The following is a 282,109-nucleotide window of genomic DNA, read 5'->3' as shown; positions in this document are numbered from 1 at the left end:
CTGGACACAGATCCTTAAAATGGCTCCTAAACCAGTTTCCTTCAACAGGCAAACAACTGGATGAAACCGCTGATGCCTCTCATTTTAACCAGTTCTTCCACTATCATTCTTTTTTTCATACATGGGTGCCACTATTTCTTCCACTAAAAATTGGAAGAAATATTCCAATTTTTCTGATCCCCCTTTGGAGACTTGGCAAGCCCTTGCCACTTTCCAAATGGTGAAAAAATGTCTTTGTCCAGGAAAACTTTGTGTGAATGGAACATTTTGGTTCTCTGGGCACAGATGGAGCACCTGAGCTCAGTAACATGCCTGGTTGGGCAACTTTGCTGAAGACGCTCCACACATTGTCATGACTCATTGCTCTCAGCATCAACAGGAATTGGGCTGTGCCAGCAGATCTGAAAAGAAACTTGTCTACTGCTGTGAAAGTCGGTGACTTTCACAGAGCCTGGTCCTGATATCAGCCTTTTCAAGAAAATGTAAAGAGAAAAGAGATCAGAGTAGGAAGCTCTTCTCCATTACACTTAGTCCACTTGTGGCTTTCCAAAGAACAAATCTTAAAGTATGTGATTGAACTTCATGCCTAAGTTGTATGTGTGCTCAATAGAGAGAGAGAGAGAGAAACAGAGAGAGAGGAAGAGAGAGAAAGAAAGCCTTCCCAGAACAATTTAACTGGGAGGTGTTCATTCCTAGTTTTGTTACATCATAGGTGTTTTTGACCGTGAGAATAAGATAAATCTTTTGATCCAAGGTCCTACATAGAGCATTCTGGATGCTGCTAAAAGAACTCCATCAACTCTTATAGCTCAGCTGCCATGTCAGGAAGTGAAGATAGAAAGCAAACAACAGTGTAAACTTTCCAGTGAAGAGGAAGGACTTTCTGTGGTCTGAAGCTCAAAGTCTTGTTTCTCTGCAAGCAGAAATCTTCAATACCCCAAAACACCATAAAATTCTTTTGAATGTTACTTCTGCTTAGATGACTTTAAAATTAAATCATGAATTCATCATCCTTTTTGGCCCACAGAAAGCTTCAGTGATGTACACCTCACCCAAGATGGTTCCATTGATGCACAGTGGTGATGAGGCATGAATTCAACTCAGTCTTGGAGTATGTACTTTAACGTATATTAAGCCAATATTTTCAGAGCTTTTTGCCATTAAAAAAAAATTGAAATTAAATGGATGACATAGATGACATAACCTGACTTCTTATTCAAATCCAAAGCAGCCTTTCACTGGAATTCACTATTGAGTAAAGCTGAGATTGCCTTTTATTTTGTAGACACTTGGGTTTAATTTAAATTAATGAAGATAACATTTTGCATAATAATACTTATAGCAGTTATTTATTGCTTACTGCAAGCTAAGCACCATGATATTACTTCGTATACAATGTCTAACTTAACCCTTTAAACAGTCCTATGAGGGGAGCATCAATATTACTTCCCTTAAACAGATCAGAGAATTGAGACATTAGAGATTATGTAATTTACCCAGTGTCACACAGCTAGTACATGATAAAACCAAACATTTCAGCACGTATCTGTCTGATTCCAGAGCCCATCCTTATATGTCAAAGGAATTAATTTTTAATGCAATAAAATAAACAGCTTGACCAGCTCAGTTTCTGTGCATTTTCCTGTGAAAGATTTCCTTTGATTTTATCACAAGCTTAGGGCTTCGTAATCAGTGAATCTTAGGGCTACGAACAACTAGACCGGACAAACCAGGCGGCATGGGCTCCCTGCACAGCTCCTCCCCTCTCTGTCTTTGCATCCTTGTGTCTGGCGCACAGCAGGTATAAGTGTTTGTCAAATGTCACACAAGCAGGATGGCTGTCCTAAGGTGGCCCTGGAAGTAAGCTGACTGTCTCCCAGGGCTTTACTTGGGAGGCGGGGACAGTTTGGGGTAGGGAAGTACTCCTTGGTGTTTGTGCCCTAGCCAGCCTTTGATCCTCAGCTTTGCAGATTCAGAACTCTGATTTTATCAGCATCTGAAGCACTTATTCATGTCTCAGGGACACACAGTCATGTTAATGTAGCCCACTTGCCTGGGCTACGTTTGTTTAAGAGCCAAATAACTCAATTTATAATGAAAAATATGAAGGTCAGAAACCCAGGAACGTTAAAGTCATCGTGAACAGTGTGCATTCTCCAAGAAGGCAGACCTATGTGGGAGTGAAAGCTGGACTGTAAGCTTACTTGGTAAATATGGAAAATGAACAGGAGGGGTTAACTAGAGGAATCCAGTGTTTACTGGCCTCTGCTAAGAGAGCTTGAGACATTTATCTCCACAAATAAGGAGAGCCCTGCCAAACTGAACAGAACAGAATGGCTCTCCCCAGGACCTTTGCATTCCGACTCTTTTTTGCTAAGGAGGCTGCTAACTCTGCTACTGAGGGACACATTCTTCCTTTGCATATGCTAATGACTTTAATCTGGTTACGGTCCTGTTTTATTGGTCAGACCTCTTTCAGGTGAATTTGCATATTGCTGCAAAATCCATTTATTGAAATTTTTTAAAGTTTAATTCCCCCAAGGCAATTTTATTGGTGGGCATTCTACTATAACTTCAGTGTACTAATGACTAGCATTTTCTAAGGCCACTCAATAGATCTTCCAATAGAATTTGCTCCTCCTAATTTTAAAGTCAATATATAAGCTGTATGAAGAAGAGGATTATAGTCATTCATTCAATGAACATTTAAGGGGTTACACCTATTATCTGTCAGGCTTGTTCCATGCAAGTTACTGTTTAAGCAATAGAGTACAAAGGCAAATGACACCTCCTACCTTCAAGGAGCCTGCAGGTGTGTAAACACATATGTAAACAAAAACAGATACCATAAAAGACTATCTGAATAAAAAGACTTGTAAACAAAAAGATGGTGTTTAGTTCTAAATAGAAATAAGAACAAGTTATTATAAAATAGAAAACTAATAAGGACCTACTGTATAGCACAGGGAACTCTACTCAATACTCTGTAATGACCTATATGGGAATCTAAAAAAGAGTGGATATATGTATATGCATAACTGATTCACTTTGCTGTATAGCAGAAACTAACACAACAATGTAAATCAACTACAACGAAATCCCTGGGGGCGCAGTGGTTAAGACTCTGTGCTCGCAATTCAGGGGGCCCAGGTTCGATCCCTGGCCAGGGAACTAGATCCCACGTGCATGCCTCAACTAGGAGTTGGCATGCCACAACAAAGGAGCCCACGTGCCACAACAAAGGAGCCGGTGAGCTGCAACTAAGACCTGGCACAACCAAAAAAAAAAAAAAAAAAGACCAAGTTGTTGTGCAAGCACAGACTGAGGAGAGATGCCTTCACCAAGAATGAATGGGAGATTTTTTTAAGTAGACAGAGGAATATGCATTCCAATAGACGGAACCACTTATGGAAAGGTACAGAAATATAAGTGCCTCCAAGGAATGGAGAAGGTGCTGCCTCTGGAAGGTTGGGAGTGGACACAAAGGTGGGCTGGAGGGGACACAGGCATAGGGATGAGTCTACTTGAGTCTTCAGGGCCAAAGACACAGGAGACCTTTCCCACCTTCCCTCTTCCCGCTGGAATTCTCACCTCTTTTGCCTCTTGTGCCTCTGGCTATTAATTCTCTGTTACTTTCAGAAGCCTCTGCTTTCCTCAGGTAATTCTTTAAATCAGCGATTTTTAAACATTTATTTTTTTATTACATACTGCATATGTGTGGTACACTATTCAAACGAGGTAAGGGCACAGTGCGTCAGATCAGGTTTCCCTCTGACTTACGACGGCCAGCCACAGAGTCCTGCTCTTCTGCGCCCAGGGGGGGCCTCTGGTTCCAGCTTCCTGCATAGCCTTCCAGAACGTCTCTGCATAGGCAGGTATGTGCACATGTTTATACACAAATGCATGTATGTATATAATTTTTTACACAAATAATAGACTACTACTACATCTTGCTTTCTTTGCTTTACAATAGATTTGGGGGATCTTTCCTTTTTTTTTTTTTTTTTTTTTGCAGTATGCGGGCCTCTCACTGCTGTGGCCTCTCTGTTGCGGAGCACAGGCTCCGGACACGCAGGCTCAGCGGCCATGGCTCACGGGCCCAGCCGCTCTGCGGCATGTGGGATCATCCTGGACCGGGGCACGAACCCTTGTCCCCTCCATCGGCAGGCGGACTCTCAACCACTGCGCCACCAAGGAAGCCCTTTCCATTTTTATGTATCCTTTTATTCATTCATTTGACAAGTCTTTATGGAGTGCCTACCATAGGCCAGGCACACTTAGGTGGTGAGGATATAGCAGTGGGCAAAATAGGTAAAATGTCTGCCTTCGTGGAAATTATATTCTAGTAGAAGGAGTACAGGAAAGAAAGACAAAAATCAAATAAGCACTGAAACACATAGAATGTGCCAGATGGTGATAAGTACTATGGAGAAAAACAAAGCAGAGTCCTGAGAGGGTAGAAGTTGGAGAGTGGCTGCAATGGTTGCAGGAGAGATAGAGACTGACAGATCTTGTTCCCTATTGGTCCAGTAGCACTCTGTCAGATGAATATATCATAATCTGTTTAATCAGTCCCCTACTGATAGAAATTTACATTGTTTCTAACATTTTGCTGTTACAGTGATGCAATTCTTACACATATGTCATTTGACATATCCAAGAGTATATTTGTAGCTTAAATTCCAAGAAGTGGAATTGCCAGATTAAAGTCATTAGCATATGCAAAGGGTCTGTGCAGTTTTAAGAGATTTTGCCAAATTACTCTCAAAAGAGTACCAATTTACAGCCCTTTCAGCCATGAATGAGCGGACCACATCTTCATCAACACAGTATGTTGTCAAGATTCACGATGTTTGCCTATCTGATGAGTAAACCATGAAATCTTATAAGTCTAATTTGCATTCACTTTTTATGATCGAAGGTGAGTTTCTTCTCATGTATTTAAAGTCCATTTCTACATCTTGTAAACTATCTGTTCATATCCTTTGCCAAATTTTCTATTATGTGTGTGTGTGGGGGGGGTGGGGTTGGTTGTTTTGCTTCATTTCTGATTTGTAGAAACTCTTTTCAGTAAAGAATTTACATCCTCTTTGGGATGTGAGTAGCAAATATTTTACTGAATGTGTCAGTTCTTTTGACTGTGTTTATAATAAATGGCTTTAGTGATACAGAAAATTTTTGTTATTATGTAGCTTAATTAAACCATCTTTTTAATGGCATCAGAAATTATTATTCTTTTTAACTTCCTGTGTTTTCTTCTAGTACTTTTACAATTTATTTTTTAACATTTAAATATTTGGAATCCATTCTGTATAAAGTATGAGGCATGGCTCAAATTTCTTTTTGACTGATTACCTAATTGTCCCAACAGTGTTTAAGAATAATTCCTGTTAGGCTTCCCTGGTGGCACAGTGGTTGAGAGTCCGCCTGCCGATGCAGGGGACATGGGTTCGTGCCCTGGTCCGGGAAGATCCCACATGCCACAGAGTGGCTGGGCCCGTGAGCCATGGCCGCTGAGCCTGCGCGTCCGGAGCCTGTGCTCCACAACGGGAGAGGCCACAACAGTGAGAGGCCCGCGTTCCACAAAAAAAAAAAAAAAAAAAAGAATAATTCCTCTTTTCTCCATTTTAAAAAAAATCCCACTTTTTCATATGCCAAATCTCAATAAACATTTGGGTCCAATTTGGATTTTCTAGTCAACTCCGTAGATTTGACTGTTCATTTATTCCACAAATGTATATGTGCCAGGCACTATTCTATACATGCATCAGTACCATATGTTATTTTATTTATTTATTTTTGTTTGGCCGTACCACGTGGCTTGCAGGATCTTAGTTCCCCAACCAAGGATCGAACCCGTGCCCCCTGCAGTGGAAGCACAGAGTCTTAACCACTGGAGCGCCAGGGAATTCCCATCAGTACCATATTTTATTTTATTTTTTTTATTTTTTTTTTTTTGCAGTACGTGGGCCTCTCACTGTTGTGGCCTCTCCCGTCGCGGAGCACAGGCTCCGGACGTGCAGGCTCAGCAGCCACGGCTCACAGGCCCAGCCGCTCCGCGGCATGTGGGATCTTCCCGGACTGGGGCACGAACCCGTGTCCCCTGCATCGGCAGGCAGACTCTCAACCACTGCGCCACCAGGGAAGCCCAGTACCATATTTTAAATGTTTCAGCTTATAAAATACATTTTACTGTCTGATAGAAAAATGCATCTCATTTTTCTTATTTATTTTAGACTTTCCCTGGCTCTTTTTATTTGCTTGTTTTTCATTTGAACTTTAGAATCAGTTTTCTAGTTCCAAAATAAATCATCTTAGTGTTTTTCTTGGGATTACCCAAAATTTTATAGATTAATTTAGGGAGAATTCACATCTTTGTCATGCTGAAATTTCCTGAACAAGAGCATGGGATATCATTTAGTATGTCTTTTTGTGGGTCCCTCACTAGTTTTCATTTAAATCTTTCACATGTTCTATACATTTTATCCTTTCTTTCAGTTTTTGTCTTCTTACTGGTTGTATAATAATCTTTAGTTTCTATGTACTAATTTTGAGTTCTCTTATTGTTTCTGACAGTTTTTCATTTGATTCCCTTGAGTTTTCTGGGTAAACAATCATAGCATCAGCAAATAATGATGATTTTGCTTCACTTTTTCCAATTTTTTAATTTTTATTTATGTCATCTAATTATGTTGGCTAAATAATAGTGGTGATAAAGAAGACCCTTAACTTATTCCTGATGTTACTGGGAATGCTGCTCTTTGTCATAGCTAGAAGCAGGAGTCTCCATTAGGTATTTTAATCATAAAAATCTGAGGTGCTTACCAGAGATCAAACTCTTTGAAAGAGATGAAGTTTATACAAAGATTCTTTCTAGTGATGGGGAGTTATCATAAGGCTATATTTAGACAAATGAGGGAGATAAGAAACACTGATGGTGTGTTTGCTAATTACTCTTTGTTTCCCCCTTTTTTGTTAGCCCAACATTATTCTAACAATTTTATATATACCAGATTATCTGAAATTAATCTCATCAAGGATTACAGGCTCTACACAGAGGCAAAATGCCCTGAAAGGAAACTTAATTGATAGAAGTTTCAGTGTCTTGCTCTGACATTGCTCATTCTTTAAGGGATGTACCAGAGGAGAATTAAATTGCCAAACAGAAAGAGTAGGAAGGGAGTATAAGATCCAAATCACCTGGTAGTACAATAACTCATCAGCCTCTAATTAGCCAAAATTTGGCCTTAATTTAGAGGCTATCTTTTTTCCCCAAACATACAAAAATTTGGCCCCTGCTTGTCTAATCTATCAATACTCAAGTTTTCCTGTCTAGAAAAGTTGCTTTGAGATTGTGCAAAGGCTTTCACCTTTATTTTCCACATCGCTTTAAATAGAAGAGATCTTTAAAAAGATCTGTTGAATGTGTGATAGGTAATTAGTGCATCCTGTGTGGTTTTATATTACCAATATGTTGCAATGTCTCTTGAACAAAGGAAAGGCTTTAGTCTAAATATACATCAGCTTTTATTTATTTATTTATTTATTTATTTATTTTGTGGTACGTGGGCCTCTCACTGCTGTGGCCTCTCCCGTTGCGGAGCACAGGCTCCGGATGCACAGGCTTAGCGGCCATGGCTCACTGGCCCAGCCACTCCGCGGCATGTGGGATCTTCCCAGACCGGGGCACGAACCCACGTCCCCTGCATCGGCAGGCAGACTCTCAACCACTGCGCCACCAGGGAAGCCCCAACATCAGCTTTTAAAAAGATGATGAATGTAGATAGTTTCCAAATGTCATATTACTAGAAAACTATGTTTTTGGATTACTAACACTTGGACTTGTACTGAGTCTTTATCAATCATTATGGTTAAAATTTACTCTACCTTTTGCTATTTTATTTTTCATTTTCCTTTTAAAACACCCAAAAGGTACTGTAACCCTCTAAATCTGTTATTCATGAACAAAACGCATGTTGAGGTAAGGACATTTCTAAAGCCCCAAATTGCTGACTTTAAGAGGGTTTAGTCTGATTTTTTTCAAGGATGCAATGGTGGGAGGGAAGAGTTGAATAATTTTAGCACTATTCTACATGTGATAAGACGAAACTAGGACCATTTTAACAGCCTGGAAAAGGTTTGTCGAAACAACCCCTTTGCTTTCATTCTCCAAACTCTATTTAGAAGATCTGATTAATTGTCAATATAGGATCACTTTCCTAAATGGATTAATTCTCACCTCAGGTTCCTGGCTAACCTGTGGATCAGCAGCTTCCGAGCATTTTGACAATTCGTAGTAATAAATATGTTTTACATTGTGAACTTATGCATGTATGTGTATAGTTTCTTAAGATGATACTTAATCGATCTACAGGTTTTACACTCTCTTATTTTCTGTTCTTAATCTAGCCTATCCCCTTCTGCTCTATTCATTTAAAAAATTCCTAGTTGTAACTTCTAACTGCAGTTTGAAAAACAATGCTATAGTCCACTGCTTCTCAGATTTTAATCACCTAGGGATCTTGTTAAAGTGCAGATTCTAATTGGGTAGGCCTGAGATACTGCATGTCTAACAAACTTGCAGGTGATGCTGATTGATGCTACTGGTTTGTGGAGCACGCTTTGGAGAAGTAAGCCTGAAGATATTTATCTTTGGTTCTTGTGGCCCAATCTCTGGTTTATTCTGCTGAGACAAGGGTCTTAGAATCTTATTAAGTCCTTCTTTTTGTATTTTACATTTTGTTGGGGTGAACAATTAAATCTATAATTTCAGGTTGTGTTAAGTGCAGTGAAGAGAAATGACACAGGCTGAAGGGAAAGGTCATGGCAGTGAGGGGCGTTGGATGTTTTAGGCTGGGTGTTTAGGCAACGCCTAACTGGGGCAGTGACATTTGACAAAGACCTAAACGAGGGGAGAAAACTGTGGGAAGATCTGGAGGAAGGACAGTCCAGGCAGAGAGAACAAAAAGGACACAGGCCCTGAGGTGGGAAAATAATGGATATTGTTGCCAGGTACGTGCTTCACAAACAGCGTAAAGACAGGTCTGACTAGAGGGGAGTAAGAAAGGAGAGTAAAAGGATCAGGGCACTTAGGTAAGCAACCCTGATCACATAGGACCCTGTAGGCTGAGTTAAATTTGGATTTTATTCTAAGGGTGTTGGGAAATACTGCAGAGATTTGAGCAGGGAAATGACATGAAATTTCAGTTTTAAATGATATGTGGTGGGGCTTCCCTGGTGGCGCAGTGGTTGAGAGTCCGCCTGCCGATGCAGGGGACACAGGTTCGTGCCCCGGTCCGGGAGGATCCCACATGCCACGGAGCGGCTGGGCCCGTGAGCCATGGCAGCTGAGCCTGTATGTCCGGAAAAAAAAAAAAAAAGATATGTGGTGAATATACTATAGAAGAATAAGAGTAGAAGTATGGAGACTGGTTAGGACATTATAGCAGTAGATCGTATTGACTTCTTTCCAATGACAGAATTGTGCCCATTTATTTTCTAGAACAGCTAGAGTTTCTACTTCCAAAATCTCTTAAATTCTTGCCCCACCTCCCATTTTGGAAACCTCCTATCTGTTCTAGCCTGGATGACTTCCTTAATCATTCAGGTTAAACAGAATGATATTCCAAAATATAAATCTGATGATTATACTATTAAATAAAAATACTTCATTTTTTTCTAGTTTGCTTCAGGATAAAGTCCAATCTTAGCATAACCTAAACATACTTTTGAATCTTGTCTCTGATTCCTTTTAAAGTAGGTTCAGGTACATGCAAACAAGCTAACATATAAAAATTTTATTCTCTCCTTCTGTAGTATCTTCTTCTGCTCCCTTTTCTGCCTTGAAAACACCTACTTATTCTTCGGAAATCAGTTCAGATGTTGCCTCCTCAGACTTGGATACCCTCTGTGCCCACTCTCAAAGGAGCTAGGTGCATATTCCTCTGTAGCAGTTGACTCACAAACCCCTACTTTAGCTTTCATCATATTTTATAACTGTTTGTACTTTGGGATTGTGAACCCCTCAAGGTCAATAACCATATTCTATCCATTTTTATGTCCTCAGCACATAGCATTGGCCCTGGCACATAAATAGGCTCTTAGCAAATATTTGCCAAATGAATTAGTAAGTGATGGACAACTGAAAAAGAGCCACCCTTAATAAATAACATGAGATGCAAAAGTTATGCAATATCTATCACTCTAGCTTTGAAGACGGAATCAGGCCAAAGGGAAGGCTTGGTCCCTCTTGCTCTCCTCAGCCCGCATGGCAAAGTCCACTGGTATTGTCCCAGAGTACTATGGAACCCTGATCTTGGGACCCTTTGTGTCTACAGTGTTCCCTGAACCCACGTTTGTGAGGCCAAGCAACCCGGGTGACACAGAACTTGAAGTGCCTTTTTGACAGCCACCTCCATATTCAAGAGAAGGAATCTAGATTTACAACCAAATTATTTTAACTATCAATCACCATTTCAAAAAATCAAAATTGGTAACTTGCAAAGTTAGTCAACAGTAAAGGAAGAGAGCAATAGCCCCTGGCATATTTTTCTGTATACATAACTCTCCCCTAAGGACAGAGGTTAGAAACCAGAAAATTCCAAAGAAAATTTGATAGTTAAGTCTGTAAGCTGTCCTTTAAATTCTTCTAGAGCCAAGATGATGATTTTTTTCCCCATTTTTATCTTTCTACACCCTAGTGCCTCATAGAGTGCCAGTACCTTGTGGGTACTTAATACATGTTGATTGAAAAATGTTGAATGGAGACTCTTACTTTGAAATTTTTCTCCAACTTTATTTTTGCCTTGGGCTTGTTTCTTTCAAACCTGTATAAATAACCAGGAAAAACATACTCAATAGTTTCTAAACCAATAACATCACAACTGGTATTTATGTTGCCTTATGTTACTATAAGTAACACAATAAATGTACAAAGCAGTGTTCAGAAAGAAACAGGCCTGTATCACAGGGAAGCAAGGCCCAAATTTCTTATTCTTCCATGGTGTTATTCTAGTTGTATGGTACATAGTGTCATTAAAGGTTTGAACAATAAGACATAGTATAGGCTATTCAAGAAGTCAAAGGAGGGGAAAGAAAAGAGTTATACTGAGAAAGTATGGTATATTTGGCCATTTTGTAAATGGCTGAATATCACCAGTTTCATATGGTTCAACCTAAGAGCAAAAAGGAAGGGAAAATTGAGGGAAAGTATTTCTAAAAGATATGTTCATGCCACGTTAATGCTTTGAAGGACTCAACAGAAATGAAGATGGCCCTTCAGTATCAGAATCACCCAGGGGCTATATAGCATATTAGTTAAGATATGAATTTCAAAGTCAGACTTCATTTAATTGAATTCTGCGTATATGTATACCACTTACTGCGTGATCTTGTCTTCTGCCTCAGTTTCTTTGCCTGTAAAAGGAAAAAATAATAATACTTACCTCATTGGGGGTTTGAGTAGATTAAATAGAATAAAACTGTAATGAGCTTAGAAATGTGCTTTAGTAAAAACCAAGTTTCCGGGACTTCCCTGGTGGTGCAGTGGTTAAGAATCCACCTGCCAATGCAGGGGACACGGGTTCAATCCCTGGTCCAGGAAGATCTCACATGCTGCAGAGCAACTAAGCCCGTGCGCCACAGCTACTGAGCATGTGCTCTAGAGCCCACGAGCCACAACGACTGAAGCCCGCGTGCCTAGAGCCCGTGCTCTGCAACAAGAGAAGCCACCGCAATGAGAAGTCTGCGCACCACAACGAAGAGCAGCCCCTCTCGCTAGAACTAGATAAAACCCATGTGCAGCAATGAAGACCCAATGCAGCTAAAAATTAATTAATTAATTTAAAAAGAAACCAAGTTTCTACTAGATGTGTGATGTTATTTCTATCAGTCTTCTTCAATCAGAAAGGAAACCATGATGTTAGCAGTCATTTATGTGAGGGCAAATACAAATTTGGAGTTCCTAAGTATTTTTATGTATTTTCTAGAGGAGATCAGGCTTTGCGGTCAAAAGGATCTGGATTTGTCTTTGGAGGAATTTATTTACCTTTTCTAAGTATCATCTTTTTCATCTGAAAAGTGAGCAAAAGATGTACCTAATTCATATGGTTGTTGTGAAAAGTAAATGAAATTATTTATGTAAAATCCTCAACAGAAAAGTCACAAAGTACTTAATAAGTCATAGCTATTACTATTAATAGTAATTAACTACATTGACCTGAATGTTACAAATAGATTTCCTTACAGTTTTCTAAAATTAACCAATTCAAAAAAGATGTTAAATTTTTGTCTATTTTACAAACTTATCCTTGAATATTCTGTAATAGTCATTGCCTAGTTAATTTGTTTTAAATTGAATTAGAGGGACTTCTCTGGTGGTCCAGTGGTAAAGAATCTGCCTTCCAATGCAGGGGACGTGGGTTCGATCCCTGGTCGGGGAACTAAGATCCCACATGCCGCAGGGCAACTAATCCCGTGTACCACAACTACTGAGCCCACACTCCTCATCTAGAGAGCCTGCGTGCCACCCACGCACTCTGGAGTCCATGCGCCACCACTAGAGAGAGAAAACCTGCACACCACAACTAGAGAGAAGCCCAAGAGCCACACGAAGATCCCGTGTGCTGCAAATAAGACCCGATGCAGCCAAAAATAAGAAGTAAATTAATAAAATAAATATTTTAAAAAAGTGAATTAGAATTTTAAAAAACATAAATTCTGTAGATGCATTCAGTTTCATATAATTAATTCATCTGTATAAACAGTGTTGTAATTTCAGGATGAGTACCACATAGAAACATTTAAAATATTATTAAATGTATCTTAAAAATTACAGTGTCTAGTTGTAAAGTTCTATGCAACAAAAGTGTAAAAAAATACAATGAAACAAAAATTCTGTTTGGTCTTTTTGTTAAACAAAGGCATATTTTGTTGTTTATTACAATAAAGAGGAGGCAACGAAAGGACTGACAGAGCCTAGTGAAAGGGGTGTCATCTATCTGAAGGGATAGCTTAAGCTCCATCTCCCTTCCTTAAATCTCCATTTAGCTCTGACACAGTGGTGCTGCCATTCATAGGCTTCAACTCTTAGGAGATATTCTTCCAACCAGAATGTTCTTATAAGTGATGTAATTTAAAAGGTGGGGAAGAAAGAGCAAGCATATTTGCTAAAATCAACTCAGAAGATTGAGAGAGAAGCAGATAGAAGGTGAACAAGGAAAGATCAGCTCAGATTGAGTCTTCAAATTGTTGTGAGAGGCATTTGTTTAGAAAGATACTCCTAGGGGTCCATATGTTCAAGGAGGGAAAGAATGAATTCAAAGATAATGTCATTGAGATGTATTTGATTAATGTAAAGGACAACACTAATGGTTATAGAAAAAGTGCTTTTCTATAACTTGAAAAGATAGAATTGATACACAACTTCATAAAACTTCATTGACCAGGAATGTATTTTCCCCTGAGGCTCAAGAGCTTTAAAGCCACATAAAATATTTCATTGTTTTGTGATTCATGATGCTGGCACATCTTACATCACATTCAATTAAAGAACAGTGCGTGTTTCTTCACATCATCTTCCCACAGAGAAACTGAGAAACACGAAGGCAAGTGACATAGTCAGGAGTAAAAATCTTCACTTCTATATTAAATATTTTTGTTCATTTCTTGTTTGGTATCTCCATACTCACTTTGAAGCTGTTGCTTCCAATGTGACTGGGTACTCATATTTTTCAATGTCTATCAGTCTGCAACAGTTTAGTTTTGGTCTGAACCAGACAGATGGTGCCTGAAGGTCCCTTCTACATGCATTGTTTTGACTTTGAAAGGAATGAGTCAGTATGACAGAGTGGTTAAAGTTCAGTATTTGGTTTCAGACAGGGCCCATTCAAATGCAAGACCTGGCTTATTTACTCCAAGTCTTTAAGTCTCACTTTCCTTAACTGTAAAATAGATAGCTTTTATAATGCTTACTGCATTTGATTATTGAGAGCATTAATTGCATATAAGACAACCAACATAGTGCCTGACACATGGTAAAAACTAAAGGCGCAATAATTATTTTTGAGCTCTTTATTAGATAATGTTTGGAAAATTATAGGACTAGAATTTACTTATTAGGATGGGAACTTAAGTCCTTCTTGATTCACGAAGTGTCCTTAAGCTATAACGATCTCTTCTGCATTTGCCACTAATTGCACACTTAGGATACCTTTATTATTATTTTCCATCCCAGGGTAGAGATTATTGCCTCAAAGCATGAGATAAAAAAGACCAGCAATGAGATTCTACTTCTGGGAAGAGGGAGGAGATAAACTTTTCCCTACTTCTCTCATTAAGTATAGCTTAAACACTCTGCACATTCTCTGGAAAACAAACATAAATAGACTCTGAAAGGTGGAGAGAAGAAGCCAGACCAGATAGGAACCTTGGGGCCCAAGGAATGACATGGCGGTAAATACCCTGAGTTTTCTTTTTGCCTTATGTATGCTGGACTGGGTGATGGAGAAGCTCACAAAAAACAGAAACACCAGTAGGTGTAGACCATATATATATGTATAACTGAATCACTTTGCTGTACACTTGAAACTAACACAATATTGTAAGTTAACTGTACTTCAATTTTAAAAAACACCATAGATAAATAAAAATGGAATTCTAAAAAAAGTTTAAGTAACCTATAGGAAGACAGGAAAGAGAAAACAGAAATTGTGAATGATAATACTTTCCTCCTAAGATCAGGAATAAGGAAAGGATGTCTGCTCTCACCACTCTTCTTCAACATAGTTCTAGATGTTCTAGCCAGTGCAATAAAGCAAGAAGAGGAAATAAAAGGCATACTGATCAGAAAGGTAGAAGTAAAACTGTTTCTATTTGCAAATGACATAATTGTCTACATAGAAAACCCTAAGCAATCTACAAAAAACTTTTACAACCAATAAGTGAGTTCATCAAGGTCACAGGATACAAAGTAAGCATATTAAAATCAACTTTGGGGCCTCCCTGGTGGCGCAAGTGGTTGAGAGTCCGCCTGCCGATGCAGGGGATACGGGTTCGTGCCCCGGTCTGGGAGGATCCCATATGCCGCGGAGCGGCTGGGCCCGTGAGCCATGGCCGCTGAGCCTGCGCGTCCGGAGCCTGCGCGTCCGGAGCCTGTGCTCCGCAACGGGGGAGGCCACAACAGTGAGAGGCCCGCATACCGCAAAAAAAAAAAAAAAAAAAAAAAAAAAAAAAAAAAAAAAAAAAATCAACTTTGTTTCCATATACTAGCAATTAACATGTGGACACAAACATTAAAATATAATATTACCTACAATAACTCAAAAAATTGAAATACTTAGATGTAAATATTACAAAACATGTCTAGGTTTTCTATGCTAAAAACTACAAAACACTGGTGAAAAAAATGAAAAAAGATCTAAATAAATGGAGAGACATACTGTTTTTGTTGATTGGAAGAATCAACATAGTAAAGATGACAATTTTCCCTTATTTGATATACAAGGTTAGTGCAATTGCTATCCAAATTCCAGTAAGACTTTTGTAGATACAAACACGATTATTCTAAAATGTATTGGGTTGGCCAAAAAGTTTGTTTGGGTTTTTCTGTACGAACTTTTTTGGCCAACACAATATACAGAAGGGCAAAGGAAATAAAACAGTTAAAACAACTTTGAAAAAGAAGAATGAAGTGGGAGGAATCAATCTTTTCAATTTCAAGATTTATCATGTAGCTTCTTTAATCAAGACAGTGTGGTGTTGGTGGAAAGATAGATACATAGATCAATGGGATAGATTAGAGAGACCAGAAAAAGACCCACATAAATATGCACAAAAGATTTTTGACAAGGTACAAGTACAATTCAATGAAAGAAAGGTAGCCTTTTTAAAAAATGCTGCTGGAGTAATTGGACGTTCATTTTATTTTCTTATTTATTATTTATTTATTTATTTATTTTGGCTATGTTGGGTCTTGGTTGCAGCATGTGGACTCTTAGTTGTGGCATGCAAACTCTTAGTTGCGGTATGCATGTGGGATCTAGTTCCCCGACCAGGGATCGAACCTGGGCCCCCTGCATTGGGAGCATGGAGTCTTACCCACTGGGCCACCAGGGAAGTCCCAGACATACATTTAAAAAAAAGAATCTCAACCTAAACCTCAGATCTTATCCAAAAAGTAAGATCAAGGACATAACTGTAAAATATAAAACTATAAAACTTTTAGGCAAAAACATAAGAGAAAATCTTTGAGATCTAGAAATAGATAAAGCGTTCTTAGACTTGACACCAAAACCATGATCTATTAAAGGAAAAACTGATAAATTGAACTCCATCAAAACTTAAAAATTTGCTGTGCAAAAGATCCTGTTAAGAGGATGAAAAGACAAAGACTAGTGTTTAGAATACATAAAGAACTCTCAAAACTTAACAGTTTTTTTTTTTTTTTTTTTTTTTTTTTTTTTTTTTTTTTTTTGCGGTATGCGGGCCTCTCACTGTTGTGGCCTCCCCCGTTGCGGAGCACAGGCTCCGGACGCGCAGGCTCCGGACGCGCAGGCTCAGCGGCCATGGCTCACGGGCCCAGCCGCTCCGCGGCATATGGGATCCTCCCAGACCGGGGCACGAACCCGTATCCCCTGCATCGGCAGGCGGACTCCCAACCACTTGCGCCACCAGGGAGGCCCAAAACTTAACAGTTTTTTAAAAACTCCAGTTAGAAAATGAGCAAAAGACACAAGGAGGCATTTCACCGAAAAGAATATATAGATAGCAAATAAGCACGTGAAAAGATGTTTAACAACATTAGCACTAATAGGGAAATATGAATTAAGATAAATCACTACACACTTACCAGAACAGTTAAAATAAAAAGAAGTAGTGAAGATCCTGATGAGGACAGGTGAAAACTGGATCATTCCCACATTGCTGGTGGGAACGTAAAATGGCACATGCTCTGGAAAATAGTTTAGCAGTTTCTTTAAAAAATAAACATGCAACTACATAATGACCTAATAATTGTGCTCCTGGGCACTTAACCCAGAGAAATAAAAACTTACGTTCACACAAAACTTGCACACGAATGCTTATAGCAACTTTATTTATAAGAGCCCCAAACTGAAAACAACCCAGATGTCCTTCAATGGATGAGCGGTTATAAATCTGTGGTACATCCATATCATGGAATACTCTTCAGCAATAAAAAAGAATGAACTCTTGGTACATGAACAATCTAGATAAATCTCCAGAGAAGTATGATGAGAAAAAATATAAAAGGTTATGCACTATATGATTCCACTTATGTATCATTTCTGAAATGATAAAATTATAAAATGGAGAACAAATTAGTAGTTCCCAGGGGCTAAGGACGGGTTAGAAGGAGGAGGGAAGTGTGTGTAGTTATAAAAGCACAACATAGGGATTCTTGTGTTGTTGTAATCTGTATCTTGACTGTATTAATATCAATATGCTGGTTGTGAAATGATACTATAATTTTGCAAATTATTACCATTGGGGGAAACTGGGTAAATTGTACATGGAACTTCTACGTTTTTGTTTTTGTTTTTGTTTTTTTTTTTGCAGTACGCGGGCCTCTCACTGTTGTGGCCTCTCCTGTTGTGGAGCACAGGCTCCGGACCCGCAGGCTCAGCGGCCATGGCTCACGGGCCCAGCCACTCCACGGCATGTGGGATCTTCCTGGACAGGGGCACGAACCCGTATCCCCTGCATCGGCAGGCGGACTCTCAACCACTACGCCACCAGGGAAGCCCTACTTTGTTTTTCTACAACTGCGTGTGAATCTGTAATTTTCTGAAAGTAAAAAGTTTAACTGAAAAAAAAAAACCCACCAGAAGTCCTAGATTCTGATCCTATGTCTAGGTGATTTTTAGAAAGTCATTACATTACTCAGCTTCAGTTTACTCAACTGTAAAATGGAGGAAACGATACCTGCACTATATCCTGGAAGTAGGGAAATAAGGAGAAACATTTTTAAAGAATTTGCACATGGCTACATATTCAGAATCAGACTTCTAGAACAGAAGGGACGTTAGTAATTTCCTTTCATTGGTCTCCAAATTATTTTTTTCTGGACCACAGCCACCACAGGTTGGACATTGTGGAGAGTGATGGGAAGCTCTTTCTAAAGTCCCACTCCCACTCCCCTCACCACTCAGCCTTGCTTTCCTTTGTTTTCCATATTAGAATTCTGAGGGATTTTGTAGGAGAAAAGTGTTTCTTACTTAAGGCATTTTGAAAACAATTCTTCTAGTCCCAAACTTTCATTTTACTGACCAGGAGACTGGTAACCAGGGAGGTTTAGTGACTTACTCAAGACACTAAGGTAGTTGGTGGTGGAGCTGAGAACAGAACTAGGGCTATTGACCCTCAGTCCAGGTTTTTTTTTCACTAAATCATGGTGCAAATAGCTTAATCAGGTAATACATTTGCTAATGTAATAACATGTATTGTTGTTTAGAGCCATAACTTCATACAGTCTTCCTTAAACAGATGGGATGAATTTGTATACATGTTGGTAACGGTGGTATTGGATATTGTTTATAGGTGGATGGAATTCAAGGAGTGTCTTAAACATACATCAGTTACAGTACATATTTGGAAAAAGCTTGTTGGTGCCACCTAGTGGTTCAAGTGATAGATATTAATAGTAGTACTTAAGATATTTTAGAACCCCACTTTTGTTAATGCTATTTCTTTTTTTTCAAATAATTTTTATTTATTTTTGGCTTCTGTTGGGTCTTCGTTGCTGCATGCGGGCTTTCTCTAGTTGCAGTGACTGCGAGCTACTCTTCATTGCGGTGTGTGGGCTTCTCTTGTGGCGGAGCACGGGCTCTAGGAGCGCGAGCTTCAGTAGTTGTGGCACGTGGGCTCTAGAGCGCAGGCTCAGTAGTTGTGGCGCATGGGCTTAGTTGCTCCGCGGCATGTGGGATCTTCCCACACCAGGGCTTGAACCCGTGTCCCTGCATCTGGCAGGCAGATTCTCAACCACTGCGCCACCAGGGAAGTCCAATGCTATTTCAGTTGATACAGTAAAAGTCATTGCCAGCTACCTCAGCCACTTTATGATGTTTTAGGTGAAAATGCTTTTCTAAATACAAAATAAGAGGCTCAGTTTGGTTTAGCTATAAAGTTTATCTCTGCTAATTAAAAAGTTTCTTCTTGATAGAGCAAATTACTTAGATAAATTATTTTCAAGCCCAGATTACTTGTTAATTGCAACTATTTTTTAAGTCAGAATAGTGAATCCTTAGTACAGATCCTTAGGATTCCTGTAAAACTAATAGTCAGGCTTAAAAGTATTAACATTCTTTTTTACAAAATCTGCAATTTGGATCTTTTACTAAATCAAGTATTACTCTGTATAAAAAAACCTTGTGACCATGTTAAAGACTAATGTCATAAGGCCTGCAATTCGAATTAAGTGCACAATTTAACCATTAGAAGGGTTTCAACTCTTTGAAGTTTTCTAATGAACGTATATTTCTTTCAATGAAAACTTATACTTTAGCAGATATAATCCTTTTCCTAACATCAAAGCAATTATTTGAGCAGACCAATACCTCCCAACAACTGTTGAACACTTAAAACGCTTAATTACTTCTACATTGTTCACCATGTAACAATTTTCATTCTTTTATGAGGGGTCATGAAAGGAGTGAATCATAAAATAATTTGTTTGCTAAAAGGTGTTATTAACTTTAGAAATTTCTGGTCTTCTGGGCTGGCCCACTTACCAAAGCTATTTTCGGAACAATGATGACAATGATGACTAAATACTCAAGTACACAAAAGATACTTGGTAGACAAGGATAAGGGAGGTTGTTAACAAGCCTGTGGAGGGAACCTGAATAAATCTGAGAAAAGCAGGATACAAAAGCAGACATGGAGAGAAATGGAACCAGTGACAGAAAGAGAAGAGAAAAACATTTAAGGAACAGAGGTGAGGTACCATCATGGCAAAAGCAAAAAAGGTCTGAGATAATGCTGAAAAAGTTTAACGAACAGGAGAAATTTGGAAAGCAAATTTACATTCCCATGTAAAAATATCAACCTGTGCAAAATTATGCAGTTGTTCCAGATTTATTTTATTAATTGAATATTTTTAACTATTGAGTAGAGGTACATTTTCACAATGCCAATTCAAAAAAGTTTTTTTAAGAAAACATGCAAATGTAGCCCATTTCCAAGGGCTTGGATCAGAGATGAAGTTTATGGGTAGCACTCATTAGTCATGTCAGGTAATATTAAGTTCCTCATGTAAGTTACCCACTGACTAATTGAAGCTCTTGCCTCCTTAAAAAAAAAAAATCTGGACTCTATTGGAATACCCTCAGTTTTTTCCAATAAAAACACTTCAGACTGAATGTTGAAGACAGGTGGGAAAAAAATAGGTTTTGAAGGAAAAGTACATGAGGGCTTTTATGCTGACTTCCTGAAGTCACATGAAGTGGAATGTACACTGAGTCAGATATTGCTCTGATCCTGGCTTCATTACTTATGCCCTCAGCTCATGACTTCAGTTTCTTCTTCTGTAAAGTGGGCATAATACAGCCTCTTATGGTTGTTGAGAGGATTAAATCATATATAGATTAAATCATAGGATTAAATCATATATATGTGGGTAGGGCGCTTATCAATGCTTGGCACACAGAGGGTGATTAAGAAATGGTAATTTACTTTTTCAGACAATATTTAGTAAAGCAATCAGCAAAGCATTCAAAGTTCTTTCCCATGGTCTTTTAGTTTCATTGGCAGCATAGACTTGAACTGGCAAAGAAGTCACGAGCTGTTTTTAATGTCTCACATAAAATTCTTAATGCCCTAAGAATCTATTATTATATATAATTATAACAAGTAGATTTTGTACCTAGGGACACATTTTAAAATCTTCTAATAATTACGAGATAGTGAAACTCACTTCTTCCATTTTAACTTGAGGTCGCAAATTTTTTAGTTTAGAGCCAACATGGAACTTTTTAAAGAATAAGGGAATAATAACTATGTAGGCTACAAAAAGAGCACTTCTATTTTTAGGATTAGTAGTATCGACCAAATGTGAAAAGCTGGTGGCGTCTAAAGAGATTTTTGTACCAAGATTTGAGAAAATACTCTTGCTCCTATTAAATTTACAAAGATGTATAAATGAATACAGACTATAACTTTTAAGAATTCTATTTAAGACTCACTACCCCTTCTGATATTATTACTGTCCAAAATCCAGAACATAAACATGCCATAATTGATAATATGTCACTATTGAGATGTAGTGTCTACATGAGGGCTCCTCAACAACAGTTTAAAACTCACACACTCTCACATTAATAAGTTGTGCCTGTAGGCATACTTTCTTAACTCAGTGGTTTACTGATGAACTTAGCAAAAGAAAAAAAAAATGGTTGGCATATTGGTAAAGGGCAAGTTCAGCCCTTTTTTAAAAATCTGGCAATTTAAAGTAAAATTATAATGGAAAGTTTAAATAAACTTTTAAAACTTTGAGCACTAATTATATGTAAGAAATAGTACCTAAGTATGCCTGTTTATGTAGCTTTGCCATTTGAAATCTTGCTTAATATTTCTCTTATTAAGCCACTAAATGTATTTTGTCTGTTTTTTCCAACTAGATTATTTAAAAAATTAAAGCCCTTCAATACTGTTCTTTGCTTTTTCAAATTCATATTATTGTCTCTTTATTTATATCTAATATTATTCTATTTGGTTTGTTATTCAATCATTCATTTGCTCACTCGATTTGGGCAAGGTTCGGATTTGCCTGTGTTCCTTAGGCACATATTCTAGCCAGGGCTGCAGGAGAAACACTTAGAAGTGCATTTCTTTTTTTTTTTTTTTAACATGTCTATTGGAGTACAATTGCTCCACAGTGGTGTGCTAGCCTCCGCTCTACAACAAAGTGAATCAGCCACACACACACACACATACTCATCCCCATCTCTCCTCCCTCTTGCGTCTCCCTCCCACCCTCCCCATCCCACCCCTCCAGGTGGTCACAAAGCACCAGCTGATCTCCCCGTGCCATGTGGCTGCCTCCCACCAGCCATCCATTCTACACTTGGCAGTGTACACATGTCCATGCCACTCTCTCACTTCGTCCCAGCCCACCCTCCCCCACCATGTCCTCAAGTCCATTCTCTAGTAGGTCTGCGTCTTTATATATTCGTCTAGAAGTGCATTTCTTTAATCTGAGCAGTTATTGAACTTTCCTTCAGCGTGGTTACAGTTTACCTCTTAGTCTCCTCTCTCTCTTCTATCTCAGGGAAAGAGATATGTACGCAAGTGAGTAGAGGGGCTTCCAAATGTTGCTCCATTCCCCAGGTCCAGATGGAAGGAAAGATGGGGTGAGCTGCACAGTTACAACCACTGCCATGTGCTCAGGGGCTCTGAAGGTATGAGAACGGAGAGGGCCTTTCACACCTGTGATGTAAGTTACCGACACCCACTGTCCTCAGCTCTTGCTCTTCATTCGTCACTTATGCCTCTGTGACATCCTAGCCTATTTGCCCAAGGATTCTCTGGTCTAATTAGGAGAGGCAGACTAAAAGGCTATAAAATCAATCCCAACTCTGCAATTCTATGGTGTTCACTAAACCTTTTTATTAAATTTCATCAATGACAAAATGCTTCATTAAACCTAGATATTACTATCATATTTTTTCTTAGATTCAATGAATATCTTTTTTTTTTCCTATGTCACTGAACTAGTTTTACCTTTTAGTATATCATACGCATTGTTCTTTCATGCTTAAAATAGCCCCTAAAATGGATTCAATCTGTACAAGTGTAAAGGAAAGGAATGACTCATTTTAGGGCCTTAGACAAAAATAAGATGTGCTGCTGACTTATGGTCTAGTGAGAGGAACTGATGTACTCATGGCCAATTATAACTACTGTGGCAGAGGCAGAAAGTAGTGGCATGAGAACCCAAAGAAAACCAGGCTTCTTGAGAAGGGTGCCATTTTAGCTGAGTCTTGACAGCTGCCTAGGAAACAAGGTACATGGTGGGCAAAGGCCTGGAAAGTCTGAGGCCTGTTCTGAGAATGTTTGTTTTCATGGGTGGAGTGTAAAGGGGGCAAATCAAAGTGGGATCAAAGAGGTAAACCTGGCACAGTGCCTGGCGTATGGTGGGTGCTCAGTCAATGTTGAAAGAAAGGAAGATGCGTATGTCACTCCTGTGCTCAAAAACTTCCCATTATACTGAGAATAAAATCCTGGGCCTTACTCTGGTTCATGCGGCCCTGTGTTTCCTGCCCCCTTAACCTTCTCACCTTATTTCCTACCACTTGTCACCTTGGCTAGTGCTGCTCACTGGCTCCCTTCTCTTCTTCAAGCATGTCAAATCTGTTTCTGGCTCATGAATGGCAGTTCCCTCTGCTAATACCACTGTCCTTTCAGATATGCCCACAGCTCCATCTGTCACTTCCGTCAGGTCTCAGATCAAACATGTCCTCCTCAGAGATGCCTTCCTTGACCACCTCTTCTGGAATAGTCACCCCAGTTACTATCCACTTTCTCTATTTTGATTTTTCTGTGTAGCACTTATTCATGCTTGATACTACATCCTTCGCTTATTTGTTAACATTCTATCCCCCCCACTAAACTATAAGTTAATTCACTGAGGATAGGGACTTTATTTTGTTTACCTCTGTATCTCCAGTGCCTCATATATAGTTGGTTTCAATAAATTATTTAGGGAAGGAAAGGAGAGAGCAAGGGGCCAGCTGATGGAGGGCTTTGAATACCATGTCCAGTTATTCTGCAGGACACTGTCTCACTAGCCATACCTCTTTACTCAACTCTGGGCTTACATATGGACCCTCCATAAATTCTTAACGTCTTTTCCTTCATTAAAGAGGAATATATTAAGTACCTAGCAGGTAGTTAATATATTATTATGCATGCGGGAGAAAAAAAAGAAATCAGTGGATGATTCTTTAAGTCTACAAAGGGCACTTATTATTGCCAGGTGCTGGGCTAGGTGCTCGGAGTATAGCAATGAACAAGACAGATTTGCTCTCACGGAGCTTAGAAGCAAGTAGGGGGAGCTGCAGTGAAGCATGACCAGCGTTTTTTATAAGGGAGAAGCGTAGGTACTCTTACCTGCTCTTATTAGAGGAAAGGATGTTCATGCTGAGACCTGAGAGATGAGTTAGCCAAATAAAAGGGGAACAATAAAGAGTACCTCAGAGTGAGGAAGCAGAATGTGCCAAAGCGGGTGGGAAGAAATCAAAGAAGTCTGATATGCCTGGAGCCTTAAGTACTCTGTCTTCCAGGTACTTACATTCCAGTGGGGAGAAAAGACAGGCATTTGAGGCAGTTAAATAAGAATACAAGGATCTACAGGAGGAAGACCAGTGGTCATAGTAACTGAGTGAAATAGATCCTATAGAAGAGTCTTAGAGGAGAGAAATGAAGGGAGAGTGTGGGCTAAAGGTAACTACAGGTCTTCAAGGAGAAGAAGGGATGCAAGAAGAACATGGAAAGCTGGTTGGGATGTAGCTAGATAGACAGAGGGAATGGACCTTCTGATCAGGAGAACTGGTGTTTGGAGGAATAGGATAAGACAGGACTGCGTAGACTGTTAAAGTGGGAGAGGACGAAGTGATAAGTCTTGGTAGCTAGCTTACAAAAGGAGGCCTTGGAATTTATTTGAGGATGATTAGGAGATAGTGAAAGTAAAATGTCAAGGAACAAGTAATTTAATAACAAATATTTACTGAGCACCTACTGTGTGCCAGATACTAGACAGTATCAATACAGCAGTGAATAAAACAAAGTTCCTGCCCTCATGGAGGTTACATTATAGGAGAAAATATCAGGTGATAAAAATACACAGGTTAAACTGGGCAGGAAGGTTACTACTCAGAGCCAAGAGAAAGTGATGCAGATGAAATACTATTTAAAAGCAGGGAAAGAAGGACATGAGCAGAGATTAAATATGCTGAACAAAAGGCAAGACAAGAGCTCTGGGGTTTTGCTTTGCTTTACCTTCCTGACTTCCAGTTTGTTTATCCTCATTATTGAGAAATTAGTCTGAAGTTAAGACTTTTAAGGAATCAAGTATTGACTGAAGCCTGATATATTCTAGGTTAGTAAAAGCCTTAATTTATTTTACATGCAACTTTGTAACAATCTAAATTATTTAAAACAGGGATTCTCTCAGTCTCTCTGTTGCCTTACATGGGTGCCTTGCCTAAACCAGTCATCAATTGTGTAATCAATAATTTTCAATAATAGTTGAAATAGAACTGGTATATTGAACATGGTAGACATTCAGTAAATATCTATTAAATGAATGAATGTTTTCTAATTATTTAATAAGTTAGAGCAGAATCAGAGTTTTTCTGATAATGTTCTCATTTACTTGAATTCTCATATACTATCCTGAATGGGAGAGAAAAAGGAGGGGCAGTATGTTCCTGCAGGTCGAAAGGATATTTCCGATAATTGCCAGTATGTCTTATCTATGCCAGAGGCCACCACCTAGGAATTCCTTGGGAATATGAAAGTCACCCATTAAGTGTGTCCTAGGGGGAAAAACTGAGAACTACTCCCTTAAAAATCACCCCCCAATTTTATCACTCTACAAATTACTTGTTTTCCTTTTTCCATATCCCTTGCTGATTTGCATCCAAATGTATACATATTAGTTGTACATGTATACTTTATTCATTATTTTAAGTAATATTAAGTTGGACATTTTAAATAAAAGTCTAGATTCTCTACAGCAGATTCAGTTCAGTTATTCTTCTACTGTATAAGGTAATCCAGCAGGTTTATTACCCAGGCATTTAACAATGAGTTGAGACTAATTGCCTTGGAATATGGTAGAGTTTCCTTGTTTCTTTAAGCTTCTCCAACACTTCTCCACCCTGCAAAACCAATCCACCCCCACCCAACAGCTGACCCAAGGATGACTCATGTTCTTCACTTTAACACACCTTTTACTTTAGTTTATATACTTCCTGCTATCTGGGATGCTTCTCACTCCATGAAAATTCTATTTTTAAAAGTTTAATTAAAAAATATCACATTACATGGGCTTCCCTGGTGGCGAAGTGGTTGAGAGTCTGCCTGCCGATGCAGGGGACATGGGTTCGTGCCCCAGTCCGGGAAGATCCCACATGCCGCGGAGCGGCTAGGCCTGTGAGCTGTGGCCACTGAGCCTGCGCGTCTGGAGCCTGTGCTCTGCAACGGGAGAGGCCACAACAGTGAGAGGCCCGCGTACCACAAAAAAACAAAAAACAAAATATCACATTACAGAAAATTTGCAAAATAGAGGAAAAATATTACCTACAGAGCTATTCTCTAATATAAAACATTATATTTTGGTCTACTTGTTCAAGTCTTTTTTAAAGCTAGTTTTTAAATTATAAAATTAATACAAAGGTTTTGTTTCTAGTAATAGCAAAGTAGCTTATATTGGACTAAGCCTTCCTACAGATAACAGTTATTGACTTTGGATAAAATATATAAAATAGCTGAAGTGACCAAAAGCCAGCACAAACTGGAGAGGACTCAACCCTGGAGAAAAGGGAATCACACTTGGTGAGATCCATGTTTAAACAGATTTACCCCTGAGGGCATTCCCCAGTGAGTGCAGTAGAGAGTAACTAGAAATTAAGCTGCACTCTTATCAACTTGAGGTATCAGAGGACACAGTTTGGGGCTGCCAGACGAGGTGGAAATTCAGGGGGAGATTTTTGGAAATGAGAGCCATTGAGATGGGAGTTCCAAAATATGTGCACAAACTTCTTTCAAATTTTTGGATGACCTCTGATTTGCAAATACATGGTCTCAAAAAGCCTAGGAAAGAAACAGCTAGAAAATGCTGAGTAGAGATTCCAATTGTTGCCCACCATAGAAGAGACAGAGTTTGGAGTTTGAATCCTACTCTCTTAGTCCACTTGGGCTACTGTAATAAAATATCACAGGCTGGGTGGCTTATAAACAACAGAAATTTATTTCTCACAGTTCTGGAGGCTGGTAGTCCAAGATCAGGGTTCCAGCATGGTTGAGTGAGGGTTATCTTCCAGGTCGTAGGCTTCTTGTTGTATCCTCACATGGCAGAAGGGAGTAGGGAGCTCTGTGGGATCTCTTTTATAAAAGCACTAATCGCATTCATGAGAGCTCTATCCTCATGACCTAATCACCATTCCAAGACCCCACTTCCTAATACCATAACATTGGGTATTAGGATTTCAACATGTGAATTTGAGGGGGACAGAAACATTCAGACCATAGCACCTACCAAGTCCAAGGGGCTTGGTACACACTTCAAGCTTTTAATCGAAACTCAAGAGGGGCACAACTTTGAAGTAAAGACTATTTCCTAGAACTAAAGATTTGTTCTAAGACTAAGAGTAAAATTGAAATAGGTCTATCCTGTAAATGTAAAAAGTGAACTTATACAAGTTCAAAGTCAGCAGCTGGTAACTTAGCTGCTTGCTAGAATGGAAATCAGAGCTTTTCAGAGAAAGATGAACTCATGTATTATCTACAATGTCTAGAATAAAAAATATTAAACATATAAAGACACAGGAAAACCATGACCCAAGATCAAGAGAAAAAGCAGTCAATAGAAACAGACCCTGGGATGACCTCTATGTTAGAATTAGCAGACAAGGACTTTAAAGCAGTTATTATATTTTCAAAGACAACAGAAAAAGATAGTTATGGCAAGTGAATAGATAGAGGAATTTCAGGAGAAAAACAAAATCTATTTTAAAAGAACTAAAATGAAATTCTAGAACTGAAAAGTACAATATCTAAAATGAAAAATTCTCTGGATGGGCATGACACCAGATAGAAGATGGCAAAAGGGTCAATGAATTGGAAGAAAGATCAACAGAAAAATATCCAGTCTGAAGAGCAAAGAGGAAAAGGATGAAGAAAAATGAACAAAGCCTTAGTAAGTTGTTAGACAACATCAAACAACCTAACATGCATGCAACTAGAATCCAAAAAGAGAAGAGAAAAATAATGTAATGGTAAAGAAAAATTATTTGAAAAAATAATAGCTGAAAATTTCCCAAATTTAATGAAAATATCAACTTACAGTTCCAAAAATTTCAGTAAACTCCTTGTAGCAAAAGTACAAAGAAAACCATACCTGTGCACTACCAAACTTCTGAAAACCAAAAATAAAGTCTTAAAACAACCAGAGGAAAAAAATGTATTACATATAGGGAAAAAATGAAACAAATTATGGTTATATTCTCATCAGAAACAATGGAGGCCAGAAGACAATTGTGTGACAACTTTAAAGAGCTGAAAGAAAGAAAGAAAAAAAAAAGTAAACTAAGAATTCTATATCCAGAGAAAAATATCTCCAAAAATTAGAGACCAAAAAAAAAAAAAAAAAAGAAACCTGAGAGAATTTATCACCAGCAGGCCTTCACTGTAAGGAATAAAAAAGATGTTCCTCAAGTTGAAAGTAACTGACATGATATGACATGTCTAGAGTTTGTCCAGTGCTTTGAAATGAAGAAGGGCTGCAGAAATGGGCCTACTTAGCAGACATTTAAAAAATATACATATATTTATTTATTTATTTATTTGGTTGCGCCAGGTCTAGGTTTCAACAGGTGGGCTCCTTAGTTGCAGCATGTGGGCTCCTTAGTTGCGGTAGGTGGGCTCATTAGCTGTGGCTCACAGCTTCCTTAGTTGTGGCACACAAGCTCCTTAGTTATGGCATGTGAACTCTTAGTTGCAGCATGCATGTGGGATCTAGTTCCCCGACCAGGGATCAAACCCATGGCCCCTGCCTTGGGAGTGCAGTCTTATCCACTGTGCCACCAGGGAGTCCCAGCAGACATTTCTTTTTAACACCTTTATTGGAGTATAATTGCTTTACAACGGTGTGTTAGTTTCTGCTTTATAACAAAGTGAATCAGCTATACATATACATATACATATATCCCCATATCTCCTCCCTCTTGTGTCTCCCTCCCACCCTCCCCATCCTACACCTCTAGGTGGTCACAAAGCACTGAGCTGATCTCCCTGTGCTATGCAGCTGCTTCCCACTAGCTATCTATCTTACAATTGGTAGTGTATATATGTCCATTGCACTCTCTCACTTCAGCCCAGCTTACCCTTCCCCTTCCCCATATCCTCAAGTCCATTCTCTACATCTGTGTCTTTATTCCTGTCCTGCCCCTAGGTTCTTCAGAACCTTTTTTTTTTAAGATTCCATATATATGTGTTAGCATACGGTATCTGTTTTTCTCTTTCTGACTTACTTCACTCTGTATGACAGACTCTAGGTCCATCCACCTCACTACAAATAACTCAATCTCGTTTCTTTTTATGGCTGAGTAATATTCCACTGTATATACGTGCCACATCTTTTTTATCCATTCATCTGTTGATGGACACTTAGGTTGCTTCCATGACCTGGTTATTGTAAATAGTGCTGCAATGAACATTGGGGTGCATGTGTCTTTTTGAATTATGGTTTTCTCAGGGTATATGCGTAGTAGTGGGATTTCTGGGTTGTATGGTAGTTCTATTTTTAGTTTTTTTTGCATTGCGTGGGCCTCTCACTGTTGTGGCCTCTCCCGCTGCAGAGCACAGGCTCCGGACTCGCAGGCTCAGCGGCCATGCTTCACGGGCCCAGCCACTCCATGGCACGTGGGATCTTCCTTAACCGGGGCACGAACCTGTGTCCCCTGCATCGGCAGGCGGACTCTCAACCACTGCGCCACCAGGGAAGCCCTATTTTTAGTTTTTTAAGGAACCTCCATACTGTTCTCCATAGTGGCTGTATCAATTTACATTCCCACCAACAGTGCAAGAGGGTTCCCTCTTCTCCACACCCTCTCCAGCATTTATTGTTTCTAGATTTTTTGATGATGGCCATTCTGACTGATGTGAGGTGATACCTCATTGTAGTTTTGATTTGCATTTCTCTAATGATTCGTGATGTTGAGCATCCTTTCATGTGTTTGTTGGCAATCTGTATATCTTCTTTGGAGAAATGTCTATTTACGTCTTCTGCCCATTTTTGGATTGGGTTGTTTGTTTTTTTGATATTGAACTGCATGAGCTCCAGCAGACATTTTTAAAATCATATGAACCAGTTGAACAAATCTCTGTAAGACCCTGTAGAAAAAGTTTTGATTTGAAGTGACAAGATTCTGGATCTTAAAGGAAATTGGATCTTTGGAAAAATCATATTGCAAAAGGAAATACTGGAATGTTTCCACTGCTGCTTGGGCTTGAGAGTGAGGAGGTATATCATGAAGTGTCCAGTTTTATTGAAACCACATGGAAGAACTGCAGGACAAAACTGAGGAGTATTTTCCCTCCTTTCCAAAACAAGTGTGACTCAGGGAGGGCCCCTTTCTCTAAATCTTCTGCTCAACTCGAAAATTTGTGAGCTGCAGTCTGTGCATTGAAGATGAGATTCACTAACCTGTCCCTAGACAACTTCTGGATTTCTATTAAAAAAAAAAAATCCTTTCATTCAAAGGAAAATAATGGACATCACGCTGCAGTTTTCAACTCCTTACTTATGTGAATATGTGAACTGGCTTATTTATTTCAGGTGAAAATGAAATCTGTCCTTGCTCTACGTTCATCCCAGAATTGAGAGCATACTAAAGCACATTACAAGCAACACATGCAGTCTAAGAATCTTATAATGATATGGTCCTAATTCTTCCCTTCCATCTTTTATGCTATTGTCATACATTTTACTTTTACATGTTATAAACCATCAATATATTGTTTTAATTTTTCATATAGTCAATTATTTTAAGAGCTATTAAGTATAAGAAAAATGTCCTTTATATTTACCTACATTTTAAGCACTTTCTCAAATCTTCACTTCTTTGTGGAGATCCAAATTACTGTCTGATATCCTATTACTTCTGCCTCAAGAACTTCCTTTAGGACTTCCCTCGTGGCACAGTGGTTAAGAATCTGCCTGCCAATGCAGGGGACACAGGTTCAATCCCTGGTCCGGGAAGATCCCACATGCTGCGGAGCAACTAAGCCCATGCGCCACAACTACTGAACCCGTGCGCCGCAACTACTGAAGCCTGCATGCCTAGTGCCTGTGCTCCCCAACAAGAGAAGCCATTGCAATAAGAAGCCCACATACTGCAGCAAAGAATAGCCCCTGCTCACCACAACTAGAGAAAGCCAGTGTGCAGCAACAAAGACCCAATGCAGCCAAAAATAAATAAATAAATTTATTTTTTTTTTAAAAAAAGAACTTCCTTTAACATCTTTCTGTAGCATAGATCTGCTAATGCATTTTCCCAGTTTTGGGCCGAAAAAGCAGTTTTCCTTCATCTTTAAAAAATAGTCTTGTTGGGCATAGAATTCAGAGTCATCAGTTTTTTTCTTCTCGCACTTTAAAGACATCACTCCACTGTTGTTTGGCTTGCACAGGTTTGTATATAACGCTTTTTTCCCCCTTTGTCTACAAGATTTTCTCTGTAACTTTGGCCTTTCAGCAGTTTGAATATAGTGTGTCTAGTTTATCTTTGTTTTTTAAATCCTTCTTGGCATTCTCTTGAGCTTTGTGCAACTGTGGTTTGATACATTTCTACATTTTCAGAAAATTCTTGACCACTATCTCTTCAAATATTTCTTCTGTCTCATTTTCTCTCTCCTTCTGGAATTCAAATTACACATATATTAGACCACATGATTTTGTCCCACATCTTTTGAGTGCTGTGTTGTTTCTAGTTTTTTTGCTTTCTCTCTTTTTTTTTTCTTTTTGAGCTTCAGTTTGGATAATTTCTATTTACCTACCTATCATCAACTTCACTCTTTCTTTCCTTGGCTGTGTCAAATCTGAATGTGTCTGTAGAAGATGTTCTTAAATTTGTTATCCTGATTTTTTATTCTACCATTTCATTTGACTCTTTCTTATAGCTTCTATTTTTCTTTTTTTTTTTGGCTGTGCCACAAAGCATGTGGGATCTTAGTTCCCTAACCAGGGATTGAACGTGCACCCCCTGCAGTGGAAGCGTGGAGTTTTAACCACTGGACCGCCAGGGAAGCCCCTCTTATAATTTTCTTGTCTGTTCATTCCTGTTCCTCACCTTTTCCACTGAGAGTTAACATGTTACTCATAATGATTTTATTTATTTATTTATTTATTTATTTATTTATTTATTTATTTTGAGGTACAATATTTTTATTTTGTAAGTGTAAAATTTAGTTCACATGTGAAATATTTTAAATTTGAAAAACATCTTTTTTTAAAATATATATATATTTTTTTTATTAGTTTCTGCTTTAGAACAAAGTGAATCAGTCATACATATACATCTGTTCCCACATCCCTTCCCTCATGCACCTCCCTCCTTCCCACCCTCCCGATTTTATTTATTTTTATTTTAAATTTTTTTCTCATAATGATTTTAGATTTCCTATCAGATAGCTCCAATATTCATGCAACCTCTAAATCTGGTTCTGATTGCTTTGTCTCTTGACAATGGGTTTGGAAGAGCTTTTTTGCTTTTTTCTATCTTGTACTTACTGATATCTTGCTGCTTATAATGTGTAGAACAGTAGAGACTGAGATACATAGTATTTATTACTGGATATGACACCTCTTCTGCTGGCCTGTAGAGGGTTGAGTCAATATAGTTAGGAATTGAGGTGGGTTTGTCTTTTGTTGTTGCTACATTTACCACTGGTTTTAAATTTCACTGGATTTACCTTGTGGTTAGGGTGAGAATTGGTTTACTAGAGACTTTGTCTCAATGATGTTCTGCTTCTACCTTAAGTCTTCTCTATTAGTTTGTTCCTCACAAGTGGTCTCTCCCTGCTCTTGTGCCTTCCCCCCACCATACACTTCTGTTGCTTGTTACCTGGTACTTGTTATTTGGTGCTTGCTGGGGGGTGGGGAGGGCAGTGAGAGGCTGGAAGAGCTTTCTGTATTCCTGCTTCAGCCTCAGGCTCAGCCAGACCCTGTATCTCTGGTCTCAGGAATGGAGTTTTCACAGTGATCTTGTACCTCACCCAGAGGTAGGAACCTGTAATGGACGGAAACTTCAATATTACTTGATAAGCACTGAATAATAAACTCATTTTATAGTATAACATTATCTTCCCTCAAACAAAAATCTCCTGTTGGATTCCTTTTGTAGGGATCCATTAAAGGTGATGCTTTCTTCTTTGAGGTGAATCTGCTCCACTTCAGATTAATTGTATCTGATTACAAACCTCCCCACTCCAGTTTCAAGAGTAAAAGTAAAATCTTCCTTAGTATTTTTAAGATTGAGTGGAACCAGTAATATGCTCCCAACATAGCTAGAGATTTCTCACTCCCCACTGATAATCCTTTTCATTCTCTACTAGTACAGACTTGGAGAGTTTTTTTTTTTTTTTTTAACATTTAGTTCCATTTCAGCCCAGGTGATCTAGATTTGAAACCTATAGGCCTATAGGCTAGTAGTTCTCAAATTTTATCTTGCATCATAATCCCTTGAGGGCTTGTTGAAAAAGACTGCTGGGCCCTATCTTCAGTTTCTGATTCAGCAAGTCTGGGGTGGAGCCCAAGAACTTGCATTTCTAACAAGTTCCCAGGTGATGCTGACACTATTGGTCTTGTGATGTTCTCATGACGATCTACTGATACAGATTAAATATATATGAACTGGTTAAGTCCGTTTTCCTTAAAGGGGTTTAGCTATAGTAAGTAGTGACCCTGGTAGATCTAGTCACTTAAGATATGCAGCAAAAATGGACGCATATTTTTAGATGTAGCTGAGTCCCTTCAGCATGCTGTGCAGTGTTTATGGTGCACTGTAGGGAGTGCAGGCAGCTTAGGCTGAAATGTAAGAAGGCAGTTGTGTTGCCTTTCCTAACTTAAACTTGCAAGAGACTTAAGATTTTAGGACATTTGCTGCCCTATACCTGGAGTTTTAGGCTTTTTCTCTCTCTAGCAAGAAGAGAAAAGGCAAAGTAAGGGGAATGGCTACCCCTTTTCTGATCAAATGTATGGGCTTGTCATCAAGGTGCTTGTTTCATATGAAGAAAAATCCTTTTCCATTTCTATTTGATTTCCTGGTAAACTGGATTCGATTTGTTTGCATGTGCCCTTTTTCCCAGCCAGGTATATGTGGTACGATTGGACACATGATCTATTTTTAGACTATCACTGGTGTTACTCAAGGTTTGGGCTATATGATCTCCTTTTAACTATTAACATAGGATATCTACATTTTAGGTTCTCACAAGGGATTTTACTTTTGAATTCTCCATTTCCATTTAGAAGATGAACACGTGATATTGCAATGCAGTAGGTCTTAAAATATGGTCCCTGGACTAGCAGTATCAGCACCATCTGCGAACTTGACAGAAATGCTAATTCACTTGCCCCATCCCAGGCCCTAAATACTGAATTAGAAAATAAAAGTGGTGCCTAAACTATATTTGAACAAGCTCTCCAGGTGATTCAAACTTGAGAAACACTGCTGTAGGGGAATGATTAAGCTAACCAGTCCTGGGACATTCCTAGGACAAGAAATACAGTGAATACTACACACTTGGATTATAGTACTTTGATCTCTCTTGCAACTATGTCATAACATTTGTGGAAGCACATCTTATATTCTAGATTTTTCTTTTGAAAGCAGAAATAAGAAACAACCATCTGAAGAGAAATACTACCCCACAAAGTAGAAACAAATGAGGACAATGTACATTAGGTATATAGACCAACTGTAAAATCCATGAGAAAATTCCTGCTTGAGAAGTGATCCAAAATGTTTATTTTGCCCAATGAACTGATGGGCTTCTTTTACATAGTAATGATGTTTGTAATAATCCATTTGTCCATTTCTAACTTGGTTGTCAAAGAGTTTTAGCAAATGTTTTACATTTAATTAACTTTCCCCTTAGGAAACTGAGCCTAGATTTTCTAATATAATTATTCTCCCCAATTTATAATCCAATTCTTATCTCTTGTAAAAAATAATTTTACAGCTATAGAGTATGTGGCTTTATTATAAAGAGTGACAAAGTATTCTTGAGAAAAGGGTATGGACAAAGATAGTAAAGCTCTTCAAGGAGCAAGTCTAGTGCATAGCATGTGGTCAATACACGTCTAAACAAGTCCCTCATCCAGCTCTCGGCTGCCTCTCCGACTCTCCGACATTCTCTCCTATTATTCTACTTCTTGCTCACTTAGCTATATAACTACATTAGCCTTACCGTTTGTCAAAACCCTCAAGAACATCTGCACCTCAAGGCCTTTGCTTACGTGGCTCCCTCTGCCTGGACATGCTCCTCCCAAACACCTGCAGTTTTTGCCCTCCCTTCCTTCCAGTTTTGGCTCAAATGTTACCTTCTCGGTGAGGCCTTCTCTGACAAGCTCTCCCTCATTCCTGAAATCTCTTATCTTGCTCTATTTTTTCCATAGTATCTGTTATCTTCTAATGTTGTGTAGCTGCTTATTTTCAATCTTCCCATTCCTTGAATGTAACCTCCACAGGCAGGGATTTATCTTTACCTGTTTGCTTCTGGGTGTATTCCTACCCTGTAGGGCAGTCTGGCTTGGAAGCGCTAACAGGAACTTGAATGACTGAGACAAAGTCTGCAGGAATCAGAATGCTTATATTTAACATGTTACAAAGCTTTCTTAAAAACCTAGATGCCAGTCAAGACTTTTTCCTCCACAAAATGTATCACAATTATTGATTCACTCTTCCCTTTTAAAATAGAAGAAACAGATGAAAGAGAATTTAAAACCAGAAAACCAAGGTATGTATAGGGTGTCTGGAACATAGAAAACACTAAAATTTACCTCCCCTCCTCTCTGGTTTTTCTACTACTGGTCACAGTAAAGGAAGTAGTGGACATCAGAGGTGCAGTCTAGCATGGAGTAAGAATGAGATAGGCAGGACTCTAAATTTCAGACCAAAAGAGTAGATGAGATTATACAACTCTTATGCAGAAGATCATTCCGCAACAAGGTTAGTTGCATAACCTTGATCTGTATGTAGGCTGATAAATGGCCCAGATGACCTCAGGATATTTTCTGAGAAGTATTATGTAAACTTTAAAAACACCCAAAAGTAGGGATAATCCTGACATTCCAACAACTATGAATTTTAATGAAAATAAGAAATATGGAGTAGCGACTATCATTATGTATTTACTAAAACACTTACTAGCCCATACTTACCAGCTGCCTCTTCTGTGGCAACTGCATTTTGTATGGCACACCTATACACTTCTTGACACATCCCCCCACTTTTGGTAACAGGAACTGGGGTCCACAGATGGATTAGATGTACACGAGTAGAGAGTCAGTGTTCCTGGAATCTGTTAGGATAGATGTGGCATGGTTATAGAGGGGTACTTTTTCCTTTTTTCCAATGGTTGAAGGAGGTCCTCTGAAATCCACCTCATTTCTTTCTCCCTTACTGACCCCAGAGTAAAAAAAATTGGTGTTTATGGTTAATTGGGTATATTATTCTAAAACTTTGCTTTAATCTAAGAAGAAACAATCCTATTAAAATTTTTTACACATTAAAAGATTCTTTGGAAATACGTTATAAACATTTATCAAATGATCCCAGAAAAAGTAAATTACATTCTAAAGTAAATTAGTACTTTTAAAAGTCACAAATTATTAATGTAATTTCTTCAAAGTAATAATATAATAACTACATTTGTTGGGCATCAATCCGCTAAGCTCAAGAACTGTTCAAGGCACTTTACACAGATATGTCATTTACTTGAAAAAACTGAGTCCGAACGGATAAATGATTTGACCAGCGTCACACAATTATAAAGTGGTATAGGTGAGATTTACATTTACATCTGACTGAATCCAAAGCTCCTTCCACCCTGTCAAGTGTTTAAAAAATCAGTACCCCATAGGTTTTGCAAAGATATGCTATGGATCCCACAAAATTTTGATTCAAATTGTTTGCTAAAATGCTTTCCTCAAATTTATAAATACACTCACATACATGTCAAATTGTAAAACACTGGAGAGCACATACACACTAAGTTATATTGTCAAGTTACCTCATTTTTGTGTGGAGCTTCTTATGTCCAGTACTTGGTCTTGATCTTATTTAGGTCAGAACATACTCACACTAGAGTATACTGCTAGAGCACATGTTTAGCACGGTTATTGTGAAAGCAACTGAAGTTAAGATGCATCTGCTCAGTAATGCTCTGACCCTAAGAATTATATAGTAACAAGTGAGAGTCATGCTGTTGTCACACGTATCTTATAGAGACCTATTTCATGTTGTGAGTACAGGCATCCTTCAGTATCTGTGGGGGATTGGTTCCAGGACTGCCATGGATACCAAAATCTGTGGCTACTCAAGTCCCTTAAATAAACTGGCATAGTACCGTTGGCCCTCTGTATCTGTGGAGGAAGAGGGCCAACGGTGCTTTCTTTTGGGTTGGGGTCACATCTGTGAGTTAATGTGAATACAAATTTTGTTTTATATATTGGTATTCCACACATTTTCAGTGGGGGAGAAAAATTTGCTGCTAAAACCACAGCACTATCAATGTTGTCTATCTTACTTGGGAATAAGAAAGATTCTTGGGAATTAAGCTCTCATCACCAATTTAAAAAATCTATTTTTGAAGGATGCAAAGGTTCTTTTGCATGTAGGTATATGAAAATCTTTTACAAATTTATGGTCTACTGGGCACAGTTAGAATTCACACCAGGAAATCAACTAGATGCTTGAGCATTAAAAGCATTAATCTTTTTAAAAGTCCCATTATAGGGCAAATGGTTTAGTAATAATAAGTCCTAAGGAGAGAAAAAATTAGTGGGTGTGGGGGAAGGGATGTGGGATTAGAGAAAGAATGTGGAAGAAAAAAAACCAAGAAATGCCATCCTCAAAGTGTAAAATGATCAAACTAAGTGATATAGGGGGAAAAGTCCTAGATTAGGATCTGGGGAAAAAACAACGGCAACCACCACTAAGTTTGAGTAAGAGCTCTGCTTTGTACTAGGCTTGGGATGTTGACCCAGTTAATAATCTCTACATCTCAGCTTTCTCACCTGTAATTTCTCACCTTTATTCACCCAGCCTGTTTTAAGAATCAAATGAGGTATCCTATTGAAACAGACTTGTATCAGAACAAACCTGTAAGAATAATTGAGCATGGGGAAGGGGAGAGAAGGTAAATCCTTCTCTTTCCCACTCCCATTGTCACAGACCTGTAAGACAAAGTACAGGCCCTACAAGCTGAATATTATTCAGGACAAAATCTACTAATATTGCTCATTTCTTTATACATTTCCTCCATGTTTTCTCTTCAGCCTTTCAAAATTAAAATATAGTTAATTTTTGTGACCTATATGTTTATTGGAATTTAAGCAGTGACAAGCTGTGACAGCCGGGCTCAAAAATGCTTACTTCTAATAAACTTTAGAAAACTTGTAGTAAAATTTCAAATTATAGTAATAAGATAGAATTATTTGTCACATTATAGAATTTTAAATTTCTGACTCCTGTGTTTTTATATTTATTACGTTGTAATCTGCTCATTTTGGGGGCTTGGAACAGCAATATGACACTATGTCACTTACCTAAGGAAGCACTCTGTTGTTTCATAGCACATAACCCCAGAGAACCTTTCTAAAAGGAAAGTCAAGAAATGTATTTAGGGACTTCCCTAGTGGTCCAGTGGTAAAGAATCCACCTTCCAATGCAGGGGACGTGGGTTCGATCCCTGGTTGGGGAACTTAGATCCCACATGCTGCAGGGCAACTAAGCCCACGTACCACAACTATTGAGCCCGCATGCTGCAAACTACAGAGCCCACATGCCCTGGAGCCTGTGCCCCGCAACTAGAGAAAGAAAACTCACACACCACAACTAGAGAGAAACCTACACGCCACAACGAAGAGCCCAAGCCACAACAAAAAGATCTCGCATGCCTCAATGAAGACCCCACGTGCTGCAACTAAGACCTGATGTAGCCAAAAAAAAAAAAGAAATGTAATTAGCTATTTAGAGATATATAATAGGAAAATAAATACTTCATTCTACACCCAATCCTTTTTGGACAATGGCTCTCATATGTACATTACCCCTGTGGAACATGCAAATTCAGACACACAGACAGCGTAAAACATGGAACATCACAGAAAAGACTGCTTATCAGTCAGCTTTCATCTTTTCAACCAAAGGTTTTCTCTAGCAAGATATGGCTAATGGATTGTTAATAACTGTTAACAGAGTTTGCTCTGTTTTCTGCTTATAATGACAAAGTGAAGGACAACCTACAAGGCTGTTATTTCCTACGGGAAATACATGGTCCTAGTTTGGAGACAATTTGACCTCTGGATATTTTCTTCTTAAAACAACACTCAGTGAATGCTGACACTGGGAGTCATGACTGTTTCAGATTAGCCAGGAAAGACTAAGCGGTAATAAACCTTTAAGCAAAAGAATAAAGTAGCGTAATGGATTAGTGAATATCTACTTTACGTATGAATACTCTCCTAGATAATTCTATCTGTGCATTTGGTTTGAAGTATTTGCATGTGAAATTTTTTGTATGGAGGACAAACAACAGTAATATCTATCATTCTGTGAGCATGCACAGGGAAAGTACTAGAAGTAGAAACAAGAGACACAGGCTTACTACAAGTCTTTTACCAAAGTTCCCAAACCAGAAATGCCTCTTATCTACTTACAGATGTGTAGTAGATGGGGGTTGAAACTTGGACAAATCTAGGTTGGAGAATGATCTACTATTTTACATTTCAATGGAATATTATCTTTATATGTATTCCCAAGCCTATGTTTGCAACTACAAAAAAGCATAGGTTTAATTTAGAAGCCACAAAATATTTAGGTAAATGAAATCTTTTGCTACAAAGCTACTATCTTGAAACTTACTTTTATCATTATTTTTTACCCACTTATTATCATAAAAAACTAGTTCTCAGATTCTGCACACAGACAGCTTTATGTAAAATATATAAACATTTGTCCAAATTGATACACAGATTGCATAAATATGGCAATTAAGATTGCATTTACAGATGTGCATGTACAATGTGCAAATTATCACAATATTACAATTTCAAAAATTATTCCAATTGGAATCCAAGTAAAGCAATTAGTGAAAAAATACCCATGCAGAATTTAAATATCTCAGAACAAAGTTTTAAACGTCTTCAGTAAAAGTTCACACATTTAAAATAGTTTTATTCATTTTATTTGTATATGTCAAAATACATTTTTATTTCCAAAATAGTGGGTTTTGCAACTAGTTTCATGCAGAAACAAGGTCTGCTCAATACTACCAATAAAATCAATATAGCACAGTAGCTGTTCAGTTTTAGATACAAAGAATAAATAACCTAAATACAAAACACTAAAATATTAGAAACATGTATTTAATCATTCTTCACAGGCATCCAAACTTCACAAATATAATCCTTAGCATGCCTAACTGTTGTGCAACCAGAACATGTTGCAGTCACTCAAACTGACCAATTATCTGTATATTTTACGTCCACATAAGACCATGGAAATTCTTTATATTCAGACCAACCATTCATACAGTTCAAATATAACCAAAAATAAAATTCCCACAACTATCCTTGTACCTTTAAAAATCAAGAATCCTGAGCTTGGTAGTAAGAGCATAACCTTATATCTTCATAAAACCAATCAAGAGAGAGAGGACTTAAAATCCTGCTTACCAAAACACCCTTTCCCAACCCCAAAGTAATCTAAAATAGGCAGTAGAACACAATGACCTTTTAAAATGAGGGGGGTACAAACTCACATTTAATATAGTATACAATACAATCAATAATACAATTAGCTACTATAAGCTTTACAATGTACAATTTATTCAAATGGCTGAACTGTTCAGTGGTTAAGGAGACAGTTATGTGCCAGAAAGATAGAGTATTTTTTGCATGGTTTAATGAAAATATAAAAGCTATTTGTCCAAATAAAAGCCATCTTCATATGTACTTGGTTTTGCTTTTTTTAAAAAAAGGCCACTGAAATGTATAAAATGGTCTGAACATGATGGTGGTATCAAAGTCAATGCCTCTTCACATGGCAATAACAGTGCATTTAACACGAACTCACGTTAAGTCTGCAAATGATTTCATAGCATTACTTTGGCTAGCACAACAGTTATAGACAGCACTCAGATAAATACAGGTATGTGAAATGTGAAGCAATTACCTTATGGAACTTTAATTATGGTTGAATACTATCAAATGAAAACTGCAAATAAAAGTAAAAGCATTTTACAGTAGAAAACTTTTGTAAAGATAGGGCTCCACATAAACGTGTTATTTTAAAAGTCTTTATATCACATTGTTAGCAAATTTTGTTTTTAACACTATTATGGAGTAGCCTACTTTGCATTAACAGACATTGGAAATAAGAAAACAGTCAAGCATGCCATGTGGTGGTCTAAAAATCAAAACAATACACTTATTTATATATACAGCATCACTCAGTACCTGCTAAAATGAATGTGAAGATTAAAGAATCTAACATCTTATACTACAATAATAAAAAACAAACAAAAACAAAAAAGTGACCAATGAAGGCAGAAAACAGGACTTAAAAGAATCTAATCTCAACTGACTTTAAAGCATTCATATAAGGAATAAATGCATATTGCACAAACAGTGAAAGCAAATGTTCCACCAAGCAATTCAGTTCCAGGTGGGGGACAACACAGCATTAGCCTAATATATGACAATGATCTCAGAAGAGCAAGTGTTCTTTTCTGTAAATGAGAAAGCTGTGAGACAGGAGAAGAGTCTGCCACATGAAGAGTTAGAAGGAAAAAATACAAACCCAAACTCAGATGTAAAGCAAAAAAAAAAAAATTAAATATGGAAAAACTGGAAACTGTGGCACATCAAAAAATGCTGAATAACTGTCTTCTGTGAGAGCTGAGTTTTTGTTGACACAAAAGTATTTATGTACAACTAAGGCTTACTGGTTAAATATCTGAGGCATATCTGGCCTTGAACACTTTCCTTATATGCTGGAGCTGTAAACAAGTTTTCTCAGTCATAAAAAAAAAATCTTCTCAGCAGCTGCATTAACATGAAACAATGGTCTTGATACAAGGAAAAAAAAAAAACAAACAAACAAAAACACCAGAAAATTAAACAAAACAAAACTCCTAGATAAGAGGGCATTTGGCAGGATATCCAAAAATGACAGTCTCCAAGGATTCTTCCCAGGCTTCCAGTGACTGTCAATTATGGTCCACTGGGTTACTAATATGTGCAATTCCATTACTTGCTGCTTTTTCTTTTTTTATTTGGAAAGTTTGCTTATAACTCTGATCAAGGCCCCATTTTCATCCTTTAGCCTCTGGTTGTCTGCTTTTAGGTCTGGTAACATCTATGAGAGGAAAAACAGAAGAGAAAATTTTAATTCAATAAAAAGATAAAATATGATTCTTAATAAATGTTATATTTTTACCACAAGACACATGAACAAGCTTTGTCAGTTATATATATTTCTAGTGACTAAAACATGTATCAGGGAGAAACCCCCCCATTTGTGAAGCTAATTAGTTTAATAAATGATGAAATGAAAGGTTTATTCTCCCAAAGTTATCAACTGAAATGTACTAAATCACTTGACATTATGAGTCACGAGCACACCATATTAGAGCAGCCAAGGAAAGGAAGCCTATTTTTGTTAGGATAGGCTCTTAAAGGGAATTCCTTTAAGAGTTCCTGTCAGCCTAAATTAAGGCCTTTTGCTTTATTTATGTCAGACCTCAAACCATACTGTTATTCCACAAGAAAACTGGCCTATTTAGGGAAGTTTTGAGGGAATTAGACTTGTTCTAAATTATTAAAATTCCTTAAATGATTTACCTTGTACTAAGTTTAAGTGCCTAGTACAGTGTCTGATCCAAGATAAATGCTCAATTAAATGGTAACAAAGCAATTATTTCTATCATTAGAATAGTATAAAATAATTTATAAGCCAAAGTAGTAAGTCTGAATTTATAAAAATATCCAAGCATAGCAAAATATAACTGGTATTTGGAGTAAATAGAAAAACACACCCTTACATCCTGAAAACAAAACTATTTTTTGTTTTACAGACAGACTGAAGGAGGGGGTGGAATTATTATAAGTTAATTGGATTTTCTACTAAGAATGATTTAAATCACATGTGCTCTGCCAGATTTGCTTGGAAATGGAATAGCTTATATTTTAGACATTAAAATATACTTTCCAAGATATTTAGGTCTCTTTCCTCAGCTTTCAAAATGTACTAGGTTATCAAATTAGATAAAAGTAAAACTACTTGCAAAATTACCTTAAGCAAAATCTTTATGAAGAGTTTAATATTATGTGGAACCAATCAATTCTTACCTGTGCTCAGAATGCATGGATATAAAATACAGTAATCTGAAGTTTATTAGGATAAACTAATAACTTTATTAGGATACCTCTGTTAATAGAAAACTAAGTGAATATTAACGAAGATGGTTCTGACTGAAAATGACATTATTTTGAAAAGCAGATAATTCATGTTTAATCTTTGGCTTCAACATATATTAATTATATGTAAAATACATGTTCCATTTTCTTTCTAGTAAAGAATTTTAAACAGCCATATTTTTAAGTGCTAAAATATTCGTAGAGTCAAAATGTGCACTAGCTTTGCAAAAGTGCAGACAAGTCTTTTATCTAAATGCCTCGATCATTCCCTCAGTTTACTGCAGTTTATCAGTCACAATACACAATTAGTGACACTTTCTAACATTCTGAGAAGCCATGCATAATTAAACAGTTATATGATAAGCTCCAGACACAATGGCATTAATTTGTAAAAGTGAGCTCAAGACACGCTTACTAATACAAAAACACCTGCCTGGCTCTACTAAGAAGAAATGATGAAACTATAAATTATAGATTCACAGACTGCAGTTGCCTACAGAACCCTGAGCGCTTGGCTACCACTCTTGTCAAGGCCCTATTCTCAGTCAGCAGTCGCTCATTTAATTCTCTCAGAGTTTGAATTTGCTTTATTTGGTGCAGATTCTGCAGGAATCAGAACATAAAGAAATAGAAAATAAAAAATAAGAAAGTGGAAAAGAGTACAATGAAAACATAAAGAATCACAGATAACAAATGTAAGAAGAAAAAAATTAAGAGTCTTAAAAGAATATTCCATGAAATTTGCAAAAGTAAACAGTATAGTTCTAAAATTCTTTATCAAACAAAATACACAGGCAAACAAAATCCAAAAACATTTTCTCCAAAGCCATTCAATAATGTTTTAATAAGAAACTAAATAATTCAATAGAAAAACATTTAAATCTTGAAATTCTAATTCTATGGGCATAATTTCCTATGCATTAGTCCATTAATTCATAATGTGATAGATATTTTATGCAAGACAATGTAATAAGAGGTAATCAATTAACTATGTCATTCTTTTTTCTCCTGAGAAGAATGTACCTTCCAATATTCAAAATGAACTTATTCTCACGGGTGATGCAGAGTTTGATAAACTGTACCTCTGACTGTCCACTACTCTAATGTCCTTTATTTTTTTTAATTTTTTAATTTTTTTTGCGGTACGCAGGCCTCTCACTGTTGTGGCCTCTCCCGTTGCGGAGCACAGGCTCCGGAGGCGCAGGCTCAGTGGTCATGGCTCATGGGCCCAGCCACTCAGTGGCATGTGGGATCTTCCCGGACCGGAGCATGAACCCGTGTCCCCTGCATCGGCAGGCAGACTCTCAACCACTGCGCCACCAGGGAAGCCCCTAATGTCCTTTATTTTCAAAAGAGAACATTTTTATAGTGATCCCTCCACACCAGTTATTCTCCAAGGAAAAGAGTATTTGAACTCCAACAAATAAATGATAAATCCCAAATCTTATAGTCATTATTGTCCAATTTATTCTATACCTGAACATCAAAAGTGCTATAAAAACTGATTAACAAAAAGATTTGAGTTTTAAACACTTTTCTAGCTCACCTAAAACCTGGATTCAGGAAGAAAGAGAAGCACAAGATATAGATAACTCACAAACTGTATAAGCAGCTTTAAGAACAATTAATGTAAACACAGTATCTGTAATGGTACTGTAAATTTTAAGTTTATACTGCAGCATGATTTACTTACTTTGAGCTCTTCTTCCATTTCAGATATTCTTCTTTCTAGAGCTCTTCGTTCCTAGATGAATTTAAGGTACTAATGTTAATGATATAATTATTATATTCTTAAATTTTCTTCTAAATTGTGAAATCGTGACACTTTAGAATAAAAAATTAAATCAGGAGCAGTGTAGAAAAAGATGCGATGCCAGTGATGTGTAAAGAGCTTTCCAAAATTTGAGAGAAATAAATATGAAGGTCATTATTTTGTTACTTCCTGTAAGCTCTTTCTTTAAAGCTTTGACTTTCTGGTAAGATGCTACATAACACGTTCAAACTGTTTTTAGTTCACATAAAACTTAGGGATAGAGTAAACCAATACTCAAGACTGAGGATTGAATAGAAAAGAAAAAAAAAAAACTCACACAAAGATGCAATTACTCTATAGTGATAAAAAGCAGAAAAGCAAGAAGCAAACGTGCCTAAAATATCTGTACTTCAAAATTTCAAAAGGATCTAAGAGATGTTCATCTCCTCCACCCACAATGTTAACTAGTCATTATTTGTCCAGTTGACTTCATAGCTTTGTATTTAGTTTGATACTCTACGTAGCATTAATGCAGTGAATCTAATGAAGAAGCAACTGTAGCATTTATTTTAAACTACCTTGTTTCAAAGAGTGATAGGCAAAGGCAACATACAGTATATTACTGCAGTGTACAGTTTTATTCTCCCTTAAATAATAAGCATTCTAGGGTGTTATGCAAAAAGCAAGCAGCAGTAATTAATGTGCTTAAAACTTTGGTTAGGTCATACCGCCCAGAAGATACTGACTCCTGCCGGTCACCTTTCAGATACAAACCATTTAAATTTAGTTTAATCATACTGAAACTATTTCTAAGACATTCTTTCCCAGATTAATAATTAATGTTGATATTTAGTAAAGCAGTACATTTACTGTAAATGTTAACGTTTTTAGAGTATGTGATTTTAAAAAATAGATGAAATCCTACCCATAGTCTTTTAAGTACTGTGTTATTCTACTATTAGCATGTTTAAACATTATTACACATTCAAAAATGTTACTTTTGATAAACAGACCTTTCTCCTATTTAACCATACATCCATGACACGTTCATAAAAACCACTGCACTTCTCAAAATACTAGGACATATAATATCATATTTGATCCTCATAACTTTGTGAAATATCAGCAACAGCATTATTTCCTCCAACTGACAGGTAACAACCCCATCATTCTCAATTTTATTATGTGCCTTCAAGATTTTAACTATGTAGTGGCAAAGCAAGACAAGAACACTATACTGAACTGCCTCACTGCCAAATTGACAACTGTAAAGTTGCAGGAAATTTCTTATATTTAACAAATAAACTTATTATCATTTAAAAATATAGTTAAGAGAAAAAAATGCATGTAAAGTGCTTAACTCAGTGCCTGCCTGGTATGTAAAAGAGTGCTAAATAAAAGTTAGCAGTTATTATTAATACTATGATTACCAATGTCTGTTAAACTGAAAGTAGATTAGCTACTTCATAATTTATCTGCATTTGACAGGCAGAAAGAGGAGGTCAGGTGAGAATGTCAGAATGTGAACATGTATATATTGTAGGTGTATAAGCCTAGATGGAAAAAAAAAGATAGACATTAAACCGTCACTTATCTCTACATGATAGGGAGATTTTATTTTCATCTTTTGTTAAAATTTTTGTAATAAATACATTACTTTCACAAAAATAAAATATTCTTAAAAATGTGACTATCTCAAAAATAAATAATATTTTGATTAAGTATATGGTTATCTATGTCTTTCATCTCAACTATTAGTATGGATAAAAGAGAACTGAAAACATTACTGTTTCGCATATCTTGGATATAAAATTCAGTAAGTTATATTGTGATATAATAATCAACATTAAATTTAATAAAATAAGTGATTCCAAATTTTTAGCAATTATAAGTTAGATCAATAGTTTAAATGGCCCAGAACGATGATTTTTAAAACCTCATGAAATCATAGTTATTATACATTACAATTTAGTAAATGACATAGACGTTAACTATTATGTTTATATATTCGGTATTTTTATCATTTCTCTCCTTTTTTGGGGTCAACAATGTAAAATTTTTTTTTTTTTTTTCTGGTACGCGGGCCTCTCACTGTTGTGGCCTCTCCCGTTGTGGAGCACAGGTTCCGGACGCACAGGCTCAGTGGCCATGGCTCACGGGCCTAGCCACTCCGCGGTATGTGGGATCCTTCCGGACTGGGGCACGAACCCGTGTCCCCTGCATCGGCAGGCGGACTCTCAACCACTGCGCCACCAGGGAAGCCCAACAACGTAAATTTTTAAAATGGAATGGAAGAAAATATTCTCATATCAAGTGCTCTTGACTATTTATTCTTTGATCTAGAGATCAGAGCTCCACAGTATGTAATTGCTTCTCTGGCTGAAACCTTGAAAATCTAGCCACTGCTCAGCTGTACTACAGGTACTCTTTGAGTTAATTTTTCCATAAACTTCTGATCATTTATAGATCTTCAACTGCTCAGACTAACTTGTGGAGTTTTTCTTATGCCCACTGCCAAATTCCTGGGCAATAATAATAATAAAAGGAGAAAAATACAAGTGAATATATCATGGCCAGATAAAAAATTGTAGAAAGACATAAAATGGTAAAAGGATTTTCTTGTAATCTTTTTTTTGTTTGTTTTAGAAGAGCCTACTTAAGTTAAATATTTAAACTCAAAATTAAATAAAATACTGTTAAATTAACTTTAAAAAGAATCTGAAAATTAGGTCCCCAGATCTTTAAAAACTTTAAGAATGGAAGTATTTTAATTTTGTAAAGAATTAAACTAAATGTATATATGATTAAAGTGTTTTAAGTATATCACCACAGAAAATCAAGGAGAGATAAATGGCATTTAAAAAATATCAGATTCACTATCACAATGTGTACATTTAAGAATTAAGGCAACATGTTTTTTTGTACATTAAAAGAATAACATGGTAAATTAAAATTAAGAAGGTAATTTCACCCCATAAGACTCTATAAAGAAGATAAGCTAGAAAACATTCATAATCAAATTACTGAATATTAATTTAAACTAATGAAAACTACCATCCATAAAAACAAAACTAAAGAAAGCCAAAACAACCTACCATTGCTTATATAAAAAACAAAGGGGGAAATTGATTACTTATTCAGTAAGATGGATACTTACCCTTTTTTCCATTTCCAATAGTGACCTATCAGCAAATCTTTCTTGTCTCTGCAAGGAAGTAAGAAATATAAAAGAGATGTAACTGCAATAAAGATGGGGAAAGGGAGAGGACCATAGTAACTCTCCTCTACTGGTATTCAAAGAAATCACACTATTCAGGAGTAATACCCAGGTGTAAGCATAGAAGAGAGAAAACAGGATTTCTACTGAAATAATAAAGAGTTAGAGGAATGCTTAGGAATACAATGGTCTCCATAGTTCTCATCGTTTATCGTTTCTCCTCGGGTCTTTACAGTTGAGCTGAGAGTAAGGATGGGTGAGTACTATGGAACAAAGCCAAAAATATCCCAGTTTTCCCTCCGATGTTCAAGCTCTCTTTTCCTACACCAGGAAGAGTGGCTAACCTTAGTGCTCAGATTCCACGACCTTGACTGAAATGTACTTTGGACCAGGTTGTGTGACCGTATCCACGCAGTCAGACCAGTAAACTGGCCTTTTGGTCCTCTCTCACAGCTACCTTAGTCTTGCTCACTCCTTCTTCTCTAGAGTTTTTTTCCCCAATCATCCATGTTCCAAAACTGGTAAGAGGGTTCATATCCACTGTCACTTATGAGAAATCCTAGCCATATAGCTTTTCTTCTGGTAAGCTCAGGTCTCATTTTTTTCTGCTTCTTGTACTATGCAATCAACTAAAGTTGATAAATACTGAGATCTGGGGGATGAAAAGGACCCTTGGGGTTTTAAGCCACATGCTGCACTCAATACCAGAGAGCTGTGCATATGGGTATTGAGCACAGGACCAGTTAAAAAACAAGTGCTTAGTTCTCATTTACTTTGACCTCTGTTTATACATCTCCCTTGGGAATTCCTGGTCTATTTGCTGAAAATGAATTCATCAAAGGGCTCATTCCCCAGAAGCCAATCTGCTGAATAACCAATTTAAAAAATTTACCAAACATGGTTTTTGACTACTTAATAAGAATGCTCTGCTATGATCATTAACCACAAAATATACTTAAAAAAACTCTCTTTACATACATATATATGGTTCATCACTGATTAAGCACAACTTCACTGTTTACTTTGGTGATTTAAAAAACATTTCTTGGGACTTCCCTGGTGGCGCAGTGGTTAAGAATCTGCCTGCCAAGGCAGGGGACACGGGTTCAAGCCCTGGTCCGGGAAGGTACCACATGCCGTGCAGCAACTAAGCCTGAGCGCCACAACTACTGAGCCCACATGCCACAACTACTGAAGCGCTCATGCCTAGAGCCCGTGCTCCACAACAAGAGAAGCCACCGTAATGAGAAGCCCGCGCACTGCAATGAAGAGTAGCCCCCGCTTGCCACAACTAGAGAAAGCCGGCACGCAGGAACAAAGACCCAAAGCAGCCATAAATAAGTAAGTAAGTAAATATATAAATAAATAAAATAAAATAAAATAAAAACCATTTCTTTAGGGGACTTCCCTGGTGGCGCAGAGGTTAAGAATCCACCTGCCAATGCAGGGGACATTGGTTTGATCCCTGGTCTGGGAAGATCCCACATGCCGCAGAGGAACTAAGCCTGTGCGCCACAACTACTGAAGCCCGTGCACCTAGAGCCCATGCTCTGCAACAAGAGAAGCCACCGCAATGAGAAACCCGTGCACCACAACGAAGAGTAGCCTCCGCAAGTAGAGAAAGCCCATGTGCAGCAACGAAGACTCAACTCAGCCAAAAATAAATAAATAAATAAAATAAATTAACAAAACAAAACAAACCAAACATTTCTTTATATAGTTTTCTCTTCTGTCAACCCTTTCAACATTCATATTTTTGTATCATCAGGGCTTGTAAACCAAGATACTTTTTGACCCCTTTTTGCACAATTTCTCTTTTAACATTATAGTATATAAATAAAGATCTAAATCATGGCCATCTAACTTGTTTAATTTAATTTTTTTTTTTGCCCACACTGCACAGGTTGCAGGATCTTAGTTCCCCAACCAGGAATTGAACCCATGGCCTCAGCAATGAAAGCACAGAGCCCTAACCACTGGACTGCCAGGGAATTCCTAATCTGTTGTTTTAAATGATTTTATTTTTTGTGCTTACTCTTTCTGGAAAAATAGAAGTTAATGTATTCCCATTGCTTACTGTTAGAAATCAAATTCAGAATTTCAAATAAGATGAGACTTTCAGGGATTTCCCTGGTGGCACAGTGGTTAAGAATCCACCTGCAAGGCAGGGGATACAGGTTTGAGCCCTGATCTGGGAAGATCCCACATGCTGCGGAGCAACTAAGCCTATGTGCCACAACTACTGAGACCGCACGCCACAGCTACTGAAGCCCACAACCTAGAGCCCGCGCTCTGCAACAAGAGAAGCCACCGCGATGAGAAGCCCGCGCGCCGCAATGAAGAGTAGCCCCCGCTCACTGCAACTAGAGAAAGCCTGTGAGCAGCAACGAAGACCCAACACAGCCAAAAATAAATAAATAAATATTTAAAAAGATGAGACTTTCAGCTAATCCTGATATACTTTTGATGTTTTTATTTTATTTTTAATTAATTAATTTTATTTACTGTTTTTATTTTGGCTGCGTTGGGTCTTCAGTGCTGCTCGCGGGCTTTCTCTAGTTGAGGTGAGCGAGGGCTACTCTTTGTTGGGTTGCGCGGGCTTCTCATCGCGGTGGCTTCTCTTGTTGCGGAGCACGGGCTCTAGGTGGGCATGCGGGCTCAGTAGTTGTGGCTCACGGGCTTAGTTGTGCTGCAGCATGTGGGACCTTCCCAGACCAGGGCTCAAACCCGTGTCCCCTGCATTGGCAGGTGGATTCTTAACCACTGCGCCACCAAGGAAGCCCAACTTTAGTTAATATTTTTGGTAAATATTCTAGTTAAAGCTGTTAAAATAACAATTGGTAAACCTGGTGAATTGACATTTGACAAAATAATTATTCATCAACTGGTTTCTGGTAAATTAACCTATTTCCCTCCCTTGAAGACTGTACAGGGAGTAGGGTGGCTGGTTTAAGGCAGGATTCAAGGATTCTAGAGTCCTTGGCTAAATACTATCACACAGACCTAAACTTCAGCTTTAATTCTTTTGGCTGCGCTGCGGCTTTTGCACCATCTTAGTTCCCCAACCAGGGATTGAATCCGGGCCCACGGCAGTGAAAGCATGGAGGCCTAACCACTGGACCACCAGGGAATTCCCAAGATTAATTCCTAACAGGATGATGGTTCCCTTGGAAAAATCCCACGTGACTATCAAAACTGCCACTACTATGTATATTCATGAACAGTTATAAAAGAAATGTTAAAAAAAAACCAAACATCAGGTGGAAAGATTCATAGTAGACTTAAATGCTCAGGATAAGTAACTCTAAAATTGAACAAAAAGTTTAATGTCCTATCAGTTTTACCTTTACATATATCCCTAAATTTTTGAAATGACATTTACATAGTGTAAGATACTAACTTTGAATATTTACTCATTATCTCATACTCTAATTACCCCTCCTATTATTAATTCAGTATACTGGGCATGATACTTAGAATGCCTGCTAAGACAGAAGCTGTCATACTCTTTAATGTGGTGACTTTATTTCTCTGGCCACAGGCAATGGGATCAGAAATTGGTACCTGACCCAAAGGAAGCTTGCAAGAGTTGTCCAGTGTCCTATGAAATGGTCACTAATAGGTCTATGGGCACTAACAGGACTGCTTCACGTTGATGATAACTGGCTAATTCTATCAGTTCCCCTCTCTTCTAGAGTTTGAATGAGAAACATATACGAAGAATTAGATGACAAGAGAGTAGGCAGAAAAGCAGAGAAACATAAAGATGGCAGTAAGCAGTGGAAACACAGATTAGCTGAATCACCATATGACAGAATACTACAGTAGGGAGCAGTGGACATTTTTATTTAGAAAATATTATGACCAAATCTCTAGAGCTGAAACTATTTTCAGGGAACTAGTTATGATATTTTGCAGTGGCTCACTAAGCTACTAATGCAACCTGAAGAATGATGACGTTCCAGTTTACCATGAAGCCTAAGTGTAAGACGGCAAGTTTAAACTTGTGTGACAGCCCAAGTTTTTATGACACCTCACTATGAAACGTGTTCTTGTTCTGCTGTACTTCACTGTGTATCTTCATAGTAAACCCTCATTACCTGATGGAATCTGAGTCTTCATAACCTCACAAGGTTAGCGTGATGCCTGCAAATTTAGCACAGTCTCCACTGTACATAAACAATTGCTTCACAACGTAATAGTGGTTAACAACAAAAAAGGACCTGGTAATAAGTGTAAGTTCAACATAGAGAAGTAATTTTAAAAATTATGAGAAAGATGAGTATAAAAGAATGGTCACAGAAAGTATGCAGTCTCATTTATAGAACTGAGGATGCCATTTTAGATCAGTGTTTTCAAACTGGATTCTAAAAGTTTAGTGCAGAAATATGTTTATGCTAGAAAGTCTTATGTTAAAATTAAACAAGTTTGTTTCCTTAAAAATTACAGGACTCGTTAGAGCCTTTAACATATAAATAAACCCTGTAAAATCTCCAAGATATAGAATATATAGTATTTCTCAGTTTCTTGGATCACAAAGCTCTTTCCTCTTCTTTTTTTTTTTTGTTTTGAAGAGAGGCAAGAGAAGGAAGAGGGAATGTGCCAGAACTATCTCTCAGAGCTAGTGTTTTATGAAAAAAGAGCTTGGGAGACAATTCTTAGATCATACACATCCTAGATCATATGTACAAGGCTGTGAGTTCTGCTTGGCTATCCTAGTTTTCTTGTCTAAAATGATCTCTGCTAGGTTGTTGCACAGAAGGAAGGTAAAAGGAGTTATGACTAAAATTATCTTCTTCCAGAATTATTATGTCAAATCAGGTTTTTTTGGATTAAACAGGAAACATTCATAATGAATAAAGATTATTATACAAAATTTTATGGCTTTAAGAAGATTCTGTATAGGTGCTTTGCCTTGCTACATTTGGTATGCTGGAAATAAGCTGGAAATAAGCATTTAAAATCCTTCACGTACCACAACATAGGTATTAAAAGGCTTAAAAATACTTTGACTTTCTACAGTAAGGCTATATATGTCCATATTTTAAATTTACTTTAGAAGAAAATAAATTATCGGTAAACTGTATTATCTTGATTCTGTCCTACTAATAAATAAGCTATTATCAATAACCAAACTTATATCTAGAACACAAGAGAACATTTCAATGCAATTTTTAGATAGAATAAATCACAACCATTACCTTTAGAGTAACAAAGAGAAAAAGGTACAAACCTGGGTGGCCTTTTCCAATTGTAATTTAAGATCTGTCAGTTCCATATTTGTATCATGTAGCTGTGCTTTCAGCTTTTCATTTTCAGCTAGAATTTGTTCATAAAGCTATATAAATTAGGGGAGAAGAACAAATTACTTTTCTGCTTTTTTACTATTTTAAGAAGATTTCCCATTGATTATATTATTAAAACAGAAAGATTAATGTAACATATGAACTATTAAAGAAAGTATTAAAAAATATTTTAATGCTTTGTGGTCTCAAGGCAGAAATTTTTGGTTATTCAGGTGTATTTGTCCCACATAAACTCTTTAAAAACTAGTTCTGGTATTTAAAATTTATTACTTCACTGAAAATCCTGACTTTTCAGTTTGATTTTAAAAATTCAGTTATCTGATAAAGAGGGACCACACAGCTGCACAGTGACCTCAGCTGGAGTTCAGGAGCATTATGATTTTTATTTGGGGTCTGTGAGCTTTTCTGCCTATCATTCACTCTTTAATTCCTGATACTGAGATGGGAGTATCAGTTGCATTTATCATTATACTTGTATTATTTTTACTAAAGGTAAAAGGAAAGTGAAATATTTCTTGAACACTTTCATAGCCCTTGAATCTACTACTTCTTTTTTCCTCATCTCTACTACTACAACCATAGATGTCTATAGTCATCTCTTACCTAGACATTTCTATTATTAGAATTGTTCTCCTGACCTCTCTTTAATCTGTTTTATACAAAGCAGCAAGAGTTAAATTCTCAAAATGACAATCTAATAATTTTCATAGGCCAACCAATCCATTAACCTCGATACATTAAAAACCCTTGGATGGCTTCCCAATGTTCTCAGTATAAGGAAATCCTTATAACAGCCTGTAAGGCACTGATGGTTTGGTCCCAGCCTACACATCTGTAGGTGCAAACTCACGCCGCCATCCCCTTTGCCCTACTAGCCATACTGAACATTTAATTGCTTCAGTACATCGTGTACCTCCCACCACCAGGCTGGCTTGTGTGCTTACCCTTCTCTCCATCTGGAACACTTGTTTCTCCCATGTTTGCCAGTTAACTCCTAATCGTCCTTCTGTTCTTGGCTGAAGTGTTACTTCCTTAGGAAATCTATCCTTAGGTCCTGTCACTTTCTTTTGTTAGACACTTTTATAAAACTGTTTCTTTATTTCAGGATAATGGTTTCAATTTAAAAATTATCCATTGATTTGTATCATTGTATGATAAGGTCTGTCTGGAAGATGCTCATAAGAGCAGGGACAGGATCTCCATCTCCACTGCCCATGAGCAGAACTTCACTACTAATTTAAGCACAATTCAGTGTTCAGTTCTTTACTGAATGAATGAATCTTATTCCTAACATAAACTGACCCCCTACCTTCCTTTTCTTGTTGATTTGGCTTGTAAGAAAGTGGATGATTCAAATAGCCGCCAAATACCTGGGGACATGTACAAATACCACACAACCTTTTCCTCCACAACAAACTTCATTAGGTTTATTCAAAGCTTACAATATGAAGAATCATGATCTTCAGAATTCTAGATTATTTTGTTGCCAGGGCTCATTTCTTAATTAGTTCCGTCCTTAACCCTTAACAGCACTTGAACTATCTCACAAGTTTTTTGGTTACCTAGGAAATACTATACTCCTGGGAAAAGCTATATTCTTTGTTTGGCTACTTCCTATTAACAAATAAAAGATTTCACATGCACACCCCTACCCCAAATCTACTCAGTGCCCCCTTTCAGCTCAACCACAGTATTACAGTACTGGCCTGAGAGACTTAAATGTGCAGGAAGTCCTGGGTACTTTCCCTTTTCCTTCAAATAAACAAATAGTTTTTTTGTTTGTTTGTTTGTTTTACATCTGATGTGTTAGTTTCTGCTTCATAACAAAGTGAATCAGTTATACATATGTTCCCATATCTCTTCTCTCTTGCATCTCCCTCCCTCCCACCCTCCCTATCCCACCCCTCTAGGTGGTCACAAAGCACTGAGCTGATCTCCCTGTGCTATGCAGCTGCTTCCCACTAGCTAGCTATTTTATATTTGGTAGTGTATATATGTCCATGCCACTCTCTCACTTTGTCACAGCTTACCCTTCCCCCTCCCCATATCTTCAAGTCCATTCTCTAGTAGGTCTGTGTCTTTATTCCCGTCTTACCCCTAGGTTCTTCATGACCTTTTTTTTTCTTTCTTAGATTCCATATATATGTGTTAGCATACGGTATTTGTTTTTCTCTTTCTGACTTACTTCACTCTGTATGACAGACTCTAGGTCCATCCACCTCACTACAAATAACTCAATTTCGTTTCTTTTTTTTTTTGCGGTATGTGGGCCTTTCACTGTTGTGGCCTCTCCCGTTGCGGAGCACAGGCTCCGGAGGCACAGGCTCAATGGCAATGGCTCACGGGCCCAGCCGCTCCGCGGCATGTGGGATCTTCCCGGACCGGGGCACGAACCCGTGTCCCCTGCATCGGCAGGCAGACTCTCAACCACTGCGCCACCAGGGAAGCCCCAATTTCGTTTCTTTTTATGGCTGAGTAATATTCCATTGTATATATGTGCCACATCTTCTTTATCCATTCATCTGTTGATGGACACTTAGGTTGCTTCCATCTCCTGGCTATTGTAAATAGAGCTGCAATGAACATAATGGTACATGACTCTTTTTGAATTATGGTTTTCTCAGGATATATGCCCAGTAGTGGGATTGCTGGGTCATATGGTAGCTCTATTTGTAGTTTTTTAAGGAACCTCCATACCGTTCTCCATAGTGGCTGTACCAATTCACATTCCCACCAGCAGTGCAAGAGGGTTCTCTTTTCTCCACACCCTCTCCAGCATTTATTCTTTCTAGAGTTTTTGATGATGGCCATTCTGACTGGTGTGAGATGATATCTCACGGTAGTTTTGATTTGCATTTCTCTAATGATTAATGATGTTGAGCATCCTTTCATGTGCTTGTTGGCAATCTGTATATCTTCTTTGGAGAAATGTCTATTTAGGTCTTCTGCCCATTTTTGGATTGGGTTGTTTGTTTTTTTGTTATTGAGCTGCATGAGCTGCTTGTAAATTTTGGAGATTAATCCTTTGTCAGTTGCTTCATTTGCAAATATTTTCTCCCATTCTGAGGGTTGTCTTTTGGTCTTGTTTATGGTTTCCTTTGCTGTACAAAAGCTTTGAAGTTTCATTAGGTCCCATTTGTTTATTTTTGTTTTTATTTCCATTTCTCTAGGAGGTGGGTCAAAAAGCATCTTGCTGTGATTTATGTCATAGAGTGTTCTGCCTATGTTTTCCTCTAAACAAATAGCTTTTTATATTCTACTTACCATTAATTGCCCAAAACTGAAAATTTAAGTAAGTTATTTCAATAAACTGATTTAATTATGAGTTTCCAGGAGTAATATCCAAACATAAAAATCTCAACAAAAAGATTATTTTTAATTAAATATAAATAAATAACCCAGTACCTTTTTAAAGTCAGTTGAATCATCCTTTTCTAGCCTGCTACTGTAAGGTTTTCTTTCTTCTGAATAACTGTATGATCCAGAGCGACCCAGCAAGGAATCATACCGATCACTAGCTGATGTAGAACTGATTTCATATCTTCAAAAGATGAGTTTGAGTCAAAATCTTTATTATAGGCTTTCACAACTTACATTAACATGCATCCTAGTATATTTAACTAGATATTCCAAAATGGTAGGTAATATTCTCCTTCATTGGTTATCTAATTAACTTTCATGATATATAATAAATAAATGGGAAGTTATTTTTAACACTAATTTCCCTTGAGAAGGGGAGTTCAAAATCTCTATATTTGAAAGTCAAAACTGGTTTTACATCATGATAAATTATTTCAACAATTTTAAACTGTATATTTTTCCCCCCACATTTTAACATCTCTAAAATCAGAACAAGGCTTACAAGTGATGGGTATTATAGTTTAACTGGTAGCACTTTTCCTTTTTTTAAGTGGCATACAATTGTATTTTAAAATTAGTAACATTTTAGATGATGAACTAACTAGAGTCTATCTGAAGTGACAGATAGTACTATGCCATTTTATATAAGGGACTTGAGCATCTGTGAATTTTGGTATCCGCTGCGGAAGCCGGGGCGGGGGAGGGCGGATCCTGGAACCAATCCCTCAGGGATACTGAGGGACAACAGAACAGTTTGTCCTAAACAAGAAGAACATATCTCATTTGAAAATGAGGATCCTCTTATTATCTAGTTCTGAATTTGCATTACTTTTTCTGATAAATGCTACTGCCTCTACACTTCAATTCAACAGAATCATCAGTATATAAAAATTTGTTCTTAGTTTTATAAAGCTTTGGTTAACAATTATGGGCAAGAGGAACAAAAATTAGATTCAAGGATATTGTGGTGGTTCTCTGAAAAGATGAACAATTTGAGCTAGAAGACACTTAAAAAGTATCTTCATTGGTTTTCTTTTATCTGAAGCAGGGATAAGAGAGAAGATTCTGAATACCTAGTGAAATAAATTTCTGGTGGGTTTCATCAGTCTCTGATGTGAATAATGAGATGGTCAGTGTTGAAGTAAAACTTAGGATGGTTAGGAAAACTAAGAAAAGTTATCACTGTTGCAAAGATCTGAGAAAAAATCTTTCTTAGTGACTTACTGTAACTATCTAACTAGAAGTAAAGCCATTGATGAAGAAAGCTATTAACACTTATCAGGTCATCTAAATATCTATAGATTTTTTATTATTAAAATAATTCTACCAACTTAAAACATTTATAAATTTCTAGCAACATATTTTTAGAAAGGATAAAAATGAGAAAAAGGTCAGTAAAAGAAAAAAAAAAAGTAAAACATACCTAGAAATGGAATCCGTCTATAAAGAGAGAAAAACATAAGCATAACTAAATTTTTATGCTTTCATTAAAGTAACTTATTGATTAATCAAGAAAATTTAACACCAATACTGTTTTCACACTATTAAACTAACACCTATTTATTATATACACTTTAATGTGGTTGTTCTTACAAAGAAATTCTAGAACAGTCACTGTATATTTCTACTTGTCTAATACTATACGATTACATTTGCCAATTTATAGTCATATTTTGTGAATTTCTACAAAATGGCACCATACATTATTTTTTTAATTAGAAGGGAAAAAAAGAGAGACTAAGACATATCCATTACTTACAACCCGCTTAGCAGGAAAAAGTAACATTTATATTAAGAAATGCAAGATTATTATGGGACATCTCAAAGCAATTATCTTTCCCATTTTTCTGTTTTTGAGGCCATCAGAGACAAACAAATGAATGCCTAAAGCATTTTATGTATGACAGTATATATATATTTTGCTTAAAACTTATTTTCTGGAAATCCGGCTATACGTTCCTTCAAAGTTTAGCAATTAGGGGACAGGAAACTATAATTAATTTTCTTAAGCAAGTGGTATGCTACACTGAAGTTCCAAAACTCTTCTTATCTAAATGGTGAAATGATTAATAGGATAAAATAGTCTTATTGAAGTCAAAGAATTTTCTGGGGGTGGTCATCTTTAGCTCTTTCTCTTTCTATTGAAACACTCACTTAATCTATAATTTTCTATAAAGTAACTATTCAGAAGTGGTTTGTTAAATTTCTGAATTTAGATATTTATACTTACCCTTGAATGCACTGTGAAATTACTGGGTTCCTTTGGGACTGTCTGAAGTCTCATTCAGACTAAAAATGTCTTCCTAAGTCTATTTAAGTTTCCTTTGCAAAACCAATTTCTTACCTGCTTCCTATTTTTTTTGATGTAATGCTTTACTTCATTGATTTATTTTTTAGTTTTATAATAATGAACAATTTTGAAGTTAAATTTCAATTTTCATGATATTCAAACTCATAAGCTGCTAAAAGAGTAGATTTTGAAAGTTCTTATCACAAGAAAAAAAATTTGTACTTATGTGTGGTGATGATGTTAACTAGACTTATTGTGCTAATCATTTCACAATACACAAATATTAACAACTTTATACATGTGCAACTAATATAATGTTATATGTCAATTATATCTCAATTTAAAAAAAGAGCAGAAACAAACAAAAGATATTATTTATCCAAATTCAGGAAACTAGCCACACATGAAATAAAATGTATACATATCAAATGAAAACATCACATCTCACCTCACAGTCTGCACTCTGGTTCACTGATTTAAAATTTAAGAATAAATAAAAACTCCAAGTAGTCAGAGAAATCACTCAAATTCTATTTCTTTGCCTTTAAAAAGCATGGTGCTAGTATTGGTTATGTTTTATATTTTAAAAATTGTAGTAGAAAGCACATAAAACAAAATATACCATGTAAGCCACTTTTAAGAGTATAGTTCAGTAGCACTGACGATATTCACACTGTTGTGCAACAGCTCTCTAGAATTTTTTTCATCTTGCAAAACTGTGATTTTATACTTATTAAACAAAACCTCATATTCTCCTACCCCTAGCTCCTGGCAACCACAATTCTACTTTCTGTTACCCATGAGTTTGAATACTCTAGGTACCTCATTTAAGTAGAATCATACAGTATGTGTTTCTTGTGAACTGCTTATTTCACTTAGCATAATGTCCTTGTGGTTCCCTGTGTTTCAAAATAATTTTTCCAAAGTAAAAAAGCCCTTTAAGTTTTTCTAATTACAGTACCATAAACTCATATAAAATACCACAGTATAAAAAGTTCCTCTATAATTCCCCATCTCTCAAACACCCTAGATAACCACTGTTAATCTTTTCTGTATACATCTTTGTGAACACATAAAATATCTATCCATGCAAATACATTTTGATATATTCCCAACTAATAGACAATTAGGATGTTTTCAATATTTTGCTTCAAGAGCCATGCTGCTGTTAACACTTTAGACTTGTCTTTCCAAACTTAAGTCATTTCATTGGGAATAAATTTCTCAAAGTGGAATTGCTAAGCTAAAAGGCATGAACTTTTTCTCAAGCCTTCAGATTTGTACTGCTAAACTGATTTCCCAAGAAAACATATTAATTATAATCCCAAAATCTTATATGAAAATGCCTATTTCAATACTAATCATGCCAAACCTAAGCATTATTAACCTTTGCCAATTTCACTTTTGTATTAATTGTTATATCTTTGGTTATTAATCAGAGTTAATGTAGTTTAAGCTTGTTGGCCATTTATATTTCTTCTTTTGTAACATTTATAAATTTCATGGATTCTGCCTCTATTTTACTGTCTTTTAAATAGTACAAATATTAATCTTCTAAATGTTACAAAAGAGGGCTAAGCTTATTTACTTTTTTAAAATTTATTTATTTATTTATGGCTGCACTGGGTTTTCATTGCTGTGCACAGGCTTTCTCTAGTTGCAGCAAGTGGGGGCTACTCTTCACTGCGGTGTGCGGGCTTCTCACTGAGGTGGCTTCTCTTGTTGTGGAGCACGGGCTCTCGGCGCACGGGCTTCAGCAGTTGTGGCTCGCGGGCTCTAGGGCACAGGCTCAGTAGTTGTGGTGCATGGGCTTAGTTGCTCCACGGCCTGTGGGATCTTCCTGGACCAGGGATCGAACCTGTATCCCCTGCATTGGCAGGCGGACTCTCAACCACTGCGCCATCCGGGAAGCCCCAGCTTATTTACTTTTAACTGAGCAAATGTGTCTCAATTTTAATACGGGAGTCTTTTTTGCCATTTTCTAGATTTACATGTTTAAATAATCAAATCTGCTAATCTTTTCTTTCTAGTTTCTTGCCTTGGTGTCTGTCTCACTTAAATTTTTGATTTATTACTAATGTTCTTTTCATGGTAAAAGTTTTATCATCCAATAGTTTAATGAAACCAAATTATAATAACCCAAGCAACAGAAGCCCCATTTTTGGAAATAATGAACCATATTATGATAAAGTAATTCAAATTTCATCTTAATTTTAATTTATATCCTAAAGGTAGCTTCACAGGTAATTCAAAATATTTAACAACTTTTTGGCAACTTACAATTTACTTTGAAGCAAAAAAGTATATGCTACAAAGCCATTTTTCAATTTGGTGAACTGGGATTCTATAAACTGGATACAAGTTTTGTTATCAGACACACTTCTGAGGTAATGATAAAATGCACCGAAGAATTGTGTTGCTCATACTTTTTCACAGAAAAAAAAAGGGCTGATGCTACAAATTTTCATAAGAGAGCAACACTTACTTAGTGGAAGCACTTTTCTAGTCTATTGTAAAGACACTATGGGTTAGTGTCTTAACCTCCACTCTTCCTTTTCCTCATGGTACAGCAGTCATTAAGTTTAGATGAGATAGTATGTAGCCCACATTAGCAGCAAAACAGCTGCAATATTATCAGTAGTAGTAGGCCTTGTCTGACATAGAGGGTTGTGTAATATAACTGAATTATAATAAATTCTCTTTGTTTAATCCAGTTTAAGCTGGGTTTTGCGTTACTTGTAACTGAAAAAAATGCTAGCACAAAGTAAGATCAAAACAATCCTCTATTTAAAATGAACAAAAACTATTTAAATTGTTTGGAACTAAGAAAAATTTTCTTCATAGAAACAATATTCTACTCAACCTTAATGTATCTCATGTATAATTTTAACAGTAAAACTTAAATATAACATATATCAATATGCTTCAAAATCACAACTTTCTAAGCCAGAAAATCTTTCCCCTCCTATCCCAGCCTGCTGGGATGGGGGATCTGGGTGATATGGCAGTGAGAAGGGTCAGCTGGAGATGGTTTACTAATTCCTTTGCTTTTGTTTACCTGTCCATTGTTTTTCCTTGAAAGATGGGAGTTCATAGTGGGCAAGGAAGATGATGGACAAGTTTACAGAATATAATAAAGAAGAGACATAGGTGAAATGGGTGAGTGCTGACAACTGATAGGCAAAGGGTTTAAAAATGACAAAACTTTTGCCCTGCAAATAATTTACCCTTGTTAGTAATTAATTCCTCAATCTGTCTGGCTATCTAAAGGTAAAATAAAAGTAACTTTTGGGTCAAAATAGGCCCTAAGAGTAATGTCCAGAGTCACCTAGCACAGGGAACCAACTTCTGGGCACTTCACATTGTTGCAGATCCCTGCAACTGAAAGTAATTTTAACAGCTTTATGTAGGAACGCCAAGTCAAAATGAAGAAAATATGATCAGAATACCATTTCAGGCTAGACAGTGCTGAGTTTAAAACATTAAGACTAACTTATGTTGTATAGATCTACCCTTATGTGAATACAGCTCTTCTAAGTATGTCAGCTTTGTGCACAGCCAAACAATAGGGAACAGAGGGGCAAAAAAACTAGTGGGAAGAAACTTTCATCATCTGCTAGCTATGCAAACTTGTCATTCAAACTTGCCTTAGTTTCTTCATCAATACTGAGGGGGCAAGGTGGGGGGACTTTTCCTGAAGATTATTGGGGAAGATCAGCTGTGATAAGGAATGTAAAATCTTTTAGAGACACTACATTTCTAAACAAATGTAAAGCAAGTTAAAATGACCTATTATCTTCTCCAGAATACAGCTTTGCCATTTACAAAACTAAAATCTGGATCTGGTAAGGTATGCACTACTTCTGGATATTCTTTAGATACTTTTCTTTGGTCAAAGGTTATTACAGGTAGCCCCTGCTTTTCAAAAGTTCGTTTACGCCACTTTGCTTTTACGAAAAAAGGCAAAAAGTGCACAGTACTCAACATGTTTTACAGCGAGCCATTATAGAGGCGGCACACCCTCAGCAGCAAAAGAGGCACCGCCAAGCTCCTTCCCTGGGAACTACACTCAGTTTAAGCTGTCACAGCTTTGGACTGTGTCTTTGAGCACCACAATTTATCTCTATTTATCTCTTGCAACCGGTAGCAAGATGTGTCCTAAGGTAATTCCCTCTTCACTTTATGTGGCTTACTGAAGATTATGGAACACTCTACTTTTGGATAGCAGTGGAAACCTGTATTCTCTTCTTTGTTTTTTCTTTTCAACTTTGAAGGTTAATTTACATATTTCTTTTCAACTTTGAAGGTTAATTTACATACAATAAACTACATCCACTTAGAGTACACAGTTTGATGAGTTTTGACAATTGTGTATATCCAAAAAAATACCTCTACAATCAAGATCTAGAACATTCCCAATGTCTCTAAAATACTCTTTGTGCCCCTTTCCAGTCCCTCCACGCCTGATTCCAGAAAACCACTGATGGTCTATCCCCAGCAGGCAGGTACAGTGTGCAGTAACTGTCTGACATGAATAAATATAAACACAAGTAAAAAGTAACCCTTAAAAAATACGAATACTTCTAAATACAAAAAATAATGTTATTTACCTGAGTTTCTTTCTTATTGGATCCCTCTTCTGTATCTGATTGTTGTTCTTGTTCATTTTCATCACTCTAAAATAGATTTTAAAAAAGTAAAGATAAATTTCAAACGATTAATATTTAAATACATTAGGATTTTTGTAATTTAAAATGACCCTTGAGAAAAACCTAACAGGAAATGGATCAAAAGGAAAATTGTTTTTTAAGTGTGACTTTTTTTGCCTTATTTAGAGGAAGCCTATCTTGTCTGCATGGTACAATATAAGTAGGTTAGCGTATACGGTGAAGAAAGACCATGTACCTAACATTCTGATTTAGGAAACACATACTGGGGATGAGGAAGCTGGAGGCTTAGCATGAAAAAGATGATACTCAATTTTATATTGTAATGTTACTGCATGTACTTTAATAGTCAATATAGATACTATGTAGCTGCTCAACTATAATGAGGCAGCAAAAATAGGAAACTCATTAAGTAAGAAAAGCTCTATTCTATAAGCTTGGCAAGATTTATACAACGGTCCTATTATATTTAGGTAGTTCAGCTATCTAGAAATTTTTTGGGAATTTACAGCACACCGAATAGAAAACTAAGGTCTCAGTAGGCTAAAAACCTAGACTCCCAGACAATAGGAATATTCCACTAGAAGGCCTGAACATCTCAACAAACCATAAAGGATTGAAAGAAAAGGGAAATCTGCAATCAAACATATCTGGCTCAGGCTCACTATAAAAATGCCACAGGCTTTAAAACTAAATCATCCTATTTCACACTGGTACAGCTATTTTCAGCTGTGTGACTTAGTGTAAATTTATTAAAAAAATTTTTGAGCCACAGTTATCTCCTCCACAAGTGGGGATAAAAACCTTATAGAATTGCCCTAAGGATTATAGAGGATCTTTGTACAAACTATCATGTGGTACCTAGCAAAAATGATATGTGAAGTTACTGAGTGAACAGGAGAAATCAATGCTGCTACTGCCAGTATTACTTATTAATATAAATGTATTAATTCCGCAACATGAACTAATTGTCTTTATGCGTTACTGTTTCATGGAAGAACATAGGAACTGGAAATTTAAAAAGTGGGGAGGGGACTTCCCTGGTGGCACAGTGGTTAAGAATCCGCCTGCCAATGCATGGGACACGGGTTTGATCCCTGGTCCAGGAAGATCCCACATGCCGCGAAGCAACTAAGCCCATGTGCCACAACTACTGAGCCTGCGCTCTATAGAGCCTGTGAGCCACAACTACTGAGCCTGCATGCCTAGAGCCTGTGCTCTACAACAAGAGAAGCCACCGCAATGAGAAGCCCGTGCACCGCAACGAAGAGTAGCCCCCACTTGCCGCAACTAGAGAAAGCCCGAGCACAGTAACAAAGACCCAATGCAGCCATAAATAAATAAATAAATAAATTTATTTAAAATGAAAAAAAGAAGTGGGGAGGCTCAGACGTCCTGAAAAGTAGTAACTAAGAAAAAAAAAAAAAAGGAAACCTAATAATATAACAGAGTAAAAACACTACCTTATCTTTGACAGAGCCCTTGGTTCTTTTTGTATATTTTCTGATATAGGTCCAATCATGAGGCCATGAAAAGGGAAGGAGACTTGTGCTGATGGTTGATTACAACACAATTCAATGCAAGCTCAAACTAAAGAGATGAGTATTGCCCATATGGATCTCAGGAAGAATTCTTATAATGCTGGTTAAGTGTATGACTCCAGAAAGTGGATTTCTGAAGGGAGAGCTGGTGTACATACAATTGGGGAAACATAAATACTGTATAATAAACCTTTGCCTGTCAAACCCCCAATACATATAAGGTATTAAAAAGATAATTTTTAAGTAGGAAGAGTTACTATGTTAAGGTGCTAAGACTGTGAGGTTTTATGTTACTCTTATTAAAATGTTACTGGGCAATCAGTGAGAATCAACCAGACATCATGTACTTCCTGACAGAGGACAAAACACCCTGCCAAGAGAATACTGAACCAAAATCTGATCATTTCTCTGCCTCAAACTACCAATTTATAGGAAACATAAAAAGCTCCATGACTGTGTTAAACTACAGTTCAGGGATATAACCCAGTTCATTCAAAGATAACTGTAAGAAGAAAAGAGATGGAGGACATAACTGATTACAAGAGACTTTAAAGAAATAACTAATCATAATGTATGGTCCTTATTTGGTTCCTACTCAACTCAGCAAAGTATAAAATTAGAACAGGGACCTCCCTGGTGGTCCAGTGGGTAAGACTCTGCTCCCAATGCAGGGGGCCCGAGTTTGATCCCTGGTCGGGGAACTAGATCCCACACGCATGCTGCAACTGAGAGTTCACACGCCGCAACTAATAGACCTGGCAATGCCAAAATAAATAAATAAATAAATAAATATTTAGGACTTCCCTGGTGGTGCAGTGAGAATCTGCCTGCCAATGCAGGGGACACAGGTTCGAGCCCTGGTCTGGGAAGATCCCACATGCCATGGAGCAACTAAGCCCGTGCACCACAACTACTGACCCTGCACTCTAGAGCCCATGAGCCACAACTACTGAGTCCACACCCTGCAACTACTGAAGCCCGTGTGCCTAGAGCCTGTGCTCCATAACAAGAGAAGCCACTGCAATGAGAAGGCTGAGCACCGCAACAAAGAGTAGCCCCCGCTCACCACAGTTAGAGAAAGCCCACGCACAGCAACCCAAAGCAGCCAAAAATAAAACAGTCTATGGAAAAACTGAGAAATCTAATACTAAATGCCTACTGAGGAGGGTCTCGCAACAAAGCAAATAAATTCTAGCCATATGCCCAGAAAGATTCAGGAATTGTAGATTTAAAAAAAAACCAAAAAAATCAAAATAAAATAAAATAACTATTTAAAAAATAAAATAAAATTACAACAAACCATTTATGGCAATATGAGTCAACAGGACATTAAAACTGACTGGATATTCAATATCAAGGATTTATTGTCAATTTATTTAAAAATAAACGTGATCATGGTATTGTGATTATTGTGGTTACTTTTATTATTTTTTTAAAATAAAATTTTAATATTTTTTAAAAAGGTGTCCTTATTTCTTAAAAACACAGACTGAAGTTTTTACATATAAAATGATATTACTAAGATTTTCTTCAAAATAATATGGGAGTTGGGAAAGTGGTGGGGATTTAGCTTAAACAATAAAACCTGGGGTGGGGCCATATACTTTTTTATGTTTGAACTTTTCTGTATTAAAAAATTTTTTTAATGAAAAAAAAAATCAACTGGCTAAAAAAACAATCCTCCCAAAACCAAATTATTTTTGCCTTCCTGTAGGTATATGTTGTATTGAAACAGTATAAATTTCACTTTAACCAGGTTACCCCATAGCTCTTCTTTCTCTTGCATATGAATATCAATGTCAGGCATATAATCAGGGATCAAGAAAAAAAAATTTTTAATTTATAGGACTGTTATAATTTGATAAGTAAAGCACTGCATCTATCCAGCATCACTTGAGATGGAAATAGTTGTTATGTATATCATAATCATATTCATGAAAATAGGATTAAATGTAAAGCATCTTTCTTTCAAGAACTGCTAAGATAGGGGCTTCCCAGGTGGTGCAGTGGTTGAGGGTCTGCCTGCTGATGCGGGGGGCGCGGGTTCGTGCCCCGGTCCGGGAGGATCCCACGTGCCACGGAGCAGCTGGGCCCGGGAGAGGCCACAGCAGTGAGAGGCCCGTGTACCGCGGGGAAAGAAAAAAAAAAAAAAAAAAGAACTGCTAAGATCAATGAGCAGTTTAGCCATTATACAATAATCAACATCTGTACACTGAGCTGCAGCCATTATTATTTTTATTCCAATATTGGGACAGTATTCTTGCTTTTAATACCAGAAATCTAAGTAGTTGTTTATTCTTATAAAGAAGAACTCTTCTGATTTAAATAAGTCAGCTCAAACACACAGTGATGATCTAAAGAATATATAATCTGAGGCATATAAGAAATCATTAGTGTACAATCTTGGAAAGATTAAGCATACTATCAAGTAGTTATATTTTAAAAGCTTCTCACATCTTGTGTCCAGAATGAAACTCCTGTAGATCTTCTTTTCTCTCTTGGTCGCCGTCGTTCTCTGATTGATTTAGGTTGTGATTTATCTTCTCCCTCTTTTTCTTCTTCTCTCTTTTCTCCCTCTGTTAAGGATTAAAATTATTCATATGGCAGCCATGTATCTTGATAGTATTTTGCAGTGTACATGTGAAAATAATTCTAAGTCAACCTCCTTTGTGAAGCCTTCTAAAATTCTCCAATCAGAAATAATTTTTGCCCCTCCCAGTGCTCCTATAACACTTAGCTTAAACATGTATCTGTATCTCTCATTAGATACGTTTTTGAGAATCAAGATAAGAACTAGTTTTAATTACTTCATTTTTCTAGTGCCTAAAACAAAAATTTTGCTAAAAAGACACACTTACTATTTGCTGAACAGAAAATAATTGAATCCTACGAAGAGAATGGGGTCCCAGTTATTAACGTCTGACAGAAAGATAGTTATTATACCTAACATTAACACTTCAACATAGTTATTATACCCAAACAGTGCATAATGATGGAACAGCTAGTGGGCATCATACAAATTTATCAGTTTCTGCTTCTACCATTCCCAGTCCTCCTTCAGCAGTAGAACGAATACAGTAGTCACTGAATTTTCTATTAGTATCTAAGAGCAAACCTTTTTTTTTTGTTGCTGGGGAAAGAATTATCTTTTATTAAAAACAAATCAATGTAAACAAACGTTAGTCTTCAAATTTGTTCCCTTCCTCGGATAGTTAAAATAGCTTCAGACTTACACACTAGAAGAATATTAGGGCCTCTGAATATGCTGTAAAAAGTAGACAGGGCTTCCCTAGTGGTGCAGTGGTTGGGGGTCTGCCTGTCAATGCTGGGGACACAGGTTCGATGCCTGGTCCAGGAGGATCCCACATGCCATGGAGCGGCTAAGCCTGTGTACCACAACTACTGAGCCTGCGCTCTGGAGCCCACGAGCCACAACTACTGAAGCCTGTGCATCTAGGGCCCATGCTCCACAACGGGAGAAGCCGCCGCAATGAGAGGCCCACACACCGCAACAAGGAGTGGCCCCTGCTCACTGCTGCAACTGGAGAGAGCCCTTGGGCAGCAATGAAGACCCAACGCAGCCAAAAAAAAAAGTAGATTGTAAAAAAAAAAAAAAAAAAAAAAGACATATATGGGACAAAGTAACGTTAAAAATGATTTTTAAAAGGCTCCTTGTATCATTGTCTCCTTGCTGTGCAGAAAAAGAAGCAAAAGAAACCCCAGAATTATAGTATTAAGAGGGGTTTTAAAGTTGCTTTTAGAATTAGTTTACAGCAAAGGTCGCAAACTCCAACACAGAGAGTGGCCATCCAGGCAGGTTACATAGAGGTAAAATGGGCCAGGAGGGCACTACTCCAAAGGGGTGGGGTGGGGCTGCTACTACTTGGCTCTAATCAATTGTTGACCTGTGAGAATTCAGAGCTAGAGTTGCCATATCTTCCAACTTTTCAATAGAAGACAGAAATCTGAACTTTTATGCAGATACCCCTAATTTTAAATGTTGGCTCAAAATTTTTACAAACATTAGATGAGCCTCACACTTAGTGGTTTAAAGAACTGAAATATCTCAGTGATCAACAAAAGAAAAGCCAGCTGGAAGTTGAAAAAAAATTAATTTTCTGAAGTTTATTCCTACATGATTACTGATATTATCGTGACTACAATGAAGACTTTGCTTTAAAAAAAATTTTTTTAATTAATTTATTTTATTTTTGGCTGCGTTGGGTCTTTGTTGCTGCACGTGGGCTTTTCTCTAGTTGCAGCAAGCAGGGGCTACTCTTCATCGCAGTGTGCGGGTTTCTCATTGTGGTGGCTTCTCTTGTTGCAGAGCACAGGCTCTAAGTGCATGGGCTTCAGTAGCTGTGGATCACGGGCTCTAGAGCACAGGTTCAGTAGTTGTGGCGCACAAGCTTTGTTGCTCGCCGGCATGTGGGATCTTCCCAGACCAGAGCCCGAACCCGTGTTCCCTGCATTGGCAGGCAGATTCTTAACCACTGCACCACCATGGAAGCCCGAGATTTTGCTTTTAAAATATAAAATACCTACAATTAGGAATAATTTTATTTAGTAGCCATCTCTTATTTAAAGGAGGAGTTAATTAGTGTTTACATAGGAAGTTTATATGAAATAATAGGAAATGTTAATAGCATCAACATGCCAATATATAGCTGAAAAAAATCTATTTCTCAAGAAATAAGCATAAAAATAAGTTTTTTTGGCAAGGACATTACATATGTTAAATGATTTTTATTTAAAACAATTTCACAGAAAACAATTAAAAGATATCTACATAATATGCAAGAAATGACTTGAAATGTTAATAAAATGCTCCTAGAAATAATCACCCCACCAGTTTTTCAATACTAACTTTTCTATGTTGATGGACATAAAGATTTTTGAAGGCAATAAAGATAAACATATCAATGCCAGACCATATTATTTTCTGTCTTTATTTTCTACTTTTCTCATTCTCAACCATCATGCTCTTTCTGGTTAGGGAGAATGAGTCCTAGTTTAGGATGTTGTTTCTCTTCTGTTAAACTATTAGTTAGGGAAAACCAACTCAAAGAATTAATCTGAAGGAAACAAAGTGTTTTCAAAATTTGGTCTTCTTACCTCTTTCATTTTCCTTTGTTAATCCTCTGGAGTAAGCAGAAGTTATACCTACAAGACTATTTGGCCTGTTTAGTTGACTTGAAGCATAGAGTGAACTACTCATGGTAGAAAGTGAAGAGGATGGAGTGGTTGAACTTGAAGTTGATACTGGTCTGTAGCGTTGATAAGTCTATGAAACATTAAAATTAACACCCATTTGAAATATTAAACATAGATAAAAACACATAAGACACTTAAATTATTTCGAAGGAAAAGTAATGTTCTAATCATGTCAAAATAATTTAGATTTCCAGTTAAAATCCTTATGAATATTTTGTATATGGTTTGTTAGTATATAAATCTCTTGCATTTTGAGAATCACGAGAACTATCCGTGCCGCCTGACCTAGCGGTGTTGTTGGTACACTATTACCTCATCATATGTTCTGGAGTACTTTTGTTTATATTCATCTTCTCTAGATGTCTCTGACTCCTTCTTTTCTTCTTGCTTCTCTTTATCCTGTTTTTCTTTTTCCTCTTTTTCTTTTTCTTCATTTTCTTGTTCTCTGGTTCGGGTAGAACGACTCCTTCCTATCGTTTTCTCAGCTTCCTGAAGATCAGTCAATGTCACCCCCTGCACGCAAAAAAAGATAAGTTTAATTATGAGAGGCACTAAGGCTCATTTCAAAGGAATATTTTATAAGTAGATATATTAAATATGAATGTATTAAAAGTCAAAGATGCATGTTTGGAATTGGTTTGCAAATTGAAACAGAATTTCTAGTCACATTCATTCTATGAAGAATCATCATGTGCAAGCACAATAATAGGTACTGGGAAAGAAATAAAATATGTGCAAGAAATTGTCTCTGTATTCAAGAAATTAAAAGAATAGCACATATGAATATAAATATTCCCAAGAAGTTCAGAGAAAGAATGAAAAACCAATATATGCATTATTTATATATTAAATTTATATGTATTTATGTTTCTATATATGTATATGCACACAGAGAAGATTTCAGTAAAGAAGTAATTTTTGAAGGTTAAGTCTTGAAAAGAATAGGTTGGATTTCAAGAAGTTAAGACACGAAGACAGAAAAAATATGTTAAGTAATGGCAAGGATTAAACACTTGACTCTGGGGACTTCTCTGGTGGTCCAGTGGTCAAGAATCTCTCTTCCAATGCTGGGCATGTGGGTCTGATCCCTGGTCGGGGAAATAAGATCCCACATGCCGCGGGGCAACTAAACCTGCATGCCACAACTACTGAGCTCACGTGCCTCAACAAGAGAGCCCACGTGCCACAAACTATTGAGCCCATGCACTCTGGAGCCTGCGCGCCACAACTACAGAGCCCACATGCCCTGGAGCTCACGCGCCATAACTAGAGAGAGAAAATCCACACACCACAACTAGAGAGAAGCCCACACGCTGCAACGAAGAGCCCACATGCCTCACCGAAAAGACCCCATATGCCTCAACAAAGATCCTGCGTGTTGCAACTAAGACCCGAGGTAGCCGAAAAAAATAAAGAAAATAAATAAATTAAATAAATAAACAGTTGAATCTGGACTTTGGAGCCCCTCAATTGTAGGAAAGGGAAGACACGAGAGATACAGGAGAGAGAATGGCGATGGCGTAAGAAGATGATAACTAGCTTGAGTGACATTTTTCTCATAATTGTATATCAGCTTTTTGATATACCTAATATAAAAGACCTATTTCCCATACCTTCCAAATACGCATAGAATTCTTTAATATAGTGACATCAATATTTTCACAGAAATGTGAAAAAGGGAAAGATAATTTATTTTGAACTTTTATATATTATACACATTAAATATACCTGTGTTGATCTTCTAGACTGTCTTGCTTGTCTAGATCTTGCTTTTCTTTGGGATTCAGACTCTTCATCTCTAACAGGAGTGAGGTATGATCTACAGTAATAAATAAAAATTGTCACTTGGAGATGCAATACCTGTGAATATAATTACACATGAACGTGCGTAAGTGAAACATTTAAGTTTAGCATTTTAATGGATTTTAAGAAAGAGTCTTCAGAAAATGGTTAAACCCACTCTGAAATTCAACAATGCAATTTGATAGTTTTTTAGATTGGAACTACTCATATTAACATATTTTTAAAGTTCTTCCTAACCACAGTTTTGTTTGTTTTTAAACTATGTAGCATCATTCCTCTTAGCTCCTTTCTTGATTTCCTGCAACACCATCCTAGATGATATGTGAAGTTACAAGGTTAAACTCTAGACTGTCAATGTCTTTTTATGGTAAAGGACTGAATGTAATATTTAGGATATGGGATGACTAGTGAGGAAGCAGCACTCCCTGCATTCTTGTCATTGTGCATTTACTAATAGTGTTTTTGGCAGACATCACACTCTTGTTCATACCTTAAGTCCTCTAAAAATTCAAGTGTTTTTATACACAAACTGCTTTAAAATCAGCATCTTATTCTTGGGTCACTGATTTTCTCATACAGAGAAGAGGATTTGGCATTTATGTTCACTAGATTTTATATTATAAATCTAAGCCTATGTTCCATCCTGTCACAAGGTATGCACAATTTCAAAAGCATGCAATCTATGTCAAGAGGTAAATAATGAATTAAAGGGTTGAACAAGCAAAGACAAGGCAGAACCCTGCAACATAAGAAAACTTCCCTCTAATGATCAATATTATTCAGGAAGTTCAATTGTTAACACTTTATCTAGTTATACTACCATCTAGCTCACATTTCTCAGAGAACATTCTGAACTTGAGTATCTCTATTTTCTGTTGTTCATTAAGTTTATCAATAACCTATCATCATACCCCTATCTCCAAATGTTATTACTTAAAAACTCTGTTAACTTTAGTGTTCTTCTCAATTTGTAATTCATTCTGCTCTTTAACCTCCCTGACACTATTCACATATTCGTAACAAACTTTAGAATTTATTGTTTGTTTTATGCCTTATGTTTTATTTTTTCTGTGTCCTTTAAAGCTCTAAGTTCAGAGAGTATAACACATCTTCAAACACCTTACAGTTATTTACAGTTCCTTCAGAATTCTTTTTAGAGAACTCTCATTCTTTTTGATACATAGGAACGCGTCTTTCCCTCCAAAGTCTTGAATTTTTTGGAATCTGTCTCTCTAAAACTAGAATACAAGATTCATTATTCCTAGGATTTGTCTCCTTGGATAACTAACCCTAAGATGACATAGTCATTTCTCACCCAAGATCCTGGTTGCCTCCATTTCATCAATTCACTCCTACTTATTGGTTAAAGTTAGTTCTAGAGGACTGTTTCTTCTTGCTTCTACTCTAATCACAGATAAACTGTAAAGCAAGGTAAGTCAAAAATTCTCAAGAGGGTGTTTTTACTTGAATGAGACATCCAGCAAACTTAGATGAAAATCCCATCACTTCTATATTCTGACTTGTTGTTTTTATCATTTGCTTTGAGAAAATATCACTTGTGTTCTCTATTCGGCTGAATAACTTATGGCAGTATATGATAAGGATAAAACTTTTTTTTCCTCTTTATCCGTATGTTTTCTATCATTTTTTACCTCTAGGTTTCTAGAATATCCTGAACGATTATGTCTTTTTGCTATCATAGTAGCACTACATTTATCTCATCAATAAGGCACAGCTTATCAAATTGAAGCATTTCACTGAAGAGCTCTATCCTATCAAATTTGGTTTCTATTAAAAACTAGTACTGACTTAAGTTCATAAATAAAATTTTAATTTTTTTAATTAAAAAAAATTTGTCTCCCTAAAAGTGAAAGGCAAGGGAGAAGTCACTAAATAAAACATTTTGCTTATCACCATTTCCATAGTTTAACTTTCTCTTAGTTGAAATTCTGTATGGCTTCATCTGTACCAACGCACAAACCCAGAGGTGAATACAACTGGTAGGATACCTGCCCTCTCTCCCTTCTATGATGCTCAAAAGCTTGATATTCCTTTTTCTCCCATTGTTTTATTATTTCTATTCTATATATCAATTCTCTTGAGTTTTAAGGTTTTTATTCAGCTATAACAGATACTTTCTCATTTTTATTACAACTCCAGTGATTTTCTGGGACAAGAAAGAGGATAACCAATAAATTTGTTATTAGAGTTTAAGAAACATTAATTCTGCAATACGATTTTGGTATTGTTTGTTGTAGAAGTTGATTATATAAATGTGGAAAATACTATATATTCTAACCTTCTCCAGGAAAATAACAATATATTAAAGGGTCTGAAAAGGACTGAGGGAAGAAACCTGTTTAACTGTGTTTAACTCAGCATTTTCCAAGACCATTTAAGCAGGAAAAACTTTTTTTTTCTTTTGTGGTACATCTATTAAATGTGTAAAAGTTCTCTGTGAAATATTAGCCTGTAAAATGGCTATTTTTTTCATCCATTCATTTAACACTTATTTATGCATCTACTGGTCCTATGCAATTTACTGCCTTTTGGACTTCCACCAGATGAAGAAAAAAAAAAAATAACAGAAAGAGAAGAAACCTAGATGTGATAGCAAATCTAGTTTAACAAAAGTTTACAGCAGCCTAGACAGCTGCATGTATCACTTCAGCATTTCATGAGCTGCTCTGAAAGTACAAATGGACAAGAAAGACTGAATTCTTATTTCCACTATGTACAAAGTTTTCATATATAGTTTAAAAGAACTGCATTGTCACTATGCCCCTTTACCCCATGGCAAATAGCACTATCAACCATCACACTCTCTCCCAAGAAGCCTAGATTCTTTTTCAATACTTTCAAGCTGCCATGAAAGTTAATAAATCTATTTATCATATCTGGTTTAACATATGCAGGTTAGGGGCATAAAAATTACTAGCTGAAAGACTTGTAAAATCTGTTCATTTAAAATTTCCATACAAACATTTGCTCCAAATTAGCATAAAAACCTAGCCTATCGACTTGTAATATAGGAAATATATTTGATAGTCCCCATCTGAAATTCAGTTCCTTTCTCCTCCTTGAGGTGTCTATACAGAGCAGATCTCTAAGAACAGGATGTAGAGAAAACAAATAATTCATATTTTTAATATGTGTTTAATTCCAAAGAGGTGATCATCAAAAAGATGGCAGAACATACCAAACTGCATTACTATATCATATTGTCATACTGATCTCTTTTGTATAACTGTATAGGGTATATAATTTTACTTACTAGTCTTAGATTGCCCACTATTTTCTGAACAATCCAAAGGTTATTTTTAAATTAAGGTTTTTCCCCTCAGTAAAAGCAATTATTCTATATATTATTTCCCTGACATTTATTAGCTGAAATATTTATATTTATTTATAATATTAATATTTTGGTTAGTCAACCAAATTACATCTCTAAAAAACTGAATACCAGCCCTTGCTTCTCACTCAGCATTTTTCCTTCCAGAGGGAAAATAAGTGGACAAATGGGAGCTGGCTGAGCCAAGGCAAAATGGTAGAAAAGAGTAGTTGTACCGAACCATGTGAATTCATACTACAAATACGAAGTTATTAGTAAGGTATTGTTTTGGCAGTTTGAAAAGACTATGGAGAATTAGAAATGCCTAAACAATGTAAGAATTTGCCATCTTGCTCCATCTATCTATCTATCTATCTAGATATTCTGCCACCCTGCAAGGCTTGCTGGATCTGTTCCCTGACCAGGGATTGAACTCAGGCCACGGCAGTGAAAGCCTGGAATCTTAACCTCTAGGCCACCAGGGAACCTCGCCATGCTCCATCTATTTAAAGCTAGCTTCTCCTCCCTGCTCCCCAATGCCTCCTCCCTCCAATTAATCAATTGGAAATCTTTATAAAAACAGAAAATTTTCATCCAAACCTGATCAATGAAAACAGGAAAAGTCAACAATAATGTGGAATTTAATAGTGTATACAGTAACTTTACATAATATCTAAAAGTACATATGTAAGGGTACTTAAAAATGGCATAAATGTATTAGTATCTTTTTCAGCCACAGTATATTCTTAAATCACCATACATATATTTGGGGGCAAATTTTCAACTATATACATTTTGAAACCATTAATGAAATTTAATTAAAAAGACAAACAGGGGAATTCCCTGGCAGTCCAGTGGTTAGGATCTGTGCCTTCACTGCTGAAGGCGCTGGTTCAATCCCTGGTTGGGGAACTAAGATCCCACAAGCCAAGCAGCGCAGCCAACAACAACAAAAAAAGACAGACAAGGCCAAAATTGCAAACAATTATTTGACATGAAACAAAACACAAACATTAATATTATTGCATACATCACTGAAACAAGTGAGACAAAATTTCTGTAATGCAGACCAGGAAAAATGTCAATAGACATATTTTATTTCTTATGATATGAGAACCTGCTCTGTCCTAACAATATCACCAAATATTTAATTCCCAATCTTTAAAGTCTTCCAGGATTTATTCTAAAAAGCTGAAACTCAATACTTTCCAACAATATAAAAAATAAAGAAATCCGAGGTTAAGAATCATAATTTGCTTGTTCTGAAACAACTGATGATTTTGGGGAGACATTCATTGGCTTTAATTGTCATTGGAAAAATTTTTTTAAAGTATGGAATGCTAGAGATAGAAAGGATTCTAGAAGTTAAAAACTATATAAATCAAATACCTCATTTTACAGAAGAATAAATTCTGACCCACAGAGAACTCTTACCTTAGGATTAAGGCACAGCAAGGAGTAAAAAACCAAGACCTCCTGAACCTTTTCCCCTTCAGCTCCCCACCTCCCAAAAAACCAAGGCCCTCAAATTCATTTTCACTAGAAGAGAATGATGAGTGCCTATGAACCTCTAATTTCTGTAGGCTATGTGGTCTCATTGAAAACACCTCAAAAACCTAAAACTGACTAAACTTAAGAGAAAAACAAGAATAATTAAAATAGGATATGACCTATACTGGTATTCAAAAATCACAAAATGCTAACTGCTTGTAGTGCTGTTAGAGAAGTATCATTAAATTTCACCATAAAAATAGAAATGAAGCATAAATATATTGACAGAAACTAAAGATATAATGATAGGAAAGAAAACTTTTTTAATTAAAAAAGTTTTCAAAACATTTAACATTTTGTTACTTTTCATATATTCACCACAAATATTACTATAAGGATGCTACTACTTACAACAGGCCATGCACTTTGCTAGGCATCAGAGACAAAAGATGTTTAAGACTGTATATGAATACTATGTGCTAGAAATAAAACCAAATTAATCTGGTTGATATTTTAGTTAAGGAAAATATCAGTTATGTAGCTAATTTTTCAAGAATAAAACATTTAAAGAGGTTACGTTTAGTTTCCTAAGATATTCTTTCTCAAGAGGGAAAACCAGATTCAAAGCTAGGGACTATGCATGATACAGCAGACAGAACCCTGGACTGATTCTCCTGTAATACTGGGCCTAGCCTTAGCTCTCATACTTACTAACCACATAAAAGTGGACAAGTCACTTAATATCTCTGGGACTCAGTTTCCTTCTGTAAAGGATATCATAAAAGATAATAGGTAAATTCCTTTCCACATCTATGATTCCATACCCATTGGCTGCAAGAGGAAGAAGTGAGCAATGCTCATAACAATGTTTTAAGCACATAAAACAAATTCACAGACCCTTTAAAAAGTTTAATTAACAACTGCCTTCTATGTACCAGAATTAAAACTAAGTGAATGTAGTTAACATACTTAAAATTATTTGGCTTACACTTATGCATAAGAAGCCATTCTTCACCAAAAGAATTTTAAAATGAAATTCTCCAAAATAACAACAAACATCGTTAAACATGCATCAAATTTCTTAATAGTGAGGTAGAAGGGGGAAACAATGAGAAGAATAAAAACCTGTTTTTGTCATGGTACATCTAGTTTTCCACGAGTATGATTTGTTTAGTATGTGTTTAGAGTATGCGCTTAGATCTTCATCACAAAAATGTTCTGAATTAAAGAAACCATTAAAACTAAGATGGCTAAGTAGGAAGACAACTATCTGGCTCAGGGCCTTTAAACAAGAACATTAATTCTGTCAGAGGTGTGTTACCAAGCCTAAAGGCTAATAATTGCTCATTATATCAATTTACCTAGTTCTGAGCTGATCTAGGCCATCTCATGTATTGACCTACTGAAGAGACAGTCACCAACTTCCCCACATTAAAACACCAAACCAAACCAACAACTTTCATCATTGGGCAAGACATATCAGCAGTCCTATTCGGACCTTTACACACCTGCGTCTCTCCCTGACCTCTGAAGTGGAGGAGACAGTGCCAGCAGTAGTTGTAGTCAGGGTTGTGGTAGAGGCTGCAGCGTTTACAACAGTTGGAGCAACAGGGATGGTCACTGCCGTAGGCACACTGTCCTTTCCTTTCTCAGTACTATCCTCAGCCCACAAACGATGTGAGGTACTACAGCATCATAAGCAGCAACACAAAAAAGAGAAAAGGAAAACAGCTAAACAAGGAAAGCACTTTCTAGCAGCTGAAAACATGGGACGACAGGGGTGGATTTTTTTAAACCATTAGGTGAGACATCTTTCATCTATGAACCAAAAAGTTCACCCAGAGCTGTCAAAGAGAAATTTACACTTTAAGCAGCTTAACGCAAGGAGAGTTCGTAAGTCAGAAACTTAATATTCTTTCCCCAGACATGCAGAACTGCCTCTTTTTGGAACCAATTTTTGTTTGTAAATCATGTTAACAAGGTCAATGAAAAAATCCAGAGCCCCACAATCTTCTAAACAAAAACGCATGCACATACATAAGCACACAGTAGGCCTGAACACAAAATGTATCTGTGACTCACCTGCTTTGTGTGCCTGCTGAGGAAGAACCCGTTGTAATCTTTGTAGTAGTGCTTGTGCTGGAAAGCAGGCTTTTCTGAAGCCCAGCTGCAGAGGTAACTGTTGGTGTTGATGTGGTGCTTGGAACACTAGAACTAATCAAATCATCTTGTCTTCTACCAAAGGAGCAACTAAAGGAAAGAGTCATATCTATATAGAATGTGTTTGTATGTGTATTCTATAGTCAATGCCTATACATTATACAGATTCACAAGGCTAGGAAAAAAATCTAAAAGACTGTGTTCCTAAATACGCCACCGGCTCCAGCACCAAGAGTTGCACCTACAACTTGCTAGAGTCTAGATGATTTCCCTAATTTGGTAGTGTATCATTTTACTGCATCCCCCACCCACCAACAAGATTCAAAGATGATCTGATAGTTCACATTTCTGGAATGGTTCCAGGTCATATGGTCATGCCAGGTTGGGTCTGGAAAAACACTTTGGTTTGGTTTTACTCCGGGAAAGTTAAGACTTAAGCATTTTCTAAGAAATTGTTTTGGCAATGGGTCACATCCCTAGGAGTGACCCATGCCTATATTATACTTGTTGATCTTTTAGTCTTTTTTTGGTTGCTTTTAGCAGAGAAAATAACACATAGATTTTCCACCCCCTCTCCAATATGATATTACCAACAGTCCAATTCAAGGCATTTCCATTGCTCTGAGTTCTAACACAGGTAGAAACTTTCCAGGTCACCACATGAGATCAATTAATTGATCTATTTCAACTGCTCTAGTCAATTATATAATTGACTTATATATAATTACATACAGAGCTCCTTTTTTAATATCCTATAATCTAAAAGATACTTCATAGCATATCAAATTTAATTTAAAAATATAATAGGAAGGCGTAAGTAGGAGCAAATTTTCACCCATCTTTAAATATATATTCTGTGTCTTTAAACGAAGTTTTATTTAAACAACAAAAGATATATTTAATAAAGGCACATTTTTAATGTTATATTAAATTGAGAGCTCCAAACTGCCTCATATTTTAATAAAAGAATACATAAAAGTTACTTAAGAATATTATTACCTTTTATAATAAGTTGATCCTTCATTAATTGAGCTATTCTTTTTGAGATCATCTTCCCATTTTCTTCTTGTATATGAACTACTTGTTCGCAAACTTGAAGAATCTCTGTGAAAAAAATATCCTTCAGAATCTGGTAGATAATTTTAAAATAGGGTTAAAGAAGCTGTATTTTAATAAACATCTGTAGAAGCAGAAACTAGTAAAATCCCTTAGAAGAACACTCTGGAATATTTATTAAGAAGTGAAAGCAATTCACTAAGATTCCAGTTCTAAGATTCTATCCCAAAGGTATAATCCTAACTATAGGGGGGAAATTTTAATGTTTGCAGAAGTTTTATTTATGATGACAAAATATTAGACAATTTAAATGCCCATAGTTTGGGGAGGGGAAATGGTTACTTTAACCTCAGCAAATCTACTCTATGGAACACTATGTACTAATGAAAAACAGTGCTTAATGAAAATACATACTAACGTATAAGACATTACGAGATCTTAAGTGAAAGAAAAAGTCAAGACACAAAATTGAATATTATAACATGATTACAATTATATTAAAAATTCTCATACTCTATATGTGCTGAAAAGTAGGAAGAAACAAATTAAAATGTTGACAGTGATCAAGTAAGGGCTTTTTCTCCCTTCTTCTTTCTCCTTTTCTATTATGTTCCAAATATTTAGAAAGCATATACAAGTCTGTGACCTCACCTGCCACCACTGCCCCTCACTCTGTTACAACCATAATGCCTTCATTTTTTTTTTGCTATTTCATGAACATACCAAGCCTGCACCTCCTCAAGTCCATGTACTTGGTGTTCTTCCTATTAGGAATACCCTCCATCTCTTCCTGAAATCCATATCCCACATAATTACAACAATGCTCATGTTTTAACTCTCATGCTAGATAGTAAAGATTTTACAGTAAAACAAAATAAAACAAGTCATAATGAATCCACCTGTTTTCTTTCTCTTCAATGTCAGATGTACTGGCTAGTCGTCTTGGTATTGTAGGTGTGACATATGCAAGCCTAGTTCCTTTACTATCTTTCTCCTACACAACAGGGAGAAAAAAGTGAAAATAAATCTGTGATGATTATAGGTGCTGCTAAAAGTATTATGCAAAGAGTATTCAACAATGTATAATTACAAAGCCATCATAGTTTATTTTATAATATTTCCATAATTCCTAAACTCCAAAATTGATGTCTATCAATATTCAAGTACTGTAAACACTAAAAGACAGCCTGTTCAAATTAATTTTCTTTTCCTTCTTCTTTAATCTAGAATTAGCTCTTTTTTAAAATAAGAAAAATTCCTCCACATTTTAATGACTTTTTCTGAAACTTCTGTAACATTTACTGTAATGTCGTATTGTAAGATAAAATATCTTTACTTCTTTCAGAGAAATAAGGTCTCAAATACAGTTCACTGATAAATCTCAATTATTTACATTATACAAGCTATTTACTACCTTGATATACTATGTTTTAAAAATATAACATTAAAATATACAAAACAAAAAGTTATTTAAATTATATTTAACCAAATCTGGCTGAGAGTATAGTGACAATAACATCTGTTACATTCTCATTATACTGGCATCAAGTACTTGGAAAACAAATGGAAAAAAAATTTATACAAAATAAAAAATATTTCAATTACTTAATGAGAAATTCATTTCCGAATTTCTGATGCATGTAAACACTCCTGTATAGAGCAAGAAAACTGTACGGAAAAAAATGTCCAAGCACTAAAAATGCAATAGAAAATAAATAATCCAATTATACAAAATAGCACTGAATGAACTGTGGTGCATTCTATTTAATGCAATTTAATATTGCCTTTCAAAATATAGCTATTAAAGTTGCTCACTAGGACAAAGCTGTGATGTATCAGATGAAAAAGCAGGTAAAGAAATTGCAGATATTGGGTAAATGCAACTTATGAGTATAATCACATTCTAGAACAAATGTGTTCCTAAACTTTCAAAACCCTTCTTAATAAATAAAATTAGCTTGCTCCTTGATACATTTTATTGTAAATTCTCAAACAGACTAAAGGATTCCTTTAATTGAGTATAGTCTCATAATTTATGTTTTGGGCAAATACACGTGATCTTCCCAATTATTATATCCCATATAAATATCTGCTTAAGGTAGGTACATTTGTATTATCATGTAATTCATTAAGTCAGGTGAATTAAGTTGATACATAGATCTAATGATACTTAGTAGAAAATCCAACGGATCTGATTCCTGGAAAACAAATTATCATAGTTTTTATAGAAACCAAATTGTGAAACAGATTACCTTTTCTTTATTATCCAAAGAGGAGGAAAGCCTGGGACTTGAAGCTGAACGCATAACACCTGCAGTGTCTTTTTCTTTCTGGGCCTCTTTAGATGCTGTGATTTCTGCAAGTGCGCCATAACTACCAGTCTTTCTAAGTCCTAACCTCCAAGATGCAGGAGACTCATCTTTTCTCTCTTCTTCTTTGGGAGAAATTTTTGTAGCTGAAGTTGGAAACTGTTTTTTTATATTGTTTTATTTTTAAGGAAAAGGAGAAAAATTATACAATACTGATCAGTCCTTAAACTGAAAATGAGAAGTTTACAGATAATATGTTTAAAATGATAGTTAATAGTTTCAGGAGAAACACTTTTACTAAGCAGGTTAATGTCTTAGTCAAAAATGTAAAGATCTACAACTGAAGAAGGAAATACTGCCTTTCCAGATGTTAGATTTAAGAACACACACTCCACACTTTGTATCACACAGAAAAATTATGATGCAAATACAGAGAACAGAAATGAGCACACCATAATGACTTAAAACCATGCATCTTTGAAACCAATATTCATATTAAACTTGTTATGTTGTAACCTAATATAAATCCTTGCACATCGAAATGCCTCACCATAGATTTTTCACCCTTACTGGGCACAAGAACAATGCCAGTTTTGCGCAAGCCCTGCCTCCATGATGCAGGATCTACTGATTCCACCACAGGCATGATAGGAGCAATGAAATCATACTAAAGCCAATTAAAATAAGACAGGTAAAGAGATAAAGATTGAAAGTATGAAAACAGGAAAGGAAGTTATGAGCAAAACAGACTTTTCTCTTTTTAAAAGAATTTTATAATAAATTAAAACCCAACGACTGGGTAATTATCCAATCTTTAAAAGTCACTGGGAACAAGTTCCAGTTTTAGCATGAGAGAATCTGAAAGAATTGAATACAGAAACTTCTAAGGCAGTTCAAGGCACATAGAGCAGATAGTATTACAGTATGAAGTGAAAAAACTACTGCCCTTGAATTTTGTTTTTATTCATTTTGTACTTGGGTTAAAAAATTTTAAATCCATCATCATCAACAAAAAAGTAATCATCAGTATATTTCTAATTATAATATTTAATTCATCAATATTTTAAATATCATAGCCTTAAATTTACTGTTTGATTTTTCCACCAAACATGAAACATTTCAATTAAAAACTGTTTTTGCACAAATATTTATTTCATTTTCAGGGCTTTCTAACTGCCCTAAAAATGAAACGTCTGTTGTCTGTAACTAGTTCACCTCATTAACTTCACTTACAGAGTTTAAATATTCACCACAGTTAAACATAGATGGTAAATATAGCAACTATCTAGTTACTATAAGCATAGGATATAGATTAAAAAAAAAAAAACCAAAACAACCTTTCTTTCACACCTATTACCAAGGTTTGCCATAACAGCAGTTTAATAGAGCTTGTTAAAGCACCCATAATGTTGGAGGGCTAATTCCTAGACAAAACTGCTACAAGATACCTCCAATACTTCCAATAATTAATTCCTAACAATAAGGTTGCAAAGAGACTCAAGATATACAAGCATTTTTCAGTTCCCAAAATGCTCACTGAGGCATTCCAGGGCGCAAGAACAAAATCACAGGGGGGCTGTGGGATATTTTAAAGTTTTGAGAGAAGTACAGTGACATCTGTTGGACACTGCACAAATTGCCATTATTAACTTATTTGTACCTAACTCCTTAATAAATGAAACCAAGAGGTTTTTTTTTTTTTTGCCAAATGGCACTGTGAAAAAAAATTAGTAAAACACTAAGGTGTCCACCTACTGAGAAAGTCCAGGAAGCTCTGTAATATTTTACATAATATGATAGGCACTGAGATGATTCCTTATTGATTTCAGAGTTTAAAGTCATGGTACTTGAGAACAGAGGTTGGCAAACTTTTCTTTCTGTAAAGGGCCAGACTGTAAACTTTAGGCTTTGTAGACTATAGAGTCTCTGCTGTAACTACTCATCTATGCTGCTGTAGCACAAACCCAGCCATAGGTAGTACACAAATGAATGAATGTGGCTGTGTTACATAAAACTTTATTTAGGGGCAATGAAATTTGAATTTGTGTCACAAAATATTCTTTTTCTTTTCATCCTCCCCTGCCTCTGCCAACCATTTAAAAGTATTAAAACCATTCTAACTTGCAGGCTGTACAAAAAACAGGTAGTGGGCCACCTTTGGCCCACAGACCATGGTTTGCCAATCCCTCCCTACCCCAGAACTTTCCCCAAACTGGAAACAAATGTTATTCCTCCATGATAAAATCGTCATATAGCAAATAATATTTGCTGAGTGTTATAACAGAAGCTAACATTTAACAAACATTTACTTGTGTGAGGCCCTAAACTAAGTGGTAAATATGGGTTATCTCATTTAATCCTACAATCACCCAATGAAATAGCACTTTACTATTATCCAATATTTTAGAGTTGAGAAAAATGCGGCAATATTATCAAGTTTGAAATTTTGTTGCACTGTTACGACTTATATACCTCCTCTCCACCTAACATGGATTTAAATACTGGTTTATGTGTTTAAAAGCATCTTTCAATTTTTGGTATATAAATAAACCTCTCTGAAAAACTCAAGTATACCTAGTCCCTGAAATTCTTCTTTTGGTTTTTATAACTAGGACACTATTTTGACTTTCCTACTCTCTGACTACCCCTTTCCTGGTCTTTTTGTTGTTGTTGGTAGCAACTGTCCTTGTCATAGCCCTGTAACATAAGCACTCCAAGAGTCTGTTCTTGTATCTCCTATCTTCTCTTTATACTTTCTTCTGAATGTTGGGAGTAGGGTCTTCTTATATCCTCAGGCTAAATATTAATTGTATTCAGCTTATTCTCAAATTTGTTATTCTCCAGCTCAATCTGACTCCTAAATTCCTAGTCCTGAATTTCGACTTACCTGCAGAATGGACTATATGTAACTAAAATTGGAACCTGAAACTCAACATGTTTAAAGTCAAATACCTTTATTTCCAAACCAACTCTTCCTCAGTTCCCTATTTCTGTTACTGGCACCAAAAATCTCTTCAATCCCCTAAATTTCTTTTTTTTTTTTTGGCCCTATTGTGTGGCATGTGGGATGTGGGATCTTAGTTCCCTGACCAGGGATCGAACCTATGCCCCCTGTGCTGAAAGCACAAAGTCTTAACCACTGGATGCCTGGGAAGTCCCAACTCCCTAAATTTGAAACTTTGTAGTCATGTTAGACTTCTTCTCTGTCATCTTCCTCCATCTACAAATTAAGTGCCAAGTCTCTAAGTCTCCTCCTCTCCTTTATAAGTCCACTGCCACTTCTCTGGTTTATATTCTTATCATGTTAGGCTATTTCAGTGACTTTGTAATAAACCTTCTCTCAGTCGGTCTCTCACCTTCAAATACACCTGCACATTGCTGCCAGAGTGACATTCTAAAATTCTCTCATGGCCTTGTTCAAACATCTATGATCCTCTACTATCTATCAAATTATGAAAATGTTACCATAGTAATGAAAACATTCCAATTTGGCTCTGCTTTTCCTGCTTTACTTCGTATATGTAGCCTATACATCAGTCAAACTAGACAACTCATTTTTCCTGCAACACTCCACATTATCCCTACTTTTGATCACACTGTTTCTCTTCTCTCTTTTTCAACAGACTGTACAAACTCTCCTGTTAGTTGAAATACTACCTCATTCTTCAAGATCTCAAATGTTCTAACTCCATTACCTCAAATCAAAAATGATTTCTTCCATTTAAAAACCATCATTCTACAATTATACACTTTTACTGGTATACTTCATGTACCCACAGCACATAGTAGTCTTTTACTAAATTTTATTATGATGTAGGTTCAATAAGCAAGAACATGTAATTCCAAGAAAACTCTGAATTTTTACCATCTAGCAAAGAAAATATAGTTTATGCTTATTGGAATATACGTGTATACAGCAGAGTAGGTAATCCTTTTCAGAGATCTCAACAATATTTATTTTGACTAGAGAGTTATATATAAACATTGTTAGTTAAACTTATTGTTAGTTGAAACTTTAACTAACAATAAACTTATTGTTAGATAAAAATTTAATATAAAATGTATATTATTTAACTTATTGTAAGTTAAATAATGCGATAAACTTACTATTTTTAGTTTACTTACTATTATTTAGTTTACTATTTTAAATCATAAGATCAAACTAATGGTTTTATAGATAATATATCCATAAATGATAGGCCTGATCTCACTGCTACAGGAATCATTCTATAATTTTAGCTGACAAGTTAACAACTTAAGAGAAGATCATTTAAAGTGAATATACCTATGTTTCTCTGCAGTTATCATGAGTTATTATAGAATATAAGTGATATTTAATACTGTTTTAGAGCTTCCAGTTTCGTGATCTATTCCTTGCCATGAATGTTAGTGTGTGTGTGTGTGTGTGTGTGTGTGTATTTAGATACATAGTTTATGTACTGGTGGAGGAAGCTAGAGAACTTAGGATAAGTTGTCTAGATAATAGAAGCAGAGTAGTAAGTGGCACCTAAAAATAGACAGAACTCTTAATTAATTACAAAATCTTTTACGATGCATTTACAAATTAAGAATTCATCCAAGGAAATTTGTTAGGTCTCTAAGTTACAAGGAAAATCTTGAAACAAATGAAAAAAACCCCACTAAAATGCTAAATTAAAGTAAATACAGTATCACTGAACATGGTAACAGGCTCTAAGAATCATATAATACTGATAAAACTTAAAAATACTTCATTTTTTTGTACACCATGACTTTATTACTTTGAATAAAACTTGCCCATAAAACTTTAAGAACAAAGACTGAAACAATGTAATCTTTAAAGCAAGTTATGATGCTTTAAATGGAGAATAAAATGGAGTTTCTAAATATGCAAATTAGAGAAACAGTTGTCATTAGATCAATTTAATTACAGAATCAGAAGTAATACTGAATAAGAACTTCTATAGCAAAGAAATTACTGGCCCACTAATCTAACAGAGCTATTAAGTATTTGCTTTCAGTGAGGGCAGTTGGCATAAACTGAGAAGTAAACTGCCATAAATCTAGGGTTATGCTTGAGAAAAATATAATTGATAATAAGAACCCTATTGTAATTACTTGACTACAGTAGGAAAGAGATTGCTTAGTTAAATACTCAAAAGACTGACAGCTGGTTTCTTGGCCAGCTATTCCAGGGAGGATGGGGCTTCTGGGAACTTGATAAATCTACAGTTCTAACAGATAATCAAAAGAGCTAAAGTTTAGTATTCACTGAAGAAGTATAAAGGGGTTCTAGAATTAACAAAGCTTTAGTTAAAGCAGCCCATGGTGACACCAGTTATGGCATAACTATCTTGAAAATTTTGCAGACAGACTGCTTCTGGAGAATTTCATTTTAAAGCATATGAAATTATGACCATTTGAGGATGGGTTCTAACTGAATTCAAGAAACCCTCAGTTCTAGAATACAGAAGGTAATAAGATAATTCAGTCACAGAGTCTTCTGATATTCAAACTGTACCAGTGAAATTCATACATTTCTACCACTAAGAATTCATACTACTGCTTTCCTTTGGAAGAGTTTTAGAGGAGGATTATTAATAACAGTATGGATTTTTAAAGAATTCTCTAGTTTATGATTTTAAAAGGTTCAAATTTTGACCACTTGGAGCCAAATCCAAAGATTAGCAAAACTGACAATATGATAGAAACACTGTGGGGATTTAAAATCAATCCTCAAACCCATGCAAGCCAAATAACGTCAGATAAGCAACAAAACAAGAAGTCCAAAGGCAGAGACTTAATAAGTAAACACAATGTATAATCCCTGAGTGGACACTTAATTTGAAAAATCAACAGCTAGAAAGATGTTACAAGAAGACAATTGGGAAAATTTTGAGTATGGTCTGTATATTAGTGAACATAAATAATGGTATTATATCAATGTTAAATTTTCTAAGTATGATGATTTCAGTGAGGGAATGAAGGATAATGCCTTTGTACTTAAGAGATACATACTCAAGTATTTAGGAATAAAGTGTTACAGTGAGAGCGGTCAATTCTTAAATGGTTCCAGGAAAAAAAAAAAAGTACACGTGAGTGTGAATATGTCTACGTGTATGCATGTGCGTGTGTGCATGTGTGTGTTACACAGAGAAGGAAATGAGTTTACTCCTAAAAGTTAGGTAAGGGCTGGTGGGGAGAAGCCTTTAAAAAGAGACCAGTAGGTTAAAAAAAAAAAAAAAAACCCCACAGAAAACCCTTAATCTTTAATTAGAGTTAAAAGAAGTATAGGTTCTGAAACAGCAGGGAAAAGAAAAGTCTTTAACAGATCAACAAGTAAGGATGAAGAATAAATGGAGAACAAAATAAGGAAGAGGAAGAAATGAAACTAACATTTTGGGAGCATTCAGTCACTAGCCAAGCTCTCTCAATTACTGCTTAACAATGTTAACTTATTTTCTCTTTGTTATTATTTTTGTTTTGTCCTTTTTAGGAGGAACAGATAAGGAAGACAGTCACTTGCTCAAGGTCACAACAACTAACAAGAGGTGGGGTCAGCTGTTGACCTCTGGTTTGTTCTGACATACCTGGTGCTTTGTAAATGAATTAGAAAATCTAGATTCCAGTTCTCTCAGTAACTTGTGGTAGTACTTTTTGTGCTTAACTTATACACATGTGAAATTACCAAAATGCACCTTTACTCAACAGAAATAAAGGATACAAACCCCATGCTTCTCAAAAGTTCAGTGGAAATAAAAAACTACCATGATTAGTAGTTTTTCATATGAAAAATTTTATCTTTCTGCTATTTATTGGGTTGGCCAAAAAATTCGCTGGTTAATGAATATGCTGCTCAATAAAGTTCCTGGTGAAAATGAAAAAGTCTCTTATTTTACTTAAAACTGAACAAACTTTTTGGCCAACCCGATATTTTTTGTTAATGATCAACTGCAAAAAGTACTTGAAAAAAGGAATATAATAGATTCAGAGGAAATAAAAATACATTCTTATTCTAAAACTTTAAATAAACTTAGAACTGTCTTAATGCTTTAGCTCAAATGGTACTTACACAAAATACATTTATTTTTAACAAACACAATTTTGGCTTACCTTTTTAATAGGTGATGTAGGTGTTGCCTGACCAGATGACACAGTAGGTGTTGTAACAGCTACAGGAGCTGCTTGTGTACTAGAAGTATTGGCATTAGTTACAGAAGCCATGGATTTTGTCTTATCTTTAGGGAAAGGAAAAGAAAAAAAAAACACTAAGAGTCATGATTCTAGATTAATTCAGTTTCAATGGTATTGAAAATAGCATTTTATACTGTATTTTTGCTTAAGGTTTTGTTAATTCAGTCTTTTCCCACTATTATCCCTTTTAACAAGTGACATTTTCAAGGAGTTTCTAGAAATGTCTCAATAGGTATGGTATGAGACTTAAATAAGAACACGACACACAACCAGACTTTTAAGAATAAAAAGCACAAATAAAATCTGACTCTGACTTGTGTACTTTTAACACTATGGAAAATTTTTTTAAGTTTTAAATTAATATTTAAAACTTGAATACATGAATACAACGTAACTTCAAAAAATGCAAGACCTATGCAGTGTTCCAATGAATAAACAACTTACCTTATCTAAAACCTATAGCTCTTCTTTATTCTAGGAAATCTAAAAGTGCTCTTTGTTGATAATGACTTATATTCCTGTCAAACTATGCTTAAATGTCACAAAGAGCATTCCTTCTCACCCCTAAAAAATCTGAAGTTAAATGGGCACAATATCAGCTAAATTAGGTTAAATCTCTTCTCACAATGTACCAAGACAATTTCCAACTAGTAATTGATCACTTAGAAAAAGATTTTTGAAATATTAGAAAAAAATCAATATGATGCTAGCAAAAATTCAAAGACTGCATTTGAGCACATAAATCAAACTGGCCTTTAGCAAAAGTCACATATAAATTTAAACCTTTAAATTAACTGTAATTTATAAACGGGCTAGAAAATTTCACTTTTCAAATGGTCAAAAGTCATGTTAGGGCTTCCCTGGTGGCGCCGTGGTTGAGAGTCCGCCTGCCGATGCAGGGGACACGGGTTTGTGCCCCAGTCCGGGAGGATCCCACATGCCGCAGAGCGGCTGGGCCCGTGAGCCATGGCTGCTGAGCCTGCGCGTCTGGAGCCTGTGCTCCGCAACAGGAGAGGCCACAACAGTGAGAGGCCCGCGCACCGCATTTAAAAAAAAAAAAAAAAAAAAAAAAAAGTCATTTTATCCAGTTTTAAAATATTCCTTTAGTTTCAAAATGGGATAGGAAAGGTATCTTTCTATACTTTTGGGAAGAAGTATACTGCTTTTAAAGCCCTATGAGATACTCATTTTCATTATACTACCTCTCTCCCTTCTTTAGGTCAGTTTTGCAAAGAATCTTCCACCATAAATTACCATTATGAGTAAGTAGACAACATTAACAAATACTTATCTTTAGGGCAAATACAAACTTCCCACTAATAATTCTGAATTTGCAATGATTCATTCAGTCCTATTTGTGACTAAGAAAACATCTGTAAGATGTTAGTAGGGTGAAAAGCATAATCTTAAACTATATCAAAGGACAAGGCCAAACTGGCATATTTAAAAATCACTATAACCACAGCTTTTCAAATAAACTGAATGAGCGAGAAACTCAGTCTAATAAACTTTTTTCTCATTGTTAAATCTCATTGTTAAATCCCTCTTTTCATTCAACAGAAGCTAAGCCTATTCAGCACAGTTAAGTACAAATCACGTATACTCTAATTAGACATCCTCCTGGAAAACAATCCATCCAACCGGAGAGAGTAATTCAACGAATATTTATTAAGTGTCTGATACCTCAAGTACTGTCCTAGGCACTGGGGATATATATCAGTCAATGAAAAGACAAAATATCTTAACTGCATAAAGTTTACAGTCTAGTAGGAGAAATAAATAATAAACTAAAGCTCAACATGTGTTTTTTCATTTTATTTTCTCCTTCTCCCCGTATTTTCTCCAGGTTTAAAATTTTTTTATATTATTGAAATCTATACATCAAAGAATGTATATGCATGTATGCAAACATTTATGTTTGGTTTAAGAATAATAATGAAACAAACCTCAGGTGTCCACCATCTAACTTAAATAAACATTATCAGTGTTACTGAAGCCCTTTCTATCCATTTGATTTCAATGAAGAATAAAAACTTCATGTCCTAGAGAAAAAAAAAAAAAAAACCTAAAAGCAAAACTATGCTTCCCTATTCTCATTCCTTCAACTACCTCTGAAAAATTTATAAATCATTTGGAAGGAAACTAAACTTTTGGTTGAGTTCCTATTTTCAATCTGATTTATAAGAAACTGATTAAAAAATGGTTTGGAAAATATTTTATGAAAGAAAATTCAGCAAAATAGTTATTTAACATAAAAGTTTCCCAAGGAAATAACCTTACAAAAAGAAAAAAGAAACAGTTTAGAAATTGTCAGATCACACTGGGTTTCTGGCCGACCCACTTCTGTCGGCTCCGAGGCGGGAAGCGCCTTTTCCACAGGATATCAATGCAAGCCTGAATAAGAAGAAGAATTTCTCCCTCCTAAGCCATGGCATATCAGTTGTACAGAAATACCACTTTGGGAAACAGTCTTCAGGAGAGCCTCGATGAGCTTATACAGTCTCAACAGACTACCCCCCAACTTGCCCTTCAAGTTCTACTTCAGTTTGATAAGGCTATAAATTCAGCGTTGGCACAGAGGGTCAGGAACAGAGTCAATTTCAGGGGCTCTCTAAATACACACAGATTCTGCGATAATGTGTGGACTTTTGTATTGAATGATGTTGAATTCAGAGAGGTGACAGAACTTATTAAAGTGGATAAAGTGGAAAATTGTAGCCTGTGATGGTAAAAATACTGGCTCCAATACTACAGAATGAATAGGAAAAAAATGGCTTTTTAATGCCATCCTGTTATTGTTCATCACTTTTTGAAGAGAAGCATAGAAGAGACTTTTTTAAAATTTATTCTAGCATTGCAGAAATGACTACACTGTGCCGTACTATCAGAGAATTCCAGTAGAAAGAAGCTTATAATTCTGTACCTTGTTACATTACCTTGTTATACAGCATGAAGAAACAGAACTTTTTTTTAATGACAAATCAAACATTGTGGCCTTCCTAAGACCATTCTTTAATAAATTCATTTTAAAACTCAAAAAAAAAAAAAAAAAAAAAAGAAATTGTCAGATCAAGCTATACCTCTACAGGGAAATGGCTGCTTTCTCAAGCTTGCCAAATAAAGTATGATAAAGCCTTGTTGATATTAAAAGAGTGAGAGAGAAGGAAACACACAGCATTTACATGGATTAATTCTTGAGATAGAGTTAAATTTTCCTGGCACAACTGGCTACGAGCAACAGGAAGAACAAAATTATCAAGTACAATGTTTCAGAGGAACATTTAAAGTTAGCTCACTGAGAAGAGAGAGATTGGTATGCTTAAACTCCAAATTGGGAAATTAATATAATACAATTTGATGGTAATTACTTCTATTCATACTTATAGAACAGAAGAGTTTAAAGAACGATCCAGATAGCCTAGTCCAATACTTCTCATTCTACAAGCAAGGAAATTTCAACCAAAGGACAGGAGACTTGCTAGTTAGTGGCAAGACTGGCCTAAATCTGAAGTCTTTTTTTGTTTTAAATAGCTCCCTGGTGCCTAATACTGAACAGTGAACTGTATAGAAGGGACCAATTAAGAAAAAATTAGGTAGAAAAATCTCAGGAATCTCTGTGAGATATCTGGACTTCCAGTTCTTGAATTCTACTGCATGAGCTAGGAGATCTGGGTGCTGGTCCTGGCTTTCGTGTGCACATGTGCATATAGTTTAATTTGTAATGATATATTTTACTAGAGACTGGGGGCCAAGGCATGTCTCATAGAGGGAGATTAACTACATAAAAATAACTTTAAATACTTGCAAAAGTATCTGAGTCAATTTAAATTTCAATATCATTTCATCTTTCAAATGAACTGAACAAATTTAACTGAATGTTACTAGGTAAGCATGTACATTAATCTTATTTAAATTAGTAGACTTTAATTTTATACATTACATGAAAATTAACATTTATTACAAAGCAATTGATTGTTATATAGTATCCATGTAAAGCAGGTATTATTACCCTGATTTTACAGAGAAATCAGAGATTAAATAACTTACCCACATCTACAGTTACATGCAAGAATCAGTCCATGTTCTTGAACACTGTACATGCTGATTCTCATATAATTTGTTTTTATAATTAGAAATATTTTAATTAGTATGTTATACAAATAAATTATAATATTCAATGACTACCTGTTGTTGTACTGCCAATTTTACCTATATTACTGTGTCATCAAGGCAAAAGATATGTTGATTCACCTGATCAGCAATGTCACAGCAATAAATAAAAAATTAAATCCCTAAGTGACTAGAATCTAGCCATTTATAAATTTCAAAAACTCTGTGTATTTCCAAAAAATAATTTACTTGTAGGATTAGTAAGTTTCAAGAAAATAAAGAAATCCATAACACATCATCTGGCAACAAAGCTAGCCTGTGCCCATTTAGCAATATTTTGTTTTTAATGGGAAACAGGATTATCAGTACGTTCCTTAACATGTTTATTTAGTAAACTTTAGCTTCTCACATTTTCTTAGAGAAAATATTTTACTGAGTAAGTAAAAATAACTGATTCAAAACTTGCTGTTGTGTCTAGAGGAAATATGGGGAGTCTAAGAAATTCTAGGGTTCCATTTGTGTTTACTAATGATCACCAAACTGGTCCTGATAATGATGACTGTTTTTCATTGATAAAAAACTGAATGAAAATGCAATACCTTTTCTGATAAATACGTTAAAATGCCAAAATGCCAGGTTATACAACTCAAAGGTAGCAATCCTGGAATCTTATGCTCTTCAGGAGGTTTTTTTTGGGGTTTTGTTTTTCTTAAGATTTTTTTGATGTGGACCATTTTTAAAGTCTTCATTGCATTTGTTACAATATTGCTTCTGTTTTATGTTTTGGGTTTTTTTTGGCTGCGAGGCATGTGGGATCCTAGCTCCCCAACCATGGATTGAACCCGCACCCCCTGCAGTGGAAGGCAAAGTCCCAACCACTGGACCACCAGGGAAGTCCCTCTTCAGAAGTCTGAGTGATTAGCTGATACAGAATAAAAGCAATTCAGTAAACAAAATCTATAAAAACATGTGAGCCAGAGGGGAAAAAAAACAGAAAACATATCCTTGATAATAAAAAGGTAAAGAATGTAAATTGTAAATTGTTATAAAAAGGGAAAGAATGTAAATAGTAAAGCAATTTGGCAGCATCTATGAAAAGTGAAAATATGATTCAATAATCCAATGTTTAAGTATATCTATTAGAGAACCTCTTGCACATATACACAGGGAGGCAATTATAAAATGATTGCTGCAGCATTATTTACAACACAACATTGGGAATAAGGTAAATTTTTATCAAAAGGGAAATTAATGTATTTAATGAATACTATACAACAACTAAAAGGATAAGTTACATACATAAAGACACAGATAGATACAAACAAACCTAAAAAATACAACTTTCAAGTAAAAAATGCAAGTTGCCTAACAACTCCTAGGGAATAATAAAAACACAAAACAACCTTATAATTACTATATATTACTTCTGAATGTAAGATAAGAGTATAAAAATAGACTAGAAGATTCAGAAAAAAAACTCACGATAGTGATTTGGCAAAGAAAGGAAAGAGAAGTAGATTAGGGCTGATGGTTAAAGAAGACAATGGTAATGTTTTAATTTTATTAAAAGAAAAACTATAAGCAAATATAGCTAAATGTCAACAGCTGTTAAGTTTTGGTAGTTGGAATATGAATGTTTATTATATTATACTTTTCTGCATCTTTAAATTTTCTCAAAACAAAGTAAATTTCCCCACACCTCTACAGGAAAAAAATCTTGACTCCGCCCCAACTTTCTAAAACTTTAGTATTACTGAGGAAATATTTGGGATGCTGTTGGAGCCAGCTTCCTGTACTTTCAGGTCTCAGAAAGCAGCAGGAGCATTCCTGAGCTGCTGGGAACCCATCTAACCCTATCTGCACCATCCAAAGGGACTCTTAGAAGCCTCTTCACCTTCTACAAACCTAAAAATATAGGTCAGTAAAATGCAGAGGTGATCAATTCCCTGCCTCCAGGTAAGCAGAGAACAATAAAATCACAGCTATACTTAAATTTCTAACACTCCCTGAAAGGCAATTTACTGGCTTGGGAGGTATCCTAACAAGTAGCATGTCAGTCTGAAAAGTTTCAAAATTAAAGCCTGACCTCATCTTACTTTACACTTCATCAATATTCACTGAAAATCCCTTTATCCTTCAAATTTTACCTGTTTCAGCTTCTGATTCTGAGTCATCTTCCTCATCTTCTTCACTAGAGCAACTAGATTCATCTTTTTTTCCTTCTTCTTCATCATCAACCTTTTCTTGTTCCAGAGATTCAATACGGGATGCATTTTTCTCAGGCTCAATAATCAATGTCTCTTTGCTGTGAAAGGAAAAAAGCCTTGAAATAATGATAAACACAAAAGGTGAAAATACATAATGAATACATTAATTTTTCCCAGAACCACAAAATCTAATAATCATACTTGTGACTATCATGACAACTCATTTAAAACAATAACAAAACCTACTTTAATATTTTACTTACTTTTTAAAGGTTTTCTGTGATTGATTATTGTCCATATTGGCTGTTGATTCAATCAGTGGAGATTTCTTCTCCCGTTTTTCACTATGGAGCTTTATAAAAGTTATGCAAAGGCAAATAAGAATACTATTAAAATAACATTAATGAGTAAAATACAGAATTTAAAATAATAACAAAGTAGCTTCCCAAACACTAAATGAAAACAAAACACAAAACAAATAAAGATTTAAGTTTTACCTAAAAAGAAAGGGCTTGGATAAAGAATAAAAAGAACTAGACAGTTTAAAAGCTGCACAGAAGGGACTTCCCTGGCAGTCCAGTGGTTAAGACTCTGCGCATCCCCTGCAGGGGACATGGGTTCAATCCCTGGCTGGGGAACTAAGATCTGCTGTGCAGTGCAGCCAAAACAACAACAAGAACAACAACAAACCACTCCACAAAGGACTAAGTTGGATTTTTTTTTTAAGAAGCCTCCAACTTTAGTTTACTGAAAAACCGGGGACCATTAACCATTTAGGATGCCTGATAATATTTTACTTAAACATCTGCTTCCTAGTTTTGTAACTCCTTGCTTATCTAGTGTATGCTATTTTAGAAATCTGAGATTTTATAGTCTCTACCCTCTAAGCAAACTTTCTTATGAAATTACAAAAAGATACTATTATTGAGAACATATACATTATAGAAGTATTCATTTTGGGAAAGGGATGCTAGAGAAATGGGGATAAGCAACACAAAAGGCTAAAGAAACACCACCACTACTCCTTTATTCTCATTCACTGTCATTTAATTTGATCGCTAGGAATAACTTAAAACCAAACACTACAAAACATCACAAGAATACTTTTTCAGCTGTCTAAAATTCAAAGTTATTAAGAGAATTCACTAATAGAGACAATTTTTAGACAGTCATCAAACATACCAGATTTTGTTTCTTTTGCAACTCTTCTAAATATCCTAAAATGTCTTCATCTGCTACATCAAAGGCTGTCTGGCCCTACGCAGGAAACAAGAGGGTTGGTGATAATAAAAAAATCAATAAATTATAAAATGCCTTCAGTGATTCTGTATGATCATACAGAAAGAAGTTAGATAACACTTTTTATGGTAGGTATAAAACATGGTACATATGACTTGAAGGAGATGTATGAGAAATCCATGTGAGAGATAAGCAGCTGATATACCTCCACTAACTTTTTTTGGTAACAGCTTTATTGATCTATAATTCACATACAAGTCACCCATTTTAAAGTATGCAATTCGATGGTTTTAGTATATTCACAGAGTTTTACAACCATCACCACAATCAATTTTAGAACATTTTCATCACCCCAAAAAGAAATGACATACCCATTAGCAATCCCCTCCCTACTCCCCCTCTCCCTCCCCCTGTCTGAGGCAACCACTAATATACTTTCTGTCACTACAGACTTGCCTATTCCAGACATTTCATATAAATGGAATCATACAATATATGGTCCTTTGTGACTGGCTTCTTTCACTTTGCAAACTGTTTTCAAGGTTCATCCATATTGTAGCATGTATCTACTTCATTCTTTTTCATTGCTGAATAATATTCCATTGCATGATATATCACCCTTTTGCTAATCTCTTCACCAGATGATGGACATCTGCTTTTGCTTTCTGGTACACAATGAATAATACTGCTATGAACATTTGTGTATAATTTTTGTGTGGACATCTGTTTAAATTTTCTTGGGTATATAGTTATGAGTGGAATTACTGGGTCATGTGGTAACTCCAAGTTTAACCTTTTTGAGATCTTATTTCTACTTTACTGCCATAAAAATTAATTAAATTCTTAGTAGAGTAATAAAATAAACATATGTATTTCTAAACTACTTAAAAGTTCAGCCAGCCACAGGTATGACTTAGTTTCAAAAAGCAGTCCAGGTGAACATCTGTCACATCTATTTTTATTCATAGTGGAAAAGAAAATTTCAAAGAGCTGCTGACCAAAAATAGTAAGGATTTTTCCCGCTGCTAGCTTAGTCCTTATAATAACCCTACTGGTACAAGTTTCCAGAATGCCAGAAAGTTCATTATTTAGAATATATTCCACCTTATATGTTTGCAAAATTTCTTAATTTATGAATTTCTAAGAATATCAATGGAAGCACCCAAATCTACTCGACACATATGGTAATACTATTACAGAAAAAGTAATACTTCTTTGTCGAACAAGACCAAATCACCTCATAAGTAGCTGGAAAAGACTTAATAATAAAAATGAATACATGATTCACAAAATGTTTTGCACAGTTAATAAAACTTAATAGATTTAAATAATTTATATTCTCATAACATTTTTTAGACTAAAACTGTATTTCTAGAAGTTAAAATATTTAAAGTACATTTGAAAGGCCTACCACTTTGTTGACCATCTCCATATCACACAGACTGTCCACTAAAATTCGACATGCTTCTTCTTTACCCCAATGAGCTGCAGCATGAAGAGGTGTCCAGCCATCATAATCTTTAATATTAACATCATAGCCTGCCTGTATTAAAAGTCTAAACAAATTACAGTGAATTAGATCATCATTAAAATATAGAAATGATTGGACATAATTAACAGCTATATACCATGCAAGTTAACAAAAATTTGCAATATATTTCTTTTCATAGTTCAGAATCCCTCCTCCCCTCAACAAATTAGCTAGGACAAAAGAATTCTCAGAAAACACTGGCATGGAGGATCTTGAGTTACTGCCATAATAATGAATTCAGTTTTAATTAATTCCTAAGGACTATGAGTCTTATGGTTTGGTATGACACTGATTAATTCTTGTTAATATGTTTCTAACTGAAAATTTTGCAGGAAAGTCTATAAGTTTTCAAAACTACTGGATCAATTTGCATGTTAAACTGATTTATTGTAGGGAATGTCTTCAAGTGTCCATATGATATATCATCTCAAACTGAACGTGTTCTAAAGATATACTTGGGATCAAACCAAGTTATCTGTAGTGTCATTCTTGCCTTGCGGTTAAGGAACTGGTTTGTGAAAGCCTTCATGAAACTTTATGATCTACCATTGGAAATTTTCATAGGAAACTGACTGTTAGAAACAAAACAAAGCAAAACAAATATTCCAAGGGGTCAAGTATACTTTTCTGTAGCAGTAGAAAGCAGATATTCTAATCATCAACAAAGCTAGAAAACAGGAATACGTTTTAATACAATGAACAGAGTTGCATAAATGTTAGTATGCCCTTATAACTGTATATGGACATCAACCTTTATTTTATTTAGAAATTAAGCCCACAGAGAACAAAGAATGGGTCTATAAATTGCACACAGCACAGCGCCACACACAAAGGCGAACACTAAGTACTTTATAACTCAAATCTGGTTAACCTTTACCTTACTTTCCAAGATGTTGACCTTGAGAAGGGCTTCTTTTTACCTACAGGAGGTGGTAGTGATAGCTAATATATAACCATTTATTTATGTTTCAAGAACTGATCCCCTATTTCCTAACAATATCTAAAGCAGATGTTTTTAATTATGGCTCCATAGTGGAACCATCTGAAAAACTTGCTATTGAAAAAAACAAAAAAAAAGCTTTCCCAGCTCCACCCCAGTTCCATTGAATTAATCAGTATCTTGGGAGATGGGACCTATCAATCTGTACTTTTAATAAGTCCTGCATATGATCTCACATCACTGCCTGTCTCCTGCTTGCAGATCAATATTTAAGAGCCAGTGATCTAAAAAACACTCTAATAGATATAAGTCAGAAGATTTAGGTTAAAAAAATATGGCCACTAACATAAATATTATCAGATACTTTATTAATAGAGACAGAAATAATACTGGAATATAAGATAATAAAAATATACCCCCAATAGGAAATATGAACTATAATAATGTTAAATATCCTGAGCAATACAAAATTCTAAGTACTTGAGAGTCTGTGTGGAGAGAAAGGTAGACACCCCCCCACCCCCCCCCAAACATAAGGCTCTCTATATGCCAGGCCATGCAAGGATACTCAAAAAAATAAGACAGTATTTATTATGCTCAAGGAACTTCTAATACAGGACAAAAGTTAAGTAAAACAACAATCAACCCTCACAGACAGGTTCTATGATGAAGCTGCAATAGGAGTACAGAGCTGAAAAGCATAAAAATCAACTGAAAGTGTGTTTGAGGGGGAGGGGGTAAGTGGGGAGACAGTTACATTTGAAATGGATCTCTTCTGTTTATTTTTGATTTCATATTTTCTTTCCTAAGTAAAATATTCACAAGTTTCAAAACTAAAAAAGAATAAATGGCTCGATAGCAGTCACTTTCCCACTGCTGACCTTTAGCCAACCAGTTTCCCTGCCCTAGAGATAACCATACTACTACTTTTGATTAGATCCTTACAGAGAGATTTTATGCATACATAAATAAATACAACTTAAATTTTTAAAACATAAACACAAATGAGGCATAGTTCTTAACACATCCTAGTGCTCTTTCCATATCTATAAGTAGTGTTTTAATCGCTATAGAGTATTCTAGTGAAAGGATGTATCATGATCTATTCAACCATTCTACTCCAATTATAAACAATGCTGCTAGCACATACCTTATTTCCTATGTGAGTGAGAATATCTGTAGAAAAAATTTCTAGGGATTTCCCTGGTGGCACAGTGGTTAAGAATGTGCCTGCCAATGCAGGGGACATGGGTTCGAGCCCTGGTCCAGGAAGATCCCATGTGCTGCAGAGCAACTAAGCCTGTGCACCACAACTACTGAAGCTTGCGCTCTACAGCCCCTGCTCTGCAATGAGAAGCCACTGCAGTGAGAAGCCCGCGCACTGCAACGAAGAGTAGCCCCCGCTCACCGCAACGAGAGAAAGCCCGCGTGCAGCAATGAAGATCCAACATAGCCAAAAGTAAATAAATAAAATAAATAAATTTTAAAAAAAGTTAACTGTACTATTCTAGGAGAAGGCTTAAATTACTGAAGTGAGTAGGGATTGAAATAGGAGGGAAACCTGGAATAACTGACCCACTTAAACTTCTTCACTGTTTTTACTGAGAGGGAATAAGAAGGGATTGATATAAGAAACCAAAGTGGAACAAAAGCAACATAGAGGATGCAGTAGATTTTGCTGAGGGCCAGTCTTATTAGCCTTCACATAGATATAACAAAAGTTATGCACTGAATTGTCTTCCATATAGTTGCCAACACCTTTGCACTGCATAAGTAAAAACCAAAACACAAATTTATTGTGACATAAAGGAGCTTTATCCCAAAAATATCTGTCGATCAGTATATAACCCTATATCGTCTAAGTTGCTTATGGTTTAATATTTAATATTATGCTAACAGCACTCTGAATTCCAGTGTTCATGTAGTGAAAATCTAAAACAAAATCAGATAAATTACATGTAAATAAACAATCAGTAGGAATCAAGCTCTCAGAATTTGATAGTATGTTTATATACAACGTTGTTCTTAGTCTCTGTATCCAGAGCTAATCTATCTGGGAATCTCAAAGTGACTCTAATAATTTACTAGGCCAGAAGGTAACATATAATGGTTGTCTGACACTTAAATTTCACTTATTGGAAAACTGCAATGGAAGAACAGTAGAATACTCAAAATTTGAGAGTGAAAGAAAGAACTTTAGAAATAAAGCAATAACATTCAAGGTAGTTTTCTCTTTCTCCCTATAAACAGACATTAAATAACTTATACAAGCTGTTTCAAAATAATGTTAGCAGGTATCTTAAAAAAAGGAAAAGTGAAATAAAGAAAACAAATCAAAGCAGAAAAACAACTGTGAGAAGCAATACTTACTTTAAAACTTCTGTATAGCCTTTAGCAGCTGCAACATGAAGTGCTGTACCTCCAGATTTTGCATGCCGGACATCATTTATATGGCCACTATTTAGCCACTGTCTTGCATCTCTAAGCATTATTCGTTCTTCTTCCTTTCGAGCTGCTTCTATATCAACCCCTGATAAAATAAAATATTTTTTTTCATTTTTTTCTCTATAGTAAATGTTTTTGTTCGGAAATAAAATTATCCAAAACATTCCAAGTTTAATTGAAAATTAAAAGTGAAATTATATTTTTGAAAAATGGGCTGCTTAGAACAAGCTGGTTAAATAAAGAAATGTAGGAATACTGTAGAGATTTTATTAGCATTCTCTACTGACTATTTAATTTTTGCCCTACAGTATTATTTTGGCTTTCTTTTTACCTTTTCTGCTTATTCCTTTTGTTTTTGAAGATTTGAATACTCCCCAAGGTATTCCCCATCCTTTGGTCTAAAAAAAAAGTTTGTTGTTTTAAACAATCATATGTATTTAAGTCTCAAATTTTTATCCACTGCTTTGACCAGTTCTCTGAACTCTAGCCTAGTAGGTACAAATGTTTATTGAACACTTCAACTTGGAGGTCCTGTCCTCATCTAAGATTGAACAGACTTTAAATCAGATTATTTTTCTACCAACACCTCTTTCTTTTTCCAACATAGTACATTGTTCATGCCATCAGTATCAGTTTTATAATTTTGGTAAGTTATATAGATGTTTATTCATCTAAAAGCATTAAGCGCTATGCTAGGTTGAGGTGATAAGAGTGGGGAGAATTCAAAAAGGAACATGACCTTCAAAGAGCTCAACACCCTGAGAAAAAAATTAAAATAGAAATGATAATCCTGAAATTCCTCAGTGATCTCATGTTATCTTATGGCTTCAAATGCTGGTTATTTAATAAATAGCACATACCATGATGCATTTATACTCCAAAAGACAATGAGCTTATTAAAAAGGTAAATATACTGCTTTTTTATCTTGTATCCCCACCATATGGATGGATACCTGATACAAAGTAAAAGGGATCAGTAAATGTTTACTGAATGAATGATGAATACATAAATACACGAGTAAAAAATAATTACACACACACACACAACTCCTCAGCTAAGATCTCTTCTATAATTCACATCCATGTATCCAACTGGCTGGTTGGAATTTTTCATTCACTTATTCATTCAATCAATCAGTCAATATGTACTGAGTCTCTACTATATGTCAGGTACTTTATTAGGTGTTAGGGGTTTAGAGGTGAACCTATTACATGGCAGATGATACATCTGCAAAGGAAAAAAAAGCAGAGTAAAGGTACAGAGGGTAATGAGAAAGAGTTGTTGTTTTATATAGGTTGGTAAAGAACAGTCTCTTTGATAAGGTGACATTACAGCAAGAAATAAAGTGACAGTCATACCATAATCTTAGAGAATATTCCAGACAGAGGAAAGTACTACAGATCTTCCTTGACTTACAATGGGGTTACATTCTGATAAATCCATCAAAAGTTGAAAATACCCTAAGTCTAAACTGCATATGATATACCTATCCTGTCATAGCTAAGTGCAGCCTACCTTAGACACGCTCAGAATACTTACATTAGCCTACAGTTGGGAAAAATCATCTAACACAAAGTCTGTTTTATAAATAAATTAAGTGCTGAATATCTCATGTAATTTACTGAACACTGTACTGAAAGTGAAAAACAGAATGGTCATATAGGTATAGAATGGTTGTTTAAGTGTATCAGTTTGGTTGTTTACCCTCATGATCACGTAGCTGACCAGAAGTTGCAGCTTGCTGCTGTTGACCAGCGTCACTAGGGAATATGTGCTGCACATCACTAGCCCAGGAAAAGATTGAAACTCAAAATCTGAAGTATGGTTTCTACTGAATGTGTATTGCTTTCACACCATCGTAAAGTTGAAGAATCGTTAAACTGAACCACTATAAGTCAGGGACTGTCTGTAGTAAGCACTACAGGGGGCAGGGGGCAGGGTGACAACATCTGACTCAATTTAAGAGGATCACTTAAGCTGAAAACTGAGGTATAGACTGGGAGGCTATAACAATAATTCAGGCAAGAGATGATGGTAACTTGAACCAGGGTGTAGCAGTGAAGGTAGTAAAGAGGTTAGATTCTGCATTCTTCAAGGCAAACCAACAGAATTTGCTGTTAGTTTGGATGTAGGAGAAAAAGAGAAGTCAAGGATGAATCAAAGGTTTTTAGCCTGAGCAACTAGAAAAATTAAATTTTCAGTTTCGGAAATGTGAAGTTTGAAATGCACTAACAGACATCCAATTGGAGTTAGCTGGATATCTGTCTGGAGAACAGAGAAGAGGTCAAAACTAGGGATGTAATATAATACATAATAAAATAATATAACACAGTCACTTCAAACTCAATGCTAAAATCTTATCTCAATTTTCCCTAGCCACTCTGCTTGCTGTTTGTCTTATATTTCCTATATTAGGTTCCAATACTTACCCAGAAACCCGGAAGTCATCCTTAATCCCTCCCTTTACCTTATCCCCAGCCTCCATCCAATTAGTCAGCAGATTCTGAGTTGCCATTCCTAAAATGTCTTCTTTTCTTTCTTCCTAAAATGTCTTCTTAATGGCCCCTAATCACTATTTTAGTTCGTCTTATGTCTCACACTTTGACGCTACAGCTGGCCCTTAATTCATTCTCCTCAGTTCCTTCTGAGTCATTGCCCACATCATCGCCAGACTGGTTTTTCTGTAGCAAAATACAATCATCTCTCTTTTCTATAAAAAAAAATCTGTCAATGATTGCTCACCTCCTACAAGACAAAGCTCAGCTCTTTAGTGTAGCAGACAGAGCCTTTTATGATTTGGTCTCAATGCGTTTTTAATCTCTAGTCTTTCTCCTCTATCATCACCCAGTGTTCTAACCATATAGATCTTCACATAGATCAAGTACATCATGTGCCTGTGCTGTTGTGCAAGCTAGTATCCTCTATCTGGAATGTATCCTTACCTTGCTTGCTTAGTAAATTACCATTTATTCAAGATACAACTAAACTGTTCAATTGAAGCTCAATCTCAAAAAAGTAGGCCATGACTGAAAAACATTTTTAAAATCCCGAGATTACAGAAGTTCAGGTAAAGTCATCTTCAAACTAGAGATCTCATTTTTTCCCCCAAATGTTTGCTCTTGGTGCTAGACCCAGCTATCCTCTTGAATTTTTCTTTTTTTCCCTAAATATTTACTTATTTATTTATTTGGCTGTGTCAGGTCTTAGTTGTGGCATGCAGGCTCAGTAGTTGTGGTGCACAGGCTCTAGAGCGCATGGGCTTAATAGTTGCAGCATACAGGCTTAGTTGCCCCATGGCACGTGGAATCTTGGTTCCGTGACCAGAGATTGAACCCACGTCCCCTGTGCTGGAAGGCGGATTCTTAACCACTGGACCACCAGGGAAGTCCCTCATTACTACATTTGAAAGAAATTTGCAATAAGGTTTTCCAAATAGACTTTATAAAAACAATTATATACACTATATATATGTAACAGACAAAACCTATTATAATCTTTAATTACAAAGTATCACCATTTCTATAATAATGCAATTTTATACATATATAAATTTCCTTTCAAAAGATAATCAGCCCATCTTATTTAAAATGCCTTCTAATGTTATTCATAAAAGAAATTATAAAGCTGTAACTGTTAATACATTAAGAATAATCTTTCTACTAAATGACTTTTCTCAGACTGATTTATTTTATTTTCTTAGGCTTAATTTTTTTTTACTATGTCTTTTAATACATGAACATCTTTATTATCGTTATCCCTTTTCTCCTTATCATCTTAAAGAGTCTGACTTTTATTGTCTTTTATTATTCTAAATTTCCTCTGGACTTGAAATAAAAAAACAGCTACTTCTTACTTCTGGATTTATCTAATTTCATGCTATCTTCACCCAATTACAAAGCAGTTACCCCCTGCTGCCACCAAATTGTGCCTTTATATGAATCATATATAAATACAACTCAAGTTTAAAATTAAAGTACATGTGAAGAGAAATTTCTTATGCTTAAGAAAATCCAGTTAGAAAAAAAAAACCCACCCTTGTTCTTAAAATCTTTTCAAAAATACCACTGATTAGAGCAATAGACCATTAATTTTTGTTTAAACCCCACTGGACTATGTATTACAATACCTGTTTTCTAATTCCAGTGCTTTAACTAGGCTAGCAACCTTGAGAAAGCCATAACTTCTTTGAATATTAGTATAATGGGTTAAGAACACAGACCTGAACCTAGACTGCTGGGTTTCAATCCCTGATTTGCCACTTACTAGCTCTATTATCTTGGGCAAGACACAACCTACACTAATATTCAGTTCTTTTATTTGTAAGATAGGAGTAATGAAAGTATATACCTATCCACAATGTTGTGAGGATTAAATTAATTAACATTATATGTGAAGTGTTTATATCAGGAATAAGCACCAAGGTGTTAATTATCATGATCAGTTCTAAAAGTCTATGATTCTGCTTCTCTTTTACTGCATTGTGGTATAATAGGAAGAAGATCTTATAATGAATTTAATTGGTCCTTAATCCACCTATAATTGCAAGGTTTTTAAACAACGAAAACAATGTATATTGAACTAAATTGGGTGTGATATAATAAAGTGATTAGACTATTTAACATCTGTCACTGCTATAAAAAAAACAGTAGGGCTTCCCTGGTGGCACAGTGGTAGAGAGTCCACCTGCCGATGCAGGGGACACGGGTTTGTGCCCTGGTCCGGGAGGATCCCCCGTGCCGCGGAGCGGCTGAGCCCGTGAGCCATGGCTGCTGAGCCTGTGCGTCCGGAGCCTGTGCTCCGCAACGGGAGAGGCCACAACAGTGAGAGGCCCGTGTACCGCAAAAAACAAAACAAAACAAAACAAAACAGTAAATGTTAGCTTGAAATGTAGCCAATTCTCATAGGTAAGAAAAAATAAAATCAAATTGGAATTTTGTTAGCTAAGAAATGCAAAAATTGACTTGTGTCCCACACTAAATAAAGAAAATTGCATTAAAACATTAACCAGAAATACTTTCATCTACTATTCAATCATTACTACTTTCAAAGGCAATCTACTCAAGCATGACTAGTTGTTAATCAAATATATTAGAATAAGAAATAAGAGCCAAAAGAGTGATTAAAGAATTTTAAAATATTAAATAATAACTTTCATACCAGGATAAATAATTTGAGAAATTTTGTCATTACTAGAGATATATTTAGGGTGCTCTTTTTATAAATGTTAAACTCTATTAGAGATGCCTCTATCTTTTGTTTCTTCAGAATAAAGTTATGCTATATAAATTCATGTATTCCCATTATATGAATAAAATGAATATCATGAAATATTTTCTAAGAGATATTCCTAATAAAATGCAGTATGGTACAGTGATGAAGAGTGTGGGCTCAAGGTATCTGTTACACTGTTTGGGACTGAACTACATATAGCACAACCTCCTACATGTATGACCTTGGGCAAATCACTGAGCCTCAGCTTCTCATCTGTAAAATGGGGTGATAGTAGTATTAACCTCTTAGAATTGCTGTGAGGATGAAATGAAATAATGCTTGTAAAGCCTTTTGCTCAATGCCTGGCAAATAATCGGTATTTAATAAGAGTTAGCTATTATTTTTAGTATCAGCTCTTTACTTTGCAGTTTCAGGGTCATGCTATATACTATTTTCCAGAATTTCCCCTCACCTATTATTTTCCCAGATTTACATTTTCCATCCTGACATTTCCTAAATTCCAACAGTGCACTGAACACTGTCATCTAGATGTGCTTTAGCAACCAAACTCAATATATCCCAAAACAAACTCATACACTCTCTAAATCCGTTCCTGCTTTGTCCCACATTTTCCCGAGTGAATTTATCCAATCATCACTTCTTAAACTGGAAACTTCAGGAGGCAAATTAGCTTGCCTCAATTCTTCCTTCATTTCCTCATTCAATTCTCCACCAAGCTGTTTTAATTTTACCTTAATATTTTCTGAAAACAGTCCTGGCTCTTTGCTCTTTTCCATCTTAAGTGTAACCATTTTGGCCCTTTTCATCTTTCACCTGGATTAAGTGAAGAATCTTATTCAAGGAAGGCATGCCACCATGTATCCCCCACTCTAATGCATCCTCCAGATTACCCTCAGCTGCTTTATTACTAAAAACCAAATCCAATCAGGTTAATTTCCTGCTTGGGGATCTTTGTTGCATCTGTCTAATGCCTACAAAAGAGATGTCCACCATCTGGCTCCAGCCTAATCTTTTCAAGCCTCAACCTCATACTAATTCCATCCTGACTTTTCACTCCATTCCAATTCTAATGAATTCTCCACGTATGCTATGTCTCCAATTCCTTTTCTTTGCACATGTTGATACCCCTGTCTCACATGCCTTTTTTGTCCACTACCCCCTTCTTTGCCAAGTAAACTCCCTCTCAAATGTCATCACTCTCAAACCCTTCCTGACTACTGCAAACAGTCATAGGCTTTTCTGTTCTCCCACATCATTCTGTTCCTACCTATATTTTAGCACATAGCACACTGCATTATGGGGCTCTGTTTATATATTTGTCACTTCTATACACCGTGAAATCCTTAAGAACAAAGTGTGTCTCTTAAAAAAAAAAAAAAACCCAAAAATACCCAGCACTCAGAACATATGCTGGCACCTTAATCAAAACTGAATGAATCATTACAACTAAAATCAGCCTTGCTAACAGTTTCCTTTATATAGAAGGAAACTAAAGACAAGAAGTTTTCAGTATATATCCCTGCCTTTCCCAGTTCATAATAATTGCTAACTACTATTAAACAATATTGTTGCTATCTATCTGGGCACTCACCAGGGCAAGCTGGACAGATAAGGGACTCTTCATCCAGGTTGATGCTTTATACCTATTCTTCCAGCTTCTTCAAGTCTTGAAGATCCCATTACTCCAAAATTGCTTGCTTAGGATACAGCTGTTAAAAGCTCTTCCGTGTATTTATCCAAGCTCCAGTTATGACTACTTTCCTAATGTGTGCCTTGTTTCTCCTGATCTCCAGGTACCTTCAGCCACTTGTTACAATGCCTCAACTCTATTTAGGCATTTAAATATTTCTTCAGTTTTAGTGCCTAAGATATTTTTTTTTAAACAACCAGGTAGTCATTATGAATTTTCCTAATCCCAAGGAATAAAAATCTCTTTTCAAGGAACTGACTTAGCTTCTATTTCGCTGCTTTTATTTCCTGATGAACCACATTTCAGCAGGAGTCAACCTTCTAAACCAATATCCCATACCTTAGGATAATACAGTTATCTTCTGATAATACCCATTTAATCACTGCCTAGACATAACTTAATATAGTGGAAATCACACAGTTATATATATATATTAGTTTTTTTAAGTTGTAGTAAAATATGCATAACAAAATTTACCATCTTTTTTTTTTTTTTTGCGGTATGCGGGCCTCTCACTGTTGTGGCCTCTCCCGTTGCGGAGCACAGGCTCCAGATGCGCAGGCCCAGCGGCCATGGCTCACGGGCCCAGCCGCTCCGCGGCATATGGGATCCTCCCAGACCGGGGCACGAACCCATGTCCCCTGCATCGGCAGGCGGACTCTCAACCACTGCGCCACCAGGGAGGCCCAAAATTTACCATCTTAATAACCATTTTAAGTAGACAGTTCAGTAGTGTTAAGTACATTTACACTGTTGCTCAATCAATGTCTAGAACTCTTTTCATTTTGCAAAACTGAAATGCTATGCTAATTAAGCAACAAGTCCCCATTCCCACTTCCTCCTAGCTCCTGACAACCATCATTCCACTTTCTCTATGATTTTGAGTACTTGAGGTACCTCATGGTAAGTGGAATCATACAGTATTTGCCTTTTTGTGACTGGCTTATTTCACATAGCATAATGTTCTCAAGGTTCATCCAGGCTGTAGCATATGTCAGAATTTCCTTCTTAATGCTGAGCAGCATTTTCTGTAAGTATATACTACATTTTGTTTATTCATTCATCCATTGATGAACACTTGGTTTTCTTCCATCTTTTAGTTATTGTGAATAATGTTATAAACCTGGGTGTACAAAAATCTCTTTGAAACCTTCCTTTGAATTCTTTGGTTATATGCCCAGAAGAGGAATTGCTATATTATACAGCTTTATATTTATTGAGATATAATTCACATATTATTTAAAGTATACAATTCAGTGGTTTTAGTAAATTTGCAGAGCTGTGCAACCTTTACCACAAACAGTTTTAGAACACTCATCACTCCTGAAAGAAATTCTACCCATAAGCAACCATTCCTCATCTATAAATAGACATCTCCCAAATTTATATCTCCAGCTTGTACCTCTCTCTATTAACATATTCAACTGCTTGGATATCTAATAGGCAAAACAAACTTAACATGTCTGAAAAATGAACCCCTGAGCTCTCCCTACAAAACTTACTTTTCCCACAACATTCACACCTCTCATAAAAACTTCACCCATCTAGTGGCTCAAACCAAAAATCTTAGGATCTTCCCTGCCTTCTTCTTTCTTACACACTGTAGTTTTAATCACTCAATGATCTTCTTGGCCAAACCTTCAAAATGTATCTAAAATCCAGTCTTCTCTCATCACTCTGTCTACTACCACCCTGCTCCTGCCCTTGCCGTTCTCCTACTCCTGCCCTTACCTTCCTATAATCTATTCTCAACACAACAGCCCCAGAGATCCTTTCTAAAGCAAGTCAGATCATGTCACTCCTCTATCTCAATCCCTCCACTAGCTCACTATTTCACTCAGATTAAAAGCTAAAATCCTTCCAGTGGCCCACAAGGCCCTATGTGATAGGGTCCACTGCTACTTCTGTGACCTCAGCTCCTTCCAGCCTCTTCCTTGTTCTGCCTGCTTCCGTCATACCGGTCACACTCGCTGCTTCTCTGAAAACACCAGGCACCCTCCCATCCTTGAATTCATTGGTTCCTCTGTATGCAATGTTCTTTCCCCAGACCTACATGATTCATACCATCACCCCAGTAAGACCTTTGCTTAAATACCACCTTATCAGTGACGACTTCTTGACCACTCTTTAAATTTGCAATGTGTCTCATTCACCCCGTACACTTCCTTATCCCCTTTGCCTGTTTTACTTCCCTCCAAAGCTGTTATTGATAGATAATTTTATGCCTTACCCTACCACTCATGATACTTCTTTCAACTTTAAAAATATTAAAAAGACGTAGAGTTAAGAATCATATATTTTTTCAAGTAGAACCTTACTTCACATATTGTTAGGTAAACTGATTTTTTTCCACTCAAATTACGATTGCCCTTCAATGTCAACAATCATTTATTGAAAAAGTCAAGTATCATATTCTTTACAAAACAGTTTTAAACATATTTTCCATCTAGGTTGGTTACCTTACCTTGCCGATTAACTTCATTTTGAAGTAGCTCTTCCATTGCCTCCTCCTCAGCAATATCTAAAGGTGTGTCTCCTTCACTGTTGACAGCTCCTACATGTGCTCCCTGACCAATCAAAAACCTGTAAAATTAAAGGGAAGAGAGTTAAGCAATGATGGTATCATCAAAACAAGACTGAATGCATAGCTAATGAGGCAAGCTCCTATGCAAGAGCAGCAATAAAAACCAAGGATAGCATAGGTATTATTTAAGTTTTAAGAAACTACCATAAAGCATGTTTTCTTTCCTTTTTAAAATTTTATATTTCCTAAAATTTTTCTATAATGTACACATATTAACGAATACAAAAATGTTATTTTAAAATAATTACAAAGTCTTTCATAGGATTATTTCAGACTGTCTCCATTAAGATTTTTCATTATCTCCATATTGACTAGTTTACTAACTGAACTTCATGCTCCCACTCTCATGCCATAAGCAATAGTTCTTAACCTTGGGCTCATGGGCATAATTCAGAAGGTCATTCAGCTGATACAGATATATTAAAATACTGTGTATGTTCATCACTATTTTGAAATTAAGGTAATTATTAGACCAACTACTAAGTCTTTTTATTTAATGTGTTACTAAAGAAGCACATACACACTTTGTACTCAGTATTTTATTTTACGCATCCAAAACGCAATACTAAGAACATATTCACAGGCTTCATCAAACCTGACAAAGGGATCCAGATACAAAATGGTTGCGAATCTCTTTCACTATGCCAACTGCACATCTCCCAGAATCATCTATTTAACACAACCAGAGGCAATTTCCAACTTAAAATTCTTTGAATTGTTGTCCATGCTAGGAGAAAACATACCTACATGGCCCTTACTGATCTGGTTTTGTCTTCTTTTCAGCCTCATTCCTCTTCCTTCTTGTATCACACTTTAGACTCCAACAACATGGAACTGTTTGTAGTTCCAGATTAAGCCATGTTCTTTTGGCATCCCTGATTTTACTTTTCTATTAAAGAATGGCTCCCTTTTTTCTGATGTTCCTAATCAATCTAACTCTTATTTGTAAATTTTTTTTACAAGCTACATGACAATATTCGTATTATCAAAACAGTGAAGGAAAAAAAGCCCTCAGAGTTTTAAAAAAAGAAGAAAAAAAGAAAAAACTCCCTTACATCTCTCCTTCTGTTATCATGTTCCCTCCCCAGGGATAAACACTATCAACAGCATGGCAAATATCTTTCTGGTACCTTTGCTATGAATTTACATGTGTGTCTATAAAGAAATATATACAGTCACTTTGGAGGTTCTTTTTGTAAAACAAAAATTAATGGGGTTACTTTAAATGTACTGGAGTGCAACCCTTGCCTTCTAATACCTGAAAAATATTCCACAATATGGCTGGATCATACTTTTATTTAATGCCATCCTCCTAATGGATGTGTTCTTAAATGGACATTTGACATTATCAATCTTTAAAATTTTTCTCAACGTGATGAGAATAAAGCATCTTATCGTTGTTTTCTTTCCTGATTACACACGAGTTTGAAAAAAATCTGGATGTGTTGACTAGCATTTGTATTTTCTCATTTTGTGAACTTCTTATTTACTTCTTTTGCTTATATATATATATATATATAAAATATATATATATATATATATATATATATATATATATTTTTTTTTTTTTTTTTTTTTTTTGCGGTACGCGGGCCTCTCACTGTTGCGGCCTCTCCCATTGCGGAGCACAGGCTCCAAACGCGCATGCTCAGCAGCCATGGCTCACGGGCCCAGCCGCTCTGCGGCATGTGGGATCTTCCCGGACCAGGGCACGAACCCATGTCCCCTGCATCGGCAGGCGGACTCTCAACCACTGCGCCACCAGGGAAGCCCTGCTTATATTTTTGTGTGCCTTAACTCAACAAATACTTATGGGGTGTTGTTATAGATTGAATGGTTTTGTGTTCCTCCAAAATTCACGTTGAAGCCCCAAACCACCAATATGATGCTATTAGGAGGTAGGGCTTTGGGGAGGTAATTAGGTGTAGATGAGGTGGAGGTTGGAGAACCCATGATGGGATGAATGTTGTTAAAGGGGAAGAGAGTAGAGCTCGCTGTCTCTCTGCATGGAGGGCACAGCAAGGTGGCAGCCATCTGCAAGTCAGGAAAAGAGCCCTCACCAGACACAGAATTGGCCAGCACCTGGATCTTGTACTGTCTAGTCTTCAGAACTGTGAGAAACAAATGTCTGTTGTTTAAGCATCCCAGTTTATGGCACTTTCTTACAGCAGCCAAAGCTGACTGAGACAGGTGTCTACTATGTATCTACCACTATGTTACATGTCGGGCATATAATAGTAAGCAAAAAACAAATGCAGATCTTCCCCTCAAAGATCTTATAATCTAGAAAGAGAGCTAGATTAATTCCCTAAATACATGTAAAACTTTGATGTCTTATAACAGTGAATTATGTCTACAAGTGAATAATAGAATAATTTGATTTAGTAAGGTCAGGAAAGGAGTCTCTGAACAATATATAGGTACTAGCAAACATAATGGAAGGAGAGTATGTTCCAGAAGAGAGAACAAAAGGCACCAAAAACCTGTGACAGGAAGTGTGTGTAGCTAGACAAGGGTTTGGTTCATTCTCCTGAGAGTAAATGAAAGAATCAATCTCTATATAATATGTCAGGTACACCCCAAAGTCAGTAAATGTTTATTCTGTAAGATCTGTAAATGATCAACTATGTGTTTCAAAAAGATCACTTTGTGAAGTATGGAAAATAAATGAGAATGGAGAAAGAATGAAAGTAGTCAGACCAGCTAATGAGCTACTGCAGCAGTAGACAAAAATTATGTTGGAAGCTTGAATTTGATGGAGGAAATGGATACATTCTGAGATATCTAGGAGATACTAGAGATCAGCTGGATATGAGAAGCGAGGGTGAGGAAGGTGTCTATGATGCACTGAAGTTCTTGACTTGTCTGTGATAGATGGATGGTGGTACTAATAAATGATACACAAAAAAATAAGTTATTCCTTCCTTCTGACAAATAGATGTGCTGCAAATATTTTTTCCATATTGTCACCACATTAAAAAAAAAAGCAAACCTTTTCTTACAGCATTTTGTATCTGAGTGAAATTTAAAGGTTGTATGAAGTCAGGTCTGTCAATCTTTTGCTTTAAGAAGGACTTTACCAACTAGCTATTGATATCTGTGTGGAGATGTAACTTTTACAAGACACACACACACATAGAAAGAGAAAGATAGAAAAAGGAAAGAATATACACTATAAAGTTAACAGAGGTAGCATTAGGAGGAATTTGCTTTTTTAATTTTTTTCATTTTATTTTTTAGCCACACTGTGTGGCATGTAGGATCTCAGTTCCCGGACCAGGGATCAAACCCACGCCCCCTGCAGTGGAACTGTGAAGTCTTAACTACTGGACCACCAGGGAAGTCCCACATTAGGAGGGACTTGTATTAGTTGGGGTTTTCGTTGGGGGGGGGATTTTTTTTGTTATCCTAGTTTTCTGCAGCAAGTTTATTTTGTGTATGTATATTAGACCACAAAAATGGCTACCATGCCATTTTGTAGCCTGGTATTTTTACAATTAATAATGTTATAAACATTTCTCCTTGTGCAAAACAATGTTTCATTTTTATGATCTTCACGGGGACTTCTACAAACAGAAGTCATATTTGAATTGAAGAAACTTTTTCTGTTTCACAGTTTTAAAAAATGTAATATAAAACTAATGAAGAACATTTACATACTACAAATAAATAAATAAATGAATCTGGAGCAAAAAAAAAAAGATATTAGTGGAGTAGAACTTGTGCTATGCTCCAGGGGAATATGTACATATTCTGCTAGGCAAAATCTCAAACAATCAGAGATATTTACATAAAACCACGCATATTTTGCTTAGGTAGTAGAAATCATTCACAGGATGTAAAGACAGAATAAAAGGAAGACCTCAGAGTGGCTGCAGTGCTAGCAGAGGGAAGCAGAGTCTCAAGGAAATAACAGGTCAAAGCCAAAAAGAGACAATCCAAAATTTATATAAACAGGAAGGATGTTAAGAGAAACTAACAAGAGTAAAGTTCCGAAAACTGCTGGCAGGAAGTAGGGCCTGGAGCAATCCCTGAGCCAAAAGTTTAGGTATAAATATGTATGCATACAGTTCACAAACCTCTCCATGACTCAAGAACTATTATTTGCAAATGTAAAATAAATAAATAAATAAATAAACCCCCATGGCATTAATTCTTATTCACCACGAATAATCTCAAAAAGCCATTCAAAGATTGGTTGGGTGAAAAAAAAAGCATAAACATTTAAATTCTGCAGACTTCGGGTTTGGTTCCCACCTCTGTTTCTTGACAGTTGTGTGATATTCATCAACTTAAAACATTTGAAACCTAGCTTATAGGTAACTTACAGGGCTGTGTTATGTTTAAATGAGTTAATGTCTAAAAACAAAATTAAAATTCTATCTGTTATCACATCACGCAAAATCATCACACTTAGAAAGCAATGTTTAAGATAATGTGAAACAAAATACAGGCTATCTGGAATACCAGAAACTCACTTTGTGGGACCCTTGGAGATACTGAAAACAGATGGTCAGATTTCCTTCAGAACAAAAAGGGCTGGGGTATTAAAAGCAGCTCATGGGACTGCTGATTAGGAAAAATACACTATATTTATTGTAAGATTTCTTGGGGGAAAAAAAAAAACTATGAAGATTTCACACAGGAGTCTCAAACTGAAAGTCAGAATATTAGGCTGTTTCTCAGATGGGTAACTTTTTTGAATGCTTCAAGGTTTAAAAAAAAAAAAAAAGGGCAGGCTTTTATTTGCTTAACAATGGTTAATGATGTCCTTAAGCAATACAAAAGAGGCCAACATAGGAGATGCCACCTATTGAATGATGAAAATCATTATAAATTACTGAAGTGAAAAATGGCAAACTGCTAGGTTTACTGAGATTTATAATAACCTACAGCTTTGAGTCAATAAATAATTTTGGATAATTAATAAACCTCAAATTCAAGACATGATTCAAATGGATTTCTACAAAATTATTTGCATATGTGTGAATTTAAAAATCTAATAAAAGGTGAAAAACTTGTTAACCAAGTTATCGGTTGCAACTTGGATGTGGTATATTAGATGGATAGGATTCTATCTGGGTTAGAATGATTCAGTGTTAACTGAATTCAGCAGACAAATTTGACAGTCTAATAATTATCTTGGATTCTGAGTTTTGCCAAAAGCCAAACCACAGAAGAGATTGAGAAGGAGAAATAGTTCATTTTAAAAATTTGATGTTTTAAAAAAAAAAAAAAAAAAAAATTTGATGTTTTAATTAAAGCCCCTGTCTTTAAATTAGAAGCTAATGAGAACACAGTAATCAAAGAGACAAAGAGAAAGAAATTTCAACAGCAAGAGCTGAATATATTTAGTGTTTAAACTTAATGTACATTGTTTTATTTACTGTAGAAAAACTAGTATCAAGAAGTTGTTTTAGCCAATACATGGATTTTTCATGTATTCAATATATGAATTTTTAAAATTCAAAATGTCAGTGCAGCCTTAAAAAAGTGGTTCTGTCATACAGATGAATCTCAAGGCCATTATGGCAAGCAAAATAAGTCAGTCACAAAAGGCCAAACGCTATATGATTCCACTCATATGAAGTGTCTAAAGTTGTCAAAATCATAAAAACAGCAAATAGAAAGGTGGTTACCAAGGGCTAGGGGAGTGGGGAGGGGAAATTAGTGTTTACCAGGTAGTTTTAGCATTGCAAGATGAAAAATCCTAGAGATCTGCTGCAAAACAATGTGAATATGCTTAACACTATTAAACCGTACACTTTAAAATGGCCAAGATGATATATTTAATATTATGTTTTTACCACAATAAAAAAAACCCCACAAAGTCAGAAAACCACTGAAATAGTTGTTTCTTGAAAATTTAAATGAATTACTCAAAGCCATCCAATGAGACAGAAATTATGAAAACTAAGCTACCTGAACTTTTCAAAGACGGGTAAGAGAACACTGTACTATTAACTTCAAAAATAAATGCAGACTTCCTTGGTGGCGCAGTGGTTAAGAATCTGCCTGCCAATTCAGGGGACACGGGCTCGAGCCCTGGTCCAGGAACATCCCACATGCCGTGGCGCAACTAAGCCCGTGTGCCACAACTACTGAGCCTGCACCCTAGAGCCCGCGAGCCACAACTACTTAGCCTGTGTGCCATAACTACTGAAGCCCATGCGCCTACAGCCCGTGCTCCGCAACAAGAGAAGCCACTGCAATGAGAAGCTTGCGTACCGCAACAAAGAGTAGCCCCGCTCGCCACAACTAGAGAAAGCCCACGTGCATCAACAAAGACCCAACGCAGCCAAAAATAAATAAAATATATTAAAATATGTATTAAAATAAATAAATAAGTAAATGCTATTTTCTTTTGGAAGCCGCTGAGCAACATAAAATCAGTGTAAATAACCTTATGCATCTTCAGTGGGAATGCACTTTCCTATTTCATATTTGAAGTTCGATATCACAATAAAAAACAGTTGAGGGCTTCCCTGGTGGCGCAGTGGTTGAGAGTCCGCCTGCCGATGCAGGGGACATGGGTTCATGCCTCGGTCCTGGAAGATCCCACATGCCGCGGAGCGGTTGGGCTCGTGAGCCATGGCCGCTGAGCCTGCGTGTCCGGAGCCTGTGCTCCGCAGCAGGAGAGGCCACAACAGTGAGAGGCCCATGTACTGCCAAAAAGAAAAAAAAAAAAAAAAAAAAAAAAAAAAAAAGTTGAAAGTAACTATAACAGTAAGAATCCAAACAAAGGTTCTGACCTGGAACTTTTGCAAGTTTTCTTTAAAATAACAGTTCTTTCCTTCAGCACCTGACAAATGTTGTGCCACTTCCTTCTGGTCTCCATGTTTCTGATGAGAAGTCTGCTTTAATGCAATGCCCCCTGCCCCAATGTTATAGTAGTTCCTTTCTCATTGCTTTCAAGATTTTTACTTTGCCTTTTGTTTTCAGAACTGCTCTGGTTTATCCTGTTTGAAATTTGCTAAACTTCTTGAATCTGTAGGTTTGTATCTTTTGCCAAGTTTGAGTAAGTTTTTAGCCATCATTTATTATTTCTTTAAATACTTTTGCAGCCATGCCCTCTTTCTCTTCTTCTGGGACTCCAATGGCATAAATGTTAGCTCTCTGGTATACTCCCACAGGCCCCTGAGGCTCTGTTCATTTTACTTTAGTCTATTTTCTCTCTGTTGCCCAGATTTGGTAATTTCTATTGTTCTGTTTTTCAGTTCACCAATTCTTCCTTCTATCGCCTCCATTCTGCTGCTGAGCCTATCTGCTATTTATTTCGGTTACTGGATTTTTCAGTTCCAAAATTCCCATTTGGTTCCCCTTCATATCTTCTATTTCTTTGCAGACTTTTTTTTGGCTGAGATTTTTTTTCATTTGTTTGAAGCACACTTGTAATTGGTTGTTGAAGCATTTCTGTGAGAGCTGCTCTATAATCTTTGTCAAATAATTTTAAGATTAATATCTCTGTAATCTTAACGCTGGTCTCTATTGTCTTTTTCATTCAATTTGAGAGGTTCCTTGGTATGACAACTGATTTTCAATTGAAATTGGAACACTCTGGGCATTATATTATGAGACTCTAGATTGTGCTTAAATCTTCTATGTTAGCTGACTATATTTGGCCCTGCTCTAGCAGAAAAGATGGGGAGATGCCATCTCATTATTACAAGCTATGGGTAGAAGTTCAGGTTCCCCACTCAGCCACCATTGACACTAGCGATGGAACAGCTCCTTGTTACTTCTGACTCCCCACCAAGCCTTCACCGATACCTCCCTGGCTAAGGAGGCTATGGGTGCCTCACTACTATACCCTATGTGGCCTCCACTGACACCATAAGGGGAGAAAGAGTTAGGCCTCTTTACTGACGGGTGGTGGTGAAAGTATTTACTCTCTACCAGGCCTCTTCTGACTCCACCCCAGTGGGGAGGAGTAGGAGCTCCTTTTTACTGCCAGGTGGGGGTGTACGTCCAGGCTTCCCACGTGGTCTCCAGTGCCAGTTAGGGGAGGGCTAGTTAACTATCCAATGGGGATGAAAATCTCAGCAGGTTCTGTATCTGGCCTAATCTGACATCATGACAGTAGAGGTGCTAGGGTACTTCATGATAGCCTGGTAATGTTGGAAGTCTATGCTCTCTACCTGGCCTCTGTTACTGAGGGTATGGGTGGGACCGAAGTTTTTTTCTGCAGTGTTTGGTTGGAGTAGTTTTTTTTTTTATTTTTATATTTTTTTAAGGTTTTAGGGTGCCCCTCTCCTAGTATTTGGCTAAAGAGGTTAGGCTTTTGTTGGGGCTTTTTTGGGGGGGCAGTGTGGGGCCATTGGTGCTTCTGGGTTATCAGGTTCCTCAGTTCCAACTGTGGTATATCTGAGGCAAAGAGAAAAGCCAGAAAATTACTCCTGTCATTCTTTGGATCCTGAGATCCCCAGGTGTTCTGTCTTCTATCTTATAGAGTCTTTGCATATTTTATATATCATGTTCAGGGTTTTTAGTTGTATTCAGCAGAAGGAATAGGGAAAAAACGTAACTATACTATTTTCCAAGAAGCAGAAATTCTCATTTTAATTGTCAGGAAATTGTAATGTTTATAACATTACCAATTTTAACCTTTTAAAAAATTTCATTTTATCAAAATCCCACAGGTAGAAGTATTATTTTTATATATAAACCCTGTTACTAGTCCAATAACATGGACTAATAATGTACCTTGCCAAATACTGTGCTAAATTTCTGGCATCATGGTTTCATAATTATGCTACAGATAGAATTAATTATGCAGATAGCAAAGACCAGGCTATTGTATGTGAGAGAAATGAATCTATTTGTGAAAGTGGGCTCTATTTTCCAGTTATCTAGGCACCCGGATTGTCAAAACAAAACAAAACACAAAAACAAATTCAAAATGTGCAGAAGGATTTAAATTCCTCTCCTCTCTTTGCAAAGCCACCTTTAAATACAGGAAATTCTGTAGGTTTTGTCTTCAGCATTTCTTATTTCTCTTAATTATTCCCCAGAACAGTGACTAGACTTCTTTGACCATGCACTAACTCCTGAAAATGCATATTTATTTATTAAAATCAATTACGTGCACTACTGTCTTACTCTATTACTGTATCTCCCAATTCCCAGAGGCAAAAATCCTACTCATTGTGTAATAATTCTAAGATATACATTTTCCCCAAATTTTAACATTGCTGAAATCTTCTACAATCTATTGACCTTACAATCAATTATGTCTTAGCAAAGGATAATGGCCACGATATGGTTGTCATCATCTGTCTTCATGTAACCCCAGTCACAGCTATTCATATTGTTTTCAAGTTCAACTGATTTATGTGCATTCATACCTTTGATACCTTATTTACTGAGCTTAACTGTTACTTAAAATGTCTTCCTTGATGGTGTCTGAAACTTTTTGTTGATACCTTGTAGTAAGATCAAGAAAACACCACCAACAACACTTGCAGAATGCTATCAGTGGCTTAGAAGAAAATCCCAAAGGCAACAATAAAACGTACTTAAGCAATGCTGCATCCAAGACACTACAATTAGATAAAGAATGATACTGTGTGTGGGGGGGGAAAAAAAACCCCAAGGTGCTTAAAAACAAAATACCACACACACTGTATTACAGTTTTTTTTTTAACCTTTTAAACTGGTACATAAAATAATGACAATGTGTTATGACGATGGCATCTTAGATTTGATGAAATTCAGTTTATGTATTATAAACATACCCAAAGAAGTCCTGGCTTCCTATTGCACCTTTTTAATTGGCATCTCAAACTAGGCCTATTTAAATTCACATTCCACTACACTCTTTCCTCTGCTTCCCTCAATCTTGCTCTTTAATTCCTTAATACTAAAGTTAAAGGGCATCATTTTCCCAAATACAAAGGCTAGAAAGGAAGGCAGAATGGTGTAGCGTCTTAAAGTGCAGACTTGACAAGTTAGACTGTCTAGGTTCAAATCCTAGCTCTGCCAATTATCGTGTGTGATTTCTCTCTATGACTCAGTTTCCTCACCTATAAAATAAGAATTATAATACAGGCCAACCATCACTCATCCAAACCCAGATTTCAAAACTTTTCTTTTTTTAATTAATTAATTAATTAATTAATTAATTATCTATTTATGTATGGCTGCATTGGGTCTTCGTTGTTGTGCGCGGGCTTTCTCTAGTTGCGGCGGGTGGGGGCTACTCTTCATTGCACTGCATGGGCTTCTCACTGCAGTGGCTTGTCTTGTTGCGGAGCACAGGCTCTAGGCATGTTGACTTCAGTAGTTGTGGCACACAGGCTCTAGAGTGCAGGCTCAGTAGTTGTGGCTCACGGGCTTAGTTGCTCCATGGCATGTGGGATCTTCCCAGACCAGGACTCAAACCTGTGTCCCCTGCACCGGCAGGTGGATTACTAACCACTGCACCTCCAGGGGAGCCCTCAAAACTTTTCATATTTTAGAAATATAATATTGTAGATTATGCAACACTGTTATTGAGTCTGGGGCAGTACTCCGTAACCAAACACGTTAATATTTTTGCAAAAAATAAGTTTAGTTAAGTGGGGGAGAAACAAAGACTATAAATAGCCTCATATCAGTTCAAGTCACGGTGAGTTGCCAAATGAGCCTACACCAAACTTACAATGTATTTTGTCATTTTTCAGAGTTTTGAGGGTTTGGAATTGTGCATCTGGGCCTGTGGGGTGGTGGCAGCAATATATTTTCATGTAATTGTTGGGATGACCAAAATTATGTATATTAAAGGACTTAGAGCAGTGACTGGCACACAGTAAGCACTCAATAAATGCTAGCTATTATCAGCATTATCACTACCTTTGATTTTTCCTCCCACCTTACTATCAAGATCCAGTGAGTCACACCAAGCCTTATTAATTTTATTTTCCAAATTTCTTTCAGATCTGCCCCACTTCCAAGCTCACTGCCACTGCCCTGTCTCTAACTCCCTAATCCCTAATCTGTTCAAGCTCCCTCATCAGTCAAGAATTGTCTTCTTAAACTACAGAGTAAGGATCATCATGTTCCTAACAACGCGTCACCACTAAAGGTCAGGTGGCAAAAGGCATACAAAGTCCTCTGTGCTGTAATCTCAGCTCCCTCTTCTCGTCTTATCAGTTACTCTCTCCATATACCACGAACACTCGTCTCCTCAAAAACCGACGACTCCAGGGGGCTTCCCTGGTGGCGCAGTGCTTGAGAGTCCGCCTGCCAATGCAGGGTACACGGGTTCGTGCCCCGGTCCGGGAAGATCCCACATGCCGCGGAGCGGCTGGGCCCGTGAGCCATGGCCGCTGAGCCTGCATGTCCGGAGCCTGTGCTTCGCAGTGGGAGAGGCCACAACAGTGAGAGGCCCGAGTAACGCAAAAAAACAAAACAAAACAAAACAAAACAAAATGATGACTCCAAAGAAGTCCAATGCAATCACGACCAGTACTTACTTGGTTAACCAGAAAAGCTGATTAAAATAGGGAATAGTAAAACATAATACATATTTGAAAATAAATAAATGCAAGACATTTATTTCAACGTAGACAATACTGGGGAACGTCTCCAATGACTTAAATCCATGCTCCCTTTCTTACATAAATGACAGTCATAATGCACTGTCTAAGACTTCAAAGTGTCTTAAAGTGAAACAAACACTAGAAGTCAACAGAAAAGCAATCTGAGTATATACTCCTAGATATTTTTTCTTTCAATCTTTCATTTGTTGCACCCACACCTAATTAAACAGCAATTATATTCTTAGGACCTTGCCTTTATTGAGGCTTTCCAAAATATTTAACTTAGTAATAGCAATAACTTTCTTTTCTGTACACATTTCATCAGTTTTGGATATTTAATTAAATTATAAAATCACTAACAAGTGGAATAGATATTAATAGGCTAGAACACACACAACTAACTTTTGGTAGGCTTGCAATTCAACTGGTGGAAACAGAAGTAAGTGAGCCTAGTAGAAGTAGTCTATTTGTTGCAATGTTCAGTTTTAACAACTTTATGGGAATCAATCAATATGTTTTAACAAAGAAATGGCAAATGTTAGTTAATAGAGTGGAGGCCAGTTGAAAGAGCTTTAACCATGTATTATTTCCCATTCATGACTAACATGACTTTTCTCAGACAACTCCCAACTCCCAGAGGCAAAAACCCTGCTCATTGTTTAATATAACAGTTAATGTCACCTCCTCTGGAATCTTTCTCTGAATGGCCTAAACAGAACTGATCACTTCTTCCTCCATGTTCCTTGTACATCTCTTCGTCCATTTATTCTATCTAGTACTGGCAAGTCAAAGCTTGAAGATTAGGAGCGGTTGCAGTCATTTTTACATCTTACAATGCCTAACGCTACTATAGGAGACAGTTGTGATAGAACAGAAAGAACATCAGAATTTGAGTCTTGAGAATGAGGGTCCAGTTCTGATTGTGAAATGGAAATAACAGTGAACACGCCCATACAGTTGTTAAAAAAAACCGGGTAGGAATGTATATGAGAATATTAGTTTCGGGCAAATATACCTCATTATTATTATAGCAAAATATAAATAAGTATCTTGTGAATAAAATCTTAGCATTTTCAAAGGATCTTAGATTCAGTTTCACCTTCTGAGACTTCTAATCAAAATATAGTCTGCTTTACACTAACTATGTATCATTCTTGACAAGAAATATGTAAATAACCGAAATGCATGGATTTGCCAACTCTTCTTGGTGCTCAAATACCCACATATCGAAGTAAAGAGGACAAATGACTACTTCACTCTCCCCTGCTCCTCTCATCTAGCTAGGTCTGCTCTAAGACCAAATGATCAGATGATAGTTTTCTTTATTAAATAATCCAGGAGAACCAAGAGCTTAGCTATTTTTCACTAAAAGTAGTGACCAAAAATAGAATTATGAATAACAACAACTAATTCAGCTAACTTTACTGATAACTAAATATATGCCATAGATTGTGCCAAGTGTCTTATAAACACTATCTTATCTAATCTTCACAATAATCTTATAGAATAGGGATAAGCGTTAACATTCCTATTTTAAAGATGAGGAAACAGAGGTTCAGAGAAGCTGGTAATTTGTCTAAAGTTAATAGCAATTAAATAGCAGAGTTAAGATTAAAGTAGAGTTGTCTCATTTCTGAGCTTGATATCAGGAATATTATAACGTTTCTCATAGGCATGGTGGTGCAATTTATATAGTTCTTAAATTGGTAGGAATTTCTGATTCTTTTACCAAAAATAACAACATTATTGAATTCCAGGCGGAGGAATCAGCAGGTGCAGACTATGAAGCAAGATGCCTAGTTTGTTTAAAGGCTCAGCAAGGGGACCCGTTTGGCCAACAAAGAGAGCCTGGAGAACGTGGAGAAAATGATACCAGAGAGGTCACAGAGGGTCAAACCACAGCCTGTAGGCCACCAGAACTCTGGTTTCTAAATGCATTATAAACCCACTGGAGGGTGAAGGGCTTTGAATGAAAATGTGATGTTATTCCACTTGCAATATTTTAAAAGGATCATTCTGGCTGCTGTGCAGAAAACAGATGGGGGGAAGAGGATGGTTATGGTTAGAATGACTCCAACTGCAATAATTTCAGTGAAGAACAGCATCCAGGATCAGGGAGAAATGAAAGAGGTGATGAAACAGTTAGATACTGGATATATTCTGAAGGATAAGCCAAGAGAAATCTTGAGGATTCTGTTGTATGTTTATGAAATAAAGGTTATAGTGAAGAAGCCATGCCATAGATAAGCCACCAGAAATATTTTAAAAAGTTATATCCTTAAATAGCTGATTCTTTAATGATCAAATAACAAAGCTAATGAAACTTTTTCCATGCTGTAAATAAGACCATGAAGATGTCACTGAATGTCACTACCAGTATATTATAATGATATGAAATCTTAAGCAATGTCTTCAAAACTACTCCAAACGTGAAGAAAAATAGGTTAAATGTACTAATTAATCAACATTCCATTCTATATACTATGAAACCACATAATGCTAGCCTAACACAGGGCTAATTTTCTGTGCTACTGAAAAAGTTTAGTACAAACACTAAAGCTACTCAAGATAAAAGTGTTCCTTAAACATCTGTGGCAGAAGCCTAAAAAAGAAATGTAGTGACAAAATTAAAGAGACAAAAGAGATAATAATCACACCAATAACCAAAATGTTAATAAAACAAATCATTTAAGTTTTATTATTCAAATACAAAATAATTTTTTTATTCTTATAAGTCATAGGAATTTTTGTTTATATGAAAAATAAAGACACTGCCAAGGCTAAAGTTACAGTCATTCAAATGAATAACATTCACTGGCCCATCAAGAAGGACAAGCTGAATAAACTACAATGACACTGCACAATAGAGTACTAAATACTACACCTGAAGAGAACAATGAGAAATAGCTCTATAACCCACTATATAGTGGTCTCCAGGAAAGACTGTTAAATGAAAAAAGAAAAGTGGAGAAATAGTGTATGATAGTCTTTCATTTATCTGCAAAGGGGGAATAATACTTATATTAAAACACAAACTGGGATAAAATATAAAATTTTAAAATGTTACCCATAGGAAATAGGGTGGTAGAGTAGGGACTGCCGTTAGAACCTGGTATTTTATGTAAATTATAAAACAAAATTAAACTAAACAAAAAACAAACTTAAACAATGAACTTAATGGTATATCTAGTTAGTGGCATAACCACACAGAAAAGAATTATTCCAAGTGACTTCAGCACACACAGTAATTTGATGGTATATTCCAAGTGGGATACCATAAGGACAAAAAGAAATGTCACCCCCCTCACCCCTGCCAAAAAACCAAAAACAAACCCCCAAACTTCAAACAGCTTTCAGTAATCATTATTGTTGTGGTACTGTTATAAGCAATCTAATGTATATGTAATATATGATGAAGCAAATTAGTAATTATGTGTTATTTTAATTCTACAGTTCTTGGCAATAAAGTAGGGGAGAAAGGAAATATTGATACAAGATAGAAGAGGTTAAAGAAAGACAACCTGATGCTGAATTTGAATTTGAAAGAACGATCAATGCAGCAGCAATGAGCACGTCTAGCACCCATTACAAGGAACAGGTTTCCTTAGAGAAATGGCAATTCCAGACCCAGGGCAGGAAATATAAAAGATGAGTCTGGAACATTTTTATACTACTAAAGAGCAAGGAAGCTTTTAAAGATCACTTTATTTGGTCATGTCCCAAGGTCTTAGAAGCCAACATGAAGAGACTCTTGTAGACCAAAGATGGTATAACTTGCTAATTAACAAGGGCAATAATTGCAATGGATTGAAATACATCAAGTACGTTTAAATGAATGTGCTCAAGTTATTTAGATCTCAAAAAAATCAATTAGTCCTTTTTGAAGGTAACTAGTAAACCAACTCATTATTTTAAAAATCAGTTTTCCTATAAAACTTGTACAAGGGGTAACCAAATAGTAGATATGAGGCAGTTTCCTTTAAAAAATATTTCAGCTAATAAAAAAGAAAGACAAAACTTAAATGCTGCCATCGTAAAACTCCTATATCTTCATCTAATTATTTCTTCATCTCATTATTCTTTTATCTATTATTTCTTTATTTTATTTGTTATTATTTCTTGGTTATTGAAAGCCAAGTCAGAGGACTTGGTTTTCAATGTTTTGCACATAATTTAAATATATAATTCAGTTATACTTAATGGCTAGAGTTATAATTAACCGATTGTTATAGACTGGAACAATAAATTGAATAAATTGAATACATAATTTCTTGGGCTCCATAATCATTCTAGTATGTCCAGAAGTCATAGTTCTAGTATGTCCAATTTTACTTCTAGTCCATAGCCCAATGACATCAAACTACAGCTTTTAGGGAAGAATACCTTGATGTGACAGTGAGAATTTTATACTGCCTGTATTAGTTTGCTAGTATTACCATAACAAAATACCATAGACAAAGTGGCTTAAACAACAGAAATTTATTTTCTCATAGTTCTAGAGGCTGGAAGACCAAGATCAGGGTGTTGGCAGGTTTGGTTTCTTCTGAGACTTCTCTCCTTGGCTTACAGATGGCCACCTTCTAACAGTGTCCTTACTTTGTCTTTTCTCTCTGTGTGCAAGCCCCTGGTGCCACTTTTTGTGTCCAAATTTCCTCTTATAAAGATACAGTAAGATTGGATTAGGGCCCACCCTAAGGGCCTCATTTCAATTTAATCATCTCCATCTATACAGTCACATTCCAAGGTTCTGGGGGTTAGGCCTTCAACATATGAATTTTGTGGGGACATGATTCAGAGCGTAACACTGTCAATTCAGCACCCCAAAGGAAGAGAATAATGTTAATGCATACATTTCAATATGTGACCCATCAGTACATAGTAAAACAATGCATATACTGACCTTTAACATTATGCTCCCCAAACTCACTTCATTTATTCTTCCTCTAATCCACTCTGGCGAAGGGGCATTATTCAACAATCTCTATTTTTGGTTTTCCCTAAGACTTCTACCTTATTCATAGCAGGGAGATGTTGAAAGTAATTACTTTGGTGAAAATGTGAGAAAATTGAGCCAGAATATGAAGAGCTCTCATTCATCTATTCACTTGGCTTTTGCTAGGCTAGAGACCAGATGTGAAATTGTTAATTGTCGAGAAACGAAACTGCAACCCCACATTCTTTGTTCTACTATCTCCAATAGAGGTCAAACATTTAGAACTCGCTGTATCCTACCCAATCATCCACAGAGCCTTATAGTGAACTATCTGTGCATCACTGTTTGCTTTACCTCTCAGTTCAATAGGGTTGAATTAGTACTATTCTGTGCAAAATATAGTTGGTAAAGAAGCATGTAAACAACTGATATGTTAGAGATGATGAAGAATCAGCCAGGAACATTAGGAGGGTTTCTGGAAGAAGTGATTCTAACACAAACTGCAGCTTGTGTCTGCTGCAGTCTGGTAGTAGCTGGTCAAGTAAAGAAATGAGGCAAATGAATCACTATGAGCAAAGACACAATGATATGAACCAGCAGGGAATGCTGGGGAACTGAAAGTGGTCTAGTATTGACAGAGTAAAAAACGTAGAAAGCAATATGAGAAACAAGAGCTAGGAAGAAGCCGGATCATTCCCATTTTATAAATAATATTAATCATAGAGGCTAAGTAGCTCAGCCAAGGGCACAAAGGTAGAGGATGGCAGAACCAAGATTTGCAAACAAATTTAACTCCAAATACATCACTTAGCAGAGTGACCCAATTTTCCATGGTTTATAACTGTTGTCTCTACGTCATTATTAATAGGGCCTTCCTTTATCCTATAAATGCTCTGATTTGGGAGGTATCTTTCATTCTACCTCTTAAGCCACCATGCTGTATGTTTTCTAGACCCAAGAAAACTAGGATTTTGGATTTCATTAACTTCTCTCCCTCATTAGTGAAATTAATTACTGAAAGAGATAATGCTGGTGAAAATAATCATGCATTTAGAAGGGTTTTAGGCAATCATCACGTAACAAATAGCCCTGTATACACGAGAGTTGAACTGTCTTTTATAAAAATATTATCATTATTTAAAAAAAAGAATCTCAGAGGGCAGAAAGAGCAAAAAAGGAAAAGTCATCATTCTTTTAATTTTAATTTTGTTCAAAAAAACAATAAATTTAAATATAGTTGACACTTGAGCAACATGAGGGTCAGGGGTGCTGACTTTCCCTGAAGTTAAAAATCTGTGAATAACTTATAGTTGGCCCTCCACATAAGCAGACCCCCTGTACCCATGGTTCCTCAGTATTCCTGGTTCCACAACAGTGGATTCAACCAACTGCAGATCACGTAGTACTGAAGTATATACTGTTCAAAAAAATCCATGTATAAGTGGAACCACGCAGTTCAAACCTGTGTTGTTCAAGAGTCAATTATACTTCAGTTATACCACAGCCATTAATGCCATAAATGCCTATATAAAGGTAGTTAGATCAGCAAAACTATAGTCAATCTTGGTCAAAATAGGTCATTTTTGTTTGTATAAGTCCCATGAAACATATATTCCGTATCCCACCTTCCAAAAAGAAGAAAAGTTGTAGCTACTCTACTGAAACTATTAACACCTGCAGCAGACTGCTCACCCCTCCTCACACTTACTTCCTGGGATTAAAAAAACTGAATATGCCAGATACTTGTTTCTCCCAGCAAAGACATGGGCAAATTACCAAGCCCAGGCCAACATAAGTCCCTTAAGGGGAAATATGCTGCAGTCAGAGGGCTCTCTAGGGAAGATTTCCCTCCTTGATAGTCACAGAATATGGAGAAGATACTTTCCACTCCCCATCCACTTTTTATTTTGCTCTTGGATGTGCGTATGTAAAAACACAATTCAGGAGCTGTGGCAATCATCTTGTGACCAGGAGGGGACAAGGCTAAGAATAAAGTCCATATTTGGGAAAGGCAGAAGAAGAAAACACCTGAAAGACTCCAAGCCATGATGACAGCACTGAGCAGCTTAATAAATAAACCTGAATGCCCTTCCTCTAAACTATGTATTATCCTGTACAACAAGTACCCTTTCTCTTTAGGTCAGTTTAAGTTTGATGCTGTTACTTACATCTAAAATCATCCCAACTGACACAATGGGTTGTTAATCAAGTCTACAAGAGGAAATTATTCAGGACAATTATTACTGTCTTTTCAAACTCAGAAGCATGAATTAAAAAGGAAACACAGGATTACACATCTGAAGAAAGAAGCTGGGTTTTCATTTTCCCAAAAAGATAAAAAAGATAATGGTCAAAAGTTAATACACACTGAGTATTTCCTATGTGCCAGGAACTATACTTGGTGGGTTATCTCAGTTAACCCTCACAACAAACCTAGAAAATATTATTCCCATTCTACAGAGGAGAAAGCTGATGATTATAAAAGTTAAGCAACTTGCCCAAGGTCATACCGCCTGAGAGTGGTTGAGGAAGCCTTCATAATCCACATTAGTTGACTTAAGAGCCTAAGTACCAAATATTTAAGGACAGCTGAAGATAAATGCACCTTAGCTATTTTTTTCTATGAAGATGAAGTCCAAGCCCTTTGTTGAGCATGAAAAGAACAGAAAGGAATAAAGAGAAACACAATTAAAATTATGAATAACCACTGTTGATTTACAATGGCAAAAAGAATCCTTCATTTTACACATAAAGAAATCAAAGCCCAGAAGGAGGAAACAAATTATCAAAAGGTGTAGCGCAGTCAGTGTTAGAGTCAAATAGCTCAGATTTTCTGATTCCCAGAGCACTTTTCATTTCACCAAACACAGCCTCTCCTTTAAACTGGTATACTGTATCTCCAATACACATGGGGGCTGGAGGCAGTGTATGTGTGCATGAAATGTACAAAGAAATAAAACTATGAAGACTTACTAAGAGAGATTCACAGAGTAGGACTACCATATTCAATATTTATTAGCTGATAAGCTTTGATGCGAGCAGATAGACAATAAAAATGTTTACGGTGCTGGATACACAGCAACAAGAAAAAATAAGATAATTCGATGAAAAAATTATTTTGTCAGGATATGTATACTTCCTTGTTAAATTTTTGAAGAATCAAATTTTCTCAGAAAGTACTCCCCTATTAAAGGTAGTTAAGAATACAATGACTATTTTCACTAAATTTTCATGTTTTTAGAAAACAATCTTAATAAAAACTAAGCATAAATATATTGAATAATTGGAGAACTATGTATCATATTCTTTCTTTAGCAAAGTAACCTAATTCAGAATTATTGTTAATTTCCCCTAACAATTCGTGATTACACAGGGATATACTAGATTGCTAAATATTAACCTTGAATCATTTGACAATACATGTACTCAAAAGAAAAGGAGATGGGGCTGGAGAATGTGTACAATTACTCATATCAATTCAAAGTACCAAAAGTCAAAGATGGTAGGGAGACAAGAAGATGATCTCACACCAAGAGACTATATTTGGATTCCCATGATCTACTTATTCTCTTTCCTGGGAAGAATAATTTTTATGAATTAAGGTAATGTAAGAGTTCACTCATTTATCTATAACAACAATTTCTATAAAATCTCAAGTCTCTAAATAGTATTTGGATAAAAACAAACACAGAACTAGCTTACTCTGCAATATCAAGATATCCACAAGAAGCAGCTGCATGTAGTGGTATCCAGCCTTCGTTATCAGGTTGATTAATATTTGCTCCATTTTCTACCAGAAACTTCACCATATCAACATTGTCATCAATGCAAGCCTAAAAACAAAATAGAAAGCAGGATTAGAAAATTTTTGAATCAGTACTCCCAACAACACATCAGTAGAATAAAATTCCTATTTTGAAGCTTTTATAACATATTTTCTATAAGGTAGTCTCTTGCCATCTTGATTGTACTGCTATGAAGTAGGCCAATGGTACTACCTAAATTTTAATAGTCCTTATTACTTAGATACTCATATAATACTGTATGTGACTAGACTTTTTATGCCAACCCCATGAGGAAAACAAGTACATGTCAACATGGAAACAATCAAAACATTATAATTAAGTACCAATAATATCCTCTATAGCAGTGGTTCCCAAACTGTGGTCTGTTTAGGGAGTGGGATCCCTTCAGGGAGGTGACATGGTCAAAACTATTTCCAAAGTAATACTAAGATGGTATTTCCCTTTTCACTGTGTTGACATGTGCACTTGAGTATGCAAAAGCACTAGTGGTAAATATGTTTCTGTCTAAGAATAAATCAAGGCAGTGGCAAAACAAACAAACAAACAAACAAAAGCACAGCACTTTACTGTCCTTGTATTCACCACTCTGCACTCACAGGTTTTTTTTCTTTCCCAAGCTATTTTTACTTATGAATGTCCTTGACAATGCAGTAAAAACTATAAATTTTATTAAATTTTGACTCCTGAATATACATCTTTTAAATACTCTGTGGAACAAGACAGGAAGCATGAATAAAGCATTTCTTCCAAGTATAATGACTGCCCTGAGGAAAAACACTTGTGCAATTAATCTGCAAGCTGATCTAGCCACTTTTTCCATGGAACATCATTTTTAAAAAAATTTTTTTATTGGGGTATAGTTGATTTACAATGCTGTGTTAGTTTCAGGTGTACAGCAAAGTGAATCTGTTATACATATACATATATCCACTCTTTTTTAAAAATTCTTTTCCCATATAGGCCATTATGGAATATATTTTTACTTAAATGGCAAACTATAGTTAGTCTAACTTGGATGTTGGCAGAAATTTTCTTGAAAATGAACAAAATCTGTCAAAAAAACTAACAGTATTTGTTGCCAATGATAAAATTCAAGCTTTCAGGAGTAAATGAATTAGTTATTTTAATTAAAAAATGCCATTTATATAACATGGGTAAAGTATTGCTTTAATTCATTTAAAAATGAATTAATAAATATATAGTCCTCTGTTTTAACCTCTAGTACTGTAAATATTAATATATACAACCCACAGAAACAAAGCTCTTTGAAGTCCTTCATAATTTTTAAGAGTATAAAGGGGTCCTGAGATGAAGCATTTTGAGAACCGCAGCCTATAGTAAATAAGAAGGGAACTTTTTCAATGCTTACTTTGTGCCAAGTAGTATGATTGGTGCTTTATCTATTTTACTGATTTGTATATATTATCCTCACAAAATCCCCCATGAGAATGGGAATTTTGCTGTATCCCCAGCACCTTTTACCATTCTTTGCATGTGGTAGGGGCTCAATAAATGAATAAATGAACAAGAAAGCTAAGATTCAAAGAGATCAAGTAGCCTGAGTAAGCCACAGAGATGGGAAATGACAGAGCTGAGATTCTATCACAGATGTTCAGATTCCAAAAAATAAGCTCTTTCCACACTTAACACCATATCCACAGATGTTCCTATTTCACCAACTATTTCTCACCTATTTTGCAGTCTCTGAAACAGGATATCATACACTCTAGGCACTTAATAAGTGCTTGCTGTATAAATAAAACCAATTTTCCTTTACCTATCACAGAAGCAAAAGAAAACAGTTTTAGTAGCTTTTTCCTAGGGGGGAAAAATGACAAAGTTGGTGTCAGGAAAAGCACTAAGGACAAAGTACTTTACACCTAAAGTGGAAAAACACTGACAAGTGTTTGGCTGTAGGCTCTAGTTCTGGCTCTGCCACAGATTTTATAGCTGTGAACAAGTAATTTAAACTTTTTGGGCTCTGTCTTTCAAGTGGAGGAAAGAAGCTGGTGGGTTACATATCTCTAAGATTCCCTAACATGTTTAACATTCTTATATATCCAAGATTCTTCCCTTTGGAACAAGTTACAGGCAATCTGAAGGCAAGATCTCAAAGTGCCCAAACAGTACTTTACACATAGCAAATGGTAAATGAGTATAGATAAACAACATTCATATAAAGTTTAAATATATACTGCTTGGGAAAAGAACTGTTTTTTCAAGGAGCAGTGGTTAAAGGGTAGGAGAGATTTGAGAACCACAGCTATCTAATAACAAGAAACATCAAAATTCTACTGTATTATGAAGTAGTTTATAAAATGTTATTTGAGATAGCTAATGACTCACAGTGGCTTGAAATAATATTAGATCTATTTATAAGTTTAAGCATTAATTTTCCTTGAGAAAAGATATTAAATTGTATTCTCTCTCTCAACCTCTTTTAATTCCTACAGGCTCCAAAACAGTATTCTGATTTTATCATTGATATAAAAATAAAAAACTCAGGGCTTCCCTGGTGGCGCAGTGGTTGAGAGTCTGCCTGCCGATGCAGGGGACATGGGTTCGTGCCCCGGTCCGGGAAGATCCCACATGCCGCAGAGCAGCTGAGCTCGTGAGCCATGGCCGCTAAGCCTGCACGTCCGGAGCCTGTGCTCCGCAACGGGAGAGGCCACAGCAGTGAGAGGCCCATGTACCGCAAAAAAAAAAAAAAACAAAAAACAAACTCTACCTGATAAATGTTTTTTAATACAAATATGATTATTGTTTTTTAAAAATGGAGAAAAACGTCAAAACAAGAAATTATAATAAAGATATATGGGAAATGCTCACAATATATTAAGTTTTTTAAAAAGGATACAAAACAGTTTGCCTAATATGATTCTAATTTTACTTTAAAAACTACACAAAAGACTAGAAGAATATATAAGTTAATAGTCATTGTCATTGGTTGTGTGACTATGAATAATTTTTATTCTTTAAATTTTTCTATATTTTCAAAATGTGTACAATGAATAGGCAGTGTTTACATAAAAAGAAAATCTAAGCCTTGATTCTTAAATGAAAAATATTAAATCTACTGTATGGATACGGAGAAACAACCAATTGCTGATAAAAGTGTAAAATTCATATAACCCCTTCAGAAAACCATTTGACAGTATCTACTAAAGCTATATAGAATTGATAAATAAATGGGGTGGGATGCACGTGTATATGGGGAGAGTCTACTCATGTAATAGAATCCTATACATCAATGAAAAAAGAATAACAAACAAGAAGAACAAACTAATGCTACCTTCAACAACATGGGTAATCCCTGCAGACATAATATGTGAGCGAAAAAAAGCAGACACAAAGGATACAAACTGTAAGTTTCCAGGAAAACCTAATCCCTGGTTATAAAGCTCAGAATCCTGGTAAATTTGTGGGGAAATAATAGGAGGGGCAGGAGGGAGCTTTTTGGAAGACTGGAAATGTTCCCTAGCTTTCTGATTTTTTACATAGGCATATATATATGTAAAAATTCACTGAATTATATGCTGTATACTTCATTGTATGCAAATTATACCTCATTTAAAAAAAAAGAAAAAGAAAAAAATAGGCTACCATGTATTAAAAGCCTACTGTATATTATCTCCAGTATAAAACACTTTATCTTTCTCTAAATTGCATATGCTAAAACAGGTCTTCCTTTAATTTCTATCCCCTGCCTCCCGAGGCTCCATGTATCAAATAGAATCTCTCTTTTAACTGATAATCTTTAAATATTATGAGTTCTCCCCGCTGCCCAAATTCTCACATATTCTTTTATAGGCTAAGCATCCCTAATTTCTCTGGCTATTCCTCATATTATATATGCTAAAAATTATATATGCTAAGGCCCTAGAAATACAAGGAAGGGAAAAGATCACATTAGTATAGGAGGCTAGTCCATAAACAACAATGATTAGGTAAGGGTATAATAGCAGTGGGTAGAAAGTACTAAAATATCATTGGGAACATAAAGAGATCTTGTGATTAAGACAGTCCATAAAGGAGAATACATTTGAGCAAGGTTTTGAAGATTACATAGGAGTTGTTCAACTCGCAATTCAACTAGAAGGAACTTCACTGAGCAGATGGACTATGACTTAAAAATGTGTGGAATAAATGAACAGAAAGTCATCCAGTGGTAGATAGTATCTGCAAGTTATAAAACAGAATAAAGCTAGGTGGTAAGAGGTCTGAATATATTGCAGGTAAAAAATCTGAACATAATGCAAAGATGACAGGATTTGACATTAGAGGTGGTTTTCAACCTAACTTTCTACTCCTACTCATCAAGAAAACCTGCTACACTCCCATCAGTAATAGTGGCTCAATTCAGCAGTAGGAGTAAGTAGGAGAAAACACTGTAGAATTTCAGGTAGATGATGTTTGAAAAGCCTATTCAGAGTTTAAAAGCAGAGGGTTGACATGATCAGATCAGTATTTCAGAAAGATTACTGGAAGTAGTATGAAGAGAGCAGAGCCTGAACTAAGCAACACCAGTTACTCAGAATGGATATTAAGAGAAATCTGGGAGAAAATGTACAAGGCTTAGTTAAAGATTGGATATGAAGGGCGAGGGACAGGGAGAGGTCATTCATGAAAACAAATACCACAGGTTTGAAAAGCAGGTTGGAGGAAGAAAGATAACTTTAGTTTTGGATATGCTGAATTGATTATAGGTGTCTGTATACTTATCTAATGATGCATATCCAGTAGCCACCTGAATATGCAGATCTAGAGCTTAAAAATGAATGTGGGATAAAAATATCTATTTGGGGCTTCCCTGGTGGCGCAGTGGTTGAGAGTCCGCCTTCCGATGCAGGGGACACGGGTTCGTGCCCCGGTCTGGGAAGATCCCACATGCCGCGGAGCGACTGGGCCCGTGAGCCATGGCCGCTGAGCCTGCGCGTCCGGAGCCTGTGCTCCGCAATGGGAGAGGCCACAACAGTGAGAGGCCCGCGTACTGCAAAAAAAAAAAAAAAAAAAAATCTATTTGGGAATTACCTGCATTAAGGTAATAATTAAAATAATGGGACCTAAAAGCACTCAGGGAAAGAATGTAGAGAAGTGATTTCTATGAAAATAGTAAGAGAAAGGTTAAAACTAAATTATAATCAGTATATTCTACTTGGAGGACAAAGACATTTGTGGTATTTTATTCAGTCAGTTATAGAGAGTTCTCAAGAAGCTCATCATCTAGTATGGAAGACATATACACAAGTAAATAAAAATATCAAAATGAATATGATAAATACAGTTATATGGCTGCACACTTCTTAACATGGAAGCCAAGAAGAGAAGAACTAAAGAAGAATGGTTGTAGTCAGGGAATACTTCCTGGAGGAGGCTCTACACCTGAACTTAACATATGAACAAGTAACAAACACTTCCTGGTGTATGAAGATGCAAAGTCACATATGGGGAGGATAAAGGTAGGCAGGATCCAGAACAGAGTCTTATTTGCCATCTTATGAGTAATTCTTTGACAGTGAAGATAAAAGATCCTCAGGACAAATGGTTAATTTTTAAAGTTTCTCCATTTTAAGAAGGTGACTGCCCTGGCTCTTTGAAAAAATTAACATTAGGAATAGCTATTCCCCAGTAAATGAAATGTTGCTGATTTTGATTTTAAATGTTTGTTTTTAAGTCAGTATAACTTAAGAAACATCAACAAAAATACCTGAAGCAGTCAATGTTAAATGTGCTTGTGCCTTTATTTTGTTTAAATGTAAAAAGTTTTTGAAATGTTTAAATATAAATTAAATGCTAAAAACATCGTTGTAGAACATATATTATAAAGGAATCTCAAGTTTGTGTTGTAAATTGTTCAGTGTTCTCCTGAATATTTACAAAGCATACACAATAAACTGGCAGACATGCCCATAAAAATATTCTTGCTAAGAGAATCAAAAGCTAACACATGCAGCACATTAAGATACATGACTTGCTGACTGTAAATATCTGACTAAATATGGTCAGTTTATTAAGCCATATATGGAAAGAAACAGAGTGACTCAAATACACTTCTAAAATCTTATCTGACATGATTTATCTTAAGTTTTTCTTAAATACATATTCCGAGCCATTACCAATAATAGATGATTGTGTGAAGACACTTTTGTCATTTAATCCCAGGTACGGGCAGCTTTGTTAACTTGAGCTATAAACTATCTCAATAAACTAGTTCAAGTACATAAAACATCTGTTTTTATTGAAAAGGAGGCCTAGTGATTTTTCTCAGCAAGTTAGCGCAAGGACAACCTTTGTTCCCCACTCATGTTTAGGAAAAAGTTCAAAAGCCTAATAACAAAGAATTGAATTATAAAGGGGCTACACAAAGTTGGCTCTAAGAAGACAGAGTCCATGCCTTAAAGACAGATTCTGGGTGAGGCACGTGGAGTTGAAAAATCATTACATTTCATTCCTAGAAGAGATAAAAACAAATGTGTTTAGCAACCATTCAATTCAATTGAGTAAAATCACAATTACAAAATAAACAGCATTTGAAATAAATTCTAACACTGTTATATTCCTTTTCATGAACAGACTCTAGAGCCAGATTGTCTGGGATTAATCCAGTTCTGCCAGTAGGCTGGTTGTCGTTGGGTCAATTATATAACATCCTGTGTGCCACAATTTCCTCTGGAAAATGAGGACAACAATAGTACCTACTTCAAAAGTTTACTAGGAGAGGTATATGAATTAATATATAAATCACTTAGAGCAGTACCTGTCAAATAGTAGGTACTATTATGTTTACATCAAGACATCATCCAAATGCTCAATCAACCCCATTAAATTTTTTTTCTTTTTCAATTCTCATCCAAAACTTACTATTTCATCCCTTTAAAATTACAAAACAAAGTTAAATGGTGGAGACTTGTCAAATATTCTTTGTAGTACCACTTTTGGTAAAAGTCCTCCTACCTACTAATGATTTCTAAGAGGATGATTAAATTTTAAAAGATGCATTAAGAAAATTTTAGGGATCAAACTTCCTTCCAACAAACTTTTACATATAGAAGTTTTAAATAAGCTCATTCGTACAAATTACATACAACACAAGACAGTAAAACAAAGGAAAAGATTTAGTTGTATAAATGTAATTATACCAACTTAGGTGAAAATATAATTATAGTCAATTAGATGAAATGCTTACAATTTGTACCTAATCATTACTAACACAGTTAATTACTGAAAGGTAAAAGACAAATTAATCTGAATACAGAAGTTCTCTAAAACAATTTCTACTTCCTTGAAACAATTCTTTATGACTCTTAGTAAGGAAAACTCAGTTCTACTCAACTGATAGGAAGAGAAATTTGTAGATACACCAGAAAATAGTCCATGCCCTAAGCATTCAGGGTGACACAGATGTCAGTGAGTATGTGTAAAGAGGAAGTAAACTGGAGATGTCCAAACAAGTTTTTGTTCTATTTTAAAGAAAACTTGGACATATCAAAGGAGGAATCACAGGTATAGTTCATACAAGAAAAATAATGAAGAACTCCGAGCAGCATTCCCATACTAAACAATAAAAAATATTGATAAATACCTTGGTCTTGCATTGAGACTGGCAAATAAATGAGCATGTACAATCTTAGGAGATCATCTATTATACTTAATAATGAAAACAAGTAAGTTCAGCACTGCATTTTAGTTCAATGATTTTTTTTTTTGCCTTTCTTATCTTATTTTTTATAAGCAGGTAGGGTCTCTAGACATAAAAATAAAGACCTGGCCTTACAATAAATCATATGTTCAAATGATAAAAATGATTGGAAGAATAAAGTTCAAAACACAGATTATACACAATGGCTAAACCATGGGAAATTCTTCATTGGGATTAAGAAAAATTCAGACTTACATAATATATATAGTATCCATAGGAGACACAATGCCTGACAAGGAGAAGATCCAATTTATCTTTGTGGATTGAATGAACTGGACAAGGCAAAAAGACTATAACAAAAATCTGAAAAAAGTCTTTTGAGAAAAAATTTCTAGGGGAAAAGTATAGTCATTGGTATCTGTGGGAGACTGCTTCCAGTACTCCCTGCAGATACCAAAATCTGCGGATGCTCAAGTCCCTTATATAAAATGGGGTAGTATTTGATTATAACCTACGCACATCCTCCTGTATACTTTAAATCATCTCTAGATTATTTAAAATACCTAATACAATGTAAATGGTTGTAAATACAATGTAAATGCTATGTAAAGAGTTGAAAGCTTGTGGCAATTTCAACTTTTGCTTTTTGGAACTTTCTGGAATTTTTTTGTGGACTATTTTCAACTCTTGGTTAGTTGAATCCTTGGATGTAGAGGAGGGCCAACTATAATCGACACATTGCATAAACATTCATACTTCATCTAACAAGTACTAAGTATTTGAATGAGAATGCCAAAAACTGGAAATCATAATTATTCCAAGATTAAAACACACCCTTTATCTACTCTTATTACACAACTGTTATTTCCTTTATTGATAAAGATCTATAAAGTAGTAAGTCAAACCTAGATCTTTAGAGGCCAAAGACTTTTATTTGAGGACTCAGTAAGGGAAGAATATTACTTCTAGAGTTTAGAATCCTTATGGGTATAAAAATGTTAAACTTTGGGATCATTCTTTGACAAATAACTTTTATGGACTGCCTACTATATATAAAGCAATGAGCCAGCCACTTTGGTGGATACAAGGACCAGCAGTAGAGAGTATATTTTTTGTTTCCTTTATGCACGCTGCCTGTCACATAGCAAGTCCATAATAAATACATGTAAAATGAATCAAAATAAAATGCAAACCTCTCCTTAATGAGCAGGTGTTTATGACCTAGTGTATGTGTACATAAAACTGTACTAAGTACTGTATAAGACATGCTGCCTTTATTACTGTTGCATGTGTTCCAGTCTTTTCTCACTACTGGATTATAATCTCTTAAGAATAGAAATTGTCTTATATATCCCACAATGCCTAACAGTGTTACTCAGCAAATTTTTCTTAATGGACTAAAACAATTGATCATGTACTACTGTTCTCAGGATGCTTATAATCTACTTAGGAAAATAAGATAAGCAGATAAAGAAAAATACTAAGCAATTTAAAAGCAACATAGCATTAGTGCTGGGAAAACTGGACAGCGACATGTAAAAGAATGAAATTAGAACACTACTTAACACCATACACAAAAATAAACTCCAAATGGATTAAAGACCTAAATGTAAGACCAGACACTACAAAACTCTTAGAGGAAAACACAGGAAAAACACTTTGACATAAATCATAGCAAGCTCTTTTCTGACCCACCTCCTAGAGTGATGAAAATAAAAACAAAAATAAACAAATGGGACCTAATGAAACTTAAAAGCTTTTGCACAGCAAAGGAACCCATAAACAAGACAAAAAGACAACCCTCAGAATGGGAAAAAATATTTGCAAATGAAGCAAGGGACAAAGGATTAATCTCCAAAATATACAAACAGCTCATAGAGCTCAATATCAAAAAAGCAAACAACCCAATCCAAAAATGGGGAGAAGACGTAAATAGACATTTCACCAAAGAAGACATACAGATGGCCAAGAGGCACATGAAAAGATGCTCAACATCACTAATTATTTTTTAATTAATTATTTATTTATTTTTGGTTGCATTGGGTCTTTGTTGCTGTGCGCAGGCTTTCTCTAGTTGCAGTGAGAGTGGTGTGTGGGCTTCTCATTGCGGTGGCTTCTCTTGTTGCAGAGCACAGGATCCAGTAGTTGTGGCACGGGGGCTCAGTAGTTGTGGCTTGTGGGCACTAGAGCACAGGCTCAGTAATTGTGGCGCATGGGCTTAGATGCTCCGCGGCATGCGGGATCTTTCCAGACCAGGGCTCGAACCCGTGTCCCCTTCACTGGCAGGCGGATTCTTAACCACTGCACCACCATGGAAGCCCCCAAATCACTAATTATTAGGGAAATGCAAATCAAAACTACGATGAGGTCTCACCTCACATCTGTCAGAATGGCCATCATCAAAAAATCCAGAAACAATAAATGCTGGAGAGGGTGTGGAGAAAAGGGAACCCTTTTGCACTGTTGGTTGGAATGTAAATTGATACAGCCACTATGGAGAACAGTATGGAGGTTCCTTAAGAAACTACAAATAGAACTACCATATGACCCAGCAATCCCACTACTGGGCATATACCCCAAGAAAACCGTAATTCAAAAGAACACAAGTATCCCAATGTTCACTGCAGCACTATTTACAATAGCCAGGACGTGGAAACAACCTAAATGCTCAACGACAGATGAATGGATAAAGAAGATGTGGTACATATATACAATGGACTATTATTCAGCCATATAAATAAATGAAATTGGGTCATTTATAGAGATGTGGGTGGACCTAGAGACAGTCATACAGAGTGAAGTAAGCCAGAAAGAGAGAAACAAATACCATATATTAACGCATATATGTGGAATCTAGAAAAATGGTACAGATGCACCTATCTGTAGGGCAGGAATAGAGACGTAGACATAGAGAACAGACATGTGGACACAGGTCAGGAAGGGGAGGGTGGGATGAATTGGGAGATTAGGTTTGACATAAATACACTACCATGTGTAAAACAGACAGCAAGTGGAAACCTGCTGTATAGCACAGGGAGCTCAGCTCGGTGCTCTGTGACAATCTAGATGGGTGGGATGGGGTGGGGGGGAGGGAGGTCCAAGAGGGAGGGGATATAGGTATACATATAGCTGAATCACTTCATTGTACAGCAGAAACTAACACAACACTGTAAAGCAATTTTACTCCAATTAAAAAAAAAAAGTTCACCTCCCCCAAAATAAAAGCAAAATAGCATTAATAAAAGAAAAGTGGGTACGTGAATAGAGATGAGTTAAAGAAATCTTTTTATACATAATAAATCCTTTACCAGGTTTCATTACTGTCTGAGCTCTGGAGATAGAAAGCCAGCTACAGGTAGCTGTTTTCCTTGTTGAATTCCTTTATCAGACATGATCACACACTGACCTAGAGGTGCTTAATCAATGAATATATACCAATAAGAAAATAATTTAATTTCAGGGGAAGTAATAAAAGCTTTTACATACTGTTTTATGCAATTCAATTAAAAACAACAACAACAGGTTACAAAGGAGTATGTATAATATGATTCAATTCTCTTCATTGATATTCCTTTGCAAGACTCTGGAAGAATACATGTATACCTCATTTTATTGTGCTTCACAGATACTGAATTTTCTTACATTGCAGATACTGCTTTTTTTTTTTTTTTTTTTTAACAATCTGAAAGTCTGGCAACTCTAGGTCAAGCAAGTCTATCAGTGCAATTCTTACCAACAGCATTTCCTTACTCTGTGTCTCTGTGTCACATTTTGGTAGTTCTCCCAATATTCCAAACTTTTTCGTTATTATTATATTTGTTATGATGGTCTGTGATCAGTTATCTTTGATGTTAATATTGCAAAAAGATTATGACTCGCTGAAGGCTCAGATGATTGCATTTTTAGCAATAATGTATTTTCAAATTAAGGTATGTACACTCTTTTAAAGACATAATGCTATTTCATACTTAACAGACTACAATATAGTGTAAATATAACTATTATAGGTACTAGGAAACCCAAGAATTCATGTGACTTGCTGTATTTGGATATTCACTTTACTGCGGTGGCCTGGAACTGAACCTGCAATATCTCTGAGGTATGCCTCTATATGCCAAAATGTTAATTAATAGAAGTCAAAGTCATTGAGTGAATTTCCAAAAACCTTATAGTAAGGACATAAAATTCTTATGGTTTTCCAAAACAAAAAAGAAAATCGCATAGTTGTTAGCTATCTGTTTCTTGATGAATTTCTTCAGTGCTCAGCAAAATATGTGGCCAATAAATAGCACAGACTCTTCATTAATTCAATAAATATTTATTAAGTGCCCACTACAGCAAGATACCATGCCAGCTGCTAGGAATACACTGGGGAAGGATATAAACCAGATTTCTATACTTATAAAGCTTACACAGTCCAGCAAACAAGAAAGATAACTAAACAAACAATAACAAGAGGCATGATAAATGCTATGGACTTAACTAGAGAACTTAACCTAGATTTAGGAGAAAGAGAGGAGAAATCAGAATCTCTGAGAATGGTGTTAAGGAATTTCCACTTTAAAAAGGCTCCCCATCTAAACCATAAAAACACACTAGATTGAGAACCACTGATATCCCCAGTAACTGAAGCTAGAGAAATAAACAAGGCACAAACAGCATACGTAAAACGTGATCAGAAAAGCCTATGTCAAACCCGGAGAGCTATGAGAATTTAATAAAGGGGAGACAAAATAAAGGGGAAGAAAAAATAAAATAAAAATTAAAAATATACATAGGTATGTAAGTATGCAAAAATTCAGGTAGAGAAAGCAGTGTGGAAGAAAATGCAACTCGACAAACTAAAGGAAATGCCCCATATTTTGGTGCTACTTAACAACACAATGAAAAAAACACGAGATCAAAAGGTAAGAAGATAAACCCTATTTAACAAAAAATTCAGCCAATTAAAATAAATTCAGAAATCAAGACACAGTGGTCAAAACTCATAACAAGTGAATCAAAAATAATGTAAATATTATAAATTCTAACAAGGTAGAAATATTAATACAGCTAACAAAACAAGATTAGGGGAGAGAAGAGCAGAAACGAATGAGTGCTGATTTCCTAATCTTTCCTAATGAGTAGTATGATCTTTCTAAAACTGGAACGTGGTTCAAAAAAATCCTATTGCAATGTATTGATATTATTCATAGCCTGTTTTCTTAATCTTAAAGGAATATTTAAGGAAATACTCCGTAGTTATAAAGAAAATTTATCTAAAATTTAAACATTACTTCAGTATTCAGGTTTTTTTCTTTTGGCAAATTAAAGCAACTCAATTTTACACATTTTAATTAAAATAGTATACATAATATGTCATTTTAAATAAAAGTATATCAAAGAATTTGCACAGAGATTCTAAAATAATGTTTCCTAAATGAATGATGGTTAGTTATGGATAATCAACATCCACTAAGCAACTATTATTACTTTTTTTTCAGCATATAGCACATTTCTTAACTCAAAGTTAAAAAAAGAGCCAAACACTTCCTACAATAAATTCAGTCTAATCAGAAATAAACATATATATAGATAAAATTACAAAACAATAAAGCCTCTCTAAAATTCTCCTCATTTAGTATACATGGATTATTTCAGTATACCTTTTCTAAAACCTCAAGAATTAAAACTACATATTAAAAATTGAAATATATATATTTCTATATATTAAAAAAATCAAATTCAGGGGAAAGGGAGAGGTTTGGGAAGGGAAAGGCAAATTTTTTGATATACCATGACATGAATAGGTGGAAAAAATTAGGGAAAAGTCAATCTAAGCTTTGGAGTTATATTTTTACATCCTTTTCAGAAATGAAAGAGCAAAGATATGTCTAACAAATGTTGAGAAGCTGGTAGCTGTTCTGCTATATTCAGACATGCTTTGGCAAAAAATATCAAGGATGAAGTTAAGAATATATGAGTCTCGGTCCTGAGGGAAAAAGTTGAAAAAAAAATCTTATTTGGTTATTTTAACCAAATATTATTTTCCATTTTAGCCTACCAAGCTAGTCTGCGTTTCTGGGACCATTGATGGAAGACTTAAGGGAGCAGGAGTTAATACTTCCAAGTCCTAAGAGGAGCACCAAACCTTCAAATGGAGAGCAGAGGAGAAAAAAAAAAGAAAAAAAAAAAGGTGAAGATATAGATGATTTTCAAGTATTCTGCTGAACACTAAGAAAAGGAGAACGAAACAGTTCCCAGGGAGCAAGGCATAGTAAATAGGAACGAACTGTTAGGTATTTACTAATATAAGTTGAGGAATGTAAAATACCACAAAAATGATTTCAATTTGATGCTTGTGTAAGTAGCCTCTAAAATAGCAATGATTCCTGCCTCATCCTCAACAAGTTTACATCCTTGTGTAAACTCCTCCCCTGGAGTGTGGACCAGACTGAGGGACTTGCTTCTAACAAATGGAATGAAGTAGAAGTAATGGTACGTCACTTTTAAGACTAGGCTATTAAAAGAGCGTAGCTTCCATCTTGGCATGAACCCTCTCTTGCCCTCTCCCAAATTGCTCACAACTTGGGAAAACTCAATTGCAGTGTCAAGAAGCAGTCTAATTAAGAGGCCCATGTGGCAAGGAAGCAAGACCTGCCAATAATGAGCTTTGAAGTGGATCCTTCCCCCCTCCCCCATCCCAAGTTAAGCCTTCAGACAACATGAAGTCCCAGCCAATAGCTTGAATTCAATCAAAGTACCTAGATAAACTATAGCCAAATTCCTTAACCATAGAAAATTTGGGTAATAAATGTTTGACATTTTAAGTTTAGGGGTAATTTGTTATGTGGTGATAAATAACAGCTACATTGCTGGATTTTTGACGAATGTAGAAGGCATTTATATCAGTTTTCATTGCTTCGGTTTGTGTGTATCCAAATATCCTGTTCCCTTCTGTACTTAATCTCTAATCTGTCTTTTCTCATGTATTTCCACTCCTCTTAAATGTGGTAAGTTAGTCCTTCAAGCTATTATCTAAATTTAGACCTATCACTCTATTTCCACAAATTCAAAGCTCTAATCACAATGGACCACGCTCCATTTCTTGAATATGCCAAACAATCTGAAACTATAACTTCAGAATAAATAACAATCACCTGATAATGTACCAGTACTCATGCTTGATGAGTAAAAAGGTATTTGATATAAAAGAAAATAATCTTCTAACTAACCAGAGTTATCCTAATAAACAATAAAAATTATTACTCTTTCAATATTTATGTTTGAGGATGGAGGGCATATGAATAGCAAGAATTAAAGTCAGCTTTTATACATTCCTTTGCATTGAGGGAAAAGGATATGTATAATTTTCTACTGCATAATTCATTCGTTTGATCATTTTCCCAAGACTATTATAAAAAGATGCCAGTATTTTTCATTTACAGATTATGGAGTTTTGACATTCCTTCAAATGTAAATAACTAGTCAAAAGAGAAAGTAATAAGGCAGAAATAAAAATACCTAAATTTTCAATTTGCCTCTTGAAACAACTGTCAGCATGCAGCCCTTTTGAATGCAATTCATCACAAAAATTTACTGTAGTATTTCCCAAACTGTTTCCATGAAATTACTAAAATGAAAAGGTTAATAAATGGTCTTTAATAAAAGGGTTCTTAAAAATAGTTAAATTTAGGAAATACTGGATTAAACAGATTTCTTTACTGCAGAACTTGTCAACAAGTCTCTTTTCCCACTGACATCTATTTTTATCACCAAAATCTTTTTTTTTTTTTTTTTTGCGGTACGTGGGCCTCTCACGGTTGTGGCTTCTCCGGTTGCGGAGCACAGGCTCCGGACGCGCAGGCTCAGCGGCCATGGCTCACGGGCCCAGCCGCTCCGCGGCATATGGGATCTTCCTGGACCGGGGCACGAACCCGTGTCCCCTGCATCGGCAGGCGAACTCTCAACCACTGTGCCACCAGGGAAGTCCCAAAATCTATTTTTATGTCCAAGTTAAGGCAGACAGTCTGGGAACCATTGTCCCATACACACGATGTATCTGTAATATAACAAACAAGTGTACCACTGCACTGTGAATTCCAAGTCTCTCTCACAGAATGAACTAATTTCATAATTTTACACTATTTTTCACCTCTAAGGGAAAAACCTTGAATGCAGATTTTGTGTACCAATAACTGCATGGAATCAAGAAACTTCTGAAAGGTTTTCTGTTGTTGTTGTTTATCTAAACCAAACAATCAATAATTAACGTGGCTAACTCAACACATTACAAATGAGATTTTCACTTTTGGGGATGGTTCTCCAGCTACCTAGAAGACTTTGACAAACACACGCATCTCTGCCAGAAAGACAGAAGCTACAAAATTCTGCTAAGATAGATGTGACAAAGGATCTTTAGATAAAACAAAACACAGTGCTAAAAACCCTACAAAGCACACGCTCATGCTCCATCACAAAAAAAGCAGGTTGGCAGGAGGAGGGGGTTGAGTTCAGTTGCCAAGAAAAGTAACCTGATCATAAAAATTCAATTCTTTCTGATCATACGAATTAACTAAGGCAGTTTGGGACTTCTCGTGAAGAAGACAAAGGGAACCTATGAGTAATGGCTGAGGCACTGCTAGACCTTATAGACTGCTCCTCAATTTAGTCTTCTTTTAACCATCTTAATCCTTTATTTCTGACAACTTTTCCAGCCTATGTTCATGTAGCTAGAATTAAATCATTCTCTTCTTCCGTTTTCTGTAACACGATGAACACACCTCTCCTAACACACTTAGAACACTGTGTGATAATTATCTACCCATATGTACTATTTCTGCATTCATTTTCCTATCCTTCTGCTTCCACTACTGTGAGCTCTTAAAGGCAAGGACTTCATTGTGTATTCAGAGCATAGACTACATTAGGCAGTAATCAAACATTGAATGGAGGAAACAGTAGGATTTAGCTTCAGTGTAGGACTCAGAAACAGGTGGCTGATTCTTTGTTACCTGTAGATGACTGTACCAGAAATTAATTTTTCCATGTCATATCTGACTTACTATAGTGGATAAGTTAAAACACATTTTGCAATCTTCCTATGTTAGGGGGAATAATACCTTCCCTTTTCCTACATGAAAAATCTATAACTAAGAATTTTAGTATCTACAAAGTATTAAACTATCTTGCAGTTAAACATACAATTGAGCGACACAGATCACTCAGAAAAATCACATTCTTCAAAGCAGAAGATGACTAGAGCTGAATAAGATCATACCAGGATAGAAATAAGTTATTGGTTTAGCGGCCCTTTGGTGGTGATCACTGCTGCTCCTGAATGTTTACACTTTTTTCACCTGTGTCCCCTAATCAGGTAGCAGGAGTTCCAAGGTAGGAAAGACTCCAAACAATTAATAATTCCACTTTCACCTACCCTAACGCCTGCCTTTAGTGAAACTTGCACTTCTTAATTGTACCATATGCAGATAGGATCCCTTCCCCTCATCTAGAGTCAGATAAAATAAACTGTTTTATTTTTAAGTTTCCTTTTAGAAAAATCAAATTATATAACCGATATCATGTAATGTTTTGTTAAAAATAACATGACCATTCTAGCCTAAAACTACTGCCACAAAAGCAATTCCTTTTTTGTGTAAGACAGACTCCCAATGCACATAAGGTTCTTAGTAATTTAGCTGCTGTGGTAATAAAGGCAGCCAAGAAGAGAGCACTGAAGACAAAGTGAAAGCCAGCTAGTTTTTTTTTTTTTTTTTTTTTTTGGAGTGGTGCCTTGCATTTCACTGAAAGTCTAAAAGCTAAGTCTTGACCATATAAGGCTTTGGGATTCCCATGGATAGAAATGCCTAGGCAACAGTCAAATCTAATAACCTTAAAATACATGAAATACAGGTACTAAACTACCATGAGAGGGTTCTTATTTTTTGCTCCAGTTTCACTTAAATATATTCTTACAGATAATCCCCAAAGTGTTCCTGCAAAACATTACGATCAAATTCACAAAGCTGAAATATATAAAAAGTATATATAACTCACAGAAAATTCCTTAAAAAATAAGCAACTTTTAATGGAAATCCTCCTAAAGTCTGTTACACATCCCTCTGTCATTTTAAACACATACAAAAAAATGCAATTTCATTTCTCTCCATTAACTCATTATGGTGTCAACGATTAAACTCTTGATGTTATATAACAATGTCCTTCTGGACAATAGTGTATACAGCTAAAATGATACCTAACATGCTTTTTGGGAATCGTTTGCTTTTAATAGGTTTTCTGCTTTCTATCTTGCTCCCATCTGTCACCTCCCGAAACTACATGATAGCATCCTATCTTCATCTTAATTTGTAGCTCTTAATTTGCCAAACATTAAAAAAAATTGAGCCTAAAATAAGAGTACATAGGGAGATTGGTTCAAGATGGCGGAGTAGAAGGATGTGCAATCACTCCCTTCTGCAAGAGCACTGGCATCACAACTAACTACTGAACAATCATCGATGCTGGAACTCACCAAAAAAGATATCCCACCTCCAAAGACAAAGGAGAAGCCACAATGAGACGGTAGGAGGGGCGCAATCACAATAAAACCAAATCCCATAACTGCTGGGTGGGTGATTCACAAACTGGAGAACAATTATACCACAGATGTCTACTCACTGGAGTGAAGGTTCTGAGCCCCACATCAGGATTCCCAACCTGGGGGTCTGGCAACGGGAGGAGGAATTCCCAGAGACGTGTGCAGCAGGACCCAAGGGAAAGGAGCAGTGACCCCACAGGAGACTGAACCAGACCTACCTGCTAGTGTTGGAGGGTCTCCTGTAAAGGCGGGGGTGGCTGTGGCTCACCATGGGGACAAGGACACTGGCAGCAGAAGTTCTGGGAAGTACTCCTTGGCGTGAGCCCTCCCAGAGTCCCCCATTAGCCCCACCAAAGAGCCTGTAGGTGCCAGTGCTGGGATGCCTACAACCGACAGGGAGGGAACTCAGCCTCACCCATCAGCACACAAGTGGATTAAAGTTTTACTGAGCTCTGCCCACCAGAGCAACACCCAGCTCTACTCACCACCAGTCCCTCCCATCAGGAAGCTTGCACAAGCCTCTTACATAGCCTCATCCACCAGAGGGCAGGCAGCAGAAGCAAGAAGAACTACAATCCTGCAGCCTATGGAACGAAACCCACATTCACAGACAGACAGACAAGAGGAAAAGGCAGAGGACTATGTACCAGACGAAGGAACAAGATAAAACCCCAGAAAAACAACTAAGCGAAGTGAAGATAGGCAACCTTCCAGAAAAAAGAATTAAGAATAATGATAGTGAAGATGATCCATGACCTTGGGAAAAGAATGCAGGCAAAGATTGAGAAGATACAAGAAATGTTTAACAAAGACCTAGAAGAACAAACAACTAGAAGAATTAAAGAACAAACAGAGATGAACAATACAATAACTGAAATGAAAAATACACTAGAGGGCCTCCCTGGTGGCGCAGTGGTTGAGAGTCCGCCTGCCGATGCAGGGGATACGGGTTCGTGCCCCGGTCTGGGAGGATCCCATATGCCGCGGAGCGGCTGGGCCCGTGAGCCATGGCCGCTGGGCCTGCGCATCCGGAGCCTGTGCTCCGCAATGGGAGAGGCCACAACAGTGAGAGGCCCGCACACCGCAAAAAAAAAAAAAAAAAAAAAAAAAAAAAAACACTAGAAAGAATCAGTAGCAGAATAACTGAGGCAGAAGAATGGACAAGTGACCTGGAAGACAGAATGGTGGAATTCACTGCCATAGCACAGAATAAAGAAAAAACAATGAAAAGAAATGAAGACAGCCTAAGAGACCTCTGGGACAACATTAAATGCACCAACATTCGCATTATAGAGGTCCCAGAAGGAGAAGAGAGAGAGAAAGGACCAGAGAAAATATTTGAAGAGATTATGGTCGAAAACTTCCCTAACATAGGAAATGAAATAGCCACCCAAGTCCAGGAAGTGCAGAAAGTCCCAGGCAGGATAAACCCAAGGAGGCACACGCCGAGAAACATAGTAATCAAACTGACAAAAATTAAAGACAAAGAAAAATTATTAAAAGCAACAAGAGAAAAACGACAAATAACATACAAGGGAACTCCCATAAGGTTAACAGCTGATTTCTCAGTAGAAACTCTGCAAGTCAGAAGGGAGTGGCACGATATATTTAAAGTGATGAAAGGGAAGAACCTACAACCAAGATTACTCTACCTGGCAAGGATCTCATTCAGATTTGACAGAGAAATCAAAAGCTTTACAGACCAGCAAAAGCTAAGAGAATTCAGCACCACCAAACCAGCTTTACAACAAATGCTAAAGAAACTTCTCTAGGTGGGAAACAAAAGAGAAGAAGAAGACCCACAAAAACAAACCCAAAACAATTAAGAAAATGGTCATAGGAACATACATATCGATAATAACCTTGAATGTAAATGCATTAAATGCCCCAACCAAAAGACACAGACTGGCTGAATGGATTAAAAAAAAAGACCCATATATATGCTGTCTACAAGAGACCCACTTCAGACCTAGGGACACATACAGACTGAAAGTGAAGGGATGGGAAAAGATACTCCATGCAAATGGAAATTAAAAGAAAGCTGGAGTAGCAATAGTCATATCAGATAAAATAGACTTTAAAAAATAAAGACTGTTACAAGAGGTAAGGAGGGACACTACATAATGATCAAGGGATCAATCCAAGAAGAAGATATAACAATTATAAATATATATGCACCCAACATAGGAGCACCTCAATATATAAGGCAAATGCTAACAACCATGAAAGGAGAAATGGACAGTAACACAATAATAGGGGACTTTAACACCCCACTAACCCCAATGGACAGATCATCCCGACAGAAGATTAATAAGGAAACAGAAGCTTTAAATGACCCAATAGACCAGATAGATTTAATTGCTATTTATAGGACACTGCATCCCAAAACAGCAGATTACACTTTCTTCTCAAGCACACAAGGAACATTCTGCAGGATAGATCACATCTTGGGTCAAAAATCAAGCCTTGGTAAATGTAAGAAAATTGAAATCATGTCAAGCACCTTTTCCGACCGCAATGCTATGAGATTAGAAATGAATTACAGGGAAAACAACGTAAAAAACACAAACACATGAAGGCTAAACAATACATTACTAAATAACCAAGAGATCACTGAAGAAATCAAAGAGGAAATCAAAAAATACCTAGAAACAAATGACAACGAAACCACAACGATCCAAAACCTATGGGATGCACCAAAAGCAGTTCTAAGAGGGAAGTTCATAGCAATACAATCCTACCTCAAGAAACAAGAAAAATCTCAAATAAACAATCTAACCTTACACCTAAGAAAGAAGAACAAATAAAACCCCAAAGTTAGTAGAAGGAAAGAAATCATAAAGATCAGAGCAGAAATAAATGAAATAGAAACAAAGAAAATACTGGCAAAGATCAATAAAACTAAAAGCTGGTTCTTTGAGAAGATAAACAAAATTGATAAACCTTTAGCCAGACTCATCAAGAAAATGAGGGAGAGGACTCAAATCAATACAATCAGAAATTAAAAATGGGAAGTCACAATGGACACTCCAGAAATACAAAGCATAAGAGACTACTACAAGCAACTCTATGCCAATAAAATGGACAACCTGGAAGAAATGGACAAATTCTTAGAAAGGTATAACCTTCCAAGAACCAGGAAGAAATAGAGAACACGAACAGACCAATCACAAGAAATGAAATTGAAACTGTGATTAAAAATCTTCCAACAAACAAAAGTCCAGGACCAAATGGCTTCATAGGTGAATTCTATCAAATATTTAAAGGAGCTAACATCCACCCTTCTCAAACTCTTCCAAAAAACTGCAGAGGAAGGAACACTCCCAGACTCATTCTATGAGGCCACCATCACACTGATACGAAGACCAGACAAAGATACTACAAAAAAAGAAAATTACAGAACAATATCACTGATGAATATAGATGTAAAAATCCTCAACAAAATACTAGCAAACAGAATCCAACAGCACATTAAAAGGATCATACCCCATGATCAAGTGGGGTTTATCCCAGGGATGCAAGGATTCTTCAATATACACAAATCAATCAATGTGATACACCATATTAACAAACTGAAGAATAAAAACCACATGATCATGTCAATAGATGCAGAAAAATTTTTGACAAAATTCAACATCCATTTATGATAAAAACTGTCCAGAAAGCGGGCCCAGAGGGAACCTACCTCAACATAATAAAGGCCATATGTGACAAACCCACAGCAAACATCATTCTCAATGGTGAAAAACTGAAAGCATTTCCTCTGAGATCCGGAACAAGACAAGGATGTCCACTGTCGCCACTATTACTCAACATAGTTTTGCAAGTCCTAGCCATGGCAATCAGAGAAGAAAAGGAAATAAAAGGAATACAAATTGGAAAAGAAGAAGTAAAACTGTCACTGTTGGCAGATGACATGATACTATACATAGAGAAGCCTAAAGATGCCACCAGAAAACTACGAGAGCTAATCAATGCATTTGGTAAAGTTACAGGATACAAAATTAATGCACAGTAATCTCTTGCATTCCTATACTAACAATGAAAGATCAGAAAGAGAAATTAAGGAAACAATCCCATTCACCACTGCAACAACAAGAATAAAATCCCTAGGAATAAACCTACCTAAGGAGGTAAAAGACCTGTACTCAGAAAACTATAAGACACTGATGAAAGAAATCAAAGATGACACAAACAGATGGAGAGATATACCATGTTCTTGGATTGGAAGAATCAATATTGTGAAAATGACTATACTACCCAAAGCAATCTACAGATTCAATGTTATCCCTATCAAATTACCAATGGCATTTTTTACAGAACTAGAACAAAAAATCTTAAAATTTGTATGGAGACACAAAAGACCCTGAATAGCCAAAGTAATCTTGAGGGAAAAAAATGGAGCTGGAGGAATCAGACTCCCTGACTTCAGACTATACTACAAAGCTACACTAATCAAGACAATATGGTACTGGTGCAAAAACAGAAATATAGATCAATGGAACAGGACAGAAAGCCCAGAGACAAACCCACACACCTATGGTCAACTAATCTATGACAAAGAGGACAAGGATATACAACGCAAAAAAGACAGTCTCTTCAATAAGTGGTGCTGGGAAAACTGGACAACTACATGTAAAAGAATGAAATTAGAACACTCCCTAACACCATATACAAAAATAAACTCCAAATAGATTAAAGATCTAAATGTAAGACTGGACACTATAAAACTGTTAGAGGAAAACACAGGATGAACACTCTTTGACATAAATCACAGCAAGATCTTTTTTGACCCACCTCCTAGACTAATGAAAATAAAAACAAAAATAAACAAATGGGACCTAATGAAATGTAAAAGCTTTTGCACAGGAAAGGAATCTATAAACAAGATGAAAAGACAACCCTCAGAATAGGAGAAACTATTTGCAAACGAATCAACGGACAAAGGATTAATCTCCAAAATATATAAACAGCTCATGCAGCTTAATATTTAAAAAACAAACAACCCAATCAAACAATGGGCAGAGACCTAAATAGACATTTCTCCAAAGAAGACATACAGATGGCCAAGAGGCACATGAAAAGCTGCTCAACATCACTAATTATCAGAGAAATGCAAATCAAAACTACATTGAGGTATCACCTCACACCAGTCAGAATGGACATCATCAGAAAATCTATAAACAACAAATGCTGGAGAGGGTGTGGAGAAAAGAGAACCCTCTTGCACTGTTGGTTGGAATGTAAATTGATACAGCCACTATGGAGGACAGTATAGAGGTTCCTTAAAAATCTAAAAATAGAATTACCATATGACCCAGCAATCCCACTACTGGGCATATAACCAGAGAAAACCGTAATTCCAAAAGACACATGCACCCCAATGTTCCCTGCAGCACTATTTACAATAGCCAGGTCATGGAAGCAAGCTAAATGCCCACTGACAGACAAATGGATAAAGAAGATGTGGTACATTTACACAATGGAATATTACTCTGCAATAAAAAGGAACGAAATTGGGTCATTTGTAGAGACATGGATGGACCTAGAAACAGTCATACAGAGTGAGGTAAGTCAGAAAGAGAAAAACAAACATCATATATTAACACATATATGTGGAATCTAGAAAAATGGTACAGATGAACCGGTTTGCAAGGTAGAAATAGAGACACAGATGTAGAGAACAAACATATGGACAGCAAGGGGGGAAAGCGGGGTGGGGATGGTGGCGGAGGGATGAATTGGGAGATTGGGATTGGCTTATATACACTAATATGTATAAAATAGATAACTAATAAAAACCTGAAGAGAGAAAAAAAGAGTACATAGAAACTATATGAGGACTTCTAAGTAAAATAAAAGTACTTGTGCTTAAGTGTGTGCATTCTGCAACATCTATTCCAGTTCCATGAATAATGCTTATTTACTAGCTATTGTTTAGGTCATAAAGTTTCCAATGTCAGAAAAAAATGATTAGAGAAATTACGCAGAGGACAGACCTAACCAAGTAACATCAAAACTGACAACTGCTGTAAAACGGGGAACTAATATATGTTATTGGCAGTGTTTTCCTTGCATAGGGGTGATTAAGAGAACAATCATGTGATGCAACTAGTGCTGATCATTTCAGAGCTCTTGGAAAAAATAGTGACCCTGAGAAAACGAGCAAAGACCCTGAGATAACAGTTCACTTTTACATTACTTACATTTTACTCACAACATTGCATGCTCATGTCTTTAGAATAATAAGATATCCTGATAACTTACTTTGTGATTTTAATTTTCAAGAATTCAAGAGCAAACACAGGGAAAGTAGAAGTTCATCTCACAAAACTTAGTGTGTAAAGCTCAGTGGAGCAGTCATGTCTAATACAGATGGAAATCTTCTCGTTTTTAAAAAAATAAATTTATTTATTTATTTATATTTTTGGCTGCGTTGAGTCTTCATTGCTGCGCACACGCTTCCTCTAGTTGCAGCGAGCAGGGGCTACTCTTCTTTGTGGTGCACGGGCTTCTCATTGCGGTGGCTTCTCTTGTTGCGGAGCACGGGCTCTAGGCGCACAGGCTCAGTAGTTATGGTTCACAGGCTCTAGAGCACAGGCTCAGTCGTTGTGGAGCATGGTCTTACTTACTCCGCAGAATGTGGGATCTTCCCGGACCAGGGACTGAACCTGCATCCTCTGCATTGGCAGGCAGATACATAACCACTGCGCCACCAGGGAAGTCCCGAGAAATCTTTTCTGACAGAGCTATTTCATGTTAACAAGAGAACAGATTATATAAATAAGACATGAAGGTAAACCCCCAAGCTCTGTTTTATCACAATAGTCTTCCTTCTCCAGAAAATATCTTCCAGAAGAGCAAAAACAGTTTCTGGACTTTAATACCCTTCACCAGCATGGTTCAGATCTTTTCAGTAACTATTGAACATATATCATTTATTGTGATACAACAGGCTGGTCATACAAAGATGAATCATGATTGATACAGATCCATATGAAATACACGGTTTTAATTGGGAGCCAAATAGGAAATACTTTAACACGGCAAGCACCTTACTTTGTAGGAGCTAAGAAGATAGAAAGAGCCTAGAGAGAGAGGAGTCAGAGCTTCTAGGAGTATGTGTCTTTAAGAATAAAGAAATGGTGAAGGCTAAAACAATATTCCTAAAAGGTAGGGAGTAAGATATCAGATAGACAGCGTGTGGTATTGCAGAAGGACCATAAAGTGCAAGAGATGATAGGTGATGAGGCAGAATTAAGTGGAGATAAGAGGGGGAGATGGGCTTCCCTGGTGGCGCAGTGGTTGAGAGTCCGCCTGCCGATGCAGGGGACACGGGTTCATGCCCCGGTCCGGGAAGATCCCACATGCCGCAGAGTGGCTGGGCCTGCGAGCCATGGCTGCTGAGTCTGCACGTCCGGAGCACAGCTCCGCAACGGGAGAGGCCACAACAGTGAGAGGCCGGCGAACAAAAAAAAAAAAAAAAAAGAGGGGGAGACTGTGGCTGGCCTTGCAGATCAGGCTAAGGAGACTAAATGTATTCTGTACAAAAACAAGGTGTGTCCAATATGAGTAATATAAAGGGATTCATCGAAAAGGGAAAAAAATTCCCACAAACTATCCTAAAATTAACTAAAATTATTTTTATTATGTTATTTAAATAGCTACTAACATCAACTTAGGCCGTTATACATGCCTTAGTATATATGTAAATCTAAACAAATTTATAAATTTTCTCATGACTTTTTTCTTTAGTTTGTAAAGGGGTCTGTGATGTCAACTGGCTGGGAATTTACCCCCATCCAATTGCAAACATGACATTTTCACTAAATTTTCACTAAATCCATCCATTTTCACTAAATCTCATTTGTTGCTGACAGTTAAATCTGTTATATTTGGCACCAACACCAACGCAAATGCAAATGTCTTCAACTGAAGCTAAGAAGCAGTATTCAGTTGTAAAATTCAACTGAAACTAAGAAGCAGTATTCATGGGTAGCTAGAAATACCCATCTTCCTGGCTACCCATGGTCATATATTTTAGATTATCTTCACAATGAAAACTCAAGAATTTAGACATTCTTATTGAGATAGTGATTAAGAGAAAAAGCATCTTAAGAATGCCTCCTAAATTTCTGGCTTATGTGATTAGATGGAAGACAATGCCACCATTTCCAAATGTGTCAGCTCTAAGATCTTAGAATTCTGAAACTCCCAGAGAAGAATATGGTGTCCCATTCTACATCTTCCTCCCTCTTTGGACTGAATCTCTTCTTTTTTGGTGCTCATTGTGAATTCCTGATTCTTGACCCCTTCCAATTCTCCCCAGTCCACCATTCACAGGCTTTATTTGCCTACTCTATTTCAACTATTCATTCAGCACCCCAGAATTTCTTGCCAGTCTTTAGGGCTGAGTAGTATCATCCATTTGCTCTCTGTGCTCTTATAAAGATGCTGTGAAGCACTGCTAGAAATATTATGAAACCATATTAATTTGGTCCATTATAACATCACTCTAACCTCACTGTATTATTCTACTCTCCTTCTCTTTCCCTGAATCCCTATCACATTGTATTTACCACTCCAAATCTCCTCCAGTCTCCTTATATTAAATCCTATTCCTCCACAATGCCACCTGAGATAAATACCCAATAGCTATACTTTTACACTATAAAGAAAACTGAAATGGTCAATGGCAATCTTCTAAGATCTCACTGTTCCCACATTAAAAGTTCTTACATCTCCCTTCTTTCTTCTCTTTTTGGTTTGGGAGAAGAAATGTCCCACCATTCCGAAACTAATTCCTAATGACTTATTACACAAATGCCTTCTACTTTTCTATATTTATGCTTCAATATTTTACCCTATGCATCAGCCAACCTGAACTATTCACTAGTTCAATTCTTATCCTGGCATCTCTTGTAATGTTGCTCCCTCCTTCTATAATGCTTTCCCTGTATCTCTGCCTAGACTGCACCCCTGCCCCAACAAAAATTCTTTCCATTCCTCTACATCCTAAAAACTACATAAAACACAAAAATATTTATTGACACTACCTTCCACGTATAGTATTTCCCACTTTTCCTTTAAATTTTATTATAAAAATGTTCAAACATATAGCAAAGTTGAAAGACTTTTACTGTGAATACCTATGTATCCATCATCTAGATTATATTATTAATATGTTATTACTTGCTTGGAATATATAGCTATCTACCCTTTATCCATCATTCCTTTATCCATCCATTAATCCAGCTACTTTAAAAAGTACCAAAAAAGTAAGGCTGCAGAAATTAGTATAGATAATTAGTAAATTATCTCCCTAAATACTTCAGCATGTGTATCATTAATTAGAGTTCAATATTTGTTTAGTTTTCTTTTGATTCAAAACTTACATACTATGAAATGCAAGGAACTTAAATGTATATTCACTGTGTTTTAACTAATGCATAAACCTGTGTAACCCAAACCTCTATCAATATTTAGAACCTACCATCACTACAGAAAGTTCCTTCACGTCGCTTTCTACTCAACTCCCACACCCCCATTGTAAAAGCAACCACTACTTTTTTTTTTTACCATAAATAAGGTGTGGCTATTTAAAAATTTCATGTAAGTGGAATTCTAGAGTATACCCTTATTATGTGAAAGCCTTTCTGTAAGCAAGATGTTCATGAGATTCATTCATGTAGCTGTAGGTATCAGTGGTTTGTCCTTTTAATTTCTGAGTGGCTATTTCCTTGTATGGCGATATCATTATTTATCCATTCCTCTACTGATGAACACCTGGGCTGTTTCCAGTTTTCAACTGTTAAGAATAAAGCTGTTATGAACATTCTGGTATGAGTCTTTTCAGAACATATGTTTTCATTTCTTAGGCAAACACTAGGAACAGAATTCTGGGCAGACGTATATTTACTTTTATAAGAAATTGACGAACATTTCCCCAAAGTAACTGTACTAATTTATATCTCCACCAATAATGAGTTCCCATTGCTCCGCATTCTCACCAACATTTGATGACGTGTTTTGTTTTGTTTTGTTTTCATTTAGCCACTGATTGGTGTAACATTCCCCCTTTCTGAAAATAACTGGCATTGTGTTTGCACCTTTCCTCTTATCCTGTGTGGAATTAGTTATATTTGCACTTGACTTGCCCCATTAGACTATATACATGTCTTGAAGTTACAAATTGTGTTAGTTCCCTTTCCCCCTACAACGTTTATAGCAGAGTGCTTTGCACATGCCAAAACAATAAATGTCAGTTTAATTTAATTGATTATTAAAATTTATTTGTCCTCCCCATTCTGGATAAGCAACGGCAAAAAAAAAATCCAAAAGGCACATATGTGAAATGAGGCTACAGACAAGCAAGGGTTGGTAACAATCCTCCAATTTTATCGTAGTCCTCTGCTAAACTACGAAACAACCCTAAAATCATTTATTATGCTGTTTTTCCTATAATAGTGTCATATCTAGACACATATATATAAAAACATACAGAAACAGAACATAAGCTCCATGTAGACTCCACAAGCAAAGGAATTTTTGTCTGCTTTGTTCATTGATGTATCCTAGTGTCTAGAATAGTGCCTACCAGGTAACAGGCACACAAATATTTGTTGAATAAATACACATACGTGTTTCTACAAATGTGCCCTTAAATCAATAGCAGTGAACTTAAAACAATGAACAACAAAGCTTCTTACAGTTATAACTTTAACACCTTTAAACCCTAATACCCATGAATATATCCTTTTATAAATAGTTAAGTTTCTGTCTGGGATTTTAAAATATTTTCCAAAGTGAATCTTCACACAATCTGGAATGGTAATTATCTTTAACTTAAGTATACAAGTTAGGGAAGCATACACACTGAATTTTACAGAAAGAAGGTGGCTCCTGAATAGCCTCCGCAGATGTACCAAATCAAGCCGGCAATCAATGATATAGTATAGGGTTGTCCACTTACTAAAAATCTTAATTTAACTATTCAACCTGTATACCTATGCACCAAATAAATTAGGGAGAGCAATTTCATAATGTCCACTTCTATTCAAAGCCCGAAGATGAAGTCTTTGAAATTGGTCACTGTGAAGAGAATTCTTCATACCATTAAACATTTCCTGAATATCTAGCAAACAGTATTCTATGTACTATGCTAGGTGCTCAGGCTACAAAAACAAAATTATGGAACTTATATTTTAGTGGAATAGGCAGTCAAGTAAATAAACAATTACAGAACTGTTACAGAAATATGCAAGAGTTCAAGGACAACACTCAAGACGGCTCTAGATCGGGAACAAGTTAGGATAAGCTTCTTGGCAGAAGTAACTGCTTGAGATACCTAATCACATGAACCAGAAAAACAGAGGTCATCTTCTGAAGTGAAAACTCACGAGTAATCATGCTCAAGAGTCAGCTTTCTCTAGAGCAATTGATCCTGTTCAGGAGGGTTCCTATAGTTTTTGAAGAACAGTTGAAAGCTATTTGGATTGCTGACATGACAGTTGAAGGGCATTTGATTTGTTCTCAGTTCTTAATGATTATAAATAAAGTCATTATAAAATCTGCATACGAGTTTTTGTGTGACCAAATGTTTTCACTTCTCTTGCAGAGGCAAAAGGCTTGCTTTAACTTGCTCCTCACTTTTTGGAGTCATTACAAGAAAAAAAAAAAAAAAAAACAGACAGTTCTTGGTGTACTCTGATGCTTTTGCAAAAATGTTCCTATAAAAGGGTTTCATCTTCAAGGAATTCATGGAAGAGACTCTGACAAGTACAGATTTCTGGTAACTGACTATACTGCTGAACTGAATGAATAAGCATTTTCAGAACTCTAATGGAAAACTGATGAATTCATAAAAGGGCTAAAAAAAGGTCAAGATGGAAAAAAAATTAATTACATGGGACTGAGTGAACTGATGAGGATGATTATAATTTTTGTGACTTTCTGTTTGAAACATAAAAAAAAAAAAATCCCACAAGGACTCAGAGGCAAAAGCTATACAAATCAATTTTCACTGCAAAGTAAAGGAGCTGTTACAGTGGAGGATTACTGGACTGAATGTCAATATTACGACATAGTATGAGTGTGTTTCGTGTTTGGTAATTGCAATCATTGTTGCTTTTGTTGTGGTCACCCATTTACAATGCTTGGTGTCAGTTTATTTATCTCTTGTAAAAATAAAATACAGTGTGTGTGTGTGTGTGTGTGTGTGTGTGTGTGTGAAAAAGAAATACCTCTATTTCACCATAAGAACAATGTTTGATAAAGTTTTTGGTGGCTATTAAGAAGGTCCCTTCTAATTCTATTTGATAAGATTTTTGAAGTACCTAATCTTTTTTAATCAAAGATTTGTCTCTATTTTGTTCATTATGTATTTTCTACCTTTTCTTAATGTGATTTATTATGTTGGTAGATGTTCTAGTATTGAATTTTCCTTGCCTTTGTGAGATAAATCTTATACGGTTGTGATGTATTATGATTTTAAACATTATTTGATTCAGTTTGTTAAAAAAATTTTATTCAACATTTTTACATCTCTTTTTATGAATGAGTTTGGCTTGAAATGTTTCCTTCTTGTATTATACTTGTTTGATTTTGGAATCAAAGTTTTGGAAGCCTCATAAGTTGATGAGTTTTATTCCTTTTCCTCTTGTTCAAAACCTTTTGAGGGCTTCCCTGGTGGCGCAGTGGTTGAGAATCTGCCTGCCGGTGCAGGGGACACGGGTTCGAGCCCTGGTCTGGGAAGATCCCACATGCCGTGGAACAACTAGGCCCGTGAGCTACAACTACTGAGCCCGCGCGTCTGGAGCCTGTGCTCTGCAATATGAGAGGCCACCATAGTGAGAGGCCCGTGCACCACGATGAAGAGTGGCCCCCGCTTGCCACAACTAGAGAAAGCCCTCGCACAGAATTGAAAACCCAATACAGCCAAAAAATAAAAAAATATAAAAATAAATTAATTAAAAAACAAACAAAAAACAAAAACATTTTGAATAAGGTCGAAATCATTTATTCTTGAGGGTTTGGTAGAATATGCTTATAAGACAATCTGGCCCAGGGATTCACCCACCTCCAGAATGGGTTTTAACCACTGATTTAATTACTTTAACAATTAGTGTATATTCTATTTTTCTTGGGTCAGTTTTTATACGTTTTGCTAAAAAATTGTTCATTTTATTTAGACTTTTAATTGTGTGGTTATAAAATTTCATCCTCTTTTCTTATCTAATACATACATGTAAGACTAGAAATGTCCCCCGGAACAGTTTGCAGAACTTTTGATTTGTAGTGTTCTCATTGTCAAAAACATTTTCATTTTAAATTATTTTATTTAAAAATATTTTGTTTTTTCAGCTATACTGAGATATCGACAAATAAAATTGTAATATTTAATATATGTATACATTGTAAAAAAAAACAAACAAACATAGGACAATTGCATAGCTCTCTTAAAGGTAAATACTACCAAGCAGTAATAATAACAGCTATTTACTATCTGAATCTGCCAAAAAAGAAAGACAATGAGAAAGAGAAAAAGAAACAAAGTAAAAATTGGATTTAAATCCAAAGAGAAGCTACTGAATTTTAAAATTAAATCGTTCAACAATTATTTACTGAGAATTCACTATGAGTCAAGCACTATGATAAATGCTTGGGCTTCACTGGTAGATAAATAAATAAACAAATAAACGTATAATTACACCCTAAAAGAAGAGATATGAAAGAACAGGGTGGTAACAGGGAAAGATAGGTTTGAGGAGAATAAGACAGGGAATCAGCGAAGGTCTGCTTCAGAAAGTCACAAAGCTTAATGAATAGGAGTTAGCCAAAGGGTAGAGAGACTGTTTCAGACAAAAGGAAAATGCACAGGGACTCGAGGTATGAAAAAGCTTAGATAATTAAAGGTGTGAAGGAAGTGCAGCTAGAATATTGATGAGCAAAGGGAAGAAACTACAAAAGTCAGCTGATCCTGATAGGTCTAGTTAGATTTGGGATCTTTTTCCCTAACAACTTTGTTCAACTTGGATAGAGTGTCATCTACTTTATACTCATGGCAATTCCTCTAAGAGAGATATAAAATTCAAAGTGGATTTCAAGTCTATAATTAGTGTTCTCTATCAAAAAACACATTTCCTCTGAGCTTCAGCTGTTACTGATAATATCAATACCAATGTTTAGAAACACTGACATTTCCTCTTAAGCCCTTTTATTAGTATTGCATTTTATACACCATTTTTATATAGTATTTCATCTAATCCTCACAGCTGGTCCAATTTTTCTAGCAAATGCTACATTTTTAAAATCTTTGGTTCCTAAATTGAAAAAAAAAAGTACAAGATTCTTATTCTAAATTATAAAATTCAATTCAACAAGCATTTATTTACCTGATACAAAAAAGACAGTTTTCGGGGCTTCCCTGGTGGCGCAGTGGTTAAGAATCCGCTTGCCAATGCAGGGGACACGGGTTCAATCCCTGGTCCTGGAAGATCCCACATACCGCGGAGCAACTAAGCCTGTGCGCCACAACTACTGAGCCTGCGCTCTAGAGCCCACGAGCCAAAACTACTGAAGCCTGCTGCCTAGAGCCCGTGCTCCACAACAAGAAAAGCCACCACAATGAGAAGCCCACGCACCACAACGAAGAGGAGCCCCCCTCGCCGCAACTAGAGAAAGCCCACGCACAGTAACGAAGACCCAACGCAGTCAAAAATAAATAAATTTATTTTTAAAAAGTCAGTGGTAAAATATGGAGGTTGAACTTTCAAAGTAACTTACTCTTTTTTTGAAAGCTTTGCTTCCATGCTGTTAACCTTATAAAGTAATTTTTAACCGGTTCTACCAAAATATCAGTCAAGCAGAACTTAAATTTTTGTATTATTCTAAATACCACAGTGTGGACCTTGATAATAAGTCCACTGGACCTTGATAATTTAAGTCCATATCTTGTTTTCCAGTTTCATGTGTATATGCTGTATTTTATCCTTTTTGCTTTTCAGTTAATCCTTCAAGAAAATGAAGGTAAATATAAATACAATCATGAATTCACAGCTCTTCAAAAGAATGTGTGTGAAACCACACTACACAACTATTACTGTCTAGCTGACACACTTTCTCCTCTACTCAGTAACTCTGCCTTTCCACCCACACATTAGATTTTTTTCCCCTGAAAATCTGCTGGTGTATATCACCTACAAGCAGGAAAGTAATTACCTTTATGTAAAAGTTCTTCCCTTTCGTCCCAATTCTGCTGGAATAGAATAAAATGATTCCATTTACATGTAGTGCTTAATTAAACAGAGAAAATGTTCTAAATGACTAAAGTCATATCAGATACATTCATTATGGACCCACAATTAGATATAAACTCAAAGGCAGGTACTTTCTATTTGTCCTCCAACACCTAGCGAAAGGTCTGAAACAGCAGTTACGCAAATATTAGCTCCCTTTCCCTTTTGGTAGGAAAGGCTGTACTAGGTCCTTTCACTTACACTACCTCATTTCATCCTCCCAGAACCCTGCTACAGAATATTATTATCCTTACTTAACAGACTCTGAAAAGGGGAAAGGACTCCAATTGTAGAAGTTCTTCCTTCTATATTTTACTAGCTCTCTATTTTTTCAAAACCTACACCACTCTACAATATAACATTTTATGAAGCAATTGGCTTAAACTTTAATAAACTTGAAAATATCTGCAGACTTCACTTGCTTCATACTCAGCTTTTTGAAAGGCAAATAGCTCTAGGTACTTAAAAGGGCCAAATAAAAGCGTGTGGTATAGATGTAAAGCAGAAAGCAAGGTGAAAAAAGAACTATTGTTTAATTCTTCAAGACACATTGAAGCATCTTCACTTTGCTTGAAGTGAATACCAAGACCACCCAAGTTTAAACACAAATACAAAAACATTTCCAAAACCTAAAATAGCAAAAATTCATGTTTGAAAATCCACTTTAACACGTTATGCTGTAATTCAATTCACAGATGGCTTGGCTAATCTTTCTTCCAGCTGCCATGTTACCAAAATAACCTTTCTTCACTAATTCTATTCATGTTTTACTACAGCTATTATATTCCTGCTTGGTATACTTAAAACCCATCAAACAATTTTTACAGGTCATTCTGCAAATTTCTGTGTAAATATTCTAACAAAATAAAATTGAAAAGCCCACTAATCTAAAGATAGCACCACTAGAGCTTAATAATATAAATTGAGAGTATATAAAAAATACACACAAACACAGACATACACCTATGCAAGGTAGAGGGACTGCAAGGAAATTCATTAACATAGAGTAAAGGGACTACCTTTTTTTTTCCTTTTCTCTCTCACTCTCTCTCTCTCTGTTTTCTTCTTTTTTTTAGTATTTTCCAAGTTCTCTATAGGGCTTATGTATAACAAAATTAAAAAGAAAAAAAGACTAAAAAAAGTGAACATTTAGCAAATATCAGTAGAAAAAAATCAGATAGCTTTTCATTGCTTATTGTATATAAGACTGATTATACTTCATAAATTATCTAAGTTTATTTTTATTCATTCATAATTCAATTTTAAAATGTATTTCATTAATATGTAAATATAGGTTAAAATAATTCTCTGGCTCCTCTCACTCAAGGTCTCTAAAGTGTATTAGTACAGGAGAGAGGCAGGTTGGAGGAGTGTAGCTGCCATTTAGAAGGCAGCCCTTGTGAAAAAGATAACAAAGAGAAGTAAAATGCCTTTTGATAAACTTCCCAATTACCCTAAGAAATTAAGACAAGTCCTAATGCTTTTCTTAGTTCTACTGGAACTCACTGCTCATGATTCTTCATTTATGATAAACATACTTTAGCCTTCAAAGACAGCTAACAACATAAAATTTACCTTCAAAATTGGGGGGAAAATTTTTGAGTGTCCAAAGATACTCAGCCTGTACTAACAAAAAAGATCATCAAGTTTACAATAAAAAATTTAAAGTATAGAATATTTCCTTGGGAGGAGATGAAAACAAGAAATTGGTAAATAGAGCAAGCACCTTCATTCTACTACTGTCTACTTTCACTAATGGTGGATTTAACCTCATTTTATTACTGTATATAAAAATAAATCTATTTTCTTTAAAAATTGGAAGACTGCTATACTCTATAGTGTATTGGTTAATAAGGGTTCATAGCATTTTAAAGGGAGTGATCTCCACTATTAGCCTCAGGAGCAATCAGACTACTTGCTACAGTAAATTTCTGAAAGAATAGAAGGCTTCTTCATATAAATGGGTCTCTGGGACTGGAAATGTTTAGTTAGGATACTAACTCATAATTCATTTCTCTTATATAAAGCTTTCTTTAAACAATGTTAAATTTTACAGTGTCTTGCAGAGTAAAGAGTAGAATCGTTCCTAAAATTTACTTCTATTTAAAACAGGATGATGATCCAAAGCACTGTATTTAACTATTCCAAATCTTCAAAGAGCATAATGCTTGTGGTACTGTAAGTATCAATGATAACTGCCATACCTAAACTAGGGTCTAGTTTTACTTTTATTCCAAAATAGGAAGACAACAGTTAATAACAGAAAACAACAGATGCCTTTGAATTTTCTACTGAAACTAGTAACGGCTTTTCTTGTAGTCTTTTTGTTTTTCATCTCCCTGTCATCCACAGTTCTGTAAAACGCAGAAGTTCTAAACTTGGAATCAGATTATCCAATGAAAACAAACAAGCTTTTAGTAATGGAAAAAATGACTTAACAGAAGAGCAGAAGCTAGCAGAAAAGCAGGTATATGACCCCATTCATGTAAATTGAAAATGAGACAAAAGCATTTAATGAGGCTTTTTACATGATGTCTTGACAAAAGGAACATCTTAAAGAACTTAACAGAATCATAAAATACTAATATAAACCAGTGACCTGTTAGTTCTGTGTTACACTTTAGTCATTATATGTTCAGTTACTATATTTCAGGTAAAGGTATTTAGAACCAAGGACTGATAATTCAAAAATTAACTATACCACTATCAGTCAGGGTCCTACATGTCTTGTCTAATAGCACCTACAATCATAAACAGCAAGCTCTGGGACAATAGAGAATATTAGCTGGCAAAAGCAAACCTTGGTGTTCCCTGGCTGTATAAAGGGAGCTTCTTGGCATACCCCATTGGTACACTTTAGATAACTGATCTACCAGATCTGCTCTAGCCTATCTACTGAACTATAATTAGCCCCAGGGATTCTTCAGGATACCAAGAGAGGTAGAATCTGGTGATTCGAGTAGCCCAGAGGCACTATAGCACAGTGTTCATGAGAACAATGTTGAGTCAAGATCCAACTCCCAGCTCTGCAATGTATAAGCTTTGTTGTGACTTTGGAGTCACAATTGCATCTCATTTTCCTCATTGGTATAACAGAAAAATAAGATTAAAAATATTTACCTCATATGATTGTTGTGAGACAATATAACTGCCTAACACAGTGTTTATTATATAGTTAAACATTATTTATGTTTACTATTTATTATTCCCATGAGATCAGTCCCTCTGAAGATGGAGAGATGTGAATTCCCACACTTTTTATAAGAACCTGTTACAAACTAAAAGTTCTATGGCCTAACCATAGCCTCTGTTTAATGTCATATCATTTTCAAAATAAAAAGGGGAGGAATCATTTTGTAAACTGACAACAAATCATATTTATCATTTGGGTGGGACTAAAGAAGAGAGGAACTTATTGGGCGAGAAAAGGGCCTATGTGAGTTAGTCTAAAAGACCCAACTCAAACAGAACTGGATGGAATAACTATGACAACAATTAAAATGAACCTTCAAAGTACATTTCAAAATATAATATCCATTAATTACTTTGTCCTAAAATTTTTTTTTTCTGATCTTTGTAAGAGCTACACAAAATTAAAATACTTTAAGTCTTGTTTACTCCACTATGAATTCCACTCCTTAAAAACATGAGTTAAGGGCCTCCCTGGTGGCGCAGTGGTTGAGAGTCCGCCTGCCGATGCAGGGGATACGGGTTCGTGCCCCGGTCTGGGAAGATCCCACATGCCGCGGAGTGGCTGGGCCCGTGAGCCATGGCCTCTGGGCCTGCGCATCCGGAGCCTGTGCTCCGCAACGGGAGAGGCCACAACAGTGAGAGGCCCGCGTACCGCAAAAAAAAAAAAAAAAACATGAGTTAATGCATTAGAACATATGAGAGTTAATGCATTAGAACACATGAATAAAAAAAACAACCCTCCAATTTTGAGGGTTAGTCATTGTACAAAGCTGAATACTATCAGTTCAAATTATTTTAAAATTTCTCAATTTAGTATTCACTATATGCAACTCTATTAAAACAGAGAATGTAGCTAGTGGCTAAGAAAGTTAGTATTACTGACTTGGAAAGCAGAAAAAAATGTATCAATTCCTAACTTTTTATAACATCCAATAAAAATCACTTTGTAACTTTAGCAAAGAATTCTAAAGATAAAAATGATAAAATACTGATCCAAAACCCAACTCTTTCTTGGTAAATAGGAAACCTACAGTATCAAATAAAATCAAAGGGAGACTGGAAGGAATATTTTCATCTCTGAGCTAAACTACTGAAATGGCTTCCAAGCTGCTATTTTCCATAACTATCAAATAAATTTCCTCCAATGGACCTTAATTCATTCACTCCAGTGTTATATTCTTTTTTTTTTCTTTTTTCTTTTTGCGGTACGCGGGCCTCTCACTGCTGTGGCCTCTCCCGCTGCGGAGCACAGGCTCCGGACGCGCAGGCTCAGCGGCCATGGCTCACAGGCCCAGCCGCATCGCAGCATGTGGGATCTTCCCGGACCGGGGCACGAACCCGTGTCCCCTGCATCGGCAGGCGGACTCTCAACCACTGCGCCACCAGGGAAGCCCCCAGTGTTATATTCTTTACTGATTTATATACAAAGTCTATACTTCTAGGCTTGCTACTATGCATCCTCCCAATCTTCCTTCACAGGCTATTCTCCATTTCCTAAAACTAAACCTCCTTCAGGCCCAAAACCCTGACTGCATTTTCATCACCTGGGTTCAGCTCCTTCCTCACTCGCCTCCTTCAGCACATTTTAAAGACTGTGAAAAATTCTACCTTACCTTTGTTTTATGAATCATCTCAAACATACAAACCACAGAATTCTTACACCCTCTCCCACCTAGAATACCTTTTAACATCTTGTAAAATACCAGTGTTCAACTGAAGAGCCATCTGAGAAAAGATGTGTTGTCTGAACAATTGCAATAGCCTCTGCAACTGGCCTCCTGGTAGAACTCCCTCTTCCCTCCTCCCCCACACCTCAATCTTTTCTATAGGCAGCAGTTGTCTCTTAAAAATGCAAATCTGATTATATTAAGGCAATTAAATATCTCCAATGCATTTCCAGAGCTCTCAGTATGAAATGGATTTAATAGGACTTACTGGGTCCTACTAGATCTGACCTAGACCTACCTCTCTATACCTCTTGTGGTAACAATTCTTCTCATCAGTGTGCTCTGGTCACACTTCCGTTGGATTCTTCCTTGGGCCTTGCTCCCTCCCTCCTTCCTATGAAGGGCTTTTATATGTTGTTTCCTTTGTCCAGAACCTATTCCTCAAGATCCTACCCCTCCACTCTCTACCAACGTTACCAAGTCATACCAATTCATACTTCAGCTCTCAGTTCAACCATCACTTCCACAGAGATCCCATCCAAACTCTCAAAACCTTTCGTTCCCTTTATTATGTATTTTTAAATGAAATATATTTGATATATACAATATTTTATGCTTTTCAGTCAAAATACTCAACACTGATTGATCATTCGATTAATGAGAGCAAAAGTTTGTCTGTATTCCTTAGCTCCTAGTACCAAGCCTGGCACATACAAAGAACTCAACAAACATTGTTAAATTCATGAAATACTCATAGTTCAATCACCAACTAATCAGTATAGCAGAATCTCTGCCCTCTATAAATATAAATTCTAACAGTTTTATAATGAATCAGTTTAATAAGGAGCCTCAGCAGTCTCCTGTGAAATTTCAGCTTTAAAAGATGTAGTAATCCAGAGACTCCCCTGGTGGCACAGTGGTTAAAGAATCCGCCTGCCAATGCAGGGGACACGAGTTCAATCCCTGGTCCAGGAAGATCCCACATGCTGCGGAGCAACTAAGCCCGTGCGCCACAACTACTGAGCCTGTGCTCTAGAGCCCATGTGCCACAACTACGGAAGCCTGCACGCCTAGAGCCCGTGTTCTGCAACAAGAAAAGCCACCACAATGAGAAGTCCATGCACCAAAACCAAGAGTAGCCCCCGCTCGCCACAACTAGAGAAAGTCCAGGTGCAGCAACGAAGACCCAACGCAGCCAAATATAAAAAAAGGATTTTAATTAAAAAATATTGTATTAAAAAAGATGTAGTAATCCAGAGTAAATGTTTCCATTGGTATTATACATGTCTAACCTAGAAAAAGATAAAACTTTAAAAAATATTTGAATTCATTTGAAATCTCACATACTTCTTATACCAGCAGTGTATAAGAATTCTGGTTTCTCCACATCCTTCTCAGCATTTAGTATTATCAGTCTTTTAAATTTTAGCCATTCTGGTGGCTATGTACTAACATCTTACTGTGATCTTAACTTGCATTTCTCTGATGAATGATACTGAATAATTTTTTGTCATTTAATACCATTTGAATATTAATGGTGAACATTTATCACCATTTGAATATTTTCTTTTGTGATGTGCCTGATTGTGTATTTTTTCTTACTCATTTGTAGTTTAATACATACATACACACCCCTGAATGTAAGCCCTATGTCAACTGTGAGACAAATATCTTCCCATTCTGAAGCCTTTTGAGGGACAGAAACTCTTCATTTTAATGTACTCCAATTAATCAGTCTTTTCTTTTATGGTTAAAGATTTTTGTGTCCTGTTTAAACATATTTTCCCTACCTGAAGTTTATAAAGATATCTTCATATGTTACCTTCTTCAATATCTATTATTATGTATTTCACATTTAGATCCACAATCCATCTCAAATTGATCTTTGTGTATGGTACAAAGTATAGGGTGTCAACTCCTTTTCCACATGGATAGGTTGACTGAGTTCCATTTATTTTCCATCAGAGTAAATAAGTCCTCTCACCTGTCTGTTCTTTTTTTTTTTAATTTTTATTTTATATCAGAGTAGGGTTGGTTAACAATGTTTGTTAGTTTCAGGTGTAGAGCAAAGTGATTCAGTTATATATATACATGTATCCATCCTTTTTCAAATTCTTTTCCCATTTAGGTTTTTATACAGTATTGAGCAGAGTTCCCTGTGCTGTACAATAGGGTCCTTGTTGATTACCTATTTTAAATATAGCAGTGTGTACACGTCAATCCCAAGCTCCCAATCTGTCCCTCCCCTCTCACCTTTTTGTTCTTAAAGATTAACCTGGCTATATCTGGCCTTTTTCATTTATATATCAGATTGTCATTTTTCACACACACACACACACACACACACACACACAACTAGGATTTTGGTTCAGCTTGTGTTGAATCTGTGATTGGTTTGGAGTTAACTTCTTTATAATAGTCAATCTTCCAAACCATGAACATGGTATTATATATCCCTTCACTTATTTAGCTCAGAGGTTCTCTGAAACCCTTACAGGAAGTCTGGCAAGGTTAATACTCTCATTCTCTCACAAGTGTATGGTGGAATTTTTCAGAAGCTAAATATGTGAAATCACAACAGACTATGTGCAGAAATAGTTACGAGAATCCATTTATCTTCTATTAAGCAAGACATTAAAATCTGCAAAATGTAAAACAATGCCCTTCTTAATTAAATTTTTTGACTTGAAAAATGCTTATCTTTCATAAACATGTTATTTACATTGGCATATGAGCTATTATTTTTAAATAAATAAAACTTTAAAGATTTTTGAGCTTTACTTTCTAATTTGTTAAATACTGGAAGACAGCCAACATAAACAAAAAAGGTCTTTGGGTTCTTCACTATTTTTTTTACATTAAAATAATAATAGACAAAAAATAATAATAAACAAAAATTTTAATATTATTTTATTGAGTTAATTATAGATTCACAGGTAGTTGTAAGAAATAATAGAGATATTCCTTTGCACAGTTTCTCTTAATGGTAAAATTTTGTGAAAACTGTATACAGTAACATTATATCCATGACATTGACATTGATATAATCCATCTGTCTTATTCAGATTTCCCCAGTTTTACTTGCCCTGTTTGGTGCAGTCTGTTCTCAAGTTTTAAGAGTATAAAGGGGGCCTTGAAACAGAAAGGTTTGAGAACTGCTGATTTAAGATTTAACGTTTATTTATGCTTTTTCATTTTTAGAGATTGTGCATTTATACAATCGATATTTGCTTCTTTATGAACTCACTTATTAATTCTAGCTTTGTCTTCCTCATTTCTTCATAATACATTATTTAGAATGACAGAGTAGGTATGTTTGCTCAGAGGCACCCAACCCCACCAGCTACTGTTGATGACCTCAGATGATATATGAATAACCTAAGGTGGATCAATTGGTCCCTTTCCTGGGAATCCGGAATTAGAACTCAGAAGGAGATCAATCTCTCTGGATATCTAGACCAGATACAAATTCTGAAATTGTTGGTGTCCTTTTATTTTGCCTTCAGAACTGGGAAAACAAGAAATCTAGTTTGCTGTAAAAAAGAATAAAGTGGATTTGGCGGAAACAATGATGAGAAACTTAGGAGACTTCCTGGGTTACATACACTTCCTGGCTCTAATTCATTCCAGAAGCCCAGACTCTATAAGACATCTCTATAATCTTACAGTGAATTACTTTATTTAGGCTAGTTCCAATGGGCTTTTCTTACTTAAAACAAAGAATCCCAACTAACATGTGCAAGAGGTCTTCTACCACTTTCCTACTAGGGGCTCTCCTAATACCACGGGTAAGTATGTGGATTTGAAAACTGGCTCCCTTTTTTTTCCAAGGGGCTCAAAAGAAAATAGTTGAGCCGATGATTTGGGGGTCTTAAGGTATATGAAGAACTGCAACTGTGTGTATATAATTATGTATACATTTGTTAACAAATCTAGAAAAAGGACTGGAATATAGGTTTTCCTCAGTAGAAATAATTTTATTATACAAAGCCATTCCACCGGTAAGTAATCAAAAAAAGGCTGTAACTGGTAAGATCTGCTGAAACAGTAGACAAATCTCAAACTGTAGAACTAGACACAGTTCTGCAGATGTGATCTAACAGTATAAAGGAACAAATTTTTTTTAAAAAATCTAGACTACTAATTTCGCTTTACACTGAATTAGTACATTTTAAAGTGATTATACTGTTGTCAGACACTAGGCTTCCTTTTACACTTTCAAGCAACATTTTTCTCATGTTTGTCAAAGATGGTCTCTACCAACCTATAGCCATCAATATTTTAATGCAGAATTTTACATTAATATCCATTATCTTTTCATTTTACTGTTTAAAACCTACTACTTCACGCTTTCTAGAGTTCTCTCTCAGCTTCTACAGTTTAATCTACTAAAATGTTGAATAAGATAGGGTCAAAAACACAAGGACCACTACACTTTATTCCTTCCTCTGGGTTGACACTGAGTGATTAATCAGTAGACTGACGTGTATACAGTGGTTCATCCAGCGGTTAATCCATCCAATCCTGCTAATATTCATGTCAGATTTTTGTCATGTTAACCGCAAAGATCTAACAAGAGCCTGTCCAAGTGCTGTACTACAAAATCAAGCTACACTAGGTTTGCAACATTTCCCTCATTTGAACTTACCAACCTTGTCAAAAAAGGAAGTAAAGATAGGTCAACACAAAACTTGTTTTCAGAAAACTCAAATGGGCATCTAGTGATCAACATAACCTCTTCTAAAACTATACGCTTAATAATGGATATTAGAATTCTGCTGGTTACAGTAGAAGACCATTTTTAACAAATGTACATGTAAGTTAAGGGTTATGCCATCAGTTATTTCCTTCTTCCTAGTCTTGCTCCATTTCACAACTCTTAAAAGCCCTCTTTTCACTGTCTTCAAAAATATTTTCACAAAATTCACATAACTCTAAGTTTCACCATTCCTGATGCTATTCTTAGAGATTTAAGGCCATTTTTTCAATTCATTCTTAAAACAGATATTCATCATTAAATTCATCATTTTCATATTCATATAAAACAAGGCAAAAGAGCTCACTGTATAAAAATTGCTTTTCTAGGGCCTCCCTGGTGGCGCAAGTGGTTGAGAGTCCGCCTGCCGATGCAGGGGATACGGGTTCGTGCCCCGGTCTGGGAGGATCCCATATGCCGCGGAGCGGCTGGGCCCGTGGGCCATGGCCGCTGAGCCTGCGCGTCCGGAGCCTGCGCGTCCGGAGCCTGTGCTCCGCAACGGGGGAGGCCACAGCAGTGAGAGGCCCGCATACCGCAAAAAAAAAAAAAAAAAAAAAAAAAAAAATTGCTTTTCTATCTTTTAAAATCCCTTTATTCCTCAAAACTATCTGCTTTTTTGGAAATTATGCTTATCTTTTCTTGGTAGTCTACGTGCCAAAAGCTTCAAAATACATCCAACTAAACCCCTAATTCATTTTCTTACTTGTAAAACTCTCCCAAGGTGTACATCATAATGACAATCAATCTTTCCGTATGAAATAAAAGGTTCAGAGAAAAGACAGGCATAATATAGAAATAAATATTTAAAACACCAGCTTCCTTGAGTGGACAAAGACTAGCAAACTAACATTCATTATGTCAATGTCTCTATATTTAATCCTGAATACATTACTGGAAGTAGCCATTCAGGCATTTTTCTCCAGTTCAGATTCATCTTCATCACTTTCTTCTGCTTGTTGTAAAAGATTCAAAGATGACATAATCCAGAATATCCATAACCATTAATAGTTGGGGTAATTTCCCCAGATTTTTTTCTATGCAAACAACATTTCCCTCCAAATAGAATCACATTATACATACTGTCTTGCAACTAACTTTCCAACACTTAAGTGTAATTTAAAAGGGAACAATTTATGTATCATCAGTCCATTTCACACATAAAACAAACATACACATAATCTCCCCCCACTCCCCAATAAGACTGGCTTTAAATGTCAAGGGTGGGTTAAAAAGCGGAAAAAATGCCACGGTAATTTTGAATTAAGGTTTAATATATATAGTAACCAGGCTCGCCGCGCCACTCCCCACTCGCAGCCCCATGCCTCGCTCCTCTCCGACATAGCAAAAATATCCAGCCCTATAGAGACTGAACGGTGCGTCGAGTCTCTAACTGCTGTTTTCCAAAAGCATGCTGGAAGGGATGGTAACAACAGCAAACTCTCCAAGGCCAAGTTCCTTATCTTCATGAATACAGAGCTGGGTGCCTTCACAAAGAACCAGAAGGACCCTGGTGTCCTTGACCGCATGATGAAGAAACTGGACCTCGACTCTGATGGACAGCTAGATTTCCAAGAATTTCTTAATCTTATTGGCGGCCTGGCCATAGCTTGCCATGACTCCTTTATTAAGTCAACCTCTTCCCAGAAGTAAATTGGAGGAGTCTTCGGGCTTGGCCTCCAGCCCCACTCCCTTTCCTTCAGCCTCCCAACTATCATCTACCCCTCACAGCCCACACATACCCTGAGCCCGGCGCACCCACCACCCCAAGCAGGCCACTCCGGCTGGCAGTAATAAAAGCATATTGTTTTTTAAAGCACACACTGGAGAGTCAGTAAATTTGTGCAAGGGAGGGAGATGACTGGGAGGAATATAAATTAGATTGATGGAAACAGTTACCAGAAGTTGCAAAGTAAATAATAAAAGTGCATCTGGGGTGTATACATAATCATGATTAACGATACCAACATAATCATCTGTAAATTTCTCAGGCTGATGGAGAGACGCCACTTAGTGTTCATTCATTAAATGTCTATACACCCTACTACAGTACTGTCATAGGCTCTGAGGACACAGTCAGCAAGACAGACAAGGTCCTGCCTTCACTGAGGTGACCTTCTAGTGGGGGAAACAACAAATGAATCAACAAACAAATAAACAAAGAACTATGCGGGTACAAAAACTATATAATAACCATTTCCTATTTCACTTAAGCTAAAACAAACCCAGTGATCCTTGCTCAGGGTCAAAATAACCCACACAACCTTTTTGTAGAACTGCTACTTTTCTCATTACCTGTGCAACTTTAAAAAAACATTGGGGCCTCCCTGGTGGCGCAGTGGTTAAGAGTCCGCCTGCCGATGCAGGGGATACGGGTTCGTGCCCCGGTCTGGGAGGATCCCGTATGCCGCGGAGCGGCTGGGCCCGTGAGCCATGGCCGCTGGGCCTGCGCGTCCGGAGCCTGTGCTCCGCAACGGGAGAGGCCACAACAGTGAGAGGCCCACATACCGCAAAAAAAAAATAAATAAAATAAATAAATAAATAAAAATAAAAAAACATTAAAATATGCAAAAAAGTCACAAATACTCAAAGCAACTCTAGTAATATTTTGAGCAAAAAAGAAAAAATATTTCAATGTATAAGTTTTTTAGTTAAAGCTAATATTTTACCTTTATTTTCTCTGAAAACACAGCTTACTAAATTTAGAAACTGAAAAAAGTTAGAGGATTTTTTTTTTTTTTTTTTTGGTTGCACTGTGCAGCTTGCAGGAGCTTAGTTCCCCGACCAGAGATCAAACCCGTGCCCACTGCAACGGAAGCCCAGAGTCCTAACCACTGGACCACCAAGGAATTGCCAGAGACTGTTGAATGAATTCTTTTTTTTTTTTTTTTTTTGCGGTACGCGGGCCTCTCACTGTTGTGGCCTCTCCCGTTGCGGAGCACAGGCTCCGGACGCGCAAGCCCAGCGGCCATGGCTCACAGGCCCAGCTGCTCCGCGGCATGTGGGATCTTCCCGGACCGGGGCACGAGCCCGTGTCCCCTCTTGGCAGGCGGACTCTCAACCACTGCGCCACCAGGGAAGCCCTGAATGAATTCTTTAACTGTACAATTTCTTAGCAAAATCCAACATGCTCTGAGAAATGTACTCTCACCTCTCATTTTAGCCTATGACCTCATTTTCACAGAGCAGCACTTCAGGCAATGGAAGACTTTTAGGTTGTTACAACTACCACTCCTTTATTGCTCTCCAACAGTTCTGTGCTCTACCGCTCCACATCCCCATATCCCTAAAAAGACACACTCTGCCCTCCTCCACAGTATCATAAAAATAAATCTGACCTTACTTAAAAGTTCTTAATTAATTCTTCTGAAGTGAAACGCAAAGAAAATCAAACACAAAACTTTGCATGTATTTTTGGACAGTTCACCAAAGCCCTAAAAACTCTAATCACGAATCCTTATCCCGTGGTTTTCCTGTAGCCTCGTAAATTCTTTTCTATTTGGTATTCAAATAGATCTAAGAAAATAGGCTAACTCCAAGACAAAACACCCTCCAAACAAGATTTTTATACATTATTTATAAGTAGGCCACCTCTCCTCAATAGCCTACATGTCCTTTAGCATACCTTTCACAGTTGATTGTAATTCCTTGCTTACTGCCTGTCTCCCCCAATAGCATTCAAATACACTCTGCTCCTGACCTATACAGCAAGCACAAAGTATTTACTGAACGACATCCAGTGAAAAGCACTCCATTCACCGAGTCATCCAAACCGGAAACCAAGTGCACCCACATCTTTGCCTCTATTCCCTCACTTCAAACCCCTTCCAATTCCTACCAATTCTATTTCTTAAATATGTCCTGAGTTCATCTACTATTTACCAACTTCACCTCCACTAAGCTAGCTCATCTCTTAGACTCCTCAAGTTCCTGAACGAGTCTCCCTGCCTCCAGTCTTGTCCTCTTTTCAGTTGCATTCGCCACGCTGCAGCCAAAGTGATTTTTCTTAAAGAGAAAATTTGACTGTCTCATTCAACCTGATTAAAATCCTTCAACACTTCTACACACCTCCAGCTCTTTGCACATACTACTCCCTCTCTCTGAAACAGTTTCCGGCACCCTCCCCTCCCTTACAACTTTGGCTAACTTTTACTCATCACGCAGCAGCTTAAACAATAACTTTCTCCAGGAAGCCTTCCCCTTCCCCAAATCAACTTCCACACCACTTTGTACTACAACCATTACATATCATTACACATAACTGACATAAATGTATAATTTCCTTATGTTTATCTATATACCCTAATACACTGCAAGCTGTGTTAGGGCAGGGACAATGACTGGCTGTCTTCTTTGTCATCATAACTACAGAAACGAATACCAAGCCTCTGCCACTGCCTCCATTTTTAGTGGTGAACACTGATAAATACCTAATTTCATTCTTTAAAAATACAACAGCCTATTGTAAATTAATTCACACATTATATAACAACCCATTCCAAGTATATAATTAAAAGGTTTTGGTATATCCAGTTGTGCAACCATCACCACAATTAATTTTATAACATTTTTATCAACCTAAAAAGAAATGCTATACCAATTAGCAGTCACTCCCCATTCCCCCTCAATACCTCCAGCCTTTGGCAACCATTAATCTATCTTCTGTCTCTATAGACTTACCTATTCTGAACATTTCATATAAATGGAATCCTACAATATGTGGTCTTTTGTGACTGGTGTCTTTCACGTAGCATAATGTATTTAAGACTCATCTATGCTGCACCAGGTATCAGTACTTAGTTTCTTTTTACTGCCAAATAACATTCCACTGATTTCAGTAACAAAACATACCACATTTTATTTATTCATCAGCACATTTTGTGCTGTTCCCACTTTCTGGCTATTTTAATAATGATGCTATAAACATTAACATACATGTTTTTGTGTGGACATATGTTTTCAGTTCTCTTGAGTATACACCTAGGAGTAGGACTGCTAGGTTATATGGCAACTCTATGTTTAACCTTTTGAGGAACTGCCAGACTGTTTTGAAAGTGGTTGAAAATGGTTGCACCACTTTACATTACCACCAGCAGTGTATGAGGGATGGAATTTCTCCATACCCTAGTCAATACTTGTTATAATCTGTTGTTTTTATTATAGCCATTCCATTAGGTGTGAAGTAGTACCTCATTACGGTTTTGAGTTGCACTTTCCTGATGGCTAAGCAATTTTACTCTAAACTCCATGAAGGTAGCGTTGATATCTCTTTTGTTTAAAAGCATATTCCCCCCAGTACTTAACAGTGTATGACACAAAGTAGGCCTTTAATTCTGTTAAGTGAATACATAAAAAGGTAGTATGGGTTTGGGAGTATTTCTTTTTCAGGTGTGCATGTTGGAAGCGGAAGGAGTAAACACAAGAAGACCCTGAGATTGTAGTTTAGTAAGTGGAAGACTGACAACATCAAAAATAAGGTGTAGACGCAGTGGTTAAGAATCTGCCTGCCAATGCAGGGGACGCGGGTTCGAGCCCTGGTCTGGGAAGATCCCACATGCCGCGGAGCAACTAAGCCCGTGAGCCACAACTACTGAGCCTGCACGTCTGGAGCCTGTGCTCCACAACAGGAGAGGCCGTGACAGTGAGAGGCCCGCGCACCGTGATGAAGAGTGGCCCCCGCTCGCCACAACTGGAGAAAGCCCGTGCACAGAAATGAAGACCCAATACAGCCAAAAATATAAATAAATAAATAAATTTATTTATTTAAAAAAATAATAAGATGTAGATTATATAAAAAGGAGAACAGATCATATAAAAAGAGAACAGTTGAAACTCTAAGAATGAATGATATGGAAAAGAAAAAATAGACACACAGAGAACTTTGGAACATTCTTCTTTAAGAAAGAAACAGATCAGAAAAAGAAACTGAACAGGAGCATTCAGAAGACAAACAAGGAGGGAACAGGGTCATTAAAGACTCAAGACATCTCTTAAGTTCCTGTAACTTAAACATAGCTTTCTCAGGGATATCTATCCTGACATTCTAGGTTAAGTCCTCCTAGTAAAAAATTTCATCTTACCCTAGATCTATTCTAACACTCACTGCCACCTCCTCTAGATTACACACTACATGCACACAGGGACCTTATGTCAGGCATATGATAAATAATGATTTATATATTTGTTCATGAATGAGCTAATCACTAATTTAAACAAATATTAGCAACATTTACCTGCAAATACAAATACTGTTTAATATTTCAAACAACTTACAAATTTTCTTCACACACAGAGTCAGACAGATTTTTCTATGGGTGCCTCAGAGAAGGGAGATGACATCATCACATTATGAACGTAACATGTGTGTCAGCCAGAGTCCTTTCAAGGTTAGTCTTCTATATTAAATATACTAGAGACTTTACTGAAAATATCTTTTGCATAAACAAGCATTAAAACAGCATGTTATCTTGGGCAAAACATATAAAATTGCAGGTGAAATCTCTAAGATAAACAATCCGAACGATACAATGTCATGAGTGAGCAAAGATATACATAGTGTAATATCCACCTATCATGAGAAATTGAAAATATACTAAATATTCATCATCAGACAACTGGGAAAATAAATTTTAGGATGTACTCACACATGTACACACAAACTCACACAGTGGACCCAATATTCATTAACACAGAAATACTTCTAAAAATGTATAATTTAGAAAGTAGGTTATAAACCAGAAAATTAAATATAAACTCACTTTTAGAAAATTATATATTGGATAGAGATGGATAAAGAGAGTCTATTAAAGTTTTAAATGGGGCTAGCTAGCTCCATGCCTGAAAATCTGAATAGCATTTATTTTCTTTTTTTATATTTTTCTATCATGCTTTAATTACTTAAATAATTATTCTTCTTCAATTTCTGTTTGGGATAAAATACATATAGAACAATAAACAAACTTGAAAGTAAGCCATGTTTAAAATTAAAAAGGAGATGGTGAAGACAAAAAGCAAGAGTAGAAGGCACTGAAGGCCTAATAATTACTTGAGGCATTTTCATGTATACCACATTGTGAAAATCAGAAATGTAAAAACATTTTAGTGTTTGTTTGTTTGTTTGTTTGTTTGTTTTGCGGTATGCGGGCCTCTCACTGTTGTGGCCTCTCCCGTTGCGGAGCACAGGCTCCAGATGCGCAGGCCCAGCGGCCATGGCTCACGGGCCCAGCCGCTCCGCGGCATATGGGATCCTCCCAGACCGGGGCACGAACCCGTGTCCCCTGCATCGGCAGGCGGACTCTCAACCACTGCGCCACCAGGGAGGCCCCATTTTAGTGTTTTTATTAAAAGATGGCTAAAAGTTAAATAGCAAAAGATATTTTAAAAGGGAAAAAACTTGAATATTAGGCAAAATTTTTATGCAGATCATTCCATGTACTTGGAAAGGATATAAACTGTTGAACATGTCATCTGTTCTAATCTTTTAAGAAAAACTGTACAAATTAACTTATCTTTGAGAAAAACAATAGCTCTTAATGAAATACGGTGTCATGATCTGGCAACAGCAGCATCAAAATCTTTTGTGGAAAACACAAAAAAAGGCCATGGTTCAATTCACAAGCTATATAAGCTACTGACTTGTTTCATGCAAAATTCAGAACACAAACGAAGAGGGCGCTAAGTTAATCATAAAGCAATTCTGAAGCATACTCTCAAGTCCAAACAATGTAAAAAGAGTTGACTAAAATCCAAGATGGACTCTTTATGATCACGTTCCAATTAAGAAAAAGCTTTTTAGAAAATATCATTTAATCACTGATAGTATTTATTAACCATGATTACCCAGCATCTACTATTTTCACCCGACATGTCTCCAATGACTATCATTTTCAAAATTTACAAACTTTCCTGAAAGTAAAAAAACAATAACACAAACTCAACTCAACACAGAGGATGTTCAAAAGAACCTGCTGGAACTGAAGCTCCGATAGAAAAGTTCCAGAAATGTTCCAAGCAAAAGTACAAATATTAGATTAATATTTAGAACCATCTAAAATAATTTTGAAGGCTAATAAAATGTATACACTTTAGTTTGTTTACTACAAAGTAAAGGTAATTGATGTGTGTGTATGTGTTTTAACAGTTAATCCAGGAAAATATACTTTCCCATGTGGTTAACTTCTAAACGGTATCAAGTCACAAAATTTCTCCTTTGCACTATTCAAGTATTCAAGAAAATGGTACAAACTTTCTACAACCTTATGATTTTTTTTCGTTAGGAAACATGTTAAATATGTAAAATATGTATTTTCAGCTCATATGAGTTAATAATCAAATTAAAGTAACACTTTTTAGTCACTGAAGCTCTCCCTGCGGAATATCTCACTCAGTGCACATAACGCATTTAAATAGATTACTAAAAAGGTGACAGCTGAGGAATGCCTTCATTTCTTTCCATGGTTTCTACTGAATGTCATTTCAGAAATGCCTATATAACACATGACAATGTGGAATGTCTCCACCCATGAAAGAGCATTCAAGTCAAGCAAGCACACTTAGGGCAGTTACACAGAGCTCAACTTTGTCTTTTTATGGTTAGCCAGCATAACAATGAAAAGCTAAACAACCAAAATACTAACAAGGTCAGAAAAATAGTGACATACAGGGATCCATAGTGAAAGTGTTATTTAGGGAAAAAATATGATTAAGATCATTAGAAAATATGAATTAGCTTCTAATGACATATGCTAGGGATTCCTTTTCTAAGCCAACACTGGATGATTTGTTTAAAGAAATTTATTTTTAAAGTATGTTACATAAACTGAGCAAAATTCTACTCGTATAGGTAATCAGGAACACATTCCATTTCAAAAAAAAATCTAAGATCCTGCTAAATTTTGACTGTAATAATTGTTACCTTTACATTATAATTATTATAAAGTAAGTTACTGGTATACACTTTTTAATTAGAACATTTTAATGTTTGCTGGTTGTTATATTTACCCAGACTGTCATCATTTTGTTCTCTATGAACTCTGCTCTTCACAAGATTAGTCTGCATTGTGTTCATTTTTAAAAAATCAACAAACATTTACTGTGCACCTGCTAAAATAAAATGCAGATACCAAAGGGGATTTAAAGAAAAATGAATCAAAGTCCCCACTTGAAGGAATTCACTATTCTGTCTGGAGATAAGATATACTAACAATAGCAGGTAGTGTGTAACTGCCAAACTTAGGGTTTAAATAGTAAGTGAAAGAATTACTGTGCAACCCCGTGGTCAAGCAAGTCCACACTTTATGCTTTGAGCTGTGTCTTAATACAAATAAGCTGGGAAATGCATTCCAGAGAAAGATTACATATGCAGAGGCTTATGGAAATATAAATATGAAACCAGTGGTTCCTAAAGAAAGCTTTCACCAATCTCCTGAATCTCTTCAGGTAAATTCTTTTTCCACTTCTTACTGAGTGATCAGGGACCAGGCACTTGCATCCTGATGATATGGCCTGCCACCACCTGTACTCTCTCATATCCTACCAAATGGAGAATATAGGGAATAAAGTTTTGAAATCTGCTCACCCTTAACTACTCTACTTCATGGAAGAGCATCAAGAACATCTGTTGTCAATACAGCAATAATCTTACAGACTGATATATGAGTCTCCACTGTCCTTTATTTGGATACTATATCCTTTTCTTCTTGTTAAAGTATTCTTTCTTTTATGAAATGATGATGGTAGGTTATCAAGTTGTTTGTTTTTAACGCCCTAACATGACAACATAAATTAGGTTCTCCTCTTTTAGTCATCAAAATTAAAACAAAGAACAAAAAACAAAAACCATTTCATTGGTCCGTGAAATGTACAATTCTGGGAACCAGTGATTTCATAGGCAACAAGTAAATCACATTTCAGATGGTGCTCTCACTTACTACCACTAAGAAAAAAAAATTCTATTGCCTTTTCTAAGGTAAGACTTGAAATATAATTTGGCTAAATTCTGCAAAATGATTTAAGGAATGGAATATTCTTATGACTTGGATATTCCTACTAACAAAAGGCTTCCAATTAAAATCAAACATGATAAATATTAAAAAGTTTGTTTTACTCCAATAAAGATGTAAAAAAAAAAGGTTTTTTTACTAATTCAGAATTTAAATTTAATTCAGGTAACTTTACTAGCATTTCATGTAATGTCTCAAGTCCTAATTATAAATAATAATAATCATTGTACAGAAAGTAAATTTCAGAAGATTAAGCTAAATGGTGGTGACAAGCCGGAGCTTGCTTGCTTGCTTGCCTTCCTTCTTCCACTATCGCTGATATGAGTTTACCTATAATTTATATCTTTTCATTGAAAAAGTTAAGTCTGTGAATGTATAAAGCATTTACTGTAAATGAGTATGTAAAAATGCCTAAAGCATTAATATAAATTGTTATTAAGATAAAGAAAAATGAAGATGTTTAAAGACTAAGTAAACCCTGTCCTTAAAAAAAGAGTTCTGTTGCTGTTGTAACTTCCTTTGTAACTACTGAAAGCACCTGATCAAATATTATGCACATAATGGTCAGTCAAAAGTAATCTTGGCAGTTCCTAAAGTTTAGGACAGATTTAGAGATTAATTTAAATATGGCATTACTGCACTTCAATTACCATAGAAAGCTCTTAAAAGTTTTGACTAGCCAAACAACAGTAGATGAAGAAAATAATTATATCTATATGTATGTGTTTCATTTGATTCTCTACTGATTAACGTGGAAAAACTTCCAACTACTAACCATCAACGATAATGACCAGAAGATTTAAGAATACTTTCTTCTGCAGACTTAAAAGACATGTAGCATAGTGTTAAATTTGGGCTCTGGAATCACATAAACCTGTGTCAGAACCCAGCTCTGCCATTTATTATCTTGGTAACCTTGAGCAAGAGAAAAGGGACATTGTGAGAATTAAATGAGATATTGGTTATAAAACTATCTAACATAATGTTTCACATGTAGCAAATCCTCAGCAAATGTTCACCAGCCAATTCCTTTCTTCAATATAATAATGGGATAAGTCATGGCTACTACATATCCAACCCTTATTTAGAAGAAACTCAAAAATGACTGTTGGAGGTCTTCAACCTTTCAAAGAGATATACCAAAATGCCAATACTCCATTTGCCAACCGCTGTGGAACCCACAAACTTTCAAAAGAAAAGTGGGGTGAAAATCATAATTTTTGGCAGGGAGAAAGGCAAAGAAAATAGCAACTTTGCGAAGTGTCAAGAAGTAACATGTTACAGCAGTAACAAAATAATGTTCTATATTTCGCCTCCCTCCAAAGGTTTCTAAATAGTTATATTTTTTAAATTATCTAACTAGACAGTTTTTAAAGTACATCTCTTATGTGAACAGTATTGTAAAATGTGATAACAAACAGATAATGAAAAAAATTTTTCCTCTATTCCATCTAATGTTTCTACCTGGCTATACTAGAAAATGCTCAGTCACAGCTTGCAATCACACTGTAGCTGAAGTACATGAAAGATGGTCTTGGTTATGACACTTCAAAGTCAGACCACAAAACTGTTGCCAGGAAGCACAGAGGTATCAACTGCAGAGAAGGCATTATAACAACAGCACTGTGGGCACTGGTGCCCTACCAGCATACCCCGTTTATGGCTAGGGTTGTCCATTTATTTGTAGGAAGTGAGGGGCCAGTTCGGGGTTAGAAATTTTGTTTAGGTTTGTTCTGTTTGTTTGGTTTTTATGGTTAGGATGATTTCAATAAAAAGTTTGAAGAGCCATCAGCCATTTAAATAAAATTATGTAGAGAAAATAACTTATATTGTATATTTTTTAAACACAGATTTTAATATTAGTTATAAGGGATCCAAAAGATTCTTCCAAGATCTTAATATCCCCCACAAAAAAAAGTAAACAATTATAAACTCTACATTCAGTTTTAAAGAGATTTCTCATATACAGCAATTACACTATTCTCTAACAAGAGACTCAGTATCAGCTGCTTCCAGTCTCTCTTCCTTTTGGTTGGAAAACACTTTAAGTAATCCATTAGAATACTTTTTAAAAGAGAGTTACATTTCAGATTATGATTCAGTGAAAATGGCTTGGCTGAGAAGATTAAGCACTTGAGAAAAAACTCCACAAAAGTATTCCTTTTACTGACAAGAGGGGAGTCACATATTCCTCAAAGAAGCTTCAAATGGCTCCCTCAGAAGTAGATAAAATTTGTATTTTAAGAGCAAAGGGATGTAATATTAAACTTACCTGCAATCTGTATGTATGGAAAAGCAAAAGGAAAACTTTATTTTAAAATTATAATAGCAAAGAACATGGATTTAATTCTACTCTGTATTCCTCTATAGAACCTAGTTCAGACCTTTATAAAGAAGGTAGCAAACTGATGACTCAAGTGAATATTTTTCTCTCTCTTACTCAATAGTTAAACTGGTTCAGAATTTTTTTAATAGGAAGGAGGTTAATATTAAAATTTTTTTTAAATCTCAAGACATTAAAAATATCTGCACAGAAGATCCACAAGTTCTACCACGTGCAAGAACTGTACTCTAAGTATCTGGGTGTGAATGTTTTAATGATTTATCTTACAACATACAAATGACTATAAAACTTCCTATCTATGATACAAGGTAAAAGATAAAATTCAATAAATCTTTAGTGAGCGCCTACTATGTGCCAGGCTCTGGAAATACAAAAATGTGGAAGATTGGGTCCTTACAGTCAGCCAGGAAAGACAAACTTAAAAACACACACTACTCAGTAAGAAGCATTTTAACAGCAGCAAAGAGGCAAAATGTAAGGTAAAATGAGCACCCCAGAGGAGAGTCTCTCCAGTGACGTAGTTATTATACAAATTCAAAGGACAAAAAGATCCTTTCTGGAGGACAACTGGGTTGAACCCTGAAGAATGACCAAGATTTTGATTGGCAAAGAGGGAGGGAGTATATTCTAGTGGTGGAAAAAGCAAGGCCATAGGCATGGAAGTAAAAAGAGTAAAGGATATAACACATTGGAGTCAGGTCTAACCTAAATGGTGAAAACACTTTAAATCTGAGTTTATGGAGAGGAGTGACATGACTGAAATGATATTGTTAAAAGATTAATGTGATAGCAGTATGAATGCTAGACTGGACCAGGGAGAGAAGAGGCAGGGAAAGCAATTAGGCTATTACTTTACTCTAGGGATAAAAATAATAAAGGTATGACCTAGATTGATAATAAGAGTAGCAAGAAAAAGAATTGATGCGAAGGCAGTTATGAAGACTGATTGTCTATATGTAGACAAGGGGATGAGTAAACAATAATTAAAATGTTTAAAGCTTAATCTAGAGATTAATGACATCTTTATCAGAAACAGAGGCATCGATGAGAAGAATAGGTTTGGTGAAGAAAGAAAAATATTCATTTCAGGTTGAATTTAAAGAAATTCCTAATATTGATGTAAATAAACAGTTGCTATTCTACGGCAAAGGGGGTGGACCTCTATTTACTATATCACTACTTGAAGATATATTTTTAAATATAAAATCACAATATATTGAATAATATTTTACTTTAAATCAACAGTTCGTCATCAGTAGATAAATGGAAATGAGGGATTGGAGCTCTGCAGCAATGTGAGAACTGGAAACTGACTTGGAAGTCACAGGCACAGAGGAAGCAGATAAGATTTTAAGGTAAAATCAAAAGGCTACACTCACAACTGTTGGAAGAAATCTCAATCCTGTATTTTATGCACACCAGTATCAGTAAGCATCAGCAATAAAACATTCTATAGAAAACTATTATTACTCTCCTAAAACCTTTATAAAGTATATTGAAATAAAGATACAGATCATATAGTATTAAGACTCTACCAGGTAGCTCTTAAATCAGAGCTATTGCCCACTGATAAAAATGAAATTCTACTCTAGACCTCAGTTCTAGAAAATCAGAAGTTTATAACGTAACTTCAGTACTGTTTTCTAGCTACTGGAGGGGGTTAGGGGAAGGGAGGCTATTCTAGAGACGAAGATAGGAAATTTGACTAGAAACACTGCTTTTTCTCCTATATGAATCACCTATTTTTATACAAAAAAAAAAAGGAAACTATCTTTCGTAACTTCTAATGAGAAAGAACATTCAACCAATTAAAGAAACGTTTAAATACAAGCTGTTTATATTAAAATGGAAGTAAAATATTAGATTACGAAGCGTATTTGTGGGTTGTAAAGTTGCTAAAACTTTCTCCTGACAGTGAAATTTAAGACACTCTATCGGGACTTCCCTGGCGGCCCAGTGGTTAAGACTTTGCCTTCCAACGCAGGGGGTGCGGGTTTGATCCCCGGTCGGGGAGCTAGGATCCCACATGCCTTGTGGCCAAAACAAAAAACAAACAAAAAAACCCCCCAAAACATAAAACAGAAGCAATATTGTCACAAATTCAATAAAAACTTAAAAATTTAAAAAAGGTCCACTTTAAAAAAATCTTTAAAAAAGAAAAAAAAAGACACTTGATCAAAAACAAAAATGGAAATGAATATTCCAAAAGACTAACCAATAATTAATCTGGTAAAAACATTCTGGCTATTCTATGAGCTTTCAAGAGGTTAAATTAAAAAAAAAATATTCAAGGGCTATTAAACAAATCAATGGGTCCATTTTGGTTTTATAATTTAAGTATTTAAAGCAATCAGTATTCAAGAGATTTTTAAGGTTAAAAATTTTTGTGATTCTTTTTTTAAAAAGTTTTATTTATCACCTTTCACTATCTGTTGTTCTGAATTTGCCCAAAGCGAACTCCTTGTTCTCTGTCACAATGGCAAAAAAGTACAAGAGTCAATAAACGAGGGTGGAGAAAACATAATAAAAATTTTAATGCTTGATATTTTAAAGACCTTGGCTTCACTGAGTTAAGGAATGTGCAAATAAATTACAAAAAGAAATTATGCAAATGATTATGCATAAACTTGGAAACTTCTGAAGTGTTTGTCAGCTAAAACAAAATATCTAATAAAGACAACACCTAAATAATGCCAAACTAACCACTGAATTCAGTTAATCAGGAAGACTTTGATAAGTCTGATAATTCTTGCAACATGTCCAAATTTAGAGGAGAAAAAAAAAACTCTAAGAAGCCTGTTAGATGCATTTTCTCTTTCTACCTAAGCCAATAAGAATATAAGTATTAGAAGTTTTCCTCTTTCTCCAAGCCAATATAATTGGGTTCCTCAACAACTGTAATAACTTTACATTTCTATATGACAACTTTAATAAAACATACTGATATAAACCATTATGCAACCTTATCCTGACCTCAAGCATACAATAATCTGTCTTTCTGAATCAATTCCATACTAAGCCATGTAAATTACACTTGAAAGAAATCTGAAGAGTCATCTTACATAATTACATTATCATTTCTAATGCCGAAAGTTTCTTTCATTTCAACACCATTTTTTAGAATCTAGAGTTATGCTATAGCTTAAAATAAACCTCAGCCAAATAAAAAATTTGTTACACATTAGAGACTCTAAATTAATGGAACAGATAAAGAGCTAAAGACCATGCTATATTTTTACTGGGTGCCACACGCTAAATTCCAGATTTGTCCTGCAATTTGTCAGTCATTACAGTTCATCCAGTCAACTTTGTAAACAAAGGCTATAAGCCAAGTTTGATATGAGAATTCAATTAAATAAAATTTAAAACAGTCATCATTCACTAAACAGGAAGGAGTAAAAGGAAAAATGCCACCACACACCTCTTTTAAAAAAGCAGCAATATGCATGAAATATGAAACCGTAAGTTTCAACCTCCCAAACAAGTTTTCGTTACAGCATTAATCAACATAAAGCTACGATCTTCCACATATAACCAAGGCAACTTTGAGTTAGTTTACAAGTCTTTTCATTGTAAGGGGAAGCTATTGCTGTTAAGTCGTTTTCTAGTAATTCCAAGTTGTCCACTAAGAAAATGGAAAGAGTTTATGTTTTGACACCTATGACCATCACTGAAAAATTGCTTTTTAAGAAGAACTCTAAGTGGTTGTGTTGCTTTTGGCCTGTTAAAGGCAAAGCAACATTATCTCCGGATTGCCAATAGTTTCTCCTTATTTGGCTAACATTGAGAGATCCCAATCAGACTACTATAAAACTTTAACATGCACAAAGCATCCATTTTGAGAAAAGTTCGTGAACAGCTTTCTTTTTTCCCACCCCCCAAAAGAAAAATGAGAGCTTGGTAACCGGCTTTGAAAAGAGTGCCTCGTATTTATTCTTCTCTTTTTAACCCCAATGCACACCCCGGACCTGGGGCCAAAGCAGCTCTTGACACTGCGGCAAACTCTACTCCGAGTTAGAGACTCTTTCGTACGCTCCGGCCCCGCGGTGGGCAAGCCCTTTAGAACGCTTCCTCACGCTACCCACGTTCATCCTCTCCCCTTCAGCCGGTGCAGATCAGCTAAATTACACCGTTCCCCCCTCCCCAGTGACCAAGAGTAATAAAGGAGAAAACAGGAAACCGTCTGCTCACGGCACTCGGCTTAGGGCGCTTGATTACTATTATCATCATCATTTATAATCAAGTCCTAAAAACTACAATAAATCCAACGCCCTCCTAACAAGCCAAAGACGTCCCTCTACCCAAGTGTCCCCAGTGCCTCTTGTTCGTAGTTTTCTTCAGCATCCGCCGTCCTCCGACTCTATCACTGACATCGGGGGCCCAGGCACAACACCACACCGCTCCCCATCTCGACCCCAAATCCCAGACACACGTCCACAAATGGCCCTGGGGCCCCAAGCGGACCACAGTCCTCTTCCCCCTCTGCCCCGGAAATCTCCCGGTTCCCTTACTTCACCACCAACTGGTCTGAAGGGGGCCCCAAGCCTAGGGCCCTCCCTCTACCAGTTCTCTCCCTCCCTCCTTCGCGGGAAGCCGCCCCCTCACCCCGCGGCAGGGAGTCTCCCGCCGCCCCCAGCCTCAGGAGACCAAGAGCCGAGGGGAGGCCCAGGCGGGAGGCTAACGAGGACCCGCAGGGTCAGGAGAGCGGCGGCGGGGCGCACAGACCTGGTGCAGGGCGGTGAGTCCGTCCACATTGGCGTAATTGATATCAGCGCCGCGGTGCAGCAGCTTGAGGACCTCGTCCGTGTCGCCGCTGGAGCAAGCAGCCAGGAAGACGGCGCCATCATCGAACTTCACCTTGGTCTTCTGGCGCTTCACCACGGGAGGCTCGAGGTCCGTCTCGGAGCCGATCCAGCGCTTCAGCTGCTCGTTCCGCTTCTGCTTCGCGTCCGCCATCTTCATCCCCTCTCCTGCCGCCGGGTCTTCTTATCGCGAGGGGGGGAAAGGGGAGGCGGAGAGGGAAGAGAGGGGAGGCAGGGGGTGTGTGACTGTTTCTATGAGTGCTGGCCAGAAGAGGGCTGGGAACCGGGAGGAGACGCTCGAGACTTCCAGTATCCCACAGAGCACTGGGGCGGCGCGCCCGGCCGAACGGACCTCCCTTCCTACCTCAGAAGCCCTCCCGCCCCCCGCCCGGCCACCCGTCACCGGCGGCCAATCTAACGTAACTTCGCGAGATCCGGGCAGGGAGGCGCCCTTCGGCCAGTGCGCATGCGCCACGGGCCTGTGCCCGCCCCAGGAAGAGCGCTACCGCGAACTGTGGCGGGGGAGGCTAGGCCACCGGAGGGAAGCGGGTGTGGTCCAGCCCGCCTGGGCAGCGGGGGCTGGGACCAACCTGGAAGGGCGGAGACAGGGAAGGAAGGTTGTCCTGCCCCGCTGCGGGCTCCTGGGGTTCCGGAGGCCAACAGTCGGGCTGTATGGCGGCTCTTCGGGGCTGACCTGCCTCCAGGGCTGTCTCAGCTCTGCCGAGTCGTTTGCTCAGGGCGGAGGATTTTCCTATTGGCTGCGTTATTTGAATGGAATGGAGGATAGATAGGTCGTGAATTAAGCGCTAGTGATTTCCCTTTCTGAGGAACTCAGATGAATTTGCTAAGAACCTTTTAAAAGCAGGGTCTGTGTGTACAGCCGAGGGATTTGTTGGTAGTTACCCCAGATCTCAGCCCAAGGTGACCGCCTGGTGACAAGGGTTGACCTGCAGTAATTGCAGTGGCTTTCTGCCAGCCTCCACTGTAGAAACGTCTTTCCTCTTATGCTTATTTTTTCTTGCTTTGTTGTGTGTGTGTGTTTGTTGTTTTTTTTTTTGTTTGTTTTCTCTCGCTCGTATTCTGGGTCCTCTTTCCCTGCTTTCAATGCTTTAATCCTGTCTGCTACTACCCCGGAGTTTAGCTCTGCCTTGTTACTGGTCCTGACCTTTTAAGGGATTTCTGGTTCCTGCTCCATCGCTTTCTAAGGGTGGATAAAGACCCAGCTGCTTCTAGAGTTCAAAAGGAATGTTAATACTACGCAATTGATTTAACCGGTATTTTGTGAATACTTACTATGAGCCAGTCATGGTTCCAGGTACTGGCGATACAATGACGATAACGACATATTTAAACCACCTTTTGAGATCACATGTTCAAAATGCTTCATAATTTATCATATCATAAAAAAGGCTTTTGAACTTTGTCATGTATGAGACCGCGCGCGCGCGCGAGCGATTTGTAACAAATACTGTCTTTTGAGTCATCTATTTGTAATCTGCACCAACTGATATTTTTCTAAACAATACAGTATTCTCATCCACTATTTTCTAGAACATAGCGCCAAAATAAGAGAAGTCATAAAAGGTTAGCATTGAATGGAACTTGAGGGATCATATGGACTGAGTCTCCAAAGAACTAACGGACTTACCTAATTTTTCTCGGCAGCAGGATTAGTATTCCTTCAGAAATATTACGCACCTGTACTGAGTTAAGCATTGTTCTAGATGCTGGAGATACAGCAGTGAAGAATTAAGCTTCTCTTATTTTCCAGTAGACTACATTACAGCTTATCATATTGAGAAATAAAAAATGGGTAAAATGTGATTAGAAAACCACCTGCCTGTAAGACAAAATTTTCTGAATAGCAATTACTAGGATAGTAATAGAACCCAGGTGTGGTTAAAATATTTCCTCTGAAAATACTGTAGAAATAGAAAGTGAGTGTAACATGCCTAAAATGCACCAATCAGAGCTTTGAATAATGACAGTGTTAGGTGCTGGAGAACTCTTAGCACTAAAATACAAAATTCCTATCCACTTAAAAAACTCCAGAATACAGTTCTTAAAATAAAAGAAAGGAATTTGAGGATTGCCTTGTCAGCTCTTCTATCTACCTAGAAAAACTGACAGCTTATCTTTACTATTTCCCAAGAATGTTATGGTCTATTTGGTAGCTCTTAAAAGTGCCCTGGAATATAGATTGGTATCTCAAGTTTTGATTTGGGCAAGAGTTTGGTAGGAAGTATGTTATTTCTGATTCAAGCACTTACTTTAGGATGTAAAATTAATAAAACAGTAGTTTATTAATAAATTGTTAAGTATCAGTTCCCAAAGGCCACCAGACAAAAACAAAACAAAATAAAAACCCACTGGGGCTGTTAATATATGCAAATTTCACTGAGGTTAGCTTTCCTTCTCCAGATCTAAGGGTCACGAAGTTCTGTGTTAATCTCATTGGAAGTGCTGTTAAACTGCCACCTGTTTGCCTTTTTAAGGAGAATTTTTTTAATGTTTTGAATTAATGATACTGAAGACCTACCACTAACTCCAGAAAAGGCAAAACTTTTTGTTTAAAAAACAACACAAAGCCAGTCGCTTCATAATACCTTAATAGCAGAATGAACTTAAAAATTTATCTAAGCAGAAAAAGAAATTGAAGAAATGCAAATATTTTCATTTCTTAATGCCCTCTGAGTAGATAAGGGTGTCAAGATACTGTTCAGCTCTTTTAATGCAAATTAAGCCTTAAAATAGAAGTGCAAATTACACTGTATTAATTTGCTAAATGTTTTCCTTTGCTGCAGCAAATCATTAATCAGTTGGGGTCTTTAGTTATTACATGCAGGAGATTTTCAGAAGAGGATCTGTACACATCTTTTTCAAAACTTAAGTACACTACAGATATCCCCTACTAACCATTAATTTACTTGTTAATTATCAATTTGAAGACATTTTTAGTAAATCATAAAATTTAAATCTTCACACATGCACACACACACAAAGCTTAGATTTTTTTCCTGTTTTCTCTGATGTACCATCATCTAAAGAGTGTAGCATAATATGTTATTATGCTCACAGTCAAGTTTATTATTAGCAAAATAACTAGAGAATGTAATAATATAGGATGCTTCAACATCTGGAAGGAGAGTTTAGGTGCATGAGCTCCATCTTGGAACACTAGCATTTAGTTGAAGGATTCATTCAAATGTCCTTAAACTGAAATTCTGAGAAAAGCTTCTAAATTCCTCCAGAGACCAGAATGCAAAAAAAAGGACAGAGTAGGCTATTAGTGAGAATAAACATGTGCAGTGATAACAGACACAACATCACTGGTAAAGACTATGCTCAGTTTTGGCAGGTGGGAATAATATGAGCCTCATGTGGTTGTTTTAAGATTAAATAAATAATGTATATTAGGAAGAAAAAAAATGAGATTTTGTTTTCTTGTATTTGCCTCTTTTCCTTCCCTCATTAAAGCTGATAGCAACTCGGCTTCCTTGCCTCAGGGGATGTTTGTGGCAAGGAAGAAAGCAGAAGTTGCTTTCAAAACACTTTCCTTCCTAGCTTGAAGTGACCACCCCCAAATGTCTATTGAATAAGAATTTAGGGCTAGTAATCTGGTTGGAAGTAGTGTACCAGGTGGCTAGGAATTTATTGAAGCTACATTTGCATAGTATTATAGATCAACGCAAACAGGAACATTTTCTAAAATTGCTTGTATTATCACTTTTTAAAAATGTTATTTCATAATATCATGTAATATTATTTCTATTTAGGGTGGAGAAGGGGGAACCAAGCAAAGGGAATCTCCCAGGCCATTTTGGGGAGCTTCTGTGGAAAAGAAGGATTTCACTGAGAATAAAAAGTAATGCATAGGCTAAAAGGATGAGAAAGAAGTCAGTGGGCCTCTAGAGCAGTGGGGATTTGCTCCCTGATCTCTGGAAGTGTCCCTAGAATGTGATAAGATCTCAGAATGAATGGCTTAATGCTGCATAGAGAGGCTGGAACCTAAGCATTGGAACTCCCACTAGCCAAACATAGGTGTGCCCCAGACTTGGTCTATACTATGGTCTGAATGTTTATGTCCCCTCAAAATTCGTATGTTGAAATCCTAATCCCCAAGGTGATGGCATTAGGAGGTAGGGCTTTGGGGAGCTAGTTATGTCACATTAGTACCCTTGGCCCCTTCCACCATGTAGCGTCACAGTGAAAGGACTACCATCTATGAACCAGGAAGCAAGCTCTCATCAGAAACTAAATCTGGCTGTGCCTTTGATCTTAAGACTTCCCAGCCTCCAGAACTGTGAGAAATAAACGTTTGTTGTTTATAAAGCTGCGAGTTTATGGTATTTTGTTTTAGCAGCCCAAATGAACTAAGACAACCGCAATGCAGCAGTTTGATAGACCAGAGGTTGATGGGTCACTACATATTGATTAACACCTATTATTTGTCAATCATCATTCTAGGTTCTAGGCATATAGGAATGAATAAAACAAATAAAGTGCCTGCCTTCAATAAACTTACATTCTAGTGGGGAGGGACAAAAAATGAACACATTTTAAATGAATAAATAAATTCAGATACGGCTAAGTGTAGTGAGGAAAAAAATTAGGAAGAGAGATGGTAAAAATTGTCTAAAGTTACTGGCAGTTAGGCAGATGTCGGGTAGGGAAGAAAAGTTTACTCTGATTAGTTAACCAGGAAAGTTCTGAGCTGAGGGGGTGTCCAGGTTTTGTGGTGCCTGACATTTATGCAATTTGGGGATTCCTCTTTAAGAAAAAGGATATAAAATTACACTCAATTAAGTGTAGGGCCTTGGAAGGGACCCACTGAAGTTAGAGGCCCTGAAGTTTTGCAGTAAATCTGCCCCCAGCTGGAACTTCAATGTCAGGAAGCCACCTGAAGGGATCATGCAGGCTAGGACAGATGTTCCAGCATTAACCAGTGTGTAAACATGGCTGTAGCACTGTGTAGTATGATCTCAGAAACTTGACACACACCCTGGTGGAGGTTAAAGACCACCAAGAATGACTGATATAGAATTCCCTACTGGTCAGGAGTTTAGGTTGAGATTAAGTTATTTATAGAAAATTAGGCAAGATGAGGACTCTTTATGTGAGATTCATTCCCAATACATATATAAAGAGTCAGCTTTATGTATTATAGCTGACATTGCATATAGCTGACATGTAGTTCATTTTCTATTGGTGCCATAAGAAATGACCAAAGTGTAACACCTTATAACAATACCTATTTATTATCTCACAGTTCTGTAGGTCAGAAATGCAGGTGGGCTCAGTTGGGTTCTATGCTCAGGAGGCCAAAAACCAGGTATCAGCTGGGCCGGGCTCTTAGCTGGAGGCTCTTGGGAGCTCATTTAAGTTGTAGTTGCAGGACTGATGTCCCCACTTCCTTGCTAGTGGTGGACTGGGAATCACTCTCAGCTCCTAGCAACCTCTTTCTGTTTCTTACACATGGCCTCCTCCGTCTTCAAAGCCAGCCACAGTGTGTCAAATCCTTCTCATGCTTTGCTTCCTCTCTTTGACTTCCCCTTCTGCCACCAACCTGAGAGAGGTGTCTGTTTTTAAAAGTTGCTGAAATTAGATAATCTCCCTATTTTAAGGTCAACTGACCATATAAAATAACCTGATCATAATATCCTATTTGCAGGTTCCAGGGATTAAAGCAAGGACATCTCTGAGGGACTGTTTTAGAAATCTTGCCTGACACAGGGCTCAATAAATAATAGTTTCTTACCATCTTACATTTCAATGAACATTTCTTAATCACCTACTGTAATCCAAGAACTAAGAAAATGAATAAGACATTATCCTTTAGGTTAAGGAGTTTACACTTTAGTAGAGGAAACTGGTATTGAAATAGGTAATTTTAATACAATGATAAGAGCTAATACTTTTACAGAATTTACGAAGGGCCCATTCCTGTTATAAGCACTGAATGAATATATTACTGTACAGGGTAAAGAAAGGGATACAGATAAAGGGAAGGATACAGTTCAAGCAGTGTATACTGTTGAAGCACAGAAGAGTGTACTTTGGGTTGGGGGTGGGGGCTGAGGGGAGGGACAGATAGGCACAGCCTATCAGGGAGATCTTTGAGAAGGAGTGATACATGAACTCATCCTCAAGGAAGAGTAGGAACTGGCCAGGCACAAACATGATGTGTGTGTGAAGGCGAGTGGGAATTTTCCATGTATAAAGGCAGAAAGAGGGACGGTTACATAGTATCAGAGCACAAAACATCAAGAAAGTCATAGCAGGATCCAAAACTGGAGAAATAATAATTTTATAATGGAAGGTCTTAGATACAAAGAAGGGGGGCATATTTATCATTAAAATGATGGGGATGAAAAGGAACACAGAATTGTTCAGAGTAGCTCAGATAGCCCTAGAAAAAATGTGAAGAAAGCTTAATTTATCTTTGAAAATTCCTCTCCTCCCCATTTATCCTGTGACTCATTCTTGCTATTAGCAGATGTAATCCATCATTGGCATAAACTGAGAATTAAGATCTTAGCTAATAAGGCTTAAAATATGACCCGTCTATCTCATTTTAAAAGAAAATTCTCAAAGACTGAAAAATCATCAGTGCAGTGACAAGCCACCAAAGCCCTCATATGTTTAGGCCAGAATGGGCAACACCTTTTCTTTCTATTTGAAAGGCTAGTTTAAATGGCAGCTGGTGTTGTAGAGGGAAGCTAATGGGATGATGAGGACTGTGTGTCCTGCTGTTTTCTTCCTCTGCTCATTTGTCTGTTCTGATAGCGCCTTGGAGCATTAGGCGTATCCTACTGGGTTATCCCCAATTATGCTTCAGTCAAAGGGTTTGGCTAGACTAAATGACCTCACAGTTCCTTGGAATTTACAGAGAAAATTTATTTCTACTCCATCATCACAACGTAAATATAACAAATAAATGAAAACTTGGAATACCACTATTAAGATGATGGAGACTTGTGGTTAAAAATTAATACTAAAAATTGGGGAGAAATTAGATATAAAATAATACATAGATAACTAGTTAACTTATTCTAAGTTAAATATATATATACACACACATGCATACACAGTATAGTAGATGTCTCTTTTTTAATTTCACCTATCTGGCGTGCCTTCCCTCTTCTATTAGTAGTTATGCATAGGTTTTCTTGGAAGGGAGGAAGGATTATTTGTTTCATTGCACAGAGTCTTGGAATTATCAAGTTTCCCTAGCCAGGAGTAGATACATAAACCAGTTAGGATTCTTGATTGCAAAGAAGACACTGCCTATTTGTACTAGTTTTCTATTGCTGTGCAACAAATTACAACAAATTTAGTGGCTTAAAACAACACAAATTTTTATTTTTTTAATTTATTTTTTAAACATTTAAAAAAATTTATTTATTTTTGGCTGCATTGCGTCTCTGTTGCTGCACGTGGGTTTTCTCTAGACGCGGCGAGCGGGGGCTACTCTTCGTTGCGGTGCTCGGACTTCTCACTGCGGTGGCTTCTCTTGTAGTGGAGCAGGAGCTCTAGGCACACAGGCTCAGTAGTTGTGGCTCACAGGCTCTAGAGCACAGGCTCAGTAGTTGTGGCGCACGGGCTTAGTTGCTCTGCAGCATGTGGGATCTTCCCGGACTAGGGATCAAACCCGTGTCCCCTGAATTGGCAGGTGTATTCTTAACCACTGCGCCACCAGGGAAGTCCCACAAATTTTTAAATCATAGTTTCTGTGAGTCAGGAGTCTGACACATTTTGCTTGGTCTTCTGCTCAGGGTTTTTTGAGGCTGAAATTAAGATGTTGCTAGCTGTACCCTCAACTGAGGTTTGGGGTCCTCTTCCAAGCTCACTAGTCATTAGCAGCATTCAATTCCTTGTAGTTGTAGAATGGAGGTCCCCAGCCAGAGGCTGCTCTCAGCAACTAGAGGCTGCCCTCAGGTCCTTGCCATGTAGCCCCTCCATACAGCTCACGACATGGTGTCCAGGCCAGCAGGAGAATCTCCCTCCAGGAAGGGCCCAGTCACTCTTTAAAAGACCTTTCCCCATTAACTCAAGCCCACTCAGGATAGGCTCCTTTATTTAAAAAAAAATATTTTTTCAGATTTTAAAATTTTAAATTAAAAAATGTTTTAATTGTGCTAAAATATACATAATGTAAAAGTTACCATTTGAACCATTTTCCAAGGATACAGTTCGTGGCATTAAGTACATCTACATTGCTGTGCAACCATCACCACCTTTCATCCACGGAAATTTTTTCATCTTTAAAAACTGAAATTCTGTACCCAGTAGACAATAACTCCATCCATCCCACCCCCAGTCCCCAGAAACCATTATTCTACTTTCTGTCTTTATGAATTTTACCACTCTAAGTATCTCATATGAGAGGAATCGTACAGTATTTGTCCTTTTGTGACTGGCTTATTTCACTTAGCATAGTATTCTCAAGGTTTGTTTTGTTCATCGATTCATCTGTCCATGGACACTTGGAATGTTTCCACCTTTTGGCTATTGTGAATAATATTGCTATAAGCATGGGCATACACATATCTTTTCATGACCCTGCTTTAAATTCTTTGGGGATATACTCAGAAGTGGAATTGCTAGATGATGTGGTAATTCTAATTTTAATTTTTTGAGCAATAATCATACTGTTCTCCATAGTATCTACACCGTATTATGTTCCCACAAGCAGGATAATCTGCCTTTGATTAACACAAGATCAACTGATTTGGGTCATTAATTACAACTGCAGAATTCCTTCAGCTTTTTCATATCATGTAATCACAAGAGTGAAATCCATTGTATTCACAGTTCCTTTCAATACTCAAGATGAGGGGATTATACATGGTGTTTACACCAGGGACAAGAATCTTGGGAGCATTTTAGAATTTTGCACACCACACTTCCATAAGCAGAAAAGACATTTATGGAAAGGATGTTGAATGGTTCCAGAATCAGTGAGAAGGCCAGAGAATGAACCCACAACATGAGCAGGAACAAATGTAAGCCCGGCAATAATAACAGAGTCAAGATCACATTATATGAAAACTCTGATAGAATGACATCGGTGGTGCCACCACCAGAGAGCAACTGTTGTGACAACTGTAGTAAACAGCCTCCAAGAGGGCCCCCAATGATCCCCTCCTTGTGATGTTTATCATGCCTTCACATTGCCCCTGTGTTGTTCTGAGTGACCAGTAGCATTCAGCACAAGTGATGATCTGTCACTCTTAAGATTAGGTAATAGAAGACACTGTGGTTTCAGTCTGGTTTGTTCGATTACTCTCTAGAATCACTCATTCTGTGTGACTTGGGCTATCATGCATGAAGACACTCAGGCACCTTTTTTGGAGAGGCCCACTTAGTGAGGAACTGAAGCCTCCAGCCAAGGGAATGAGCCTTCTTGAAAGCAGATCCTCCGGCCCCAATCAAGCCTGCAAGTAAATGACTGCAGCTCTGGCTGCCAGCGCCCTAAGAAGAGCCTTTGCATCTTTAGAGGGTTTTAAGCAAACAAAGACAAATATGGGAAAGAGATTACATGTACACACAGTAACTAAACGATTTACCATCTAGTCCTTTACAGATAAGGTTTGCTGATCCTTCTACCACCATTACTGAGGACAACTCAACTTCCCAACATTTTCTCCAAATTCAGAGTCCTTGGTCTGAATGCCCGGTTGGTTAAGCCTAGCTCAGGTGCCCAAGACTTAACTGCTGAAGAACTGGAAGAGAGAATGTCTAGCCCCATGTAGCTTCTGTAGTGGGTGGCATGGTCCTTTCTCCCAACACGACTCACAAAATGGGAATTGTCTCTAATTAAAAAGTGTTCAGAATCTAGGTAACAAACAACAAGCAGAAAAATTATTTAATGCCATTGAAACCAATCAGATTAGCTCTCTTTAGCATTTAGCAGACAAAGTTGATTTGTCCAGATGATGATGCTCTAAAGAGACTGTCTAGTATTCTTGTCATCACCTACGTCAGTTCCTGTACTACTTGCTTTCTTAGCTTTTTTTTCAATTTTGGGAACTACCCCGTATCCTTCTAACAAACTGATTTTTTTTGCTTAAAAGCAGTGTCAATTTCTGTGCTGGAACAAAGAACTCTACCTGATAATAATATTATTGCTATTGTGTGAAGAAGATCATCAGAGAAAAATTTCAAATTTGTTAATAATATTTTATTTCTCCAAGACTTTGCTATTTTATTTCTCCAAAAGACCTTTTCCCCACAGGAAATATTTCAATATTTCAAACGCTTCATTTCTCCCAAGCAAATGACATCAGAATATGTTTCTGAACACTGGCATAGGGACTTCCCCGGCAGTCCAGTGGTTAAGACTCTGCAGTTCCCAATCCAAAAATGGGCAGAAGACCTAAATAGACATTTCTCCAAAGAAGACATACAGATGGCCAAGAGGCACATGAAAAGCTGCTCAACATCACTAATTATTAGAGGAATGCAAATCAAAACTACAATGAGGTATCACCTCACACCAGTCAGAATGGGCATCATCAGAAAATCTACAAACAACAAATGATGGAGACGGTGTGGAGAAAAGGGAACCCTCTTGCACTGTTGGTTGGAATGTAAATTGATACAGCCACTATGGAGAACAGTATGGAGGTTCCTTAAAAAACTAAAAGTAGGGCTTCCCTGGTGGCGCAGTGGTTGAGAGTCCGCCTGCCGATGCAGGGAACATGGGTTCGTGCCCCGGTCTGGGAAGATCCCACATGCCGCGGAGTGGCTGGGCCCGTGAGCCATGGTCGCTGAGCCTGTGTGTCCAGAGCCTGTGCTCTGCAACAGTGAGAGGCCCACGTACCATGAAAAAACACCCCAAAAAACTAAAAGTAGAATTACCATATGATGCAGCAATCCCACTACTGGGCATATACCCAGAGAAAACCATAATTCAAAAAGACACATGCACCCTGATGTTCATTGCAGCACTATTTACAATAGCCAGGTCATGGAAGCAACCTAAATGCCCATTGACAGACGAATGGATAAAGAAGATGTGGTACATATATACAATGGAATATTACTCAGCCATAAAAAGGAACGAAATTGAGTCATTTGTTGAGATGTGGATCGATCTAGAGACTGTCATACAGAGTGAAGTAAGTCAGAAAGAGAAAAACAAATATCGTATATTAACGCATGTATGTGGAACCTAGAAAAATGGTACAGATGAACCGGTGTGCAGGGCAGAACTTGAGACACAGATGTAGAGAACAAATGTATGGACACCAAGGGGGGAAAACCGTGGTGGGGTGGGGATGGTGGTGTGCTGAATTGGGCGATTGGGATTGACATGTATACACTGATGTGTATAAAATTGATGACTAATAAGAACCTGCAGTATAAAAAAACAAACAAACCAAACAACTAATACTAAACTTTCTTTGGGTTATTTGTATGGAAGTACGTTAATATAAATGTTTCAGACATTACATGAAATTTCTAAAAAAAAGACTCTGCAGTTCCACTGCAGTGGGCATGGGTTCGAACCCTGGTGGGGGAAGTAAGATCCTGCGTGCTGTGCGGCATGGCCAGAACAATAAAATAAAGTAAAACATTGGCATAATAATAATAATAAGTAGAAAATTATATTCTCATTATGAAACATAAGATTTAAAATTATAAAGAATACTCAATAATTTCTTTCTTCAATTAGATCTATAACTAGCTATTCTAGAATTTGAATTAGAATTTGTGTATCAGAACTCAACTGCCTCTTTCTTGTTAGCTATCACTTAAAATCAGTTTATATTATTCACTTATTCATTTGTTCATTCACCAAACATTTATGGCACCTGCCACGTGCCAAGCCCCTATTAGTGCTAAAGTTATAACAGTGTAAAACATATATTCCCTTAAATCAACACAATCAGTAATTCAATTCTGTGATCAAACTCAGCACCATAAATAATAGAACAGCCTCCATTACGTGCCCTTCCATTATCTATGATATATTTTTGCCGAAAATGAATAGCTTGAGTCTAGTCAAGCTTCTTAGATCAGATATCATTTTATAAGAAATAAGGGGGCTATAAGAACATATTAAATTATACCATAAGGATTTAATCAGAAAAACCTACATGTAGGATAGTCTACAGGACAATTGGCCAGGCCTCTTAAAAAAAAAAACCAATGTTGTAAAAAATACAAAAGTGAGGATTTTTAGATTAAAAGAGACTGAAAAATATAACCACCAAATTAAACATGTGAATTTTGACTAGGTTCTGATTTGGAAAAAAAAAAGTTATGATTGATTGTTGGGAAAATTTAAATATGGATTGGGTTTTAGATTGATATTAATAATTTTTTGTTATTTGTGTTCTGAGATGTGGTAATAATGTTGTGATTACAAAATCTGTCCTTAATTTAAGGAGATGCATGTATAATTTAAGGAGATGCATGTATAAAGTGTCATGATGTTGACAAATTCCTTTCAAGTGGTTTGGCAAAATAAAAACAAAATAAACACACATAAAGTAGATAAAGGAAATTTGGCAAGATGTTAACAATTTCTGAATCTAGCTAATGGGTATCTAAGTGTTTGTTATACTATTCTTTCAACTTTTCTGTTTGAAGATTCTCATAACAAAATTTTGAGAGAAAAAGCCCATTTCAGGGAGACTGTGCTGTGATTCCCTAATGGGGCCAATACCATTGTCCCAGAGGCATTTGGAAGTGTGGTGGGGGTATCTTTGGTTATCAGAATGTCTGGGGAGCATTATTATGATTTGATGAGGAGGAAGGTAGCAGGGATGCTAAATAACTTGCAATGTGAGGGAATTCTTCACCCAACAATGAATTACACTTCTCAAAATGCCATTACCTTCCCTGTTGAGAAGTACTAAAAACAAACCAATCAGTAGCTCTTCCCCCCAAAACTCCTTCCTTAACCCCATATACAATTCTAGTGTTTCTTCTTCAATCTGCAAAAAATAATCTTGATAGAGGAATCTTCATTCATGGTTTCCACTTCCTCATTTTCTTTCCATTCCTTAATTCACTCTAGTTTGGTTTCACAACCACCATTCCTTAAAAACTGGTCTTATCAGGATGACCAGTGATGTTATTGTTAAGTCCAGTGGACATTTTGCAGTATTTGACCATGATGAATACTCTCTCCTTCTTGAAAATTTCTCCTCATCTTTCATGACACCACTCACTCCTGGTTTTCCTCCTAATTTTTCTTTTTTTGTGTGTGTGGTACGCGGGCCTCTCACTGTTGTGGCCTCTCCCGTTGTGGAGCACAGGCTCTGGACGCACAGGCCCAGCGGCCATGGTTCACAGGCCCAGCCGCTCCGCGGCATGTGGGATCTTCCCGGACCGGGGCACAAACCCGTGTCCCCTGCATCGGCAGGTGGACTCTCAACCACTGCGCTACCAGGGAAGCCCTCTAACTACTTTTAAGACTGCTCTCATACACTCCTTTTTCTCTGCCTACATTTTATTTCACAGTATTTCATCTGTAGCCCTTTTTTCTTTTCACTTTACAGAGTTTTTTTTTCTCAGATCCCCACCTGAAGGCCAGATAGTGCATCTAAGTTCCATAGCTATTTATACAATTGCTTACTGACATGAAATATCTGAGCCTAACAAATGCAAAATGGAATGTAACAGCTTCCCACGTATACTTGCTTCTTCTCTTAGCGTCTTTATTTGAGGCAATGACTGGGATCTACTTAATGCTTTGGGAACCTACCGTAAAGCCATACATCCCAGGTGGCAAAGGAGGGAAGGGGTAGGACGGGGACGGCTTATGGAAGGAGATGACACGTCACTGACGCAATTAATCAACGAGGAATTGGATGAGGTGTTTGGGGGTGACGCAGTGTGAGTTAGGGAGGAGACTCCATCAGAACAGAGGCAGAAACACAAAGGCAAGTAAAACTACACTTCTGGAAGTGAATGTAATTCACAATCGATGAACCATACATGCTTTTTTGGCAGGAAGAACTGGCAGGGGATAGAGTTGTAAAGGTAGGAAGTAGATCATGTAGAGTCTTTTATGCCATGCTAAGGAGTTTGGCTTTTATCCTATCAGGTCAGAGTTGGCTGATTGATTGCCCACAGGCTACAGAAGTGATGTGTTTTGCTCCCGCTGTGTTTTAAAAGAGTAGAATTAGTTGTCAACACTTAAAAATTGAGAAATTTCACATACAAATTTGGACTTCTAGCCTGTTCTGAAGATTTGGGAGTTCTGGCCACATTTTCCCACATTTGACAGACTCTGCTGTCGCCGCTCTGCAATAGTACCTATTGATCTGCTTTATTCAAGTGTCACTTATGCCACCTGCCTGGCCCCTGTGGCTATTGGCAATTGCTACTTTTGCTTCAGATGCTGGTTAGCCATTGAAGAACTGTTAGCAGGGAGGTAGTATGATCAGACATTTGGGTCAGAAAGATCATTCTGGAAGAAAAATAGAGGTTAGATTCTGGGGCATAGGAAAGGGTACCATAAAGAAATGAATCTATAAATTCTAGAGCAAAAGTGGGCTGTGGGTAGGGAGAGAGAACGGACTCATTACCTCTCCCCAGACACCATTTACACTCCTAAACCACTGGGTAAGTCAGAGGAGGTAAGAACTTTGCAGTACTGGAGTGACAGTCGGAGACAGCCTCAAGTAGGGCAATGACAGTACAGATGGAAAGGAGGGGTCAAAAATCAATAAAGCTTAACCATTGTATGTGGGGTGTGAAAAATGAGAGGAGTGTAGGACAGTTTCTGAATGGATAATGAGTGATAGGGTCTAATTTTGATTAAAAATCATTTATCACACTGCCTAGGAGAAGATAACTTCTCTTGCATTAATTAAGTAGATTTGCTTTTCATGGTGATCACTTCGCTAGATGTATTTTCACATATCCCTAGTAACCACACATCAGTAAATTATACACCATTCCTGAGTAAAGCTCTAGGAAAGGTAATTGAACATAAAGTAAGTGAAAGTTTTGACAAGAACTTGGTGGTCACCAAGAACAACTAAAGGTTCTTGAAAAATGAGCCACGCTAAATTAAGCTCATTGTTTTATTTTTTGTCTGCTTGTTTGTTTTGTTAAGCATGTGGGGCTAGGTCAGGATAATGTAGACAGAGAGTCAGAGAGGAGGCACAAGTTCTAAAGTTTCTCTAAGCTGCTTTGCCTTGACAGGAACATGATAGACACTGGATTTCTTAGCCTGACAATTTCTCCAACTCTATCAGTTTTCCATTTTCTTCAGTATTCTCCACATTATCCTAATCTCTCTTTTCCCATTTTTTTAACCTCTTCATTTTCTTTTTAGTTACCAACAGAGTGACTTATTTTTTCTTCTTGTATCTGTTGGACTTTAGATATTTCTAGTTTTCCCAACTATATGACTTTTACTTAAATCTCCAATATTATTACACCCATTGTACATATCTTTACCTGACTCATAAACATTCTCACTCCTGATACACACACACATACACACACACACACACATATATAGTGTGTATATATATGTATATATATATATACACACACACTATATGTAAGTTATACGTGATTTCACTTATTTCTCAAATTATTTTAATTCACTTCATTTTAATCCTATTTCAGATTCATCCTTGTAAATTTTATCTTCTTATATCTTATTTTTAACTTTTGTAGATAAAATTCTATAACATGCATTTCATGCCTTTTAATACCTATTACGTCATTATCTGAGTAGCTAAGGATAAAGAAGCTTGTATGTGCTCCATTCACACTTATGGCTGTAAAAGAAAATATGAAAGATGAACTGAGAGGGGTGAGGGTTATAGTTGCCAGATATGTGTATTTAGATAGATAGATAGATAGATAGATAGAGATATGTAAGATACAAATACATGAAATAATGAATGAGAATGTCTTTATTCTTAATTACATCCAAGTAGGCAATCAGCTAAGATAGTTCTATCTGGAAAGGTAGCTGATTTTCACTTCTCTTTAGGCATAGGTTAAAAACAAACTCTGGAGTGGATAATAAGGCCATTCTGCTCACTTTCATAAACGCCAATGCAATGTTCTAATCCCTCAGGTATAGGAAATATTGGTACAGCATCGGATTAGTTTGGACATGAGATGAAAGCTTGAAAATCGGTCCCTATAACATTTGTCTTGTACATGTATAGTCATTCTGGTGTTTTTACCGTGGCACTCTCTCTGGCTTCCTTCATCTCCTCCACTTCTATCATAGTTCAGCCCTGTTTAACTCATTTCTAGAGATGAATGTGAACAAAGTGTAGTTTTCTCTACTGTGAAGATTTCTGCTATGTTATGGACTTAATTCTGAAGACAAATATTTCCTCTTGCCTGGGTAAGGGAAGAAAAGAGGAAAAGTATTAATATTTTGAACTGATGGAGTTGTTCTATATCTTGATTATGGTGGTGGTTACATAATGGTATACATTTGCCAAAAATCATAGAACTGTACATGAAAAAGGATGAGATTTACGGTCTTAAAAAAAAGGGGGGGGGGAGCGAGAGAAACCAGTTAAGTTCTAAGACTGTCAATGTTACAGCCAGAAAAAAAATATCATATTCATAAAGTCACTTTCATATTCAGATGATAATATTCCTAAGATAGTAACTATTACTAATATAATCTTCAACATAGCTTAGTTACTCTCTTCTTTAAAACTTTGAAAGAAAACAGTTAAGTTCTCAAAAGCCATCTTATATCCTAATCATTTGTTTTTCAGAGGTTTAGATTTAAAATTCAGTTAACAGTATCAAACTGGTTAACTAAGTGTGTTAGAGAGCCAGGCTCCGAAATGGCCCCAGTGATTCTCACCTCCTGGTGTTCATACTTCTGTGAAGTTCATTCCCACTATGCAAACAGCTGACCTGTGTAACCAATAGAATATTGAGGAAATCACAGAGTGTAATTTCCTAGCCTGGGTCATAAATGCTTTAAAGTTTCTGTCTTGCTTTCTCAGGGATCACTTGTTCTGGGAGAAGCTAACTGTTATGCTGTAAGGACACTCATGCAGCCCTGCTGAGATGCTCGCATAGTAAGGAAATTTCCCATGTGAGGGAGCCATCTTTGAAGGAGGTCCTTCAGCTTAAGTGAAGCTTTCATTGACTAATGTCTTCAATGCAGCCTCATGAGAGATCTAGAGCCAGAGTCATCCAGCTATGCTGCTCCCAAGTTCCTGACCCATAGACACTGTGAGACAATAAATGTTTATTATTGTTTTAAGCTGCTAAGATTTGGGGTAATTTGTTATATATCAGTGGACAACAAATACGCTAATATATTTTATTTTTCTGAAATATATTCAAACCTAAATATTCCAGGCTATACTGCATTGACATAGAATAATATCTGCTTGAATTTTAAGCTCAATTACATTAACTTATAAAGTGAGGATATTGCGATATGTAGATTTGCACTGAGTTCAATTTCTAGAACTTAGAAGATGATCAGTAAGTGATCATTGATTGAGAATTTTTTTTTTTTAATTTAGAGCCTGTTTTTTTGCAAGGACTGAAACCTAATCAGAGTAGCTTAAGTAAAAACAGGATATACCGAAAAGATAGAACCTCATAGAAAATATGTTCAAGAGGAACAAATTTGGGTTCTTGGGAACTGGAAGGTTTTCAGGTGGTATATCTCTCCCTCCCTCCTTTTCCTCTTTTTATCTCTCTATCACTCTGTCTCTATGCTCATTTCCCTACCTCCTCCCTATATCTATTTCTCTTTCTGTCTCTCTTTTTCTCTCTACATCTCAAGTTTCTCCTCTCCTTACTGCTGCTTTAACTTTCTCTCCTCCCCTTTTCTTGTCCCCTTTTCTCTGCATCTCTCCTTCCCTCTGTCTCTCTCTCTTTCTAAATCTTTTCATCTTTCCTTTCCTCTCTGTCCCTCATACCCTCGCCTCCATTCCCACCTTCTTGCCTTTCCCTCTTCCTTCCCTTCTTTTTTCTCTCCACTTCCCTCTCCCTTTCCTTTTGTATCTCTTCCTTTCTTTTTTTATTTTGCATCATCTCTCATCACTTATTCTAGGTATCTTCTTTACCCTTCTCTTCTGAAGGATGCCTGCCTTCAAACTTAAAATATTATGAAGATTCTAAAATCAATGTAATAGAGTCTGTTAAAGTTTTCTGAAATACAAAACATCTCAGAAACCTGGAGGTTATGAAAACCTCAGCAATCTTGGTAGTATTGAGAATGTGGAAGACAAAAGAAGTCTCAGAGTAGCTGATGTAGACATCTCAAAGTCCAGGGGTCCATGTACTTTACATATGAGATCTCCTACCTCTTTCTATCCAGGTTCTCATTCTTAGCCTGCAGCAAATTAGGGGAAAAAAAGCCAGAGGAGGGATGCTGCTAAAGTCAGATTGTTGGTACCAACAGAGTGTTGGCACCTGAAGAGCAAAAGACTACATGGATTAAAAACTACAACAATGAAAAGCAGACACAAGAACTGAGAAAATGTAACAGTGTGGATCCAGTCAAAGAAAGGACAAACAGTCCAATACTCTTCAGTAGTCTGGAACAAAGCTCTAATAGTGGATATTCATTATAATAATTATGGAGAAAGTATACAATTTTATTTAGATATTTAAGAAGGCAGGAACATACTTTGTGAATATTTTGGTAAAATATTAAAAAGTACGCCCTTTAAAATGTAAACTTTGGACATTAAGGAAATTTAGATATGAGCAATATCAACTTTTAGATGATTTTTAATAAAAATTTAATTATATTAAATAATGTCTGTTAGTTTTTTTCCATTGTTGCAGGAGAAAAATTAATAAATTTAACTTTTGGTACAATAGAGTCCAACAGATCCTAAATATTAATAGCCTTAAAATTAGAAATTTTAAATGATACAAAAATATTAGAGGTTTGTATCAGCCTCATCTTGGGTACAAGCATGAAACTGTTTCAACAAGCAGTTAAAAGACAAACTTCCTTCTGCCCATGAACATACATTAGCAAGTTTTTCTTACTAGTTAATACATACCTTACTAGTTAATAGTGAGAATGGATCATGTGGGTATGTTTTCATTCTCCAGCTAGTTCTAAGATCCTCTAAGTTAGACTCAATGTTTTCTATTTTCCTGTGTTGTGAAGGATCATGTCCCTCACATTGTGCATGCTTAACAAATGCTTATGACTGACTTAACTGGCTGATACTGTGGTTTCCAACTGGGGTTATGGCGAACATAATAGTTTTATTTCAAATATGCTGCTTAGATTAAACTCCCCACAAATGCCTATCGGAGTTATTTTGAAAAGTTTTTGTTTTCTGATTATAAAGCTAATTTATTCTCCTTGCAAAATTATTAGGAAAAAAATTTAAAATCTAAAGAAGAAAATAATGTCACATAATTCCATTACACACAGATCTGTTAACAATTTGGTATACAGGACATCTTCCAGATGTTTTTCTTTGAATATACTCATGAATACATATACAGTTTTATTTTTTTAAAAAAACCCAAAAAAGTCACTTTATACATAGAATCTAGTAGCTATCTTTTCATTTAGCAATATATCATGGACATGTTCCCGTGTCAAAGAATATAGGTGTGCAGTGCATGAATATCATTCTATGTACTTTTTTACATCAATCTTCTTTTGGTGATTTTCATGTACCTTATAAATTTTCAATCATAAAAAATTTCACAGCTGAACATATTTGATTTACCTTTCTTAAGAAAATATCTCTAGAAATGGAATTGCATAACAAAAGTTTGAGCTCCAAGCATATCGGTAAATATTTATTGATCGATCATCAGACTATATGACTGATTATAGAGACACAAGTATTTAGCTAATTTGGAATGGTTAATCTTTTAGCCATATGAAGATATATTACATAAGTATATTTTTGAAGGACTTCTAAGTAGCTCCACTGACAAGTATTTTGAAATATCAATAGTTACTTAGTAAAGAAACTTCTGAGAATCTTTGTGGTCTAAAGTTTGGGATAAACTCAGTAAACTGTTAACTATCAAAGTCTTGATATCAGCATCTGCCAAGGGGAAATACCAAACCAAAGTTGTTTCTGTGGTAGGTACTAGCAGCAGTGTTAAGCATTAGTAATGTCCCTACCAGTGACAGAGTGATTCTTTATCATTGTAGTTTGGCTATCACATATCAGGGGAAGTGGTAAATTCATATTAGAAATTATAACCATTCTTTGGTAACTCAAGGATCTTGGGCAGATATTTTACCCTTAAGGGACTTTACCCTTAAGGGACCTTTTACCCTTAAGGGACTACCTAGTTAGCTGAATTTTAGAGAAAGCTTTTTGATAAACTCATGGTTAGACAAATACATGAATTCTTGAAAGTATTATGTAAGGCAGTTAATCTAACAAAGTTGATACAGCATGGTGTTTAGGAACATGATGGACTTCGATATTTGACAAACTTGGGATGGAATTTCACTTTTTTCCCTGGGGCACACAGCGACTTCTTTAAGCATTAGTCTTCTTATTTTAAATATGGAGATGATAATAATCTTAGAGTTGTTGAGAGGGTTAAATGTGGTAATACAAGGTGCCTATCATATGGTAATCAGTTAAAAAATATCAGTCCTTCTTCTTCATAATCATAGTGATGCTCTACATCCAGCAGGTACTCGTTAATGCTGTTGAAAAACAAGTGTTTAACCTCAAAATATTAACAATGACCACTAAAATTAATTCCATATTCATGTAGAATTCTGTATAATTTTGTGCGTAATCATATAAATATGTAGAACCACACTAATTTTATTGATTGTTAGAAATAAGCCTGAATTAGTAAAAAGTATGAATTAAAGATTTTTTAAAAAGTAAATATAGTTACATTACTTTTAAATTCATTTAATAGCTAAACTAAAAGGAGGGTTTTCAGTGAGTTCTTTGGGGAATACATTTTGTTGTAGATGCAAAACTAGTGTTTTTTCACTTATACATTGTTAGTTATTGTATGCTATTAAAACTTCTTGAGGTATCCGCACAAGTAATTTAAAACATTTCCCCCCACTGAAATCTCATTCTCTAAGAGAATCCCTTACTCAAGATTAAAGGCAAAATTTGTCAACTCAGATTTTTAAAAGTACAGGTTGACTTGCTATGATATTTTTCCCTCTGTGTTTTTTATATAAGGTGAATAAAGAAAAATGTGGGAAAAATAACCTCTTCTCTGAGACCATTTAGTTAATTTAAAACTTAACACTGAAAGTAATGTTAGGTTGGAACTAAAACGTTGTAAAGCAATGTACTAGAGACCCTGGGGCAACTTCAATCTAATTTAACTAATAAATATTAAGCTCATGTTATGAGTCCAGCGTTGTGTTAGGAATACAAAGATGAATTTAACGTTGATGTTAATGCTGGGAGGTAATTTGGAGATAATTTAATACAAACCTCTCAAGAGACAGAGGAGAAAATTAAGGCCTCTGAGAGATGAAGTGGCTTTCCCATAGTCAATAGATAAGTAGCAGAGCCAAGAGAATACTTCACGTTTCGTATTCCTTGTGTAGCCTCACGCTCCCTGCCCCAAAGGTTTTACAAAAGATACTTGGTACAGTTTTTACATTGACTAGAGCTCTTGTGGTTGGGCAATTCCAACAAAGCAGGTCGGGAAAATTTCCATGATAGTCAGCATCTCAAAATAGCAGCAGGTCTGCGCAGCTTTGTTCCTAACTCTGCAAGAATGAAAGAAATTCTAATTATACAACTAGCCCTGGACAAATAGTCCCTCTCAACAAACATTTGAGTGCTTACTATGTGCCTCGCTCTGTGTTATATCCTAGGAATATAAAGTAGGCTGAAAACAGTTCTTATCTTTAAGAAGCTAGTAGTTTCTTAAACTACAGAGGAAACAAACACGTAAGGAGAGAATTTCAGTGACATTACACAGCCCAAACCAATGCCTAGAAAAACGCATTCCAACATTAAAAAATTATTATTTAAAAAATTTTTCTTAGTTTTAAGGTGATTTGGCCAGGGCACAAATACCCTAATCCTACTTCAACACTGTTACATAAAGTTCTTGTGGCAGAAACATATAAAAGAAACAAAGGCAAAGTAAAGCAGAGTTCGCACTGTGACTCCTAACCTCAATGCAGAGGAATATGACATACTGACCTATTGTTTCAAGGGAGCAACCGTTTTTCTAATCTAGTTGGATTTAAATGGCCTTAGGCCAAAGCACCATCAAACACTTAAACCCACATTTATTCTGGTCACATGGAACAAAATTAAGTATGAGACTGAGGGTGATCTAGCTGTTTAAGGCCCCTGACATGCTGGGCCAGTCCCAGCCTTGTGCTCTGATAGCTCTGGAAGGGAGAGAATCAGAGAGCCCTACTTTTGATATTTAACACTTGGAAATACCACCCACTATCAAATATGGCCTGATCAGTGACTTTTTCCTTTTCCTTGTTTTTTTTTTTTTTTGGCTGCGAGGCATATAGGATCTTAGTTGCCCCGACCAGGACCCGTGCCCCCTGCAGTGGAAGTGCGGAGTCTTAACTGCTGGATTGCCAGCGAAGTTCCTGATCAGTGACTTTATTTTTTTATTTTTTTTTATTTTTTTTTTCTTTTTGCGGTATGTGGGCCTCTCACTGTTGTGGCCTCTCCCGTTGCGGAGCACAGGCTCCGGACGCGCAGGCTCAGCGGCCATGGCTCACGGGCCCAGCCGCTCCGCGGCATATGGGATCCTCCCAGACCGGGGCACGAACCCGTATCCCCTGCATCGGCAGGCGGACTCTCAACCACTGCGCCACCAGGGAGGCCCCTCAGTGACTTTAAATTGAATCAACTCCTCCTCTCTACTTGGACAGTTTGGTGCCCTTGAATAGGCATTATTTCCTCCCTTCTTCCTGTCAGATAATCTCCTCAAAAACTTCAACCTGAATTTTATTTACAAAACTTTTTTTAATGTTAGCAGATTAGTATCAATCTGTTTCATTATACCCTACCACCTATTATGTTTATATGTAAACATATAAACACCTAAGATACTTAGTCTAAGTTTGCTCTTCTAAGTCAACAGAAGATTTGAAACTTTGGACAGAGGAGCTTATCATCCATATAAGAGCTTTAAATAGTTTTAGATGGGTCATGAGAAGTGGCACAACCATTCTGAATAATTACAGTGCTTCAGTTCTACTGTAAACCCATTTTTATTTTTGAAACTCATTCGCCCAGTTAACCTTGGCATTGCCCAAGAAACAGTCTGACGGAATCTGATGATTATCTCGTAAGGAAGTACAGAGCTACCTACAACAAAAAGCAACAACATAGCAACTGCAACTTAGGTCCAGAAAGCTTTGCTTTTAATCTCATTTTTCCATAAACATGCTCAAATCCATAATACAAGGTGTTTGCTTTTTTAAGTTTATCACTTTTTTTTAACCCCAAATAAACTTCTTAAATGCGTTTCTTTTAAACTTGGCGGGGGGTGGGGTAGGGAGGGGCGACATTTGAGTTTCCTTCCGAAGAAATTAAAAAAAAAAAAAGTGTTGTGTGTCCCATTCCTTCTTCCATCTCCACCAGCCAAATAAGTATGTGCTGCGACGGCATTTCTGTTGCTCTGAAATGTTAAAATAGATACGGAAAAAAATGGCACCAAGCGTTCATGTCGAGCGAAGGCACGCAGTGGGCTCCAGAAACCTGGCAGGTGGAGCATCTCGCGTCTGGAGAGTCTCGCGAGGTGTCGTGACGCGAACTTGAGGCTCGCGCGGCTGTATGGGCTGCCGGGTGGACGCGGGTTGCTGCGTCAAGACCTCCCCGGGTGGAAAGGCTACGGGAGAGCGCCTACGTTCTGTCCCAGAAGTTGTCCGGCGCTGGGACGCTTTCCTTCAAGCCTTTGTGCTTGCACGTGTCCTCCACGACCTGTCTGGGGCGCCTGATGTGGTCGGAGGAGTCGGCAGGCAGGGTCTGGAAGTGCCCGGAGCGGGAAGGCCTGGCCGCTCGCGTGGGCCCTCAGGTCGGCTATGAAGTCAGAAAGACTTGTCGATGGGCCTTCACGACAAACATGGGGGTGCCGACCATCTGGGACCCCTCTAACACGTGGCCCCGCTTCCTGTGCAGGACCCCTTAGATGGCACCAGCCCCTTGTTGCGAACACCGGATCTCCGCTCGCAGAGGTGCTCCGCGGGCCGTGGCTGGCGGTCAGCACGCGGTGTAAGGGCAGCGCCGTGATACTCTGGATGGATCCGCGCGCAGCTGTGGCACGCGGTCTTCAAGGCGCACGCCCCGCGTGTGCTACTCGGTGGCGCCCCTGCCTGGTGGCCACCTGGAAGCCGGCAGCCACACTGTCCTGATCTTGTTGAGGTACTGCATGCCCTTGGTGACGTCGGGGAGGATGATGGGGCTGGCGCTGTCAGGTCCAAAGCACCGCATCGTTTGGGCGTCGGCCGCGTCCCACTCGTACTTCTCGGCGGTCATTTTGAGGCCTGCTCCTTGAGTTCCTGGCAGGCAGACACCTCGACCTTGTTGGTGTCCTTGGCCAAGCAGTCGGGGAAGCGCCGCGCTTTCATGTGTAGCCGATGGTGCTTGTTGGAGGCCTTGGACAGGCACAGGTAAGTCTATCACTTTTGAATGGCATCGGGCTCATAAATTTTTGTGTCAAACCTCAGTGGTTCCCCCCCCGAAACCACATTTTTATACTCCCATGAAAATAAGCATTTAATTCGCTTGCTTTTCAGATTACAATATGTAGGAGAGTTATTCCTTCGATTGAGGTATTCAGTTGAATTGAATACACGTTGATTGTGTGCCTGCAGTGTGGCAGGCTCTCTGCCAGGTGCTGGGAATACAAAGGTGGGGAATTCATGGTGTGCAAGGGCAGACAGACCAGACAGCTATAATAAAATATTCATCAGTGCTATAGGAGCAGTTGGAGCCCAGTGCTAAAAGAAGGCAGAGCATGGAGGCGTAATTCTCCCTGGCTGAAAGGGAGAGCGGTGCTAGAGGAAAGCAGCTGTTGGGCTCGTTGCCACTACAATACGGCGTCCAATTTCAGCTTCCCCACAGTGCTTCTTGACATTCTGACTTTAGACCCTATCCAGCAGCTTCTTCCATTCCTTTCTCTGACTATTCCAGCATTCACGGTCCTTTATGTCATTCAGCCCTTTTCATTTGTTTCATCTTCCTTTGCTCCTTGCCCTCTTCCCTGACAGCAAACCACCAGACTTCCTTGTTCACAGAGCAAATCATTTCTCACATGAACTCCCTCAACTTCCTACTGTTCTTCTCCATTTCCCCAGCCCTGGTATTTCAAATGACACTTTTTTTTTTGAGTGAATGCATGAATAAATAAACATATTAGGCACTATTTGTGCTAGATGCTGGGGATACACATGTCAGTAAGTTAGGTTTCTCTCTGCCCTCAAGCCGGACACACAAACGATGATTTACGCTTGAGTTCTAGACCCATATATTCATTGCTTTTATGATATTCCCATCTGTTTGTCCTCCATGTGCCTCCAAAGTAACATGTCCAGTACTGTATCCCCTTGCTCCCATGTTTGCTCTTCCTCCTATTTTACCTGATTCAGTGAGTAACTGCATCATCTGTCTAATGGTTCAAGCCAGAAATGTGGTGTTCTAATTAATCACCAATAGCTACTTATACAGTTCTCTTAATATCGCTCATTCCCTTTTTTCCACTCCCTCTGCCTTTGTCTTAGGACCCTTATTCATTATCTCTTGCTTGAATTTTTGAAATTGCCAGCCTGGTGGCAATTACTTTTAATTCTTTCATCTAATTCCTTGCTTATCAAGCTTTATATCTAATAACAAGCTTGTATAGCTACTTCCTGATTTTCCAGATTTAGGCTTTAATTATTTACCGGTCATTTTAAAAGATGAAGATTTAGCTCTTTTTTCCCATCTTCTTCATACTTACTGCACACAGGACTTCCTTCTGAACACTGAGTCTAGCAATATCATTATACTTTTATTCTAGCTAAATCACTATTCAGTATTTACAGTATTATAGCTATGAAAATGTTAGTCACAACTGAGGCTTGTAAAATATCCACTATTATGTTTCCTTTCTGCACAACTTTTTCCCCCTGGAGATAATTTCTACAACTTTTTGATCCCTTTGTTTTCTACTAAATTGAACCATATGAAATTGCCACTTTTATTAAATATTAGCATTATGTGGTTCAAGGTAGAATGTTCTTTTTACTAAGCCAAATTCAGTTCTCTATCAGTTATCCAAATACCTCAGTACTTTTAGATAACTGAAATGTTCTGTAATTTTCAGCTTCTTGATACCTTCTGATGGATTAAGTTTCCTTTTCATTGTCGTGCTCCTGAAGAAATTGGATTCTTCTGACTTGCCCTAATCTGGACTAGTTGTTAGCTAAACCAGGGAGACAAGTATCATCCTAGGGCTTTTCTTCACTGGAATCCTGAGATCTGTCTCTTAATATACTGCAGCTTCCTATTTCTTGGTTTATTCCCTCATTTTGGAGGATCACACCTTCTGATAGCTTCCTGAGACAGAGTGCACAAAAGGTAAAGTTTTCAGATCTTGCCTGTTTAAAATATCTTTATTTGGCCCTCTCAACTAATTAGTTTGGTGTGCTATATCATTTCCCATTGAAAATCTCTTTTTTGAAGAATTTTGAAGGTGTTGCTGTAACACCTTCTAGTGTCCAGGTTTGCTGTGAAGTCCAAAGCCATTCTGTTTCTTGATCCTTTGTTTCTGACCAGATATTTCCCCCCAGAACCTTTTCTTTTTCCTAATTTTCTGAAATTTTATGGTGTTGTACTTTGGTGGGCGTCTATTTTCATCCACTGAACTGAAAACTTAGCAGACACTTGAGTCTCACTGGCCTGGCCTGTGTTTCGTGTTCACCTCTAAACAGATCATGGTGGACAGGAGGATGCTGTGCACTAATGGGCCAGTTCTAGGTCATTTGTCCTTCCTTGGAACTGATAGCTGAGGTTGGGGGTACATGGACTGACAGTACAGGAAGGGTGGCTTCCCAGGGAAAGCCAGGGTGTTGTTACTAAAAGAAACACAAAAGATTGGGCAGACAAAGCTAGAGATGTCCACTATATAATGTAAACAAACTCTCTGTATGTGTAACTTAAAAAAAAATTGTTCTATATCTTTATTTATTTATTTATGGCTGTACCACACGGCTTGTGGGATCTTAGTTCCCTGACTGGGGATTGAACCTGGGCCCATGGCAGTGAAAGCACGGAGTCCTAACCATTGGACCACCAGGGAATTCCCTGTATGTGTAACCTGATGGAAGCCTAACATGTAATTGGGTTACTGAGTTCTGAATGACTGAATTTGCTGTGGTCCAAAGGGTGTGAATGACTGGCGTTGGTGGTATAGTGGTGAGCATAGCTGCCTTCCAAATGGTCTGAATGACATCCAGTGACTTATATTCAGCATATAGTACTAAGAATGAAAATCATGATAGAGTGAAGTAGTTACTTATATTTTATAGAGAGCATATTAACTTTTATTTGTTTTTTCAGAAAATATTTAAAAATGTCTAATTAAATGGATTCTGCAGATATAACTATAAACATCTCTTTCCCCAAAACCTGAAAATCAGTGATCATTTACATAATGCTGGTTTACAGAGTAAATTGTTTGTGTGAAAGAATTGGGACTATGTTCCCAGTTTAGGCCAGGAGCACGTTTAGCACTGTCTCTTGCCAGGCCTTGTCTTAGCAAAGTCCTCGTACAACTAAAGGTTTGATGCCCTGTTATTTCTCTATATCATTAGGGAATGAAAACTCATATTAAAAAGTTACAGGACGGGCTTCCCTGGTGGCGCAGTGGTTGAGAGTCCGCCTGCCGATGCAGGGGACGCGGGTTCGTGCCCTGGTCCGGGAAGATCCCACATGCCATGGAGCGGCTGGGCCTGCGAGCCATGGCCACTGAGCCTGCGCGTCCGGAGCCTGTGCTCCGCAACGGGAGAGGCCACAACAGTGAGAGGCCCGCATATTGCAAAAAAAAAAAAAAAAAAAAAAAAAGTTACAGGACATGCTCTGAGAACAGTAAACCTCACAGCCAACCAACAATCTTTATTAGAAATGCTGAAATAAAAGTAATGAGTAAATTTGCATATAAATCTTCCATAAATACAAAAAATATTACTCAGGTATTTATTATCTCCATTTTATAGCACATTTGCCTTTGTTTAGGTAGTACATAAATCCAAGAGGAAAGCCTGGTGATTATCACTATAAAAAGCATTTATTGAAACTTCCTGTGATAGATACTTGAAACAATAGTGAACATGCATAAATGACATAAGTTAGTAAATGTTAAGGGTAAGCGAAGATAAAGTGCCTTTCATGTTAGGGTTGCCAGATAAAACACAAGAGACTTCATTAAATTTGAATTTCAGATAAAAATAAGTAAATTCTTTAGCATAAATATGTCCCTAGTATTTCATGGGAAATACTTCCAGTAAAAAGTTTATTTATCTGACAATCTAATTTAACTGGGCATTCTGTATTTTTACTTGCTAAATCTAGAAAATCAGCTATTCTAGCATAATGACTTAATTTCACATAGGAACACAAAGATTATGAGAAGTTCTGTGTCTATGGAAGCTGTGGCTAGAAGGAATTAGCTGGCAAATTTTCAGTTGGTTAGGCCATGTTCCCTTTAAATTCAGTTCAATTTAAGCAACATTTGCAGAGTATCTCCTACCCCCAGATGGAGACCTTGGTGCTGGATAATGTAGAGATGAATAAACTGTTTTCTCAAGAGAAGATGATTTCAGGCCTATAGGGGCAGGTGGTCCAGAAATAGTGTGTGAGGAGGAGAAAGCAATAATGCCATCTTTGAGCAAATGGGGATTTGAGCAAATGTGACTCTCAGGGAATAGTTGGGTGGATAAAATGATGTAACAGATGATGAGCAAGTAGAAACATCACTTTGAAAATATATAGCAGTAGATATTAATAATGTGCTACCTGAGAACTCTAGGTGGTTATATCCATGATTTTTAGGTGTGCATCTAGAAAAGAACCTCTCAGGTATTTATTTACATAGCAGTAAGCCTGACGGTTTAGCCTAACTTAAGAGTTTCTTCACACCATGGTCATAGTCTGAGAACCTTTTGTCTAAATTATCAATTTTGGGGTTTCAATATGCTCTGCAACTTGACTCCAGCAATACTGGATAGCACTTATGAGGCACTGTTCTAAGTCTTTCCATGAATTAAATTATTTATTTCTCACAACAACTCTTTGGGGCGAGTGCAGCTGTTATTTCCATTTTATAGTTGAGGCAAATCAGGAGTAGGAAACTGATGTGCCTATCAGACCACGTAGGGAATGTAAATGTGGGGGGGGGGCAGGCCGAGAGTAAGACAGTGAATGCAAGTGACAGCCTCAGAGTTGGGATGTAACAGGGAGACTGTGGCGAGCTGGGAAGCAGGTGACCGATCTCCAGCACTTTCTGGATCGCTCAGACTTGCCAAACCATCTGTTTTTTCTTGAGAAGCTGGAAATCCAAAATTTAAGTGACATTTCCTAATTTTTGAGTGTTAGAAACTAGTTTAAATTTACAGCACTCAACTTATCAAACTAGAATTCGCTTCTGAGCAAATTTTGCCAGCAGTTTGTCATTTCTGCTTTAGATATATTTTGTTTTTACAAGCTAAAAAGAGTAAATTGTTTTTATCAAAATTGAAAATCGCTGAGCAAATCCTATTATGTAACACCAGCCCCAAATAAACATATTTTAAAATTTATTTTATTTATTTATTCTAGGCTGCGTCGGGTCTTCGTTGTGGTGGCTTCTCTTGTTACGGAGCACGGGCTCCAGGCACGCAGGCTTCAGCAGTTGTGGCTCGCGGGCTCCAGAGCGCAGGCTCAGCAGCCATGGCGCACGGGCCCAGCTGTTCCGCGGCGTGTGGGATCCTCCCGGACCAGGGCTCGAACCCGTGTCCCCTGCATTGGCAGGCGGACCCCCAACCACTGTGCCACCAGGGAAGTCCCTAAACATATTTTTAGACCTTAAGACTAAGTTGGGGGCTTCCCTGGTGGCGCAGTGGTTAAGAATCCGCCTGCCAATGCAGGGCACATGGGTTCGATCCCTGGTCTGGGAAGATCCCACATGCCGTGGAGCAGCTAAGCCCATGCACCACAAGTACTGAGCCTGCGCTCTAGAACCTGCGAGTCACAGCTACTGAGCCTGTGTGCCACAACTGCTGAAGCCCGCGTGCCTAGAGCCTTTGTTCCGCAACAAGAGAAGCCACCTCAATGAGAAGCCCGCACACTGCAATGAAGAGTAGCCCCCGCTCGCCGCAACTAGAGAAAGCCCGTGCGCAGCAACAAAGACCCAGCGCAGCCAAAAAGAAATAAAGGTAAATTAAAAAATAAAACAAAGACTAGGTTGTAGCAGTGTGTGATGATCAATATTAAACATGAAACTTGAGCAGCTAGTACTCGAAGCAAACAGCTGTTCCTTTTCTATAAGGTGGTGTTTCTCGATTGAAAAAAATATCATGATTCACCTTAAGAAATTAATTTGACATAACATGTACTCTTACAAATGTGTGTGATTATATATAAAAATATTTTCAAGAAAAAATATTCACTCTTACTACCTGTCATACATTCTGATACTTTTTATTCTATTCTATTTCATATTGTTTACTACATGCTGAATTGATTTCATAACCCAGTAATAGGTCATGTCCAAGTTGAAAATCTCTGCAATAGAGAACAGTTTTTCCTTCATAAGGATAATACAACTCTTAGCACCGAGTGAAGTAAAATGTAAAAACTATCAAGGTAGTGTGTATCCAATTTCTGTTGTGAAAATTCTGGCAATGAGAGATACCCACACTTAGGTATAATCTAAACGCTTCCTTTGCAGGTTAATTTTGTCTCTCTAAGTGAGTTAGGGCAGGACAACTACTTTTTAAAAACTCATTGAAGGCAAGTGAATACTACTTTTTGTATTCTCCCATAATGCCCAGGTCAAAGTTGTGGCTCAGTTAAAACTTGTTGCTTTGATTGAAAGAATATACTATGGCTATTGATATGTAGGTTATTGGTTCCTGGCTGATTATTAAGAGTTTTCTGGAAAACTTAAAAAAAATACGGAATCTTATTCAGGAAAATTATATTTGTATTTGTCCTTTGACCCAGAAATTCTACTTCTAGCAATCAGCTCTGGTGGCTAGTTGGTTAATAAACTAATGGTGATACCACCATTTTAATTATTATGCAACTATGAAAAGGAATGAGAGAGCTCTCCATGATATATGGCTAAGGAAAAAAATCAAGGTGCATATATTTTTGCAAAAAGAAACACTGGTAGTATAAACAAGGAACTAAAATAGTTGTTATCCATAGGGTGATTTTGGAATAGAGTGGAGGGGAAAGGGAGAGATGAGGCTTAGAAATCTAAGCATGCTTTTTAATTTAACTTAGGTTTTAAATCATGTAAATTTTTTTTTTTTTTTTTTTTTGTGGTACGTGGGCCTCTCACTGTCGTGGCCTATCCTGTTGGGGAGCACAGGCTCGGGACATGCAGACTCAGTGGCCATGGCTCACGGGCCCACCTGCTCCGCGGCATGTGGGATTTTCCCGGACAGGGGCACGAACCCGTGTCCCCTGCATCGGCACGTGGACTCCCAACCACTGCGCCACCAGGGAAGCTCCATGTAAATATTTTATATATTAAAAACAAAGAGTTAATTTAAAAAGAAAAATTCTAAAATTGAAAATAGAAACAAGTAAACTTTGACTGTGTATCAAATTGCTAACATAATTACACAGAGAAAAAAAAATTATTTCCAGTGAATTTTGAATGTAATACTCTATGCATCCTTAGTGAGATATAATCTAAGGACTAAAAGAACTATGAAGAAAACTTAAGAGACTTCCCTGGTGGCGCAGTGGTTAAGAATCCACCTGCCGACATGGATGGATCTAGAGACTGTCATACAGAGTGAAGTAAGAAAGAGAAAAACAAATATCATATATTAACGCATATATGTGGAACCTAGAAAAATGGTACAGATGAACCGGTTTGCAGGGCAGAAATAGAGACACAAATGTAGAGAACAAACGTATGGACACCCAGGGGGGAATGTGGCAGGGGAGGGGCGGTGGTGGTGTGATGAATTGGGAGATTGGGATTGACATATATACACCAATATGTATAAAATGGATAACTAATAAGAACCTGCTGTATAAAAAAATAAATAAAATTCAAAAATTCAAACAGAACAAAAAAAAAAAGAATCCACCTGCCAGTGCAGGGGACACAGGTTCAAGCCCTGGTCCAGGAAGATCCCACATGCCACGGAGCAACTAAGCCCGTGCACCACAGCTACTGAGCCTGTGCTCTAGAGCCCGTGAGACACAACTACTGAGCCTGTGTGCCACAACTACTGAAGCCTGTGTACCTAGAGCCTGTGCTCCGCAACAAGAGAAGCCATGGCAATGAGAAGCCTGCGAACCGCAGCAAAGAGCAGCCCATGCTCACCGCAACTAGAGAAAGCCCGTGCGCAGCAATGAAGACCCAATGCAGCCAAAAATAAATAAATAAATAAATAAATAAATAAATAAATAAAAACAACAAAAAAGGAAACTTAAACATCACTTAGTGATTTTTATCATTGGTAGTGATAATTGGTATTATGTATTTTAACCATTATTGCATATTTTTGGGAAAAATAAATGTTTAGGGTGATAAGATTTTTGTGTAAGAAGGACACATGAGTATGAAATCAAAGAAGTTAAAAAAAAACCTATAAAGTTAAATTTGAATTGTAAATATTGATATTAACTCATTTTGAATATATGTATGTCCTATCTCTCTTTACTGAAAGGGTCTAGAAACAGTGACACCTCTGTAATGCCCAGATTCTTTTTATGTTTGTTTGTTTAAATATTTATTTACTTATTATTTATTTATTTAGGCTGCGCTGGGTCTTAGTTGTGGCATGTGGGATCTTTGTTGTGGCATGTGGGTTCTTAGTTGCAGCATGCATGCGGGATCTAGTTTCCCAACCAGGGATCAAACCCAGGCCTCCTGAGTTGGGAGCTTGGAGTCTTACCCACTGGACCATGAGGGAAGTCCCTGTAATGCCTAGATTCTTGATTATCAAATTCCCTAAAAGGAACCAGATTCACTTAAAAAATGGCTGATTCCAAGTTAAGTCTGAGGCAATTAGGTAAAAGTTGAACTTGCAATATCTTGTGCCAGAAAGCAAGAAAGTCCTCAAATATTGGAGCCATCTTGAAATAGCTTCTGTTGATCAAATTGGAACAAAATAAGCATCCCAAAAGAATAACTAAATGATTATAAAATGTAAAATAAATCAAAAACTATTAGTTTTGAAGAGAGAAAGAGAGAGAGAGAGAAAAACACCTTACTTTGGAAATAAGTAAGACATTATCGATCTTTTTTGAAGGCACTGTTGAAACCAGTTAATGTGTGAAAGCTCCCCCACCCCTTTTTTTTAACAAAAGAATGCCAGCTCATCAATATGGAAGAAATAATAGAATTAGAAAAAGCACCATTTGGAACTCCTAGTGGAAATGGATTCAGACAAAGATCATCAATAGAAGCCAAAATACATTAGGTGAGAGATTAATGGGGAGGAGGATATTTGTGTAGTGTCCAAGTATCACTCCATAGATTACTTGTTAATTGCAAAGGGTAAAAACCTTACCTTTGCAATGGAGATACCTGATCACCTAACATAGCTATCAAACCTAGTGTCACTGACAGACAAGCTGAATTATGTGGTTCCAGGTGTGGTCACAGGATTATAGTGTCAGTATGAATTACTTGTGTCAAAAATGTTTAAACTAAATTTAATCAAGTTTTTAGATCCAGTTTCTAGTTTACAGGGAAAAGGAGAATAGACAAAGAACAAGTTTAATGACACCAGAAGGCAGGTCAAATTGCCAAAAGGCCATTTTCTTAATGTTTGATCAGAGAAGCCTGAAAGACCTTTTAGTTTTGAAGGCAGATCAAGCAGGGGGTTGCTTCCCTCAGCTTTTATTGAAAACCCTATTCCTTCATAAGGATAACATGCTGAAGCTGCTGGTCTAGGCATTTAATCCAATATAAAGGAATATTTCTTATGTTCTACAAAAGAACAACTCCAATTTCAACATGAGGAAGCAATGCAAATTTGAGAAACATTGAGCTCTACCTAGAATTGAAGACCTTTTTCTAAATAAAAGAAGAAACTGTTTCTGTCTAAATATGGGCATTTTAAAAAACATGTTTATTGGAGTATTATTGCTTTACAATGGTGTGTTAGTTTCTGCTTTATAACAAAGTGAACCAGCTATACATGTACATATATCCCCATATCTCCTCCCTCTTGCATCTCCCTCCCACCCTCCCTTATCCCACCCCTCTAGGTGGTCACAAAGCACTGAGCTGATCTCCCTGTGCTATGTGGCTTCTTCCCACTAGCTATCTGTTCTACATTTGGTAGTGTATATATGTCAATGCCACTCTCTCACTTCGTCCCAGCTTACCCTTCCCCCTCCCCGTGTCCTCAAGTCCATTCTCTACGTCTGTATCTTTATTCCTGTCCTGCCCCTAGGTTCTTCTAAATATGGGCATTTTGATTGCTCAGTTCCACTGAGCCCTTTTTGCTGCTTTGCTACATTAAGTTCTCATTGAATGTGCACTTGCCTTCTTTGCAGTGAAAGCATATTAATCCCTAACATGACTTTTAAAATGTTCTTTAGACCTCTAACTGGATCATTTCTTGTTGATGCTGTTACACTGCTGTGACATTTTGAACTCACTGAATGGCACTGAAAATCAACTTTTAAAAAATTATAATAAAGCTTAGGTGAAATAGCAGAGAAGCATCTGATTCCTTCCTTCCCCACAAAATGGGGAGAGATTAGACTAAGGGCTCTCTTTGGTTCATTGGACAGAGATTGGGGAGATGGCAGGGCAGCTACATCCTGTTTCTGAGCGAGGAGAAAATTCAGGCTCACCCTTGTAGAGCTGCCAGGCAGCATAGCTTCTGAGCAGAACTGCCCTGTTTTTGCCACTGGCAACTCCACCCTTGCCGTACCCAGAAACACCCTCCAGTTTCCCCTCTTTTCAAACTATGCCGTTTTCTTCCCCTACTGGTTAGCACACATCATTACTACTGTTAAATAACAAATAAGTTTTCTTGTATAATTTGGAGAAATCAATTTATAGTCTTGCCACATTCGTGTTAAATCTTAGGTAGCATTTCTATCTTGTAGTGAGAACAAGAACTAGGCTAACAGTAGAAAAATGATTAATGTGTACGTGAATAGAGCACCTGAGTCTTACAGTAATGCATGCTTATGGTCTAAGTTAATAGTTCCCAGTATGTAATCTCTAGACTTGCAGCATCAGCATCATCCGGGAACTGGTTAAAATTGCGAACTTTGGGGCCCAAAACTTACTGAATCAGAAACTCTTGGGATAGAGCCCAAGAATCTGTGTCTTAACAAACACTCCAGGTAACTTCTTATGCATACTGAAATTGAGGAACCACTCTAAGCCATGAGATTCCCTGTTTTCTTTTAAGTCAGCAAACCTGTTTAAATACCTTCTATGTACTATGATCCATAAAAAATAATATAACAATCTTTGTTCAGAGGGTGGTAATATGGAACATAGGGAGAACAGAGTTTACACAGAAAGCTGTAACAGGCACTTATTATAACCTGTCTTCCCATCTTCCGGGTGTCCCCAACTTAGGGTCTGTGGGTATGAGTGAGTGAACCATTTTAACCAAAGGTGAAGAGGCTAAATTGACATATGTATTTGTAGCAATGGACGGACAGCTCCTGATGTGGTTGAAGACAAAGAGTGAGTCCTCAGACTCAGAATATAAAAAGAAGATCCCATTCTATTTTATATTGAGAAAAAATAACTAATAAAGAAAATTGCAAAATCGTGGGAGAGATGGTAGGATAACTGGGATGATCTGGTTTGAAGGGAAAATTTAAATTATGCACTGTCTGTGTAAACAACATTATCTAACCTTAGCCTGTTGACTCAGCTGGTAAGAGTTCTGTCACAGTTTCAGTTCCCTACAGAGCCTGATAAATTATTCCTGTTCTTGGCCACAATCAACATCCCACAATTCAAAGCATCAAATAAAGGTGGCATGGGGCATTGGGAGGATTGTAGATCATTACACGTTCCTACTCCCGGGCGAACACCTGAAGACTACTGAAGGTGGGCGGTAGCACCATCTTTGTAGGAGGTAGTAGATGATAAATGGTAAATTTCTCAGATTCTTTCCCAAAGCTTTAATTGGTACAAAGAGTTTTTTTTCTGTCCAGGCAAATTTACCTTTATGAAGAAAGATCATAATAACTTCTCAAGGAAAGTTAGTAACATTTCACTTGGTGCTATTATAATTTTTATGTTAACGTCTAAAATGTCTCATTTGGTGAAATTAGTTCATTAAAATATTTGTATGAGCACATAAATATGTATTTTTCTATGCACATTAACTAGATCTTGAAGATATTTTTAAAAATTTAGAGGTTAATCTCCTGCATCCTGGGACTTCCCTCGTAGTTGAGTGGCTAAGACTCCCTGCTCCCGATGCAGGTGGCCCGGGTTTGATCCCTGTTCAGGGAACTAGATCCCACATGCTGCAGCTAAGGTTTGCATGCTGCAACTAAAGAGCCCATATACCACAACTAAAGATCCTGCATGCCTCAACTAAAAAAAGATCCAGCATGCTTCAACTAAAGCTCCTGCATGCCGCAACTAAGACCCAGTGTAGCCAAATAAATAAATTAATTAATAAAAAAACCTCCTGCATTATAAGGAGACAGAAATTGCCTAATTTTTAAATATAGCAGACTACTTCCTCTAACACTAGCTAAGGATGCCTCAGTGTTTCCATGCAGAACTTGTTCCTAACTCAGCCTTAGGAAAATGCCTTAAGGTAAAACTTGAACACTACGTCTGTCTCTCAGCCGATTGTTTTATAAAGTTTCTGAGTTTAAACTTACCATAAATGTGGACAGTGTGGTGGAATGTTGATATGCTTGGTTTTTCCCTGCATCTAGTGTTTGAACAAATAGGAAGTGTATAGTGGACATAATAATAACACTGAATGTCAGTGGCAAAAAAATTTTTTTCTGTGTGTTTTCCTATCATCACTCAATACCAAGAACTTCTCCTGCCTGCTTTAAGAAAAAACGCAAAAGATTGCTTTTTTTTCTTTTTAAATCATGTTTAATGAAATAAAAGCCGGATATCCGAATACACATAGATACTTCCACAAGCTGATGGCTGGGTGCTTTCATCTTGGGCTACCTCCATGGAAATATGCCATGCTTTGTGTATGAGGATAATGTTAGTGTCAACTATCATTAAGACCTCTTTTCTAGTAAAGGAGTAAACAATTATATGGAAATCAGAACTTACAAAATATATTTTAAAAAATCTTATAATCCATTAAATAGACTTGGCTCTCTGGTTGAAAAATAACCAACAAAAAGGATTTTGTTTGTTTCTGTTTAAAGTATTATAAGACACTTAGAAAGGATCATTTTGAAATCTAATAAACAGAATACTTTAGTTAAGGTTTCAATATCCTCACTATAGGGTGGGAAGGAAATAGGAAAGATAAATTTTGGATTAATCAATTTACCAAGATAAATTAGACTCTTCTGGAAACCAAGGATTGCAGCCTCACATGTCTGCAGGAGCCGGGCAAGGTTACATGGGTGAAGCAGACTTTGTATAGCATGGAGACAGCCTTGAACTGAAGAGCTGAGCAGCACTTAGCTCAATCCATGTAGTAACAAGAGTCCAATTCCAGAGCTTTTGTTTGTTGAGACAAACTCCTAATGAGGTTTTTTACAAAATCTCCAAATTATTTAATGCTGGGAGTTAAGTAATTTTTTAAAATAATCGTGTTTGTTAAACAAATCTATCTGGTGGATAGATTTGCCCTGTGATCCACCAGTTTGTGATCCTTCATTTTAACCCTAAATTGTGGTATTCTCATGTTTCCCTGCTGCATAAAACATTTAATGCCAGATGTAGATGATCACATGTTATTGTAAAAATAAGGAAAAGACAACTACTTAATATTTGTTGAATATTTATTAGGAAAACTAATACAATTTGTTCATTTTGGGTGAAGGCTTCACCAGTTATCAACACACACACACCCATTGGCATGTGAACTTGTTTCCACTTAATGAGTGAGTTAAGAATGTTAATTTTACTGACCCAACACCACTGACTCACTGGGAAAAAAAAATGGCCTCTTTCTTTCTCATTACACCCACACATGCACACACACGCAGGCACTGTGTAGCATGTATGCATTGGTAGAAGTCACTGTATAATTGCAAATCTGAGGGCCAGGGTCCATATCTCTACAGGTAAAGATCTAGTATATCTTCAGTCTAATGTATCTTCAGTGCTGGATGTCTAGTAAAGCATATGTAAGCATTGAATGATTAGAGTTTCCAGAACTTATTAGAGCAGGCCATTTGAAAGTGACAGAAGTCTTGACTTTACAGTTCTTATTTTCATTGAACTTTTAACACATGCTAACACAGTATGGATCATTAGTAGAAACAGGCAGTCATTGCCATGAATTGAAGAGACGCATGCTGAGAAAAAGATAAAGAATAGTGAGTTTCATTTTTTTTTATTGATAGTTGAGAATTGTCATCATATCAGGTGCCTATTATTTGTGTTAGAGGGTATACATTTTTTAAGTCAGCTTTTTAAATTTAAGTACAATGCATACATACAGAAAGTGCACAAATCATTAAATAGCTTAATGTATTATTTTCAAAGAACCAAGCTTTAAACCTTTTGGAATGACTTGACAATCCATTTTTGCATATTTGGTCAGTTCTGAAATATACCAATATGCTTCTGAAAATAACATTATCCCTAACTTGTGCCTTTTTTTTTGCCCTTGACCTTTTGGTTAAACTTTAGATCACTTGTTTCTGTAAAGCATCCATTACCTATAGTCTTTTCATCACACAGCACTAAGGCTATGTCTTGAGCAAATTCATCAGTGTTACTTCTGGATTACACATTGGAGTTACAAGATAAACATTCTCTAATATGACACATCTTTTAAAAAGAAAGACAAAAATAGTCCTTAAGAAGGGGTTTTGGTCACAGTACATAAAAATGTATAAAATCAATAGGTGTACTTTCATCCTTTTAAAATGATAGCAGCTCTTTTTTTTTTCAGATGAATGTTCTTGCAGAGAAAAGTAAGAAGGCATATTAAAAAATTCTTATTATTAGAATCACAGCCTATTATAGATTCATCTAAGCAATTTTACTATAAACACATACCTATAAACATATAACGTCTCTTGACTGAATAGTTAAAGCAGGTCATATATCATAATTAAAACAAAGATAAACGTGGTAACCTCGAAACATGATTAAAAATTTTATTATCTTACATAATCAAAGCATCATTTAAGTAGGTGAGCCAAAATTATAACATGTAACTAACTCTATTCCATAAATTCAGAGGAAAGTTCATTGTCTTCTCATGGTAAGAATGCTATGTTGGGGTTCCCTGGTGGCGCAGTTGTTAAGAATCCGCCTGCCAGTGCAGGGGACACGGGTTCAAGCCCTGGTCCGGGAAGATCCCACATGCCACGGAGCAACTAAGCCCGTGTGCCACAACTACTGAGCCTGCGTTCTAGAGCCCACAAGCCACAACTACTGAGCCTGTGTGCCATGACTACTGAAGCCCATGCACCTAGAGCCCGTGCTCCGCAACAAGAGAAGCCACCGCAATGAGAAGCCCGCGCACCGCAATGAAGAGTAGCCCCCTCTCACCGCAACTAGAGAAAGCCCACAGGCAGCAACGAAGACGCAACACAGCCAAAAATAAAATTAAAAAAAGAAGAATGCTATGTCACTCTTTTTTTTTTTTTTTTGCAGCACGCGGGCCTCTCACTGCTGTGGCCTCTCCCGTTGCGGAGCACAGGCTCTGGACGTGCAGGCTCAGCGGCCATCGCTCACGGGCCCAGCCGCTCCGCGGCATGTGGGATCCTCCTGGACCAGGGCACGAACCCGTGTCCCCTGCATCGGCAAGCAGACTCTCAACTACTGTGCCACCAGGGAAGCCCCTATGTCACTCTTTACTTGGAGTTTTTAACTGATTACTTACACAAAATTACATTATTATGATAGAGTTTTCAAATGGATGTGAAAGATATTCTGGATCTTCAGAATGATGGTGTAAAGTAGGCTATCTGTAATTATAATTAAGGGAAACAGCCCAAGTTTGGAATGTTTTCTTTCATCTTCGCATATATAATTTGCATTTTATAGAACCTCAGGCCTTTGCATCTGCAAATTGTTGATTAAAGTAAATCATGTAGTCTAATCAGAAGATTCCAATAAAATAGAATTTTGTTCACTAATTCAGAAAAAGTCTGGCCTATTGCACAAAAGTGCCAAGGAAAAACTCTTTACACAGTGACCCCCAAATAAAGCACTACTGATGCTTTGTTTGTGACTATATGATGAGCAGAGAGTTTTAAGTATTTATTGACCTAGTCTTGCCTTTAAGTATATAAATACTCAATGATTTGGTCCACTTCAATAGACATTGTGTTAGGTATTGAGGATTTGAAGATGAACTTTCACGTTTGAGAAATTTAATATCTTGTAAAGGGGACAGACACATAAACCCATAATCTCAGTATGATGCTGTAAATGTTAAGTAGGGAGCAGGCACAGGATGCCGTGTGAACATAGAGAAACTATATGGACTGTGGTTTTCAGGAATGTTCATCCCAAGGTAGGGTATCCAGTTAGGAGACAGTTGAAGTATACCCTACACAAAAGGTGATGAGGACCTGAATTAGGGCAACAGTTTTTGGGGTGGGGAGAAGGGGGTGGAGTCAAGCAATATATAGGAAATAAAAGAGGCAGGATTTGATGATTGATTAGATAGGAGACATAGAGGTAGAGATATAATAGATAGGTACATGCATATTATATACACACACATACATACATACATGCATGCATAGACAGAGGCAGAGAAAGATGATAGGTTTCTGGCTTAGATAAAGGTGCTATTAACTGAGGCTGGCAATACAGGAGAAAAGCCAGTTTTGGAGGAAAATACTATATTGATTGGGGCGAGAAGAAGGGGGAGATGAAGTGGGAAGCTGAAGTTGGGGTACCTGTAGCACATCGTAGTAGATATGTCAGATGTGCAGTTTGATAGAAGAGTCTGAAGCATGCCTAAAGGTAAAGCGCTATCCTAGCTTCAGTATGTTACTTCTCGTGTCTTACTTTATTTGCTAGTTTTCAAATGTCATAAAAAATAAAGATTGAATAAAGTTACTACTGGAAGATATATTTAAGACCTAGTAAAGTAAGAGGATACTAAGTGGGTCCCGTGGTGACGTTCTGAACCTTATTATCATCCTGATCATTCTATGTCCAACATCTTAAATACCCCTACGTACTTTAATTCATTACTGAATGCTACCACCTTCTCGGCTTCACCAAAACCAACCATGTTCCCATTCAAAGGAAGGATTTGAGAGCTTAATATCAAATCCAGCTTTAAGTTCACCTGCAGTCTTGCCTTCCCCTTAGTTTTAGTAACGGTTCCTAATCCCATTGGCGCATGACTGAGCCATACTTCTATGGTTAGCCCAGGCTGCACTCCAAGACCTCCAGCATTGCCTTATTCCTATCAATGCTCCAGGTACCGGAGCCTATTCTAGACCTCATTTTTGGGTCCCTGCTGCAGAACTACCCTGAATCAGGGTGGCACCCTCATGCCTGGGCCCGCTGCCCCAGTGTTGAATTCTATTGTTTGTGGAGCCCAGACTCACTCACACGTCGTCTCAGAAATAACCGTAACAAGATTTCCCTTGGGTGAATCCCACCCCCTCATCTTCTCCGTCAGCCCAGGTGGTTACTGTGAATACTGTATGCTGTTCTCCAAGAGGCTTCAGACAATCAGTGCTTTGCATTCCCTTAACTCCAGTGCTCCAGTGATTGTCTCAGAAATAGTGTATGTCCCAAGCAGAGGCAATGCAACATGCTTCCCCCTGCATTCATGTGCGTGAATTTTCCTGCTGCATGACTAACAAAACATGTAGCCTTGGGAAGCGTTGGTGGTCTGAGAATGGAGTCATCCAAAGGGCAAGATGAAAAGACTACAACCCGATATTAATATTTGGGCCCTGCATTCAGCTGTTTCTGTAGTCAAGTCTAAACCTGGCCTGCTTAGGTATATTATTTTTTGTTTAAGAGAACTTGTGTTGGGGCTGTTACCTTTAACTGAAAAATAATCTTACTTGATTCGTAATTTATTCACTCAATAAATAATCATCGAGGATGCACAGTACTTGGGAATTGGCTAGGTGTGGTGGATATGGAAGAGGATACATCAGAGAAAGTCCTCATGGAGCTCACAGTTAGCTGGAGGACCACTGTTAGATTTCCATGATGCTGACTTCATGCTTACCTGGACTTTTCCTGTTACCTGTTGACAGATACCTTTTATTCTGGGCTTTGCTTGCGGACCTCCCAGAGGGCCTCTAACATTGAGCATGCAAAGATTTCATTCTCTTGTCTGGAGACCTTCATAGCTATGGGTCATCTGCTATATGGACCATCTCACTTTAGCAAGTCTCTCTAGACTCTGGGTCTCAACTATTGCCTGTCTGACCTATACCACTGCTATCTTAGCTTCAGTATGTTATTTCTTATGTTTTAATTTATTTGCTTATTTTCAGATGTCACTAGAAATAAGGATTGAATAACTTTTAGGAGTCAGATAGTGAGAAGGAATAGGAGGACCTCTTGTGCATTAGGAAAAGTTAGGTGCATATTCGTTTACCATACGTGGCTTCTTTCAAAGAAGCATTTCAGAACCACTTTGGTAGAAGAAAATGAATAACAATGATCATAATTTAAGTTGATCCCATAATCGTTCGTTCTCCTTCCTTCCTCCCTCCCTCCCTCCCTCCCTTCCTTCCTTCCTTCCTTCTGTACCTCCCTCTCTCCTTCCCTCCTTCTCTTATTTCCTTCCTTCAAGATATGTTTATGAAACTAATTCTTGGTAGTGTTCTGGGGGATAAGGTACAGCTTTAAACCCACAAAATCTTTGCCCTTATGAAACTGGAATTCTAATAAGGCATTGAGTTCAGAACTTTTACATGTAATTCCATTTTAACTCTACAATAATTCATTTTAACCAGTAAGGAAATGGAGTCTAAGGTATATGGTTATGTAATTTGTCCTAGATCAGAGCAAAGGCAGAGACAGGATTCTGACTTAGGTGTGTCTGATACTAAAGCCCATGTTTGTAGCAGAAGAAATCAAACTAAGCACTTAAGTGCTATGAAGAAAAATAGAGCAAGGTATATGGGATACAGAGTAATGGGCCCAGGAAAGTTCTAGATTCAGAGGTAGAACAGAGATCTGAATTAGGCCATGCAGAAACCCAAGGGAAGGTAGGCAGAGGGAACAGGATATGGTGCAGGAGCATGCTGGAGGTGTCTAAGGCTCACAAGGAGGGCAGTGCAAGGAAGGGGAGGGTTGCAGAAGAGGAGGTCACAGGGACAGACAGAGACCTGATGATGGAGCATCTTATGGATCATAGCAAGGACTTTGGGTTTAGCTGATACTCGTCACTCTGCTTTAGCTCTAAAATGCAGTTCTTGGGACTTCCCTGGTGGTGCAGTGGTTGGGAGTCCGCCTGCCGATGCAGGGGACACGGGTTCGTGCCCTGGTCCGGGAGGGTCCCACATACTGTGGAGCGGCTGGGTCCGTGAGCCATGGCCACTGAGCCTGCGCGTCCGGAGCCTGTGCTCCGCAACGGGAGAGGCCACAACAGTGAGAGGCCCGCGTACCGCAAAAAAAAAAAAAAAAAAAAAAAAAGCAGTTCTTTCTGTTCAAGATTCAGAGGGTTGAGAAAAAATGAATCAGAGATAGGACTTTGAGAGCTCAGGGAGTGAATAAAACAGATGAGATAACAATGCTCAGGCTCTGGCCAAACTCACATCCCACAGTGTAAGCACAGCCTGCTTGCATTTCATGTCTGTCTTTGAACTGGAGTTGAGCAGAATGGGAGTGTAAGAAGTGTGTTCTGATCTCTTTCCACTCTGTGCCTGGGCAGAGAAGAAGGAAGATCGGCCCAAGTGGGTGTGAGATCAGAGGAGAATTATGCAGCTGATACTCTGTTTCAAAGGAATTCCAGTGTTCACCCACACTCCAGAATATCAGTGGGCATTTCTGCCAACACAAAGGCTGATACTGCAGTGTTATACTGATTTGCTGTTTATTTTATCAGGAACTACATTTGTATAGCTCTGCATAACTCAAAGGTATAAGTCAAACAGAAGACCCCGTATAATGTAATTTGTAAACATGTTCTTATCTTACAGCTTAAAGTAAATCTCTCTGAAAGTATTAGATAATTTATGCTGCTTAGAAAAATCTTCACTATTTGTTTTAAATAATTAGGCCTAAGAGTGATTTTGTTTCTTCTACATTTTCTTCGTTGAATGGGAATTCATTCTCTAGGGAAAAAAGAAACTTTCTTAAAATAAGAAAGACATCATCCTTATTTTGTATGAAAAATGTTTGGTATTAGAGTTGGATGAAAGTGGATGACAATACTCAAATATTTGGGGTTGGCAGAACAGAAGAATAGAAGAGGATAGAATGAAGTATTTTGAGAGCTTATTCTTTAAATCATCTTTGATTTTCTTTTTAACATGAGAAAGTTAAGGTTGGAGAAGTTCAGCTTAAGTTTGTCTTCCAAACTTTAAGTAACTTGTTCTTTCTGTTTTAACTTTTAGTTATCCCTGGTCTTGTCAAAGGTAGTCATTTTTATTATAATTGTATTTCTGTAGATGCCCATGAATATTATGGTGGAGAATGCCTTACGTGGGATTGGTGATAGTATTTTGGGGAGACTTTGCCAGCTATTTCTTTAATATATAGCTATATCTCTATACTTATATCCATGTCTATGTCTGTGTCTGTATTTTTAAAAATGTAATCCGTAGGAAAAAATGTATTTTGTGTAGGGACCCAGCACATACACACACACACAACTAAAACAGAAGTTTTCTTTTTTCTCTTTACTTATCTTCTCTACTCTTCAGCTCTGTTTTCTTTTCTGTTTAATTAAGAAGTCTAGTCCCAACCCACTGAAATGATTTTACAACCCACTTATGGGTCTCAGTGCTCAGTTAGAAAAGGCATGATTTTGAAAAAAATTGGCTTATGATGAAAATCCATAATTTCTATAAAAGGAAGCTAAGGATTATTTTGGGATCACATTCCTAGGCTTCGGTAGTTGCTATCATAGAATCAACCCGTTCTCTATTCCTGGGCTAGATGGACAATGGCCATGAGTTTGATCTCAAATAGTATTTATCTCCTTATCTTTTTATTCTTGGTGTCATTAATTAGCTGAATTGACCTTGCAGTACTAGAAAGAATAGTCGCAAGTTCTTGAAGCACATGCTGTAAGTGTACTATAAGCTGTAAGTATATACTTATAGCTTTAGAAATCTAGGTTTCAGTAGCCAGAGAGAAAGAGAGAGAGAGACAAACTAAGAGAGAGCAAAGTTCATTACTGTATTCACACAGGAGACTCAGTCATCAGTCCAAAGTGCACTTAGAACTTTCAACAAACTGTGAAAGCTTTAATCCTGCCCAATACTTAAAATCACATAGATCCCACAGAAGTTAATGGTTTGGGATGGATCTATAGCTTAAACCTTTCATAACACATACTATCATTTTCCTACTCTTTATTCATTAGACAACAGCACTGTGTTGAACCTCACAGTAGGGGACAGTTTTTGTTTTTGCCAACTTGATATCCATGAAATCTTCCTCCATGAACTCATGTTTCCTCTCCGGGACCACCTCCCCTGTCCCTTTCTCAGTTCTTGCAGTGAAAGTCATGACGGCAGGGACCAATTCTCAGTTCTGTTTGTTGGATTCTGCAGTACTTTCCTCCCCACCGCTGATTGCACTTGAACCCCAAAGCATATTCAAACGCATCCTAAACTTCAGAACCAATACTGAGGAGAGGTAACAGTAATCTAAAGAATTCTGGGGACTTCCCTGGTGGCGCAGTAGTTAAGAATCCGCCTGTCAGGGCTTCCCCGGTGGCACAGTGGTTAAGACTCCCTCTGCCGATGAAGGGGACATGGGTTCGAGCCCTGGTCTGGAAAGATCCCACATGCCGCGGAGCAACTAAGCCCATGCACCACAACTACTGAGCCTGCTCTCTAGAGTCTGCGAGCCACAACTATTGAAGCCCGTGTGCATAGAGCCTGTGCTCTGCAACAAGAGAAGCCACCGCAATGAGAAGCCCGCGCACCTCAAGGAAGAGTAGCCACCGCTCACTGCAACTAGAGAAAGCCTGCGTGCAGCAATGAAGACCCAATGCAAACAAAAATAAATAAATAAATAAAATAAATTTATATATATAAAAAAGAATCTGCCTGCCAATCCAGGGGACACGGGTTCAAGCCCTTGTCCAGGAAGATCCCATATGCCGTGGAGCAACTAAGCCTGTGCTCCACAACTACTGAGCCTGCGCTCTAGAGCCTGCAAGCCACAACTATTGAAACCCACATGCGTAGAGCCCGTGGTCCACAACAAGAGAAGGCACCGCAATGAGAAGCCCGTGCACCGCAATGAAAAGTAGCCCCCATTCCCCAAAACTAGAGAAAGCCTCTGTGCAGCAACAAAGACCCAATGCAGCCAAAAATAAAAAAAATAAAACAATAAAGAATTCTGTGATGCAGCATCATGATTTTTGCACCTAACGTGGTTTCTGACTTCGTGCCTCGGTTCTAATAATGGGCCACCCCGCCTTGATATGTGGGGCCTGAGTCATTGTTTGTCATTTGTCCATGAAAATCTGATTCTTTGCCTTATTCTTGCTTGGTCCTAGAGATGTAGATTACGACTGCATCAATTGTCTGACTTCACTGGTACTGCTGACGTGATTTACTCGCTCTCTTAGCTTTTCTGGGAACTTCTGGAGGACTGGCCTGTAGTCATTTGGCATCTCATGGTTAGACGTGTTCCTATTTCCCTGTAAAAGCCACCTGAGTGACTACTTTACTAGGCTACGCCTTATTATTTGTTACAGTGTTTCAGGTAGTGCGTATTTTTCTCTCGCTTGGCCTCCTCCCAGCCTGTGGCTGAGGCAGTTCCAAATGCCTGCCCTATGCCCATGGATGAGTCTCTATCAGAGCTGAGCTCCTCCTTTATGTCCCTGCTGATAATTGGACCACATCTGGTAGACTCTCAAGATGTGTGAAGCGAACGTTTCGTTTTCTTTCCCTGGGTCCGATACAGCTTCTTGCTCTGTTGAACAAGCGTGTCCATTTGAAAATTTCCATTGCTTGTCACAGTTGTCATTTTGTTTGAGGGGTCACAAAAGGAAAACTTGTACCTTGATAACTGTTCTAAGTGAGAAAAATTGGGGAAAAATGAATCTACCTCTTCAAGACTTATTATGAAATAAAATGTCAAAAGGTCATGTTCAGAGGATGTTTACTAACTGCAAAAAACAAACTTTCTTTTTAAAAATTTTTAAAAACATCTTTATTGGCGTATAATTGCTTTACAATGGTGTGTTAGTTTCTGCTGTATAACAAAGTGAATGAGTTATACATATACATATATCCCCATATCCCCTCCCTCTTGCGTCTCCCTCCCTCCCACCCTCCCTATCCCACCCCTCTAGGTGGTCACAGAGCACCGAGCTGATCTCCCTGTGCTATGTGGCTGCTTCCCACTAGCTATCTACCTTACATTTGGTAGTGTATATACGTCCATGCCTCTCTCTCACTTTGTCCCAGCTTCCCCTTCCCCTTCCCCGTATCCTCAAGTCCATTCTCTAGGAGGTCTGTGTCTTTGTTCCCATCTTGCCACTAGGTTCTTCATGACCATTTTTTTTTTTTTTTAGATTTCATATATATGTTAGCATACGGTATTTGGTTTTCTCTTTCTGACTTACTTCACTCTGTATGAATGACAGACTCTAGGTCCATCCACCTCATTACAAATAACTCAATTTTGTTTCTTTTTATGGCTGAGTCATATTCCATTGTATATATGTGCCACATCTTCTTTATCCATTCATTTGTTGATGGACACTTCAGTTGCTTCCATGTCCTGGCTACTGTAAATAGAGCTGCAGTGAACATTTTGGTACATGACTCTTTTTGAATTATGGTTTTCTCAGGGTATATGCCCAGTAGTGGGATTGCTGGGTCGTATGGTAGTTCTACTTTTAGTTTTTTAAGGAACCTCCATACTGTTCTCCATAGTGGCTGTATCAATTTACATTCTACCAACAGTGCAAGAGGGTTCCCTTTTCTCCACACCCTCTCCAGCAATTATTGTTTGTAGATTTTTTGATGATGGCCATTCTGACTGTTGTGAGATGATATCTCATGGTAGTTTTTTTTTTTTTTTTTTTTTGCGGTACGCAGGCCTCTCACTGTTGTGGCCTCTCCTGTTGTGGAGCACAGGCTCCGGACGGGCAGGCTCAGCGGCCATGGCTCACAGGCCTAGCCGCTCTGTGGAACGTGGGATCTTCCTGGACCAGGGCATGAACCCGTGTTCCCTGCATCAGCAGGCGGACTCTCAACCACTGCGCCACCAGGGAAGCCCCCAGCTTTCTTTTGATTTCCATTTCCATGGAATATCTTTTACTATCCCCTCACTTTCAGTCTGTATGTGTCCCTAGGTCTGAGGTGGGTCTCTTGTAGACAGCATATATACGGGTCTTGTTGTTGTATCCATTCAGCCAGTCTATGTCTTTTGGTTGGAGCATTTAATCCATTTATATTTAAGGCAATTATCGATATATATGTTCCTATTACCATTTTCTTAATTGTTTTGGGTTTGTTATTGTAGGTTTTTTCCTTCTCTTGTGCTTCCTGCCTAGAGAAGTTCCTTTAGCATTTGTTGTAAAGCTGGTTTGGTGGTGCTGAATTCTCTTAGCTTTTACTTGTCTGTAAAGGTTTTAATTCCTCTGTCAAATCTGAATGAGATCCTTGTTGGGTAGAGTAATCTTGGTTGTAGGTTTTTCTCCTTCATCACTTTAAATATGTCCTGCCACTCCCTTCTGGCTTGCAGAGTTTCTGCTGAAAGATCAGCTGTTAACCTTATGGGGATTCCCTTGTGTGTTATTTGTTATTTTTCCCTTGCTGCTTTTAATATTTTCTCTTTGTATTTAATTTTTGATAGTTTGATTAATATGTGTCTTGGCGTATTTCTCCTTGGATTTATCCTGTATGGGACTCTCTGTGCTTCCTGGACTTGATTAACTATTTCATTTCCCATATTAGGGAAGTTTTCAGCTCTAATCTCTTCAAATATTTTCTCAGTCCCTTTCTTTTTCTCTTCCTCTTCTGGGACCCCTATAATTCGAATGTTGGTGCATTTAATGTTGTCCCAGAGGTCTCTGAGACTGTCCTCAGTTCTTTTCATTCTTTTTTCTTTATTCTGCTCTGCAGTAGTTATTTCCACTATTTTATCTTCCAGGTCACTTCGCCCTTCTGCCTCAGTTATTCTGCTGTTGATCCCTTCTAGAGAATTTTTAATTTCATTTATTGTGTTCATCTCTGTTTGTTTGCTCTTTAGTTCTTCTAGGTCCTTGTTAAACGTTTCTTGCATTTTCTCCATTCTATTTCCAAGATTCTGGATCATCTTTACTATCATTATTCTGAATTCTTTTCCAGGTAGACTGCCTATTTCCTCTTCATTTGTTAGGTCTGGTGGGGTTTTGCCTTGTTCCTTCATCTGCTGTGTATTTCTCTGTCTTCTCATTTTGCTTAACTTAATGTGTTTGGGGTCTCCTTTTTGCAGGCTGCAGGTTCTTAGTTCCCGTTGTTTTTGGTGTCTGTCCCCAGTGGCTAAGTTTGGTTCAGTGGGTTGTGTAGGCTTCCTGGTGGAGGGGACTAGTGCCTGTGTTCTGGTGGATGAGGCTGGATCTTGTCTTTCTGGTGGGCAGGTCCACGTCTGGTGGTGTGTTTTGGGGTGTCTGTGGCCTTATTATGGGTTTAGGCAGCCTCTGTGCTAATGGGTAGGGTTGTGTTCCTGTCTTTTTAGTTGTTTGGCATAGGGTGTCCAGCACTGTAGCTTGCTGGTCGTTGAGTGAAGCTGGGTCTTGGTGTTGAGATGGAGATCTCTGGGAGATTTTTGCCATTTGATATTACATGGAGCTGGGAGGTCTCTTGTGGACCAGTGTCCTGAAGTTGGCTCTCCCACCTCAGAGGCACAGCCCTGACACCTGGCTGGAGCACCAAGAGCCTGTCCTCCACATGGCTCAGAATATAAAAGGGAGAAAAAGAAAGAAAGAAAGAAAGAAAGAAAGAAGAAGATAAAATAAAATAAAGTAAAATAAAATAAAGTTATTAAAATAAAAAATAATTATTAAAATTTTTTAAAGTAATAAAAAATTAAAAAAGAAAGAAAGAAGAGAGCAACCAAACCAAAAAGCAAATCCACCAATGATAACAAGTGCTAAAAACTATACTTAAAAAAAAACAAAAAAAAACCCCCCAAAAAACAAAAAAACGGACAGACAGAACCCTAGGACAAATGGTAAAAGCAAAGCTATACAGACAAAATCACACAAAGAAGCATACACATACACACTCACAAAAAGAGAAAAAAGGAAAAAAAATATATCGTTGCTCCCAAAGTCCACGTCCTCTATTTGGGATGATTCCTTGTCTATTCAGGTATTCCACAGATGCAGGGTACATCAAGTTGATTGTGGAGATTTAATCCGCTGCTCCTGAGGCTGCTGGAGAGATTTCCCTTTCTCTTCTTTGTTCGCACAGCTCCCGGGGTTCAGCTTTGGATTTGGACTCGCCTCTGCGTGTAGGTCGCCTGAGGGCGTCTGTTCTTCGCTCAGACAGGACTGGGTTAAAGGAGCAGGTGCTTCGGGGGCTCTGGCTCACTCAGGCCAGGGGGAGGGAGGGGCATGGAGGCGGGGCGAGCCTGCTGCGGCAGAGGCCGGCGTGACGTTGCACCAGACTGAGGCGCGCCGTGCGTTCTTCCGGGGAAGTTGTCCCTGGATCCCGGGACCCTGGCAGTGGCGGGCTGCACAGGCTCCCGGAAGGGAGGTGTGGATAGTGACCTGTGCTCGCACACAGGCTTCTTGGTGGCGGCAGCAGCAACCTTAGCGTCTCATGCTCGTCTCTGGGGTCCTTGCTGATAGCCGCGGCTCGCGCCCGTCTCTGGAGCTCCTTTAAGCGGCGCTCTGAATCCCCTCTCCTCACGCACCAGGAAACAAAGAGGCAAGAAAAAGTCTCTTGTCTCTTCGGCAGCTCCAGATCTTTCCCCAGACTCCCTCCCGCCTAGCTGTGACTCATTAGCTCCCTTCAAGCTGTGTTCACGCAGCCAACCCCAGTCCTCTCTCTGCGCTCCGACTGAAGCCTGAGCCTCAGCTCCCAGCCCCAACGCATCCTGGCAGGTGAGCAGATAAGCCTCTCGGGCTGGTGAGTGCTGGCCGGCACCGATCCTCTGTGCGGGAATCTCTCCGCTTTGCCCTCTGCATCCCTGTTGCTGCGCTCTCCTCCGTGGCCCCGAAGCTTCCCCCTCCGCCACCCACAGTCTCTTCCCGCAAAGGGGCTTCCTAGTGTGTGGAAACCTTTCCTCCTTCACGGCTCCCTCCCACTGATGCAGGTCCCATCCCTATTCATTGTCTCTGTTTTTTCTTGTTTCTTTTGCCCTACCCAGGTGCGTGGGGAGTTTCTTGCCTTTAGGGAGGTCTGAGGTCTTCTGCCAGCGTTCAGTAGGTGTTCTGAAGGAGTTGTTCCATGTGTAGATGTATTTCTGATGTATTTGTGGGGAGGAAGGGGATCTCCATGTCTTGCTCTTATACCATCCTGAAGCTCCCCCCCACACTGTTTCATTTTGATGCTACAGCTTTTGAGTGTGTTCCTTATAACCTCAAATGGATTTAAAAAATATTTTTATTATGATAAAATTATAATGTTATGATATGAAACTGTTTCATGACACAACAAAGTAAGAGGGAAAGAAAAAGAAAGAGGGAAAGAAAAAAGAAAGAAAGAGGGAGAGGAAGGAAGGAAGAAAGAAAAAAAAAAAGAAAGAGAGAGGGACTTCCATGGTCGTCCAGTGTTTAAGAATCCGTCTTGCAATACAGGGGACGTCAGTTCAATCCCTGGTCAGGGAACTAAGATCCCACATGCCATGGGGCAACCAAGCCCACATGCCACAACTAGAGAGCCCGCATGCCTCAACTACAGAGCCTGTACGCTCTGGAGCCTGTGTGCCACAGCAAGAGAGAAACCCATGCAGCACAACGAAGAGCCCGTGTGCCGGAACGAAAGATCCTGCATGCCACAACTAAGACCTGATGCAGCCAAAAAAAGAAAAAGTTAAAAAAAAAAAAAAGAAAGAAAAAAAAGAGTTGTGTTCCAATGTAGTCCCCTGATGGTACTAACCCAAAGATCTTGCACTATATTGTTCATTCAGAAATTTTATTTTGAAGAAACTAGAAATTCAGTTTAATTAATATTATTATGTGTCAAGTTTCAGTTGGCGAAAACAACATCCTGTTAATAGAGGAAAAAATATTGTTGTGCTTCCTAAGGGAATGTGTTAGATTTGGAGTGTAATGACTAAAAGTACATTATGTTGATAAGTTAAATGTAAATTAACTAATAAAAACATATTAGATACACTTCCCTGAAAATACACATGGGATTGAAAAGTCCTCTAAAATGTCTTTGTGGGTTTGGGTATTCAATAATTTTAAAACACAACTGAAACATTTATTTAGCCCTTCTTACAGATAAACTTATCAACCTTGCATAGAAAGGTTTTCTCCTGTGTCTGGGTCTGAGAAGAGCAAAAGAAAAGATTCAGCTGGGAAGGGATAAATGCAGGAAGGAAAATCAGTGTAGCAAGAGAGAATGCAGGACAAAATACTGCTGTAATTGCTTTAAATGCAGATCACGGGCTCTTTGCATTTTTGCCAATTCTGCTTAAGCACCAGAATATTAAAACTAGCTTTCAAGGAGCTCCCTGTCTCAGCGCCCAGGCAGACATGCAAACAAATGATTGGGCTAGAATGTAGTGGCAGAGCAGTGGAATGAGAGACAAACTATCTGCTAAGTGAGACATGAAGGCTTCACCGTGTAGGTCTCCAAGGGGGGCTGAGACCTTGCTGGATGAAGAGGAAGGGAAAGGCATTGCGGGGAAGAGAATAGCTGGAGCTGAGGTGTCCAGATGTGAAAGCATCCGGCATGTTGAGGGAAAGTAAATGGCCAGATGTGGCTCTAGGAGCAATATATTTGGGGGAAGGGTTTGCTGCATGAAGTGACGAGAAAGGTAGATTGGAACCAAATGATCAAAGACTTCCGATGTCAGGGAATCTTGTATCTGATCTTAGCAAGTTATCAGCATTTTGGTTTTTAAAAATTTCAATAAAAAATGTAATAGGACAAGTGTGCATCACCTGACTTTTACATCACAATAAAACAAGCCCTTTGAGGATGGGACGTGTGGAAGCAATTGATTTCTCTGCTGAACACAGCCGTCATTTATACTCTTTCTAAGGATTCTAACATGATGATACTATTTCCTTGTATTATCCCCTTTCCAATAGTGTTCTGTTGCCCTGGATATGATCTCCACACATTCATCTGTCACAAGATTCATAAAAGGATCAAATTCCTACAATATTCCTTGGATACATCTGTTGCTGTTTAATTTCAGTAATAACTTCTTGTCCTTAAATTTTTTTCAACTTGGGATGGTGAGCCTTGCTCATGGTGTCTACTCAGTGTGCTTAGAGCTGCCCTGAAATGGTACTTGTGGTCTCCCTCACACTCCTGTGGTATCATCAGAGGTTTTTAAAGAGGAAAAGGACAAGGATGTATTCAATAGTCTTCCTTCTAGGCTAATCTACCTGGAACACCAAGCCCAGGGCCTTGTTAGAATACACTGCCGCCCTCTGGGTCATTGCCACCTCTCACTCATGCTCTCCAACCTCAATTAAGCAATGTGTCTATCACACACCACTTTTAGCTTCCCTTACCATTCTTCTCAAACTTTCACAGCTTCCTTAAAACCCTACCAAGTGCCAATACCCTCTTCCTTTCTTTTTTCAAGCAACTGGTGATTGCCATTGCTTCCCAGACTATATTTGATCCATGGAACATCTGTTGTTTTTATCTGGTTATCTGTGGTTAACCAGAGTCAGTTAACATTCTTATCATGGTCATCCATGGCATTGATAGCCCTGGGCGTATGACATCTACATCAATTCAGGCAAGACCTGCACCTGCATCATAAAGTAGACTAATCATCTTTTAAATACATAGTTATTGAGTACCTATTATGTGAAGGATATTTTAGGCACTGGAGAGACAGTGAAGACTAAAACAAATGAGACATCTGTTCCCTGGAGTTTCATGGCTTATAACAGGGGCAAACTACAGCTTGTGGATCAAATCTGGCCCATCATCTTTTTTTAATATAAAGTTTTATTGAAACACAGGCACATTCATTGTTTATGTATTGTCTATGGCTGTTTTCATGCTAAAAGGGCAGAGTTATGTAGTTGCAACAGAGACTGATTGGCCTGGAAAGCCTACATGTTTACTCTCACTTTTTACAGAAAAAGTTTGCTGATCCCTGGTCCAGAACAGTGCTTCTTGAACTATCTGTAATCAAAAGCCAGTTTCATTTTACTTATTTATTTTTTATGTTTATTTATTTATTTATTTTTGGCTGTGTTGGGTCTTCGTTGTGGTGCACGGGCTTCTCATTGCGGTGGCTTCTCTTGTTGTGGAGTATGGGCTGTAGGCGCATGGGCTCAGTAGCTGTGGCTCGCGGGCTCTAGAGCACAGGCTCAGTAGTTGTGGCACACAGGCTTAGTTGCTCTGTGGCATGTGGGATCTTACCAGACCAGGGCTCGAACCTGTGTCCCCTGCATCAGCAGGCAGATTCTTAACCACCGTGCCACCAGGGAAGTCCCCAGTTTCATTTTATATTGTATTTTATTTTATAGTGAGAGGATCACTTAACATAAGATCTATCTTCTTAACCAGTTTCTAAGTGTATAATATATTATTGTTGACTGCAGGTACAATGTTGAACAGCAGATCTCTAGAGCTTATTTATCTTTCTTGACTGAAACTTTATCCCCATTTCCTCCTCTCTGTAGCCCCTGGCAACCACCATTCCACTCTTTGATTCTATGAATTTGATTATTTTAGATACCTTATATTAGTGGAAGTATTCAATATTTATGTTTCTGTGATTGGCTTATTTTTCTTAGCATAATGTCCTCAAGGTTCATTCATGTTGTATATTGCAGGATTTCCTTCTTTTTAAGGTCAAAGAGTATTCTATTTTATGTATATACCACATTTTCTTTATCCATTCATCTAATGGTGAACATTTAGGTTATTGCCACATCGTGGCTATTGTGAATATTGCTGTAATAAACATAAAAGCACTATTATCTTTTAGAGATCCTGATTTAAATTCTTTTGGATTAATACCCACAAATGGGACTGCTGGGTTATATGGTAGTTGTATTTTTAATTTTTTGAGAAACCTCCATACTGTTTTCAATAGCAGTGGCACCATTTTGCATTCCCACCAACAATGTACAAGGGTTCCAATTTCTCTACATCCTGGCCAACACTTCTTGTCTTTTTTTTGATAATAAGCAAACTGACAGGTGTGAGGTGATATTTCATTGTGGTTTTGATTTGAATTTCTCTGATAATTAGTGATGTTGAGCATTTTTTCATATACCATTGACCTTTTGCATGTCTTTTTTAGAGAAATGTTCAGTCTAGTTCATTTTTTTTTTTTTTTTGCAGTACGCGGGCCTCTCACTGTTGTGGCCTCTCCCGTTGCGGAGCACAGGCTCTGGATGCGCGGGCCCAGCGGCTGTGCCTCCCAGGCCCAGCCGCTCCGCGGCACGTGGGATCCTTCTGGATCGGGGCACGAACCCGTTTCCCCTGCATAGGCAGGCGGACTCTCAACCACTGCGCCACCAGGGAAGCCCAGTCTAGTTCATTTTTAAGTCAGAGTATTAGTTTGTTTTTTTTTAACTATTGAGTTGTAGGAATTCGTCATATATTTTAGACAATAACCCCTTTTCAGATATGTGATTTGCAAATATTTTCTCCCATTCCATAGGTTGCCTTTTAATTGTTCCCTTTACTGTGCAGAAACTTTCTAGTTGGATGTGGTGCCACTTGCTTATTTTTGTTGCCTGTGCTTTTGCTGTCTTATCTATGAAATCATCACCAAGGCCACTGTCATGAAGTTTTTCTCCTACGTTTTCTTCTAGGAGTTTTACAGTGTTTGGTCTTATGTTTAAGAATTTGATGCATTTTGAGCTGTTTTTTCTGTATGATGTAAAGTAAGGGTCCAGTTTCATTCTTTTACATGCAGATATCCAGTTTTCCCCACACTTTTTGTTGAACAAACTATCCTTTTTCCCATTGTGTATTCCTGGTACCCTTTTCAAATATTAGTTGACCATATACGCATGGATTTATTTCTCTGCTTTGTACTCTGTTTTGATTTTATGTTTTAATTAAAATATTGTACCATACTGTTTTGATTACTCTAGCTTTGTAATATATTTTGAAATCAGGAACTGTGAGACTGCAGCTTTGTTCTTCTTTCTCAAGATTGATTTGGCTATTCACAGTCTTTTGTGATTTCATATGAATTTTAGAACTGTTTTTTTTCTGTTTCTGTAAAAAATGCCATTGGGATATTGATAGAGAATACAATGAACCTGTAGATTACTTTGGATAGTATGGTCATTTTAACAATATCAGTTCTTCCAATCAGTGAACATAAGATGTTTTTCCATTTGTTTGTGTCATATTCATTTCTTTTATCAGTGATTTGTAGTTTTCAGTAAACAAGTCTTTCACCCCTTTAGTTAAGGTTATTCATATGTATTTTATTCCTTTTGGTGCTATTATAAGTAGGATTATTTTCCTAATTTCCTTTTCAGATAGTTCATTGTTAGTCTATATAAATGCTACTGATTTTTGTATGTTGATTTTGTAACCTGCAACTTTACTGAATTTATTAGTTCTAATAGCTTTTTAAAAAATGGAATCTTTAGGGTTTTCTGTGTATAAGATCATGTTGTCTGCAAACAGGAACACTTTTAATTCTTCCTTTCTAATTTGGATGGCTTTTATTTCTGTTTCTTGCCTAATTTCTCTGGCTAGGTCTTCTAGTACTATGTTAAGCAGAAGTGGTGAGAGTGGGCATCCTTGCCTTGTTCATGATCTTAAAAGAAAAGCTTTTAGCTTTTCACCATTGAGTATGTTAGTTGTGGGCTTGTCGTTGTGGGCTTGTCATATATATCCTTTATTATGATGAGGTACATTTCTTTTCTATACCTAGTTTATTAAGAGTTTTTATCATAAAAGTTGTTAGATTTTTTCAAATGCTTTTTCTGCATCCATTTACATGATCATATGATTTTTATTCTTTATTCTATTAATGTTGTGTATCACATTAATTGATTTTTTTTTTTTTTTTTTCCCTTTTTGCGTTATGTGGGCCTCTCACTGTTGTGGCCTCTCCCGTTGCGGAGCACAGGCTCCGGATGCGCAGGCCCAGCGGCCATGGCTCACGGGCCCAGCCGCTCCGCGGCATATGGGATCCTCCCAGACCGGGGCACGAACCCGTATCCCCTGCATCGGCAGGCGGACTCTCAACCACTGCGCCACCAGGGAGGCCCACATTAATTGATTTTTGTATGTTGAAACATCCTTGTATCCCAGGGATAAATCTCACTTTGTCATGCTTATGATCATTTTAATACGCTACTGAATTTGCTTTGTTAGCATTTTGCTCTGGATTTTTGCACCTCTTTTCATCAGGTTGGCATGTAGTTTTCTTTTCTTGTGGTGTTTTTGTCTGTCTTTAGTATCAAAGAAATGCTGACCTCTTAAAATGAGTTTTCAAGTGTTCCCTCCTTTTCAGTTTTTTGAAAGAGAAGGATTGGTGTTAATTTGTCTTTAAATGTTTGGTAGAATTCATCAGTGAAACCATCTGGTCCTGGACTTTTCTTTTTGGGGAGGTTTTTGATTATTGATTCAATCTCTGTGTTGGTTAGAGGTTTATTCATACTTTCTATTTCTTCATGATTTTATTTATAGTATGTTTCTAGGAATTTATCTGTTTCTTCTAGGTTATCCAATTTGTTGGCATACTGTTGTGCATCATAGTCTCTTTTGATACTTTTCATTTCTGTGGCATCAGTTGCAATGTCTCTTCTTTCATTTCTGATTTGAATATTTGGGACTTCTCTGTTTTTTTCTCAGTCTAGACAAAGTTTTTAAACTTTATTTTTTCAAAAAACCCAGCTCTTAGCTTCATTCATTTTTTGCTACTGCTTTTCTGTTTCCTATTTCATTTATTTCTGCTCTTACCTTTGTTGTGTCCTTCCTTCTGCCAATTAGCGTGTTCCTCCTTTTCCTAGTTTCTTGATGTGCACAGGTAAGTTGTTTATTTGAAATCTTTTTTCTTTCTTTCTTTCTTTTTTTTTTTTTTTGCATTACGCGGGCCTCTCACTGTTGTGGCCTCTCCCGTTGTGGAGCACAGGCTCTGGACGCGCAAGCTCAGTGGCCATGGCTCACGGGCCCAGCCGCTCTGCGGCACGTGGGATCTTCCCAGACCGGGGCACGAACCCGTGTCCCCTGCATCGGCAGGCGGGCTCTCAACCACTGTGCCACCAGGGAAGCCCCTTTTTTCTTTTTTAACACAGGCATTTATTTCTATGAACTTCCCTTTTAGTACTGCTTTTGCAGCATCCCATAAATTTGGTGTGTTGTGTTTTCATTTTTGTTGTCTCAAAATATTTTTAAATTTCCTTTTTGATTTTTTTCTTTGAACCAGTGGTTGTTCAAGAGTATGTTGTTTAATTTTCATGCTTGTCAATTTTCCAGTTTTCCTTTTTCTATTGATTTCCAGTTTCATTTCTTTGTGGTATGATTTCAATCTTCTTAAATTTGTTAAGGCTAGTTTTTTGTCCTAACGTGAGCTATCCTGGAAAAAGATCTGTGTGTGCTTGAGGAGAATGTGTATTCTAATGTTGTGGGGTAGAATGTTCTACATATGTTAGCAAATGTTTGCTCTATTGTGTTATTCAGGCCCTCTATTTCTTTACTGATCTTCTGTTCAAATGTTACAGTCCATTATTGAAGGTGGGGAACTGAAGTCTCCTACTTTTGTTGTATTGGTGTTTATTTCTTCCTTCAGTTCTGTCAGTGTTTTCTGTATATTATTTATGTGCTCTGACCTTGGATGCATATATAACTGTTATATCTTCCTGGTAGATTGATCCTTTTATCAGTATGTAATGTCCTTTTTCTCTTGCGACTTTTTTTCTTTCAACCCCTGCTCTCTTTTGGTTACCATTTCCATGGAATATTTTTTTCCATCCTTTCATTTTCAGCTTATATGTGTCCTTAAATCTAAAGTGAGTTTTTTGTAGACAGCATGTAGTTGGGTCTTGTTTTTAATTCACTCAGCCACTCTATGTCTTTTGGTTAGAGAATCTAATCCATTTACATTTAAAGTAATTATCGATACAGAAGACTTTACTGTTACCATTTTGTTAGTTGTTTTCTGTTAAGATCAGTTAAAAAATTTAAGAAGTCAGTTGTGGACAGATGCTTTTGTAGATTATAATAAAAATGAATTACTAGAAAAACAAAATAAAAAATCAAATATGAAAAATACAAACCATAATTACTATATCAAATTGTTATAAAAGTTCTAAAAATTTAATCTTAGTTTCTGTTTTTATCTCCTGGAGGATAAGTAATAAATAATTTGCAGATCAGCACTGGCCAGTAAACCATACTTTGAGGAGTGCTAGTCTAGAAGGAAAGATGGAAATCAATCAAATAATAACACAAATAATTATCCTAGATCAAATTTTACTAAGAGCTATGATTAAAAATCATGAAATTATGTGTGCCCCTGGTGCAGGGGAGACCAAGACAGGAATTTCTGAAGAGAAGAGCTCTGAGCTGAGATTAATGTATGTGAATTAGTCATACAGAGAGTATTTATTTACCAGAATCTGATGACAGTAAGAGAGCATCTGTGGAAATAGAACTACATGTGCAAAACCCTATGGTGGGAAGGAAATTAATACATGCTTGAAACTGTGTCAAGCACTTCATGTGTATTTTTCACTTAATCCCCTCAACAATCCAGTAAGTTCATTATTATCTTACACTCATGCTCTCCATCCTCAGTTAAGCAAAACATTAGCATGCCTCTTTTTATCATCTATCTTATAGATAAGAAGCCTGAGGAGTAGAGATGTGAAATAACTTATTCAAAATCACTTAGCTATCTAGTAAGGGGTAGAATTGGAATTGGATTCCAAGACTGTTTGATGCCACAGTCTGTTCTTTTACCCACTGTACTATGCTACTATCATATTTAATCTGAATAACCCATGATTTCAACCCTGAGTCATTTGCCTCCAGTTCCCAGCAATCTTTAAGAACCATCGTAATTTTACTGTCTTCCTTGGTAAAGCTGGAATCTATGATAAGATTTATCACACTCCCATTGTTTCCACTGAGAAAATGGATGGAGAACCAGAATATTCCATGAAGGTTAGGATTAGGCACCATAGCCCTTAGTAGTACATTTTTACAGGAGAGGTATGTAGCTCATATCAGAATTATGTTCATTTGTGAGTAATAAGAACTCTAAATAATAGTTGCTTCAAGATTGAAAGTTGTTTCTGTCTCATGTAAAACTGCACAGACAGATAGTTCAGACTCTATTCTATGAAGTCATCAAGGCCCCAGGCTTCTTCTCTCTTGCTTTTCTGACATCCACAGCAAGCCATCTTATGATCCAAGATGACTGCTCAGGCACTGTATTAGTTTCCTAGGGCTTCGGCAACAAAGTGCCATGAACTAGGTGGCTTACAATAATGGAAATTTATTGTCTCACAGTTCTGGAGGCTGAAAGTCTGAAATGAAGGAGTATGGCCATACTCTCTCTAAAGGATGTAGTGAAGAATCCTTCCTTGCCTCTCCTAGCTTCTGCTGCTTGCTGGCATTCTTTGGTTTTCCTTTGCTTGTAGATGTATCACTCTGATCTCTACCTCTGTCATAACAGGGCTATCTTCTCTACATTGTCTTCCTTCTGTGCCCATCAGGGTGTCTTCACGTGGTGTTGTCCCTATACGTCTGTGTTCAAAGTTTTCTCTTATGAGAATAACAGTTGTATTAGATTAAGGCCCACTCTAATAACCTTATCTTAACTTGATTACATCTGTAAAGACCCTATTTCCAGATAAAGTCTCATCCAGAGGGACTGGGGGTTAGGACTTCACTGTATCTTATTTTTTGGAGGGAGGTACAACTTAACCCATGACAGTCTCCAACATTATATCTACATTTCATCCTGCAAAAATAATAAAGGAAGAAGGAGGCTATGCTTCTTTCCTCTAAGGACACTTTCTATATGGTATACAGAAAAATTTTGCTTAGAGTTGTCATACTTGGGTGCAAGGGAGGTTGACTAGCTTTGTGCCCAGTTAAATTGGAGATTCTGTTACTAAGGAAGGAGAAATGAATTCATACTGAGTGACAGCAAGCAATCTCTGCCATGTGGTCTAAAATGACTCTTTAAACCAGTTTCTCTGATCTATTGGATTGCAGTGTTTGACACTGTCATAGAAAGCTACATAGCATATCACCTGTTTTAGGCTGGGACAGAGATACATGATTTCCTGGAAGTTTCTAATGAGCCCGTACCACAGTGTGATTGTGTGACTTGGTGATGTGATCCTGAGCTAGTCATTAAACTTCTCTGAGTCTCAGTTTCCTCATTTTTATATTAAGGATAATATCTATCTCTTGTAATTGATGTATAGCTTAAGTCAGATAATACTATATGTGAAAGTTCCTGTCATAAATAAGGTACTCTACATCTGGTTATTAAATATGAATCCTGGAAGGAGAAAAACAGAAAAGGAAGGAGGAAGGGAAAGAAAAATTGCTTTCTGCATATAACATTCTAATGAAAAGAAAAGCTTACGTGAAGAAAATGTGTATTTTCTTCAGTGTCTTTTAAAGCAAGTCATGTTTCTTTTGAGGAAATATCAATCTGTTTGCTCTCAGCAGTTCTTTTTGATGTGATATAAAGCCATCTCACACATTTTGAATTATTATTTGAAGGGTATTTGTTAGCCATTCAGGTCAGAAAACAATCACTGAATAGATCATCCCACATGACCTGATCAAGAGGCAACTACTACTATTGCAGTTAGAGGAGTTGTGCAAATGACTCCTCGGGCATTGCATAGGTAATATGCTTAGTTTTTCCAGTAAACATTATAGCAGAGTTTGCTAGTTGTCCCCCAATATCCAGTCCCCTCTCTTTTCCCATGAGGTTGGATTTTAAGCCTGGGTACATGGCCACCCACCCAATGATTGCATTTCTCAATTTCTCAGCTGGAAAGCTGGCTATCATTATTACACAATGGAAATAGATTTCAAAAGCTGTCATCTGCAGTAACTTGGAAAGTGAACCAAACGCTCATGGAGACCATAGCTCTAAGAAAAAAGGTAAAAAAAAGAAAAATCAGGATATTGGAATGTATTGGTTGCTTCTTTAGTTCTTTCAGCAAAGTTTTCAAGGCAGATATGGATTCAGACTGTATTGAGTCAATTGCAAGCAGAGATGGAAGGGAATACAACTTTACTAAAAGAAGATCTTTCTACCTCGGCCAGCAATCTAAGTTGACTAAGGGTTGAGTAATTTAGGAAGGGTTGAAAGAACCAGCTGCTTCTGCAGTCCAAACCATAGCAGTAATATAGGTGGTTGTTAACGGTAGGAGTGGCAAGGAGATGGTTTTGGTTCCTTATTTTAATTTACTTACTATTTTTTGCGGTAGGCAGGCCTCTCACTGTTGTGGCCTCTCCCATTGCGGAGCACAGGCTCCGGACGCTCAGGCTCAGTGGCCATGGCTCATGGGCCCAGCCGCTCCGCGGCATGTGGGATCTTCCCGGACCGGGGCACGAACCTGCGTCCCCTGCATCGGCAGGTGGACTCTCAACCACTGCGCCACCAGGGAAGCCCTTGGTTCCTTATTAATCTCTACCAACTGCCTCTCAAGCGAGTCCAAATTAAAAAAATAATACATTTTCAAATGGATTTTCTTCAGTGTTCTATAAGAGCATCATTACAAACTTTAATGGTTTATTCATTGGCACAAACAATCTACGTAAAAAGACTGTGCTTATTATGTAAAAGAAACCTCAAATAAATTTATCTAGCTCAAAGATCTTCAAAGCAAAACATGCAGTCCCCTGGGGCAAAAGGGGATTTTCCAGTGGGTACTTGGACACACATAACTTAAAGAGGGTCAGTTTATAGATATTAAACTTACACGTTTATTCTTTCTAAAAATTGATCTACCTGAGAATTTTCCTCACGGTCCAGAGTCATTGTATTTCTCTTTTGCTGACTTTCCTTCAAAACTGTCCTCCCACCTGACTAAGAAAGGCCTACCACCCCTCTCCCATCTGCAGTCTAGCATACTGCAAATGTTCAGTCCTGTATGGTGTTTGCAATAATTGTTGACTAACACTAATGATAACCAGAAGTCTTGTAATGAAGCCCTTCGGCCATTGTTGTTGTAGGGGAAAAAACCCACTTAATTTCAATTTATATCCATGGTTTTATTGCAAAGTAATATTATGGAGGTGATTAATATGACAGAAAACACAAAATACATTACATCATGTAATTCTGTTAGGGAAGTGAAAAGAAAATAAGAATTCAAGGAACAAAAGGAACTGTTAGAGAAGAATTTGTTCACGTGTTTTTAAAATGAATGATGGTGGTGTCAAATCACTATATTATTTACATTCTTTCTAATGCATTTAAGAGTGTTATAACCATTTAAAAAAATGTCAAATGTACAATATGTCAGAATTGCATCTTTTCCTACTATTTAAACTTACGGGGAAGAGATTTTATATTTAGGCTTTAAAATGTTGGTGGGGCTTCATAGTATTTAAATGTTCTTTAATTGTATACTCAAGCAAAAATGTTTGAAGACCCCTTTTATTCCCCATTGTAACTGGATTACTGCCCATAAGCCCTTCCTATATAGTACGGACCCTCTGTTGCTCCGGAGCAAATAATGCCTTTGTTTAGAATTGCTGATAACTTCTGGATGGTTGCATATTGTCTGTGGAAGCCAAATGAAATCAGCAGAAGTCTGCATAAAGTGTAGAGGATGTTAAACTTCAGACTTGGGTAGAATGGATGGGCCTTTCAGTTTAAGCCTTAACAGTAACATTAGGTTATTTGAGGTGAAGAAACATACATGGAAACACTAACAATGTATGTCTGTCTTTTTTCTTCTTTTGATGAGGTTTTCCCTTTTTTTCTTTTTTCCAGAAAAGGTTGAAAGTATACTTTCTCATTCCTTCCATATTTGATACTGTTACATGGAGATAATCTTGCTGAAACAATGTTATTCTACATGCTTTTCTTGTATCCAAAGCAAATACTGGTTTCCAGTCTTTTGTATTTTTTCAAATAGGACTGTTAAGAGTTCCCAGTTATGAACTGTATTAATCCTACTATAGCTAGAAGGCTTGGCAAGTGTTTTCTAATGAAACATAGTATACCTTATTAGGTTTGTTGCTTTTATTTTAAACAAAGGAGATTGGGAAGAATAAGTCAATGGAATGTTTTAAAAAACACTTTAGCTTGATTTTCTAATAAGGAAAAAGTATTAGACTTGTATTAGCACACTGATCACCTTTAAAAACTACTGTATGAAGATGGGGATTGAACATCATCTTAATAACACTTTACTTACTCTTGAACAGAAATTTCCTCTCTACCATAGTTCATATTAGTTGTTCCTATTAAAGCCAACTGCAACAAAGGCTAACAAATCATGGTATAATTTGTCTTGTAACTGGAATATATTGATTTTCTATATTTTTTTCCACCAATTTGAAATAAGAGAAATAAAACTTGCATTTATTTTACCTGTGAATTTGGATACTCAGTGGAGAATTTACTCAGCCACATTTCTCTGGGAACTGCCTTTTCTACCACAAGGATGTTTCCTTCCCTTGATAGTCTTATTTCTATGAAAATGCCCATTTTGGGCATGAAAAGAGTCGATTGATTGGACCAGGGGTTGCAGCTGTTCTCTCCTCCCCAACCTGAGCTGAGCCAACCAGACTCTCTTCCGGGAAGTCAGAGTCAGAGCTGAGAGACTGGAGTTTGTTCTCCACCTGGGACTGGGCCCATTGCTTATAACCTTGGAGCTGGGATACAACCTGCCTTTGGGAAAGAATAACTGGTTTTTCCCTAACATTAATTGGACCAGGAACAAGAGTAGAAATGATGGCCTTCATATCATAAGTTTAAATATTAGAAAGGCATAAATTAAGAGAACAAACTATTAAATATGGTATTTTTACCTTCCTGTTCTTGACAAATATAATTTATAACAGCCTTGGAGGTGAAGTTTGAAAATTTAAAGTTCTGAGACTCTTCAGAGTCTTTCTGCAATGGAAAGTGACTTTGGAGGGAGAGATGGTTTATAGCTCCTCATCTTTCCATCAGGCACCACAAAGGGCTATGCATTGCATGTACTAGACACTCCAGGAGCTCATCAAAGCACCATCCACTTTGGCCATGCTTTTGGGACTAGAGGGGCACACCTGCAGAACAGTTTGTCCACAGGAAGACAGATCCAGAAAAAAAGATAGAGCAGGTCCTGGAAATAAACTCAGGCCCTCTGGGAGCAGGGAATTCTGTGCCCTGAAGTGCCCAGACCCTGTTCTTGAAAGGGCTATATGGGCTCTGGAAAGGCACAGTTGTGGGGTTTTTTTGTTTTGTTTTTATTATTATTTTTAATAGGCTTTATTTTTTAGGGCAGTTTTAGGTATTGATACAAGTTTAGCAATTGTGAGCAGAAAGTTCCTGTATACTCCGTCCCCACACTTACACGGGAGAGGCTATGCATGTGTTGGGGTATATCTTTTTAACCCCATGGACTCTGTGCCTCATGGGGAAGGGCACAGTCTGGGAAGGGCAAGAGTGGGACCCTCGAAAGTTCTGAGGCCAGGGCAGAGATCCCTCTTGCCTGAGCCTAAGGGTGATATTGGAGAAGAAGAAGATAGGCAGAACTAATAAAACAAGAGACAAGACAGAAGGAGTTCCAGGGATCTTCCAATTCCTGGTTTTAGTCCCTTTCAAGGCTCTGCTATTTTCCTGTTCTAGTTTTGTTTTTGTTTTGTTTTGTTTTCCAAGACACTATGACATTTTTTTTTTTTTTTTTTTTTTTTTTTTTTTGTGGTACGCGAGCCTCTCACTGTTGTGGCCTCTCCCGTTGCGGAGCACAGGCTCCAGACACGCAGGCTCAGCGGCCATGGCTCACGGGCCCAGCCGCTTTGCGCATGTGGGATCTTCCCGGACTGGGACACGAACCCGCGTCCCCTGCATCGGCAGGTGGACTCTCAACCATTGTGCCACCAGGGAGGCCCTCTTTTTTTTTTTTAAAGTTTGCAAATTTATTGACAGGTTGCTCTTCTGTTTTTTTGTTTAAATTTTTTTTTTTAAATTGGGGTATAGTCAATGTACAGTATTATATAAGTTATAGGTGTACAATATAGTGATTCACAATTTTAAAGGTTATACTCCATTTATAGTTATAAAATATTGGCTATATTCCTTGTGTTGTACAATATATCCTTGTAGCTTATTTTATACATAATAGTTTGTACTTCTTAATCTCCTACCCCTATCTTGCCCCTCCCCCCAGCCCTCTCCCCACTGGTAACCACTAGTTTATTCTCTGTATCAGTGAGTCTGCTTCTTTTTTGTTTTATTCACTAGTTTGTTGTATTTTTTAGATTCCACATGTAAGTGTTATCATACAGTATTTGTGTTTCTCTGTCTGACTTATTTCACTTAGCATGATACCCTCCAAGTCTATCCAAGTTGTTGCAAATGGCAAGATTTCATTCTTTTTTATTGCTGAGTAGTATTCCATATATATATACACACACACACATATATGGCACATCTTCTTTATCCATTCATCTGTTGATGAACAGTTAGGTTGCTTCTATACCTTGGCAATTGTAAATAATGCTGCTATGAACATTGGAGTGCATGGATCTTTTCAAATCAGTGTTTTTGTTTTTTTCTTATATATACTCAGGAGCGGAATTGGTGGGTCATATGGTAGTTCTATTTTTAGTTTTTTGAGAAACCTCCATGCTATTGTCCATAGTGGCTGCACAGATTTACATTCCCACCAACAGTGCAGGAGGGTTCCTTTTGCTCGACATCCTCATCAAAATTTGTTATTTGTGTTCTTTTTGATGATTCCCATTCTGACAGGTGTGAGGTGGCTTTGATTTGCATTTCCCTGATGATTAGCATTGTTGAGCATTTCTCCTGTGCCTGTTGGCCATTTGCATGTCTTCTTTGGAGAAATGTCTGTTTAGATCTTCTGCACGTTCTTTGATCAGGTTGCATGTGTTTTTGATGTTGAATTGTATGAACTGTTATATATGTTGGATATGAGTCCCTTATTGGTCATATTATTTGGGAATATTTTCTCCTATTCAGTTGGCTGTCATTTCGTTTTGTCAGTGGCTTCCTTTGCTGTGCAAAAGTTTTTAAGTTTAATTAGGCCCCATTTGTTTATTTTTGCTTTTATTTCCTTTGCTGTAGGAGACTGATCCAAAAAAAATATTGCTACGATTTATGTCAAAGAGTATTCTGCCTGTGTTTTCTTCTAGGAGTTTTATGGTTTCCAGTCTTACATTTAGGTCTTAATCCATTTTGAGTTTATTTTTGTATATGGTGTCAGAGAATGATCTAATTTCATTCTTTTATGTGTAGCTGCCCAGTTTTCGCAGCACCACTTATTGAAGAGACTGTATTTTCTCCAGTGTACATTCTTGCCTCCTTCGTAGATTAATTGACCATAACTGCATGGGTTTATTTCTGGGCTCTCTATTCCATTCCATTGATCTATGAAGATCCATTTATGGCATTCTTATAAAACATTTCTCCACTTTTCTTAAGCTAGTTTTATGTGGTTTGTATTACTGGTAATCGAGACCTAACTAAGAGTACCAGGATACCCAACTAGGAGACTTTGAGTTGCAAATGTGATTAACATTTCATTACCTAAATTTATGTATTCATAAAGTGTTTACTTTCAAAATGATTTCAGGGCCTCCCTGGTGGCGCAGTGGTTAAGAGTCCGCCTGCCGATGCAGGGGATACGGGTTCGTGCCCCGGTCTGGGAGGATCCCATATGCCGCGGAGCGGCTGGGCCCGTGAGCCATGGCCGCTGGGCCTGCGCATCCGGAGCCTGTGCTCCGCAACGCGAGAGGCCACAACAGTGAGAGGCCCGCATACCGCAAAAAGAAAAAAAAAAAAAAGATTTCACATTCATTTTATACTCCCCACAATATTTTGTGAAGTGAGAATCACTATTTCCATTTTGTAGATATAGAAATGGAAGCTCAGCTAACTTGCCCAATCTTCCAAAAAGATTTCCTTGTGGTGAAAAAAGGGGACTTGGGAGTATCTCTCTGACATTGGTGTGCATGACAAAGTACATCAGCAAGCACTAACAGTGAAGTCAGGCAGACACCTCTTCCCACAAAAACTATTAGGAGCAAGGTAACAATCGATCAAAACACCGTTTGTATTCATTTTTAAAGCAATGATGATCCTTTTGAAATTTCCTCTTAACAAAGTGCAAATGACAAGAATAAGAGACTTCAGGTGTCAACCTCCTTTCCTTTGGTGGCTTACACCAGGCGTAAGTCAAAGGTTCACTTTCTAAGTGTGAGTGTGCAAGATGTAAACCCAAGAATAACTCTTCTTAGACTCAGTGGGAAGTTGGGATGGGAAGGGGAAGCAGGTATTAAATCTCTAACTGAGGAATGCAGAGATTCCTCAGAGTTTTAGGCATCTAACCACTATTTCTGGTTATAGAATGAAAGGGAAGGTGTGGCGTGTAGGCAGGGAACTTTTCTGTGGTTTTGACAATATGTCTCCCTGAAAATGGAGTTGGGGCAGGTGCCCAGAGAATAAGTCTGCTGGAGGTTAACAGCCCCTTTGGGTAGCACAAGGAATGGGGTATGTGTATGTGTGTTTGTGTGTGTCTCAAGCCAAGTAATATACCAAGATCATTTTGTAAAAAGAGAGACCCCAGAAGAATAAGCATCCAAAAAAGAAAATCTTAAATAAAATACATTTATACAATGTGATGACATTATTTTTCTCAATTTATAGCTGAGGAAACTGAGGCTCAGAAGAATGAGTTAATTTGACCAAGATTATATAATTAGTAATAATTAATTGCTAGGCTTCTTAAACCTTCAGGCAGATCAAGTCAACTCCAAAGTCCCCACATAACACAGTCCAACTATCAAATATAAACATATTCAGTATGAGGTAGGGCTGCTACATCAAAAGTTGATATCTTAGGGTAATTTTTCTCAGCACTTGCTTTGTTATTGTTCAGTATTTCTGTCACCCTGGGCCAGTATTGCTCCCACCATCTTGCACTGCATGGCCTGATTCTATTTTTCTCATATTGTGCTCTATTGCCCACTTGTAGCAGATTTACCTGGGATGTTTGGAGTCTACCACAAATCCGCTGAATCTTAATCTCTAGGTGTAAGACTGGGAATCTGCATCTTATCACACCATTCCAAATGATTCTTAGGTACACTAAATGTTGAGAAACATCAGGTAGGTGTATTGAGGAGTAAGAGTTAGGAATAGGAACAAGAGGATGAAGAGGGGAGCTACATTACATATTGAATGTATATATTTCTGTATATAATACACATATTACATCACATATTTGATATACATATTTACATACGCAGGCATGCCAGATTTCTAATGTTCATGTTAGTAATCTGGAACCCAGCTTCAAATCAGAAGTAAATTAGAAGTCCCCGAACAACCCACACGAATTTCCCTAATTGGGTGGAAAGGTAACAATAGAGAGCCCACACACTTGATTTTGAATAAGCGTTTGAAGCCACCCTTGAAACAGAGACTGCCTTTTTAGAATGTTGTAAAAGTCCACGTGTAACATATGGTTGAAAGAAACCCAGAAGAGTAATACTTTGTGACATGTAAAAATTACATAAAATTCAAATTTCAGTGTCCATAAATAAAGTTTTATTGGAACACAGCCATGTCCATTCATTGCATATTGTCTATGGCTGTTTTGTGTCTCAGTGGCAGAGTTGAGTAGTTGCTACAGAGACTATATGGTCTGTAAAGCCCCAAATATTTACCCTCTGGCCCCTTACAAAGAAAGTTTGTCTACTGCTGATATAGTATAACATATTTCTGACTCAAGATAAGGAAGGATTTCTCAAGACATAAAAAGTACTAGTCATAGGCTTCCCTGGTGGCACAGTAGTTGAGAGTCTGCCTGCCGATGCAGGGAACACGGGTTTGTGCCCCGGTCCGGGAAGATCCCACATGCCGCGGAGCGGCTAGGCCCGTGAGCCATGGCCGCTGAGCCTGCGTGTCTGGAGCAATGGGAGAGGCCACAACAGTGAGGCCTGCGTACCGCGAAAAAAAAAAAAAAGTACTAGTCATAAAGGAAAAGATTGAGAATTCAATTATAGTAATATCAATCCTGGACAAAGATGGGGGCAGGACAGAGAAGAGAGAAGGAATAGCTATATAAAGAAATGATACTTAGGAATTCCCTGGCGGACCAGTGGTTTGGACTCTGCGCTTTCACTGCCGAACGCCCGGATTTGATCCCTGGTCAGGGAACTAAGGTCCCACAAGCTGTGTGGTGCGGCCAAAAAAAAAAAAACAAAAAACCACACTTAAATTGAAGCCTGAAAAAATTTGAGCACATATCACTGTTTGTGCAGCTCAGAACACAGGCAAAGAGTATGGATAACAGTTTCTCTCTTAACAAGGTCATTTACATGTGTAAAGTTACAGATTTTTCTTTTCACATTGGAGAAAGAAAAGACCAGAGGGTTCCTTCATTTTCCTGCATAAAAATCATAGTAATTGTCAAACTTTCCAGAGCTTAAGAATGGATTTTGTGTCTCTGCCATTAATGCTGTGGTGGGCACTGGGCTGCTTTTTTGCTAAGTGGGGTGATGTGCTGCTTGGTACCTTCCAGAACTGACCCGGAGTTCCCCAGTATGGCCTCAGGGATGAAGACCACGTCTTAAAATCTCTTTCTAGAAAGAGAAAAATTGCCAAGAAATATTGTCAGTTGTTCAGAAATTTAGAAATATCTGATGGTTCCTAATGTAAACAAATAATGATCTATTTGTAATCTCACTATTACATATGTCTTTTAAAAGTTTTCTAATTTTTGTCTTCCACTTGTACAGTTTTAATCTACTTGCATTTGATTTGATTTTGTGTGTAATTAGATTACCAATTTTCCTAGTGACATTTACTGAACAGTTCATCCTTTCACACCCTTCTGTGAAGTCTGCTCTGTGAAAAATACATTTTTAAGTGAGATTGATTCTAGTCCTTTGACTCTGGTGTGTTTGTCTTTTCCTGTGCCAATGACAGTTCACTGTCTTTATTACTACAGCATCACAATGAATCTCTAAATTTGGTAGGCAGATCTCTCTGATCTTATTCTTTTTTAGAACTGTCTTAGTTCTGTGTGACCCTTTGAGCTTCCATATAAATTTCAGGGTGATTTTGTCAAACATTATCAAGAATCCATTTGCGATTTTGATCATTAATAGCTTTGACTTTATAAACCAGTTTGCACAGGTTGGCACTTTTATGATATTAGGTCTTTTGTCTTTAAAATTTTTTATTATGAAAAATTATCCATCACCTAATTTTAACAAATATCAACATTTTGACATACTTGTTTCGTCTATCCTCCAATTATTTTTACTGAAGTATTTCAAAGCAAATCTCAGAATCATGTCATTTCAATCCCTAAATATATCAGTATGTATCTCAAAAAAGGGAGAGGCATTTTCTTACATTACCACAGTGCCATTATCACATCTTGTGTTATTTTATTTTATATATTAAAAAAAAGATTTATTATTTATTTATTTATTTTATTTATTTTTGGCTGTGTCGGGTCTTAGTTGCGGCACACAGGATCTTTGTTGAGGCATGCAGAATCTTTTGTTGTGGCGCGTGGGCTCTTCGTTGTGGTGCGCAGGCTTCTCTCTAATTGTGGCGTGCGGGTTTTCTCTCTCTCGTTGTGGCTCACAGGCTCCAGGGCACGTGGGCTCTGTAGTTTGCAGCACACGGGCTCAGTTGCCCCGTGGCATGTGGGATCCTAGCTCCCTGACCAGGGATCTAACCCACATCCCCTGCATTGCGAGGCAGACTCTTTACCAGTGGACCACCAGGGAAGTCCCTCTTGTGTTATTTTAAATGTTTTTTTTATTATGATCTAATTTCCAGTTCATAATAAAATTTCCCCAATTATCTAAAAATGTCTTTTTGCAGTTGATTTGAAATGGGATCCAAGCAAAGGACTCTCACTGTATTTGTTTATTATGTCTTTTACATTAGTTCTAAGGTAGAATGGTCCTCTCTTTTTTGGTTTTTCATGCTCTTGACTTGTTGAAGAAACTGGATTAGGTGTCCTGAGAAATTCTGGATTTGGCATGTTTCTTCCTATAATGTCATTTAACTTGTTTCTCTGTAGTATTTATTTCCTGTAGACTGGAATTTAGATGTAGAAACTTAGAATTAGATTCACATTATTTTGGAAAGAATATGTCATGGATAATTCTGTGTATTTCCTTCACATGTATTATTTCCTATTACTTTACATCAGATGACATATAATGCTGGGTTATCTCACTTTAATGTTATTAAGCTTGCCCCATAGGTACAAGTGGTGATAGCTTGACCCCTTCATTTCATAGTTTCCCATAAACCATTAATCTAATGGAACCACCATCCATTGATGAGCATAGCCTGAATCAGTTCATTAGGATTGGCAAATGGCAATTTTCTAACTCTATTATTTTATCTGCACTTATTAGCTGATATATATTTTTTAACATCATTATTGGAGTATAATTGCTTTACAATGGTGTGTTAGTTTCTTCTTTATAACAAAGTGAATCAGTTATACATATGCATATGTCCCCATATCTCTTCCCTCTTGCGTCTCTCTCCCTCCCACCCTCCCTATCCCACCCCTCTAGGTGGTCACAAAGCACCAAGCTGATCTCCCTGTGCCATGCGGCTGCTTCCCAGTAGCTATCTATTTTACATTTGGTAGTGTATATATGTCCATGCCACTCTCTCACTTTGTCACAGCTTACCTTTCCCCCTCCCTGTATCCTCAAGTCCATTCTCTAGGAGGTCTGTGTCTTTATTCCAGTCTTACCCCTAGGTTCTTCATGACATTTTTTTCCTTAAATTCCATATATATGTGTTAGCATACGGTATTTGTTTTTCTCCTTCTGACTTACTTCACTCTGTATGACAGACTCTAGGTCTATCCACCTCACTACAAATAACTCAATTTCGTTTCTTTTTATGGCTGAGTAATATTCCATTGTATATACGTGCCACATCTTCTTTATCCATTCATCCGATGCTGGACACTTAGGTTGCTTCCATCTCCTGACTATTGTAAATAGAGCTGCAATGAACATTATGGTACATGACTCTTTTTGAATTATGGTTTTCTCAGGGTATATGCCCAGTAGTGGGATTGCTGGGTCGTATGGTAGTTCTATTTGTAGTTTTTTAAGGAACTTCCATACTGTTCTCCATAGTGGCTGTATCAATTTACATTCCCACCAGCAGTGCAAGAGGGTTCCGTTTTCTCCACACCGTCCCCAGCATTTATTGTTTGTAGATTTTTTGATGATGGCCATTCTGACCAGTGTGAGATGATATCTCATGGTAGTTTTGATTTACATTTCTCTAATGATTAACGATGTTGAGCATCCTTTCATGTGCTTGTTGGCAATCTGTAGATCTTCTTTGGAGAAATGTCTATTTAGGTCTTCTGCCCATTTTTGGAATGGGTTGTTTGTTTTTTTGTTACTGAGCTGCATGAGCTGCTTATAAATTTTGGAGATTAATCCTTTGTCAGTTGCTTCATTTGCAAATATTTTCTCCCATTCTGAGGGTTGTCTTTTGGTCTTGTTCATGGTTTCCTTTGCTGTGCAAAAGCTTTTAAGTTTCATTAGGTCCCATGTGTTTATTTTTGTCTTTATTTCCATTTCTGTAGGAGGTGGATCAAAAAGGATCTTGCTGTGATTTATGTCATAGAGTGTTCTGCCTATGTTTTCCTCTAAGAGTTTGATAGTGTCTGGCCTTACATTTAGGTCTTTAATCCATTTTGAGCTAATTTTTGTGTATGGTATTAGGGAGTGTTCTAATCTCATACTTTTACATGTAGCTGTCCAGTTTTCCCAGCACCACTTATTGAAGAGGCTGTCTTCTCTCCACTGTATATTCTTATCTCCTTTATCAAAGATAAGGTGACCATATGTGCGTGAGTTTACCTCTGGGCTTTCTATCCTGTTCCATTGATCTATATTTCTGTTTCTGTGTCAGTACCATACTGTCTTGATTACTGTAGCTTTGTAGTATAGTCTGAAGTCAGGGAGCCTGATTCCTCCAGCTCCATTTTTCATTCTCAAGACTGCTTTGGCTATTCGGGGTCTTTTGTGTTTCCATACAAATTGTGAAATTTTTTGTTCTAGTTCTGTGAAAAATGCCATTGGTAGTTTGATAGGGATTGCATTGAATCTGTAGATTGCTTTGGGTAGTATAGTCATTTTCACAATGTTGATTCTTCCAATCCAAGAAGATGGCATATCTCTCCATCTATTTTTATCATCTTTAATTTCTTTCATCAGTGTCTTATAATTTTCTGCCTACAGGTGTTTTGTCTCCTTAGGTAGGTTTATTCCTGAGTATTTTATTCTTTTTGTTGCAGTGGTAAGTGGGATTGTTTTCTTAATTTCACTTTCAGATTTTTCATCATTAGTATATAGGAATGCCAGAGATTTCTGTGCATTAATTTTGTATCCTTCTACTTTACCAAATTCATTGATTAGCTCTAGTAGTTTTCTGGTAGCATCTTTAGGATTCTCTATGTAGAGTATCATGTCATTTGCAAACAGTGACAGCTTTACTTCTTTTCCAATTTGGATTCCTTTTATTTCTTTTTCTTCTCTGAATGCTGTGGCTAAAACTTCCAAAACTATGTTGAATAATAGTGGTGAGAGTGGGCAACCTTGTGTTGTTCCTGATCTCAGTGGAAATGGTTTCAGTTTTTCACCATTGAGGACGATGTTGGATGTGGGTTTGTCATATATGGCCTTTACTATGTTGAGGAAAGTTCCCTCTATGCCTACTTTCTGGAGCGTTTTTATCATAAATGGGTGTTGAATTTTGTCGAAATCTTTCTCTGCATCTATTGAGATGATCATATGGTTTTTCTCCTCAGTTTGTTAATATGGTGTATCACATTGATTGATTTGCGTATATTGAAGAATCCTTGCATTCCTGGGATAAACCCCACTTGATCATGGTGTACGATCCTTTTAATGTGCTGTTGGATTCTGTTTGCTAGTATTTTGTTGAGGATTTTTACATCTATATTCATCAGTTACATTGACCTGTAGTTTTCTTTCTTTGTGACATCTTTGTCTGGTTTTGGTATCAGGGTGATGGTGGCCTCATAGAATGAGTTTGAGAGTGTTTCTCCCTTTGCTATATTTCGGAAGAGTTTGAGAAGGATAGGTGTTATCTCTTCTCTAAATGTTTGATAGAATTCGCCTGTGAAGCCATCTGGTCCTGGGCTTTTGTTTGTTGGAGGATTTTTATTAAAAAAATTTTTTTTATTCTGACTTCCTTGCAGTTAGGAAGTCAGAATTACTTTTTAAAAAAAAATAATTAATTTATTTATTTATTTTGGGCTGTGTTGGGTCTTCGTTTCTGTGCGAGGGCTTTCTCTAGTTGTGGGAAGCGGGGGCCACTCTTCATCGCTGTGCGCAGGCCTCTCACTATCATGGCCTCTCTTGTTGCGGAGCACACACTCCAGATGCGCAGGCTCAGTAGTTGTGGCTCACAGGCCTAGTTGCTCCACGGCATGTGGGATCTTCCCAGACCAGGGCTTGAACCTGTGTCCCCTGCATTAGCAGGCAGATTCTCAACCACTGTGCCACCAAGGAAGCCCTTGTTGGAAGATTTTTAATCACAGTTTCAATTTCAGTGCTTGTGATTGGTCTGTTCATATTTTTTATTTCTTCCTGGTTCAGTCTTGGCAGGTTGTGCATTTCTAAGAATTTGTCCATTTCTTCCAGGTTGTCCATTTTATTGGCATAGAGTTGCTTGTAGTAGTCTCTCATGATCTTTTGTATTTCTGCAGTGTCAGTTGTTACTTCTCCTTTTTCACTTCTAATTCTATTGATTGGAGTCTTCTCCCTTTTTTTCTTGATGAGTCTGGCTAATGGTTTATCAATTTTGTTTATCTTCTCAAAGAACCAGCTTTTAGTTTTATTGATCTTTGCTATCGTTTCCTTCTTTTTCATTTATTTCTGATCTGATCTTTATGGTATCTTTCCTTCTGCTAACTTTGGGGTTTTTTTGTTCTTCTTTCTCTAATTGGTTTAGGTGCAAGTTTAGGTTGTTTATTTGATATGTTTCCTGTTTCTTAAGGTAGGATTGTATTGCTATAAACTTCCCTGTTAGAACTGCTTTTGCTGCATCCCATAGGTTTTGGGTCGTGGTGTCTCCATTGTCATTTGTTTCTAGGTATTTTTTGATTTCCTCTTTGATTTCTTCAGTTATCACTTTGTTATTAAGTAGTGTATTGTTTAGCCTCCATGTGTTTGTAGTTTTTACAGATCTTTTCCTGTAATTGATACCTAGTCTCATAGCGTTGTGGTCGGAAAAGATACTTGATACAATTTCAATTTTCTTAAATTTACCAAGGCTTGATTTGTGACCCAAGATATGATCTATCCTGGAGAATGTTCCATGAGCACTTGAGAAAAATGTGTATTCTGTTGTTTTTGGATGGAATGTCCTATAAATATCAATTAAGTCCATCTTGTTTAATGTGTCATTTAAAGCTTGTGTTTCCTTATTTATTTTCATTTTGGATGATCTGTCCTTTGGTGAAAGTGGGGTGTTAAAGTCCCCTACTATGACTGTGTCACTGTCGATTTCCCCTTTTATGGCTGTTAGTATTTGCCTTATGTATTGAGGTGCTCCTATGTTGGTTGCATAAATATTTACAATTGTTAGATCTTCTTCTTGGATTGATCCCTTGATCATTATGTAGTGTCCTTCTTTATCTCTTGTAATAGTCTTTATTTTAAAGTCTATTTTGTCTGATATGAGAATTGCTACTCCAGCTTTCTTTTGATTTCCATTTGCATGGAATATCTTTTTCCGTCCCCTCACTTTCAGTCTGTATGTGTCCCTTGGTCTGAGGTGGGTCTCCTGTAGACAGCATGTATATGGGTCTTGTTTTTGTATCCATTCAGCCAGTCTGTATCTTTTGGTGGGAGCATTTAATCCATTTACACTGAATATAATTATCAATATGTATGTTCCTAATACCATTTCCTTAATTGTTTTGGGTTTGTTATTTTAGATCTTTTCCTTCTCTTGTGTTTCTCGCCTAGAGAAGTTCCTGTAGCATTTGTTGTAAAGCTGGTTTGGTGGTGCTGAACTCCCTCAGCTTTTGCTTGTCTGTAAAGGTTTTAATTTCTCGGTTAAATCTGAATGAAATCCTTGCTGGGTAGAGTAATTTTGGTTGTAGGTTTTTCTCCTTCATCACTTTAAGTATGTCCTGCCACTCCCTTCTGGCTTGCAGAGTTTCTGCTGAAAGATCAGCTGTTAACCTTATGGGGATTCCCTTGTGTATTATTTCTTGTTGTTCCCTTGCTGCTTTTAATATGTTTTCTTTATATTTAATTTTTGATAGTTTGATTAATATGTGTCTTGGCGTGTTTCTCCTTGGATTTATCCTGTATGGGACTCTCTGTGCTTCCTGGACTTGATTAAATATTTCGTTTCCCATATTAGGGTAGTTTTCAACTATAGTCTCTTCAAATATTTTCTCAGTCCCTTTCTTTTTCTCTTCTTCTTCTGGGACCCCTATAATTCGAATGTTGGTGCATTTAATGTTGTCCCAGAGGTCTCTGAGACTGTCCTCAGTTCTTTTCATTCTTTTTTCTTTATTCTGCTCTGCAGTAGTTATTTCCACTATTTTATCTTCCAGGTCACTTATCCATTCTTCTGCCTCAGTTATTCTGCTATTGATCCCTTCTAGAGAATTTTTAATTTCATTTGTTGTGTAGTTCATCATTGCTTGTTTCCTCTTTAGTTCTTCTAGGTCCTTGTTAAATGTTTCTTGCATTTTCTCTATTCTATTTCCAAGATTCTGGATCATCTTTACTATCATTATTCTGAATTCTTTTTCAGGTAGACTGCCTGTTTCTTCTTTGTTTGTTAGGTCTGGTGGGTTTTTACCTTGCTTCTACATCTGCTGTGTGTTTTTCTGTCTTCTCATTTTGCTTATCTTACTGTGTTTGGGGTCTCCTTTTTGCAGGCTGCAGGTTCATAGTTCCCATTGTTTTTGGTATCTGTCCCCAGTGGCTAAAGTTGTTTTAGTGGGCTGTGTAGGCTTCCTGGTGGAGGGGACCAGTGCCTGTGGTCTGGTGGATGAGGCTGGATCTTGTCTTTCTGGTGGGCAGGTTCATGTCTGGTGGTGTGTTTTGGGGTGTCTGTGGCCTTATTATGATTTTAGGCAGCCTCTCTGCTAATGGGTGGGTTTGTGTTCCTGTCTTTCTAGTTGTTTGGCATAGGGTGTCCAGCACTGTAGCTTGCTGGTTGTTGAGTTAAGCTGGGTTGTTGGTGTTGAGATGGAGATCTCTGCGAGTATTTTCCCGTTTGATATTACGTGGAGCTGGGAGGTCTCTTGTGGACCAGTGTCCTGAAGTTGGCTTTCCCACCTCAGAGGCACAGCACTGACTCCTGGCTGGAGCACCACAGCTTTTCATCCACACGGCTCAAAATAAAAGGGAGAAAAAGAAGAAAAGAAAAGAAAAGAAGAGAAAAGAAAAAATAGAAAAGAATAAAAAGAAAAGAAAAAGAAGGAAGGAAGAAGAAGATAAAGTAAGATGAAATAAAATAGTTACTAAAATAAAAAATAATTAAGAAAAAAAATTTTTAAAAAGTAAGAATAACAGGGCCTCCCTGGTGGCGCAGTGGTTGAGAGTCCGCCTGCCGATGCAGGGGATACGGGTTCGTGCCCCGGTCTGGGAGGATCCCATATGCCGCGGAGCGGCTGGGCCCGTGAGCCATGGCCGCTGAGCCTGCGCATCCGGAGCCTGTGCTCCGCAACGGGAGAGGCCGCAACGGGAGAGGCCACAACAGTGAGAGGCCCGCGTACGGCAAAAAAAAAAAAGTAAGAATAACAAAACAAAACAAAACAAACCAGACGGACAGAACCCTAGGACAAATGGTGAAAGCAAAGCTATACAGACAAAATCTCACATAGAAGCATACACATACACACTCACAAAAAGAGGAAAAGGGGAAAAAATAATATATCTTGCTCTCAAAGTCCACCTCCTCAATTTGGGATGATTCCTTGTCTATTCAGGTATTCCACAGATGCAGGGTACATCAAGTTGATTGTGGAGATTTAATCCATTGCTCCTGAGGCTGCTGGGAGAGAGTTCCCTTTCTCTTCTTTGTTCGCACAGCTCCCAGGGCTCAGCTTTGGATTTGGCTCCGCCTCTGCATGCAGGTTGCCTGGAGGGCGTTTGTGCTTCGGTCAGACAGGACGGGGTTAAAGCAGCAGGTGCTTCGGGGGCTCTGGCTCACTCAGGCCAGGGGGAGGGAGGGGTACGGATGCGGGGCAAGCGTGCGGCTGCAGAGGCCGGCATGACGTTACACCAGCCTGAGGCATGCCATGCGTTCTCCCGGGGAAGTTGTCCCTGGATCATGGGACCCTGGCAGTGACTGGCTACACAGGCTCCCCGGAAAGGGGACATGGACAGTGACCTGCACTCACACACAGGCCTTTTGGCAGCGGCAGCAGCAGCAGCCCCAGCGTCCCACGCCCGTCTCTGGGGTCCGCGATTTTAGCCACGGCTCGCGCCCGTCTCTGGAGCTCCTTTAAGCGGCGCTCTGAATCCCCTCTCCTCGCGCACCAGGAAACAAAGAGGGAAGGAAAAGTCTCTTGCCTCTTCGGCAGCTCCAGACTTTTCCCCATACTCCCTCCCGGCTAGCTGTGGTGCACTAACCCCTTTAGGCTGTGTTCACACAGCCAACCCCAGTCCTCTCCCTGGTATCCAACCAAAGCCCGAGCCTTAGCTCCCAGCCCCGCCCGCCCCGGCTGGTGAGCAGACAAGCCTCTCGGGCTGGTGAGTGCTGGTCGGCACCGATCCTCTCTGCGGGAATCTCTCCGCTTTGCCCTCCGCACCCCTGTGGCTGCGCTCTCCTCCGTGGCTCCGAAGCTTCTCCCCTCCGCCACCCACAGTCTACGCCCGTGAAGGGGCTCCTAGTGTGTGGAAACCTTTCCTCCTTCACGGCTCCCTCCCACTGGTGCAGGTCCCATCCCTATTCTTTTGTCTGTTTTTTCTTGTTTCTTTTGCCCTACCCAGGTACGTGGGGAGCTTCTTGCCTTTTGGGAGGTCTGAGGTCTTCTGCCAGCATTCAGTGTGTGTTCTATAGGAGCAGTTCCACTTGTAGATGTATTTCTGATGTATCTGTGGGGAGGAAGGGGATCTCCATGTCTTACTCTTCCGCCATCCTTCTCAACTCTGCTAGTGTTGGAGGGTCTCCTGCAGAGGCAGGGGTTGGCTGTGGCTCACCGTGCGGTCAAGGACACTGGCAGCAGAAGTTCTGGGAAGTACTCCTTGGCATAAGCCTTCCCCGAGTCTATCATTAGCTCCACCAAAGAGCTTGTAGGCACCAGTGCTCTAGCTGATATTTATTTATTTATTTATTTATTTTTTTTTTGCGGTACGCGGGCCTCTCACTGTTGTGGCCTCTCCCGTTGCAGAGCACAGGCTCCAAACGCGCAGGCTCAGCGGCCATGGCTCACGGGCCCAGCCGCTCCGCGGCATGTGGGATCTTCCCGGATCGGGGCACGAACCCGTGTCCCCTGCCTCGGCAGGCGGACTCTCAACCACTGCGCCACCAGGGAAGCCCTAGCTGATATTTTTGATGAAAGAACTACCTGTCTTCATCCACCAAAGGTATTTGGTTACTCTGAAATGCAGAAAGGCAGGATAAATGTTTAATTCTTTCCCTTTATTATCAATTTACCGAGTAATGATTTGGTACCCTTGCAAATTTCCATAATATCTAATGAGTTTTGTTTTGTTTTGCCCCCCCCCGCCCCTTTTAAAGCATCCTTCTGAACTCATTATCTACTTGTATGTGTTCATGTGCATGATATGAGGTGCAGTCTTTATTCCTCTGGATGTTTAAGTTGTCCCATTTTGGTTAGTGGGAACCTCTTCAAGCATGTTCCTATGTCCCTTGGACATGACTGATCACTTTTTGGTAACTTTTTTGCTTTCTGTCATTAACAAGATATCCCAAACCCATTTCCTGCCTCAGACATGGAATCAACCATTTCCTAAAGGAGTTCTGATTCCTTTTGGTGGTAGATAGTATGTAAAGACCAAGTACAGGAATGACATTTCTTTTAGGCCTTTTTGATGAACAGAAATAAGACTGTATATTTTAAAATGAAAAAATTTTTACATAAAGATGATATATAATTTTGCATAATCAATTCTACTTTCTGTAGAAAGGCTGCTTCTATACTTCTCATCTTCTCTCGTGTACTCATTGCACCCATGGTAAGGTCTTTCTCTTCTTTAGGAAGTTCAGTCACTACAACTTGTGCTGTCGTTAACAAGGAAGCCACACGGGCAATATTTATCAAACCTGTTCTTCCAATCATAATTGGGTCAGTAATTCTTTTTTCCACCATATCACGGAAGAGTTTTGTGTGAGATTATTTTTATTTCATTATTATTTATTTGGTAGAATTCACTTGTGAAGCCATCTGGGCCTGGGGATTTTTTTGTGGGAAGGTTTGTTGAAAATGAATTTAATTTATTCAATAGATATAGGGCTGCCCAGATTTATTATTTCATCTGTGTCAGTTTTATTAACATGTATTTTTAAAGAGGTTTGTCCATTTCATTTAAATTGTTTAATTTATTGCATAAATTAGCTCATAGTATTTGCTATTATTCTTTTAATATCCATAGGATTTGTAGTGATTTTACTTTCTGATGTTTATAATTTATGTTCTTTCTTTGTACTTACTGATTAGTCTAACTATGGGTTTATCAATTTTGTTGGCCTTTTCACATAATCAGTTTTTGGCTTTGTTAACTTTTTCTGTCATTTACTTTATATATCATTTGATTTCTTTATTATTTTCTTCTCCTTTCTTTGGGTGTTCTTTGCTCCTCTTTTTCTAATTTCCTAAAGCCATTTTATACCTTTATTTTTTGAAAAAATAAGCATTTAAAGCTGTAAATTTTCTTCTAGGAACAAATTTTTTTTTTTTTTTTTTTTTTTGGTGGTACGCAGGCCTCTCACTGTTGTGGCCTCTCCCGTTGTGGAGCACAGGCTTCAGACACGCAGGCTCAGTGACCTTGGCTCATGGGCCCAGCCGCTCTGTGGCCTGTGGGATCTTCCTGGACCGGGGCACGAACCTGTGTCCCCTGCATTGGCAGGCGGACTTTCAACCACTGCACCACTAGGGAAGCCCAGGAACAAATTTTTTTTTTTTTTTTTTTTTTTTTTTGCGGTATGTGGGCCTCTCACTGTTGTGGCCTCTCCCATTGCGGAGTACAGGCTCCGGACGCGCAGGCTCAATGGCCATGGCTCACGGGCCCAGCTGCTCCGTCCGCAGCATGTGGGATCTTCCCGGACTGGGGCACGAACCCGTGTCCCCTGCATTGGCAGGCGGACTCTCAACTGCTGTGCCACCAGGGAAGCCCAGGAACAAATTTTTATATGTTGTATTTTCCTTGATATTTAGTTTGAAATCCCACAAAATTTGAAATGTATTTTCATTGTCAGTCATGTGTAATTAATTGTCCATATTTTCAAATATGGTCATTACTTTGGAAATATTTTCTAATTTCCCTTGTGATTCCTTCATTAACACATTAGTTATTTAAGAGTGTGTTATCTAATTTTTAAATATTTAAGATATTTCTGACATTTTAAAAATTATTGATTTCTAGATTATATCCTTTATAGTCAGAGAACACACTCTGTTTAGGATTTCAATCCTTTAAACTTATTTAAAATTTATTAAGACTTGTTTTAGAGCCCAGAATATACTGTTTCGGTCAGTGTTCCGTGTGCACTTGAAAAGAATGTGTCTTCTGCTCTTGTTGGGTGCAGTATTGTATAAATATATTTAGGTCAAGCAGGTTGATACTGTGGTTTAATTCTTCCGTGTTTTTATTGAGTTTGTCTAATTGCTCTATCAGTTTTTGAGATAGGGTGTTAAAACCACCAATGGTGGCTTTGTTTATATTTCCATTTAATTTTGGCACTTATGTTTCATGATTTTGGAAGCTCTATTAGGTGCATATACATTTATGACTATGATGTATTCCTGATGATTGAGTGTTCAATTGTTATAAAATGTCTCTGTCTCTGGTAATGGTCTTTTTCTTGAAGTCTATTTGAACAGATATTGATATGTCCCTTTAGCCTTCTTATGCTTGCTATTTATACGATATATCTTTTTCCATCTGATTACCTTCATCCAGTCCATGTGTTTTTGTTCAGAGTTGTCTTTTGTAGCAGCAGAGAGTTGTTGCTTTCTTAATCCATTCTAAAAAATCTCTTTCTTATTTTGTAATCCTTATTTTTTTTTGGCTTATTTTGTTGGTAGGACCTGAAGTACTATATTGAATAGTAGCAGTCGTAGCACTATTCCTTGTCTTGTTCTGGATCCTAAGGAAATATATCCAAATTTTCACCATTAACTATAATGTTTGCATTAGTTATTTGTAGATAGCCTTTATAAGATTAATGAAGTTCTACTTCTAGTGTTCTTAGCTTTTCCAGCATGTATGTGTTAAATTTATGAAATGCTCTTTAAAAATCTCCTTAAATTATTATTTTTGGTATTCTTTTCTTATTTTTATTTGGAATAATAAAATGAATTACTTTCAAAAGATTTTTGGAATAATTTGTATAAGGAATAGATTACTTCTTACATGAAGTAAGAAGCATATGTGGAATCATACGCATGTAAAATTATTTGCACGTGGGGCTTTTTGGGGTTTTTTTTGAGAAGGTCTTTGATTAATATTTCAACTTATTTAATGGGTATTAATTTATTCAAGCTTTCTACTTGCATTTTGGCTTAAAATTAAATTTATTAATTTCATCTAGTTTTATATTTATTGACGTATATTTGTTTACAATATTTTTTAACCTCCATTGTATTTGCAGTTGTTTGTATCTATTTCTATTCTTTTGTCTAATTTTAAAAGGCCTAGAATATACTCTTCTAAGTGGGGAGGAGAGGTGATCCCCAGAGTGGGGAACCTGTGGGCTGGATCACTTTCATTCATGTGGTCTTCTCACCCTCACTGTATCCCATCTGGTGTTCCATTCCAGTGACTCTTCCCTGAGTATATAAATCCTTTTAAGGAGCTGTCTTCCTTAGCTGTAATTAGAAACTTTGACAAATGGGGACAAAGGGTAGGAAAAAGAGTGAAGAAATGAGGGAAGAGAATGCTCAGGATGGAGTCCAGCCTGCCTGTACTTGTAGCTTTTCATTCTAACTCTAGCTGAACTCCTGTGCTATCCTGATGCTATGTCCCCCATTCTGTTGGCTCTGGTTTGGAGATAGGCAATGACATTTTAGGGTAGTGTTGTGGAAATAAATGGGCACCATTAGAAAACCCTTGACCAGGCTTTTCCCTGTTATTGCCTCTCAGTCTTCTGTGCTTGGTTGCCGTCTTACCCTCAACCCCCTTCTCCCAGTTACACCAGGCCTTGACCTCTATCCCTAAGAGTTTTCCGTACGTTTGGTGCAAAGTTCTGAGATTCCTCAACCTCTGTCTCACTTCTTTGGCATCATCAGAGTTTGGTTTCTGAAGAGGTAGCCAGAAGCTGTTGTTAATTTGCCATATTTTCTAGGACAACCAGTAGATTATTTGTAAAATAGAGAATCTGCTTAACATGTAACCATTTATTTTTAATTTTTTTTCTTAATTGTGATAGTTATAAGTGCTGGTCATCAGAATATTTTTGCTTCTTCTCCTGGGCACAGAGTAGTATTGCAATTCCCTATCCCTTTGCTAAAATTCAGTGTGGCCATGTGATTTGTTTTAGACAATGAAAAGTGAGCATAAATCGCTGTTTTACTTCTGGGTGGAAGCCCTAAGAGTCAGTGCTTGATTTGCCATTCTTTCTTATACTCTGTGACATGCCCTAGTTCAAGAGTTGGCAACATTTTTCTGTCAAGGACCAGATAATTATTTTAGGCTTTGCGGGCCATATGGTCTTAGTTGCAGCTACTCAACTCTGTTGTAGTGCGAAAACAACCACAGACAATACATAGGTGAATGAACATAGCTGTATCCCAGTAACACTTTATTTATGGATATTGAAATAGAAATTTCATATAGTTTTACTTTTTATTTTTTAAATTAATTAATTAATTTAACATCTTTATTGGAGTATAATTGCTTTACAATGGTGTGTTAGTTTCTGCCGTATAACAAAGTGAATCAGCTATATGTATACATATATCCCCATATCCCCTCCCTCTTGCGTTTCCCTTCCACCCTCCCTATCCCACCCCTCTAGGTGGTCACAAAGCACCGAGCTGATCTCCCTGTGCTATGTGGCTGCTTCCCACTAGCTATCTATTATACATTTGGTAGTGTGTATATGTCCATGCCACTCTCTCACATTGTACCAGCTTACCCTTCCCCCTCCCCGTGTCCTCAAGTCCATTCTCTACGTCTTCGTCTTTATTCCTGTCCTGCCCCTAGGTTCTGCAGAACCATTTTTTAAAATTTTAGATTCCTATATATGTGTTAGCATACGGTATTTGTTTTTCTCTTTCTGACTTACTTCACTCTGTATGACAGACTCTAGGTTCATCCATCTCACTACAAATAACTCAGTTTCGTTTCCTTTTATGGCTGAGTAATATTCCATTGTATATATGTGCCACATCTTCTTTGTCCATTCATCTGTCGATGGACACTTAGGTTGCTTCCATGTCCTGGCTATTGTAAACAGAGCTGCAATGAACATTGTGGTACGTGACTCTTTTTGAATTATCATATCGTTTTAATATGTCAGAAAATATTATACTTTAAAAAATTATTTCAACTCTTAAAAAATGTAAAAGTCGTTTTTAGCTTCTGGGTCAAACAAAATCAGGCAGCAGGCCAGATTTGGCCTACAGGCCATAATTTCTTGGCTCCTGTTCTAGATGAAGGCTACTCCATAAACCTGATTCCCAGGGGGAGGAAAACAGCCAAGCCCCAAACTGATCCATGAAAGATATCTGCTTTGGGGGAAAAAAAAAACCCCAACTAGTTATTTTAAGCCACTCAGATTCTCTTTCAAATTACAGCATTACCTAGTGCGATCTGGTGCACTATTTCTATGTGTAAATGATAAGGCAGCAATGAATAACTAGAAGACAGACGTTAATGGAAAGACAAAAGAAAGAGAGAAAGGGCAGCTGAGAAAGAACCAGGAGGAGTTTGGACTGAAGTTAAAGGGCTCAGGGACTTCCCTCATGGCGCAGTGGTTAAGAATCTGCCTGCCAATGCAGGGGACACAGGTTTGATCCCTGGTCTGGGAAGATCCCACGTGCCACAGAGCAGCTAAGCCTGTGTGCCCTAACTACTGAGCCTGCGCTCTAGAGCCCATGAGACACAACTACTGAGCCCACATGCCACAACTACTGAAGCTCGTGCACCTAGACCCTGTGCTCTGCAACAAGAGAAGCCGCTGCAATGAGAAGCCTACGCACCACAACGAAGAGTAGCTCCCGCTTGCCGCAACTAGAGAAAGCCCGCGCACAGCAGCGAAGACCCAATGCAGCCAAAAAAAAAAAAGGGCTCATTAAAATTCTGACAGATTACCCATTCTTTTCATCTGAATCCCATTTCTTTACATTCTGATCATCTGCCTATTTGCACATTTAATACTGTATCTTCTACTCTTTCTGGGATGCTGGTATGTTGACTGTTTCAAATAATTAAAAAAAAACAAAGTCATGGAAGTACTTAAAGTAGAGCTGAAAATTGTGTCAAAAAGTCAGGAAGGCCAAAATAAGGAGCTCTGTTAAGAGATATTCTATCAACCAAAATATCTTTTCTCTACTCTGCCGTGGCAACTCCAGAATAGTATAGAATATGTAATATGCAGTATCCTTGTTTGAACCAGGATGCTGAGAATTGTGCAGCCAACAAATGTCTATTTTGGTGGCAAAAAGCGGCAGAGTCTCAAAAGAGACTGTACTGATTTTGTAGCACTTGTTGAGCTTCCCCAATTGTTAGTGGCAGAATTCCAGAGACACTCAAGGTATCCCCTTTCCAACGGCTTAAAACTGTATATTTACCTTGTGCGTCTCTGTAATTGCTGGAGCTCTGATTCTAACACGGTTGGTGTGTGTTAAATAATCTTTTTCTTTGGACGTGCCAGAGCAGGAAAGAGAAGAGATGTTTGTGGTGATAAACATTGCACTTGTCAGAGCCTCTCGCCCTAGAAATGTTGGTGGGAAAATAGTCCTTATTTGATCATTTTTAGGGTGAAGGAAATGAAAATAAGTTGTGTGCAGAGGCTCCAACTCCCTCAGGGTAGCTGAGTGGGAGAGAGAGTCTCTTTGGAAAACCTACAGTTTCTTCTTACAAAACAATGTAGCCTCTAAGAAGTTGAAAACATTTGGAGAAAGTACAGAAATGAAAAGCATTATTGTGTGAGTACAAAATCTCAAGAAAAAAAAAAGATGTTCTATAACAGGTTTACTTTTTTTCTTGGAAATCCTCTGGCCTACAATAATATGATTTGTTTAAAATATGGCACTTAAGTATTTAAATGCAGCAGGCCCTATGTGTTTAATTTCTTTGTTTAACTGATGCATAGTTTCCCAACTATGTAGTCACTGGTGTAAAATGTGAAGCTGTTCTGTATCTATGTGGTTCAGCTTTCCAGAATATTTGGATACTGACTTTAAATGTGTACAGTATCGTTCCTTTGCAGCAGTGTTGACTATGCCCAAACCTATTAATATTAGACCCTCCCATAGTCCACTTTTCTGAAGTATGGTTAACAATGAGAAGAGTAGATTGAATTTATTAAGTGGTTAATCAGAAATGCAGGAACTACAGAGCATTACAAAGTTAAATTTCCATTCACTATGTAGAAAGTCTGATGCCTGGTAAATCTTTTATTTATTTATATTTTAAACAATTATGCCTTTAGTATATGGATTGATTCTTTCTGCACTATCAGTATGTATTCTGATGTAATTACAATATTTAATAGTATGAAACACAGAGCAAGGCATTAAGCATTTAAAAAATAATTAGCTGATTCTCTATAAAAAGCAATGAAAAAAAGTTTTAGAAGTTTTAAAACTTTTAGAAGGAAAAAAGAAGTGAAATGGTAACCTCCAGTTAATGGTTTTACACAGAATGAATGTCTTCTGACAAAGGTTTGACTATTCTGGTGCCCTGTGACACCAATACATTCTTTTAGAGCATAGAAAAGTGAATGTGGATACCACGATCTGGTCATGACCTCTCTGGATACATGGAACCTCTCCCTGGGGCCGACGTTCACTGGAGGAGGTCAGTGACAAGAATGTGGCCTTGAAGGAATCATAAATGGTTGAACAAGCAGAGAATATGAAAGAGTACATTTTCTATCAATCAACCTTTATTAGTCCCTGGAAGAGTGCATATGTTTTAGAAAAAGTAGTCCCCACACCTGGGAATTGGGGCCCAGGGCAAAAATGAATGAAAGAATAAGGAAACAGGCTGAGAGACAAAAGAAAGCTAAGGAGAGTTTATATTATAAAGCACGTGCTGAATTCCATAATGTACAGTGTTCAAAGTAAACACAGTTTTAAACAAAATAGATATTCCTGGGCTTCCCTGGTGGTGCTGTGGTTGAGAGTCCGCCTGCTGATGCAGGGGACACGGGTTCGTGCCCCAGTCTGGGAAGATCCCACATGCCACGGAGCGGCTGGGCCCGTGAGCCATGGCTGTTGAGCCTGCGCTTCTGGAGCCTGTGCTTCGCAACGGGAGAGGCCACAGCAGTGACAGGCCTGCGTACCGCAAAAAAAAAAAAAAAAAAAAAGCAAGATATTCCTAAGATATAACGCATTTTATGGTTCTAAGTGTT

The 282,109-nt window shown here is 37.3% G+C and overlaps 3 protein-coding genes and 1 pseudogene across 5 annotated transcripts; 2 read left to right on the top strand and 2 right to left on the bottom strand.

The window, feature by feature from the left end:
- Window positions 1-40,190: 40,190 nt before the first annotated feature.
- PPP1R12A (protein phosphatase 1 regulatory subunit 12A) lies at window positions 40,191-193,004 on the bottom strand. 3 transcript variants are annotated; one of them, XM_060114023.1, is made up of 25 exons: window positions 192,543-193,004; window positions 132,246-132,376; window positions 111,972-112,090; window positions 102,510-102,669; window positions 99,080-99,224; window positions 97,612-97,686; window positions 96,693-96,781; window positions 96,370-96,527; window positions 90,032-90,156; window positions 82,883-83,098; window positions 81,530-81,624; window positions 80,574-80,678; window positions 79,497-79,664; window positions 78,923-79,099; window positions 72,518-72,608; window positions 71,102-71,302; window positions 70,691-70,859; window positions 68,030-68,151; window positions 63,978-64,043; window positions 58,501-58,517; window positions 57,123-57,258; window positions 53,645-53,749; window positions 48,352-48,399; window positions 45,135-45,185; window positions 40,191-42,380 (listed from the first exon to the last, which is right to left on the bottom strand). In XM_060114023.1, the coding sequence occupies exons 1-25, from the start codon at window positions 192,777-192,779 to the stop codon at window positions 42,294-42,296; spliced, it is 3,093 nt and encodes a 1,030-aa protein (XP_059970006.1). In that variant the 5' UTR covers window positions 192,780-193,004; the 3' UTR covers window positions 40,191-42,293. The 3 variants fall into 3 exon arrangements, with proteins under 3 accessions (XP_059970006.1, XP_059970007.1, XP_059970008.1); XM_060114024.1 differs by having other exon boundaries at window positions 79,497-79,628; XM_060114025.1 differs by lacking the exon at window positions 79,497-79,664.
- Window positions 92,439-93,149, top strand: LOC132499416 (transcription initiation factor IIA subunit 2-like). The gene has a single exon (XM_060114026.1). The coding sequence runs from the start codon at window positions 92,541-92,543 to the stop codon at window positions 92,835-92,837; it is 297 nt and encodes a 98-aa protein (XP_059970009.1). The 5' UTR covers window positions 92,439-92,540; the 3' UTR covers window positions 92,838-93,149.
- LOC132499015 (uncharacterized) lies at window positions 167,977-177,125 on the top strand. The gene is made up of 3 exons (XM_060113318.1): window positions 167,977-168,038; window positions 168,213-168,327; window positions 176,676-177,125. Exons 1-3 carry the CDS (start codon window positions 167,977-167,979, stop codon window positions 177,123-177,125), a joined length of 627 nt encoding a protein of 208 aa, XP_059969301.1.
- A 53,185-nt stretch (window positions 193,005-246,189) lies between the features above and the next one.
- On the bottom strand, window positions 246,190-246,419 carry LOC132499269 (small nuclear ribonucleoprotein G-like; annotated as a pseudogene).
- Between the last annotated feature and the right edge of the window lie 35,690 nt (window positions 246,420-282,109).

The sequence above is a fragment of the Mesoplodon densirostris genome, chromosome 11 (assembly GCF_025265405.1).
Source record: "Mesoplodon densirostris isolate mMesDen1 chromosome 11, mMesDen1 primary haplotype, whole genome shotgun sequence".
Lineage (NCBI taxonomy): Eukaryota > Metazoa > Chordata > Mammalia > Artiodactyla > Ziphiidae > Mesoplodon > Mesoplodon densirostris.
This window is presented reverse-complemented; position numbering and strand designations above follow the sequence as displayed.

Coding starts and splice junctions, on each gene's coding strand:
- LOC132499015 (XM_060113318.1), top strand. CDS start 167,977: ATGATCCAAAGCACTGTATTTAACTATTCCAAATCTTCAAAGAGCATA. Junction 168,039..168,212: donor AGCATAATGCTTGTGGTACT/GTAAGTATCAAT, acceptor TGTCATCCACAG/TTCTGTAAAACGCAGAAGTT. Junction 168,328..176,675: donor AGAAGCTAGCAGAAAAGCAG/GTATATGACCCC, acceptor CTCCCCAATAAG/ACTGGCTTTAAATGTCAAGG.
- LOC132499416 (XM_060114026.1), top strand. CDS start 92,541: ATGGCATATCAGTTGTACAGAAATACCACTTTGGGAAACAGTCTTCAG.
- PPP1R12A (XM_060114023.1), bottom strand. CDS start 192,779: ATGAAGATGGCGGACGCGAAGCAGAAGCGGAACGAGCAGCTGAAGCGC. Junction 132,377..192,542: donor GACTCACCGCCCTGCACCAG/GTCTGTGCGCCC, acceptor TTTTGTTTTTAG/GCTTGCATTGATGACAATGT. Junction 42,381..45,134: donor AAATGGAAGAAGAGCTCAAA/GTAAGTAAATCA, acceptor TTCCTCTCATAG/ATGTTACCAGACCTAAAAGC.